This window comes from Morchella importuna (genome assembly GCF_003444635.1).
Source record: "Morchella importuna strain M04M26 chromosome Unknown Morimp01GS002, whole genome shotgun sequence".
In the NCBI taxonomy this organism is placed as follows: Eukaryota; Fungi; Ascomycota; class Pezizomycetes; order Pezizales; family Morchellaceae; genus Morchella; species Morchella importuna.
Genome location: NW_025763399.1, coordinates 1,022,032 through 1,304,335, shown reverse-complemented (window position 1 = coordinate 1,304,335; position 282,304 = coordinate 1,022,032). Strand labels below are relative to the sequence as shown.

At 47.8% G+C, this 282,304-nt stretch overlaps 54 protein-coding genes across 54 annotated transcripts; 28 read left to right on the top strand and 26 right to left on the bottom strand.

Moving 5' to 3' along the window:
• Positions 1 to 723: 723 nt before the first annotated feature.
• LAJ45_01222 (uncharacterized protein) lies at positions 724 to 1,479 on the bottom strand (the record flags this gene model as incomplete). Its single annotated transcript, XM_046110817.1, has 1 exon — positions 724 to 1,479. One exon carries the CDS (start codon positions 1,477 to 1,479, stop codon positions 724 to 726), a length of 756 nt encoding a protein of 251 aa, XP_045975995.1.
• Positions 1,480 to 10,125: 8,646 nt separating this feature from the next.
• Positions 10,126 to 10,665, top strand: LAJ45_01221 (uncharacterized protein; the record flags this gene model as incomplete). Its single annotated transcript, XM_046110816.1, has 1 exon — positions 10,126 to 10,665. The coding sequence occupies one exon, from the start codon at positions 10,126 to 10,128 to the stop codon at positions 10,663 to 10,665; it is 540 nt and encodes a 179-aa protein (XP_045975994.1).
• Positions 10,666 to 11,231: 566 nt separating this feature from the next.
• Positions 11,232 to 13,733, bottom strand: LAJ45_01220 (uncharacterized protein; the record flags this gene model as incomplete). Its single annotated transcript, XM_046110815.1, has 6 exons — positions 11,232 to 11,570; positions 11,629 to 11,723; positions 11,831 to 12,056; positions 12,113 to 12,286; positions 12,342 to 13,067; positions 13,137 to 13,733. The coding sequence occupies 6 exons, from the start codon at positions 13,731 to 13,733 to the stop codon at positions 11,232 to 11,234; spliced, it is 2,157 nt and encodes a 718-aa protein (XP_045975993.1).
• A 487-nt stretch (positions 13,734 to 14,220) lies between these two features.
• On the bottom strand, positions 14,221 to 17,235 carry LAJ45_01219 (uncharacterized protein; the record flags this gene model as incomplete). Its single annotated transcript, XM_046110814.1, has 2 exons — positions 14,221 to 16,611; positions 17,014 to 17,235. 2 exons carry the CDS (start codon positions 17,233 to 17,235, stop codon positions 14,221 to 14,223), a joined length of 2,613 nt encoding a protein of 870 aa, XP_045975992.1.
• A 261-nt stretch (positions 17,236 to 17,496) lies between these two features.
• LAJ45_01218 (uncharacterized protein) lies at positions 17,497 to 19,836 on the top strand (the record flags this gene model as incomplete). The annotated part of the gene is made up of 2 exons (XM_046110813.1): positions 17,497 to 18,305; positions 18,429 to 19,836. The coding sequence occupies 2 exons, from the start codon at positions 17,497 to 17,499 to the stop codon at positions 19,834 to 19,836; spliced, it is 2,217 nt and encodes a 738-aa protein (XP_045975991.1).
• Positions 19,837 to 21,231: 1,395 nt separating this feature from the next.
• LAJ45_01217 (uncharacterized protein) lies at positions 21,232 to 21,639 on the bottom strand (the record flags this gene model as incomplete). The annotated part of the gene is made up of 1 exon (XM_046110812.1): positions 21,232 to 21,639. The coding sequence occupies one exon, from the start codon at positions 21,637 to 21,639 to the stop codon at positions 21,232 to 21,234; it is 408 nt and encodes a 135-aa protein (XP_045975990.1).
• Positions 21,640 to 69,216: 47,577 nt separating this feature from the next.
• LAJ45_01216 (uncharacterized protein) lies at positions 69,217 to 72,744 on the top strand (the record flags this gene model as incomplete). Its single annotated transcript, XM_046110811.1, has 5 exons — positions 69,217 to 69,471; positions 69,551 to 70,418; positions 70,490 to 72,150; positions 72,221 to 72,224; positions 72,305 to 72,744. The coding sequence occupies 5 exons, from the start codon at positions 69,217 to 69,219 to the stop codon at positions 72,742 to 72,744; spliced, it is 3,228 nt and encodes a 1,075-aa protein (XP_045975989.1).
• Positions 72,745 to 73,942: 1,198 nt separating this feature from the next.
• LAJ45_01215 (uncharacterized protein) lies at positions 73,943 to 74,532 on the top strand (the record flags this gene model as incomplete). The annotated part of the gene is made up of 3 exons (XM_046110810.1): positions 73,943 to 73,959; positions 74,022 to 74,136; positions 74,317 to 74,532. The coding sequence occupies 3 exons, from the start codon at positions 73,943 to 73,945 to the stop codon at positions 74,530 to 74,532; spliced, it is 348 nt and encodes a 115-aa protein (XP_045975988.1).
• Positions 74,533 to 76,224: 1,692 nt separating this feature from the next.
• On the top strand, positions 76,225 to 77,499 carry LAJ45_01214 (uncharacterized protein; the record flags this gene model as incomplete). The annotated part of the gene is made up of 1 exon (XM_046110809.1): positions 76,225 to 77,499. One exon carries the CDS (start codon positions 76,225 to 76,227, stop codon positions 77,497 to 77,499), a length of 1,275 nt encoding a protein of 424 aa, XP_045975987.1.
• Positions 77,500 to 79,809: 2,310 nt separating this feature from the next.
• On the bottom strand, positions 79,810 to 81,991 carry LAJ45_01213 (uncharacterized protein; the record flags this gene model as incomplete). The annotated part of the gene is made up of 5 exons (XM_046110808.1): positions 79,810 to 80,445; positions 80,608 to 80,724; positions 80,785 to 81,381; positions 81,454 to 81,675; positions 81,737 to 81,991. The coding sequence occupies 5 exons, from the start codon at positions 81,989 to 81,991 to the stop codon at positions 79,810 to 79,812; spliced, it is 1,827 nt and encodes a 608-aa protein (XP_045975986.1).
• Positions 81,992 to 92,522: 10,531 nt separating this feature from the next.
• On the top strand, positions 92,523 to 92,932 carry LAJ45_01212 (uncharacterized protein; the record flags this gene model as incomplete). Its single annotated transcript, XM_046110807.1, has 2 exons — positions 92,523 to 92,541; positions 92,739 to 92,932. The coding sequence occupies 2 exons, from the start codon at positions 92,523 to 92,525 to the stop codon at positions 92,930 to 92,932; spliced, it is 213 nt and encodes a 70-aa protein (XP_045975985.1).
• Positions 92,933 to 93,972: 1,040 nt separating this feature from the next.
• Positions 93,973 to 94,363, top strand: LAJ45_01211 (uncharacterized protein; the record flags this gene model as incomplete). Its single annotated transcript, XM_046110806.1, has 2 exons — positions 93,973 to 94,146; positions 94,226 to 94,363. 2 exons carry the CDS (start codon positions 93,973 to 93,975, stop codon positions 94,361 to 94,363), a joined length of 312 nt encoding a protein of 103 aa, XP_045975984.1.
• Positions 94,364 to 95,614: 1,251 nt separating this feature from the next.
• Positions 95,615 to 95,995, bottom strand: LAJ45_01210 (uncharacterized protein; the record flags this gene model as incomplete). The annotated part of the gene is made up of 2 exons (XM_046110805.1): positions 95,632 to 95,667; positions 95,738 to 95,995. 2 exons carry the CDS (start codon positions 95,993 to 95,995, stop codon positions 95,632 to 95,634), a joined length of 294 nt encoding a protein of 97 aa, XP_045975983.1.
• A 2,195-nt stretch (positions 95,996 to 98,190) lies between these two features.
• LAJ45_01208 (uncharacterized protein) lies at positions 98,191 to 99,812 on the bottom strand (the record flags this gene model as incomplete). Its single annotated transcript, XM_046110804.1, has 7 exons — positions 98,191 to 98,206; positions 98,284 to 98,379; positions 98,432 to 98,556; positions 98,618 to 98,914; positions 98,974 to 99,033; positions 99,132 to 99,357; positions 99,433 to 99,812. 7 exons carry the CDS (start codon positions 99,810 to 99,812, stop codon positions 98,191 to 98,193), a joined length of 1,200 nt encoding a protein of 399 aa, XP_045975982.1.
• Positions 99,813 to 107,055: 7,243 nt separating this feature from the next.
• Positions 107,056 to 108,497, bottom strand: LAJ45_01206 (uncharacterized protein; the record flags this gene model as incomplete). Its single annotated transcript, XM_046110803.1, has 6 exons — positions 107,056 to 107,383; positions 107,446 to 107,544; positions 107,613 to 107,986; positions 108,056 to 108,123; positions 108,184 to 108,220; positions 108,294 to 108,497. The coding sequence occupies 6 exons, from the start codon at positions 108,495 to 108,497 to the stop codon at positions 107,056 to 107,058; spliced, it is 1,110 nt and encodes a 369-aa protein (XP_045975981.1).
• Positions 108,498 to 116,956: 8,459 nt separating this feature from the next.
• On the bottom strand, positions 116,957 to 117,325 carry LAJ45_01205 (uncharacterized protein; the record flags this gene model as incomplete). Its single annotated transcript, XM_046110802.1, has 1 exon — positions 116,957 to 117,325. The coding sequence occupies one exon, from the start codon at positions 117,323 to 117,325 to the stop codon at positions 116,957 to 116,959; it is 369 nt and encodes a 122-aa protein (XP_045975980.1).
• A 4,238-nt stretch (positions 117,326 to 121,563) lies between these two features.
• On the bottom strand, positions 121,564 to 122,446 carry LAJ45_01204 (uncharacterized protein; the record flags this gene model as incomplete). The annotated part of the gene is made up of 4 exons (XM_046110801.1): positions 121,665 to 121,685; positions 121,757 to 121,816; positions 122,119 to 122,129; positions 122,188 to 122,446. 4 exons carry the CDS (start codon positions 122,444 to 122,446, stop codon positions 121,665 to 121,667), a joined length of 351 nt encoding a protein of 116 aa, XP_045975979.1.
• Positions 122,447 to 123,754: 1,308 nt separating this feature from the next.
• LAJ45_01203 (uncharacterized protein) lies at positions 123,755 to 129,078 on the top strand (the record flags this gene model as incomplete). Its single annotated transcript, XM_046110800.1, has 7 exons — positions 123,755 to 124,068; positions 124,156 to 124,405; positions 124,479 to 124,538; positions 124,606 to 124,914; positions 124,979 to 125,132; positions 125,254 to 125,286; positions 125,345 to 129,078. The coding sequence occupies 7 exons, from the start codon at positions 123,755 to 123,757 to the stop codon at positions 129,076 to 129,078; spliced, it is 4,854 nt and encodes a 1,617-aa protein (XP_045975978.1).
• A 5,881-nt stretch (positions 129,079 to 134,959) lies between these two features.
• LAJ45_01202 (uncharacterized protein) lies at positions 134,960 to 135,436 on the top strand (the record flags this gene model as incomplete). Its single annotated transcript, XM_046110799.1, has 1 exon — positions 134,960 to 135,436. The coding sequence occupies one exon, from the start codon at positions 134,960 to 134,962 to the stop codon at positions 135,434 to 135,436; it is 477 nt and encodes a 158-aa protein (XP_045975977.1).
• A 126-nt stretch (positions 135,437 to 135,562) lies between these two features.
• LAJ45_01201 (uncharacterized protein) lies at positions 135,563 to 137,017 on the top strand (the record flags this gene model as incomplete). Its single annotated transcript, XM_046110798.1, has 1 exon — positions 135,563 to 137,017. One exon carries the CDS (start codon positions 135,563 to 135,565, stop codon positions 137,015 to 137,017), a length of 1,455 nt encoding a protein of 484 aa, XP_045975976.1.
• Positions 137,018 to 139,101: 2,084 nt separating this feature from the next.
• Positions 139,102 to 139,396, top strand: LAJ45_01200 (uncharacterized protein; the record flags this gene model as incomplete). The annotated part of the gene is made up of 2 exons (XM_046110797.1): positions 139,102 to 139,332; positions 139,388 to 139,396. The coding sequence occupies 2 exons, from the start codon at positions 139,102 to 139,104 to the stop codon at positions 139,394 to 139,396; spliced, it is 240 nt and encodes a 79-aa protein (XP_045975975.1).
• A 104-nt stretch (positions 139,397 to 139,500) lies between these two features.
• Positions 139,501 to 140,015, top strand: LAJ45_01199 (uncharacterized protein; the record flags this gene model as incomplete). Its single annotated transcript, XM_046110796.1, has 3 exons — positions 139,501 to 139,813; positions 139,888 to 139,900; positions 139,991 to 140,015. The coding sequence occupies 3 exons, from the start codon at positions 139,501 to 139,503 to the stop codon at positions 140,013 to 140,015; spliced, it is 351 nt and encodes a 116-aa protein (XP_045975974.1).
• Positions 140,016 to 140,573: 558 nt separating this feature from the next.
• LAJ45_01198 (uncharacterized protein) lies at positions 140,574 to 140,882 on the top strand (the record flags this gene model as incomplete). Its single annotated transcript, XM_046110795.1, has 1 exon — positions 140,574 to 140,882. The coding sequence occupies one exon, from the start codon at positions 140,574 to 140,576 to the stop codon at positions 140,880 to 140,882; it is 309 nt and encodes a 102-aa protein (XP_045975973.1).
• An 8,661-nt stretch (positions 140,883 to 149,543) lies between these two features.
• On the bottom strand, positions 149,544 to 149,984 carry LAJ45_01197 (uncharacterized protein; the record flags this gene model as incomplete). The annotated part of the gene is made up of 3 exons (XM_046110794.1): positions 149,544 to 149,679; positions 149,730 to 149,765; positions 149,917 to 149,984. 3 exons carry the CDS (start codon positions 149,982 to 149,984, stop codon positions 149,544 to 149,546), a joined length of 240 nt encoding a protein of 79 aa, XP_045975972.1.
• Positions 149,985 to 152,972: 2,988 nt separating this feature from the next.
• On the top strand, positions 152,973 to 155,710 carry LAJ45_01196 (uncharacterized protein; the record flags this gene model as incomplete). Its single annotated transcript, XM_046110793.1, has 6 exons — positions 152,973 to 153,007; positions 153,158 to 153,324; positions 153,713 to 153,825; positions 154,065 to 154,143; positions 154,285 to 154,922; positions 154,982 to 155,710. The coding sequence occupies 6 exons, from the start codon at positions 152,973 to 152,975 to the stop codon at positions 155,708 to 155,710; spliced, it is 1,761 nt and encodes a 586-aa protein (XP_045975971.1).
• A 751-nt stretch (positions 155,711 to 156,461) lies between these two features.
• LAJ45_01195 (uncharacterized protein) lies at positions 156,462 to 160,769 on the bottom strand (the record flags this gene model as incomplete). The annotated part of the gene is made up of 14 exons (XM_046110792.1): positions 156,462 to 156,489; positions 156,573 to 156,654; positions 157,011 to 157,999; positions 158,083 to 158,664; positions 158,744 to 158,768; positions 158,825 to 158,998; positions 159,071 to 159,319; positions 159,374 to 159,581; positions 159,656 to 159,938; positions 160,005 to 160,045; positions 160,436 to 160,454; positions 160,514 to 160,526; positions 160,585 to 160,588; positions 160,767 to 160,769. The coding sequence occupies 14 exons, from the start codon at positions 160,767 to 160,769 to the stop codon at positions 156,462 to 156,464; spliced, it is 2,700 nt and encodes an 899-aa protein (XP_045975970.1).
• A 787-nt stretch (positions 160,770 to 161,556) lies between these two features.
• LAJ45_01194 (uncharacterized protein) lies at positions 161,557 to 163,275 on the bottom strand (the record flags this gene model as incomplete). Its single annotated transcript, XM_046110791.1, has 4 exons — positions 161,557 to 161,723; positions 161,795 to 162,061; positions 162,119 to 162,272; positions 162,328 to 163,275. The coding sequence occupies 4 exons, from the start codon at positions 163,273 to 163,275 to the stop codon at positions 161,557 to 161,559; spliced, it is 1,536 nt and encodes a 511-aa protein (XP_045975969.1).
• A 5,681-nt stretch (positions 163,276 to 168,956) lies between these two features.
• Positions 168,957 to 169,983, bottom strand: LAJ45_01193 (uncharacterized protein; the record flags this gene model as incomplete). Its single annotated transcript, XM_046110790.1, has 3 exons — positions 168,957 to 169,421; positions 169,602 to 169,682; positions 169,969 to 169,983. The coding sequence occupies 3 exons, from the start codon at positions 169,981 to 169,983 to the stop codon at positions 168,957 to 168,959; spliced, it is 561 nt and encodes a 186-aa protein (XP_045975968.1).
• A 4,325-nt stretch (positions 169,984 to 174,308) lies between these two features.
• On the bottom strand, positions 174,309 to 174,900 carry LAJ45_01192 (uncharacterized protein; the record flags this gene model as incomplete). Its single annotated transcript, XM_046110789.1, has 3 exons — positions 174,309 to 174,356; positions 174,410 to 174,474; positions 174,537 to 174,900. The coding sequence occupies 3 exons, from the start codon at positions 174,898 to 174,900 to the stop codon at positions 174,309 to 174,311; spliced, it is 477 nt and encodes a 158-aa protein (XP_045975967.1).
• A 1,274-nt stretch (positions 174,901 to 176,174) lies between these two features.
• Positions 176,175 to 176,759, bottom strand: LAJ45_01191 (uncharacterized protein; the record flags this gene model as incomplete). The annotated part of the gene is made up of 3 exons (XM_046110788.1): positions 176,175 to 176,222; positions 176,276 to 176,340; positions 176,411 to 176,759. The coding sequence occupies 3 exons, from the start codon at positions 176,757 to 176,759 to the stop codon at positions 176,175 to 176,177; spliced, it is 462 nt and encodes a 153-aa protein (XP_045975966.1).
• A 1,058-nt stretch (positions 176,760 to 177,817) lies between these two features.
• Positions 177,818 to 178,384, bottom strand: LAJ45_01190 (uncharacterized protein; the record flags this gene model as incomplete). The annotated part of the gene is made up of 3 exons (XM_046110787.1): positions 177,818 to 177,865; positions 177,921 to 177,985; positions 178,042 to 178,384. The coding sequence occupies 3 exons, from the start codon at positions 178,382 to 178,384 to the stop codon at positions 177,818 to 177,820; spliced, it is 456 nt and encodes a 151-aa protein (XP_045975965.1).
• A 2,711-nt stretch (positions 178,385 to 181,095) lies between these two features.
• LAJ45_01189 (uncharacterized protein) lies at positions 181,096 to 182,484 on the top strand (the record flags this gene model as incomplete). The annotated part of the gene is made up of 2 exons (XM_046110786.1): positions 181,096 to 181,845; positions 181,897 to 182,484. The coding sequence occupies 2 exons, from the start codon at positions 181,096 to 181,098 to the stop codon at positions 182,482 to 182,484; spliced, it is 1,338 nt and encodes a 445-aa protein (XP_045975964.1).
• Positions 182,485 to 186,311: 3,827 nt separating this feature from the next.
• Positions 186,312 to 186,551, top strand: LAJ45_01188 (uncharacterized protein; the record flags this gene model as incomplete). Its single annotated transcript, XM_046110785.1, has 1 exon — positions 186,312 to 186,551. The coding sequence occupies one exon, from the start codon at positions 186,312 to 186,314 to the stop codon at positions 186,549 to 186,551; it is 240 nt and encodes a 79-aa protein (XP_045975963.1).
• A 1,610-nt stretch (positions 186,552 to 188,161) lies between these two features.
• Positions 188,162 to 188,662, top strand: LAJ45_01187 (uncharacterized protein; the record flags this gene model as incomplete). Its single annotated transcript, XM_046110784.1, has 1 exon — positions 188,162 to 188,662. One exon carries the CDS (start codon positions 188,162 to 188,164, stop codon positions 188,660 to 188,662), a length of 501 nt encoding a protein of 166 aa, XP_045975962.1.
• Positions 188,663 to 189,790: 1,128 nt separating this feature from the next.
• On the bottom strand, positions 189,791 to 190,329 carry LAJ45_01186 (uncharacterized protein; the record flags this gene model as incomplete). The annotated part of the gene is made up of 2 exons (XM_046110783.1): positions 189,791 to 189,932; positions 190,004 to 190,329. The coding sequence occupies 2 exons, from the start codon at positions 190,327 to 190,329 to the stop codon at positions 189,791 to 189,793; spliced, it is 468 nt and encodes a 155-aa protein (XP_045975961.1).
• An 864-nt stretch (positions 190,330 to 191,193) lies between these two features.
• Positions 191,194 to 191,628, top strand: LAJ45_01185 (uncharacterized protein; the record flags this gene model as incomplete). Its single annotated transcript, XM_046110782.1, has 2 exons — positions 191,194 to 191,484; positions 191,566 to 191,628. 2 exons carry the CDS (start codon positions 191,194 to 191,196, stop codon positions 191,626 to 191,628), a joined length of 354 nt encoding a protein of 117 aa, XP_045975960.1.
• Positions 191,629 to 197,600: 5,972 nt separating this feature from the next.
• Positions 197,601 to 198,502, bottom strand: LAJ45_01183 (uncharacterized protein; the record flags this gene model as incomplete). Its single annotated transcript, XM_046110781.1, has 3 exons — positions 197,601 to 197,822; positions 197,893 to 198,277; positions 198,327 to 198,502. The coding sequence occupies 3 exons, from the start codon at positions 198,500 to 198,502 to the stop codon at positions 197,601 to 197,603; spliced, it is 783 nt and encodes a 260-aa protein (XP_045975959.1).
• Positions 198,503 to 201,584: 3,082 nt separating this feature from the next.
• Positions 201,585 to 202,415, top strand: LAJ45_01182 (uncharacterized protein; the record flags this gene model as incomplete). Its single annotated transcript, XM_046110780.1, has 1 exon — positions 201,585 to 202,415. The coding sequence occupies one exon, from the start codon at positions 201,585 to 201,587 to the stop codon at positions 202,413 to 202,415; it is 831 nt and encodes a 276-aa protein (XP_045975958.1).
• Positions 202,416 to 203,643: 1,228 nt separating this feature from the next.
• Positions 203,644 to 204,514, top strand: LAJ45_01181 (uncharacterized protein; the record flags this gene model as incomplete). Its single annotated transcript, XM_046110779.1, has 4 exons — positions 203,644 to 203,842; positions 203,912 to 204,079; positions 204,217 to 204,316; positions 204,385 to 204,514. 4 exons carry the CDS (start codon positions 203,644 to 203,646, stop codon positions 204,512 to 204,514), a joined length of 597 nt encoding a protein of 198 aa, XP_045975957.1.
• A 2,883-nt stretch (positions 204,515 to 207,397) lies between these two features.
• Positions 207,398 to 208,756, top strand: LAJ45_01180 (uncharacterized protein; the record flags this gene model as incomplete). Its single annotated transcript, XM_046110778.1, has 4 exons — positions 207,398 to 207,453; positions 207,510 to 207,633; positions 207,688 to 207,852; positions 207,914 to 208,756. The coding sequence occupies 4 exons, from the start codon at positions 207,398 to 207,400 to the stop codon at positions 208,754 to 208,756; spliced, it is 1,188 nt and encodes a 395-aa protein (XP_045975956.1).
• Positions 208,757 to 232,345: 23,589 nt separating this feature from the next.
• On the top strand, positions 232,346 to 235,322 carry LAJ45_01179 (uncharacterized protein; the record flags this gene model as incomplete). The annotated part of the gene is made up of 4 exons (XM_046110777.1): positions 232,346 to 232,792; positions 232,845 to 232,901; positions 233,123 to 234,176; positions 234,253 to 235,322. 4 exons carry the CDS (start codon positions 232,346 to 232,348, stop codon positions 235,320 to 235,322), a joined length of 2,628 nt encoding a protein of 875 aa, XP_045975955.1.
• A 2,387-nt stretch (positions 235,323 to 237,709) lies between these two features.
• LAJ45_01178 (uncharacterized protein) lies at positions 237,710 to 239,194 on the top strand (the record flags this gene model as incomplete). The annotated part of the gene is made up of 4 exons (XM_046110776.1): positions 237,710 to 238,105; positions 238,171 to 238,227; positions 238,300 to 238,875; positions 238,955 to 239,194. 4 exons carry the CDS (start codon positions 237,710 to 237,712, stop codon positions 239,192 to 239,194), a joined length of 1,269 nt encoding a protein of 422 aa, XP_045975954.1.
• Positions 239,195 to 242,782: 3,588 nt separating this feature from the next.
• Positions 242,783 to 245,983, top strand: LAJ45_01177 (uncharacterized protein; the record flags this gene model as incomplete). The annotated part of the gene is made up of 3 exons (XM_046110775.1): positions 242,783 to 243,067; positions 243,454 to 245,776; positions 245,868 to 245,983. 3 exons carry the CDS (start codon positions 242,783 to 242,785, stop codon positions 245,981 to 245,983), a joined length of 2,724 nt encoding a protein of 907 aa, XP_045975953.1.
• Positions 245,984 to 253,070: 7,087 nt separating this feature from the next.
• LAJ45_01176 (uncharacterized protein) lies at positions 253,071 to 253,526 on the top strand (the record flags this gene model as incomplete). Its single annotated transcript, XM_046110774.1, has 4 exons — positions 253,071 to 253,157; positions 253,231 to 253,250; positions 253,303 to 253,412; positions 253,474 to 253,526. 4 exons carry the CDS (start codon positions 253,071 to 253,073, stop codon positions 253,524 to 253,526), a joined length of 270 nt encoding a protein of 89 aa, XP_045975952.1.
• A 2,451-nt stretch (positions 253,527 to 255,977) lies between these two features.
• LAJ45_01175 (uncharacterized protein) lies at positions 255,978 to 257,592 on the bottom strand (the record flags this gene model as incomplete). The annotated part of the gene is made up of 2 exons (XM_046110773.1): positions 255,978 to 256,376; positions 256,429 to 257,592. 2 exons carry the CDS (start codon positions 257,590 to 257,592, stop codon positions 255,978 to 255,980), a joined length of 1,563 nt encoding a protein of 520 aa, XP_045975951.1.
• Positions 257,593 to 259,246: 1,654 nt separating this feature from the next.
• On the top strand, positions 259,247 to 259,537 carry LAJ45_01174 (uncharacterized protein; the record flags this gene model as incomplete). Its single annotated transcript, XM_046110772.1, has 1 exon — positions 259,247 to 259,537. The coding sequence occupies one exon, from the start codon at positions 259,247 to 259,249 to the stop codon at positions 259,535 to 259,537; it is 291 nt and encodes a 96-aa protein (XP_045975950.1).
• Positions 259,538 to 261,973: 2,436 nt separating this feature from the next.
• On the top strand, positions 261,974 to 263,848 carry LAJ45_01173 (uncharacterized protein; the record flags this gene model as incomplete). Its single annotated transcript, XM_046110771.1, has 1 exon — positions 261,974 to 263,848. The coding sequence occupies one exon, from the start codon at positions 261,974 to 261,976 to the stop codon at positions 263,846 to 263,848; it is 1,875 nt and encodes a 624-aa protein (XP_045975949.1).
• A 1,694-nt stretch (positions 263,849 to 265,542) lies between these two features.
• Positions 265,543 to 267,299, bottom strand: LAJ45_01172 (uncharacterized protein; the record flags this gene model as incomplete). Its single annotated transcript, XM_046110770.1, has 2 exons — positions 265,543 to 266,033; positions 266,156 to 267,299. The coding sequence occupies 2 exons, from the start codon at positions 267,297 to 267,299 to the stop codon at positions 265,543 to 265,545; spliced, it is 1,635 nt and encodes a 544-aa protein (XP_045975948.1).
• Positions 267,300 to 267,944: 645 nt separating this feature from the next.
• LAJ45_01171 (uncharacterized protein) lies at positions 267,945 to 268,675 on the top strand (the record flags this gene model as incomplete). The annotated part of the gene is made up of 2 exons (XM_046110769.1): positions 267,945 to 268,285; positions 268,351 to 268,675. 2 exons carry the CDS (start codon positions 267,945 to 267,947, stop codon positions 268,673 to 268,675), a joined length of 666 nt encoding a protein of 221 aa, XP_045975947.1.
• Positions 268,676 to 269,982: 1,307 nt separating this feature from the next.
• Positions 269,983 to 270,818, bottom strand: LAJ45_01170 (uncharacterized protein; the record flags this gene model as incomplete). The annotated part of the gene is made up of 3 exons (XM_046110768.1): positions 269,983 to 270,293; positions 270,561 to 270,665; positions 270,731 to 270,818. 3 exons carry the CDS (start codon positions 270,816 to 270,818, stop codon positions 269,983 to 269,985), a joined length of 504 nt encoding a protein of 167 aa, XP_045975946.1.
• A 712-nt stretch (positions 270,819 to 271,530) lies between these two features.
• LAJ45_01169 (uncharacterized protein) lies at positions 271,531 to 272,118 on the bottom strand (the record flags this gene model as incomplete). The annotated part of the gene is made up of 1 exon (XM_046110767.1): positions 271,531 to 272,118. The coding sequence occupies one exon, from the start codon at positions 272,116 to 272,118 to the stop codon at positions 271,531 to 271,533; it is 588 nt and encodes a 195-aa protein (XP_045975945.1).
• Positions 272,119 to 274,894: 2,776 nt separating this feature from the next.
• LAJ45_01168 (uncharacterized protein) lies at positions 274,895 to 276,577 on the bottom strand (the record flags this gene model as incomplete). The annotated part of the gene is made up of 2 exons (XM_046110766.1): positions 274,895 to 276,159; positions 276,217 to 276,577. The coding sequence occupies 2 exons, from the start codon at positions 276,575 to 276,577 to the stop codon at positions 274,895 to 274,897; spliced, it is 1,626 nt and encodes a 541-aa protein (XP_045975944.1).
• A 1,616-nt stretch (positions 276,578 to 278,193) lies between these two features.
• On the bottom strand, positions 278,194 to 279,467 carry LAJ45_01167 (uncharacterized protein; the record flags this gene model as incomplete). The annotated part of the gene is made up of 2 exons (XM_046110765.1): positions 278,194 to 278,371; positions 278,434 to 279,467. 2 exons carry the CDS (start codon positions 279,465 to 279,467, stop codon positions 278,194 to 278,196), a joined length of 1,212 nt encoding a protein of 403 aa, XP_045975943.1.
• A 1,166-nt stretch (positions 279,468 to 280,633) lies between these two features.
• Positions 280,634 to 281,419, bottom strand: LAJ45_01166 (uncharacterized protein; the record flags this gene model as incomplete). Its single annotated transcript, XM_046110764.1, has 1 exon — positions 280,634 to 281,419. One exon carries the CDS (start codon positions 281,417 to 281,419, stop codon positions 280,634 to 280,636), a length of 786 nt encoding a protein of 261 aa, XP_045975942.1.
• Between the last annotated feature and the right edge of the window lie 885 nt (positions 281,420 to 282,304).

The window sequence follows — 282,304 nt, the reverse complement described above, 5'->3', positions numbered from 1 at the left end:
GGCCACTTTGCCGGGAGATCTGTCAACACCATTTCCTTCTTGGCCCCGAGTTTGTATTATCTCTTCTTGACCGGCCATTGATCCGGAGGCAGGTGGCACCGCCGGAGTGGCGTGAATCGAGGACAACGGTAACGATAAGGCTACGACGGACAAGCAGATCCAGCAAATACGCTAAGTGGACATTACGTAAAGCTGATATATAGCCACCAGACTTCTCATCAGTGGAACAGAGCATGCACTTCGTCCTTTCCTTTAAGGATAGGGTTATAATGTGGTGTGGTGGGAACAATGTCCTGAGTATGTAGTTAATATAAACTAAGTCTCCTGGAGAAGCTTGAGTCGAAAGTGTCTTGAAAGCAGATATGATGCATATTATATTCGAGTAGGTGGACTACGAGACTGGGGGGTTTGATCGGTTCTTTTACTCCTCGTAACCAGCTAAGCTCAATTAACGTTATTCTATACGTGGGTTTCCACTCCAGCCCTTTTGTCCACAAGGCCCCGCTCCCCACTATGTATAGGATCAAACAACAAACGAGATAATCTGAACAACACTCGGCCCCGCCACCGTCTTGACATCGACCTTCACAGGCTGTGGATCTCCGAAGCGCACAGCCAACGCCGCCATCACCGCGATGCCCGTCCCCACTGACCGATCGCGTCCCGGTCCTCCTGGTTCGGCAACGTGAGCATAACCTACTACGTGGCGTACAACAGCCAGCACTAGCAGACGATGCTCACAACGGGGATGAGATACGACATGCCCTTGAGGAGGATCCACTTGTGGCATTTACAGGTGCACTCGTAGCGGTGCGGATCCCTCCAGCCACCGGCACCGCCGCCAATATACGCCCTGTCGGCCTCGTCATGCCCGGGGGCGGGCTTTTGTACTGCGGGCAGCTGCAGCTCGTATACCGGGAGCAATATATGCACGGCGTGGTCTCCCCCGCCCCGTGCCCTCTCCTCCGCCCTCAGGCGCTCGCCCTTCCGCTCTCGCTCCCCGCGCACGTCCCGTCGCTGCCCTAGTCGCCGAGCTTTGCCAATGACCCACATCATGCACATGAGCGGGGGAATAAGCCACCCGAGGAGCGTCTGGTCCGCCAGACACCGCACCAAAAACGATGAGAGCAGCACCTGCTCACTGGGCTGGTTCCGCCGCATGCGCCCATGCTCCATGGCTGATCCCGGCTGTGGACAGACAGTTGCGGCCTCGTCGAGCTGGACGACGTTCCATACCGAGGTTAGGCTACTGGCCATCATCAGCATGAGCCAGGCGTAGACTACTGCGCGGGTGCCTGCATAGGCGCCGCGAAAGTCCTTGGAGTGGAATACGAGGTAGGGCGAGTTGAAGAGGGCAATCATGGTGATGCCATAGATGGGCAGGGTGTCGAGCTCGGTGACGGCTGGCGTGGACAGGGAGATGAGCGCCAGGCCGTGCAGGGCAGTGGTGGCGGAGTAGAGCATGGTACCACCAAACATGGCACGTGCAAACCACCTTTTCGAGTGGAAGATGGTGCCGGCGCTGGGACAGAGGATGTAGATGTAGCGTGGGGGGTCGCTGTATGCGCCGGAGACGCGGTAAGCGCAGACGTTGAGGGGGAGAGTTGCATTCACTTCCGCCCTGAGCTCATCTATATAGTCTATAATCAAGGCTCCACGGGCCGTGATGACTTTCAGACTGCGGTTGAAGTGGTCGGGGGAGTTTCAGAAGGGAGTCAAAATATAATAACCAGTCCGTGAAATACAAGGTAGCGGTGGGGACCTTAGATCACCGAGTGATGGGTTGTGACCCCAGGAGTACTGCAACGACGAGGATGAAGTTGGAAGCACAAAAACTGAAAGATGGAGAGTGGGGTAGATGGCGTGTGGTTTATATTGTGGGGAGGAGAAATCTCATTGAACTCCACGATGATCGTGGCAGTGGCATGCGCCATTGCTGGCGAGATATGAGAAACAATCCTATTCGCCCTATAGAGAGTGCTCCTGCAGAGAAAGTGCACTTTGTTATGCCTGATATTCTATTTCAATCCCTCAGCTTACGCCCCCTGAGCGTCCCTCTCAAGAGCTTACAACCCCTTTTTCAAAGCGAGTTTTCGTCACCACCGCAGTCCGAATATTTGGAGGTCTGTAAGTGACATGCGTGCCAAGGAGTGTCTCTTCCGAGAAAATTCAAAGGACCCGATGAACAGACTTTGGGGAGGCGTTCTGCAAGTTTAGGTTAACTTGATCAAATACCGGTCAGTATGCCTTGATGTCTGCATGTTGCCTCCATGAAGAGAATCGAGTAAACTAACATGTAAGACACATCTGCTTACCATAGCTGTCTCGAGGTACGGGTATAACATGAATAGTGGGGCATTTATTTTAAATACCCTAAGCAATAGGAATTGGTTCACATGAAAAGCTGATTTATCAACGATCTCAAGATCTCGTTGGGCGTTTCCCTCTATCATCCGAGTGGCTAATCGCCTCGCGTTGATCAATTTGAGCCACCATTGTAGTGTCCCATCCCGGTGTAGTCGACTTGTCATGGAGCTATCTAGCAGAAATAGGTCGATAGCAGCAAAAACATAACTGTGCTGTTATGGGGGCTGATGGCTAAGGTGAACCCGCGAGTAACCACGGTGCTGGATATGAAAATCTCAGAAGAATAGTCGTTGTAGGAATAAAATAGTTATTGATCCATTGTATTTAGCCGTGTAGTTGGACTACTGCTTTATAGTATTGTTGTTGGTAAGAGTGGTGGTTGGGATAATGGAACGGATTATATGTGAGAATGAGGAAAAGAGACACTGGTCGCTGCATGGATGTTCGGCTCCCTAGACTTTGCACATCGTCGCGGGTGATCTCAGATGCTTGTTGAGACAGTAAAAAGCCTTTATTAGAAATAAAACCTAGGTCTATAAGTCAACATCCAGTTTTCATTATCAAAAAAGAATTGGATAAATTGAAGTATTGTGGGCTGACAAAATTTCTCGTGATTTTCGCATAGCAATCAGCAAAAAGACCAGTGTTTCCAACGGTTGTAACTGGTACTTACTTTCAGCAGAACTGAACTGAGCTGAATAAAAATGGGCGACAACTGAACCGACCGAATAAGAACCGGTTTATATTGAAGAACGGTTCTGAAGTCTTGGTACTAAGTAGTCTGGCAGGAACTCTATCCTAAAAGTGTTCTGGGTTAGGGTTGGTCTTGATAAGGTGTTCGTACTTTGTATGAGGAGTTCCACCTGCATGGAAAACTGGTTTACCCCAAGCTAGAAACTGAACTGAACTAAATAGTGAATAGGCAAAACTGAACTGAACTGTTTTCTTAAACGTTTCTAGAAAACCGGTTTGAACTGATAAACTGAAGAACCGTTGGAAACATTGCAAAAGACTAATTCCACAAAGTGGGCAATCGGAATTCATACTTATGAGGCATGTTCTATCAATCTTCAGCTCATTAATTTATTAATATGTTCTTTATATCTTTTGTGGTCGTGGGGTTAATCGTTTCGTGGTCAACCCTGTTACAAGATCAGGGGAGCTTTTGTCACCCAACAATAGGAAGCACACATCTGTGGAGAGTGCAGGTGCCAAGTAGAAAATGTGGTATTAATTTATGCGTATAAAATCTTATATTTTAAGACGATGTATCTAAAACCATTAACGTTAGCAGGTGGTACCTAGATTATCGATGCACTTTAGGTCGAATACGCTTAAGAGCTGGTGGCGTGTTCTTACCCCCCAACCCGGCAATATGCAGAGTGTCCAGTAGGTGAATATTTACTTCTGGCGCTTCGAATATACGTCTGTTCGAAGGTCCTCAACATAAGCATGAGGTCCATCAAATGGAGGGTTTTCACGCATATATGTATGTAATACCAAGACATGTATTACTGCGATCACGGGAGTCAAGAGAAGGGGTTTCCATGGAGCAGCGACCAAGGCCACCAAAATTGAAGTTGAGCATGCAATGCATGGTGCTAATTATTATCAGATCGGCGTGAGAAATGAGTATGATATTCCATGTATTACAAACGAGTCAGAGAAAGGAAAGAGAATCATGTGTTTCTTCTATTGTCTACCTCTCGACTACGTCTATATTCCAATAGCGCCACGTAACACATCCTCCACTCAAAACTCCTAAGCCAACAGTCAAGTCTCAGTCCGATATACAATTATATAATATCATACAACCACACTACTCCAAAGAAAATCACCTTCAGGCCGTGAAAACTCAAACAACTATTCTTCAATCGATCTCTTACCTTACCGAGAATAATACACAAACCAAAATACCTTCGGATTATATCCACTAAGTCCAATGGGAACTAATACGTGCCTACATCTGACATGTGAAACTGAAATGACATTTGTCCTACGCTGAAACTCTAAACCTTCCAACCTCACAGTCAACGATCTAGCCGGTTAACACACTTCCACCCATCTTGCGAACAAAGAAATAATCAAATCGATAATACTTGGAGGTATTAAGATATGTATACATGTATATGAAAAAATAAAATAAACTATGACCTTACGAACCAAGCCAGTAACCCCAACCATTAATCACAACCTATCCCTCGCCTATCCTCACTGACTTTTGTATCTTGGCCTGCAGTTGATCATTTGACTACGGTATATTGGTGGATAGTAAGTCGTCGGGCGGGACACCACCAAAATACCTGCTTGCAGTGGCTAGGATGTCCGATGACTTATTGCCTACGCGGCCGCCATTGTACTATTTAATTTATAGCGTGCTTCGTTGGGGTGCTGACCTAGGTGTGTCAGCCGGGGGGTGTGATACGGTCAGTTCCCTGCGCATGATCTTTCTCATTTGATCAACCCATATAGTGAAAATATAGATATTGTTTTTTTGTTTTTGTATTTATGCAGTCGTTAATTAAAAGACCGGGTTTTTTTTAGTAAGTATTTGGTTGCAATAATATCTGAGCATGTAATAACGCGCGAGCACTGACCTTAAGTACACTGGGTTGAGCATCGTGGTTGGGGGTTTGTCGTTGCCTCCACGGTTTTTGGATGGTTCGATCATGTCTTGCTGACATTTGTTTCAGGAAACGCAAGTTATGTAACGCCACTGTTAGTTTCCCTCCACTCTACGATAGGAGGAAGCCTTGATCCCTTCGTCTGTTCCCGCGATTCACGATCAGTTGAAATCAAGCGTCCTATACTGCCTATCAATATCAGGTACGAACGGGTGGACTCGGGCAGGAAGAATGGGTTGGCTAGCTAGGGCAGGAAGGCCGGGTTAGGACGAGTGAGGATGGGTGATGCTTGCAAGGGTTGTGGTCACGAACTCTTTCCTTCTTTTTACACTTCTGTATTAAGCACGAGCAAATCAATAAAAGCTTTCATCGTTCTGAACACGACCTCTTGGCGTGGAGATATTCAACAGGCTAGCTGTTATTCGGGCTGTAACGCTACTAGAAGAAGTAGAGTTTGCTCCAAAAGAAGAAAGATCTGCTGAAGAAGCGGTGACAAACGTTAACTTCGGCACTTATAACCTAGGGTTGGGGACATTTGAGCAGGATTTGCAACCAAATCTGCCAGACAGGTTTCAATGCTCATGACACTAATCAAAATCTTTTTCGTCTCTATCCCTACTCTACGGTGCAAGTAAGTGAATTAGTAAATGAATCCGATTTGCGGCAAACATTTTAAATGGGCAAGTCATACATCATTTTAAAATGTAAAAGGTCACTGGTAAATGGAATACGAGTCGAGCGGAGCGGGCCTCGTAAATCAACGAGCTCCTCGAGCCAATCCTCAAACCTGACTCGATCGGGCTCGTCGACTACACTGTTATGTTAACGGTAGGTTGTGATCTTGGTTTCTAAACATAATACCATGAGTGGTAGCTCCGTTTCCTTTCAATTTCCTCTCGAGAGACAAGTGACACACGGTAGAAATATCTAGGGGCTCCGTTTTTATCCGCGCTTATACCGACTACAATTGGAACAGTTGTTGTAGCCCAAATGAATAGCGGCGTCATGCGTCAGGTCACGTTTGGTAGAAAATAATCAAATCGTCACGCCGTGTGAGCATTTGGCATTGTTAGCTAGGAAAATCTTGTTCAAAACCGGCAATATGACCTGTATCTGTTGAAATTTCACTCGAAAACCTTGGCCAGTTCTACGGTATCAAAGGTAAGTGAGTAGAATGCGGCGGTTCAGGTTCGCAAGCAAAACAGGAAAACTGCAGCTTTAGCCACGTTCTACTCACTTAACTTTGACACCGTAGTACAGCGAAGATGCAGTTTTCTCGGGTTCTTCATCATTGTCACAAGCGTGTCACTTTACAACTGCCCGCTACAACTCCCATGGAGAAAGGTTATGCCCGTTAGATGGCCTGTCTCCTCACCAGTTCGGGTTTCCCCTTGACAGAGTCTATTCTGTGAACGTTGGTAAGGCAGTATGAGCTCGGTGTTATTCATATTCTTTATCTAGCGGTGTTATACAAGGAAATATCTTGATCATTTAGCTAAAGAAGTGCCGAGTGCAGCTCAACAATTAGACTTCTAGTTGTCCGACGTTTTGGGTTGTACGACACTGTGTAAATTTCAATCTATGCAGCAACCAAAATTATCCTCTAGGCACGGAGTTTTCAACTGTGGAAACCAAAATCACCGTTTTAAATCCCTACCAGATATCTATCACAATTGCATGAATTTGGGAAAAACACTGCCGATCTAATGACAGAGATGGCACCCTTTTTCACTCATGGAACTCGAGGGGCCTTCATGAAACACAAATCTCAACATCATCCGCCGAGGTGATCTTGTGCTAGCGCTAGGATCGTGCAATTCTAATGCTAAAGCTCGCAATGTCATAAAATCATTGCAGAAGACAGGCTCGAGATGCAAGGTCCTTGCATGCAATTAATGAATTAAACAAAAAAAAAAAAAAAGAGATGCAAGGTCCTGACTTGCGGCATCCCCACGGAGGAGACAATCCCGTGGCATTAGCCCCTTTGCATACGTGATTTCGACGGTCAGGCATCCATATGGGACAAGAAACTCGCATGCAACATGTTTCTAATCTTCAGGCCGCACATCCCACCCCGGGCCGATTTCTCTGGCCCAGAAGCCTCCCCAATGATGTGATCTGAACATTGAGGCAACCAGCCGTACACCTCTATCCTATCTCGCATAAATACAGGTTGTTCTCCCCACTGTTTCTGGCTCACTACAAACCTAAATCACCCCCTCGCTCACCCCCTAACTCCCACCGCCAGATCCGAAACTTCATTCTTACTCCTTCTCTCATAGTTCATTTCATCAACAAGTATGGTCAACGAACAGTTCGCGAAGGGCCAGCAAGTCCGTTACGAGAAAAGTACTTTGCCCCCATCCTGGGAGTAACCCAACCTAATAGAGACCGCCTGCCAGACTCGCAACACTATAACGGCACCATCAAGGACACCGTCGGTAACCACGACCCACCGCACTACTCGGTAAGCATTCCCCCTCCGCATCCCCCCCCCATCTTTGCACCTGCTGAACGACCGACCAACTCGACCTTTCGTGAAGATCCATCCAGACGGCACACCGTCGGACACGAGGGTCATTATACCAGAGGATAAAATCGAGTCTCGCAACTAGGAGTTTTTGGTTCTTTTTCTTCATTTGCAGGAACCTATGGGTATAGGATCAAGAGTTATGTATTTCGAGGAATATAATTGAAACTCAAGCGTACTATAATCTCACATGAACCGTAGTATTACTAAAATTCGTACCACCGGGGGAGGAGGTGGAGAATTTATATAATTATAGTCTACATGTACCAATCGAACTCATCAGTTTTATACTATCATACTAATTATAACCCTAGTTATAGCTATGAAATAATGTTTCGCTTGTCTTCTCAGAACTAGACTCGTACTGTCGCTCAATTGATGGGTGTGATGACGGGCACGCCAAAGAGAGATAGCCAAGCCTAGTTTTACCTTCTGTGGTCAAAAGGCCTATATGCCTGTATGTAGAGTACTCTACGCGTTTACTACAAAAAGAACCAGAAAATGCAGTTGCTCAAGGCAAGGATTATTTGTATGGGGTGGCAGTGATCTCTCATACAAATCATTACTGTTTCCCTCACTTGCATTTTTTGGTTCTTACCCTGGTATATGAGTACTCTACTGTCGTTCAGGGGGCGATGATTGACGACAGGGGTTTCTCACGTGCATGGTTCACTATATGCCTCAAGAGCCGGCGGAGCGGCTTTCTCCACGCATGTTGGCGACAGGCGACTCTTGGCATATGCAAATAATGATCTTTACTCTATCTTGGCAATGTACCTTACGACGAGTTACTTGCCAGTTCTTGCCACGGAGTCTTTTGCTGGCCGTGGGTCAGCATCTTACTGATGGTACTCCATGTAGGCAGGTACGTCTACCTGGCCAGTAAAGCTCTGTTGCTCACCCAAGTCCTACACCTAACACTTCAGTATAACCGTGCACTCCACATGTGATTTGGTCTCGGGGATTTATTTCTAGTGGATGGAACCACTGTGAATCAACACCTCTCTGCCTCTTCAGAAGTGATATCCCTCTCGAGCGACCGTTTTGTTTACAAATTCGTCCTGACCCTATATACGTCGGGTGCCACACGTTGATAGGCGCAGAACCCCCGTGATAACCCTAGCCATTAGAGAGCGTCTGTGATCACATCACTGGGTAATACGGGGTAGGGCAAGATGTGATCGATAGCGTAATCGAGGCGGGCTTTGGGGAATATGGGGTGCATGAAAATGACATACTCTCTACTGCAAGTTGAGTTGAGATGGTCTGCCTGAATACTGAGATTGCCGGCCTGAAGGCCATATGGGACGCCTGAAACCCAAATTGCAATAACTATCCGACCCAGTATTTTGCAGGGCCTAAAGGAGTTTGATATGGGTGGGTATATATGCAATGCCTGATGAGATTGCAAGGCATGGTCTGTCAATTAGGAGGTTTCGCAGCGTCCGACAACGGGCTTTGCGCAATGTGAGAGTGCATGGTCACCTATATAACTCCATATGCAGAGGTAGGTCATATTTTCAGATATCAAGAATACTATATATAAAGTGTTACAGGAACTATGGAACACTGTTCTAGAGGCCTAGGACAGTAAGGAATACGAGTGACGGGTTGTGATGCAAGGACGGTCGGGTAACGGAAGGACAAGCATAGAAAGGTATCGGGTAGTGTGGGGGCACGCGGTGTCACCACGCTAGGCCCATACTATTATGACGGCACGCTTACTGTTGGGTGTCTCACCCGAAATAGAATAGGAAGCGGGGCTTACGGCTGTAGGCTGTTCTACTTAGAGAAGTAGGTCTAGGATAATAGTATGGTACAGCCCGATGACTGGCAATTGCAAGGTTCATGGTTACGTGTCGGAATTAGAATAGAGGACGAAATTATGCGGGGGGGCTTTTCTATCTGGGTTATCTTCGGGAGCATTATCTTATTCTATTATCGTTGTGTCAGTTAGTATTAGAAAGCGGGCCTTGGCATAGGTTCCAACATGTATAAATAGGGCTTGATTCTGCGAAGACTTGAGGGTATCATCAACCATCAAGTCAAGGGAATCCGGTTTACAATATCATCAGTTTAAACGCTACAGAATTATCGCTTAGCACTAGCCAATTTCCTTAACACTATATTGTACCTTATCCCTAACTTTACTCTTTACCTATCGCATACACTACCAAAGTCTCGATAAAACAACTACTCGCTTAAACCAATACTCTGAGTATTTTGTATAGTGGCGGATAGTCACCATGCTCTCAGTAGAAGAATAAGCGCTTAGTCTATTAGAAAGACCAAGGTACTATATGCACCCCCGAGTGGCAACAGCAGCCATCAACAACTACCTTTGCGCTACATTCTTCATTGTTCGAAGAGGAAGCGCCGAGCATCTATACTGCGGATACGTTCACTACTCAGGTTTCTTCGCAGAAGCAGGAACCACCGCTACCTTCGAGGAACACGATCCCGAAACCCTCAACTACCCAGAACTCTTCCCAATCAAGATCACTCTCTCCCAACGGTCTTTCGGACTTGCTCATCCAGCCCCCTGGTTCATTGCTCAACCCTGGTGCAGAAGGCATCCACAGCTCAAACTCGAGCAACTTAGCAATGTCAAGGGCTCATCAGCAACGGTCGGAGGAAGACTACAACATGGAGAGTTCAATCGCCTTGAGAGATCGAGGTATATTAGAGACCCAAGCGAAGAGGCGCCACAGGAAAGAGAGAGATGTGCCGATAGGCTCCCTCTTCACATCGACGAGGCAGGAAGAATCCTATGGGCAGGCGAGGAGGCGGCAGGTAGACCACCGGGAGTTCTCCCCATACGTCACCCCAATCAGAGAGAGATTCTCTACTCAGAGGCACTCGATGCCTCGGGTAATGGACGACGACGATGATACCAACATGGACGTAGAGGAACGGCGGGTGGAGAATCCTTTTGGCGACCTTATTGGGCAAAGAGTCCAGCGACAAGGGGCCCCAGTGGTACAACAGCTCAGCCGCGGGATCGAGGAACTCAGCATGCACGTGCGGGATATTCCCATACTCAGGGAACTCACCCGGCAGCAGCAGGAGTATACCAACAAGATCGTCGAGGACCTCCACGCCACAGGGCCATTTACAGTTTCAGCAGCATCAGCAAACCTGTAACCTTCGCCAGACGCCCGGGGCGCTGAGGGCGCTCAGGGCGCTCGGTAGGTAAACTACCTCTCCAGAGATACCGCCAGTGCTCCTGGCGAGGTCTGGCGCACATAATTCCGCCCCAGCGCACACTAGTCCGCACAACGGGCCCCGACACTAAGTAATAGCGCCCGGTGTAACTAGGACGTCACTCTACCCGCCAGAGAACGCCAGTTGCACGGTTGGATATCCTGACTGCTCCTGGAGCACTCTTCACTGCTCCAGCGGGCTCTGGGGATAGAATGATTGCCCTGACTCCCCCTGACGTTGCCGGATGGGGTGCTTTGAAATCTGGCTCATGCCCGACGTACCGATTCCTACATGTCGGCGCCCCGTTCTCTCTAGGCATACACCTCTCCGCCGTTCCGGCCTCTGGTATTCACAATTCCCCCATGAGATTACAAAAACATCACTCGCACGACGATCTCTACTGTCTCCAGAGCACTCGCGACTGCACTTTGAGAATTGGTGTATTCAACACCGTGATCCTCCGCCTAATACTAAATACAATACGCCATTTAACACCCTAACTAACCCTAATACAATATACGAATCAGAAGAAATCCCCCACTATCTCCCTTAGCACTCGTGATTGTTCTACACATCCTCCTCCCCCCCCCTTCGTAATCCCCCGCTACAGGTAATTCCGGCTCTTCTTCTTCCTCCTCCCCCTCCTCTTCGGTGTCAATGCCGCGAAGTCGGGCATTAATCACTTCGTCCTGGGCGCTGTCGGAATCAACCCGACCTCCTGGAGCACTCGTGGGTGTTCTCCGAGCATCTCGGAATGCGGCAAGATCCGCAGCCAGAGCTTCATCGTCCTCGCTAAAACCCTCCTCCGGTATAATCTCAATCGTTACCCCTTTTTTATCTCGTATCTATTAGGGTTAGCATTTAGAATACCACTCGCATTACCGGCATCTAGAAGTATCATACCTTTTCTCGAAGGTTATCTTTGATTACCTCCAAGGTTGCCTCCTGGTTCTGTTTACTTCTCCCATTCCAAGTGTTGCTCATCCTGTTGAACGTTTCTACTCGTGTTTGGATGTCAGCTTGGCAATCCCGTATAGCCCTAGTAGCATCCGTCATTGCTCCCAAGGCACTCGCCATATCAATGAGGGCATCGGGCCATACTTACTCACAACACTCTCATTCTGCGACTGAAAATTATCAGGCTTCACGTAACTCCCTGTTGACCACGCCCGAATGCCGTGCCAGATCGCCGTCGATATCAGGAAAATAAGGGTAGGGGTTATCCGCTCTAGAAATTCGGGATCCCTAACCCCTCGCATTCTTACCCCATCGAAGTATTTAAAATACAATATATCGATAATTTCCGGAGCCAGGAAGCGCAGTCGGTAGGTCTAGAATCTGTTACCGACTATCCCGAGTGCTCTCTGGGCATCCACTGGCATCATACCTCGTAATGCTGTTGGGGGCTCAAGAAACGATCATTCTTCAAAAGGTATTCCACTTGAGCCGCCCTCGCCTCAGGCCCCACAAAATTTCCAAGCCCGTATATCGTAGAGTCCGCCAGGCGCCCTTTCACCTCGTGCATCAAGTGGGAACGGACACGGGAGTGCAGACTTCTGACCTATCATTCTCAATTATGCTTCCAGAGCACTCGTAATCCTTTTGGGGGCACTCACCTGTTTAATAACGACCTCATCAAGGTCTACTCTACACCCCACTCGGCGACTAGCAGTTGCCCACATGGTCACTACCAGTACCGAAAGTCTTGCTGCAGGTGGAAAGGGCTCATGTAGAAGAGTATGCTCCCCGATTAACACGCTACACTCCTTCTCAATCCTCTGAGCCTGCACTGACAGCACATTTGCACTCCTAGAGTTAGGGACCACAGACCTCTGAGTCAATTGGCTCGAAGGAATGTCGCCAGTGTTCTCAAAGACGTCGTGAGTGTCTTCCAGAATACTAACCTCGCTTCCCGGAATCAAAATACCCTCGCTTTCCGGCATCGGAGTACTCTCGTCCCCCCCCCTAGATGAGGAAAGGTACTCGATTTCGTAGACTCTTCGCGATCTACCTTGACCGTGAAGTTGGCTTGAAGGAATCTGACCACTGCTCACAGAGTTCTCGCCAATTACCTCGCTAGGCGGTGAAGAACGATATGTCCGGTAAGTGGGGGACGACTCCCCGTATCGAGAGCGCATCGAGGAAAAATCGATATGGCGCGTAGAAGAGGTATACTCATGAGCATAAACAGGTGCAGAGGGCCTAGACTGTGAGGGTGTTGGGGGTGCTCTCTGGGATGCAGGGAGTGCTCTCTGGGATGCATTCTGGCTGGGTGCTGAAGTGGGTGCTGCTCTCCCTTGACCTTGTTTACGTATTACTTTCGCGCCCGATCGAGTTCCCCTCTGAATCGTTAGCCACTAATACTTACATGTTAAAAAGCATCAATGAGCGAGATAGAGTCGAACCTGTACCACGTCCACCGACACGTTGGAAGAAGCAATGACCTCCGCTACCGCGCCAGTTGGTTTCCTCCGAGCATTGCCCAGTGCTCTGGCAGTAGTCGGCTGAACTGTATGAGGTCTCTTTCCGACAGTCTGAGACTTCTGGGTGTAAGATGGGGGGGGGGCTTGAGGTTCATCCTCCGGTTCATCCTCATCCTCCTCAGAGCTCTCGTGGTCATTCTCCGGAGCATCATCATAGTCTGAGTGGCTAGTATCAACTATTTCTTCCACCTCTGGCGCCTCAATTGCCTCTGGCGCCTCAATTGCCTCAGGCTCCTCCTGCGCTTCAAAATTATCAGTATGATCCTCGGGGAGATGAAATTCTACCCTCCTAGGACTGCTCCTCCCAGTGGGGGTTTCGGAGGAACGGAGAAGACCTTTCCGAGTTATTTGAGCGGCGGTGGTCGATTGACTACTCCGAGTGCGGGTTGGCAGTGGAGTCAATGTTCGGTAAGATATTTCAGACTCGTCAGTCAGTAAATCTTCATGTTCTTCAGGTCGTTTTGGGAGTCGTGGGCGCTTTGGGGCAAGAGGTGCTGAACCGGAGGAGCGCTTGGTGGGAGCCATTCTGATGACTGGCAGGAATATCCGCAGTGCTCTAGGAGCACTCGCGATATCTTCGATTAGAAATCAATTCTTGGCGAGAAAATTTGCGCCGCTAATCAAGAAAAATTTGCACCGCTAATCCTCTTACGGCAGGGATCATCCTATGTTACCACAATTTCTGCACTCAACCGCATCATTTATCATCACTCGTTTTACTGCACTTTCTGAAGCGGTACCGAGTGCTCTGAGAGCAATCTAGGAGTTTGATTCGACTTTGAAATAAAAGCAATGCAATTACTACCTGGAATAATCTAATCTAATCTAATCTAATCCTATCCGATATAACCCATCCATTGATATACTCTCGCAAGACAAAGGGAAATCCAAAACACCAAATCGTACCGCACCTCAATAGCTATCGCGAGTGCTCAGGGAGTAATCCTAACAACTATTAAAAGGTTAGTGACAATTCCGCAGGAAGGGAAGTTAGAGATTATACCAAAGGGAACTAATGATGCCCACCACCATCACCACCATCACCATCACCACCATCACCACCGCCTCCAGCTGGCCCACCACCACCATCACCACCGCCTCCAGCTGGCCCACCACCACCATCACCACCGCCTCCAGCTGGCCCACCACCACCACCACCACCGCCTCCAGCTGGTCCTCCACCACCACCGCCGCCCGGAGGAGGAGGAGGTCCGCCCGGAGGCGTTGGAGGTCCTAGACCACCACCACCACCACCACCACCACCACCACCACCTCCACCACCACCACCACCTCCACCTCCAGCACCAGCAGCCGCGAGTGCGTCAGCAGCTCTCTTGGCTGCTATCCCGGCAGCTGTCCAGATCGTCCCCTGTAAGAAGTTTGGGTCAGCAACCCCGACACCCAAAGGATACTTCCTAAGGTATTTGGGGTCTAAATCGTCGATAGCATCCTGCTGTCTATCGCGACGCCTAACAAGAGTCTGAATTAGCCTTTGATTACTGGCATCAGTTCTAGGCATATATACCCTCAGTCCTTTGGCATTTATCCGGTGCTTTCCCTCCTCGTAATCCCAATCCTCTGCAGGAATATCGATCATGCTATAATCATCTTCCTCAACGTGAGGGAAAGCCGGGTTCAACGGGGGGGATTCCGCACCACCCAGGTTAGCACCCGCGCCTGCTCTGTGGAGGACCGCCAATATCCTCCGAGGCCTGGCATTGCTGTTCTTCAACCAACCTTCGAGCTCCTCTGAATCGGTAATTTGTACCTCCACCGGCCGAACGGGAGGAACAGCTGCCGGGGGGACATTCTCAATTGCCCCCCAGATAGTCCTGACTGCTCTGCCGGGTGTGGTGTGCTTCAGGATCAAGTTGCATAGCTCGGGGAAAGTTATCTTGGTCAAAATTCCGATGAACGAAGGTTCGTTCAGGGGATCATTCCAGTCATAAGTAGGTGGTGGGACGAGCATAAAGAATGCCCCTAGAGCATCGGGGTCCACCACGGTAACCATTATGGAAGGTCGCACGAGTTCCGGAGGTACTGCACGCTCTTTCCCTTTGCGAGAGCGTCTTCCGGCTGCCTGACCACCGCCGTCATCATCATCATCACTATCACCGGCAGCCTCTTTGAACTGACGGTCTCCCTGTCCCCTTGATAACCTATCCTTCATACCAACATCTGCGATGAGCCACTGTAGAGCACTCGCTAGTGCTCTACGGGCATCGGAGTCACCCCCAGTCCAAATTGGCAGAAAACCGTTGAGGGAGGGCAAGTTCATCAAGTAAAGGCATAGGGCATTGAACGCAGCCATACCGGACGTGCTTTTATTGACCCAACCCACATTTTGCATTTCCGCCTTTAGGCTGTTGCGGATGCTGGTGTACACTCTAGGTAGGTTGAGTAGACCTAAAGTCATCTTCGCTTTGCTTGCTTGAGTCATCTTGAATGCGGTCGAGCTCGGGGATGTGTCTTGAACACTCGGGGATGTCTCTTGGACAATCGGCGATGGCTCGGGTCTAATTAGTCTTTGTCGTACTGGTGAGGGGTGGTCTATTAGTTCGGACGGGCTTGCACTAGAAAATAACCAAGAGGGGCGTCGGGGCTTGAATGTAGGGGTCCCCGGTGCAAGAACCTTCGGTGGAGCACTGACGGGTGCTGGTGAGGGAGTAGTAGAGCCTGCTGGGCCTGTTGAGCGGCCTGTTGCTGGGCCTGTTGCTGCTGGGCCTATTGAGCGGACTGCACTAGACTTGGACCGAGTGAGAACTTGACTTGGGACTATGGTCTTCCGGGCAACGTTCTTTTGTGTAGCACTAGCGGGTGCTGGTGGGGTAGCACTAACCCTAAGTACGGTCGTCCGTACAAGGGCCTCTGGTGAAGCACTGCTGCGTGCTGAGGAAGCAGTGGAGACTGCTGCTAGTGGGCCTGTTGCTGGATCTGTTGCTGGGTCTTGATCGTCACTTATGTATGATTCAGAGGGTTCGGAACTAAAGTCGGGAAAGGAGTCGGAATCAGTTAGGGTTGCTCCCCAGTTACTCGGGAAGATCCCTTCAGTGTCCGATGGAGCTAGGTTAGTATTTGGCGGAGTCCGGGTTTCAGTCCGGATTGGTGGAGGTACAGGGTTTTGTTTTCGGCTCTTGTTGATCGGGGTGAACCCGGAAAGCACTGGCGACTGCTTAGGGGGTGTTTCTGGTATCTCCTCCGGGATAGGCTTGACAGTTTTGCGGTACGATTTGCGACCTGAGGAAGTTCGGTGTTTCTTATGTTTTCGGAACGATTTGTGTTTCTTGGTTTTTCGGTAAGTCTTTTCGTTCTCGTCTTCGTCTATGTCACGCAAGCGCTTCTTATTGGGAAGTTGATTTATGTTCTGTGAGCTACCGGGAGTGCTCTGAGCAGTGTTTGGAGTCTGATAATGTTAATGTATCACTGTGGTGAGTATGGTTCTAAAATTAATTGGATTAGGAGAGAGAAATACCATCTTATTTATAAAGATTGCAAAGGTTAAATCGCTTGAAAACGGAGGAACTTGAAGGATGAGATTTCAACAGGTAATGTTGAAAGCAATGGAAAACTTGAAGTGATAGGTAGAGGAGAACTTGAAGGTGGTTAGGAACTTCTCACGAACTTGAAGGAAGGGAGGGGTGCTCTTATACCGAGTACGATCAGCTTTTTTCTTGAGCTTATCACGCTTCCGAGAGCATCCACGAATGCTCTAGAAGCACTCGAGGGTGCTCGTACTCAATGTTTGCTTCAATATATGACGTTGATCTAAATGCTCCAGGCGCACTCGGGGATGCTCTGACGGTACCAATGGTGACGTCGATAACATTCTGGTGTTGGGGTTGGTGCTTATGTTCTTGTTGGTGTTGGTACTCTGTCCTCTAGGAAGCTGATCGGAGAGAATGTATTCTTTGAGCTCGTAGTCGATATTAGTGTTGAATTTGGCGCTGAGAACACTGTCTCGATCTGAAGAGACTCCGCGAGTGCTCAGGGAGAGAGTGCAGATGCTCAGGGCGATAGAATCTAGCATAACTGGCCGCCTGATTGGGGTGGTGGGTGTTTCTTCGTGTTGGTGTTGATGTTTGTATTAGGTTGGTGATGTATGACATCAGACTCGTATTGAAAATCAGCCTTGCCGACCGGGGTGCAGGTGAGAGGAGCCTCATTGGCTGACAAATCAAATCATTCGAGCACTCTGCAGTAGCACCTGCAGGAAAGAGCCTCCTCGGCCTTGGCAGAAACCAAATTTTTAGAGCACTCAGGAGTGCTTTGCTAGCATCATGAGACTTCAATGAAATCGTCTTGCCCCTTTTGCAGCAAGCGGTACAGCTCCTCCGCGAACTTCGATAAACATCTTCGAACTACACATCCATTTGAAGCAGATGAATGGCTGGGAAACCAATTTTTACTCCTGGAGCGCGATCAAGAGGCACCCGATGACACTCACGACAGCCCGGAAGGCATTCACGATTCCTATTCAGATGCCCATGACGACTCGGATAGTTCGGAGAGCAACAGTATCAATTATCATGACCAAGATCCCGATAATAATTCAGATCTGGAATCCGAATCATATTTTATGATGGAAGAGACAGATGGAGATCCAAATAGGCATGAGGCAGCGACAACGATTTACGAAGGTGCTGGGGAGCGTCTCTACCGCTCGGAGGACTACGACGAATGCTCACAAAACCTTCTCCGATACCCGTGGCACCTATTCAACTCAGCATACGAGTTTAGAATGGCACGTTATTTCATACTGTCGAAGGCCTCACAAGGAAATATCGACAGTTTCTTTCTACACGCTCCGTCAAGTAGTTGCGAATGCTCCTACAGGACTGGGCGAGGTTTTATAAAGAGGTTGGACGAAATGAATGACATATTGGGAAAGGCGAGCTGGCATCATTCGGAGGTGGATATTGGGGGAGAGAAAATCCCTTACTATTACCGGGATCCAATGGTAATTGTGCGATATCTTCTAGGCCAACGGGCGTTTCGGGAGTCATTGGTGTACGCGCCAGTGGTAGAGCATAATGAATCTGGCGAGAGAATGTACGGGGAAATGCATACGGGAGATTGGTGGTGGGAGACGCACGTCTGGTAAGCCTCACAAGTGCTCTAGAGGCAGTTGCTAATGCTTTCTGGACAGAATACCTTACCTGAGGGGTCGACTGTGGTACCAATTATATGCGCGTCAGATGGCACACATTTGACAAATTTTAGTGGGGACAAGAAAGCCTGGCCAATCTATCTTACCATCGGGAACATCAAGTCATCGGTCCGGAGCAAGCCCACCGGGCATTCGTTAATTCTCCTAGGGCTACTGCCAGTCCCACCTAAGCTCGGGAAGAACTCACTCGCTAATTCCGCTTTACGACGTCAGAGTCAAATGGCGCTGCATCGCGCCCTTGGGGAGATCTTTCAGAGCATTCGGGAGTGCTCTCAGGAAGGCGAGCTAATCGCATGCGCCTACGGGTACGAACGTCTATGCTTTCCGGTGTTGTCGGGTTGGATCGCTGATCAACCTGAGCATTCAAACTTACAAAATATTAGTACTAGCTCTTGTCCAAGATGCGAGGTGGAATTCCACAGTCTTGGGAGCACTCGCCGGAGCCCTACGCGCGATCACGAGGATTACCGGGAGAGGGTAAAGCTATTCAGGGAGAACCCGGGAAACCTGGGACCGGTGGAATACCTTGTCGCGAGATCAGTAAAGACACTCTTCAATGCTTTCTGGGGTATGCCGAGGGTTAATCTATACGATCTCAACAAACCGGATATTCTGCACAATATCTACCTAGGGATGTTGAAGCACATGATGGAGTGGGTTCAGGCTTTCTTGAAGAAGCACAATCGATTGGAGGAATTTGACAAGGCTTGGGCCTCGATTGCGCCTTACCCTGGACTGGCAGTACCGAACAAGGCATATCGTGCCACAACCCAATGGCAAGGGAAGGAGATGAGAAATTTGGGGCGGGTCGTTCTTGGAGCACTCGCGGCTGCTTTGAGAAACCCGGGGGTGGCTGTCAGGGGCGACTTCGCAAAGGCATTGAAATGTGTACGAGGCTTAATCGACTTCCACTTAATGGCGCAGTATGGGAGTCATACGACGAGCACACTGAATTATATGGAGAGCTATCTCGAGGATTTCCATAAGCCCAAGGATATCTTTTTAGAATTCCGGGCGTACAAGAGGACGGTTAAGGATGCGAGAGATCGGACAAAAGCTGTGAAGACCTCAGGCTCCCAGAGCGCTCAGCGAGGTTTGGAGGAGATTCGCGAGATACGGGAAAGGTCTCACTTCAACTTCATCAAATTGCAGGTATTAACGCACTATTGGGAACATGTCGAGCGCTTTGGGAGCATTCCCCAGTACTCCACCGACATCAGCGAACTCGCCCATGTACGTCAGATAAAAGAGGCATACGGAGCATCCAACAAGGTCGATGCTGCAACGCAGATACTGGACTATGGGGGGCGGCGGTTGGCGTTAGAGATTCGAATTCTGAATCTGAAAGACATTGTTGGAGGTCCTGAGAGCACTGACGACATCCTTTGGAGCCATCGAGATAACCTGAAGGAGTTACTTGAGATTTTTAAAATCGAAGACCGGAAAAAAAACACCAAATGAACGATCCATAGTAGAAGGCCGACTGCCTCTAAGGCGTCTTTGCAACCCCTCCACGAAATCGGAAAGACTTTTCAATATTGCGGATGGACTGCAAATAAGCCATACCACGTTATATCGCCTGATAAAGGAGTATGCAGAGGATGCGGGATGCTCTCAAAGCTTTGCCGGAAGCACTGAGAGCATTTTAGAGCGCCGGGTGGAGATGTTCACATGTTTGCAGGTTCCGATACCAATCTTCCAAAGACCTGAGGTGTACGAGGTTCACAATATCAGGTGTACGGGAAACGCGGCTTTTAGGAAAGGGAAAATAAGAAAGGATTGGGTATGGGTGTCGGTAGCGTCATCAGAGGAGTGGGGAGTGTTTCGGGGACGCTTACCAGGACGTGTCGAGGCTTTGTTCAAGCTGCGGGACAGTGGGGGCGAGCACATAGACTATGTATAGTGGAGCTACTCGAGGCAAAGGATCGTGGTATCGCTGATAGCTCACATGGGCTCCTGAAGGTTTGTAGGAGGAGGAGGAAAAGGATGTGGGTCGTTAATTTTCGGAGTATATTGGGAATGGCCCATTTGTTTGAGGTGGAGACTGGTAATTGGTTGGTAAATACTAGGATAGACTTGCGTACGTGGAATGAATTTAGTTGAATACTTGTAAAGCCGTGAGGGCATTCTTGAGTGCTCTAGGAACGTTAGACCCAATTGGACTCTCTAATTCAAAATTCGTGTCGTTCTGCTATGCATGCGGATTGGAAGAAGGAGGTAAAGTTTCGGCCGCTCAGTATCTGAGTCTGGCTATCCAGCAAGCTCGCTCCAGGAGGTCAATGCCAGTCCATGTTTGCTGCTTTTGCATGGACATTGAGCTTTTCAGATGAGCCGTACCATGGTCTCAACCTCAAGGCTAATTATGCCTTTCACGAATCGACAGAAACATACACGTCCGTCAAAGGTTGGGTAGTCGTCACCAGTATACAGGACAGTGCTCGTATCAGTATCCCGCGACTGACTGTACAGCGGCGTTGAGGATACCCACGTTAGATATCTTTTGAGGGACTGGTGCGGCCTTCCTATTCTTTGAGGACGGTGTATCAATCCAAAGGAGCCCAAATGAGGGTTGCCTCACCTTGAGTGGGTATGACGAATGCCTCAGCTCTGTGAGCATTGGTGAGTGCTCTGGGAGCACTCGCGGAAGCCCTCGCGGGAGCGTTTGCGGGAGCATTCGCGGGAGCATTCGCGGTGCCGTGAGAGCATTCGCGGTGCCGTGAGAGCATTCGCCGTGCCGTGAGAGCATTCGTCGTGCCGTGAGAGCATTCAAGAAAACTGTGAGAGCATTGGGAAGTGCTCGCGTGTACTACTGACGTAATCAAAAGAAGCAAAAGTTCCTAGGTGCTGTGGGCGGAGTCACTCCATCCTAGCGTCTCCGGAGGGGGAGGGAATCTCATGGCGGCCCAGGCGACCAGAGCATTGGCGAGTGCCCTCCGGACGTGAGCCATATCTCCTGGCGGTCCCAGAGAGTGGGACGGTCCTGCGGCGGAGCCTGGCGCGAAGGTTGTACTCTGGCGGTGCCGGACGCGCTGGGCGCTCGTGGCGCAGAATGCCCGCCAGGACGTAGGGGCTGCGCCCTGGGTAATAGGCGAGCTTGCTGATGAGTGGTGGGCAATCGGGCTTACTGTCTCGAACTTCCGGTAGAATGGAAGGTTTACGACGTCTTCCACGAGATGCTGCTGCGACCCTATCGCGAGGACCCGGATCCGACCAGGCAGCAAAATACGCGAAAACGATTGGCAACACCCGAGCCACAGGAGGCATTGGCGGACGAGAACTTCCAACCAACCTCGAACCTACGACCCCATTCGCGAAGTCAGGACCCAGCAATCAATGACGAGCGGGCACGCAAACGACAACGGAACAGGCGGGACTAATCTCGATACCTTTCCCTACGCTATGACTTTTCCCACAGGGTTTTTATCATAGAAAGGGTTTTAACGGTCGAGGGCGACGTCTAGGAAGGGGGAGTAGTGTTACAGGACCTATGGAACACTGTTCTAGAGGCCTAGGACAGTAAGGAATACGAGTGATGGGTTGTGATGCAAGGACGGTCGGGTAACGGAAGGACAAGCATAGAAAGGTATCGGGTAGTGTGGGGGCACGCGGTGTCACCACGCTAGGCCCATACTATTATGACGGCACGCTTACTGTTGGGTGTCTCACCCGAAATAGAATAGGAAGCGGGGCTTACGGCTGTAGGCTGTTCTACTTAGAGAAGTAGGTCTAGGATAATAGTATGGTACAGCCCGATGACTGGCAATTGCAAGGTTCATGGTTACGTGTCGGAATTAGAATGGAGGACGGGACTATGCGGGGGCGCTTTTCTATCTGGGTTATCTTCAGGAGCGTTATCTTATTCTATTATCGTTGTATCAGTTAGTATTAGAAAGCGGGCTTTGGCATAGGTTCTGTTACAGGAACTACGGAACACTGTTCTAAAAGGTTTAGGACAGGGACGAATACGAGTGACTGGTTGTGATGCGAGAACGGTCGGGTAACGAGGACAAGCATAGAAAGGTATCGGGTAGTGTGGGGGCATGCGGTGTTACCACACTAGTACTATACTGTTATGACGGCACGCTACTATTGGGTGTCTCACCCGGAATAGAATAGGAAGCGGGGCTTACGGCTGTAGGCTGTTCTACTTAGAGAAGTAGGTCTAGGATAATAGTATGGTACAGCCCGATGACTGGCAATTGCAAGGTTCATGGTTACGTGTCGGAATTAGAATGGAGGACGGAACTATGCGGGGACGCTTTTCTATCTGGGTTATCTTCGGAGCATTATCTTATTCTATTATCGTTGTGTCAGTTAGCATTAGAAAGCGGGCCTTGGCATAGGTTCCAACATTTATAAAAATAGGGGTGATTCTCCGAAGACTTGAGGGTATCATCAACCATCAAGTCAAGGGAATCCGGTTTACAATATTATCAGTTAAAACGCTACAGAATTATCGCTTAGCACTGGCTATTTCCCCAAACACTATATTGTACCTTATCCCTAACTTTACTCTTTACCTATCGCATACACTACCAAAGTCTCGATAAGACAACTACTCGCTTAAACCAATACTCTGAGTATTTTGCTTAGTGGCGGATAGTCACCGTGCTCTCAGTAGAAGAATAAGCGCTTAGTCTATTAGAAAAGACCAAGGTACTATATGCACCCCCGAGTGGCAACAGCAGCCATCAACAACTACCTTTGTGCTACATCCTTCATCGTTCGAAGAGGAAGCGCCGAACATCTATACTGCGGATACCTCCACTACACAGGTTTCTTCGCGGAAGCAGGAACCACCGCTACCTTCGAGGAACACGACCCCGAAATCCTCAACTACCCGGAACTCTTCCCAATCAAAATCACTCTCGCGCAACGGTCGTTCGGACTTGCTCATCCAGCCCCCTGGTTCATTGCTCAACCCTGGTGCAGAAGGCATCCACAGCTCAAACTCGAGCAACTTAGCCATGTCAAGGGCTCATCAGCAACGGTCGGAGGAAGACTACAACATGGAGAGTTCAATCGCCTTGAGAGATCGAGGTATATTAGAGACCCAAGCGAAGAGGCGCCACAGGAAAGAGAGAGATGTGCCGATAGGCTCCCTCTTCACATCGACGAGGCAGGAAGAATCCTATGGGCAGGCGAGGAGGCGGCAGGTAGACCACCGGGAGTTCTCCCCATACGTCACCCCAATCAGAGAGAGATCCTCTACTCAGAGGCCCTCGGTGCCTCGGGTAATGGACGACGACGAGGATACCAACATGGACGTAGAGGAACGGCGGGTGGAGAACCCTTTCGGCGACCTTATTGGGCAAGAAGTCCAGCGACAAGGGGCCCCCGTGGTCCAGCAGCTCAGCCGCGGGATCGAAGAACTCAGCATGCACGTGCGGGATATTCCCATCCTCAGGGAACTCACCCGTCAGCAGCAGGAGTACACCAACAAGATCGTCGAGGACCTCCACGCCAAGTTCGCTGGGGACAGAGCCGAGCGGGATAATCAGCTCAACCAAGTCATGGCCCAGCTACGAGCGGAATCCACCGCCGCTACCAGCAACCTCGGTCAAGTCCTCGGGCAGATCGTCAAAGCAACTAGGGCGCATCAAGAAAGGCAGGAACGACAGGATCAGCACATAAACGCGCTGACCAACTTCGTCCAGCAACTCCCGAAAGATGGCCCTGTGGAGATACCCGCGGAGGTTATTGCTGCCCTCGAGAGGATGGAACGGGACAGACAAGCTGCGATGGAAGACCAGTTCGCAGGTACGAAGAAAAACCTGGAGGAGGTAATTGAGCAGATGCGGGTAGCAGCCAATAGAACGGCAGCAGCCCCCGAGGGCTCAGGAGGCGGAGGCGTAGTACCCCCCCAACCCCCTCAGAACCCCCCTAGCAATTCCGGAGAGAAACCGGAAGGATCAGGGAGCCAACCCCCCGTACCCCCTCGCTCCGAGGCAAGAAGCCAGGAACGTGAACAAGGAGGCAGGGGAGGCAATGGCAATAACGGCAACGGCGGAAACCGCGCAAGACCACGAGGCCCATCCCCCTCAGACTCATCCAGCTCCTCCGATTCAGAGGACGATCGTCGAGCACGCGAACGAAGGCAGAGAAGACGGGAGGAGCGAAGACGCCGTAATAGGCAGCAAGAGGTAGACCTCATGCACCCCCCTCGCGCCACCCTGGGTGATACGCCAAAACAGGCAAAAATCCCCTTCTCCGGAAAAGCCGACGAAGACGTACGGCACTGGATCGACCAAATGGAAGTCTTAATTGAACTTCAGAGGAAAGTCCGGTGGGACGACCAGACCAAGATCCTGTGGGCATCCCTGGAACTTACCGGGAGTGCGGCAAAATTCTGGCGAAACTTCGTGGAACGATTATCGGTTGATCCCAGCATCGGAACATGGGAAAATTTCAAAAACGAATTACGGATTCAATATGGCAATCGAACTAGTCAAGAGCAAGCCAAGCAGAAGATGGATAAGCTCCGTCAAACTGGCATGATCGATGACTACATCAATGAAATGCAGAATCTGGAATGGGACGCGAAGGTCGGACCCATCGTAATGAAATCCATGATCCTAACAGGAATAAACTCCTCGCTGGAACAAGGCCTCTCGAACGCGATCGAGGAACCAGAGGACTTCGCGGAATGGCTAGCCTGGGTAAGGAAGGTCAGACGTAAGGATCACGAGGTAAAGGCCCGGAAAGAGATCCTACGTGGCAAGGATGTCGTGAAACCTCGTGAGGAAAAGTCGGAACGGCGAAAATCGCGCAACCCCGCATCTCGGAAAACTTTCCCCGCGCCCGCACACAACTCCAAGGCCTCGGATGACTTAGGTGTCACCAAGGACGAAAAGGAGAAGTGGCAAAAGGAAGGAAAGTGTTTCCGTTGTGGTAGAGATAACCACTTCGCGAAAGATTGCGTGGCGACGAGTAAGGTCAGGTTAACCGACCTGAGGAGGAAACGGTATCATTCCGGAGGAAAGGACCACGGAAGGGAGGGTGAGAAGAAGCGGAAATTGGGCCCCCAGAATGAGGCGTTTAGGGCAAGGATCACAACTCTGGAGGATCAAAATTGATTGGGTATTTCTATTTTTCGGTATCTCATGTTACGTTACGGGTTTCTTTCTACTTTGGGTTATGGAAACAAGGGTTTTATGTATTACGGTTATTTTTATGGGTTGGCCACGAGATTTTCTATATTTGTTTCGTTATATGCGCGGAATTTCAATTCTCTTTACACACACTCTGAGGATGGGGTTACACCCCGAAACGCCTGGTGCGTAAGTGTTGTACCATGATCTTCATCAAACACTCGAACTCTCTAAATAAACCCTCTCACCCCGCGCTCAACGAAGAAAAAATCAGCGAACCAACCTATATCAAAAGCCAATACAAAGTCCTTTACCAAACCAATATACAAACATGTCTGCCAACACACAAGAAACCCGCCTCGAGATCGAGATCTCTTGGGACCACCCCGCAACTAGTACCAAACATGTCGCAATAGTCAACGCACTCTTGGACAGTGGCACAGAGGACTGGATCATGTCCTGGGACTGCATCCACCGTGCGAAAATACCTACTCAACCTCGACCAAAGCCTCTCATTATCAGACAGGCCGATGGTACCCCTATGCCCAACTCCGGCGCTCACACCACCCAACCTCTTTCCCTCCGCATCGGCAACCATCTGGACAGGGCTATCACCTGTGAGGTTGGCTTGTTTGCAGGAGAGGACCTTGTCATACCACATCGATGGCTCAAGGAGCATCAACCAACCATCCATTGGGGACGCAACAGTGTTAGCTTCCATAGCAACAACTGTATAGTCAATGGATGCTTCGTATCAGTCGAAGACATCTACGATCAAGACCCAGAAGAGCTGGTCATCAGGCTGCTGAGGGCGTCACCCAAGAAGCAGATGACGATCGAGCAACACCCCTTTTGGGCAAGGGCATCGGTAAACGAGGCTCTGGTTAGTGCTATACCGGTGGAGTTTCAGGAATACGCCGACGTGTTCTCCAAGGAAGGAGCCGCTCGACTACCTGATCACTCTGAATGGGATCATACCATTCCTCTTATGGAAGGAAAGCAGCCGCCGTGGGGACCAATCTATTCGCTCTCCCCACCTGAAGACAAGGCACTTCGGGAATATTTGGACGAAAACTTGCCCTCCGGCAAAGTAGTCCCCTCCACTAGTCCCGCAGCGGCACCCGTCCTGTTCGTTCCGAAAGCTAATGGTAAGCTTCGGTTATGTGTCGACTTTCGTGGTTTGAATGGAATCACAATCAAGAACCGTTATCCACTGCCACTCATGAACGAGCTGGCCGACGCAACGAAAGGAGCACTCTACTTCACGAAGATAGACCTGAGAAATGGCTATAATCTGATTAGGATTGCTAAGGGCGAAGAATGGAAAACCGCTTTCCGAACGAAATACGGCCTCTTCGAATATAGAGTAATGCCTTTCGGCTTGACCAACGCCCCTGCGTCGTTTCAGGTCCTGGTCAATACCATATTCAAGGATCTTCTAGATCAAGGCGTAGTAGTCTACCTGGATGACATCCTAATGTATTCAAAGACTAGAGAAGAGCATACGACTGTTGTACGAGAAGTTTTGGAGCGACTGCGACGACACCATCTATACGGGAACCTCGAGAAAACGGAATGTTATCAACAGGAGGTAGAATTCCTGGGATTTATACTATCAGGAAAAGGGAACCAAGTATCACCCAAGAAAGTCCAGGCGATCGAAGGTTGGTTAGCCCCAACCAAGGTCAAGGAACTTCAATGCTTCCTCGGTTTCGCCAATTTCCTAAGACGGTTCATCCACCGATACTCTGAGGTTTGCAGACCCATGACCGATCTCCTGAAGAAAGGTTCCGTATGGAAATGGGGCAGGGAACAGCAGGACGCGTTCGACGAGCTCAAAAGGAGATTTACGTCTGCTCCAATACTCCGGCACTACGACGAACACCGCGAAGCAATCGTGGAGACTGATGCGAGTGACTGGGCCGAGGCCGCAGTACTCTCTCAGGTGTTCGAGGACGGTATTCTACATCCGGTAGCTTACCACTCTCGCAAGTTCAACGAGGCAGAGGTTAACTATGAGATCTACGACAAGGAGATGCTCGCAATAGTTTCTGCTCTCTTGACTTGGAGACATTGGCTGGAAGGGACGGACATCCCTATCCAGATACATTCGGATCACCAAAACCTGCAGTATTTCACAACGACCAAGAAGTTGTCGAGAAGACAAGCCAGATGGGCCGAGAAGATAGCACCTTTTCGCTTCAAGATCCATTACCGACCAGGCGAAAAGAACGGCAAGCCAGATGCACTTACAAGGCGTCCGGAGTTCGCAATGGAAGGAGGAGTAATGCGTGAGCAGCCCGTAAAACAGCTACTCAGCGCAGAACAGTTTGTCAGAAAATCACGGACCAGCGTAGAAACTGGGTCCGAAGTGATTGGCAACCCCGAAGAGGAATGGAATCAGTTGGATCAGTGGTACGACATACCGAGCGTAGAGCTGCCTCAGCCACTACAGGGTTGGTATGAACAGGAAAGACGATGGGTTCGGAGGATGGTTCCGGATGAACACCTCCCTGATTCAAACCTTGAGATCTTCGGACTGCCGGAGGCCGCTATCGTAAAGATAGAGCCTGCCGCTGAATGGAGTCCCGATTCGAATGACCCCACCCACGATGGTCGATGGGTAGTACCGGGCTACGCGGTCAAGCAGGTCATTGAGGAACATCATGATCGACCCGTAGCGGGGCATCTAGGAAGGGATAAAACCCTCGAGTTGATTGATAGGAACTACTGGTGGCCAGGAATGTCCACGGATGTAGCCAACTTCGTCAAGACTTTCGATGTATGCCAGAGAGCCAAGCAACGTCGGAGACACTTGTCACTCCCTCAACCCCTAGAGTTAGCCACCACACCTTGGACTGATATCTCGATGGATTTCGTAGTAGAAATGCCCAAGGAGAAATCAGGATTCCGTAATGTATTGGTAGTCGTGGACCGTTTTACGAAGATGGCTCACTTCATTCCAATGACGGGGATCAACGCGGAACAGACCGCTAACGCATTTGTCAAAGACATCTGGCGTTTCCACGGACTTCCTAGGAGCATCGTCTCTGATAGAGGAACACAGTTCGTGTCAGCATTCTGAACGGCAATCACGGAAAGATTGGGGGTTCGTAGGAGACTCTCTACTTCATTCCACCCGCAAACCGACGGCCAGACGGAACGAACCAACCAACACATGGAAGGTTATATTCGGGCATATACGGCAGGAACAGGCAAGAAATGGAAGGACCTGTTACCTATCTGCGAATACGCGTACAACAACGCGAAGCATACGTCGACCGGACAATCACCGTTCTACTGCAACTATGGCTTCCACCCCCGAACGGACTGGCCTACGGATGCAGAGACCGAACGATTAGACGCCAACGGAAACAACTACTTGGACGAGATCATCACGGCTCACGAGTTAGCGAGAGATACGCTACAGAAAACTTTCGACAGGATGGCGTCAAAGCCCGGACCAGCAGCACAGCGGTTCACTATCGGCCAGAAAGTCTTGCTGGATACTCGGAACCTTGGAGGGTACTCCAAGTGGTCAGACAAGTTCACGGGACCATTCACAGTGTCGGCAGTGGTGGGCAATCGGGCTTACCGCCTTGAGCTTCCGATAGAATGGAAGGTCCATGACGTCTTTCACGAGATGTTGCTGCGACCCTATCGTGAGGACCCAGACCCCACCAGAAAACAGAACACACGAAAGCGACTGGCAACACCCGAGCCACAGGAGGCATTGGCAGACGAGAACTTCCGGCCAACCTCGAACATACGACCCCATACGCGAAGTCAAGACCCAGCGATCGATAATGACCGGGCTCGTAAACGACAGCGGAACAGGCGAGACTAAGCTCGATACCTTTCCCTACTCTATGACTTTTCCCACAGGGTTTTTATCATAGAAGGGTTTTAACGGTCGAGGGCGACGTCTAGGAAGGGGGAGTAGTGTTACAGGAACTACGGAACACTGTTCTAAAAGGTTTAGGACAGGGACGAATACGAGTGACGGGTTGTGATGCGAGAACGGTCGGGTAACGAGGACAAGCATAGAAAGGTATCGGGTAGTGTGGGGGCATGCGGTGTTACCACACTAGTACTATACTGTTATGACGGCACGCTACTATTGGGTGTCTCACCCGGAATAGAATAGGAAGCGGGGCTTACGGCTGTAGGCTGTTCTACTTAGAGAAGTAGGTCTAGGATAATAGTATGGTACAGCCCGATGACTGGCAATTGCAAGGTTCATGGTTACGTGTCGGAATTAGAATGGAGGACGGAACTATGCGGGGACGCTTTTCTATCTGGGTTATCTTCGGAGCATTATCTTATTCTATTATCGTTGTGTCAGTTAGCATTAGAAAGCGGGCCTTGGCATAGGTTCCAACATGTATAAAAATAGGGGTGATTCTCCGAAGACTTGAGGGTATCATCAACCATCAAGTCAAGGGAATCCGGTTTACAATATTATCAGTTAAAACGCTACAGAATTATCGCTTAGCACTGGCTATTTCCCCAAACAGGTTCCAACATGTATAAATAGGGCTTGATTCTCCGAAGACTTGAGGGTATCATCAACCATCAAGTCAAGGGAATCCGGTTTACAATATCATCAGTTTAAACGCTACAGAATTATCACTTAGCATTCGCTAAATTCCCAAACATAAAGCAGATGTATCAGCTTAAGCATCACATCGGACGCTAGCTGGTGCATAAATGTACCTTCAAGAGGACTAGAAAACTCACTTTTGTAGTTCTTGGTGCGTAGTCGGATACGAAGGGGCAAGCAAAGAGAAAAACCCCAAATCAATTCTCTATTGATTTGTGCGTAGGTCCCGCATCCTGTAGATGTACCGGGTTTTGAGGGTAAGTGATCAGAGTCTAATAAGTGAATGCTGCGGTGAATACGTGTATTTTTCTTATCAGATTTTGATCACTTTCCGCTATACCCTAGCACCTCAGATATATACATTTGTAGAGTGGTTTCACAGCGTCCGACAACAGTGTTTTCGTACAGTTAGCGTGCATAAATTCACAGATATGGCTCCCTATGTGCAAGTAGGTCAATTTTTTCGTTGTCGGATACAACGCATCAGTATATCATAAGCAAATGTATCAGCTTAAGGTATTCTGTACCTAGAATCATAAATAAAATGACTTCACACACAGACACATCAGTTTAAGGGTTTATCAGACAGTGGAAGTTTACGAATAACTATAGTTGTAGGCCAGTCGTAACGGTCAGGCGCGGCTTCCCAACGCCGCGCGCGTCCCCGAACCATCACCCGAACCATCACGGGTACCAGCACAACAACCACAATTGATCCTTTGTAGAGCTGAATTTTTGTATAGTTGTTAAATAGTAGATAAATAAAAATAATTTGACATTTAATATTTTGTGTACCAACTCCTTGCCTTTATAACAGCCTCAATTCTCCTATGCATACTTTCAAACAGTCTACCAAATAACTCATGAGGTAACAGTTCCCAACAATGAATAATAGCTTCCTTCATGAGGGGCTTAATTACTCGAGGTGATCTACTTTCATATACTAAATGGGGATAGTCCTGATGGTAGAGTCTCTTGATGTGTACCCAAACATACTCAATGGAGTTTAAATCAGGTGAATAGGCAGGCCAGCCCTCAAGAACTTCAACCCCATGCCGCTCCAACCATTGAGTTGTAGGGCTGGCAGTACGTACCCTGGCATTATCGTACATGAAGATTGGTTTGATACCTTTCTCCTGTAACTCCTACAAAATCCGGTAGGGAGAACTTAAGCGTCCTGACATATGGCTCTGCATTTCTTCCCCTCCCTTCTCCTACAATAACCCCATTACAAGTCCCTTTCAATTCTACTGTAAAGCATTCAAACAACATTTTAGATACCCCTCCTGACTTCCCAGCATCTTTAACACATTCAGGAATCTATTTTTCCTTTGCAATTCTGAATGCACAAGAAACATATGGATTTGAATGTTTCTAAACACTGCACTCATCACTCCAGACCACTCTGCTCCATCTTCTTATATCTCAATGTCTATGTCTAATACACCTCCACAATCTCCTTTTTGCATCATATGTGGTCAATTTGGGTCTCTCAACCATAATGTCGCTTTGGACCCCAAATGTGTCTAGCCTCCTCCTGGTTGTTCTGGCTGAGAGTTTAACTGCGAATTTCTGTCGGAGTTGCTGATATGAGATTTCTCTTTCACATTTACAGGATATGAGAAGCTGTCTATCATTTCTAACAGTAGTTATTTTGTGTCCCTCATGTCTGTTTGTGGATTTAATCTGACCAGTCTTCTCATACCTTTCCATGGCATTGGCAAGGGTTTACTTGTGCAGTTTGAGGAGTTTGGTAATTGTGGAATAGGGGGTCCCAACACGCTTGATTCCAATTTCCTCCCATAGTACCCCCTCTGGCCACTCTCCTCTAGCCGATTTGCGGAGTTTGCTCGGCATTGGCTGTCACGCGACGTTGTTGTATTGATGGAATTTGGTTGTATTGCATCGCGCGCCTGACAATCACGACTGTTAACGCGCTATACAAAAGTCGTAGTAAGTCGTGAGAATACCACAATTACAGTTTCTACTCTATCTACCATTGAATCTGAGAGCTGTTGAAGGAAATCAGGTTCTATTTACTCCTAAATTAAAGGGTGGACTTCTGCTAGTCTCACCCTAAGTACCTCAGGCCCGCCGTTTTTGTTCTGAATGTCTAGGTATATGAAATACAGTTTATCTTTCAGCTTTCTCCAGATATTCCCAACATGATTCTTTCATGTATCGGTTGATGGGGTCGTTAGGTTTTGCGGAGTTGGATTAGTAACGAGGTTTCTGTGGGATTCTATGGGATTCGGATTCGGTTGTGTGGTGTGATTCATTCGGGATTAGTCATCGCAGGATTTCCTTGAGTATATCAGAGGGCTTCCCCCTCGCTTCGTTCAGGTTTCCTTTCTCTTCTTCTTTCCTTACGCAACGTCTTCTGTACTCCTCGCAACACCAAAACTTTCGAACAACAATAACTTTTGGCCTGCCTTTCCGATAAAACTTTTACTCGAACACGATCCTGTATGTCAATAGACCGCGTAATCTATTGGTATCTCATCGCACATCTGTTCGTACGCGAAGTCATTCACGCTCTAGTCCCTGAGTTGTGATTCTCTCACCCCTCAACCCTCGCTTAAGCTTCGCGACCGTAGCGAAAATAACAACCTGGCCTCACCAAACCCACCCAACCCTCCAAACACTGCGGGCAGGAAGAGAACTCTATCAGAAGTCTTCCCAAACCCACCCCGAGCCGGATCATCAGTGATGTCCCAGCAAGCCTCGTTGAGCTCCTGGTTCGCAGGGGCCCCCCCTCCAGGAACCCCGGCACCCCCCCGCTTCCCCGACACCCAATCGACCCAATCGACCCAACAAACACAATCCACCACAGTGGAACAGACCCAACTCGGTAATGAACCTTTCTCCATCTTTGCCGAACATACTCAGTATAACGAACCATACGCCCCAAAATATGACTACATCCACCCCAGCATCGTTCCCGAAGAAACCCACGCCAGAATGGACTTGAACTACATCTCTTGGGTAGTTAGAAACGCCCTCACCGTAGCACTCGAACCCCTCAACCAAACGACCGAACAAATCAACAGGGACCTAAAAGCTACTATCGAAGTCCTATCCACCCAAAACGATTCCCTCAAGCACACCGTCGACGTCCTGGCCAAGCAAATGTTTGAAATGACAAAGAACCAGGACAAAACATCGGAAAAACTCCACCGCCTCCAACAACAGCTCACCAACCTCTCTGTCAACAGGCCCAGCAATCAAGCAATCACTGAAGGTAGAACTGGTGCAATTGCCGCCGTCGCGGCTGCCACCATCACCGCCCACACCACACCCGCCAACCACCCCAACCACCGCAACCAACCCAACCATGCCCAACAGCAAAAAGGGAAAGCTAAGGAAACACTGGCTCCACCGGCACCGAGATCCTACGCGTCCGCTGCGGCAGGAAATACAAACCCCGAATTCACGACTGTCACGAACAGGAGGAAAACCAAACCCAAAGCAGACCCCCTGTTTAAACCGGAAATCACCAAACTCAACCGGGAAATCGTGATCGAAACCAACAAGGAACTCACAGTCACCCCATCGGACATCAGAACCAAGATAAATGCAAAAATCCAGGACCCTGATTGCCAGCTAATTGCCGCCCGGAAAACAACCAAGAACAACATAATCCTAGAATCAAAGTTCGCAACCCCAGCAACTAAGGTCCTGGAATACAAAAAGGAAATCGAAACCGCCCTGAACGAACTAAAGATACCCTTCGTCGATATCCGAATTAACTCTAGATGGTCGAAATTCATTATTCACGGCATCCCCACATCCATAGGCGAAGCCTTTGACGCAGGACAATGCCTAGCATCGGAAATCAGAAGTAACTATGGCAACACTTTCGAACTGGCCCAAATCCCGAGATGGCTATCAAAACCAGAAGCCCGAATCGGAAAGTCACACTCCTCCATGATCATCGCCCTCCCCGGACAATTCACCAAAGAAAACCTCGGCCTCCGATACCTTACCCTCTTCGACAGGAACTGTAAAATCGACAGTTACCTCCCAGCAAACCCAGAGACCCAGTGTGCCAAATGCCTCGAATACGGCCATAGACAGGAACGATGCTCCAACAGCGGAAGATGCGGACACTGTGCCGAGGAACACCAAACCAAAGACCACCCATGCACAGAATGCGCTGGAGGCCTCAGATGCTCACACACACCTATCCGATGCTACCACTGTAAAGCCCCCCACAAAGCAACAGACGCCAACTGCCCAGAACGAACCAAAGTCCGAATCACAAACAGACTCGGACCAGACACAAACCCAAGCCCGCTACCAATTCCCGTAGTCATCCCGGCCCAAGAAGCCCCACAAGAAGACGCAGCCATGGACAACACCCAATGAGTCACATCAAAAGAACCACGGCTATCGCACAGCAACTGAACTGTGCGAAAAACGAGCTAACAACAAAGTCAGTAGTGGAGGAAGCAGAACAGGACCACAACATACTATTTCTTTTGTTACAAGAACCATGGAACAATAAGGACGGCCACCCACCGGAATCCCCTCTTTTCTATCTATTTACAGCCAGCAACAAGGGCACCAAAGCCGCCACGTACATCAGAAAACATGCCAATCTAAAACCAAAACACCATTACACGCACAACAACTTCATCGTCTCCGTCACGGTGGAAATCCAGAACCAAAAAACACAAATACTCAACATATACTCACCAGGACGAAGCGGACCTTTCGCAGAAATCTCCCATCAAATCATCACCATCCAAAACTGCCTCGTCATGGGAGACTTCAACAGCCACCACCAACTCTGGTACGGACACAGATCCCACGACTACACCAACACGATTAGAGCAGACAAATCGGGATCCAGGAAGCTGAAGAAATGGATAGACCGACAAAAGTTATCCCTACTCAACGAACCAGGCGAATTTACACATTTCCCCAGGAACAACAATAGACCGACCATCATCGATCTGACACTCGTAAAAGGACCAGTACTGGACCATGATGTCCGCTGGAACATCGACCGATATGGAGCAGGTTCTGACCATGGAAAAACGATCCTGCAACTCCGAATAGAGAAACCCCCCATATCCCCAGGAGACTATGGCACCGAACAAATTGGGAGAAACTGGAGGAAAATATCTCAGGCCTCCACTTTCCCCCCGAAGCATGGGAAAGCCAGAACCACACAAAGCAATCGGTTGACTTCATACTCGACCATATAGACAACCTGATAGACCAGATAACCCCATGGAGCCAAGGACACCTTAAATCCAAAAAATGGTGGACCCCAGAGCTGAAGGAAATTAAATCAACCCTCAACACACTAGAAAGGAAAGCCAGAAACACCCAAAAGGATGAAGACAGGGAATCTCTCAGGAAGACCAGCAGGAAATGGACGGCAGCAATCCGCAAAGCCAAGACAGAACAAAGGGAAAAAGAACTCATGGAAGCCAAGGGAAGCGCCATTTGGAAACTAGTCAACACGGGGAAAAGAAGGGACTCTACAATCCCAACTATACAAGGTGAAGAAACGTTTGCGGGGAAGTGCCAAGCTCTAAGAGCCCAACTCTTCCCCACAAATTGGACGTCCCCCGACAACCCCCCACTCCAAATTAGACCCCCCTCTTTTGACCTTAGTGACGATTTCCAGGAAGTAACAACAGAAGAAATTACATCCGCAATCAGATCATGCCCGACACACTCGGCCACCGGACCCGATAACATCCCATACCCGTTTATACAGGCAACAATCAAGGCAAATACCCAACTCTTCCAAGACATGTTCTCGGCCATGCTCCGACATGGAGTCCAGCCGGATCGATGGAAAGCGGCAAAATGCATACCGATCCCCAAACCAGGAAAATCCGACTATTCGTCAGCCAAAGCCTACCGACCCATCTCCTTATTACAATGCTTCAGCAAAGTACTGGAAAAGATAGTGGCAACAAGACTATGCACCGCCGGATCCATCCTGGAGACCCTTAGCAAAGACCAGTTTGGAGGAAGACCAACAATCTCAGCGATCGATGCCCTACTACGGACCCTTACACCCATACAACAAAACCTCCTAATTAAACGAACCACAGGAACCACCCCAGACAGACCAGCCCTCCTTACAAATGATATACAGGGAGCTTTCAACTGCGTCAACCACCTCCTACTCGCAGAAATCATGACCCAACAAAAATTCCCAACATACCTAACCAACTGGTGCAAGGAATTCAACACCAACCGAACACTCCAATTCCAATTTAACCACGAACTGGAACCACCACAACCATATGCCTCGGGACTACCCCAAGGCTCCCCCCTCTCCCCAGTATTATTTATGATATACGCCGGAGTGATAACAGACCCCACCAACTCCCCAAAGAAACCAACACCACTTATATCGACGACGATGCACTTGTACAACTCGCAAAGTCCCCCCTCTTCATCACCAAAAGACTCAACGAAAGAATGGCAGAAAGGGTCAAGAAAGCAGCACCCCTCAACATCAAATACGAACCTCAGAAATCCGACCTGGTATTCTTCAAACCCACATCGTCGAACACTCCAACTCCCAGAAACTCGGTAACAATCGCAAAAGAAGAAATCCAACCCAAAGATAGACTCAAATACGTCGGAGTCTGGCTGGACTCAAATCTCTCCTTCCGACCCCACATCGAAGAAATCATCACCAAAGGCCTCAAAGCCCTAAGCAGAATCCGAAACATCGCACACCTCCCCGGGACAACAGTAAAATCCATCCACCACCTCGTCGTCCAAGGCTTCCTCCCCACCATCCTATGGGGATCAGAGGCATGGTGGACGGGAGCCGACCACATCGTCCGATCACTATCCCCACTCTATAACGAAGCTGCCAGGATAGTAACAGGCCTACCCCGCTGGACAAAAACCGAAAGACTGCTGAAAGAGGCAGCACTCCCCCCACTTGAACACCTCCTCAACCACAAATCACGAAAATACGGGACACGTATCCTTTGCCACCCGCCGACCACCCACTCAACGAAGGACTTATACAGCTCCTCCCCACCAGAATTAAAAACATAAAAGGCACAGGCCTACACCGGATAGCTCACTCATGCTACCCTTCCAAGAACCAGGCAACCGCAGAGAGCGATGGATCCAAAACGACACCCTCACCAAACGCATGCTGGAAGAATGGAACTCCATCCCATGCACCAATTACCACGAGCCAGGAACCCTTAAAATTCACCCCAAACGAGCAAAACTTCCCCCGATCCAAGGCGAAACTCATACATCGCATACGATGCCAAGCCACCAGAATAGACAGACACGCAGCATTCACGGAACCTGAACCCTGCCAATGTGGCTCAGAACAATCCTCCAAACAACCATGATCGACTGCCCGCGATGGGCTCAAATACGAAGCCACTTATGGATAAAATCCCAGGACCGCACACCTGGGAAAACTGGTTATTCACCAACCTCAACGTAGATCTGATTCTACAATTCGCATCAAAAACCAACCTACTCGACTGGTACGAAATGGACGAGGAGGACCCGGAGGATGATGATAGGTTTCTTTGTTTTCTCTTTCCTTTCCTGTACTTCCTTTGATCTTCGTTCTTTTTCTTTTTTCTTTCTTCGTTCGTCTCCTTTGTTTTTCCTATGTTTATGGCGGTGGTTCCGGCGTGCGATAAGTCTGTACTTCAAAGCAATATAAAAACTATCTATCTATCTTCTGTACTCCTCGCAACACCAAAACTTTCGAACAACAATAACTTTTGGCCTGCCTTTCCGATAAAACTTTTACTCGAACACGATCCTGTATGTCAATAGACCGCGTAATCTATTGGTATCTTATCGCACATCTGTTCGTACGCGAAGTTATTCCAGCTCTAGTCCTGAGTTGTGATCTCCTCTCACCCCTCAACCCTCGCTTAAGCCTCGCGACCGTAGCGAAAAACAACAACCTGGCCTCACCAAACCCACCAACCACCAAACATCACGGGAGAAAGAGAACCTATCAGAAGTCTTCCCTAACCCAACCCGACTGGAACATCAGTATGTCCCAACAAGCCTCCTTGAGCTCCTGGTTCGCAGGGCCCCCCACCAGGAACCCCGGCACCCCCCCGCTTCCCTGACACCCAACACCCAACAAACACAGTCCACCACAGTGGAACAAACTCAACTCAGCAATGAACCTTTCTCTATCTTCGCCGAACAACCCAGTACAACGAACCATACGCACCAAAATATGACTACATTCACCCCAGCATTGTCCCTGATGAAACCCACGCCAGAATGGACCTAAACTATTATCCTGGGTAGTTAGAAATGCCCTCACCGTAGCGCTCGAACCCATCAACCAAACAACTGAGCAAATCAATAAGGGCCTAAAAGCCACCATCGAAGTCCTATCCGTCCAAAACGAATCCCTCAAACACACAGTTGACATGCTGGCCAAACAAATGTTTGAAATGACAAAGAACCAGGATAAAACCTCCGAAAAACTCCACCGCCTCCAACAACAGCTCACAACCTCTCCGCCAATAGGCCCAGCAACCAAGCAGTTACTGAAGGAAGAACCTCCGCAATTGCCGCCGTCGCTGCTGCCACCATCACCGCCCCTACCACACCCCCAACAAACCCAACCACCCAACCCAACCACCCCAACAGCCAAAAGGGAAAGCACCGACTCCGCCGGCACCAAAATCTTATGCGTCCGCCGCGGCAGGAAACACGAATCCCGAATTCACGACCGTCACAAACAAGAGGAAAAACAAACCCAAAGCAGACCCCCTTTTCAAACCGGAAATCACCAAACTCAACCGGGAAATTGTAATCGAAACAAACAAAGAACCCTCAGTCACCCCATCGGACATCAGAGCCAAAATAAACGCAAAAATCCAGGACCCCGACTGTCAACTAATCGGCGCCCGGAAAACAACCAAGAACAACATAATCCTGGAATCGAAATTCGCAACCCCAGCAACAAAGTCCTTGAATATAAAAAGGAAATTGAAACCGCCCTAAACGAACTAAAAGTACCCTTCGTCGACATCCGGGTCAACTGCAGATGGTCGAAATTCATTCTCCATGGCATCACTACCTCCATAGGGGAAGCATTTGATGCAGGACAATTTCTGGCTCGGAAATCAGAAACAATACGGCAACACCTTCGAACTGGCACAAATCCCGAGATGGTTATCAAAACCAGAAGCCAGAATTGGGAAATCCCACTCCTCCATGATCATCGCCCTTCCCGGTCAATTCACCAAAGAAAACCTCGGTCTCCGGTACCTCACCCTCTTTGACAGAAACTGCAAAATCGACAGCTACCTCCCCGCAAACCCAGAAACCCAATGCACCAAATGCCTTGAATATGGACATAGGCAAGAACGCTGCTCCCACACTAACGGAAGATGCGGACACTGTGCCGAGGAACACCAAACCAAGGACCACCCATGCACAGAATGCGCTGGAGGCCTTAGATGCTCACACACACCCATCCGATGCTACCATTGCAAGGCCCCCCACAAAGCAACAGATAGCAGCTGCCCAGAACGAACCAAAGTACGAATCACAAACAGACTCGGACCGGACACAAACCCAAACCCGCTACCAGTACCCATAGTCATCCCGGCCCAAGACCCCCCACAGGAAGATGCAGCCATGGATAACTCCCAATGAGTTACAACAAAAGGACAACGGCTATCGCACAGCAACTGAACTGCGCGAAAAATGAGCTCACAACAAAGTCAGTAGTGGAGGAAGCAGAACAGGACCACAACATACTTTTTCTTTTGTTACAAGAACCATGGAATAATAAAAACGGCCACCCGCCGGAATCCCCTCTTTTTTACCTTTTCACAGCCAGCAACAAAGGCACTAAAGCCGCTACATACATCAGAAAACACGCCAACCTAAAACCAAAACACCATTACACACACAATAACTTCATCGTCTACGTCACGGTGGAAATCCAAAACCAAAAAACACAAATCCTTAACATATACTCACCAGGACGAAGCGGACCCTTCGCAGAAATCTCCCGACTAATAACTACCATCCAAAACTGCCTCGTCATGGGAGACTTCAACAGCCACCACCACTCTAGTATGGACACAGATCCCACGACTACACCAACACGATTAGAGCAGACAAAACGGGATACCAAGAAGCTGAAAAGATGGATAGACGACAAAAGTTATCCCTACTCAACGAACCAGGCGAATTCACACACTTCCCCAGGAACAACAACAGACCGACCATCATCGATCTGACACTCGTAAAAGGACCAGTACTGGACCATGATGTTCGCTGGAACATCGACCGACATGGAGCAGGTTCTGATCATGGAAAACGATCCTGCAACTACGAATAGAGAAACCCCCCCACATCCCCAAGAGACTATGGCACCGAACGAACTGGGAGAAATTGGAAGAAAACATCTCAGGCCTCCATTTCCCCTCCGAAGCATGGGAAAGCCAGAATCACACAAAACAATCGGTCGACTTCATCCTCGAACACATTGATAACCTAATAGATCAGGTCACACCATGGAGCCAAGGACACCTCAAGTCCAAGAAGTGGTGGACCCCAGAGCTCAAGAAACTCAAATCAACCCTCAACACCCAAGAAAGGAAAGCCAGAAACTCCCAAAAGGACGAAGACAGAGAAACCTTCAGGAAAACAAGCAGGAAATGGACCGCAGCGATCCGCAAAGCCAAGGCAGAACAAAGGGAAAAAGAACTCACAGAGGCCAAGGGAAGCGCCATCTGGAAACTAGTTAATAAAGGGGAAAAGAGGGATATTACAATCCCAACTATACAAGGTGAAGAAACGTTTGCGGGGAAGTGCCAAGCTCTAAGAGCCCAACTCTTCCCCACAAATTGGACGTCCCCCGACAACCCTCCACTCCAAATCAGACCCCCCTCTTTTGACCTTAGTGACGATTTTCAGGAAGTAACAACTGAAGAAATTACATCCGCAATCAGATCATGCCCAACACACTCGGCCACCGGACCAGATAGTATTCCATATCCATTTATACAGGCAACAATCAAGGCAAACACCCAACTCTTCCAAGACATGTTCTCGGCCATGCTCCGACATGGAGTCCAACCGGACCGATGGAAAGTGGCGAAATGCATACCAATCCCGAAACCAGGAAAACCCGACTATTCCTCGGCCAAAGCCTACCGACCCATCTCCCTGTTGCAATGCTTCAGCAAAGTACTGGAAAAGATAGTGGCAACAAGACTATGCACCGCCGGAACCATCCTGGAAACCCTTAGCAAAGACCAATTCGGAGGCAGACCAACAATCTCGGCAATCGACGCTTTACTCCGTACCCTCACGCCCATCCAACAGAACCTCCTGATCAAACGGACCACAGGAACCACCATCCCAGACAGACCAGCGCTCTTTACAAACGACATACAAGGAGCCTTCAACTGTGTCGACCACCTCCTACTCGCCGAGATCATGACCCAACAAAGATTCCCAACATACCTAACGTCATGGTGTAAGGAATTCAACACCAACCGAAAACTCCAATTCCAATTCAACCACGAACTGGAACCACCACAACCATACACCTCCGGGCTCCCCCAAGGGTCCCCCCTATCCCCAGTATTATTCATGATATACGCCGGGGTAATAACAGACCCCACCAACTCCCCCAAAGAAATAAACACCACCTACATCGACGATGACGCACTCGTCCAACTAGCAAAGTCCCCTCTCTTCATTACCAAAAGACTCAACGAAAGAATGAACGAGAGAGTCAGAAAAGCGGCACCCCTTAACATCAAATACGAACCCCAAAAATCCGACTTAGTCTTTTTCAAACCCACAACATCGAACGTCCCAAACCCCAAAAACTCGGTAATAATTGCCGAAGAAGAAATCCACACCAAAGATAGACTCAAATACGTAGGAGTCTGGCTGGACTCCAACCTCTCCTTTCGACCACACATCGAAGAAACCATCGCCAAGGGCCTCAGAGCCCTAGGCAGCATCAGAAACATCGCCCACCTCCCCGGATCAACAGTCAAATCCATTCACCACCTCACCGTCCAAGGTTTCCTCCCCACTATCCTATGGGGATCGGAGGCGTGGTGGACGGGAGCCGACCACATCCTCCGATCACTATCCCCACTCTACAACGAAGCCGCCAGAATAATAACAGGCCTACCCCGCTGGACAAAAACCGAAAGACTACTAAAAGAGGCAGCACTCCCCCCACTTGAACTCCTCCTCAACTGAAAGTCACGAAAATATGGAACGCGCATCCTCTGCCACCCCGCAGACCACCCACTCAACGAAGAACTCATACAGCTCCTCCCTACCAGAAAAAAAAATACCAAGGGCACAGGCCTACATCGGATTGCATCACTCATGCTACCCTTCCAGGAACCAGGCAATCGCAGAGAGCGATGGATCCAAAACGATACTCTCACCAAACGAATGCTGGAAGAATGGAACTCCATCCCATGCACCAACTACCACGAACCAGGGACCCTAAAAATCCAACCAAAGCGAGCAAAACTCCTCCGATCCAAAGCAAAACTCATACACCGCATACGATGTCAAGCCACCAGGATAGACAGACACGCAGCATTCACGGAACCCGAACCCTGCCAATGTGGCTCGGAACAATCTTCCAAGCACACTATGATCGACTGCCCACGATGGACACAACTACGAAGGCCACTTATGGACAAAATCCCAGGACCGCCCACTTGGGAAAACTGGCTATTCACCAACCTCAATGTAGATATGGTTCTACAATTCGCAGCAAAAACCAACCTACTCGACTGGTACGAAATGGACGAGGAGGACCCGGAGGAATGATATCTCTTTCTTTCTATCTTTTTCCTTTTTCTGTTCCGCCTTATGATTCTTCATGATTGTCTTTTCTTCTCTTCGGTTTTCTGTTCTTTTTCTTTTGTCTTTTCTTATGTTTGTAGGCGGAGGCGTCGGCGTGCGATAAGTCCTGTACTTCAAAGCAATATAAAACTATCTATCTATCTATCTTCTGTATTTCTCTACCGTAACCATTGTCTGTATCTGGCATATCATACCAGGTAGGACCACTTCTATATCTACGCTGGTTCTCAATACATACGCCATTATTTCTCTTCTTCACGAAGACCTTCGCGCCTCGCCTGACCTCGATTGACCTCGCTTGACTAACTCGACAGCTTCTACTGTCGAATACCGTACCCTGCGGAATACGTGCTATTACCACCCCTTGAGACTACCTTTACTGTCGGCACTATCTTGCAGTTCTTCCCTGAGACCTCCCGTTCCACCCTTACCTAACCCTAACTAACCCTAACTAACCCTAACTAACGCTAACTAACGCTAACTAACCCTAACTAACCCTAGTACCCTAGGTGGCTGAACACTTTTGTTTGACTGCTCCTAAACTGATCTTTCTATTGTGCTAGCTTTATTGCCTCCCTCGCCTCAATTTAGCTTTGTTTTGTTCCAGTTTTGTAAAAAATTCCGTTTCCGACTTGTTACTTGAGTTAGTGTACAATATGGTGCCTACTTGCTATCGATACAGGGTAATTTATTACACAATTTGGCACCAAGTAGATGTCAATTAAATCTCCGTTGTACAGCTATTTGGGACTCGACCTAGCCATTGGTTTGGTTCCTACATCGGTGTTCGTAAAGTTATCTAAATCTAATAGTAGATGCAAGCAGAAGGTGGTAATCAAAGCAGCAGGTAAGGTACCGACAGCTGAGGTATGAAGGGAGAATCCTCACAGTATATTCTGTCAAATTTGATTATCATTCACCACTGACCAAGGAATCAGAACTAGGTTACGGCATATATCGTATTTCAGATCACCCGAATAAGCAAAGCATGAATGGTCATCTCAGATATTGGTTAACCATGGTAGGTGGAAACGACAGGGAGCATGAAGAGCTCAGATTAGTGTGATTAGTGCACCATTGACAGCTAATTATATATGAGTCCATTGTTTTTTACTGATCTGGATTTGTTGGCGGAGAGGTGGTGGTGCAAGCATAGGCTCTGAATGTGTAGGCTGTGGAGGTGAGAGTTATACCTGAGAAAGTAATGAAACCTTGCAAATTTGTATATATTGCAGGTGCAAACTTGCTTTCGGTCAGGACGCAATGCATCCATACAGGTAAAACAATCGCTTCACAACGCTTGTTCTAGGAGGCAAAAGCAAGTCAACCGTACGTCCCGTATATATCAAAGGAGAAGTGGGTGAAGGGGACTGTACAGCACGTAGAACTGCATACTATAGGGGTCTCCGTGTTTTTGGGGATGGGGGGCTAACCTTAACCCTAAGTTCACCCCATCAGGAATGAGTATAATAGATTACGCGGTCTATTGATATACAGGATCATGTTCAGGTGAAAGTTTTATCGAGAATGCAGGCCAAAAGTGTTGTTTTTGATCGAACGTTTTGGTGTTGCGAGGGTAAGATACAGGAATTGGAATTGGATTTTATATTGCAGGGAAGCACAGAGCTTATCGCACGCCTACACTAGCCCCGAAGACAAAAGAAAAGTTGGCACAAAACATCGCGCGACGTGGTATAGAAGAACAGAAACTAAACGACGAACAAAGTAACAACACTATAGTAGAATGAAATCACAAAAAGCTGCTCCATCAAACAAAATAGAATCAATCGTCTATATACCCGTTCACCATAAACCAGGATCATTACCAATGCCTAAAAGGAAGTACTGCACGAAGGCGAGTCGAAAGATCGCCGAAGCATTAGGTGCGAAAGCATAGGGAGGGGGCGTCGATGGGGTCCCTGAGAGTCTGCTTGTCAGGGAGTACGGAGTTAAGTTAGGAATGGCACAAAGGCCAAGTGTAGATGGGGTGAGCGTGGCCACTACCTATTGGTGGTCTTTACAGTGGTGACCTTTAAACTCCATTTCCGTAGTATATAGGGTGGTCGCAATCGTGGGTGCCGACCGTGTCTTGATGGGGTGGCCTCGTTTGTAGTGCTGCGCCGATGGGGTTGGGTCAGCGGGGAAGCCGACTCGGTTAAAATGGGTTGCCTGGCTAGGGGGGTAAAGCGGGGTGAGGCCCAACGAATGGACCTCGCGTAAGGTGAGAAACGAATGTTTCACAACCGTATGGTCGCTAACACCGTGGGTTATCGTAGGCTTTGTCAATGAGTCTGCGCTGACTTCTAGAATATTGACAGAGTGCCATTAAGACGTAGAGAGGGGTAGCCTTAATGGGCTGGTCGTTTAGGTGTCGCGATCGGGGGCGCCGATGGGTTTGAGTAAGGGTAAGAGGAAGGACGCGTCTTAGTAAAAGACTTCAACTCGGTAGATAGGGGGGCGTCTCATTCAGGGCCTGAAGCAATTCGAGAATCAGGATGTCGAAACGGGAAAGGGGTCCCCCGTACCGCAAGCGGTCGGGCTCAGTAAGATATAGGATAGATAGATAGATAATGTATATTGCTTTGAAGTGTAACGGCAATAGTACCTGTTGGTTAGGATGATCGATTGGAATGTGAAGGGAAGGGATTGCGCAGTTGAACTAGGATTTGTAATGGGATTTCTGTTATGTTCTTTTGGTTTCCGTTACGCGAGGTATTAGTCATCAATGGACTAGGAGTTGGATATATAAGGGGGCGTTGTCTCGTTCCTTTTGATGTTTCCCTTCCTTTCCTTCGGTCTTCACGGAACCTCCTGTATCTACTCCACGAATACTACTTTTGTTCTACGCCTCGCCATAGGGTTCAACTAGTTGTCATACTAGACAGAGCCACTCCATGGTCCATAGTCTTGAGTACCTATTGCCACGTTCTCGCCTCGGTTGTATTCCTTGGCACCATAGTCCCTACGTCCATAGACCCCCGTTACATGAAGTACAAGACTTATCACACGCCATCAAGTGCCGCCATCAAACAAAGGAAAGAAAAAGGAAAAAGTGAAACACGAAGGAAAGAAGTATCGAGCAAGGAGATACGGAAAAACGAGTACAGAAAAGTAGGAAAGCCTTAATCCACCGGATCCTCCTCGTCCATCTCGTACCAGTCAAGTAGGTTTGTTTTGGCTGCGAATTGTAATATAAAGTTTACGTTGAGGTTCATGAAGAGGCAGTTTTCCTAATTGGGTGGCCCTGAGATGTTGTTCGTCAGTGGCCTTCGGATTTGTGTCCGTCGGGGGCATTCGATCATGGTACGTTTGGAAGATTGTTCCGAGCCGCACTGACTGGGTTCGGGGTCTGTATATACTGCATGTCTGTCTAGTCTGGTGACCTGACATCGTATGCGGTGTATCAGTTTTGCCTTGGAGATTGGGAGCTTTGCTCGTTTGGGGTTGACTTTGAGGGTTCCTGGTTCGTGATAGTTGGTGATCAGGGTGGAGTTCCATTCCTCCAGCTGTAACGGGGGTCTATGGACGTAGGGACTATGATGCCAAGGAATACAACCGAGGGGAGGACGTAGCAATAGGTATTCGAGACTGTGGACTATGGAGTGGCTTTGCCTAGTATGACTAACTAGTTAAGCCCTATGACGAGGTGTAGAACAAAGTAGTATTCGTGGAATAAGTACAAGAAGTTCCGTGAAGAGAAAAGGAAAGGGAAGGAAAACATGAAAAGGCACGAGACAACCCCCTTTATATATCCAGGCTCTAGTCCATTGATGACTCATACCTCGCGTAACGGAAACCCAAAGAACATAACAGAAACCCCATTACAAATCCTAATACAACTGCGCAATACCTTCCCTCCACAATCCAATCGATCATCCTAGCTAACAGATAATATTGCCGTTACAGATTACGCCCCCCTCTAAGGCCTATCTCCTGGTAGGCTTAGGTTTCCGTGGATAACGTTCATGGAATTGTCGAATGATGTCGGGCGAATGTTTAAGGTCCGATAACGGCTGCCACGAGGCATCGTCATATCCTGTGTACCGTACCAGGTACTCAAACTTTCCCTTGCGTTTCCTAGAATCTAAAATGTCTTCGACTTCCCATTCTTCCTCCCCTTCGATCTCGACTGGGGGTGGTGGTGATAGTTGTTGTCCCGGTAATGGATTGCCTGCTTCGGGTGACAATAATGAAACATGGAATACTGGATGGATCTTCATGGAACGGGGAAGTTCTAGTTCATAAGCATAGGGATTGACGATTCGTTTGATGCTATAAGGACCAATCCGTTTCCAATCAAACTTCTTGGAGGGTCGCTTTGTTAGAACATTGCGTGTCGATAAGAAAACTTTATCTCCTATACAATAGCGAGGAGCAGGAGAACGATTGAGATTAGCTGATTCCTCTTGTATCCTTTGTGACCGAAACATTTCGCTTTTCAGGAATTCCACCATATCCTTCATTTCTTTTGCGATGCTATTGGCCTGATCTTCCGCTGTCGTTTTGCCATGTTCCAAGGGGCCAAAAGTCATCCGTGGATTCCTTCCCGAATTGGCATAGAAAGGAGAAACCTTGGTTGTTTCCGACACATGATTGTTTGCTGCAAACTCCGCCATTGCCAATAATCGGGTCCAATCATCTTGTTGATAAGAAACATAACTTCGAAGATACTGTTCCATTACGGCATTGATCCTTTCAGTTTGTCCATCGGTTTGAGGGTGAAATGCGGTGGAGAATCGTGGAGATATTTCCAGGCGTTTGCAAAGTGACTTCCAAAATTCCGCGACAAATTGCGTTCCTCTATCGGACACAACCGTATCAGGTAGTCCATGTAATTTCCAAACATTATCGATATATAGTCTTGCTACTTCCTTCGAATCCACCTCTTTAGTTGTTGGTATTAGGTGTCGCATTTTGGTTAGTCTATCAACAACAACTAGAATCGCATTGTAACCCTCACTCTCCGGAAGGTCGGTAACAAAATCCATCGAGACATCCGTCCATGGTCCATCGGGTATTGGCATGGGGCGAAGTACTCCATAAGGTGCATTGCGGGGTGCCTTGCTACGGGCGCACACATTACAATTTCTGACATATCGATTGACATACTTTCGCATTTGTGGCCAATAATACTCCCGATTTAAGAGTTCCAATGTCTTTGCTCTACCCGGGTGGCCTGCTGATGGTTTATCGTGATGTTCTTTTAGTAGTCTTAGTCGGAGGTCACTGTCATTTGGTACGTAGAGTGAACCTCGATATAGTAGCCGACCGTTGTTGTCTTCCATACATTCGGCAAGTGAAATTTTGTTTGAATGTCGAACGTCGCTCCGGAGCATAACAAGAATCTCGTTTGGGAAACTATCAACTTGGTAAGCTTTTGAAAATAACTCCTCCACAGTAGACATTCCTTCAGCGGATTCATTTGATAAAGAACCCGCGAACAAACTTAGCTTTGTATCCAAATTTTTTCGCTTCAGAACCACTTGGCTCTGATGCGTCAACCTTTCATCCCCCTCTTTAGGTAGGTCACCTGACCTTCTAGTTAATGCATCGGGTTTTGCTCCTTGTTTTCCCGGTCGAAATTGTATAATGAAATCAAAACGTGAAAGAAATTCAGACCAACGAGCTTGTCGACGATTTAACAATTTTGTCGTCATGAAATATTCCAGATTTCGGTGATCGCTGAGAACTTCAATAGGGAATTGTGCTCCTTCTAGATGATGTCGCCATTTTTCGAAGCATCGAACAATCGCTAGAAGTTCTTTGTCATAGATTTCATAGTTACATTCCGCAGGGGAATGTTTCTTGGAAAAGAAAGCGACTGGATGTAAAACTCCTTCATCATCGCGTTGTGAGAGGATACCTGCTGAGACATAATCAGATGCATCGGTTTCCATCACAATCTTTCGATCCGGGTCGAAATGAACTAGTATAGGTGCTGTTGTGAACATCTTCTTTAAGGTTTGAAATGCTTCCTCCCTTTCATCCGTCCATTCGAATTTAACATTTTTCTTTGTTAGGGCTGTAAGTGGGGCAACAATCTTTGAATATCCTAAGATGAACCGTCGATAAAAGTTTGCAAATCCCAAAAATACTTGCACATCATGGAGATTCATCGGTGTGGACCATTCTAAAACATCAATAACTTTCTTCAGATCCATTCGATTACCATTCGGAGTGAGGATCAGGCCCAGGTATTTTGTTTCTTGAACCATGAATTCGCATTTTTCGGGTTTGAGATGAACATGATTTTCATCAAGTACTTTTAGAACTTTTCGAATATGATCCTTATGTTCTATAAGCGACTCGGAATAGATAAGGATATCATCCAAATAAGCTGTCACGAATTGATCCAAATAGGGACGTAGGATATCATTGATACAATGTTGGAACGTAACAGGAGCATTCGCTAATCCAAAGGGCATCACCGTATATTCAAAATGTCCGTACCGAGTCCGGAATGCCGTTTTCCATTCGTCTCCTTCCGCTATTCTGATTTGATTGTACCCCCAACGTAAATCTAACTTGGTATAATATTTTGCTTTCGACAATTTGGCCAAAGTTTCCTTCAATAACGGCAATGGATAACGATTCTTAATCGTAATTGCATTAAGGCCTCGATAATCGACACATAAACGAAGAGTTCCATCGGCTTTCTTGACGAATAGTATAGGTGCCCCCGCTGGTGATTCACTATGACGGATAATCCCCTTAAGTAGGTTCTCTTGAAGATAGTCCCAAAGTGCCTTCAACTCCGTTTGGGATAAAGCATATATTGGTCCCCATGGTGGTTGTTTGCCTTCTTCTAATACTATCTTCATATCATGGAACGGTCGATGTGGTGGAAGCGCTGAAGCATCATATTCTTCAAACATATGGATATAGCGGTGGAACTCCTTCGGTATTAGTTTGTTAATATCGATAGTAGGTTTCTCGGTCGCTGCGACGGTGACGGTATGAGTTTCCGGTAGGGGGATTGATATACCATGAACCGTAATTGTAGTTCCACTAACCGAGCAATATTGACGGCAGCTTTGAGAGTTGAAGATAAGCAAATTTTCTTTTGGTCGAATCGTAACATCATGGCGTCGCATCGAAGGTATCCCCATCACAATCGGATAGTGTCCCAACTTTGTCACAAAACATGACGCAGTCTCTCGATGGCCATGAATGTCTAACGAGACATCAACAATATGAGTAATCTTTCCTGACTTGATAGGTCTGCCGTCTATAACGTCTACATGTCGTGGGATTTTGAGTAAGGTCATGGTAAGATTGTTGTGGCGTGCAAAAGATTCATCGATGAAAGCATATCCTGAGGCTCCGGTATCAATAAGGGCGTAGGTGGGTACGAAAGTATTTTTATTCTATGAAATTAAACAAGTTACTACAAATTGGTTCCCATCCATTTCCTCCTCAGATACCGAAAACCCAGAAATATGCATCCTAGAAAAATCCTTAAATGGTCCCTGGGCTAAGCCACTTAGTGCAGGGACAAATCTTTTGCCGACTCGTTATCGCTTCCGTCAATTTCCTCCACCCTCAACGCCGCTCCCCTCATCACCGGTCTCCTTGTTTGATTTCCAGTTGTCCTTGCTTGGGGACAATCCCTAACCATATGTCCGACTCCTCCGCAATAGAAACATCGGCCCTCAGCTAAGCGGGCATTTCTTTCGGCGGGGGTGGGGCGACGACGTCCCCCGGACAGATCCATCGGTACATCACCTACCGGGCGGAATGAGGGATGGTTCTCAGGGGCAGGTGCATTGATAGCTGGGGCGGCAGCGCGAGGAATAGGGGCAAAATTCCCTGGTGGGGGGGGAGGGGTCGGAGCAGCAGTAGCATTCCAAGGCTTTTTATTTCCTCGCTTAGCTTCTGCCGCTCGTCGTCGATTATCTAACCGTTGCAAAAGTGTCGCGCAGGCATCTACTGTCGCAGGAGTTTCATGGTGTATCATCGATTCATCGAGTTCCGCATTAATACCCTCCATTAAAGCCTCAATCCGAGAGACTTCATCCATCCCTGACTCGGCAGTATACCGTTGGAATTCGGCGACGTAATCAGCAAAGGTTCTGTTTTGTTGACGGATGTTCCTAAGGTTCCTCCTAGCTGTACGCATTCGATCAGGATCCCCAAAAGCAGTATCTAAGATTTCATAAAACCGTAACATGGAAGGCAGAGCGATGCCTTCTTCTCCAACGTATTGTAAGAACTGATTGGCGGCGACACCCTCCAATCAGCTGAATGCATAGGATAATTTGGACTGTAGTGTGGGAAAGCGGTCGGCATTTCCCAATAGCTTGATTTTCATCTGTTGCTTGAATAGGTTTAGTCTTTCTCGATCGCGATCTCCCTTAAATACTTCAGGGTCTGGGAGTTTTTCCGACCGTTGGGTGACCACTGGAACAGGTGGAACTGGAGGTACCGGTGGGGCATTATCTTCTCCGATTGGTTCTTCATCAGGGGCAACCACCTCAACAGCGACTCGGTGGGCCCTGGCAGCGGCTAGATCTCGTTCGAACATCTCCCTTGCATTTCCAGCCTCCCTCTCCACCTCCTGTAAGTCCGTTGCATACTGAGCAAGGCCATGTTGTGCTCGTTGAAGAAGCGCATAGGCTTCTATTCCGACATTGCCATCCACCTCTGGATGTTCTTGAAAGAAGGTCTGAAGGGCATCGCTTAGCTGTTGATAATCAATAGGGAGATGTGCCGCCATGGTAGACTATGGTGTTGTATTGGTTGGCAATAGAGGACGGAACTTGGTGTAACGGGGGTCTATGGACGTAGGGACTATGATGCCAAGGAATACAACCGAGGGGAGGACGTAGCAATAGGTATTCGAGACTGTGGACTATGGAGTGGCTTTGCCTAGTATGACTAACTAGTTAAGCCCTATGACGAGGTGTAGAACAAAGTAGTATTCGTGGAATAAGTACAAGAAGTTCCGTGAAGAGAAAAGGAAAGGGAAGGAAAACATGAAAAGGCACGAGACAACCCCCTTTATATATCCAGGCTCTAGTCCATTGATGACTCATACCTCGCGTAACGGAAACCCAAAGAACATAACAGAAACCCCATTACAAATCCTAATACAACTGCGCAATACCTTCCCTCCACAATCCAATCGATCATCCTAGCTAACAGATAATATTGCCGTTACACCAGCATGTGTTTGGTGATGAGATCGTTTTGTATCCACCTTTCTCTACGGTTTCCTAGTTCCTAGAAGGGAAGCGGGAGTGTTGCAACTCGGTGGAGTCCTATGCCTTTGGTGTTCTTTGTTTTGCTAGGGAGGAGTTGGATGAGTTTTTCGTTGAGGGGATTGTCCGCCGGATCGCAAAGGATCCGTGTACCGTATTTCGTGTTTTATGGGTGAGGAGGTTTTCCATTGGGGGGAGTGCTGCCTCTTTCAGTAGCTTCTCGGTTCTTCTCCAACGGGGCAGGCTAGTTATGACCCTGTCTGGTTCGTTGTAGAGTGGGTGGAGTGATCTGAGAGTGTGGTCTGCTCCTGTCCACCATTCTTCCGATCCCCATAGGATTGTAGGGAGAAGGCCTTGGATGACAAAATGATGTATGTATTTAAATGTTGTTCCAGGGAGGTATGCTATGTTCCTGATTCGCACTAGTACACGGAGGCCTTTGGCGATGGTTTCTTCAATGTGTGGTCGGAAGGAGAGGTTTGAGTCTAACCAAATTCCGACGTATTTGAGTCTGTCTTTGGCGTAGATTTCCTCATTTGCGATTGTGACTGGGTGTATTGGTGTGGGGGTGTTCGATGTTGTAGGTTTGAAGAAGATAAGGTCCGGCTTTTGTGGTTCATATTTGATGTTGAGGGGTGTTGACTTTTTTACCCTATCAGCCATTCTTTCGTTTTGCCTTTTGGTGGCGAAGTGGGGTGTTTTTGCAATCTGTACGAGTGCGTCGTCATCAATGTAGGTGGTTTTGAGTTTTCTGTTGGAGTTACTGGGGTCTGTTATGACTCTTGCGTATATCATGAATTGAACTGGTTTTAGGGAGAATCCTTGGGGTAGTACCGAGTTGTATTGTTTTGGGGTTTCTAGATCGTGATTGAACTGGAATTGGAGTGTTTGGTTGGTGTTGAATTCCTTGCACCAGTTGGTTAGGTATGTTGGGAATTTTTGTTGGGTCATGATTTCTGCGAGTAGGAGGTGGTCAACGCACCTGAAGGCTCCTTTTATGTCATTTGTGAGGAGGGCTGGTCTGTCTGAGGTGAAACCTGTGGTTCGTTTGATTAGGAGGTTCTGTTGGATGGGTGTGAGGGTGCGGAGTAAGGCATCGATCGCTGAGATTGTTGGTCTGCCTCCGAATTGGTCTTTGGTAAGTTTGTCCAGGATGGATCCGGCTGTGCCTAATCTTGTTTCCACTATCTTTTCCAGTACTTTGCTGAAGGATTGTAGCAGAGAAATGGGTCGGTAGGCTTTGGCCGATTCATAGTCGGGTTTTCCTGATTTCGGGATTGGTATGCATTTTGTCACTTTCTATTGGTCTGGTTGGACTCCATGGTGGAGCATGTCTGAGAACATGTCCTGGACGAGTTGGGTGTTTGCTTTGATCGTTGCTTGTATAAACGGGTATGGGATGCCGTCATGGCCAGTGGCCGAGTGTGTTCGGGATAATTTAATTGCGGATGTGATTTCTTCCGGTGTTACTTCCTGGAAAGTATCCCTAAGGTCAAAGGAGGGGGATCTGATTCGGAGTGGGGGGTTGTTGGGGGTCGTCCAATTTGTGGGGAAGAGTTGGGCTCTTAGAGCTTGGCACTTCCCCGCAAACATTTTTTCACCTTGTATGGTTGGGATCTGTTACAGGAACTACGGAACACTGTTCTAAATACTTAAGACAGTGAGGAATACGAGTGACGGGTTGTGATGCGAGGACGGTCGGGTAACGGAAGGACAAGCATAGAAAGGTATCGGGTAGTGTGGGGGCATGCGGTGTTACCACACTAGTACTATACTGTTATGACGGCACGCTTACTATTGGGTGTCTCACCCGGAATAGAATAGGAAGCGAGGCTTACGGCTGTAGGCTGTTCTACTTAGAGAAGTAGGTCTAGGATAATAGTATGGTACAGCCCGATGACTGGCAATTGCAAGGTTCATGGTTACGTGTCGGAATTAGAATGGAGGACGGAACTATGCGGGGGCGCTTTTCTATCTGGGTTATCTTCGGGAGCATTATCTTATTCTATTATCGTTGTGTCAGTTAGTATTAGAAAGCGGGCCTTGGCATAGGTTCCAACATGTATAAATAGGGCTTGATTCTGCGAAGACTTGAGGGTATCATTAACCATCAAGTCAAGGGAATCCGGTTTACAATATCATCAGTTTAAACTCTACAGGATTATCGCTTAGCACTAGCCATTTCCCTAAACACTATATTGTACCTTATCCCTAACTTTACTCTTTACCTATCGCATACCCTACCAAAGTCTCGATAAGACAACTACTCGCTTAAACCAATACTCTGAGTATTTTGCTTAGTGGCGGATAGTCACCGTGCTCTCAGTAGAAGAATAAGCGCTTAGTCTATTAGAAAGACCAAGGTACTATATGCACCCACGAGTGGCAACAGCAGCCATCGATAACTACCTTTGCGCTACATCCTTCATCGTTCGAAGAGGAAGCGCCGAACATCTATACTGCGGATACCTTCACTACTCAGGGTTCTTCACAGAAGCAGGAACCACCGCTACCTTCGAGGAACACGATCCCGAAATCCTCAACTACCCAGAACTCTTCCCAATCAAGATCACTCTCTCCCAACGATCTTTCGGACTTGCTCATCCAGCCCCCTGGTTCATTGCTCAACCCTGGTGCAGAAGGCATCCACAGCTCAAACTCGAGCAACTTAGCAATGTCAAGGGCTCATCAGCAACGGTCGGAGGAAGACTACAACATGGAGAGCTCAATCGCCTTGAGAGATCGAGGTATATTAGAGACCCAGGCGAAGAGGCGCCACCGGAAAGAGAGAGATGTGCCGATAGGCTCCCTCTTCGCATCGACCAGGCAGGAAGAATCCTATGGGCAGGCGAGGAGGCGGCAGGTAGACCACAGGGAGTTCTCCCCATACGTCACCCCCATCAGAGAGAGATCCTCTACTCAGAGGCCCTCGGTGCCTCGGGTAATGGACGACGACGAGGATACCAATATGGACGTGGAGGAGCGACGAGTGGAGAACCCTTTTGGCGACCTTATTGGACAAGAAGTCCAGCGACAAGGGGCCCCCGTGGTCCAGCAGCTCAGCCGCGGGATCGAGGAACTCAGCATGCACGTGCGGGATATTCCCATCCTCAGGGAACTCACCCGTCAGCAGCAGGAGTACACCAACAAGATCGTCGAGGACCTCCACGCCAAGTTCGCTGGGGACAGAGCCGAGCGGGACAATCAGCTCAACCAGGTCATGGCTCAGCTACGAGCGGAATCCACCGCCGCTACCAGCAACCTCGGCCAAGTCCTTGGGCAGATCGTCGAAGCAACTAGGGCGCATCAGGAAAGGCAGGAGCGACAGGATCAGCACATAAATGCACTGACCAACTTCGTTCAGCAGCTCCCGAAGGATAGCCCTGTGCAGATACCCGCGGAGGTTATGGCTGCCCTCGAGAGGATGGAACGGGACCGACAAGCTGCGATGGAGGACCAGTTCGCAGGTACGAAGAAGAACCTGGAGGAGATAATTGAGCAGATGCGGGTAGCAGCCAATAGAACGGCAGCGGCCCCCGAAGGCTCAGGAGGCAAAGGCGTAGTACCCCCACCACCTCCACCGAACCCCCCTAGCAATTCCGGAGAGAGACCGGAAGGATCAGGGAGCCAACCCCCCGTACCCCCTCGCTCCGAGGCAAGAAGCCAGCAAAGTGAACAAGGAGGCAGGGGAGGGAATGGCAATAACGGCAACGGCGGAAACCGCGCAAGACCACGAGACCCATCCCCCTCAGACTCATCCAGCTCCTCCGATTCAGAGGACGATCGTCGCGCACGCGAACGAAGGCAGAGAAGACGGGAGGAGCGGAGGCGCCGTAATAGGCAGCAAGAGGTAGAGCTCATGCACCCCCCTCGCGCCACCCTGGGTGATACGCCAAAACAGGCAAAGATCCCCTTCTCCGGGAAAGCCGACGAAGACGTACGACACTGGATCGACCAAATGGAAGTCTTAATTGAACTTCAGAGGAAGGTCAGGTGGGACGACCAGACCAAGATCCTGTGGGCATCCCTGGAACTTACCGGAAGCGCGGCAAAATTCTGGCGAAACTTCGTGGAGCGACTATCGGTAGACCCCAGCATCGGGACATGGTAGAATTTCAAAAACGAATTACGGATTCAATACGGCAATCGGACCAGTCAGGAACAGGCCAAGCAGAAGATGGATAAGCTCCGTCAAACTGGCATGATCGATGACTACATCAACGAGATGCAGAATCTGGAATGGGACGCGAAGGTCGGACCCATCGTAATGAAATCCATGATCCTAACAGGAATAAACTCCTCGCTGGAACAACGCCTCTCGAACGCGATCGAGGAACCAGAAGATTTCGCGGAATGGCTAGCCTGGGTTAGGAAGGTCGGACGTAAGGATCACGAGGTGAAGGCCCGGAAAGAAATCTTACGTGGCAAGGATGTCGTGAAACCTCGTGAAGAGAAGTCGGAACGGCGAAAATCGCGCAACCCCGCACCTCGGAAAACTTTCTCCGCGCCAGCACTCAACTCCAAGGCCTCGGATGACTTAGGTGTTACCAAGGGCGAAAAAGAGAAGTGGCAAAACGAAGGAAAGTGTTTCCGTTGTGGTAGAGATAACCATTTCGCGAAAGATTGCGTGGCGACGAGTAAGGTCAGGTTAACCGACCTGAAGAGGAAACGGTATCCTTCCGGAGGAAAGGACCACGGAAGGGAGGGTGAAAAGAAGCGGAAATTGGGCCCCCAGAATGAGGCATTTAGGGCAAGGATTACAACTTTGGAGGATCAAAATTGATTGGGTATTTCTATTTTTTCGGCATCTCATGTTGTGTTACGGTTTTCTTTCTATTTTGGGTTATTTTGAAACAAGGTTTTTATGTATTACGGTTATTCTTATTGGTGCGCTACGGGATTTTCTATATTTGTTCTGTTACACGCGCGGAAATTCAATTCTCTTTACACACACTCTGAGGATGGGGTTACACCCCGAAACGCCTGGTGCGTAAGTGTTGTACCATGATCTTCATCAAACCAACACTCGAACTCTCTATATAAACCCCCCACCCCGCGCTCAACAAGAGAAATCCATCGAACCAACCCATATCAAAAGCCAATACAAAATCCTTTATCAAACCAATATACAAACATGTCTGCCAACACACAAGAAACCCGCCTCGAGATCGAGATCTCTTGGGACCACCCCGCAACTAGTACCAAACATGTCGCAACAGTCAACGCACTCTTGGACAGTGGCACAGAGGACTGGATCATGTCCTGGGACTGCATCCACCGTGCGAAAATACCTACTCAACCTCGACCAAAGCCTCTCATTATCAGACAGGCCGATGGTACCCCTATGCCCAACTCCGGCGCTCACACCACCCAACCTCTTTCCCTCCGCATCGGCAAGCATCTGGACAGGGCTATCACCTGTGAGGTTGGCTCGTTTGCAGGAGAGGACCTCGTCATACCACATCGATGGCTCAAGGAGCATCAACCAACCATCCATTGGGGACGCAACAGTGTTAGCTTCCATAGCAACAACTGTATAGTCAATGGATGCTTCGTATCAGTCGAAGACATCTACGATCAAGACCCAGAAGAGCTGGTCATCAGGCTGCTGAGGGCGTCACCCAAGAAGCAGATGACGATCGAGCAACACCCCTTTTGGGCAAGAGCATCGGTAAACGAGGCTCTCGTTAGTGCTATACCGGTGGAGTTTCAGGAATACGCCGACGTGTTCTCCAAGGAAGGAGCCGCTCGACTACCTGATCACTCTGAATGGGATCATACCATTCCTCTTATGGAAGGAAAGCAGCCGCCGTGGGGACCAATCTATTCGCTCTCCCCACCTGAAGACAAGGCACTTCGGGAATATTTGGACGAAAACTTGCCCTCCGGCAAAGTAGTCCCCTCCACTAGTCCCGCAGCGGCACCCGTCCTGTTCGTTCCGAAAGCTAATGGTAAGCTTCGGTTATGTGTCGACTTTCGTGGTTTGAATGGAATCACAATCAAGAACCGTTATCCACTGCCACTCATGAACGAGCTGGCCGACGCAACGAAAGGAGCACTCTACTTCACGAAGATAGACCTGAAAAATGGCTATAATCTGATTAGGATTGCTAAGGGCGAAGAATGGAAAACCGCTTTCCGAACGAAATACGGCCTTTTCGAATATAGGGTAATGCCTTTCGGCTTGACCAATGCTCCTGCGTCGTTTCAGGTCATGGTCAATACCATATTCAAGGATCTTCTAGATCAAGGCGTAGTAGTCTACCTGGATGATATCTTAATGTATTCAATGACTAGAGAAGAGCATACGACATTTGTACGAGAAGTTTTGGAGCGACTGCGACGACACCATCTATACGGAAACCTCGAGAAAACGGAATGGTATCAACAGGAGGTAGAATTCCTGGGATTTATACTATCAGGAAAAGGGAACCAAGTATCACCAAAGAAAGTCCAGGCGATCGAAGGTTGGTTAGCCCCAACCAAGGTCAAGGAACTTCAATGCTTCCTCGGTTTTGCCAATTTCCTAAGACGGTTCATCCACCGATACTCTGAGGTTTGCAGACCCATGACCGATCTCCTGAAGAAAGGTTCCGTATGGAAATGGGGCAGGGAACAGCAGGACGCGTTCGACGAGCTCAAGAGGAGATTCACGTTTGCTCCAATACTCCGACACTTTGACGAACACCGAGAAGCAATCGTGGAGACTGATGCGAGTGACTGGGCCGAGGCCGCAGTACTCTCCCAGGTGTTCGAGGACGGTATCCTACATCCGGTAGCTTACCACTCTCGCAAGTTCAACGAGGCAGAGGTCAACTATTAGATCTACGACAAGGAGATGCTCGCAATAGTTTCTGCCCTCTTAACTTGGAGACATTGGCTGGAAGGGACGGACATCCCTATCCAGATACATTCGGATCACCAAAACCTGCAGTATTTCACAACGACCAAGAAGTTGTCGAGAAGACAAGCCAGATGGGCCGAGAAGATAGCACCTTTTCGCTTCAAGATCCATTACCGACCAGGCGAAAAGAACGGCAAGCCAGATGCACTCACAAGGCGTCCGGAGTTCGCAATGGAAGGGGGAGTAATGCGTGAGCAGCCCGTAAAACAGCTACTCAGCGCAGAACAGTTTGTCAGAAAATCACGGACCAGCGTAGAAACTGGGTCTGAAGTGATTGGCAACCCCGAAGAGGAATGGAATCAGTTGGATCAGTGGTACGACATACCGAGCGTAGAGCTGCCTCAGCCACTACAGGGTTGGTATGAACAGGAAAGACGATGGGTTCGGAGGATGGTTCCGGATGAACACCTCCCTGATTCAAACCTTGAGATCTTTGGACCACTGGAGGCTGCTATCGTAAAGGTAGAGCCTGCCGCTGAATGGAATCCCGATTCGAATGACCCCACCCACGATGGTCGATGGGTAGTACCGGGCTACGCGGTCAAGCAAGTCATTGAAGAACATCATGATCGACCCGTAGCGGGCATCTAGGGAGGGATAAAACCCTTGAGTTGATCGATAGGAACTACTGGTGGCCAGGAATGTCCACGGATGTAGCCAACTTCGTCAAGACTTGCGATGTATGCCAGAGAGCCAAGCAACGTCGGAGACACTTGTCACTCCCTCAACCCCTAGAGTTAGCCACCACACCTTGGACTGATATCTCAATGGATTTCGTAGTAGAAATGCCCAAGGAGAAATCAGGATTCCGCAACGTATTGGTAGTCGTGGACCGTTTTACGAAGATGGCTCACTTCATTCCAATGACGGGGATCAACGCGGAGCAGACCACTAACGCATTTGTCAAAGACATCTGGCGTTTCCACGGACTTCCTAGGAGCATCGTCTCTGATAGAGGAACACAGTTCGTGTCAGCATTCTGGACGGCAATCATGGAAAGATTGGGGGTTCGTAGGAGACTCTCTACTTCATTCCACCCGCAAACCGACGGCCAGACGGAACGAACCAACCAACACATGGAAGGTTATATTCGGGCATATACGGCAGGAACAGGCAAGAAATGGAAGGACCTGTTACCTATCTGCGAATACGCCTACAACAATGCGAAGCATACGTCGACTGGACAATCACCGTTCTACTGCAACTATGGCTTCCACCCCCGAACGGACTGGCCTACGGATGCAGAGATCGAACGATTAGATGCCAACGGAAACAACTACTTGGACGAGATCATCACCGCTCACGAGTTAGCGAGAGATACGCTACAGAAAACTTTCGACAGGATGGCGTCAAAGCCAGGACCAGCAGCACAGCGGTTCACTATCGGTCAGAAAGTCTTGCTGGATACTCGGAACCTTGGAGGGTACTCCAAGTGGTCAGACAAGTTCACAGGACCATTCACAGTGTCGGCAGTGGTGGGCAATCGGGCTTACCGCCTTGAGCTTCCGATAGAATGGAAGGTCCATGACGTCTTTCACGAGATGTTGCTGCGACCCTATCGTGAGGACCCAGACCCCACCAGAAAACAGAACACACGAAAGCGACTGGCAACACCCGAGCCACAGGAGGCATTGGCAGACGAGAACTTCCAGCCAACCTCGAACATACGACCCCATACGCGAAGTCAAGGCCCAGCGATCGATAATGACCGGGCTCATAAACGACAACGGAACAGACGAGACTAAGCTCGATACCTTTCCCTACTCTATGACTTTTCCCACAGGGTTTTTATCATAGAAGGGTTTTAACGGTCGAGGGCGACGTCTAGGAAGGGGGAGTAGTGTTACAGGAACTACGGAACACTGTTCTAAATACTTAAGACAGTGAGGAATACGAGTGACGGGTTGTGATGCGAGGACGGTCGGGTAACGGAAGGACAAGCATAGAAAGGTATCGGGTAGTGTGGGGGCATGCGGTGTTACCACACTAGTACTATACTGTTATGACGGCACGCTTACTATTGGGTGTCTCACCCGGAATAGAATAGGAAGCGGGGCTTAGGGCTGTAGGCTGTTCTACTTAGAGAAGTAGGTCTAGGATAATAGTATGGTACAGCCCGATGACTGGCAATTGCAAGGTTCATGGTTACGTGTCGGAATTAGAATGGAGGACGGAACTATGCGGGGGCGCTTTTCTATCTGGGTTATCTTCGGGAGCATTATCTTATTCTATTATCGTTGTGTCAGTTAGTATTAGAAAGCGGGCCTTGGCATAGGTTCCAACATGTATAAATAGGGCTTGATTCTGCGAAGACTTGAGGGTATCATCAACCATCAAGTCAAGGGAATCCGGTTTACAATATCATCAGTTTAAACGCTACAGAATTATCGCTTGGCACTAGCCATTTCCCTAAACAGGATCGTAACGTCCCTTCTTCCTCCTGCATTGACCAGTTTCCAGAGGGCACTTCCTTTAGCCTCCATGAGTTCTTTCTCCCTTTGTTCTGCTTTGGCTTTGCGGATCAGTGATGTCCATTTCCTGCTCATTTTCCTAAATGGTTCTCTGTCCTCGTTTTTTTGGGTGTTTCTGGCCTTCCTTTCCACTGTTTTGAGGGTTGTTTTAAGCCTTTTCAGCTCCGGGGTCCACCATCTCTTGGATTTGATGTGACCTTGACTCCATGGGGTGACTTCATCTGTTAGATTATCTATGTGTTCAATTATGAAGTCGAATGATTGCTTTGTATGGTTCTGGCATTCCCACTCTTCAGGGTGAAAGTGGAGGCCTGAGATGTTCTCTTCCAGTTTTTCCCAGTTCGTTCGGTGCCATAGTCTTTTGGGTATGTGGGGAGGTTTTTCTATCCGTAGTTGTACTATAGTTTTCCCGTGATCAGAGCCTGCGCCATGGCCGTCGATGTTCCAGCGGACGTAATGGTCCAGGGTAGGTACTTTGATCAGGGTCAGGTCGATGATAATTGGTCTGTTGTTGTTTCTAGAGAAGTGTGTGAATTCGCCCGATTCGTTGAGCAGGGATAGCTTTTGTCGATCAATCCATCTTTTGAACCTCTTGGATCCAGATTTGTCTGCTCTGATTGTGTTTGTATCGTCATGGGATCTGTGTCCATACCAGAGTTGGTGGTGGCTGTTAAAGTCTCCCATGACGAGGCAGTTTTGGATGGTGATTATCTGGCGAGAGATTTCTGCGAAGGGTCCGCTTCGCCCTGGTGAGTATATGTTGAGAATTTGTGTCTTTTGGTTCTGGATTTCCACCGTGAGGGAGACGATGAAGTTGTTATGGGTGTAGTGGTGTTTTGGTTTTAGGTTGGCGTGTTTTCTGATGTATGTGGCGGCTTTAGTGCCCTTGTTGCTGGCTGTAAATAGGTAGAAAAGGGGTGATTCCGGTGGGTGGCCGTCCTTGTCATTCCATGGTTCCTGTAACAAAAGAAAAAGTATGTTGTGGTCCTGTTCTGCTTCCGCCACTACTGACTTTGTTGTGAGCTCGTTTTTCGCACAGTTCAGTTGCTGTGCGATAGCTGCGGTTCTCTTGATGTGACTCATTTGGTGTTATCCATGGCTGCATCTTCTTGTGGGGGGTCTTGGGCCGGGATGACCTGGGTATTGGTAGCGGGCTAGGGTTTGTATCTGGTCCGAGCCTGTTTGTAATTCGGACTTTGGCTCATTCTGGGCAGTTGGCGTCTGTTGCTTTGTGGGGGGCCTTGCAATGATAGCATCGGATGGGTGTGTGTGAGCATCTGAGACCTCCGGCGAATTCTGTACATGGGTGGTCTTTGATTTGGTGTTCCTCAGCACAGTGTCCGCATCTTCCGCTGTTGGAGCAGCGTTCTTGTCTGTGGCCGTATTCAAGGCATTTGGCGCATTGGGTTTCTGGGTTTGCGGGGAGGTAGCTGTCAATTTTGCAGTTCCTGTCAAAGAGGGTGAGGTATCGGAGGCCAAGGTTTTCTTTGGTGAATTGTCCGGAGAGGGCGATGATCATGGAGGAGTGTGACTTTCCAATTCGGGCTTCTGGTTTTAATAGCCATCTCGGGATTTGTGCCAATTCGAAAGTGTTGCCATAATTGTTTCTGATTTCCGATGCTGGACATTGTCCTGCATCGAAGGCTTCGCCTATGGAGGTGGGGATGCCATAGAGGATGAATTTTGACCATCTAGAGTTAACTCGGATGTCGACGTAGGGTACTTTTAGTTCGTTCAGAGCGGTTATGATTTCTTTTTTGTACTCGAGGACCTTTGATGCTGGGGTTGCGAATTTTGATTTCAGGATTATGTTGTTCTTGGTTGTTTTCCGGGCGGCAATTCGTTGACAGTCGGGGTCCTGGATTTTTGGATTTATCTTGGCTCTGATGTCCGATGGGGTGACTTGGAGTTCTTTGTTTGTTTCGATCACGATTTCCCGGTTGGGTTTGGTGATTTCTGGTTTGAACAGTGGGTCTGCTTTGAGTTTGGTTTTCCTCTTGTTCGTGACGGTCGTGAATTCGTGGTTCGTGTTTCTGCTGTGATAGACGCCTATGATTTTGGTGCCGGCGGAATCGATATTTCCTTGGCTTTCCTGTTTGGTTGTTTGGCGTGGGCGTGGTTGGGGTTGTTGGCGGGTGTGGTATGGGTAGTGATAGTGGCGGCAGCGACGGCGGCAGCTGGGGAGGTTGTTCCTTCAGTAACTGCTTGGTTGCTGGGCCTGTTGTCAGAGAGGTTGGTGAGCTGTTGTTGGAGGCGGTGGAGTTTTTCAGATGTTTTGTCCTGGTTCTTTGTCATTTCGAACATTTGTTTGCCCAGGATATCAACGGTGTGTTTGAGGGATTCGTTTTGGGCAGATAGCATTTCAATGGTAGTTTTTAAGCCTTTGTTGATTTGTTCGGTTGTTTGATTGATGGGTTCGAGGGCTACGGTGAGGGCATTTCTGACTACCCATGATAAATAGTTTAGGTCCATTCTGGCATGGGTTTCGTCGGGGACGATGTTGGGGTGGATGTAGTCGTATTTTGGTGCATATGGTTCGTTGTATTGGGTATGTTCAGCAAAGATGGAGAAAGGTTCGTTGCCGAGTTGGGTTTGTTCCACTGTGGTGGACTGGGTATGTTGAGTTGATTGGGTGTCGGGGAAGCGAGGGGGTGCCGGTGTTCCTGGTGGGGGGGCTCCTGCGAACCAGGAGCTCAGAGAGGCTTGTTGGGACATCACTGATGTTCCAGTTCTGGTTGGGTTGGGAAAGACTTCTGATAGAGTTCTCTTTCTACCCGCGATATTTGGTGGGTTGGGTGGGTTTGGTGAGGCCAGATTGTTGTTTTCGCTACGGTCGCGAGGCTTAAGCGAGGGTTGAGGGGTGGAGAGTTCACAACTCAGGAACCAGAGCGTGGATAACTTCGCGTACGAACAGATGTGCGATAAGATATCAATAGATTACGGAGTCTATTGACATACAGGATCGTGTTCGAGTAAAAGTTTTATCGGGAGTGCAGGCCAAAAGTTATTGTTGTTTGAAAGTTTTTGGTGTTGCGAGGGTAAATACAGAAGGTTGCGTCAAGAGAAACGGAAAGGAAGGGAAACAAGAAATAGAATGAGACAATACCCCTTTATATATCCAACACCCTTGTCTGATGATGACTCATACTTCTGCGTAACAGAAACTGAAAGAACATAATAGAAATCCCCATTACAAATCCTAATCACCCTGCGCAATACCTCCTTTTAACATTCTAATATATTGCCTACCCGAACTATATAGCTGCCGTTACAGGATGTTCATAACCTAAATATCGACCTAGTACTACAATTCATGGGAAAACCACAAATGCTTGACTGGCACGAACTGGATGAAGGAATAGAGCATTATTGCTCTTGGTTTCCTTTCTCTTCTTTCATCTTTCCATATCTAATAACTCTCATATATAACTCTAATATTTCGACTCTCATATCTATCATCTTCTCCTTTGTCCTTCCTTTGTCCTTTCCTATTTGACTTATTCCTGGCAGGCGGTGTGTGCAATAAGTCTTGTACTTCAAAGCAATATAACAATATATCTATCTAATTTCTGTATTTACGCTGTTTCCTACTTTCTAATACTATTCTTTCTTCCCAATCGAGGAGACTAGTGTGCTGTACTTCGTTGACCACCTTGACCGCTCTCTACGCCAGAACTGGCTGCGGGCTCACCTCCCTACCCCACGTCGCCCTCTTATAACCTCACGTTACATACCTTGCGGAATACTCGCTACACGACCCCTTGAGCCTGCCCACCTAACTTCTTGCCTGGCTTACTACTTACCTAACTCTGCGCCTGCATGCTAACTAGGTGCTGATTTGATGTCCATTGGGTGCACCGTCAGTCATCGATTTGGTGCAATTTAGTGCAATCACCTGTCAATTTGCTACTGGTTTGGTGCTGATTTAGTCTCAATTCGGGCGTTGGTTTGATTCTAATTTGATGTTTAGCTATGTGCGTACCTGCTAGACTCGCCGCTTAATTCGCTCCTTGATTCGCTGAGTAGCACATATTTTGGGAGTATGACGGGGGGTGGAGAGGTCGAGGGGACAAAGCTGATAGAGATCTAGAGAGGTAGAGGGGGCCAAAGTGGTAGAGCTAGAGAGGTAGAGACGAGGGTATTAAAGGACAGATGGGAGAACATGGTTTAATATTTGCTAAGTGCCGAACCTAACCCAGCCTTATTACCAGCAAATACCTTAATAGACCCTGATATATGCATAAGAGTGACGGATTTTACTAATTCTTATTTATCTGATATATCTAATGCTAGTAAAGGTCTTAAAAGAGGCTTATTTGGAGGTAATGTTAAGCAAATGTCATGCTTTCGTCAAAACAGGCTTATTTTTTGTTGTTTTTAGACATATGCCTTATTTAAGAATTTTCTATGTCTTAGAGCTCAAAATAAGGCTTATGTCTTTACCCGTCTTGACGGTAATGTATCATGATCACCCGGGTATGTGATGATTATCCTAAACACCGTCATAGGCGCTGCTTAAATTAAAAAGACGATTTTTGTACATAGGGGTACTCTGGTGAGGTCGAGGTTGTGCAGCCGGGGGGACCGGGGGAACGTGCAATACAAATGTGGGTGTCGATAAGGCTCTTTGTGCTATACGCGATGCTACTATGTCGGAGGAGCTGGTATTAGGTGTGGCATCGGTTAGTCGGTCTGTAGGCCACCGAGTGATATTTCATGGCTATAGAATCGTTGATTGTAAAGTGTCGGACGTGTCGTATGTGTAGGTGGGATTCGGAGGTGGTTGAGGGTCGTAGGCTGAGATGTTTAATGGGTACTGTTAGACTGTGTGCTCTGGTGGTAATGCGGAGGGTGTCGTGGGTGGAGAGAGTGATAATTGAAGATTAAGGTGGACTTGGGCAGCCAAAGACGCGGTGCCAGAGAGGTTGCTCGACCTCCATGGGAGCCGTCTGTATGTGGCTGTCGTAACCGAGTGGGCGGGTGTCGATGTTGTGCAACAAGGTGACGACGCTGTGGGCCTATATAGTTGTCTAATGTAGCTGAGTAAGCGGTGTGAGGAGGTCGAGGTTGCACAGCCAAAGGAAGACGCTCTTGCTGGAATGTCGCGCAGCCTGGCCAGCGTGTATAGGCCGGTGTCGGGTAGCGAATGGTAGTTTCGATGGGTGCGTGGCCGGCGGTGGCGGGTTTCCCGAGTGATAATCCATGATTGGGGTGGAGGTTGAGCACGCTTGTGAGGTTGCGCAACCTGTAGCTCCGGCGTCTATATGTCGGCTGTCTGGGGTAGCGTACGGTAGGCGTGGTGTCGCTGGAGTGGGATGTCGCTCGATCATGGGGTGTCGAAGTTGCGCAACATGGCATGATTGAGGTCGTGTAACCTATCTGGGGCGTCCGCTTTGTACTCTCTGCCGTGTCTGAGTAGGACGAGGTGTACGAGGTTACAGGACGTGCCAGGTGTCGGTGTAGGAGGGTACGGTGAGGTGAAGGGGGAAGGTCTGCCTGAGATGTCGCCTGTCGGCTGTAGCTGCTATCTGGGGGTAGCTGATACTGGGTGTGGTGTCGCTGGTGGTCGTCTTGCCCTCGTGGAGGGGTCACTCATGGGGGTTGAGGTTGTGCTACATGAACAGAAGCGCAATGCATGGGCGTCTATAAGGCGCTTGGCGTGTAAGGCGCTTTGCGCTCACTGTATGACTAAGTGGTAGTGTCGTTTGGTGGAGTCGGCTATAGCTAGGGTTGGAGGTCGGCGTCGCTGTATGGGCGTTGCTCCTAGAGGCCGAATGCTAACTGTCGGGTTGGTGTGTCAATGCACTCGGTCGGCAATGCTGAAAGTCGGAGTGCACTTCTGTCGGGATCCCGACCGGAGCGAATTCCGGCTCGGTCACGCTTTCGCCGGGTCAGACACTGTTAAAAGGGGGACCCTGACCCGGGTGCATCGTGGAGGGTTAGGAGTATTTACAAGAAGTTCTGCTCCCCACATAGCACCCAGTCCTAAATACAGAAGTGCCCCTGTAGGTGGGACAGGCGAAGGAAACGTAGTGGTTAGTTATACAATGTCTGTACTACGCATGCCAGGGTAAGTCGGCGGAGGTGCCGCACAAACAAATACCTGACGATTCACCGCGTAGTATAGGCGTCCCCATCACAGATATCTCTAGCTAGCTAGTTCTTCTCTTGTCTTGTCTACTACGAATCAGAATCAATACATTCTCTAATGTTTGCCGAAATCAGATTCGTATCGTTCGACAAAGCAGAGCTGTCTCGTGCACAGCCTTCTTCTGATTGGTCAATAATCGGGTGAGTACCTTCTTTTCTGTGTCCAGCTGTTTCTTCCTCATCCGGAAATATGGGAGTGCTACGAAGCAACGGCCCAAAAGAGATAAAGTCGTTGCGACTCTTCCGTATCAGGAAGAATAGGTTCGCTGGACACAGAAAAAAATCCGGCAAGTACGCAGAAGCTGCGTGAGATACGAACCTTGGCGCCAAGGGATTTGGCTGGGCACGAGATCTGTCTATTTTTTTTTTTTTTTTTAAATCATGTAGTTTTATTAGTTCTAGGTACAAAACTCTGCATGCAGTCTTAGACTATGGCATAAAAGTACCTCTCCCCGACTTTAAGACAGTGAAGCACAACCCCAGATGAACAAGTGAGATAAGAAAAGTACTGCGCGAACAAATATTCGAGATAAAAATAGGAAAACTGACAGTCTGTCTCGTGCCCAGCCCAGATATAATCACGTGGCGCCAAGGATCGTTCCTCTCACTACAGCGTCAACACTGTCTTCACTTACTTAGGGGCAAGGATACTCCGTTTCCCTGCTCAGCGATATCCCACTCAGCGAAAAGGAGTAATTTGTGTGAGGCGGCGGTGGTCTCTCATACAGCTATCGGTAAAATTATTGCGTTGGAAAATCGGCGTGATCGTCGGTCCCTGTTTCCGCAATAATTCTACCGATAGCTGTACTTGTGTCCAGGAAAAAGAACCAGAACATGCAAGTGAGAAAGTTAGGGATTATTTCTATGGAGTGGCACCGATCTTCCATACAAACTAGGCATTTAAATGTTCTGGGAACGCGAATACATTTTATCCCTGTGATAAACAAGTATGTAATTACAGCCCTTCATCGTCTCTTGACGATTCTGAACAGGGGTTCCAAGTATGACAAGCAACTGCCAAGTTGCGAGATCTCCAGCCCTTTTAATTTCTATTGGCCCAAAGTCCCTGTTCTTCAACTGGCAGTATTAGAGGGTTTAAGCCACCAGATAAATATTATTGGAGGAGTCCTATTGGCTTGTCCAGCCACAGAAACCCTGTTTTTAGACACCTGTTTCTACAATAATTTTACCTCTCGCTCTATTTCCAGCAAGAACCAAAAAGATCTGCGTAAATGATTACCAATCCTGCGTTAGTTTTGCTCTTTTGACCCTAGACCGCTGATCTTTTTTTGTCCGACGATCTTTTTTAAAAGGTCGGGTGGCTTAAACGACTGTAGAAAAGTCATGCAGCCAATCAGAAGAAGGCTGGGCACGAGATAGGACTCAGCATGATCGCGCTCGATTACAATGGCTATGTTCACAATGGCCACATACAACATGTATCCAATAGGAACGCGGTCGTACAAACGTGGCAGCGCCCACTCCAAACAAAGCTCGAGCGGGGATCGCAACCTCTTCATTTACACACGCGCTATATATCACTGTTGACGCACCCACCCACGAAGAAATGACACCCGCTTCCACACAGCTTCAGGAGCTCAAACTGGACACGGAATTCATTGATGGACGTTACAGGCATACGATCGCCGAAGAGCCTGTAAGATACGAGACCTGGACTCGGACCGAGATCATTGGAGAGGGCGCATTTGGCACGGTTTATAAAGAGACCTGTGCAGAGAGGAGGAATCTCAGAGCGGTCAAACAGCTCAGGAAGTCACTCGTGAGGTGGAATGAAATCGCAATCTTGGCACAACTTCGCTCGGTAATACTCCCTAGGAACATCCGCTTACTCGGTGGAGGACGAACCAGGCTTGCAGACTAACTCTGTCTTTTCAAATTAGTACCCTGAGCATTTTGTTATGCTGTCAGGATGGTTTGAGGACGGAATTAACGTTTATTTGGCGATGGAATACCTTCCAGGGGACCTGGACGCACTGCTCAAGGAACAAGACCTATCCGAGGATGACACGAAGAGGGTTACAAAACAGATTCTTGCTGGTCTGGAAATATTGCATGACAATGATATCTGCCACCGTGATCTGAAGCCAGGTAATATCCTGATCGCTCACTGGATACCACTTTCAGTAAGGATCGGTGACTTTGGTGTCTCCAAACACTTCGACGGCAACACCGAAGGGCGAACCACAACAGGGACTAGACCCTTCATGGCCCCGGAAGTCTGGGGATTTGGTGATGAAGATACCAGTGTATACACCACAGCAGTCGACATGTGGTCTTTGGGATGTTTAGTATACTTCATGCTGACCAAAGAGCTGCCGTTCCCCGAGACGAGAAACCTGATTAACTTTTTATCTGGCCGGGACCCGTTTCCACCGAGTACCGCAGTTACACGGAGTATCCCACACTCAGCAGTTGGCTTCATAGCTAGTATGCTTCAGCCCTCGCCAGCGAGCCGAATCCCCGCATCAAAAGCTCAACTGCACTCTTGGCTTTTGATCAAGAAGCAGCATGAGACCATTTGGAACCATATACTCCCTGACGCAGGTAAACAAGCCGCCAGACCCAAGCCCAAGCAGATCGCCAGGTCTATAAAAGATCTTGTTCTTGGAGATAAGAACGAACCGGTTCCTCTGGACTCGCTGGGTCCAAAGACGCAACCCCAGGTTTCTGCAAAGAAACCGGCCCCCGTAGACTGTCCACCAGGTCCAGAAAAGCAACCGCGGGCTTCCGCCTCTGTTAGGCGAATAGGTAAGAGAAAACATGCCTTCAGCATCTCTGTATTCCCGATTTTTATGTACGAGGGCTGATCAGGTTTCTAGAAGCGAATCAACATCTATTAGTGTCGGCTGCTGCGAGCGGCGATTGCGAGCTACTTATAGAGCAACTGGGGAAGGGAGCAAAACCGATGGAGGATCCTGCGGGATATACGCCAATATATGCAGCTGCAAAAAATTGCCACCTCCCCGTCATCAAGCTGCTGCTGGAGAACGGGGCACATCTAGGCGTGGAGGGCAGTCGTCAAGTCTCTGCCCTGCATGGGGCTGCTATAGGGGGGAATCTCGCAATAGTCCAATACCTGGTAGACAAAGGGGCCGATATATCATTACAGGGCGAAACTAAAACCAAAGGATGGACTGCTCTATTGCTCGCTGCGAGTAATGGTCTTGTGGACATCGTACGGTACCTACTGGACAGAGGCGCTGATATTTCCGAAAAGATGCTGGATACTGGGAACGGACCATTACATCTGGCAGCGCAGGGCAACCATCTTGAGGTGACGCTTCTATTGCTGGAGAGAGGTGCTGATCCGTCGGTAAAGTCAACGGATGGGTATATGGCTTTCCATGTGGCTGCAGAGTTTGGTTCGATCGATGTATTAAAACTGCTGTTTGACAAAGGGGCGGATGTATCAGTCCGGGGTGGAACCCCAGGATGGACAGCTTTAAACCTCGCTGCGCGATATGGACGTTTGGACAACGTACGGTACCTACTGGACAGAGGGGCTGATATTTCCGAAACGATGCTGGATACTGGGAACAGAGCATTACATCTGGCAGCGCAGGGCAACCATCCCCAGGTGGCACTGCTGCTGCTGGAGAGTGGTGCTGATCCGTCCGCAAAATCAACTCTCGGGTTTACGGCTTTCCACTTTGCTGCACAATTTGGTTCGATTGATGTATTAAAGCTGCTGTTTGACAAAGGGGCGGATATCTCGGTGCGGGGTGGAACTGCAGGATGGTCAGCGTTACACCTCGCTACCAATAATGGTCACTTCGACAATGTACGGTACCTTCTGGATCGAGGTGCTGATATTTCCGCAAAGATGTTGGACAGCCCTTCTGGGAAAGACGCTTTACAGCTAGCAGCGCAGGGCAACCATCCCAAGGTGGCGAGTCTGTTACTGGAGAGAGGTGCTGATCCGTCGGTAAAGTCAAAGGATATGTTTATGGCTTTCCACATGGCCGCACAGTTTGATTCGATTGGTGTATTAAAGCTGCTGGTTGACAGAGGGGCGGATATCTCGGTGCGGGGTGGAAGTGCAGGATGGACAGCGTTACATCTCGCTGCGCAGTATGGTCGTTTGGAAACCGTACGGTACCTACTAGACAGCGGTGCTGATATTTTCGCAAAGATGCTGGACATCTCTGGGAAAGATGCTTTACAGCTGGCAGCGCAGGGCAACCACCCCGAGGTGGCGAGTCTGTTACTGGAGAGAGGTGCTGATCCGTCGGCAAAGTCAAAGGATATGTTTATGGCTTTCCACATGGCTGCACAGTTTGGTTCGATTGAGGTATTAAAGCTGCTGGTTGACAGAGGGGTGGATATCTCGGTGCGGGGTGGAACCGCGTCATGGACAGCGTTACATCTCGCTGCCAATGACGGTCAATTGGACAACGTACGGTACCTTCTGGATAGAGGTGCTGATATTTCCGCAAAGATGCTGGACAACTCTGGGAAAGATGCTTTACATTTGGCAACGGTGGGAAACCATCCAAAGGTGGTGGCTCTGTTACTGGAGAGAGGTGCTGATCCGTCGTCAAAATCGAAAGCTGGGTTTATGGCTTTCCACATGGCCGCGCAGTTTGGGTCAATTGATGTATTAAAGCTGCTGGTTGACACAGGGACATGTACAGATATATCAATCCGCGGTGGAACTGCAGAATGGACAGCGTTACAGCTCGCTGCCAGTAATGGCCACTTGCACAACGTACGGTACCTCCTGGATAGAGGTGCTGATATTTCCGCAAAGAGACCAAAGACTGGACGGGATGCTTTACTACAAGCAGCGGATAAGGGCTATCTAGATATAGTACGCTTACTGCTAGAAAAAGGCGCGAGTTCGACCTCTACAACTAAAGCGGGCGAGACAGCAATATCTTTGGCTGCTACCAATGGGCACACAGACATTGTACGTCTGCTCATCGAGTGGTCCGAAAGAGACATGACAATACCTTTCACTCAGCTGGATAATCTCAAGCTCTCCGAGCATCCAACGCAAGACCCCACTTTAGCTAGGAGCGAGGATGGGTCTACCACACTGTGGAACTCTACAATAGGATCCTCCAGAGTTTGACCCCCCAAATACCTCAGGCTCGGACCTCTCCCGTGTCTGATAATGGCACCCGACTCCCCAAATCTCTTGCACAATTTCAATATCCCTCCGAAGCCACGATCCTCCTCCAACCCTGCAATCAAGCATTGTCTATACCTGCCCTCGCCTACATTTCTCAGCGAGTCGTTTCTCCTATCTCTTATCAGCTCCCCGTTTTTAATTAGATCACTTGGGCTTCCAGCTGCTCTCTCACATCATGTCATTTCATGAATGCGTCTTCTTCTGACCTCTCCCATACCTTTTGAGGCTGTCATTTTCGTAGTTTCAGGAGTTTGCGGTATGATATAGGTGTTGGTGTTGGGGGGGATCGTACGCGGGTCTCCTTGTGTCTTCTGAGCTTCTATTACATGTCAACAAGTCATTTCCTATATTTTTCTTACTTTGCACTTTTATCCTCTTCTTTTTTTACCCAATGATCCGCGGTCGGTGATGAGGTAATACTACGAGCAGATCCCACCTTACAACACTAGCCAACCCAGAAAATGAGTGGGTATAGTACATACATGTATCTATTATACTAGTGTTATAGGAACTACGGAACACTGTTCTAAAGACTTAAGACAGTGAGGAATACGAGTGACGGGTTGTGATGCGAGGACGGTCGGGTAACGAAAGGACAAGCATAGAAAGGTATCGGGTAGTGTGTGGGCACGCGATGTTACCACACTAGTGTTATACTATTATGACGGAACGCTTACTATTGGGTGTCTCACCCGGAATAGAATAGGAAGCGGGGCTTACGGCTGTAGGCTGTTCTACTTAGGGAAGTAGGTCTAGGATAATAGAATGGTACAGCCCGATGACTGGCAATTGCAAGGTTCATGGTTACGTGTCGGAATTAGAATGGAGGACGGAACTATGCGGGGGCGCTTTTCTATCTGGGTTAGCTTCGGGAGCATTATCTTATTCTATTATTGTTGTATCAGTTAGTATTAGAAAGCGGGCCTTGGCATAGGTTCCAACATGTATAAATAGGGCTGGATTCTGCGAAGACTTGAGGGCATGATAAAACCATCAAGTCAAGGGAATCCGGTTTACAATATCACCAGTTTAAACGCTACAGAATTATCGCTTAGCACTAGCCATTTTCCTTAACAACTAGGTAGAGCAGGCGAGAAAGAAGGGGGGTTTTAAGTAGACGATACCTTCGTCGAACGTCATGAAACAGAAATCACGGTATACATATAGAGTGGAGTAAGCATTCAAATTCGGCTATAAGGCTTAATTTACATTGTAAGTGCAAACGACGGGTCCACACACCCCCACACCCCCGCAGGCCGCTGCCCACAACCGTACATATCAGAGAAGCTATGCACGCGATCATCCTCCAATTGCCATGTAACGTCTAATCTAGTAAGTCTTCTCCTTTACTTCGCGGCCAGGGAAACCTGGATGATGCCCGTGCTCCTTCGGCCGAGTATCGCTCCCATTCCGCGCCATCCCCTTAACCTCCCCCCAAATTATGGTTGCCCGTAGTAGGCGTCATAAAAGATTGATGAGCTGGGGTATATGTTCACGCTGATGCGACGGTAGATTGCGATATCGATGCATGTATTCGCTGTGTTGTCAATCACGATATATATCCGTATAGGCAGCCTTCCTATTCAAATAATGCCACTAGCATCAATGGTCCAGGGAGAGAGATGTGGAAATTCAAGACGCTCGCTTATTTGGGGATCGCATCAGCCAGCAACGGTTGACAATAACGTAGGCGGCGCATCCATGTATGAAGCAAGGGGAGGTCATTAGCAGCATGTCTCCTCTTTCGACGCGGTGGCACGGGCGGGACGGTGGGCGGGGTGGGGTGCAGGGAGACGGTCAGTACTCTAGAACTGGAAGAAGATTTAATTATATATATATACATTCCAGGCCTGTACTCATAGATTTTTCAACAATTCAGATGCTGGCATGATGGAGGATAATAGCACACTGATCGAAGGTATGTATCATGCAGGCCCGAGGAGGGAGCCGGGGTGTGACGGTGAAGGGATTGTAATTGGCGTCAAGGGAGGAGGAAGATGGGTATGTACATGTAGGAAGGATTCACACGATATCGCTGGGTGACAGTGGAGTATCGCGATGCTCTCTGACAGCTGGGAAGTCGCGCGCTGTCTCGATGTCGACTCTGCAGTATCTGGGTGTAGGGTCTCTTTGCGCTCTCTAGATCAAGTGCGGGGCTTAGCCTCGGCTCCCTGAATGGCAGGGATAGGCCGAGTGATATCTCATGAGTGACATCTACAATGCACCCCTGTAGCTTCCGGCCACCCTGACGCTGATCAAAAGCAATAACCACACGCCCTGTTTTTGGGGGAATTATTATTATTACTGTGTCTGCAATTCATTATACAATCTTAAGCTTACCCCAGTGATAACCGAGTATAAAAAGCGAGCCTACTGACCTACGATCCAACAAACCTATCAGGGACCATGCTGCAGACGCGCGAATCTTGGCAAGCAGGAATCTTGGCAAGTATAAAGTAGAGTACAGTTGTCTCTGGGTCAACGACGAAACCGGTCCGATGGCGAATAGGCCAATCGAAGCCAACAAAATCGCTCCGACCCTTTTGCTTTGACTGACTATCAGCCCAAAAAGTAGTCATTCGTCATCGAGCCGGTTTCGTCGTTGACCAAGAGACGAGTGTACTAGTAAGTAGGCATCTTGGCCAAGTGCCACAACAAACTCCCATATATGTACCCAGCCACACATACAAACCTCATTTACATAACAAAACTCTCACCCCCATCCTCTGCACACATTTCATCCATCAGTTTAGCCAGTGCACCATACCCCACCCACCAAAACCCCATGCACCTCTCGCATAGCGAGGTGCGACTGTACTCGCGACAGGAAACAAGTACCGAAAACGCAGCTACATTGATTGGTATATTTTCCAATACTCTAGTAACTCCAGCTAGACCAAGACTTATATTTCCGGGTGCTTCGTATCTGCTGTGAGCAGTGCTAAATAGAAGCCGTGTTAGAAACCGCTATGCATGGATCCGTAAACAGGATCTAGAATCATATTATGCAAAGGCTCTTTGTCAGCGAGATACTCGGGGCAGGTAATAAGTACCGGACAATGAAGGTTCACCAATGGGCGCCCGTGCTAGGCGTGAACTACTGCATGAGGAGGATGAAATGGTTGGCTAATCGCGATCGGCTATCGCATCCGCGGCGCCTCAGATCTGCGCCGGTAAGGATTGCCTCACGCCACTGGCAGGCATTCCAGTCATACGTTCAGGCAGACAGCCAAGTCCGCCAAGGGAGACCTGCGCTGGCACTCCGCCCTCCTCTGGGGGTCTAGGGGAGAACTCGCCTAATATTGAAGTCTGTTGTTGATACTTTAAGTGTGTTTACCCATCCTGACTACTCTACGTGACAAAGTACCTATCAACAGACTTGAAATTTTTGCCAGTACTAGCCTGCATCTCTCCTCTCACATGGACTTCACCAAAGGACTTGAACAAAGAGCATCCTCCGGAAGAAACCTTGCCTCCGTCGCTCCCAATCGCGGAAACATCACGTTCCTTGAAGACAGACCTGTCACGTTCTCGGGATATCCACCCGGCGATGGGTCCCATGCAGTGGACCAAATGGACCTTTGCTCTCAAGGGGCACCAACTCCCCTAGGCACAGACCTGGGAGACGACGAGCCAACAGCAGCCCAACATCGCGCAACGCGAGAGATGGAAGCGAACGACGGTGACTCTTGGGAAACTATGGACGGAGTAGGTGGTGAGCCCGGGGAGGGTTCGGACATGGATTCCCCACCTACACAAGAACCCGTCGTCCAACACATGCACACGGAACCGTCCCCTCAAGAATCAGGAACGAGGCCGAGGACTGATACTAGCGCCACGGACGAAGTCGATTTCCACAGAAGGTTATTACGGCTCGAGGAGGGTCATAGGAGGCAAGAGAATTCCCTTGCGGGGGTTCACGGAGGCGTTACCGAGTTGTCAACTAGGATGGATCGAGCTCAGAGAAAATACCGGCGGCAGCGTAAACAAGATCGGAGACAACGCAAGAACGAGCGGGAAGAAGATCTGAAACAACGTGAAGAAGATCTAAAACAACGAAAGAAAGACCGTAAAAAGGATCTGAGACAACGCAAGAAGGAGCGTGAAGAAGATCTGAGACAACGCAGAGAGGCGGAGAGGAATCATCAGGAGCAGCTTACGCAGTTGGTTGGGTCGGTCAAACAGGCCGTTGATCTGGCCACTGAAGCCGTTAACCTGGCCACCCAGAATAATACGGGGGGGAGGTTCGATTATAATTATCCTACTTCATATGGGTCTGACGTCCCACCTTTCATGTCGTTGCCCGCAGCGGGTACTGTGCAGCCTACGCCCTTCCACACCGCGTACAATAACCAGCGGCCCCGCAATTCGAACGGTCAGCGGAAGAAAGGGCGTATCACCAGCGGCTGGGGCGCCGCCGCCGCGCACCCGCCCTTTGCCAGCACTAGCACATCTGCAAGAAACACCTGGACTGAACCTGCCCGCTACCCTCTCCCCGACGGAGTCACAGGGCCAGTCCGCACCATTCATTGTGCTATTAAAGTTTACTCTACTGACACGATGCAAACCCAGCATGCTTCATCGCCAGAGGCATCATCTAGTACTGTGTCCGGCAGTACTGGTGCTGGCGGCCGCCTGCAGATCGAAGCAGCGGGACCAATTTACCCGCACCCTTCCGCCCTGCACGGTGTCTAGGTATTATAAGGAGTGAGGGAGTGCGTCATGAAAATGTATAACAAGCTAGTTAAAAGGTTATTGGTGGATTGCTGTATCTTACAATTGCTCGGTCGGATAATACATCCCTACAGTACAGTTATTCCTCTACCTGGAGATAATCATAGCTTTATCTAGCCAAATTGGAGCCGGCATAAGATTACCTTCCTCTGGGGATAGATAAACAGGAAATGTTCAAAGAGGCCCATATTACCCCGTTTCACCCCCGGTTAACCGGTGCGGGCAGATGATTTACATGCCTACTCCCGTAAAAATTCTCACCGACCATACGACATGGCTCTCTTCTAGTAGTAGCTATATCTGATTTGTAGTGTAGTGGATAAAGTGTGTAGAACCTCATATATGTGCTCAGGTTCAACCCATACTGAATTTTGTTTTTTTATTCTGCGAAACAGTAAGGATTATCTCTTACTGAGGATAAAGATAATTCATCCCTCCTGGCACACTATTCTTTTATAGCCATCTCCAATGAGGGATAAACAGGGCACTATTTCGGGACAGCTAAATTCTTGCACCTCAGCGCTCAGGACAGGTAAATTATCTTTTCGAAATTGTACAGTAGGGACATGTAGAGTAGTTAAGTAGTATACTGCAATAACGTGAATAGAGAGTTTGCGATTTCGACCCGGGTCGCTGTCCAGTCACAGGATACCCCGGTTGCGCCAAGAGCTGACGGACCTACAGTTCGAACAGACCTCCTGCAGTTCAGTAGGATTGCTTTTGAGACCTGGTGGAAATGGCCAATCGGAAGAGAGCTGTTATACTCCGTTCATCTAGACACTCATTTGGCCAAATGAGCGCCCTATCGAACAAGATGATGGACGGGGCCACCCTCTGGTCAAATGGCGTTTTGATCGGTTGTTGATCCAATGATCAAGAGGTCACTTCCGATAAACAAGTAGGTTTCGCATTATTTCTAGTAGTACCACATCGACCTCATCATTAACATCTCTCCTTGTCTAGGGCCGATGTCTAAGCCTAGACTACCCACCCCCCTCGAGGACAATTTCAGCAGAGGTAGAGAAGAAAGCGGAATTTATTCCAATGAAAAAGTATGTTTTGTCCTTGCATGGTCGACCTAATCATCATCGAGCATGCCAAAACTAGGTGACCTCGGGGTCCTTCGGGCAAGGACAGGTATGCAGTGTCCCCCGACTCCTTGTCCTTTTATATCATCCTCCTTAAAACACCTTTCGAGAGCTCCATGCCCGGTCACGTTTATTTCATGTCATGTGTCGGGTTGTTTTATGCTTTGTAAAGATTCTCCTTTGCAATTAATCGACAGAATCCACCTCTACTTGATGGATGGAGTAGCGCTATTACGCAAGCTTGATGGATGGAACGCCCCATTCTACTTAATATGTGCGTTCTGAAATCATCAATCTTGACTGATTGTGCGCGCACTTGGCCAAATCGACGTCTTGGTCATGATCAATGGATCTGAACATCTCTGTCTCACCAAGCCACCAACGGTTGATCCCTGCAGCGATCTTGTTATTTTATATAGCGGGTGCAGGGAACCCTGCCCCTGTCAGGCCCGCAAAGTTTCTGCGTTTAGCAGGCCGTCATGGGAAAGCGAAGCAATGACAGCTGAACTAGGGAAAAAACAAAGTTGTTATATGTGTGCATGACACTGCATGTATATAGTGAACCCCTCTTGACCCTCCCCCCCCCCCCCCACCCCACTCAACCCCTCACGACCCCTCTCGACCCCGCAGCTCATCTGCGCTTCTGACCACTATTCCGCATGCTGTGCAAACAGTTCAGAACTGAACCAGGCAAAGTCGAAATACTCCTGCACCGCCCGGGACAGGGAATCTCCTCCCCCCCAAGCGGGCCCGTCTTGCTGCACAGGGTATTGACTGGTGGCGCGCAGTTCAATCAACTGTAGACTATGTATGAATCTAGGGGTGAATCTTTTAAATACCACCTCATCTCGTTTTTAGCGCAGTCCCAGCTATTTACCCCCACCTATGTATGGTTGTGATAGAGAATGGGTGACTTCTCGAAAGCACCGCACCCTCCCTAACCTCTACCTACTATACAAAGAATAACTAACCGTCTAAGGGGGTAAAGTGAACTTGCCTGGAAAAAAGGATGAGATTTGAATAGGTATGCGCAAGATCGCCGAGCATGTATTTACACGTCTTATATAGGTCCCCTGGGGTCTCTGACATTCGAGATCAGAGATGAAAAGAACGATAATGATTCAATATTCCTACAACAAAGCACAAAGGATAAAAGGAAACATAAGAAATATACAGCAGGAATTTACCGGCCAAATTTGTAGCGTTCTGGCCTGTCCATATCCTCAGGATTAAATTGTTTTTTCGTCCACGAGGGACCATTATCAAAGTCCCTTCCTCTGATGAATGGGTGTTGAAGAGCCACAAAGGCTGACAAACGCTCGTGTGGGGCAGGGCGCAACAGCCAGAATAAAAAGTCTACAAGAGTGCGAGGTGCCGAGGCAGCGGACAGCGGGCGCGATGGAAAGTCTGAATTACGAGATCCTCTGCAGTACTGATCTAACCCGCCCCAACTGAGATTAACCTGTGGACTGGTCAGTGCCGTAAAGTAGGCCGTGCCGCCATCACCACCGTTATCGTTATCGTCATCCTCATCATCTTCATCATCATCGTCATCATCATCGTCACCCCAATCTTGCTTAATACAAAATGGTGGTAGGCCGGTAAAGATCTCATAGGTAAGTGTTCCCAAAGCCCACATGTCGACTGCATCAGTGTAATGGCCCTCCGTCAGGGTGCCAATCCCTAGCATCTCTGGAGCCATGTAGTTTTTCGAACCAATCATAGTTTTCATCAAACTAGCACTTTGAATCGTTGACTTTGCGAGGCCAAAGTCTGAGAGCTTGAGCTTTAAGGGAACGATAGATGCGACAAGCACGTTCTATTGGGGGCATTCATCAGCGGTTGGAGTCGTAGGCGATAAAGGGAAGGAAGGTCAAATCTGTGGCTTTAGGTCGCGATGACATATCTTTTCTTGATGCAATATATTGAGTGCCTTCAGGATCTGCGTACTTATCTCCCTACAGTTGTTTTGAGCACGCACTTTATCCTGCAGCATATAGGCATGCAAGTCCCCTTCAGGGAGATATTCCATGGCGATAAAGACTGCCTTTTCATCGTCCTCGTACCATCCGTAGACTTCAACGAATAAATCGCGGTACTACATATATACAAGATGGGTTAGCCAACGGAACCCCGGGTCTTCGGCAGAATCCATTACCTTTAGCATGGCTATGAGAGTATTTAACTCCCTTCTGATACTTTTCTTATCGTTCTGGTAAACGGATCGCTGGATCGATTTGACAGCGCGAAATTCTTGTTTATTGGATACCTTAATATGTCTGAACACTTCCCCAAACCCTCCATCCCCAAGCCTTTTATCTCTCCTCCAGACCTCGGTATCCCCGTTGATGGTGTGTGTAACGGTATTTTTGTCAAAGCTCGCATCATATTTATATGTAGAGTAGTTCCCACCCTTTGATATTTTCACAGGCGTAGGATCGATCCAGGGGTGCTGAAGAGCATCGGAGGCAGATAAAGGTTTGACTAGAGCTGGATCATATCCCATTATTTGCTTTATGAAACTTACTAGCATATCCGGTGCGCATGCCTCAATCAAATGGTGCTCGGGGAAAGATGCCGGGCGACCGGGGTTGGGGAATGGTATGGTTCCGGTAAACATCACGTGTGTGAGCACCCCCAAATTCCACATATCAGCCGCCTTGGTATATACATCCGCTGATGGCTCGGTGCAAGCTGTTATATCGAAGCCAGAAAGCTTGACACTCAGTGGAGAGATGGATGAGATATGTATGTTCTAATTCAATACAATAATCAGCCTTCCTCATACGCGTCGAAGGGACATAATAAAGTTGGATAGAAGACAAACCGACGACTTTAGGTCACGATGGCACAGGTCCATGGCATGCATCGCTTCAAGCGCTTTTAGTATCTGGGTAACTACTTCCCGGCAGTGTTCCTTGGCCCTGACTTCGTCCTTCTCAACGTACGACTGGAGGTCACCCCCACTAAGGTATTCCATGGCGATCCAGATGGTCCCTTCCCTCTGGTTACTGTACCATCCAAGGAATTTGGCGAAAAAATCGGGATGCTGCGCGGGGGGTAGCTCTAAATTAGCTAATCAGGGCCCAGCTTTGGATAGAGAAGCGTACCTCTCGCAGTGCTATCAACGGAGCCAACTCCCTCTTGAGTGAGTTTTCATAAGTACGTTTGACCATACGATACGATTTTTTCCCAGGGCCCTTGCTACTATGGAGAAAGTATGTGTCGTATTCGCGCCCAAGAGTGGAGCCGGTCTTCCAAGCCTCTTTCTCGTTGCGGCAGTCGGTGTTTATAACAACGCCTTTGTGAAACTCTGCGTCATATTTGAATTGACTGAGGTCCGGGTCTCTCAAAGGTGACGCCATTTCGAAGTAGCAATGTAGATATCTAGACTGGAAGTTCAAGGTCTCTAAACTGTTACTGTAGGTCGGGTTAATTGTGAGGGCGAGAGTGCGATACTTATGCGAATCTGATGTATGCACTGCTCGTAGTTCCGGAGTGTTTTTGGACGCGGTTGGGTCTGCAAATGGGCCTAAACCGCGCATACATAATTTGTTGGCATGCAAACCCAGAGTTTGGAAACGTAAAGTAACTACGAGTAGAGCTAGCTTGTAGGTTTGTCAGGATAGTAACAAGAGTCGGTACCTGATGCAATACCCACCCTAGGGCATAGCGATAGAGTGTTTTAGTTGGTGCTAACTTTGTTGATTCTTCCATACACCATACTTATGGCACTCTGACGTCCAAACATTGTTTGGAAATGCATCTAGCAACTATTCTAACAGCGCTTCCCTACATAGATTGCCATTTCCCTACAAACCAGTCAAAAATCCTGGCAAATATCGCATGCGAGCCTTAATCATGATGCCGTGGCAATCTATAGTTTAGAAGTTCCCCATTGTACTTATGGGCTCTGAATATAGCGCACAGTTTCGGGGGTAATGCGTTGAAAGCCGTACCATGGTGCCACTGATCGAGAGGACCGAAAGTTGCGCTCGATCTGAGCCGGAATGATTGATGCTCAATCTGAAGAGACACTCCTCTTCAGTTCAATTGATTATCCCTGAGGTAGAGTGTTTAAGCTCAATTGACCTTTTTCCTTCAAAAGAAATGCAAAGAAAAAAATATGGGGCCAAGTGTCAGATCTCGATGAAACTAGATCAGTCCCAAAACTATTGATCCTAGGCCTGATCATAACCTCGTTGGCTTTAGCAGAATAAATTTAAAATGTTGCGCGATATTACCGAACAGCTTTACCTACCTCCGTTGAGAAACAGACCAATTACCTGTGGCCCCGCCTATAAGTGCAATTCTAGAGATACACCTGGGGCCTTGCTCAGTCCAGCTTAGAATATCGAGCTAAGAGTGGTCCAATACAGCCGCACCTTGGTATGTCGTTAGCGTATTCTGCGAGCCAAACCCGTACGCGTACGAGATAGCAAATATACGAGACAACAAATAGTTTTTAGTGGAGAAGGGCAGTAACTGTCTCGCAAATCGGTACGAGATAGCGAGGTGCGACTGTACCTCAGGATATCAAGGCGCCTTATCCATTGAAGGCATGACTGTTGGTCTACCGGTGGTTTTGGGTAAGTACTGAGACGCCCTAAGCGATACACGTCTCTATCATCATCCCCTAAGTCAGAGAGATTGTCACTATCCCGTTTCAGTGAGAGATATGGTGCCCAATGACCAATATTTGAGCTGGGCTCTTCCTAGCACTTGAAGAAATGTCTCGTGTTGATTCCCCAATCTCTAATTCAGGGAGAAGAATAAAGGTTTACAAGTGCCCTGGCAAGATTAACTGCAATCAACAAGCGATCGCAGATTGGTAGCTCCGAAGGACGAGTTGATATGACCTCTTGAAGTGAAAGAGGTTGGCCGAGACTCGAACCAGGAGTCGGAGCGGATTTGCGACGAACCCGAACTGTCGCTTGACCCATGGTTTGACTTCAGAGTTATTGAGAAGGTGTTTTGGTGGATCAAGTGCAAAAATGACGTCCTATAGCTTTTCATCGGCAGAGATACTCGGGTAGTTGACTTAGAGTTTCCGATAATTACAATATTTGTCCAATCTATAAAGATAATGGATGACCTCCCGTGGAAATTTAGGACTAGTTTAGAACCTAGATTTCCTGGCCCAACCAATCACATCGCCGCCTCCCAGGTTCCTGAAGTTTAGAAATCTGAACTGACGCTCCCCCCCCCCCCCCGACCCCGCCCCCACTCTGTTCAGATTCAGATCGAGGAATCCAATGGCTGCACTCAACGCGATAAGTGCGAGTTGTTAGTGTGATTTGTGTGGTCGCTGCACTCGACTGTCGCAAGTGGAGTTGGCGACAATAAAACGCCAAAAGACCTTCTTGGCTCAAATAAAAACGATGTGGGTTACTTCTAACAAATAAGCACACTAGACCACTACTCTTCCTTTTTCAAGCTGCATTGTTCAAAATGATTCACATTGTGTGTTGTCCTCTTTTCACGTTCTGTAAGAGAGTCTCCTCAAAACCACCACCGACTCAGCACAAGTTGCTAGAGCAACTACGGAGCGGGCTTTGGAAGAATGTCAACGGTGCTGATTTATCAGTGATGGGCACGAGACAAAATAAGACGAGATTTGCCTTGATTTTGTCTCGTCTTGGATCTGGGAAGGGAGAGTTCTGTCGTTGAAAACACTTGGGCTAGGCATTGCGCAAAGCCCTGAGAGGCCATAGATAACATATTTCAATGAATTGTTTTCATGGCTACACACTACCCCTAAAACAGGCAGTTCCGACGTCCTGTGTAGCGGGACGTTGATCATCCGAATTAATGCGGCACGCCATGAGGCCTTCCACGTCTACTAATAAACCCAATAATAGTTAGGGTTTAGGTTTGTATAGATTCGGGATTGGCGTAGGTATGTATCAGATCCGCTCCATTTTTCAATGTTTCGAGACGTCACGAGACTGTCTCGAGATTAATTATCTTCCCTACCTATAGGTCTCGTCTTCTCTCGTATCGTCTAAGAAAATAAATCCTCGAGACTTATTGTTTCGTGCGCATCACAATTATTTATCCTCTGGTAGCGGAGGTGAGTGTCGATAGCACTTGATTGGCTGCGCAAATTAGAACAGTGGATATGGATAGGGTCAGGGTTAAAAACTCACTTAGATAGTCACAACCCACGACCCCATGCACCTACAGTCCTGCCTACCCACGCTTAGTCTTTAGTATCCAGAGACCTCTTCTGTATTGAGAGATAACCAAGGAAGTTGGGCGGGTAGGTAGGATGCGCAACTCAGCAGCGCGAGCAAGCAGGTTGCAAGAGCAAGAGGATTGAGCGGGCAGGAAATTTGATCTATCAGGAAGACTGAGCGAGCAGGCAGGCCTGGCGTGCTGGCAGTTCTGAAGTGAAATATCCTGTATTTGAGTTGATAGTATTGGAAAACGCTGAGCAGGTGGGCACAGCTAGGCTCTGTAGTGAGTGATTGTATAGTGCGTACCTATAACTTTGTTAGAAGAATTGTTTGGTCCTCAAAAGATGAACGTACCTGGAGCGTGTTATTTTGGTTTTGCTGTGGGGGTCATGAATAGGGAGACAGGGAGCTCGAGAGGTAGCTGGGTTGGATTGTGCAATCTAAGACTAGGCTGCTGTAGCCTTCTCTAACTTAAGGTAGGCTTTACGATGACGTATGAAAAGGCATTTATATACGTCATGCAGAAATACTCGCTCTGCCACAATTAGAATTCCGTTTACTTACCCTCTTATTGTTTCTGGCGCCGCGGGCACAAATTCGAAACAGCTAATTAGACTACTCTAGAGGGCAATACCCCAACTACTTGCCAAATTTCTAAGTTTAGGACGAGATAAAGCCGGGCGGGTGGTAGCCGTCAGCGTTGGTTGTATTCTCGTGCTTAGCTGCCAAGCGTCATTTTATTGAAAAAATATATCTATCAGCCCAATCAGAGCTCTTTGCAGGCACTCATCTTTTAAAGTTCCCCAAGACGGGCATCTTTGGCTCCAGCTTGGCAGTTCCAGCGCTAACGAAGTCTTGAGTGGGAACATGGGATAGATACATAGTTACATGTGAACTTTGTACGGAAATGCCTCGAGTCTTGGGGCTGACGGAGGCGTAACCTCATGATCATGCAGGAAGATAACCTGAAAATGTTTTTATTGCATGTTATTGAGCTTGGGGAAGCAGTATAGTGTTTGACTCCTCCTGGAGATGCCTGAAATTGTGATATTGGGCCGGATATTTAACATGCATAAACACAAAGAATAAATGTGTGAGACGGTATCGAACTTCAATACCCTAAGCGAAAAGTCAGTTTCCAGATTTCATTTGTTCAAGAACATCCTCTCCTACGGAGGGGCTGGACGAATATAATTCTGACAGGTTTCGACAATTGCAAAGGACAAGAAATGAGCATACCTTTCACTGAGTTTGATAACCTTAAACCCTCAGGAAGACCCTATTCAAACCGCGGGTGGGGATGGGTCTACAACGTTGTGGTATTCTAGGGCGTAGACCTCCGAATCTTCATTCTCCAGACACCTCAAACTCAGACTTCTCCTGTATCTGATACATAACCCGATGTGATCTGATTATGGTATTATATTCGATACACACCCCCGTGTCTACTGCGCAATGTCACTCTCCAATTCCACGATCCTCCTCTGATCCCGCGCTGAAGCACTCTCTATCCCTGACCTCGCGTGCCTCTCTTTATACACACTTCCGGGCAAGTCGTTTCCCCGCCTCTATTAGCTCTTTGTTTCCTTTGATTCTTTCAGCTGAATACCGACCTATTGTCCCAAGTCATACTATCCTACGAATATTCCTTCCTTTGACCTCTTCCTTACCTTTTCATTCACCGAAGTGTGATTTTCAATATACGTCCATAGTCCAGGGGAGTTCGCAGGATGATATAGGCCTTGGTGTAGGAGGGTATTACGTGGTGGAAGTCCCTTTATTTCTACTAAGAATCTATTACATATATTAATAGCGACAGGCCATTTTGTTTCATTTTTTCCTCTTTCTTTGTTTCCTTCCTTTCTGAATTACCCCCACCGCTGAATCGAACTGGCAACGCTGCATTCTTATCCCTTGGGCTGCTGAGATGTGCAGATTCACGACCTTCCGTAACGGGTGGAGTCGTTCCGATTAGTAAGCGGCAAGTGATTTTCCATGAAGGAAGGGGACCATTTCGAAGCATTTCAAAAGATGGGACAGCTCCACCGATTCTGATCGAATCGAGTTGAAATTAAAGATATAAACTCTTCAACTATAATAGAATCACCGCATGTAGTTATTAAGAACCCGCCAGCATTATTAGTGGTGTGTCAAGGCTCATAGCGACCCGGATTTCCTACTTTTCAAAGAAAAACCAAAAGTTGAGATAACTCAACCAATATCTATTGGATTAAGATGATATTAAAATATAAGATTCTTTGAGTATGGTACACCTTAAATTTATAGACAATTCAGACCCGCCAGTATTATCACTGATGCGCTCCAGATTCTAGGATAAGGTTTCGGTAATTTTTCAGGAAAATGACAAAGGATTGAATAACTCCACCAATATCTATCAGATTGAGTTCAAATTAAAAATCTAGACTCTTAAAATACTATAGATGTTAAATATATAGACAATTCACACCCGAAAGTAATATCAAAAACGCGCGACAGGAGAGCGGGACCCACACCCGCTACTTTTCGGTGAAAAACAAAAAAATGAAATAACTCAACCAAAAATCACTCTAATGACATGAAATTAAAATACAATCTGGTGGGACAAAGTGTAATACAATCGAGTCATCAGCAATACCCGCCGTCCCTATTTTGCTGTTACAGTGTGGTAGTCTTTGAGGCAATCGTACTTTTTACATAGCGGGAGCTTACACAGAGTACACCAAACCTTTGTGAACCCAACCTTTTGTGCCTTTAATATTTCCTCCCTTTGTCTTGCTGGAGGCGGGTTCTTCGGGTCTCCATTCAGCTTCTTGTACCTGCAATACCAACACTCGCGCCTTGAACCCTTTTCCTCATAATAGTCCCCATAAAACCTCAGTTGCGCGGGTGGAAGTACGGTCATCTTTGTAACGTATGATTGAGATTTTGGAACTTGCGGAAGCTTGTTGGGGTTGAGTTCTTCCCAGCCAGATGCTACCAGAGCCTTGGATATAAAAAGTCTGAACTCTTTGTGGGACCGTTGCGGGTTGATGTTTCTATCAATTACTAGTACGTGCAAATTGCCAATTGCGGTGTCCATTAGGTATAACCAGAGAGCGAGCCATGTTCTCCGGCTCTTTTGATGGGTAGGATAATTACTGCTTAGCTAGTCCGCTATGTCAACCCCACCCATAAACTGGTTGTAGTCAGATATCAATTCCGGTATCGGTAGGAGTTTACGGTGTTCGTTCTTGGCAAATGGCTTCCTGGTAGAAGCAGCGTTTATACTACTTTTCTTGGGTTTGCGGCGCATGATGAGAACATATTGGCGGACGTCATGGATTGTTGTAAGAAGAAGAACAAGATTATTATCTTGCCATAAGACTGAACGGATCCCGTTCACAATCACTGCACTGAGTTGGTCCCACTCCAAGATCCAGCACTCGATACCTTTGCTGATATCCAATTCCTTAGGGAATTCAGCCCTATTTGCCCGTCTAGTACCAGCTGCGCCTATACTATAGTTTCTTAAATGTCTGAACAGAGGTATGCTGGTGAAGAAATTGTCCATATACAGTGGTGTCCCGATAGTAGCAACCTCGATAATAGCATATCCTCGATAGTAGCATATGTTTGGGCAATCCCAAACGAGTCGGTACGGGCAAATTTGTTCTCGATACAAGCATATCCCCGATAGTGGCACACGAAAATCCGTTTCCGACCATATGCTATATTATCGAGACTCCACTGTATATGTTGAAGCGGTGGCTTTCATAAGGAAGAAGGAAGACAAGATGGTAGACCGCTTGAGCTGTAGGTGAGAATCCGCTGTATAGAGCCTTTTCCTCAACATCGGTAAGGGGACGACCATCCGAGTTGAATAAAGAAAGTGATTCAGCTTTGCTGAGAAATACGAATGAATTTGTAAGTTGAGTAAACTCGCTGTCCTCATTTTTGGTCTCGCCTGAGTAAAATAGGAATGAATATGTGTATCCATGCTCACAAAGGGCGTAAACTTTATATCCTTCGTCTAATAGCTTATTAGGCATTTTCACTGTATGACTGTTGCATCCAGTAAATTGTACCATCATTTCGTCAAATACCACATCCGATGCAGGTAGATATGAGGTCCGGAACTGATCCCGTAAATGTGAAGCTAATGGTTCTAGATTTTTCCACCAGTCCCGTTTGCTTAGCTCTTCTTTGAAAGGCGAAATATGAAAAAACGGTTTAATCTGCTGATATGGATTAAGAGAAAGCTTTTCCATCGGCGGATGTTTGCACTCTTCCTTCCAGTAGTCATCAATTGCGGGAAACCGGTAAACACCCATATATATCTGAATTCCGATAAAGATTTTGAGTTCCGGCACCGTCAAATCAAACCAAGGCCTTCCTGGTGTACCCCCTCTCTTAATTTCCGCATATTCATTTGTATTTTTAACTATTTCTTCTAATATCTCTACGGAGAAGAACAACTGAAACAGCTCGAGAGGACTCGGATCTGTCGGCATATAGGAAGGAAGACATGGTTTTGCACTATGTGGAGGAGGTGGACTCTCAAAAAAATCAAACTCCGGTGGTAGAGGAAGGCTTTCTACAACTGTAGCCTCCTCCGAAGTCAACTGCTTCGGTGCCCGGGGTTTCCTAGGAGCTTGCGGCTTTCTGGGAGTTTGCGGCTTTCTGGCGGCTTTTGGTCTTTTTTGACCACGGGCAGCAGTGCTGGTTCGACCCTTTTTGGGAACCCGCTCATTGACATCAATATCTTCAAAAGGCTGCCGAAGAACTTGAACGTCAATAGCGATGGTACAGAACAGTTGCCAGCTGTACGCCTTCACTTACCAATTTAGGAATGTAGTGAATCTGCATGTCTCAGCAGTCCAAGGGATAGTAATTTGTGGTCGGGGGTCATATTTTCCTGGAGATCTTACTACACTGGTGATCCAGAGGTTCATGGTTACGGTATCTACATGGGGGTGGGGAAGGTGAGATAGGTTTGGCATCCTAAGGAGATCTTTCGTTCGCGGAATTCGTAAAACGGAAATCTTAGAATTGGTAGGTATTAGATTTTTGACTATAGAGGTTTGTATATATATACTGGAGGTCTGAATGTCGGGTGGTCGATCATTTCACCCTCATGTCGCAGCCCTAGTACACCGAATATAAGAGGAGCTATAACCAGAGTGTAGCCCCTCAAGTAATCATCCCCAAACTAACTGTAACACAACGTCCAACATAATTAGTCTTCCACTTTACATTCCGGGCCAGGAAACTCACTGTGTCCTCACTCGTTTCAGCATTGCTCGCATTCTGCTACCTACTCCCTTAAGTCCCAGGCAATGAATCCTCGCCCGCAGTAGGCGTCATAGAAGGTTAACGCGACGCAACTGACGTACCCATCAACGTATCGCGGAGGAGATAGAGGATATGGTTCGTGACAGTTGGATATCGCGATGCTCTCTGGTAGCTGAAAAGTCGCGCGCGCACTATCGATCTCAATATCGAGTCTCCAGCATATAGGTGCCAGGGTCTCCTTGTGCCAGCCGCCTTATCTCTAGACCAAGAGCGGGGTTAGCGTTAGTAGATAGTAGAGCCGCACAGCGCCAAGGGGCTTGGCATCGGTCCAGAACCGATAATTACAGGGATAATGCGAGTGATATCTCATGAGTGGCACCTACTCGTTTACCACTGACGGAGACAGGGATAATTTGTAAGTGTGAGAGATCACCACCACTCCATACAAGTGATCCTTGCCCTGAGCAGCGGCGCTGTCTGGTCCTTTTCGCGAGAAACGAGTAGATATTTACAATGCCCACTTGTAGCCTCCGGCCACCCTGGTGAAGCGATAATTGCGCCCCTCGTGTGGAGGGGAAAGCTTCTGCGACCCATTCTGCGAGTTTCTCTTCATAATAATCGAGCATACAAATCAAGCACTAAGGTCCTACGAAGCTTCGAACCTATCAGCGGCCATATTGCAGACGCGTGAATCTTGGCAAGCACGAGAAATCTTACCAAGCACCAAACACCACAACAAATCCCATCTCCCTTCGTTCGTCAGAGCAGATTCGGAGACATATTAGGCCCGCGACGGCGTGGTGATATTCAAAAAATCTAGCTACCTACAGATTATGGAGACACCAGAATAGGTATCGGAGGTATCACAGAGGGTGACTTCACAACAAAAGAGTTTCACGGGAGGGGGGGGGGGGGGGTTAGGTGTACTACCGAGGAAAAGCTCCCAGTCGTGAAAACGCACGAAGGAATATGTACCCACCCATACCTATCTCAACCTCACCTTTGCCCTCGGCGTACTCAAACCCCATGGCCACCAACCCCCCAAAACACTCGCCCCCGTCCTCCGCCTACACACTGCGCATGTTCCATCCATCAGCTTATATACCCAGTGCACTACACCACCAAAACACTCACCTAAAAACCTTTATGGCCTTTTGAACAGCGTACTAGCGGTGTCGAGGGCTACCCACAATGCTCAATGGAGATGACACGAAAGGAGTGATTTGACAGGAGCTCGTGGGATTGAGGGGGGAGGTTGAATCGTGTTGATTTACGATCACATCAGTCGCTGCTTGCGAGAGACACACCCGCTGTTGAATTATCAATCAGGCTAGCAGGAAGCGGGGGAGGTTGGTTGCCTTTGGCGTTGTAATTTGACGGTGGAAGCGGTCTTTAGGGAGCTAGATGTATACACTGTTACCCCTCGGCGGTGACGGCTGTTATTTCTTGGTCGGCTGAGAATGTAGGCATATACTGTATCAACGACTTCGATATCACAACATCGCCCCCAATCAGCTAGCGTACAAGCCACATTGAAACCTGGACTTGTTATCGCCGCTAGCTGCCGTTAAGCCTGTCTGCAGGACAGTTTCTCATGTCATGATCAACCCCGGTTCTATAGATATTATAGCTAGCACTAGAGCTAACCGACCAGAGAGCGACTGCGATCGTGGTCCGACCGAATTGTGCAGACGTAGACGGCGCCAGAGAAAAAAGCAGTAACCCACTCTCGAGTGGTTTGCAGAGACCAGCGGTAGAGCTATGTGGAGGTGATAGTTGGGGTTCAGGGTTGAATTCATATAACAATAATTCATGCCCAGCACCTATTGGAGCTTCCTCACGAGGCTGGATGCCGAGACCCAGATTCCACTACTGCATCATCTCTGTCTCAATCCCTGCAACGATCTTGTTATTTGAGCGCCTCTTCACCCCGCTGCTCATGTATTGTGGGTTTTCACAAGGGGATGGAGCAAAAGAATCGTAGGCATGGATTCTCTCCGGTGGTGATAGTACGTATACCTACGACAGCGCGACTTCCGAATTTTGATGTTGGGTGGTTAGCATGATTACCATCTCAAGGGTAAGTGAGTAGAACGCGGCGATTCAGGATAACTACAGCTTTAGCCACGCCGCCGCGTTCTACTAGAAGTACTAGAGCAGTACAGTATATATGTGCAACGTCGATTCTTACTGGGGAAACAAGAGCTCAGCTGGAAACCTCAAGTCGACATCTAAAGTGCCATAAAGCGGAACTGCCGACCGTTGACAACATCACCGGCATATCGCAGCTGAACTCTGCAAGATGCTATCTCTATTGATTAATTGAGTCCCGCGATAATCTCCACAGTAACAATCTTGTCATTGTCTCGGGCGTCTTTCAAAAGAAGCAACACTGCCATCCCTCCCCCAACAAAGTGTTTATTGACGCCTAGCCCCTCCAGAGGCGATGGTGCTCCAGCCTGAAAGTATGTTGAGTGCATTGAGGAGCGACAGATGGATTGCGTCGTGTATTGCAAAGAGCAGCTCACACAAAACTTCATCTCGGCTGAACAGAGACAAGGGACAGAGAACAAGAGTTAAAGGCAACCGCGCTGCGCGTGTCAAAGACCTCGCCAACAACATGGCGTACTTCCAAAGAATCCCACAACCGCATGAAAGCTAGCCGCCCGCCCGCTCGCCCTCGAGAGGTACGCGCACGACAAGGGCCATGCCTCCATCGACGACTACAACAAGGCCGCGGAGAAGCTGCTGATCAAGGAGCAGCGCGACAAATACACCTCTATCCAGAAGAAGCTCATCTTCGGTGGGGGTGCCGCTGGATACCGTGGAGAGGGCCGGTCAACCGCTCGGTGCTGAACGTTACGGGGTCGGTTCAGTGTTTCCAACGGTTGTAACCGGTTCTTACTTTCAGCAGAAATGAACTGAACTGAATAAAAATAGGCGACAACTGAACCGACCGAATAAGAACCGGTTCATATTGCAGAACGGTTCTAAAATCTTGGCACTAGGCTGGCAGGAACTCTATACTAAAAGTGTTCTGGGTTAGGGTTGGTCTTGATAAGGTGTTCGTACTTTGTATGAGGAGTTCCACCTGCATGGAAAACCGGTTTACCCCAAGCCAGAAACTGAACTGAACCAAATGGTGACTAGGCAAAACTGAACTGAACTGTTTTCTTGAACGGTTCTAGAAAACTGGTTTGAACTGATAAACTGAAGAACCGTTGGAAACATTGGGTCGGTTGGATGTGCGTGTGGCTTGCTTGCAATTGTCTTTGTGGGGATTTTGCTGGTGAGGGTGCGGATATGAAAGACTGACAAGAGGTGGCGTGTAGTCGGGATGTTTATCAAGTTCCTCGTCAAGAACTACTTCATCACCGCGTAGAAGTTCCTTGCGTGGGGCGTCTCCATGATCGTTGAGGGTAGATATCCCCCTCCCCCTCCCCCTCCCCCTCCCCCTCCCCTCCCCCAACCACCTCTCAAATCCGATACTAACCAACCACCACAAAGCTCCAGGCACTGTCCAAGGCGGCATGCTGTTATTTTACGCCGCAGTTTTCATCATCTGCGGCAGCAGTCGAGGCCACCGCTGCCGCCGCGGAGGGCGTTGAGGCTTCGGTGGTGGACCTAGGGCAGGCTGTGCCTGTTCAAGATTGGGCATTGGCGACGCTAGCCCTCACGGCTATCATTGAGATTGGGCTGCTGATCTATGAGGGCGTGATCACGTGAAGAAGCATAAGCATATGGCGAAGCTGCAAAGGTATGCGCTCCTGCACCACCGCGTCAATATCTGGCAGTTATCTCTCTCGCCAGAGGACTGTATGGTGATGAGGGTGAACTGAGCGCAATAGATTCATCAACGACCTTGCCCCCGCCGTTTCGCGACCAAGAAGATTCAGATGTTCGTCGAAGCTGCGGGGGCCTGCACAGACATCTTCAACAGCCTCATCGACCTCGAGATGACGCTGCATCTTCTCGTGGACAGCGGTGCCCTGAGTGCAACGGTCAAGGACGCACCCATGAAGAAGAAGCTTGACGAGCTTGACGCGTTGGCTCAAGGTGTGCCTCTCGGGGTGCATGGACGAATATAATCGGCGGAATGGGATTTGTAGGAGCACGAGAAAGTTACTAAGGCGGCTGTGCTAATCGCAGGATAAGGATGGTGGGTCGTGGACGAAGGAGGACCCGGATATAAAGCAGATCAGGGAGTCGCTGGGGGAGAACACGGCTTTTGATCCGCCCTCACCGAAGGCAGATGATTTGAGGAAGAAGGAGGAAGGATGCGTATGATGGAAAGGGGAACGAGATAATGTGAATTCGAAGATATCAGAGCATTTGGGGTTATAACCCGTGCGCTTTTTCATACCTATGTATTATTCTGGACCAAATATATAGTGATAGCATCATAAATGCTTCCGACGTTGAACTTGTGTTAGCCTACAAAGCAGGTACTGTGGCGAGCAAATTTTACAGAGTGACAATGGGTGTTATGAGTTTCATAAACATCAGAATTTATCAAAAATATCTCCCCAAAATCTCGTGAATCTTTCTACTTTCGGTCTTACTTTAGGTAATTCTTTCCCCGCTTAAGGATCAATAAACCGGTGGTTGATTCCCATCATGAGCTATCACTCGATGGTCGCTCGCGCGCGAGTGATAGTGGGTGATACCGATAACGCTTCTTACCGCGATCTGACTACCTACCTAGTCTACCAACTTCTTGGTTTCCCACCTGTCCTCCGCAGGACACAAACCAGGACCTGATACGGCATGCTCAATGCTCGGTTCTTCTCTTGATGTATATTAACCCATGCGAGAAGCTGGTCCGACTCGTGTCGCCGGGTGGTTCGATATCAGCGCGGCGAGACCTAGCTAGCTTATAGGCATGGTCAAGCGTAAGCGCTAAGAATGTATCTTTTCTGGTGATCTCGAGGGTCTGGAATTCTTTAAAGAGAGCGGCGAATCATGTTGAGCGCATGAAGTATCCACCGTGTAACGAGATGTGGACCAATCATCGCATGACATATGTGAACGAGCGGGGTCAATATTAACACATATGTTTAACCTTGAATTTACTTTCTCCTTATCCCACTATACCTACTCCATATACATAGCAACCACCCACTGTAAATGGCCGACCCTCTCTCCCTTGCGGCCTCCGTAGCGGGCCTTATAACTCTCGCCTCACAGCTTTCCACATTCGTCTGTGATGAAATCTCCCGGGTGAGATCGGCCCCTTCAAACATTAGATCGCTTGTTAGCGAGCTCAACGCACTATGCGTGGCTCTCGGAAACCTTCAACGGCCGTCAACCTCGACGACCTTCCGAACAACCCCAGATTTCCGAGTGATGATCTATCTAACGTTTTAAATTATATTATGAGAGATTTCATACTTTTGCGAACCATAATCTCAAGAACCATTAGCAATTCTGCCGACAGCTTACTCAGGCGATTGGGGAGGCGCATCAGCTGGGTTTTTCATGAGCCTGAGGTAGAATGGCTTCGATCGAAGCTGGAAGCTTATAAAACTACTCTCCTTCTCATGATGACGGTCGCTTCATTGTACGCCTCTACTCACGATAAGATAAATATTCTGATAGCGTTAACTCAAAGCTCGGATAGAATTGAGCTGAAGGTACAGGTGGTAGATCGAAAGTCGTTACATTTTCATTCCTTGCTTCTGGAGCCATAACTGTCGATGAAGGTAGAAGTGTCACCAAAGGAGGTGTGCCAGCGCCTTGATGTTCAAGATACGAGTCGGAGTACGTAGCCGGCGCGGCAGTAATGACGATTCCAGAGATTGCATAGTCAAATCCACACGTTGTAAGAATCGACATACGAAAACAGAGGCACAGGCATCGCAGGCGGAACCTCAATATCAGGTGCTTGCTCGCGCAAGAGCTCGACAGCGCCGTGGCCATGATAGTTTTTCACAGCCGCTGTCATAACAACCCCATTCATAGCGCCGCCATATTTAAGCAGTAACTACAATGTTTCACGGGCATAGGGGTATGATGATGCTGCAGTAAGAACCGCCTCGATAATGATACTCCCATCGGTGGTCCTTACTAGAAGTACCCCAAGCTTCTCCAGGCTCAGCAAGCTTCCCACCGCCGCACACAGGACCGCTCCCGAGAGGTGAGCTGTGTTGTCGATGTTCAAGAGGAATCTAAGTGGCGCTTCCGTCACTGGCTTTGAAGCCACCGCGAGTAGGAGACTCTCTGTCACAACAATGAGGGAAAGGCATTCATTATGTGCGGCGAGATATTGAAAGTCTTCGACAGCAGCCCAGCCCTAGCTCTGCTGCGGCCACCAGACCTTGCTCTGTGATGCAAACAGCACACATTCGAATCAGGAGTTCCAGAGCTTCTGACCCCCTTCCGCCTCTTGCCGCTGCTATATAGACGTTCTCTGTGATCGGAGGTGGTGTTGAGCCTTTCTGAAGCAAGACCCTCAGCACTTGTTTTTACTTGGAGCGGGCAGCGGCGGCAACTACGAGCCTCTGTGAAATTGGCATGGGTGACCATACCCAAGATATCCATCTCGCTCCGGCAAGGCCTCCCACAATCCGTATAGGTAATAAGAACTCGCTGCAGCGGGTAAAATATCTTCAGTGATGAATGTACTGTTAGCTATCGCCACAGCCGGGACCACTATCGATATATCACCGGAAGCTCCTCCCACAATGATTCGCTCCAAATAAAGCCAACAAGCTACCTATCTTAATTTTCACTGCCACGAGAAGCAGCTCCTCAGTCACCTTCATATCCGCACCTCGTTCTCGAAAGTGTTTGAACAGTGTTGTGGCGTCTTAATTATCCGGCACAGGCATAAGAGTATCCTCTAACTCTGTGCTGGGAATAATGTTCTCCAAACTCACCAGATAAAGGAGTGCACTCACCTCCGCCCTGCTAGTTCTATCCAGCGGCTACCCGCACACGATCAGTGAGGACATTGCACAACGGTCTTTCTACCTTATCTAGGAGTAAGGTAAGAGCTTTGTTGGTATGCGTATTCCTTGCGGCAATCTCCTGGGTGATAGTAGTAATAGTAATAATGGCGATGATGCCGAGAATAACCCAGAGAAGGGAGAGGTATCTTCGCAGCCGGAGGACCAGGAATAATGTTTCACTAGCGTAAAGTTGAAAGATCGCACCTAAGATCTAAGGACAACTTTGGAAATAGCCAAGTAGTTTCCCCAAACGACATACTTAACCATCCATTCTTACCCTGTAGAGTGAGTACAGCTGGTATGCACGTGTCAACTTCGATTAAAAAATGTATAAGCCTTCGGTACATATCTGGTCACCTAGCCGTTTTTGGCTCTTACTAGCTCTACCAGCTCGTGCGAGCAGAACTAGAGAGGTTTAATCGGGTTGATACATGCCGACGTACGTACCAGTAACTGTAAATCTCTGGAATAAATACGGGTCAAAGATTCTAGCCACCTTACTTTCAACCCAAGCTGATACTAGACAGCCTTCCCCGGAACAACCTATAACATCTTGATATCAGGTCTATCTCAGTAATTAATGAATAGGTGTTTGAATAAATAACCCTATAAATAAACTATTTAGCACCGCGGGAAGTCAAAGACACACCAACTACAGAACGGGACCGTTCAAGACGTAAGTACCAAACTTCCGGCTAGCCTCCCAACCGACTCTCGCTGAACTCATGAGACCTCCATTTTTCCAGAACACAACAAACCCCGAGTCAGACAGGACAAAGCCAAACCGGGAAGTATCTCTAATGAGGAATTACCCAGCGCCTATTGGGGTCCTGATCCACATCAACAGTCCACTCCATCTCTCAACGGCCTATATATAAGAAATTTAGCGGCTCTCTCTTCCAAGCGGGTGAGTAAACGCATACACGTCAGACATGCTCCTGACGGAGGTTGACAGATTCATTAGTCACAAAAGGCATCAACACAGTGCTACCTTTCCCAGGGTCGTCAGAAATCCAAAGTGGTTTTGAGGCCGATCGCTCCCCAGCACTAGTCCCGCATCCATCAGATTGAAAGTGGAATTGACATTTGTCGCCCTGGGCTTGGTTCAATGTATCATGACGGATCTTTTCGTATGAAAACGGAACAAGGGTGCCTAGCAATTCTTTAGAGTCTTTGTTGGCTAATTCCCCGTTAGCCCTATTTCTTAAACTTCCAGCATTAGGCTCATCCTGCGATGCTACGGCTACTCAATCTTACCCTGGACTGTTGAACATGATTGTGTTAGTAAGCCCGAGTTGCACGCCGTCGGGAGAGTGGTGACTTCCGAGACTTGCAGTGGCTTTCCACGCATTCCTGTATATGACGAACCACACACTCATAGTGCTTATCCGTGGGCAGCACGAACCTGACCATATTGATATGGTCCTCATCGATTGCGTACCGGGACTCTTGCTTCAAGTACAATAATGATGAGAAACCCTGGACCAAGCGGGCTGCCTCTCCCGTCCTCTCCCACTCCCCAGCCTCATTCTAAATAAAGCACATATCAGCCTATTCCAGCTCCTTCCTATGGAGGTGGGATGAATTATACCTTCTTAACAGTCTTGGTATCTCGTTTTTCATAAAAACTGACTATCTTCATCTGTTCCCATATAGAGATCAACCTCTCTCTCTGGTCGTCCAGAAAATCGGAGTCCTCGCGGAGATGCTCGAGCAGTCGGAGTCTTCTGGACTGCTGGCTAGAGCACGATGACGAGGTGAAGTCTTTAACCATTGAGACGAGGTCATCCACCTTTTGTCCTCCATGCGGCGCGCCAAAAAGAAATGCAACACGTGTGCTGGCAAGAATATGGGAATCCGAGTGGTTGTTCTGCGCCTGAAGTAGCGCCTAGTCTACTGTCAGACGACTCTAGATTCCAAAAATTTTACACTGTCGTGATCCCCTACCTGAGCAATCAGAATGCAGCCTAGACTATGCCCTATGAAAATCAGAGGTCTTGCGCGTTCCTAAGTACGGACCGCCGATATCAGATCTCTCCCGACAATAATGCAAATATTTTATAAGATGGGCTATAATATGTAGCTAGCTACATGTAGCTACTCACCTCCGCTGTTGACTGCGCGTTGGATAGGACCTGGACAAAACCCCGCCGGTAATCGACCATTGAACGCTTCCCCGGCTTGGTAAGGCTGGAGTTGTAGCCGTATGTTAGGATACGGATATTTTCGGGAATGCTGCAAGGGAGGAAGTCTTTCAGCCACATCTGGTCGCTCTGCCGGCTTTGCCACGACTCAATGGCATGTCCGCCGAGGCCTGTTACTGCTACAATGCTAGACCCCAGATTCTCTGATTAGCCTCCTCCACCAAAACAACATTTCGGAGAGAAACAATGTATATATACTCACTCGACTAGATTGTTTCGAACCGGGACATTTAGAGGAGTTAGTCCGCGAAAGTGGCAATCAAGACTTAGGAAAACATCCCCCCGCTTGCCCCCAGCCTCAGGCATGTCCTCCAGTATGAGGACATGTGAGTCGTCAGGATCCAGCTTTTGAAAGTACTGGGGCAACGGCCTCATACTCAGCAACGCCGTTTGTGAGCTACCCGTGTAGGACGGATAGAGGGAGATGCACTGTTCTTCCAGGCTGATGAGGGATTCGTCTTTCTTTTGTAGCATCTGTAGGAACTTGGTTAAACTCCAGGAGGTTGGGATATTCTGCACTCGCCAACATTCGTGCTGTGGGCGGCAGTCCTGGACATCAGTGGCAGCCGGTAATAGATCCATTAGTATAATCTAAGATGGTTTTAAAGGGTGAAAAATAAAGACTGGCATAAGAGCGGACGCTGACATTATCTATATCTTTTCCAGCTCCATGTCGATATCTTTCGAGTGTTGTTAGCAAGCGCCGTCTTGCGCCGCCTTGAGCCTATTTTCACAAAAAGATAACGTATCGTTATCCAACGTGATTGGCGCCTCACATAGTCGCTGCGTTTGAAATCGAACCAAGTGGGCGGTAATCTCTTGCCAGATCGTCGATGAAACCTGCAAGGCGAGACATAGATACTTGCATCAGTGTGGGCGCGAAGTAAGAGTTGTGGCTAGCCTTTTTTCGGAAGCGTATACGGTAACCGCCCTTACGCTTGTTACTCTAGGAAAACGCCTTCTAAATACAGCGTTTCCCTACGTTGCGAGCACATGTTATAAGTATACATACACCGACCTCCACCAGCAAAAGGTTGACATTAAAGCTACAGGCAAGGAATATTTGTAGGTGAATTCTCACCTACCTACCTGCTCTAGTAAAGCTGGGGTAGGTTACCGTAGAGGAGTGAGCAGCTTTCCATCAGAATGTACTCTAGTCGCGCCAAGGAATATTAACACAAAGGGGAAAATAGCACAAGTATTTAAGGTTAGTAGGGCGGCTTCAGCGCTTAATGATACAAGGTTCAGTAGTAGTGAAACAATTAGTACAGTCGTCCACCGATATACGAACGTACATATTCCAAAGTTTTCCGTTCGATAGAGTAGATTATTTAGTATACCAGGCAGGTCTGTAAATTTAGATTCGGATCACCGAAACCCGTTCGTTATAGCAAATTTGTGACTTTTTTGGCATTCGGTATCCCCTGGGTCCTAACAGCCGATATTGTGGTCCTTTTGGACCAATATTTTCTTCCGGTTTTTTCACCTAGAGGTGCGCCAAGCTCTTCCAACAAAGATTCGACTGCACGGGGGCGTTCTGGGAGGCCTCTTTTCTTTTGAGCCATCTACAATAAGCATAGCGTCCGTGACTGTTGAGATATTTCGAATTCCCACCGTTGTTGTAGGAACTTTATTACGACCAAAGGGATAGCGGAAGTAGACAGTATAGTAAATATAAATGTGGCTTAAACCATCAAGCTCCGCCAGTACATACAATCCGTTTAGCGTTAAATACCAACCCTAACCCTTATTCCAAAGTTCTTTTCCTGCCATTAGTCATTTCCGGATCGACGGAAACCTGCGCTCAAATGCACAAACCAGTATGACGGTAATCAATTTGTCGAGGGTTCTTTCGCTGCTCTTTTTTTAATTGACAATAACTACCAAAACTATGCCGAGTGATCTTTGAAGATTTTGTGCCCATGGAAAAGGTACAGGATCCACAAACAATGGCAGCGGTGGTGGGCCTATAGAAGGAACTAGGGGCCCTAAAGAAACGAAAGTAGCCAAGAAGGATTCGCCCTCCTCCAAAGAACGAACCTCCGACTAAGTATTCCAGGTGCCTTTGATACCTGATCGCACGACCCCTCTTAATAGAGACAAGCCCATAAGCTATAGTGCTATTGTGGGCTTATATATACGCTCTCTCCCCTGCTCAGTTGGAAAATCTTTCCGGGTCCCGTTTCAAAAGGCCGCAGTTCCTAAGTAGATTCCCCTGAGAATGAGATTGATGCGTAAATTGAATCCCTGCTAAGAATCAGGAGAGGGCAGTAAAGAATTACGTATTTTAGTACCCGGGTTCGTAAGAGGGGTACACACTAGATATCGCTGATGGCCGCCGTGTAATCAACTTCTTAAAGCCTGCCAATCTTCTTTTCAAATTAGCAAAACAGGCTTTAATGGGGTGATGTTGAAAATATAGGACGAGGACAAGATAGTTAAGTGACTTGATTATGATCTCGACAAAGAAACTGACAAGCTATATAAACACAGACCGGACAGCTGTCATTAGACGTCTGTCTTCGACAGCACAGGGACAGGTCTCGATATGACAAGGACAAGTCTCGACATGGGATCTCACCCGTACCCGTTCGACCACCAGTGCTCTTCGTCATGACAGCTCACCGCACCCGCATCCGCACCCGTTCAACGTCATTTGAAATACCAAACACCCAACAGATGAGTTTTGGTTTGACCGAGTGATAGCTTGTGATGCATCCCCGCCAGGATAGGTGCAGTCAAGATCTCTAAGGGCCACTAGGGGAAGAAGGTACATACAAGACTTCGGATACGTCTGCGCTAAGCTTAAGAAAGGCAACAAAAGAAATAATACAATTATACAATACTACCACGTAGTCGTTCTTTCAAGGCCAGAGCGTGTTATCGATCATTTAGTACTCATTAACTAAAACGGTGTCGTGCAAAGTCTTGGCGAAACTGTGTTAGGACACGGTTGAGCGGTGGCGAGGCTGGACCGGGTCAAGCACACCTGTCGTGTAGTGTAACTGGCTTAAAACCAGACTTTGTTTCATAGCAAATCAATCATCATCTCATCCATCCATAACCTATCGAGTCAAGCTCAAGATCACGAACAGCCTGAAAGCGGCCAGAGGCAAGAGACTATTTCTTCTTGTTTCTTCCCATTTTAGACTTCTTTACCTCGATCAAACTATTCATTTGAGTACTTTGTATACTGATAAACCAAAAAACAATTGAAGACATTAAGGAAGAGATTAAGGAACCGAGAGGTGATGGTATATCACCGAAAGCAGAGCTTAAATAAGACAAGATACACCATAACAATTATCGAGATAATCAAAAATCTCAAAGCTATATGCCTGACATATGACTAATATTACCTCCTCATCCAAATCCTCAAATCTTTCTCTGCAGTTTGCTTGGATACGCTCCTTCTTTCACATCCCTTCTCTGGGGCCGGGAGTCCCCTGGTGCATACCTCATGGTGACTGCCACCGCCACAATGATCAATGTCCCCGCTAATGGCCCCCACTGGCCCACGGCATCGAGCTCCTCCTGCATCGGAAGCTCTCCTATGGTTCGCTGAATTATATACATCACGAAGAGTTGCCACAGCAAGCATATAAGCGGCACCACATACATCATACATCTGAGAAAGAAATACGAGATACTCTTCCAACCACTCATATAGTCACAATTACAGCCCCAATGGCCGCAACAGCAACGGCATTCATCACCCCCACTCTCACAACCGGTATGATTGACTTTCTCATCGGTCGATATCTGCTCGATGGGAGCATAATGCGGCTGCACCTGGATACGATACTCGCCATCGTTTAGTCCCAGGTTGACGTCCTGTTGACCGTGCGAACGTTCTGATTCGATACGCCTCTCCTTCGCCTCCTCCTGTTGTATTTTCTTAATTCTTCTCCTCTCACCGATCACCCATATACACAACATCAACGGGGGTGGCACCCACCCTGTTATTGCCTGTTCCATAAGACACCGCACAGTAAATGCTGAAAGAGTGACCATACCACTCTCTTGATTCAACCTTGTGTTCCCCCATGTTTTGGGCTCCCAGGACATGACCTCCGAGCATGGTCTCATGGCATTAATGACCATATGCACATTCCAGACTGACGCTAGGCTTCCCACCATCATAAGGATAAGCCATGAATATACGACGATGCGGGTCCCCGTAAGGGCACCGCGGAAGAGCTTCGCGTGGAAGATGAGGTAGGGGGCGTTGCAGAGACCGACCATGGTGATAGCATACATGGGGATTGCATCTAGGTCTGCTATCGGGGAGCCGGGGAACGAGATGATGGCGAGGGCGTGTAGGGCGGTGATGGAACTATAGAGCATTGCGCCGCCGAACATGGCCTTGACTATCCATTCCTCACCGCGGCAGATGGTTCCTACGAAGAGGCAGAAAAAGTAAAGATAGCGCGGAGAATTTCCGTACGCCCCGGAGACTGGATAGGCACATATTGTGATATTGCCGTACTTGGTGGTGTCCCAGGGGGTAGTAATGTCTTCCATGGTTTCTATGCTCGTAGGAACTAGACTGAACAGCGGGTATTGATCGTGCGCTCGAAGGGATAGATCGATACCCACTATGAATACTAAATGTTGCCACGACTTCATCCCGGAAGGGAAATGTCAGTATCTACCAATCATAGGATATGAGAATGCAGTATTCTTACCTAAATATCTCCGTTGATCAGGCACGGCCTGTGCGCAATCAATAATGCGAAAGGGCCTTATATGTGATTTATATATCTTGAAGGGTTGTCGCTGGGCCACATGACGCTGATTTATATCGTCAATTATTATTCTGAAGAACATAAAAGGATGTTCCCAGAGTAAAAACACTATTCTGCAGCTGCAGTACTTCTCTCAGAAAATCATCACCCCCGTTGTATGCGTGCATGCGCATGCCTCTCCCACAACTTCTCATAATCACTACCTTATCACTCAGTCAATTCTTCAACCAAAGTTAACGCCGGTTAAGGTGTATTTCTACTTTTGAATTGATATATAGCTTTCGAGTAACATAAAGGACATAGGGAACTAAATGATTTTAACGTGAGGCAAGACTAGTGCTTTTGCGAGTAGACAAACTGTGAGCGTGTCCTTTTAATTGAACCGCTAGCATTACATACCACGCTGGGTCGATATATGTGTATATTTCCACCTAGCCTATCCCGGGCAGCCTATTGCGGGTTTACAAACACCCGGCTGCTCTCTAAAGTAGCTAGGTTTGGGATAGTACAGACCGAAAGGTGGATACCATCACACAGACCTGTCGACGGGGGTAATACATGATATGGATCAAGACCGGTAATAGATGGTTACATTATCAAGTAGGAAATCTCTCAACTGCAAGGCTCCAGATAAGGTTTTGATTCTCCACAAGGCTGACAATGATTTTTCATTTCCCGAGCCGAATGGGACCATTTGATCGAGCCATTCCTATTCTTTTCCACAAGTAGGTATCCGTGGGCTAATATTAGATCAGTAATCATAGAAGTTCCTATTCCAGTTATCACTACCACATGCATGTACCCTGGACAGGATCCGGATAAATAAAACTGGGCACTCAAGCCCGTAGTACTATCCAAGTAGATGTACTAGAAGACATCATTTGAAATAAATTCCGGGCCTCCTTACCCTCCCTGTTTCTCTTTCACTTCTTATTTTGTCAAGGCTGATTTTCGGAGGAGCCTAAACTTCTCAATATATTGCAGATTCCCGCAGCGAGAATCGATACCTGGCGCTACTCACCACATACTCCCCAATTTAAACCACCACAATTATGTACTTCCAAGCCCGAGGCATGCTCTTCCTGTTCCACCATGTGCCCCGTCGCAAGGCAACCGCCTGAAGCTCGTCTTTATCTTTAACATGTACTTCAAATTAAATCCCGCCCATCAACGCGTATACCGGGCACGAGACAACCCGCCTGCCACCTCCCCATCGCGGTTAAGTACCTATCCCTCGACGCGCTGATGTTCAGTCGTCAGAAATATGGTGATATGCACCCCATGTCTCACTATATATGTCCCACATACAATCTAAGCCAAGATAAAGATGTCTTTGGTATAACATACAAGCGCAGTGCAACTTTACAACATGTAGGACAAAGTGAGCCCAGTGATATATAGGTCGATTTAGTGATGTTACTTTCCTCATTCGTACCCAGCAATGAATTAATAGGGGGGACTGGATTGGATTGCTCAAGCCTTATCGCTCAAGCCTACCTTATAAATAGGCTCACCCGTACCTGACCCAGCCTAACCTGCCTTTACCCGGGCTTTCCTCTAATTAGGCCCCCATGACCAGTAGCTGGTTAGAGTTCTGACATCCCTTAAGCTTTGTGCCAAAACCACCAATACACTTTTAAATTTAATCATATCCTATCACTCGGTCGGGTTACCTAGCCAGGTAACCATCTACTTGTCCCCAATTGACCGCCCCACACAAGCCCATCCTAAGTCCAGTATATACATGTATGCTTTACACTCGCTCATGGGCCAGGTAACTCACCACCCGTCGCGTCGTTTGCTGCCATCCTTTCGACGCACTCCCGTTCGCACTGATATCTACACTATGGCCAAGCAACGCACATTCATCCGCTTCCACCGCATTTCACCCCCTCCCCCCTTCTTCCGAATGCTCTTACGCGGGCTCTCTATCCTGATCGCAATACCGGCCTTTTGCCAATCGCAATCGCCCCGAGCCACGGTGCACACAACGGAACCCGAACATACGCCACCACCGATCGCGATCCCATCAAAACCACCGCCTGGCGTACCTACAACTCCAAACGGGGCATATAAAAACAAACCAAAAACAGACCAGACCACAACAAAGTGCGCAGTGATACGTGAAAAAAAGATCATAGATCTTAACCCTAACCCAGTAGCTTATACTTACGACTAATTGCGACCACCCACTACCTGGATCACCCCCTCCCTTAAACATACCACCTGCCGTGAACTGTCCCCACCTCGCTATCCCGGTACCCTTCACCCGTCACCACCTCCTACCATCCACATCCACATGCACGCCCAGAGACCCCATCCCACCCCACCACAAGGCCCCTACCCCGTCATGACCCATCACTCGCCCACCGCAATTCCCTCCCCCATTTCCGCACTCTCGATTTCCAAGACATTTCTCCCTAGCCCCATTAACTTACCCCCACGGCCTACTCGGTGCCTAATCCCCACCGCCTGTACCCCCGCCTGCAAATTATCCACCGTGATAGCGATGTTGAGTTTGGTCGAGTGATAGTTTGTGTCTTAACCCTAACCCACCGTTCTTCACCAACCCCCTGTTCGCCTGTGTGCCTGGAGCAGGGAACGTCTACCCATCTGACCGGATTAAAAGGCTATGTCAGGTATGGGGTACCGCGTTGCTATTCCCGGACCTTGCTTCATGGCATGATTAATAGTAGTCTATCCATTCCGCGAGAGGATGGTTGGAGAGTTCGCTAATCTCACGATCGTAAGAGCAGATGAACCATCCCTGGACCAATGATAAAAAATATTTATTATGCATCACTAAATTTATAAAATGTCTACACAGAAAAACGCCCGCCAACTAACCAACAAGCACCCCCCACCCCCCCGCCCCGCCCGAAGCGAATAAACATCATAAACAAAAACGGTACCACCCATAATAAGTAACCCCATAGCCCCATCTATCATACGAAAAGAAGGAAGGAAAAAAAAAAGAAAGTTAAAGAACTTAAAAACAAACCCCAAAGAAGAAACGTAAATAATGAAGGCACACAAAACCAAATAATAACCCCCCCCCCCCCCACTCCCAGCCAACACTACACCCTCTCCATCAGCTCCACCTGCAAGTTCTTCCCCGCAACACCCAGATCCACCTCCAGCTCAACCTCAACCTCCACACGCTCCGTCTCCCCCGCCCCTCTAAACCCCTCCGTCGACGCGCCCTCTGTCCCACCCCCCACCGACCCCAACGCATACGCCGTACCCCCCCATGACCGCCGCCCATGCATTCTATGTCCGTTGACGACGTTGTCTATCGCTGGCGGAGTCATCTCGGAGTTTCCCAAGAAGCCCGGGAGGAACTTTGAGAACAGGGGCTTGACCGCCGGCGCGGAGCCACATATGATTCCTATCAGTACTTCGACTCTGCCGTGTATTAGCCACCGACGATATGGTATATATGATCGTGGGAAAGAGGGTTCACATACAACGACCATATCCCCAGATCTGTATTATCATACATCGGATCCTTCGTCGTAAACGACCTTTTCACACTCCTCAACCTCAAACAGCCCGCCAACACACTCCTACTCACCACCATCAATCAGTACGGGAGCCAACTCCAGCGGATCAAACACAGATAAAGAACACCCACAAGCTGCCCAACGAAAAGACACCAATAAGCGCCATCTTCTGCTGCGTCGGCATCCTGATCCTCCACACTGTCCTGAGCGGCACCACCCAAATAGCAAAATCCGTTGCGATACTGATCGAGTACAGCACCAGACCCATGGTCTTCCTGTCAAGACATTTTCCCGCCGCAGCTGCACCCCACATGTACGATGCTGGTATGCACTGAATGGCGGAGAGCACAAAGGCGATAAGCGTGTACAATGTGACAAAGACGAGGATACCCCATGAGGTATAGCAGAGGGGCGTTCCTGGGCCGAGTCGGATGAGGAACAGAAGCAGCGAGCATTTTGTGAGGCCTAGGGCGAGGAAGTAGTGGAGCATTGAGATCCAACCAAGCTACCGGGGGTGTCAGTCTACCCAGACCAGCGAGCCAAGGAATGTGGATGTGGGGGGATGATGGCATACCCTGATGGCTTGCTGCTCCCCAGAGCGCTCGATGGTCCATGTGTGGCGGCCAACGCCTCCTGCGACACCTAAAAGCGCCTATCGTCAGCTCTCAATTCCACCGTTTGTACCAATCGATAGCCACTTACTAATACAATTCAGCACCACGATAGGCGTCGCCATTATCTAAACCTCCCCTTCACATCAACACCCACAACCGCCAATTCTCCTTCCCGCCCGTTCTTTGGAGAGGACATACCGTAGCAAATATCATGCACCAGTCATCAGGCCCCATCCTCCGTACCAACACCGCTCGACAATAAACCCTCCCACTTAGCACCAATACCGCAATCGTCAACAAAAGAACCCCTGTAACCACCAAGCTAGGCCCCCGGTTCTCGGCATCCCTTTCACTGGGCGACGAAGCCCTCTCGAGCAGGATGTGGAGCGGCTCCGAATCCATGGGTGTAAATTGATGAACGGGCCAGCACAGGAAGCTAGAAGGTGAGGAGAGTAATCGTATTTCAGAGGAGCCTGTCACCTCACCTCAAGGAGAGGGGACGAGGCGTTACATAGCGGTATTTGGACAGTGTGACGGGGGCGGGAGAGGGGCGTCCCAGAGGGTATAAAAGCCCAATAATGGGCAATGTCCACATCTACGCTGCGTCCATGTGCACAGAGACAAGGGAGAGAGAAGGTGATCGAGAGATATGGCGCCGGTATGGATTCGATGGAAGGCACTTCCGGGCCAATGGGGCTATGGCTGAGCATGTTCATGGATTCATAGCGACTACCCTTGACGTTCCCAATCAGGTGGCTCCTAGCCGCCCTAGAAGACTCAATAGATACCATGTATGTAGGTAGTCTGGGAGAGCTGATTGCATGGCGTTTGGCGGGGCTGCACGGTCCCAACTGTCATGTAGCTACCGGGGGTGTAGAACACAGAACCAGAAAATCTAAAATTCTCCAGGGGATGACTAGTCAGTGCACAGGGATCTTCGAGTATGTACAAAGAGGGACATATCATACCAATCGATATTCCTTGCTCCTTTACCACGTATTAGCTCAGATGAAAGGCGACATCGACTCGGGGGGGGGATGTGGCAGTTGTGGAATATCCACGATCCACCATACTAAAGCCACATTCCTGCCTTCCGTCACACAAATGACAAATATGCCAGGTGTGGTTTTCCCATTTTCCCATCCATCGTTCCTGCAGGCGTTCAGACCCACGCCATAGACACGCTACATGGGCCGGGGCATCCAAGGGTGGGGGCCGGAGGCGATCTTTACATATATATATATATATCTACCTGTGCCCAGTGGAGTCTCAAAAGTCAGGATATCAAGGACATCAGCTCTCTAGTGATGTCTCATGACGGGAAAGTCACACCCCGCAAGCGAATTTAACATTTAACATGCAGTTCTGTCTGCGCACTGGCCGTGAGGGCTAATTCTTTAGCGGGAAATGCCGCCCTTTTTCCAAACCCGCAAAGACATCGAAAAAGCAAATGCTTATCCAGAATCCAAATCAACATAGGTAATCACCCAGCTCGCTGGATCAATCAACCCCACAAGTCAAAAACCACATGCCAGGGGAGAGACCCTGTCCACTCGGCAGAGCAGGGCCAAGTCGTCGCACATGCTCTACCTAACCCAAAGAGCTCGCCGCTGCGGACAATTCCGGTAAGGTCGAAAGTCTTACGTAAGTGCAACCATCCAGAGCAAGCCTGAGTACTTTAAGCATAACGGCCCGTGACCCCCCAGCACCCACTCCCTCAGTACCGAGACCTATTCCGAGGTGTGTGTGGGCCGACGCTGTCTCGGGGGCCCCCAGTCTGCCCGAGAAAAGCGAGTGTCCACGGGAAGCACGCAGTACGTATCCCCCGAGACTAGCTAACTCTTCTTAATCTGGTCAAACACTAGCAGACTCCATGACTATCAGTCAGTAGAGGTGCCCCTGTGCATATCATATCACCCATGGCCTAAGACGAGATCTTTCGCTGCGACGAAATCTACTAGATGGGCGTGCGTTTCCCCCACTCTTCGGCCCTCCGGAGCCCGGGGGTTGCCGTGGTGGTGTTTGAGTTGTGGGATGAAGCGGTGCTGATTTCAGGTGCGGACGACCTGTCATGTCTGAGTTTAAGTACGATCGAGGAGCGAGCATGTACCTGGAAGACTTGATAGGTACAGAACCATCAGACAGGATCCGTCGTCAGTACTCTAGGTGAGCGACTGTACCTATTGATAGAAATTAAGGCGAGACGTCTAGTTAAGCTAAATTGTGGACACCATTACTAAAACCACCCTACAAAGCAGCACGTCAAGGGGAAATACTAGGAGGTGTTCTCTTTAGTCTCGAGAGACCCATATATCACGTGTCATTTTGGTTGAGAAAGTCCAGGGTTAGGGTTCGATTATGCAACCGGCCAGCGTATTAGATAGTTAGAACCTTATATTGATTGACACCCGAATACGAAACGCCACAAATCCTCACAAGAGCCAAGTGTATCTGTGTTGACTATATGCATGTAACTACTTATCCCCATACCGCGAACGTCTCAACCTCACAGAAAAAACGCGGAGGAGAGCACCGTACCGCTAACAAAAGCTAAATTCTGGGCACCTGTCTCGTATTGTGCCATTGATAAGAAGAAGGGTAATACGTACGACACGAGTTTCCGTTTGAAATGCTTCAGAGATTCCAAATATCCCTGCTGTACGTCCGTAGATTATATTTATTTACAGCGGGGACGCGCTATACCAAACGTGTAGGATCCGCAAAAATCGGTTCGATATAGCAGATCATCCAGTGCAGCAGAATTCGAAAAAATTGCAGGTATACTAATAAACTGCTTTCTAGGCCGGCATAATCCTTTATTCAACCAAGGGCCCGCTTTGGTGGCCGCATGGGTTGCAACCGTGAACTGTTTTGCAAATCATGTTGGCGTTCACCACGCTTTATGTGTGGATCATGTTGCGGTTCACCCTATGAACCACCACTAGACTACTACAGAGCGACCAGCTTTTGGCATAGATTTGTTTGATGAGCGGTGAGTTTTATTCTTTCTATATACAAATATAATGATTCCTTATTCTGATAGTTCTTCATACGCAGTATTGATTTCTCTACTCCTCCACCTAGTTGGAATAAAATCTCTTCCGCTCCGTTCAAATCCCTCCAGTGAAGAACTACCAGGGCTAACTTCTCATTCTAGAATCGCTTCCCCATTCAAATCAGAATTGGGTGGCTGCCAACGCTGCTCAGGTACTGGACCAAAAAACTGATTTATTTTAGTCTGATGGACCCGTATCCGATGGTTTCTGTATCTACAAGAGCAATTAGAGAGACTCAAGGACGCGGACTCATGACTAGCTACTGTATAAGGGCAGACTGCAGGGAAATACTGTCCTTTAATACACTGGGTACCGATAGACTTTTGGCAGAGTTGGTTGAGAGTTCCGATACGGAAAGTGATTGCGGATATCGGCATACCTCTGCCGTATAATGAATTGCGACATCATGGCTGACAGGTGCGTTGAAGCCCTCTTTTGGTTCCTCTTCACTCTCCCCTTCTGCATCCGCATCGCTAAAGTTGTCTCATGTCAGAATACCTGCTGCAATTCCTTCCGCCACAATAGTTTCTACTGACGGAGCGGCTCCGTGGTTTTCTTCTTCATCCAACTCGATGTCTTCGCCGTCATGAAAGAAGAAGTCATCGAATGATTGCCAGTACTCAACATAGTACTCATTATCTCCATTGGTTTCTCTATCGGTTAGGGAGGGTGGTAGTATTTGGGTCATCGCATCCTTACAAGGTCGGTACTGATCGGAAATAAATGAATTTGTGACTCGGCTAAGAATTGTGTCTGACTGCTCAGATAAGGTATCTCCACAAATGTTTGCTTTGTGCCAGCAATTGACAATGATCTCCGGAGTGACTGCATCCCATGCACTTGATATAAGATATCAAACTTCTCCGGTGCATTCCCGTGTGTTGAAATGCTCGACCATTTTCTCTGCATATAAGCGACGGTAAGCAGCTTGGAAAGAAGCAATTATGCCTTGATCTAATGGTTGAAGGTGAGATGTGGTATTAGGCAGTAGATATATCAATTTAACGTGGGTAAAAACTGGAGGTGGTGGACCGTTATACTTTTGTGGAAGGTTTTCGGGTTTTGGATGCGTAGGGCAGTTGTCTGTCACTAAAGCAATATAGCGATTGGCCAATCGCATTTCATTGTTTATGTTGTTGAGAAATTCGTAACAAAAACCAGTAAGCATCCATGACTTTTTGTTGTGTCGGTAGGTAACAGGGAGATTTGCGGTATTGACTCTATGTTGTCGGAATACATTTGGTGTTTTTTATCGATGGACAACAATCAATTTACGCTTGTCTGACCCATCGGAATTGCATATGTGGAATGTACTGACGCGTGCTTTATCTTTCTTGACACCTTTTAATCGTTTTCCTTTCTGTTTACGCGCGTTCGTATATTGAGGCTGTAGATTGAATTGAAGACAGCTTTCGTCGTAATTATAACGGTCAGATGGAGCAAACTCGCATAATTCCTCAGCCAGTTGAAGACGCATTTCAGGTAGAGCAGTCTCGTCAACTGCTCCTGCTTCTCCATGACGATATAGACGACCGGTTCCGTATCTTGCCTTGAAATTTCGAAGCCAGCCTGGTGAAAGTTCAAATGACGAATAATCTTCCTCAACTCCGGCAGCTGTCAATTGTGACTGCACAATTTTTGCTTGACTACGAATTATTTGGTCGGTAATTGGAACTCGAGCAATATCTATGGCATCCACCCATAGTGATAGGAAATGCTCCATAACTGGACATTGCGAGGACCGAGTCTTCTTTTTATTCATCGATGGTCCTAATTTTTCATTAGTATTAAGGCAAAAAGTCGGTTTCCCATGGTTTGTAACCTTCCGGTGGACCCTTCTCCGCTTTTTCCCTCCAATTTTTCAAGTGTTCTGAGAGGCTAGAAGCCGCCAAAGGACGCCCATCAGGTCGTATAGGACATTCCTCCAAAAGAGCGAACTCGGAAAGTTTCAATTTTTGGTGGCGGGACCTCAAGCAGCACAATTCATACTTCTCTAGAGAAGTCAAACCTTTGCGAACCGGGATTTTGTTGTGTTGTACTGGAAAGATAATGGGTACAAACAGAAGGGAATTCACTACAGCAGATTTTTTTTTCTATGGAGGCCGGGGGTTACAGGGTGGTCAGGTTCCAAAGATTCGATCCGGAGTGAAATTCGGTATATCAGCATGGTTTTTACGAATTTCGCTGGGAAAAAAAAAAATCGAGTCCGAGACCCTTAGTTACAACAAATATTCGGTTTATTGGAGTTCGCTATAGCGGGTCCCCGCTGTATTATGTAGTTTAACCCTCGTCTATATAGAAGTAGCGATTCCCCTGCAGCTGCCAGCCTTCAATAGAGGAGCCCACAGGTTTACGCAACCTCTAGTACGTACCCCCCATGGTAATAATACATTCAACCCGAATGTTCGGGAAAGAAATAATCGATGCACTCCGGGTCTGCGTGGGGGGCGGTTGGTCGATAGTGCTGTTTGAGAATACCCCATTTTATCCCTTCCGGTACTAGTATCGCACAGTAGCAGCACCTTATTTCCAGGTCTAGATCATACATATATACGCCCCTAGCTCGCACACCACACTGGGTAGAGTACCTACATGTACATACCGACTACATCCCCCGCGTTCTATATCTTGTTATCAATATTAATACCTCCGTATATATACGTCCGGCTACTATGCATGGTTCCGGATCAACCCCCTCATATTGTGGAGGTCTTGATCGTCTCGTCTCGTCCTGCATCTGGGGAGAGCGGGTCTCAGGTTCGAGACCGCTATAGCATGCAGGATTGAAATGAGAATTAGGGTTAGGATTTGCGGGGTTCTTGAATTTATTATACATGTATTAATCTACCTATGTATCATGATACGCCCCCGGCTGCAAAGTGCTGCTAATTACATTATTGCCCACCTACAGATAGACCTCGACGTCTTCTCTCATATTATCTAAAAAAAAAAAAAGGAAAAAAAAAAAAGAAAGAAAAGATCTGGAGACTCTATCATGGCGGTTATGCATCAATGGATATTAAGTAGTCGAGCAAATGCATCAATTGATGCATAACATGTCGTGAGTCCGTAAACTCGTAGGCGCGATGCATTATCAGTGCATTACCGATGCATTATAGATTACTTTTCTGATGATTTTCCATCCAGAACACATTTACTGACGAGTTCCATCCAGATCGTTGTCGGGAGGGCCCTCTGGAAAGCGATCCAGAAAAGCGTTGGAGGTAGATACTTGCCGCAAAGCCGCCTGGAAACACATTAACGGATGCCTTTCCTCTATTCAATATATTTACTCAGGCTAATACAATTACTGATGTATTAGTACGCATCTGTTCACCCGATGAACACGTTCAAGTTCAACAACGACTTTCCGGAAGGCTCTTCGAACAAAATTCGTCAGTAAATGTGTTGTTGGTAGATTATCATCAGTAAAGCCTGAGTCGTAGAGATGTCGTTTGAAAACTCGTTAGGGATATCATTGTGGTTATAGAGGCGCCGGGCCTGGGTGCTAAAATCTACTGCCCCACCAGCCTGAGGTATTTAACATCCCTCCAAATTTTGGACTTAGTAAATTTTTTATCTATTGCGTAGGTGAATTCGCCTCCATCTGTGGTCGATATAGCACCGATTGATTACCTCAATATAACAACTGATGGCCTAGGTGGTAAGTAAGTCATGGGCCAATTAGGTACAATAGTACAAGTTCGATTCCGACACTGTATTTTATTTTTATACCATCGAAATTCAGAACACATTTACTGATCCATATACTGACGAATTGCCTGACGAATTGACTGACGAATTGACTGACGAGTTGACTGAGTAATTGGCTCATACTTAAAGGTTCACGAGCTAAAGTATGTAATCAGTAAAATCGTAAAGTGGGACTGGAGATGCATTAGTTGATGCATTATTACGATGCATTATTCCGCCACATGCAAGTCACGGCTTGAAAGGATGGGATGCATTTACGGATGCATTATCAAGACACATTTCTCACCGTAGTAGAGAGACCTTCTGTTTTTGGGTTGTGTGCATCACCACGTGCACATGAAGGTGCCTTTTAGTCTGTGTTCCCCACATGCACCAAGCTAGATCTCTAAATGTAAGTGTACAAGTACCCCTTAATTATTCTGGAAATGCTGCCCATCCTATAAATGTACGGGGGCATTAGATTATATTTGTAATATGAAAAATCTATTACCTGATAAGAGACCTATAACAGAAACTATTAGTAAAGTCACACGAATTTGCTTCTCCCCTCAGTTAGACAGCACCTCTTCGCTAGACGAAGCAGTACAGGTATATGTGGTTAGTTTAGATCACACATAGATATCGACTCCCACACTAGACGACCACCGAAAACCCACCCTTCGCTATCAATCCCCACTTTTCACCTCCACCACGCGCGCGCCCAGCACAATACGACACTCCCCGGCCACTGCGCCGACCCCAGACAACCTCTCCCCCAAGACCCCCTTTCCACAACACCAAAACACCAGAACCAAAACAAAACACCCCCAGAAAATCCCGACCCTCCCGCCCCTCATTCTCGCAGCCAACAACTCCACCAGCAAAATACAATTAATGAATTAAACAAAAAAGCAAAAACTCCACCAGCCAACTCCCACAACCCCCGAGTGACGCCCCATGATGCAAAACCACCACTCTCTCCACGGAACACCGGGTCGCTTTGGGATTACTTCAATGAACCGAGAACTTTATGGGTCTGCGTTAGTTCTTTGGGGTATTGCTGACGATGGTTAGCTACATACCTCGAGACTTTTAATTTTAGCACTACGTAGCAAGCAGGATGGCGCGAGTCTCGTGTCCAATATGGCCAATCGAGCAAAAATACAAGTGTGTATAATACCCCAGCACTATAATCCCACAACGATCCAAACCAAGTAAAAGCACCAAAGCCTAATTGCAATTAACCTCAACGCTTTTTCAAAACCACAGCCGCCTCCTCCAATCCCGGGAGCACCGACTACATAAAGTACGCTATACAACCCAATTGTGGTTGCCGTTCAATCTACTTGCTAATAAACCCCCCCCCCCCCCCCCCACGGAGGTTTCGATGGTCTCTGTTATTTTGTAGGTCTTGTGCTTTACTTAGGAGACAGTTCTGACCCCCACCCAGCAGTCCCGACTACAGCAAAATATCTCCAGAGTTGATCACAATGCAACGAACGTTATATATAATCCCCCCAGATGGTATTACAAGAACCCCCATGTAACTAACTATATACATCATACCCGTCAGTTACTGTTACCGCAATTAACGGCGGAAATGCAAGCTGTATCAAGTATCATTCCGGTGTTTGGTGTATTATACGAGTCGCTTGCCGGAAGCCAAGGTCTAACAGCGATCGTGGCTATCAATTAGATAGGTGGTGGTGATTTATTCCTTATACGTGCATGTTCTCTTCAATATCTGGGTTGCCTGCGTGGTGGTTGTTTCTACGCCGATGCGATGTCAAGCGGTAATCTATTCACTATCTATTTCCGTAATTGCTCCTAATGGTTATAATGTGTTATAAAAGTCACATTGGAGACAAATGAACCATGGGAATGAGCTTCGCGGTACAGATATCACACCACATACAATACCACAATAATATTTCAATCGAGCATAAGAAGAAGCCCAGTAGATTATATTTTCTACGCTGAATTATACAAGACTACACAGCTTATACAAAGCCGAAACCACAGCTCTCCCAAGCCGGCCCCAGCCCTATACGAAAAACCTTTACTACAAAGATTTCATTTCCCCCATATATACCCCTCTCCCATTCCACCTCTCTACCTCCCCGGCGCCGCCAACCTAACCCTATGACTCCCCAAATCCACCAAACCGCCATAATCCGCATCATCCGGCAGCTTACAGTTCGCAACAATATAGTCCCTCGCCTCCCTTACGGCCGTCGAGACCTTCACCTTGACGTCGCCGTTCGCGCGCAGCACCGCGCCAAAGTTCATCTTCTCCCACGGGTAGTCGAGCACGCTGTCGTCGTTCTCGTTCGCGGAGAGGATGGCTTCGATGCCGACAGACATGGCGGCTCTGGCGTCATAGTAGCAGGTGACGGTGTAGCCCTCAGGTGTGGTTATGGGGACTGGGCTGGCGAAGGTCGCCAGCGGGGCGAGGAGGAGGGGGAGGAGGGAGAAACGCATTTTTGTATTTTGTGGATTATTGTGTTTAAGGAGAGGTATAAGAGGAGAGGAGAAGGTTTTGGATGTCGAGATAACTAGAGAGATGGATATATCGAAGCCTGGTAAGAAGCTGATGAGGGCTGGTGATTGCAATTGAGTGGACGAGGAGGGCGGTATATATACCCCAACCCTCCACCAGCTAGAAGCTCTCTTCATCCAGCCGGCTGGACACCCATCTCCTAGCTCGCCATGAACCAATTCGATCTCGCTCGGGAGATATCGATACCCGCCTCCGAGCGGTTAACGTCTCACGAATGACCCTTTGTGGAAAAGGTTACATTCCCGAGGCACCGCCCCAGGCCAAGCTGGGTTGTTGTGGAATAACGCCGCGGCTCTGCATGAATCGAGGCTCTGCGGCGTAGCGAGCGGTCCTGCATATGCGTGTCAGATCTTTCATTTAAGCTCGAGGTTGTGCGGCACAGCACGGGCGGGGGGTGATATCTGACGAGGCTTGGCGGTGGGTTATGGTTAGTTTCCTCCAGAAGGGAATTAGTTTTAGGTGCTGGATGCAGCTGTATACATGTAGAGGATATCGTATCGCTGTGGGGAGAGCAGTATGGGTTCTAATTTGTCAATTCCCCAAGTACAATATCGTCCATTCACCCCGCACCCCTGCGACGACACAGAGCTCGAGCGCTCGCTCTGAACTTCTCAAACAAGACAACACTCGGAGAATCAAGCAGCTGAGTCCGTAAGGCATTAATCCCGTCGGGTGACATAGAATTAGGCACGCTTCTGCGCATGGGCTGCATGTAATAGACTCTGGAATACGGGGTGAGGCGGTTCTTGACGCTACATAGCCGTGGGGTCCTTTCCACTTGCGAGCTTGGAATCTTACGTTTGGCATTATGGTTTTCTAGTCGTTTAATCATTTCCCCCGGCCGGGATCGAGTAGGCAACAATAAGTAATCCCTAAATTCCAATCGTGCCACTGCGCGCGGCAAGATCACGGGGGTAGCTTTAATGAAACTTGCACCCCCGCGCGCAATCCTTCGGGATAGATCTCAAAGTACATGTACTTATTCTTTGCTCCCGTATACGTAGGCGATCAAAACGTACCTCACTCTTAATTCCGACGCCCATTTCTGTTGCCAAAGTATCCAGAACATGTCCCAGCCACAAAGCAGCACACCAAGAAACTGTCGAGCTGCCAGAAGGATACCATGCAAGGCCGTAAGGTCTTGAATAAGGCGTTTAATAGGCGATGTGGTGAGGAAGCTCATTAGCTAGTATTTAGCCAGTCTGGTCCTCACCCCATTTGTGCCCCGTGGGGGCGGTACCACCAGCCCTGCATACAGGTACCACTCGACGACAAATAAGGACGTTAAACGCGGCGATGTGCCAGCTGCTGTGTATTTCTGCGCGTGCTCGTATTCTTAGTACCGGCTCTCGGTTAACGTGTACGACGGTTTGATATATCGCGCGCGCGCTGGCAAAACCTGTAGCTAGTTCCCAGGGTGTTTATACCTGCACAGTAGTAAGATGTCGTTTTTCTGCCAGATTTGCCATGTGATGTCCGCTATTTCTTATATCCAATCATCCGTCATACGAAAACCACGCCGCCAACCGATGAGGATCATATTCTCACGACATAACAAATGCGGTCTAGATCTCCGTACTACTAGTACTGTTTCGCGATGATGTATGTGTGGTGCGTGTGGGTGGGGGACGGCAGCCATTTCGATTTCTCAAGTGTAGAAGGCATTGAGCACCGTATATCTCACAGACGCGAAATTTTTTGATACTAGCATGTACTAGCGGTGAACTATCGGTATACGCAGATTTCAACCCCCGCCACACCCCAAGATCGAGACGAAATCCAAACTCCCCCAAACCGCCCTTCCCCATAACAACCGTTCAGCATCCGCAACCCCCAACCCCAATCAACCCGCCAGAAGGCAGTATCTCAATCCCGATCCCACCTCTCCTCCAAAAGCCTCTCAACGCACAACAACGGCTCGAGGCTCTGCTTTAACCTTTCTGATCACATCCCCGCATGCCCGCGTGGCAGGGATGTTTGATCTCTGCCCCTGCATGCATCCAACGGCTAATCTGGAGAATAAAAATGTGCCGATCTATTTCGGGGCTTTGTTTTTCATACGATTAACCCTGATCCCTGTGCGGCTTATTTCTTCAGCGTCGGCGGAGGATGTGCCCGGACTTTTGTCTTGTCCTGTTTGGGGGAGTGTGGGGGTTGGTGGTTGAGATGGGGCGGTGCTTGGTTGTTTTGTTTCAACAGCCGTTGGCCTCGCGCTCTGGAGTATGAATGGATGGTGCTGGAGAAATAGCATTGCCATTGTTTGAAGTTGAGGTTTTAAGCGCGTGGGTTACATGTCATACCCGGGTGTCTAGATACGGGGGGTGTATATATATAAAATCGCTCCACTGTAGCAAGTCCTCCTGAAATAACCACCAGGATCCGCCGCACTATTCGATGCGATAGCTTCCGTTTCGTTTGGATGTTTTCTGGATGTTTGTGATCGCGATCTCTCTTGAAGCCCTACCGCTGTTAATGCTCGGATGCAGGAGGACGAGAGTAATAGTATTTAGATCAAGTCGCCGCAGGTTAGCTTTATAGCCTATCTCTCATACCTAACACATATCCTTACTTACCAATAACAACCACGTAGCTAACAACTATCCCGCCACCCCGCCCCCGCCCCCGAATCCTGTCCGGCGCCTGCTCAGGAACCCGAGTGATAATCCATGATTCCAATTAATCGCGCTTATCGCACAAAGACGATTCGCACCAAAGGGACAACAAGCCCGATACTAGAGTATTCTAGCAGAGTAAATCTTGTTCTTTTACCTCCAAGAGATAGCCCGGTTGGCCAGTTCCGTATACAAGTTGACGTCTCTCAACATAATGAAGTCCTTCCCCCACTCCCAGACCACGGAGCTGAGGCGTGGGCGCTCCCCAATAGGAATTCAAGATGATAATCGGTAGTGGTTGTACTTTGTGCTTAATCCCGCTCCTTTGCCAGTCGTTTATACACCGGCGACTAGTGTATCCTCGCAAGAATATCGCTCTATGATCCAGATGACTCTCGTGTCGTGATAGCAATTGCGAACCTGCATAGCTTTTGGACAACGATCAAAACAATGTACTATATATATCCAATAGATAAACGTCGGTTCTTTCGTTCGCCCGTGTGCCGAGATCGCGCGTATGATAAGTAGAGTCTGCGTGATGAGAGGATTTAGCTAGGTGGAAGGTCCCGAGGAGCTTTACCCCCCCACCTCCCGTGAGCTGGTCTACCCGCCGGGCCGCATGTGGAATTGTGCACCCAACAGCAACAACCGCAACGGGAATCTCAGCGCACAAAAAGGTTGGCGACCGATCTGATTATCGGGAAAAACGATTTCAGGTAATTGGCCGATTAAACTTTTTCGGTGATGAGTAGGAGTAGGAAATATATTCGAATCACCTCCCATAGTGCGCTTAACTGTAGATTGTAACTCAAGGTTGACTGTCGCCGTCGCGGTTGTCACCAACCCCCCCATCTAGCAAACCCCACCACCACCAGCAACCACCACAAAAATCACCACCATCAGTATAAATACTATTAAAATACACACATCAACGTGTTCGGTCATAGAACGATGAAAATGAGGCATTCCGTCCGCTCTGCCATACCCAAGTATGTAGAATTATATTAGGGGACCCTGGCCTGCATGGTATGAGGAATACCTACTCGTAAAGGATAATTCTCCAAGGATTGGTATTCTGAGCGCGACACCCAAAAGGTGATATGGACAGATGGACTGACCATAGTTATTCGGCCCGACCGTTGTCGGTCCGCTCTAAACAGCGCTCCCAAACACCACCTCGCCCACTCGGTTAAAACATAGTTAATTCACAGAACTCCAAAGTAAATCTCACGATGATTCGTTTCGCTCATGGCTGCCGCCCCACCGCTCACAATAAAGTCATACTCTGAATGAAACCAAACGTAAAAACCATCGTAAATCAAAGACAGACAATTCCCATTAATTAAAATTTATTTTTTCAAGTCCGAGAGCACGCTACGTCCCAAGCGTTGTCCCGATTCCTTCGATCGATTATCCCTGAGAACATTTCTAACCAAACTCCATGATGCATGCAAAGAAAAAAGACTGCAAACATTTCCACTTTAACGAATGTCATCATTAACTCCTGACCGTCGTCACTGCTTTCAGCTCCATCAATTTCCCATTTCTCATTCAACTCCGATCGGAACCCCAAGGTAATCAGCAATATATTGCCTATATGCCATCACCAGACTTCTAGGTGCGTGTGGTTGGAGACCAAGAGCCTGAATTAGAGCTTGACATTTCTCCGCTAGATATACCTTATGTTAGCATATATTCGAAGACGAAGCTCTGTCACAAAGCATTTAACAGGGACGTTACCGGAATATAGCTGAAGCTCAGATCTATTCGCAGGGCGTGGCACTTGAGGATTAAGGTTTGCTGGGTATCTGATGTGAGAAAACTCGCCAAGAGACGAGTTGTACAGTACGATGCCAGCCGTGAGGGTCAGGTGCAGCGTCGCAACGCCCCCGAACAATCACGGGTACCAGCACAGCAACCACAATTGATCCTTTGGAGAGCTGAATTTTTGTATAGTTGTTAAATAGTAGATAAATAACAATAATTTGACATTTAATATCTTGTGTACCAACCTGCCGTGAAAAGGTTGTGGAAATCTGGTTGCGCGCGCGGCGTTGCGACGCCGCGCCTGACCCTCACGACTGGCATCGTACTGTACAAACGCATCGGTTGCCTGTACATTGTGTTAGTACCAGGAATTCCTTGGTATGGACTCTCTCACAGATTGTTACTCTGGTTATGTACTAGGAGCTGATCCTCAACGGCTCCGACTCGAGCGGTAAGATTCCCGAGCTGTGTAGTAACATTCCCGAGCTGTATAGTAACATTCTCGAGCTGTGCAGCGATGCGATCGAAACAATTGTTAGTATCATGGGCAAAATTTGCAATCTGTTGAGCTGTGCCTGGTTGGTTCTGAATTTTGATGACTTCATCGCGGAGTCGATCGAAACAGTTTCCGATAACAACATAATCAGGTTGCGGTGCGGCCATGATGATAATCTGGTGTTTTCAAATGAATTTAATTTAGGGCCCGTTTGGCTGTTATCGAGGTGTCGAAACTCCAAAATGGAGTTTGGATTTATTTGGGTTGCCAAACACCTGATTGCTAATGGTTGGTGTTTTTTTGGTTGCAATGAGTACTCGAGTGCAAGAGCGAAACGGAGCTGAAAAGTAAGTAACCCCTACACCTTAACAGAGTTACGAAATTAGCTGCCCGAACACAAACTTTTTTGCCAAACTGGAGTTATGTGGTTGCATACAAATCCTCCTCTTGTAACTCCGTTTTGACTTGCAGCCAAACGGGCTCTTAATGGTTTAAGACATTCTCCGCCGGTCGCAACGCTTTTATCCTTGTCCAAGCGGGGTAATCAAATGTGACAGATTTCATCCTTGGCTGCGTTGGTTTTGGCCCAAAGCTAGACCTAGGGCAGATATTGACATCCTTTGACCGAACAAGTGTTGCGAGTACGGCGATCTATCCCTTCGTTCGTCAGAGCAAAATCGGAGAGATATTAGGCCTGCGACGGCGTGGTGATATTCAAAAAACCTAGCTACCTACAGACTGTGGAAACACCTGAAAAAGGTATAGGAGGGGTCACAGAAGGTGACTTTACAGCAAAAGGCTCACGGAATAAGGATTAGGTTTATTACCGAGTAAAAGCTGCCCATTAGCGCCTGATCGTGAAAACACACGAAGGGATGTGGTGGTGGTTCGGACGAAGCATCGCGCATGTCGAGACCTCCCTTGAACCTTGTAGGAGAGGTGGCCCTGGCACCCAATATATAAAGTTATAAACAATATACCTTTTCTAACAATGCCCAGAGAGAGCTTCAACGCAGTGACGCCCCTTTCGAATTTCTCTTCCAGAGCTACCTTCGAGGCCGTGACTTCTATAATACCGCGGTAACAGATCCGGAGGTCATCCAAAGTGCAACATTACCGCAAGTCAACTACTTGCAAAACTCCTTAAAACGCAAAATCAATAAACTCCTGTACGGTTCTATATTCAATAATGATATCTGTCGTTAGAATAAGGTTGGGGGCATTCCGCAAAACATTACACCTTTAGCAAGCTCTAGAAGCACAGTGTAGAGGATTACTTATCAGCTGCAGGCTGTGCGCATGCCCCACCCGCATAGAGGTAAAATACGCCCAAGGCGCGTATGTAACAATACACGTAGCGACATCTATGTAATTACCCCCATGCCCTCCTCATTCATTGATTCTCCTCCTAGACCACAACCACCACCAGTGTTTGTTCGCCCGCAAGTGTAGCTCTAGCTCTCCTTCGGAATTTAATGTTTACCATCATTCACACTCTCCTACTCCTCCTTGGTCTTGAACGCACCCTCCGCTCTCACGAGTCACAGCCCCGTGTCTGGGGTGGCATTCTAATCACAACCGCTGCGTTGGGCTCTGCCCTCGAATACTACCAGCTCTCTACTTTCCAATGGGTGGTAACAGCTATATTATATACTATCTGTTTCCTGGCTGGGGTAGCACTATCGCCTGTCCAGATCCTGTTAGTTTTCTGGCAAAAGCCGAGGAATGAGGTGCGTACAGGCATAGACGTGCTCTATGAGCCGGAGGACGCGGAAGATATCAGCGTGGAGTGAGTTTTGTGCCGTCATTTGTCTTATTATTATTATTCTTGGATAGCTGTTGGACCAAAATATTTAACTGCTTCCAACTCATCTAGCATCATTGCGGTCCATGGGCTTGGTTCAGATCCCGATTGGGCATGGACATACTGGGAAGTCGCTGGTGGGGTCGAGGTGTCGAACAACGTTATGTGGCTGCGGGATCTACTGCCGCATGCGCTACCGAGCGCAAGGATCATGGTCTTTAACCATGATTCGGCGTGGCGGTTTGATGCGCCGGTAAAGTCCGTGCAAGATTGCGGGAATCAACTGTTGGATGCAGTGAGAACGTGCCGGAAGAGTGATGAGGTTGGTTTGGGCATATCTAGTGACGGGTCCGCGGGAATATATATACTTTGAACGCTGACGGATTAATATGCAGGAGAATAAAAGGCGAATAATATTCATTGGCCATAGCTTTGGTGGTATCGTAATCAAGAAGGTTCGAAACCTCGGAGATCAGTCGCCGCCTTCACCCCATCGATCCAAATTGACAGAGTCAAATACAGGCACTTGTAACGGCCGGTCAAAAGAGCGCTGAGGCCCGCTACCAATCTCTTTCGGAGTCGTTTCTTGGCGCCCTCTTCCTCGGTGTCCCCCACGATGGATCCCCGCTGACCAAGGCCGGCGTAGTCGTATCCTATATTACGTACTGGCTAGGCTCACGCACCGAGCTTCTAGAGGCACTAAAGCCGGGGACAGAGGCGCTGTGGGTGCTGAACGATGCCTTCCTGAAGGGATATGGGACAAGTGAACATCATATTGTCAATTTTTGCGAAACAAGGAAGACACAGAAATGGGGGATACCGTTTTTGCTGGTATATATATGCGCATCTCCCGCGCAATGTTGGCGTCAGGAATGCTGACTGATTCGTTGTGTAGGCGGTAGACCATAAGGCGAGTAGTATGGCAGGGAAGGCCAATGTAATGCTGGAGTGTGATCATATGCGGATGAACAAGTTCAAGTCAGAGGTGGATGGGAACTACCAGCTAGTACTGAGGGAGCTGATCGAGATGGTGGAAAGGGTACAGAAAGGTTCGTCAGCGCTGGTTTCAACAAAATAAGATTGATATCTTACCCTGATATATATCACGTTCCTCCGGCCGTACGTTTCTACCACACATAAAGATCATATAGCTGACTTGTCTCTCAATAGACCGAGCTGGTGTTGTAACAGAAGAACTCGAAAGTACCTCACCAACCCCTTCATTATTCCTCCCAACATATTCTAACTGTTGCCTGCCTAGAATGTCTAAGTACCATATACTTTAAGGAACTCGATGCCCACTTTAACAATGTTCCTGAGGCCGATGAGTCAACTTTTGACTGGATCTGGGCCGACACCAGAATCTTAGACTGGCGTGTAGCGAGCCCTGGGATACTCTGGATCGTCGGCAAACCCGGCTCTGGAAAATCAACTTTGTGCAAGTACCTCTTCGGGGGTCTCTCTGAGGAAGCCGAAGACTTGAGTGGCACAATAGTAGCCGAATTCTTCTTCAACGCGCGGGGGGCAAGTTTTGCACAGTCATTCCGAGGATTGCTTCAAGCGCTGTTGTACCAGACTGTCCGCAAGGTTCCTGTAACGTCAAAATATATACTGCCTGAGTACAGAGCGATCAAGGATAGACTTGATGGCGGAGGGGAATGGCCATTGAAACTCCTACTCGATATTCTCCTCGATATCATCGCGGATCCGGCGATCAAATCTATGCACTTACTTATCGACGCTTTGGACGAGTGTTCCGCCTTTGATTCCACCGCACAGACGAGTGAGGAAGATGCATTAACAAGAGAGTATCTTTCGACAATATTTTCTGTAGCTCTCTCCAACTCACGCTTCAAGATACTCGTCACTAGCCGCCATCGACGCTTTCCCGGGATACTTGACGTGGGCTATGAACAGCTCACTCTTGAGACCATGACAAGGAGTGATATCCGGAACTTTTTGGAACGAAGAATAGTGGCTATTCCCGCAGAGCATAGGGAGTTCGTACAGGCAGACCTGATGAGACGGGCATCAGGGGTCTTCCTCTGGGTGAAGCTTGTGCTTGATGAGTTGATAGATGAGTGTGCGGAGATCTCGGATGAGGAGCTGAAGCAAATATTGATATCCATTCCGAATAAACTTGATTCCCTCTACGCTCGCATGCTGAATAAACTTGTTGCTACTCTAAAGGCACCACAACTTGCAGAGACAAAACTGATGTTTGAATGGGTCTCCCTGGCCGAGCGGCCCTTGACGGTAGCGGAATTTCGCTATGCCATCGCTCTCAGTCAGCATAAGTTTGCCTCTACTGACAGCTTCGAGAAATCTGGAAAGGTCCAAAGACTTGATCAAACTCCCGAACGTCTCAAAAGCCGGTCAGCGGGCCTCCTAGAAGTGAGGGCAGATACTGTACAGTTCATTCACCAGTCTGCGAAGGAGTTCTGCCAGAATCCCGCCGAATTTACCTCGCCCTTCGGATTTTCCGTATTGGATGCCCATATTCGCATTGCAGTTGTCTGCACCGAGTATCTGAGCTGGGCTGAATTCAGCTCGATAAGTATCCCGGACCTCCAACTCGAGAATCATCTCGGGCCGACATATCGAAGGGGTGCCACAGAACCATTTCTTCTTTATGCCGTGCGCTGGTTCGTACATGCACAGCTCGCTGATGCAAGTGGTAATCCACTGCTGAAGGATATTGTATGGGTGTTCGCATCATCCAGGTCCTCCGTCTCGCCCGCCTGGCCGCTCTCTTTCGCGGCGCAGAACAACATGCTCCGCTTCCTAACTTACCTTCTTGACCAGGGAATGGACGTTAATCTCGGGGATTATCATGGTAGCCACATCGGAAGCCCCCTCCAACACGCAGCGCAAAAGGGACATATTGAGATAGCGAAAGCCCTAATCAGTAGAGGTGCAGACGTAAATTTGAATCACCCCAAGTTCGGGAACGCCCTGATGGGTGCAATAAGGGCTGGGCAGAGAAATATGGCAATGCTCCTGCTGGAGAATGGCGCGGACCCAAACCTCCGAGCTACCATGGGCGGCACTGCGGTGAATGAAGCTATCGTCACGAGGGATGAATCCTTTGTCAAGCTGATCCTGGACAGAGGGGGGAATGTTAATGACGAGACCGGGAGCCCTTTAAGACATGCAGTGACAAGCCTATTTAATGCGGAGAAACTGGTACAGATATTGCTAGATCGAGGCGCCGATGTGAATAAGCAGGGCGGCAGCCATGGGGATGCTCTTCGTGAGGTGATATGCTGGAACGGAAATGAGAAGGTTGTGAGGATGCTGTTGGATAACGGAGCTCATATTGATGCCCAGGACGGCGACAGATACGAGTCAGCACTCCTCTGCGCGGCCGAGAAGGGAAATATAAAGGTCGTGAAATTACTCCTAGATAGAGGGGCGAGGATAAATGCCCAGAGCGGATGTTATGGGACTGCATTACACGCAGCTGCCAGTGAAAAGGGACGAAAGGAGCTACTAGCACTATTATTAGATAGAGGCGCTGATATAAATGCCTTAGGAGGCCATTATGGGACCGCGCTGCAGGCGGCGGCAGCATACCCGGGCCCAGAAGGCAACGTGGAGGTTGTCAGGTTTTTGTTAGAGCGAGGAGCAGTTATCAACACTGCGGGTGGCATATTTGGTAACGCTCTCCAGGCAGCGGCGCTTAATAGGGGTAACGAAAAGGTTGTAAAACTGCTCCTGGATAACGGCGCGGACATAAACTCAAGCGGCGGCAAATATGGGAGTGCGGTGCAAGCAGCAGCGAGGGGCGGGAGTGATCAGATTATAGAAATGCTTCTCGATAACGGTGCAGACGTAAACGCGCCAGGCGGTAAATATGGAAGCGCGCTACAAGCAGCTGCGAGAGGCAAGAACGAGAAAGCGATTCAAATTCTCTTAGATCGCGGGGCTGATGTCAATGTTCGCGGCGGCAAATTCGAGACAGCGTTGATGGCAGCAGCATACCAGGAAGATGAGGAACTGGTAATCAAGCTGCTAGAGGGAGGTTCAGATGTCAATATCCCCGGCGATATTTGCGGGAATGCCCTTCACATAGCTTCAACCACAGGGATGGAAAAGGCGGTTGAGCTAATCCTGGAGAAAGGTGCCAATGTCAATGCTCAGGGCGGCCAATTTGGCAACGCCCTTAACGCAGCAGCATACGGAGGCTACGAGGCAATAGTTGAGCTTCTATTGAATGTAGGAGCAGACGTTAACGCCCCGGGTATCGAATACGAAAGCGCTCTTCTTGCTGCCGCCTACGAGGGTTTCGAGGGTATCGTAATGTTATTATTGGAGCATGGCGCAGACATCAACATCAAAAGTGAGATCCGCGGAAGCGTTCTTAGTGCAGCAGCTTATAGTGGCCTTGAGGAGGCGGTCGAGGCACTACTGAGTAAAGGCGCAGATGTTAACGCCTGCCCGGGACCTCCGGGAGCTGCTATCCACTCTGCCGCACAAGAAGGCCGGGGGCGTGTCATCCAACTTCTCTTAGATAACGGCGCAGACATCAACCTCAAGTCCGGTTCTCTCCACACTGCACTCCAGGCTGCAGCTTCCACAAACAACGGGGATAAGGTATTGAAATTGCTTCTGGATCAAGGTGCTGAGGTTAATGCCCAGGGGGGGTACTACGGCACCGCCCTCCAGGCCGCATCAGTGAAACCCCGGGGGTGGAAAGCCGTAGAACTGCTGTTGAGCAGAGGGGCGGACGTCAATGCACAGGGTGGTAAGTATGGGAATGCGCTACAGGCAGCCGCTTGGAAAGGAGAGCAGAAGACTGTCGAGGTCCTTTTGGCTGCAGGGGCAGATCCGGGGATGGAGGTCCGGGTCGAGGACTCATCGGAGTCGTTTGACAATGCCATCGAGGCGGCGGAGAAGAAAGGCCGGATACAGCTGGCGGAGATGATATTTAATGCCTGGGTGCGGAAGGTCGCAGAAGCTGGGGATGGTAGAGTGGGGGTTAAACTTCCTTAAGATTTGAGATTGCGTCTCTAGGGGAGGAGGGGGGGTGTTGTATGTCATCGTTTATAAGAGTGTCTATAAATATTAGCTCGGTATATGTATAACTACATGTACACAAATGCATCAGGAAGTTGTCGTTATGGGGAGTTCGCACAATATGCAGCAACCAGGGTAACTCCCACCCTGACACAAAACGGATATGCTCGCAAGGCATGCAGACATGGGTTGAAACCGGGAAGTCGGATGTTTGCAGTCTTCCCGCGAGCACTGCGCTATACGCCCCCCAAGATGTCTCCCCGCAAACGCCGTGTGGGGCAAAATGAATGCGGTTAGGAAGCTTCGCTTGGTCAATTAAAAGCTGTCAGCACGTTTATTTATTTAGGAAAGGATGCCCTCAACAACTAACCACCCCCGGAGATACTTACTTCTAAGGACTAAAAGTGTTAGCTGCTTCATTTGGAGGTCGTTTGTTCATTCCATGCGACGACGATGGTCAAGTCATTCTGACTCTTCTTTCTCTCGTCGTGGCCATCACCAAATTATCTATATCCTTCCGACGTACTAGATTCTTTAACAAGACACAAGGCGAGGAAAGAAACGATGTCTTAACCGCCGTGACATTGTGTAGAGCAGGGGATAATATTATATTATCTCAGTGCGAAGGGTCGAGTGATAGAATATGACTACTGACCCGAGTGATGTAATATGATGCGAGTGATGAAGGGTGATTTAGAGTTCAGGGTGCCGGGTATGGTTTCGAAAGTTATAGAGGTCGATATTTATTTATGGACTACGCCTTGACGGATTGTTGGGCACTTCAATGGATTTGTAACCTCCACCGGCGAACTAAGGATGGGCACGAGATAAGCCGCCTCAAGAGTACAAGAGCTGGAGGGCGATGAGATAAAACAAGACAAAATTTGTATGGGAGTGCAACTTTAACCGCTTATTTCTCCGCAGCTACAAGAATATAGAGGAAAAGAGTATTGTATATGAACTCCTCGGTAGTGATAGTACTTGTACCTGCGGCTAAAGTATCACTCCAAGAGTGCGACTTTGAAATTTTAGTGTTGTTAGGTGGTTTGTGTGGTTACCACCTCCATTTCCGCCTTGTGGAAACCCGCAATACCAACCAACCCTACAACAACTACGATCATTCATATAAATATCTTTCAGATACATATATTAATGTGTTCGGTCATAGAACGATGAAAATGGGGCATCCCGTCCGCTCTGCCATACCCAAGCATCGTATCGCCTAGTTAGTACTGCAGTGGGTGACCATGTGGGAATCCTGGGTACCGAACTCTTTTGTCGATACTTTTTTGCTGAATCAGCAAATACCCCCACCCCCGAGGTAGTTGCTTCATATCTGACTTTCGCATCATTGTAATTTGTCTAAATTTGCGGGTAACCTGATTGATATTCATCTGTAAATAGAAGTGCAATACCGTTGCCAGCTGTGTGATCAATGTCGATGTCGCAGCCCCGCATTTGGGGCGCAACCTGGAGTCAGTGAAGGCTACGTTACCAACCGTTATTTCCCATATTATCCAGTCCCGCGATCGGTGCCAAGTGTTACGGGGATATATACGAGCCATTTGTTGACCACCACGGCTGTTTGTCTCGGGAGTGCAGTAGCGAGTGACATATCATGATTCGTGATACGAGTGATGGTATATGATCCGAGTGAAGTCGAGCTATATACATCATGTATGTACGCCTGTCCCTCTAGAGCGTAACCTTCATGTTCATTTCGCACCAGAAAAATACAACCCCATCCATGCCCCGAGATCTCAAAAGAGGGTGGCTTAGAATGGCAACCCCGTCGCCCTAGTGAATCTCTACCGATCGGTCACTTTGTTTATTTTTTATTTTTTATTTTTTATTTTTTATTTTTTATTTTTTATTTTTCTTAGATGCTGGGGGCTATGCTGTTGGTAAGTTTATTGGAACGGGCACCGTAGCGCGACTCAATGGCTACCGTGTATAAGGTATGAATCGCTCGCTAGATCTACTATAACAGAGATTCTGATTGGTTTGCACAAGCAGTATGTAAGGAACGAGAAACCCGCATACCCTCTAGAGTACCACAGCGTGAGGTGAAATTGTTATACGAGTGCGGGAAGGGTCCTATTGGCCAAGTCGGCCACTTGAATCCTGTTCCAATAATTCCACCTCTCTCTGTATCGGTGGTTCGTGAGGAAGGTCATACTCACTTACGTAACTCCGGGCGGCTCTGTCTACAACTATTGATTGCCCCGAATGTCAGTTAAGTTCACTATGGGGTCAATGATTATTCAGCCAAATCCATCACAAACCTGGAAGCATTTTCCGGCGTAATCTCTGGCGGTCATTCCTTGGTACATATAAATCTCGAAGTCAGTCCCTTTTACTAGGAGAGCGAAGGGGATCCCGGAGGGAGGATGGGGGTGCCGAAGGCATTCCAATATCGAGTACCCCGTAATTATTGAGGAAAAGGTTAATATATGTCTGTAATCCATAATTATAATCCAAGTAGTCGCAAGGTAGACTTCAAAGAAGAGTAGAAACATTCGGGGCCTAGCGATCCTGCTGGCAACCAGTAAAGATGATTTGAACCCTAATGGGTACCCAATACAGTAATTTCACAGTGTGTTTGGTGACATTGAAGACCCTACAATACGCCCTCAAGACTCTCCTGAATTCTTCCTCTTCTTCTTCTGTCTCCGATGGCATAGTTAGTGTGGAAAAAAATATATGTATCATCAGGTTAAGAAAGAACTCAAGAGATATGACTAAAAGAAAGAGCCTGCACATGCGGCAACAGTGCATACATGTATTTACTGAAATGCACATATTGGTTGGCTACGCATCCTTCGGCAAAAGAACCAAAAGTCAAGAAACCGAATTTTAGGTAAATACAGACAGGCATCCATTCGTCTGTTCTCGCAATTCACAACTTATTGCTACTCGACGCTTCAATTACTGCTCCAACCGCTTATTTACACCTGGTCGCCAGGCGGGGCCCCGCGGCTAAAATAAACCGTGTCCAGCTGATCTTGGGGGCCCCGCTCAACGCATTGGAAGATCAGATGCAACTCAAGATAGAGTGAGAGGGAGGTGATAGCGAGACTCCCCTCACAAAATGAAATCCTAATATATAGAAGGCTCGGCGTTGTGGAGGAAGCTATGATAGCAAAGAGGCTACGAAACAACAGGCGACGGAAGGCAGCCCGGAAGACAAGTATAGCTAATTAGCACGAGAACAGGGCAATCTCGTCATAATATTTCCCTCGTACTCCTGGCATAGTCATCCATCCATCACCACCGCCGAGCACTCCATCGTTCCAGCTTTGTCCGTTGAGGAGGACCAAGCGGAACACAGAATTAAAGACAGCAGCCTACGGCGTCAACCGCTCAATGCGTACCCTCCATTCGCCGTATGTAGGTATGTATGTACCCACTGCCCCCACGTTGTTGAATGCATTTAGGTAACCTGCAGAAACTCTGCATCTTAAGAGGCCTTGTTATTCTGTCTTCGATCCTGTCTCGTGCCCAGCCTTCAGGTTGCGGTAGCGAGAGGTACGACCTTTGGCGCGATTTGATTTGGGCTAGGCACCATGCACACTCCATATGGGATTTAAGGTTATTAGACACAATTTAGTTTGCGCTGGGAGGTCCGGAGTCTTTTATGACGGGCTTGGCATCAAGTTGCCAAGAAAGAATAGGTCCAACTGTGATTTCACCCGGGTCTTACTATCATTTAATTTAACCTCCAGTCTTTCTAAACATTACTGATAGAGGCCTTTTTTCCTAAAGATTGCTATAAAGGTCTTAGAAATCTAGCGATGGTATTGATGGTGGAACGAATTCATTCTCTACGGGTTTCGGGGATACACCCCCACCCATATTAAAATGAAACTCATTTCTCTGGTAAATGTTGCAGAGAGCGCTAGCATGAGCCCTTTCGAGCAATGATGTTAGGGATTATGATTCCAGCTGCTGATAATCTACCATCATTTACTCTGTAAACGAAATTGGGGGGGGGGGGAGGGTGGGAGTACATACTTACCGGGATTGTGGTGTGTCGATCAGATGCCACTGTAATAACATCAAAGAGATCTACAAGTTCTGCTTTTCCTTAATGTACAGTTTTTATATCATGATTGATCCGTCGTTCGAAATCAACATAATCACGAGTTACCAAGCGGACTTGAAGTTAAGCCACTCGGGTTTACACATCAACCTGTCGTTCACGATTAGCAATTGGGCCTACACATGTGACATATGATGACCTGCATGCGCCCTACAATGCTTTATAACCAGTCAAGCTTTCCAGGACTACCTCTGGTGAAACACTAAGCGTGAATTCCGCTCCATACATGCCAGTGAAGGGGGAATCTACTGGCCTGCGCACAACGCATGATAAAATGAACTGTTCAACTGATTGCCATAACTACAGCGTGAGGTAAAATTATTGTAGAAGTATGGAAAGAGTCCTATTGGCTTGCCCAGCCATAGAAACCCTGTTTTTAGACCCCTGTTTCTAAAATAATTTTCCCTCTCGCTGTAACAACACTTCCACATATGATTCCGCCGAGGAGATCGAACTTCTTCTCACTTGATACAGGTATCTGCCCAGAAGTATGATAGGCATGCACACACATGTATGTGCTTATTCGTTCCTTCAAAGCTTGACCAGTAGAGCAGTGATGCATATTGATGCTATCGATTTGTTATGTCGGTTTCCCATCCTAGCTCAATCGCTGTCTTCTCAATGGCGTAATAACGTAATACACACACGATTGGAATCCCCCACCTCCGGCTCCGGCGCAACAATTTTAGGTTTTTCCCTCTCTATATATGGCTTTTATTTGATGTTCTGTCTCCAGTTCAGGGAAATTTGCTGACTAGGTGTGTTAATTTGAATTCTTATTTACAGACATCAACTTTAAGCTTAAAGGAATCTTTACTTGAGGGTTTTCCTAACTGTTCATATTGAATTAAGCTATAGATAGCTTGATAAGCACTCCGTCCCTTGCCCGGGGAGACCCATACTGACCGAGAATTCAGGTTCTCCACCACGTCAATACTAGCCGCCGAATCTGCAGCCATGGAATATCTGTATGTGAATTTTCGCTCATTAGAGATCTCACTGAGCAGGGAAATATTGGAATACCATCACAAGGATAATCTTGACAAAGACTAGCGTCTAGCTTCATCTTGGTACCCTAGATTCGTTTATTGGTTAAGGCGTTGCAAAGACCAATGACAGGAGGACATTGTTAATTCTGAATGAATGAATTGTCTTTTGATGATATTTGTTTTTGTTGGTTATATGATTTGTGATCAACCAACTGCGGTCCACCTCACGACGGAGTAATGTTAGAGTCTGTACTCGTGGCTATCAGCCTGCGCGCTTCGCACTTATCACACACCTTCGTTTTGTGGCAGGCCTTAAACCAGTCTCATTCGCTCGTGCATTGCATATCAATAGCCCCCCTAATTGGAGAGGCACACACGCATTTGTCTCACAGCCACGCCAAACCTCAAGTGACAGAAACTATATCCACTTCTCCTCAAAATAAGGCCAGAGTATCGCTTTGGCTACACTAGGACTCGGTATATATGGTCTGTCCCTCGCTGTAGTGCGACGAAGTCTAATATTTAATTTTCCAATTCTTCCTTCTTATTTTCCAAGAAGTTTTCTACCTCGAATCCCGAAGCACTAGACAGAGCTGGCCATTACAATAATTTTTCGTTACATCTTCTTTGAATCTGTCGACACCATAACCGCCTCTAGTGTTATAATTCCCATTGCTTCTTATCGCGCCGGACCGTGTTAGAATCCCTACGACCATACTCCTCCATCAAGAGAAACTCAAATCCTTAAATTGCGATGGCTTTAATCATGTTCCTATTATCCCTAGCAGCCTACGTCTCGTCCGCGCCTATTGCGCCTGCAGCGTCTGTTGCACCATCTACGTCCGTACTAGATGTTGCGTCTGCTACGGACGAAGACCAAAGAGTAGGTTGGACATCGAACCCTACTGGCCGCGGAACCTCGAAAATTATTACCAGCTGCACCTTCACTCTAGCACTCTGCATATGGACTGCAATCCACCCCGATCTCGTCAGGAAGACGAAGCCGAAGAAGACCACCGGGAACGACAACACAGATTCCAGCGGGAGCAAACCAGTTACAAGTTCACCAGCGGCCGCTGGAGCCCCTCCACCTGTGGACGGCGACGGGATTTCATGGATAGGGACTCAAAGGTCTGGGCGCGACACTTCTCCAGTTCCACACCCCGAAAACGACGCCGACACTACCCCACAAAGCCAAACAAGTAGCCCGGCCAATGCTACAACTACGGGCATGGACAAGTGAGGCAACAATGTTACTGAACAAAGCGTTGATACAACTACCCCAGAAGGTCAAAAAACTAAACTTCAGCCCACCAAAAATTCGAAGCGCTTCCGGCAAAAAGTGTACATTTCTTTCAAGGCCCTGTTCATGCCAGAAGAGGTGCTTACGGATGCTCGGAAGCAGTGGATTCAAACTTTCCAACTGTATCGCGCCCTGATCGCTGGACACTACATGTTACACCATTCAGACCAAAGGTTGGTTGAGTGCTGTTGTGGGGGCAAACAGAGTCCTTTGAGGGAACAGTCCTTGAAAGTGAAGGTTATGAGGTCGCTTTATATTCGATATAAATCATTCAAAGACTCTAAGCAAGATTCCGAGAATAAATCACCGCCCGAAGACCTTGACAGTCTCACATTTAGCTATCACGAATATCTAGAATTATTCCTTCTCCCCCCAAAGTGGGATTTATTCGGAAAAGAGGTTGCCTTCTTTGTGGTTCAGGGGGGGTTTGTGAGGAAAGACGGCAGCTTGATATCCCCTTTGGACCTTTACTACGCCTTCATGACCGATCCCAAGAATGTCTGCGATCAAATCAAGGCCGAAGATATCCGCGACAAGGGCAATGCAAATGTTCTTACCAAAGTCATTGTATGTTTCCAATGCGGGTGGTATGTCATGAACCTCGTACTTAGACTCATTTCGGGCCTCCCTATAACATTTCTCGAGCTACATGTGATGATTCACATTGTAACGACTTTAGTGATATATATGTTTTGGTGGAATAAGCAACTGGACGTCAGCGAGCCGATTGTACTAGACATCCCCCGGTTGAATTATAATGCGACTTGGGCAAAGACACCAATAGAGGCCGTACAACCAAGTGACGACTCATGGATGCTGCCCTTCAATACAGTATGGGCTGTGCCACCAGCAAAAAACAACCAACATCACTGGGACGAAGCCATCAAACAGCTCGATGATTTGAAGGCAGATTCCAAGTGGTTGAGGGACAATCCCTCATTATACGAAGAACCCAAGTGGGGGATGAACGAAAGTGGAATATTTCAGCGAATATTATCAGACTGGACTGAGTTTTTTAAGAAAAAGCCTCCTACGACCGACGAAAAGCCCCCTGTGACCGGCGAAAAGCCTCCTGCGACCAGCGAAAAGTCCCCTGCGACAGGCGGGGGGCCGGATTCTAGTACTAAAAAAACAATGCGTTTGAGACTCAAGGGTTGGGCAAAGTATTGGGTAAAGAATTGTGCATTCTATATCACCTACGCAGGTTTACACGCAACCGTATGGAGATCTACCTTCCCCACCAAGACAGAGCAATGGGTATGGAGGATATCATGTTTGACGATCGCAATAACACCCTTTCTGATCGCTTTGGGCAACAAGATTCTTACCAAGATTCTTGAAAAGTTGAACCCTTCAGCGAAGGACACGCCCTTAGGCCGCCTTTTGATGGATGGCTTCTTGCTTATCTTATATCTCGGGGGAGCCTGGACACTACTAATCGAAAGTTTCCTCAGTCTAAGGAACCAACCACAGGGGGTATACCGGTCACTCGACATGTCTATCTACTTTCCCCACCTTTGAAATTATCCAGGGACCTACGGTTGTTTGTTGGGGCGACTGAGGACGATGGAAGGGGAAGGTGTGCGGTTCATTTGTTTTCTCCTATTCGTTCTTTACCGTGTTCCGCTTTATATTTTCTTATGTGATCTGGCTTTGATATAATTTTATTGAATGTATTTGGTGTCCCGTGGGCAATTCATTTTCTTTGTTTTGTGCAATGAGGCCGGGGGATGTTGAAGTAAGAAGGTATATAGTACATAGATTGCCGGGTGATTACATGTAAATATTATAATACTCGTATCATGTCGAACTTTAGCCTTGACGTGGGGGCATTTCTTAGTCCGATTAAAACAGAAAGTAGTCACGGTTCGTGCCAGGTATTCGGGTTCTATACATTAAAATTAACGAGAACCGGTTGAGCTTCTATTACAATCACACATTATCACTCGCGTTTCCCTTCGACAAGATGTTTTGTTAACATGAATAAAAACAACATTATAATATAGAAGGTGGTTAAATCTCGGAACAACCGCCCTGCAAACGAAATCCTGGGTAGTATAGTAGGACATGCAAATTTTGAATGTACAAATTAATTTGTAGATAAACCCTTTTCGTCGCTGATTGATACGGCCATCTTGTTACCCAACTCCTATTTCCTTCGGAAAAATGGATAGACTATCAATCCCGGAAAGACGGACCGCCCCGAGACGCGGCCGAGGTTGGTCTCGAGATATACGGCAAAACTCAGTTTGTCACTACTTACCTATACACTTATCCCTCAAAATCGCGTTACCCCCCGCCTCTCCCCGCGGCCACCACGAAAAAAACACCCTCAAACCACAACCTCCCCCCCCGCGGGGGCTAATGGGTAAACACCGGCAGCTCCCCATATCCCCAAAGGCGTAACAAGATCCAAAAACCACCCCCCAACACCAGCAAAACAGGCCGGAGAAAACGCTACCCCATAATTACACCCCCGGGTACCCAAAAAACTGATATAGAACATACTAACACGCCCCTCCACCCGAAATCGGGCAGGAGTGTTCTGCCTTTCAAAGTGATGGCTTCAATTAACGGTATCCTCAGTAGTGGGTTTAATTGAGTCACGGATTATCACTCGCTGCATATCCCACTCGGAGAGGATTTTTCAATTTATTCGTGGGATAGAGATTACATGTCCTTTACGAGAGGGACTTGCATACCCGATCTCCCAAGCTACGGTGAAACAAATAAATCGTTTGATCCTTTTGGTGATCCCCGCGCCGTCAGGATCAGTGATCCAGAAGACCTCCGATACCGACAACCCCACACAGCGCGCCCCACAACCACCCAGTCTCTCAAATCTAAACAAAAAGCAATGCCGATACCTCATACCTTCACCCCCAAAAAAGAGGGAGCAAAAAATAAGAGCAAAAACAGAGTTCGGTACCCAGGATTCCCACATGGTCACCCACTGCAGTACTAACTAGGCGATACGATGCTTGGGTATGGCAGAGCGGACGGGATGCCCCATTTTCATCGTTCTATGACCGAACACATTTAACATGCTATTTCTCAGCTATTTATCCACAACTTTTTTTGTTTGCGGTGGTGTTTGGGGGATGTGTTTTCTCGAACCGTGAAGTGTTGGGTTAGGGTTCGCGCGCTTGTTGCAACGGGCGCAGATCGTGAAGCCTCACCACACACATAAAAAACGATCATCACTCTCACCTACTAGAGCACCAACACAGGAGGTTGTGTACCAAGAGAAAGAGCACTCCACCGACCGGCGCTGGTATGGTTCTCAGGACGCTGCACTCTATTTTCCGCCGCAAAGCCAATTCCTCACCATCTCCAGCCTTGAGCCTCTAGCCACTACCACTCCAGCCACCACGCTATCTTCACTTCACCCTCCGGTCCGGTAGCTAGAACAGAGCCTCTACAATCCAACCCAATCCAATCCAATCCAATCCAATCCAATCCAATCCAATCCAATCCAATCCAATCCAATCCAATCCAATCCACACACTACACCCCTCTATCTACATACTCTACGCAACCCACCACCACCTGCAGCTCTACACCCCCGGCCTCCGCCGCCCTAAATACAACGCAACAAGGCCATTATGCACCCCCCCTTCATCTCCTCACCGAACGACCACCAGGCCATCCATTGTCACACTCAGCGCTGGTCAATAGCATTGTCTGCCACCTCAGTCGATCGAACATTGCATTGTCCCCCGGTGATGGCGTCACACTCACCGACGGCACCACCCCTGCCTACTCCCGATCGTCACAGACTATCACTCGGTCTTGGCATGGCGATCACCAGCCGCACCGGTAGACTGGTGGTGAGGGTGAGTGAATGTTCAGATGCTAGATATAAAGGCTCTAACACGCCAGGGACGAGAGGTTGTTTAGTTTAGTCCTCAGCATCTGCTCGCTAACCACCACATCCCCAACCACAACCACAACTACAACTACAAGTCACATACATACCTAATACCACACCTCTATCCCCCACAATGTCCACCACTACATGCACCGACTCCGACTCCCCCACAACCTACACCCCCATCCCCCTCACGCCCGAGCTCGCCCCGCTGATGGGCCACGGCACCCCCGACACCTCCACCTCCGGATCCACCGAGGAGCCGTCGAAAAAGAAGATCTCCAAGCTGCTCGACACGCCCGCGCACGTGCTGCTGCTGCTCAAGAGCTGGCTCGGCTTCTCGCAGGTCGAGCGGTGGCAGATCGAGGAGGAGGAGGCGCGGATCATGTTGCTGGGCGTCGAGGAGGAGGACGACGACGAGGACGAGGGCATCGATATGCATATGCGTATGGGTGATGAGTCGGGCGGCGAGTCGGGGAGTGGGGAGAGTGATGGGGAGGTGGAGTGTTAGTGCGTTGAGAGGGTTACGTTAGGTATGTTGTCCCTGTGCTTGTGATTTTGGTGTTGTTTTTGATTGCTATGCTGCTGGTGAGATGGATGCTGATGCGGTGGTGGTGTTCTAGAGCCGTTTTTTTTATGATGTTATGAAAGTGGAGTGGAGGGGCTGCGTGCGGCAGGACCGCGGGGGGGAGGGGGGCTGTTTCGGCTGTATATATTTTGCAAGCTTTCTTTAATCTTATCAATGGATCAACCAATATATGACCTATCACACGCTCTCTGACACGACGTCGCACTAACAACCTGTGCAATTAAGCTGCCTCGCACAAGCACTCGATAATTGTACATGTAACGGGACGTCATCGATCATAGTCCGTCCAACTGGCTGTGTGACCAAGCTAAGACCCCCGAAAACCCACTTGATCCACAGGCATACAAAAAAGACACAGCTAGCATCAACCTTAGTAAATGAGGGGGGCTTCCTACCTTCCTTCCTCTCCCACTCCATCTCCCACTCCAATCACGCGTCTCCCTCTCCATCACCAAAACAACTCCACATCCCCCTCTAAAACCACAAATCCATCACTCGACCCCCACCCCATCAGCCCACAACCTCAAACCCCCATCACGGTATCACACCCGCTCTCACACACTCCTCACTAGCCCACCCCAACTAACATCCATCAGGTTCCCCCCCCAAAAAAAATCATGACACAGATTCGCCGCAGCGGGCGCGCCGAGCCTATCGTGCACTCCGTCAAGCTCCAGACTGAAATCTGCCACCTGACCATCCAGCGCTACGAGGACCGTCTCGTGATGCTCGACGAGGACGAAAAGTACATCAACTCGCTGATGATCCAGCTGGACGAGCTCGACGTGAGCAGCGACGAGTACTACCAGTTCATGAGCCAGCTCATCATCGTCTGGAAGGAGATGGAGGAGCTGAAGGCGAAGATTAAGGTCCTGAAGGAGGAGCTGTCGAAGTTGATGTTGAAGGAGTTGCTGGATGAGGTCTAGGTGGTGGGGGGGTGGGAAAAATTGGGTATGTGGCTTGTGCCGCGAGACCTAGGAAAAGAGTACATGATATTTCTTTTTTTTTTCTTTTTTTTCGAAGAAACGTTTGTTCCAGCTGAGGCCGGTTTGTGGCTTCCAGCTCGCGACGAGTGTGTGATAATGAGCCCCAGATGGCAGTAATACCTAGGGGGACGCATTAATAATAATGATACAAAAACCATGTGCACCCCACTCCATCTATCCTCCGTGCCATGTAAACTTGTATATCCGCGCCGGAGTTGTCTGTTTATAGAAACCTTCTGTGCAGAGATAGCGATCTATCCAGGCAATCTGCTCATGTTTTCAGCATGTGGGACCTTAGCTGTAAGACACAACTCAACTACCCTCAACCCCCCCTCCCTCATACGACTGTCCTCGCAGAGAATAATTGAAACTCAACCCCCAAACCCAAAGGTTCACGGCCAACCAGGTATAACCTAACACCCGCTTTGCCGGTGGATGCCACGCCGCCGTATCAGCTCCAACCATCCAGTCCGAAAGTCAGCATACAAGTATAGCCCATGAGGATGCCCCGGCCGAAGAGCTAGAGGCTTGGGAATACTCTCGACCTCCCTCATCCCCCTCAAACCCGCCCCGGCCAGCCCTTGAAGTCCGATACTGCTGTTCTCGAGGTGATTCCGGGGAGGGCGCTATTTTTCTGAGTGAGGAGGTGCACCTATTCTCTCATGCAATCGGGAATGCAAAGTGGGGTGTAAGTAGTCAAGAGCTATGTATCCTTGGATGTACAGTTCCCGAGGTATAATCCGTCCTCGAGCTGACAAGGACACGAGAATGTTTATCCTCGTGGGCCACAACAACCCCCGCCCGGCTCCCTCTCCCGCCACATCACCTTATATCAAAAAAGACTTCGCCACATCACCCCTCTCCCCTCTACCACTACTAGCAGTCGAGCCGGGATCCATCTCAGGTGAGTTCGACACCCCCCCCCCCTTCCCCCTCCCCATATTTTCGGACAAAGAGTACAACTAGTCCCATAAGATCTCGAGACCAAAAGCCGCCATTGCAAGCCGACAAATAAGAGACACGAATAACGAAGACCCAAATACCCGGTGGTTCAATTGATGTCTTGACGAGACCGCATGTATAGTTCTAGGCCATAAATCATGGGAAGGCGCGGCGTAGCAACCTCCCGGGCCACCACGACTACCCACCCAGCAACCACAATTGATCCTTTGGAGAGCTGGTTTTTTGTACAGTTGTTAAATAGTAGCTAAATAAAAATAATTTGACATTTAATATCTTGTGTACTAACCCCTTGCTTTTATAACAGCTCTATTCTCCTAGGCATGCTCTCAACTAGCTACCAAAGAAATCATCAGGTAACAGTTCCCAGCAATGAATTAGACCTTCCTCCACGAGGGGCTTTAATACTTAAGGTGATCCAGTACCATATGCCAAATGGGGGTACTGTTGATGGTAAAGCTTCTTGAGGTGTACAAAAACATGTTCAATGGGATAGAATAGGCAAGCCAGTCCTCCAGAACATCTACCCTATTCCCCTCCAACCAGAGTTGTCAGACTCCGGTTTTTGCCACAGCAGGGAGGCTGGTCATTCCCTCCTAGCTGTCTGGCGGGGTACATGGTCTCTGGGCGCCATCGGTGGTGGTGAAAGATTTTGTGTTCAGGCATTGCGACCTCGCGCCTTCCCATGACTTATGGCATGGCGCTGTACATAGATAAACCCGTCTCCGAACTGTCCCGGGTCTTAAAACCTAGTATCGCAGACTTGAGGAGGGTACCCTATAAGTAGATATCGATGAGCTGGCTCAAATTGCGGGCCGAGAGGGCGGTCGCCGACAATCTATGACAAGCCAGGTGGCCGTCTCTTGCGTGTTAGCAAAACAATGTCGACGTCCTGAACCGCCCAAGGCGTCATCCTTATTCCACGACCACCAAAGAACCCGAAGCCCAACACAGTCCTCGCGCACAACACGATGCGACAATAACCCAGGCCCGTAGCAGCACCCACTAAAATCACATTTTTGCGCACGACATATCAGAACACACCCCCACTCAAAACAATACCCCAAGGACCTCCATGGCCACAATACACAGGCAATGGAGCAAAAGGAACGACATCGGCAGGATTTGAACCTACGCTCGCGAACGAAACAGATTTCTAATCTGTCGCCTTAACCACTCGGCCACGATGTCATGCTAAAACAACCCTGGTCAGTCATCCTTGGGCCTTGGCCTCTCGGCCCCACCACACCACACACTAGGACCAAAAAGATTCGAAGATGGAAAAATGTAGCATCCTTGTTTATATCTTTGGGGCGCTGGTAGGATCTGATGCGTTGTGGATTGAGTCTTGTTGTGGCGGAAGCTTGCTTGATACATTTTTGGGGGGGTCTGAGGTGGGCGAGTGATATTCTATGATTAAGATATAAAATAGGTTACACCATCTTGAATGAAAAATACAAGATCTACTGCGCCATTTCCTGCTCATACAACTCAGGCAGAGCGGTGTTAATACCGGTATTTCAACTGCTTAAGCTTTCGTTTCCGCTCTGCACTGCGAGTTCCTCTCATGCCCGTGCTACAGCCCATGTCCCCGCGGCACCGATATCAATGTGGCCCAGGGATAGTAGATTCAGAAACATGCGCGCAGTGAATTATATCTCAAGTGTTATTGAGATTTAACATTACTGTTCCTGTATGCATTTCATTAATCTTTGACCGGATCTGTAGATAAAATACTGTTTCGGACCTGCTCAGATCCGGAGGAAATGACACATAAAACACGCCACCCATCCACAGATGGTCATCTATCGCTAATACAAAGCCCCCAACCCCCTATGCCGCTGGAGATGCATGGGGAGTTATATTAACGTTACCTTGGCACTCGACAAACCGTGGAGGTGATCGAGTGATACCTTATGACTCCCATGCTTAACCGCTCCCCCCCCCCTGTATTTTCCGCGAGGCGACTACATTACGGGGAAACGCGTCCGGTAGCGTGGAAAACTGGGATTATTTGAATATTGGGTATTGTGTCTGGTCTATCTCTTCGTCTGGCAAAAAATGCTGACCCCCCAAAAAAAGCAAACTTTTGTGTGGCTTTACTAAAAGATCCTGTTATCTCTCTTATCAAATAATAGATCTCCCATACAAATCTAATTCCTCTATTATAGGGAGGTCAGCATTGCCAGACTAAGGGATAGTCCCTCCGCTGTCCCCGCGGATAAGGTTAAGAATATATGAGAGTGGGTATAATACGGAGAACGAAAAGAAGACGCAATCTGTAGTCCCGGGTCTTATCATTTCTCTCTCACTATACTCAATCATATTCCGAGAAGCTGTGGGCTTTAAGTATTTATTTGAAGTTGAACTTTAACTTTTCGCAACGGTCAGGTCCGGATTATAGATATCTATATATGCCTTATCTGCGCCTCCAGACCGGACGGGCTATGTGCTTATGGTCCGTTTAGTCCCTCATTTTGCCGGGACTATAGATCGGCGCCGAACTGTAGATATCTATGGGTCATGAGCGATCACTCGGTTTTGCCGACAATAGAAGTATAAGTGTTGGGGAATTAATATATTGGGCTCATATACGCAACTCGTGGGTTGGAAAACGGTTGAGCCTTGCAGACCGTAGATCAGTGCTAGAACCGCAGGTATCTACACTAAACCGTGGATATCTATGCAGGACTATAGATATCTATATGGCAGCACCATTGTCTAGCTATGCCAAGCTGCAACCCCATAATCCAGACTATAGTTATAGTCGGTCATGGCCCAGCCCCCATATGGTCGGTAGTCAGTCCCTGATACCTGCTCAAGACCGACTATAGCCCGTAGTCGGTCCGGTCTTAACCTCCAGGATCGACGGACTGCCCCGTTTTAAAATTACTTCGCATCCTCGAGGGTCGATTGCATGCATCCATCACCCCCGAAAACCACTACGTCGAAATCCGACAATACCGCGTTAGAGAACACCATTAACCCACCCTCTCAATGGCCAGTGTACTACTTGTTAGTAGAAACCTCTGTAGACTCTAGATTCTAATTCGATCACCGTCCTAAATAAATCGGCCATGTGATAAATTCCCCGGAGCGCATGTAAGAGTCGAGTGATATTACATGATCCAGACGGCATAGCTCACTAGTAAAGACTACTCCAGTGTATAGAAACCCATAGATCTTGCCTTCCAGATATACACTAGGTATATCATACTCTCTAGTCGGTGTTAAAATATGGGGACAGTCCAATATTTGGGGCTACCGTGGTCGTAAACTAAACCTTTACCCATCCCTTATGGTCCCCTCCCAGGCCTATCAAAGCATACTGACCATCAACTCGTGGGGTTCGAAAAAAGCGGCTGGTACTAATAAGTCCTTATCAGTAGTAGGATTCCATAACGGACCATTAGATAACGCCGATGGATTTGTTTCTCCGTTCAACAGGAATATCTTGTTGACTTTCCCATGACTATATATAAGTAGACACCGAGTTAGACCCAGTGTCTCGGGTCTCAACAAATTGAGCTCCCGTACTTGCACAGCCACAACCGCGGCTCTATTCCATGTCCATATAGTTCTAGCCGAGCATGGATTATAGAATTATAATTATAATCCTATGGCAGTTGGCGTTACGAGTTAGAGTGTAAAAGCTGAGAGTATGCACTGTTTTATTCATTCCCGAAACATACCCTAATACCTCCGATCCAGTATCAGCTATAATGCCGGCCGGCCGGAAACTCTGGCGAATTAAATTGATTGCGGAAGAATTCACCAGCATGCTAGTGCTCGGCAATATATATATATAGCATACAAGATTAATCTCAAAACTCTTAATTTTTAAACCGAATCCAGTAAAACATACTCGTGGTGAAGTTACACAATGTGGGTACTAGTAGTAATATAGATAGCGCACCTTAACAAAACACCAGCCACAACTTACAACCTTAGCGCCCCATGCAACACCAAAGTTCCATTGCTACCCCTGTCTTACGATATATCCGGAAACAAAGCTCAAAGCCCCCAACCCGCAGCAACACCCCACCAAACGCCCAAAAAACGTTGAAAACGAGTGATACTCCATGACTCCACTTTCTCCGCTCTTCACACGAGCGACAACGACATCCATCAGACTTTCCCCAACCCACAAAAAAAAAAGACCCCATGTTTTTTTCTTCACGTGGACCCCTCACCCGCGCCCATTGGCCGCGCGATAAGCCCCTCTACCAACTCACTGCATGCTATCTCTACACTCTACATATCGTATGTATCCTTCACGAACATTAACCGGCTCGGCACATGTCAGAAATAAACAACCCTTCAAACTCCAGACGAAAACGCCCATATCATGCATCTCTAAAGTATTCGACATGACCTATGTACCCCTCGGAAAGCCCACCATGTGACAAAGCTTAGATACGACAGTCCAGATCGCAACATCTTCACTGGGCCACACACACGAAAACGGTCGCCCCCCCCCTCCCTCCATAAAAAAAACAACGCCTCTATCTCGCACAGCACAAGAATCCTCCTAATCTACTTACTGTATGACCTGCATTAAATCTAACTGGGCATCTACATTAACCACCACACACACTCCGCCAAGCTACATCTGCACCCAGTCCAACATTCACCACCAACACCGACACCACCACCCCTAACCCTTGTGAAACTATATACCCTGAAGATGATCTTCCGGAACAACTCCCCCGGCCCCCGGCGCCAACTTTATTTTACCCTAAAACAGAGCTTGTTCCCCGGGTAGCAGATGACAGGAGAGCAGTTACCGTACCTTCCCTCGCTGGGCCCTGGTTGGAAGCGGACCCGAGTAGCTGGGTTGGGCTGGAGGGAGGGAGGGTTCGCAGAGGCGCCAGGGTTCGGAGATATGCAGGTGTCGGATCATGGTGGTGGTGGAACAGCCGAGTGGGTGCCGAGAGGTTCCCTTTTTTTTTTTTCTTTCGGAGTATGGTGATATTGGGAGGTGGTGGATTGGGGAGGGTAGTTAGTAGCCAGGGTAGATAGGTAGATAGGTAGAGTAGCTCTGTGAGCTTATGTCTCGGGCGTCGAGCTCCGGAATACTGCGTGCGCCGCTATTGGTCGGTGCGCTATATGTATGTATGTAGTAGATATAAGTAAATACCTACCTATCTAGCCATCTGGCTGGCTGGCTAGCTATCTAGCTAGCTACTACCAATTGACGCGCCCACGTAGATCTAAGTACTGGAGTAACCGTACCTCCAGGCCTATTACAGATTGGACGGCCAGCTTACTCTGTACCTATATACCCAGCTCCACACTCGTAGATAACCTACAATTAACCCAGAGCCTAGCCCGGAGTCAGGCCAAAGTAACATTCTCCCTCCAAAAACCCTGATATCCATATGTACTGGTCTCGAGTGTATATACCAACCCGTAAGTAAGACCACCGCCGCCGCCGCGGAGGATAGAGTAGAATGAACAAAAGCGCAGTTCGCAAGAGGACAGAGTAAGCTTTGTTGGGTAAAACATCAGCTTGCAGGAGTTACCTAGGATAAGTATGTAGCTAGCTGGCTAGCCTATCGATCCGGCACGATCCGGCATCTAAGACAGCATCTACATCGTGGGGCTAGGACCGGTATTGGAGCTGGAGACGGTGGAAGGGATGAGACTCGCAGACGCAATGTGTGTCTTGGGCGAGGCTAGAATGTCTGTGGAAGCTTAGTAGTGTAGCGTACGTAGGTGAGTTGAGATTGGAACAGTGTAGGAGGTTGGGATGGGAATAGTGTAGAGTAGGTTGAGATGGGAATAGTGTGAATCAAGTGGGTTGAGATGAGAATAGTAAGGAAATAGTCTTGATAGGTAGAGATTCAACATTCGGAAGGCCAGTCAATAGTAGTGAGTAGTAGTATGCCATCAAGCGCTTTACTCAGGTAAGACGCAAAAGTAGAGAAAGCCAGTATTCCATTCGACGAGCAACAGAGAAGACATGAGGCCATTATCACAGAACCAGACAACACGAGTAAAAATCCATTCCTCTCAGGGTCTCGCACTCTATACTGAACAGATCCAAACAATCCAAACACCACCGGTGACTCACACCAGCATCAAGACGCTGGTCCTAAAGCCCTGCCATCCATTCCGAAACGACCCGCTCCTCACCCACAACTTCAATTTCGCCCACTGACTTCATGACTGCCGTTCAGGCTTCATAATGCATTACCGGCACGGTAGTTTCAGAGCTTGTAGAGCATCTATCGATTCGATTCGATTAACCGCGACTCTAAGCTAAGTCTATCATAACCCGAGGTTATCGTTTTTGATATTGCCCAGCAGCAGCCAATGAGGGCCATCATGCATAACCAGCAGTAATAGAACAACGGCCATGACTCATATCCGTTCCCAAACCTCTGGAGTAAAGCAAGGAGAAACCAAGCCAAGCTAGTGGGACTACCGTTTCATTACCCGCAAAAGAAAAGAAAAAGAAAAAAAAAACGTGCCTCCATATCTCCGGTAGCTGAAACACACGTGAAAAAAATAGATCTCTTGGCAGATCTCGGGAGCCATCTCGTCTCGGGAGTTTCTCGGTAACTGGACAAGTCGGCGTATGAGTCAAGGCCCATGTGGAGTTTAGGTATGTGCGGAGTAGTAGGTAGTAGGTAGGGCAGAATAGGGTCTGATTCCTTCGTCACTTACTCCTCGGCCCGCGGTGTGGAGTGGATATGGATGGAGGCTTTTTTTATTTTTATTTTTATTAGATTGATCTCATGCTAGATTTCCCCCGCAAAAACTTTGATTCCTCGGGTGTTCGGCGGGGTGAGATTGATAGCTCCCCCTAGTAGAGTGGGAATAAGGTATGTATGCCCATGCATGCAATTCCAACAGCATCTTCTTCTGCCTCCAGAGCGCATACCCGGTTGGTACATACACTATATCCAACCTTGTTTGTGCTTCTCCCCGCCTTTTCCCCGTACTGTAGCGAGCGTATCAGAGAGCTTCTGGATAAACAACGAGCATGATGATGATGATCAGGATGCTGTTGATGGACAAGATCATCCGCATAGCATAGCATGAGCATGAGCATGGCATATGCCGGGAAACATCGGAGCGTCACATGGAGAGATGAAGGTCTGGAGGTCTGGTTAAGCTTTTCGATCTCGTCCAGAGGGGTAAAAAGAAAACGTGTGTCTGAACCCATACCGGGAGGTTTCTGCTTTGCCCTCGGTTATCTGATGTCTTGTTGCTAAGGCCGGGTAAGGGTGGTGGATGGGGGGTGGGAAACATACATGATGTACGACGTTGGCAGCGAGTTAGCGGGAAACATCGGAGCAACGCGACACCAGTTGCAACAGGAACAGCCCATCATCGCATGAGGGCATCGTCAACATTCATCGTGTATGTTGTACACATGTCATCAATCTAAGGTTATTCCGCAGATGTGTGTATATCTCATCTCGGCCTGTTAACCCGGACACATCCCTTCCCCCGCATGGACCCCCGGTGCGGCGACGGTGATGAAGGTGACGGTAACGACGGTCGTTGCTTGCGGTGAGCCGAGATGGGGCCAAGGAGAGGTAAGGTGGGGGCGGGGGGGTGAAGGGGCGCAAAAAAAAGCTTGACCACCGCCAGCCACATCCACCGCCACCATCCTCCACCATCGGTAGTTCATTCCTTATCCGCTGTCTCTCGGCTGGTCGGTCCCTCTGCTTCTGCTTGCTGATGCTGTTGGTTCCCCTCTGCACGGTAGCGTCGTTGTCGTGTGTTGTCTTTGCATGCCATGCTTCTGGCTCCTTTCCTCAAGCTGCAAAATTAGCGAAAGCTGGGGAACTCGGGAGGAGGGGGGGATCTCACTTTTCCTGAGGCACTGGTGTCGAGATCTCGTGATACCTGCAATTAACATAGACTATGCTGAGTAGAGTAATGTAATTTCAATGGCATTTCTCGTCAACAATTGAAAGAAAGAGGACAAGCAGACGGTGAATGCGCCGCTCTGCTCCGTGACGTTGCTTTGTAGGACAGGAAAATTTTTCTTTCCAACGCTGCTTTGCTCTCCTCCTCCTCGTCGTCGTCGTCGTCGTCGTTGTTGCCGTTGTCGATGTAGCACATCCATCTGATGGTAGATAATCCATCTTACAAATCTGTCGTGGGAGGCAGATCTTGTTCCGTTGAGATCTTTACGTTCACATCTTAATACACAGTGCAATTACTCCATGCTGGTCCGAATGCGTACTCGGGAACAAGATCGTTCCCGCGACGTCTTGGGGAAGTGGGAGCGTATGTAGAATTGTAGGGGGGGTCAATCATCATCACCACTATCTATCGTGGGGTGGAGAGGGGAGCGACCGTGATGATGATGATGATTAGGTTTGAGATCATTACTAAATTGTGGTCATGATTGTTTTGCATTGCGTTTTTTTTGCTTTGCTTTACTTTCTTTTCTTTTCGTTTCCATTACCTTTCTCTCTCACCTCGATCGCTGGTTCCTGGGGAAAAAGGAAACAAAAAATCGGATGATAGCGAGGAAGAAGCAGGAGGAGCTCGGAGGGAACTTTGTAAAAAAAAAAAAAAAAAAAAAAAAAAAAAGAAGGAAAGAAAAGATGGGCCTGCCTGGCCTCAACACTCTCTCTCGCTCTCCTCGCCTCGGCGGTTCGCCTGCGCGAAACAAAAAAAAGCCCACACAAACCACAAACCAAAACCAAACGGAAACACACATACGCGAGAAAGGACCATCTGTCATGTTCCATCATGAGCGACTTGCGCGATGAACCCGCTGTTGGTGGAACCCGTGTAATAATAATAATAATACCAGCAACAATAAAAAAGAAGCCCCCAGGCGCTAGCTGGCAGCTGTTAGGTTACGAGAATGTGCTGCACACAGAGTAAGTATATGTACCTCATGTGTATGTAGTTATACTCAGGAAATAAAATAGTATACACATCCCATCCCCATATCCCCCATCCCGGTGACGGTGAAGGGCCCATCCACTTATTCGCCGGCCCCCTTGCCGGAGCGAGGGAAACAATGGCCGAATAATATAATTTGGAAAAGACCCGCAATGATCCCGGACTTACGAATCGACCAGGAAGGAGGAAGGAATTAAGACCACAGTATTGCAATGCAATGTTTTAGTTAGTCCATAGCTGAGCTCAGGTGTTAGTAGGGATAACCGAAACGACGGCCTCTTTTTCTTATTATATGCAGCTTACTGAACAGGAACATGAGGTTTCTGAGTGGAGAGAGCTCCCTAGTTGAGCAAGCCCGCACGGTGATCATGATGAGTATGCTCATGATGCTGTTGTTGTCGCTGGTGGCAGGCACCCTACGAGTATGTACCTAGAGTAGAGTAGAGAATGCACAGCCGCACATGCGCTGAAATTAAATTTTGTTGACATTTGCAAGCTGCGTCGACGCCGGGTACGGGGCGCTCTGCGTACCTACATGCATATTGAAAGTCTACTATATTGCAAAGTTATTAAAAATATTTGCTTCCTATGTTCCGGCCCTTTGATATGTATGTATGGTATGCAGACCCTTGCCCATCCCTGACGGCGATGATGTTGATTATTGATTGATGATGCTGCCTAAGGTCCTCTTTCTCCTAGCCCCAGAGTGCTTTGTGAAACCGGCCCACCAGGGAATAGGGGGTTAGGGTCGGAAGTGTAGGGAAAAAAGTACCTCAAGTGTTCAAATGTGACAATATCAAATCAAATCTAGGTCCCTCATTTTTTTGTTCAGGGTTTCGGAAAGAAAGAGAGGGAAAAAAAGACGCAAATTGAGTGATCAGCATGAACGAGACCCAGATCCGAAAAATCTAGAAGATTATCGCCGGTGCACTGGACAGGAGAGCTTTGACAGTAGAGAGGGTCGAGGGGAGGGTGTGAGGTTGCGTGACTGTACATACTCTACACATGATACTGCAGAATACCACTAGCAGGAGATCCGTGTTGCTGTCTCATGAGCGTGAGCTTCCACGTTAGGGGAGAATCCCAGCATGACCCAATGGACGCCAGGAGTGTGAAGAGAGTCTTGCTGCCACCGCGCGGCAGCTAGAGTGGTTGCTGACAGAGCTTACTGGGGGAGCGTCTGGAAGATAATCCGCGACAGGGGACCCGTTATTCTCGAACCCATGAGGAATGGGGAAGGAGGGTGGTGCATGCATGCATACATAAAGCAGAGCAGAGTAGCAGCTGGGGGGGGGAATCCCATGGTCCCGAAACGACCCGATATCTTTTTATTTCGAGAAACCTCGATAGACATCACCGTCATCTCAAAATCCTACAAGCGAGCGAACACAAACAGCTTCCATCTCAACAAAACCCACCAAACCTTTGAGTTTGAGACCGTTAAGGAAGGAAGATAGGATTATTGGCTTTGAGAGTTTTGCATTTTTCTTTTCTTTTTCCTGCTATTTTCTTTTTTTTTGTAGGTTTGAGAGAGGGGTGTAACTGCAACAAAAAGCCATCCCCGACTCTTTGGTTGTCCGAGACTCGGAGACTCGGAAAGCGTAACTCTACTAGCGCCTCTTCACTCCCATAACTCATCAACTGAGCTCACGGACTCAAGTTCACACACACACACCACGGTCTGCATATACATTTCATTATTTAGGGAGGCACACGACAAACTCTCTCGCAGGGAATATAGAGCTGCACCGTTGTTATTGTTGGGCTGGTTGGATTGTAGTAGGTATTCAGCAGCGAAGACAAACCCCCCCCCCTCCTCTTCGTTCCATAATCACACACGCACCCTCTGTCGGAGTAGTACCTGTGCACCCTCCCCCCCCTTCAGCCCCTCATACCCCCCAATCCAAGGTGTGAGGCATTATTAGCGTAGAATTATATATAGTCATGGCCTCTCCCCAAATTCTGCGGTCCCTTCCTCGACAACGTTCACAATCCATTCTATCTACCATCCAGCTTCGCCAGTTATCATCAACTTGCTTCCCAACCAGATCCTCTCTACCGAGATCACAGCTTTCATACACTCCTGCGTCTTCGCTACTCCTTCACTCCAACAACTCTCAAAACAATTTCGCAAGGGCGAACACGAAATTCCTTGGTCAGGACAAATCTTTAGCAACAACATCATCAACTATGCCTATGTTCAGATCTGCAACCCCCAGCCAGAAGTGAGTTTATCTCCATCATCTTCATCATCATCTCTCCATCATCATCTTTACCAGCTTCATCAGCTCCATCATGATTGATCCCATGGTCTTGCTGCTATCGTCGCTGCTTGCTCTCAAGCTCTTTTACTGACTCCCGAGCTCATCTTGTAGCGGCTCTAACTCAAACATCCACTCTGCGGTTCACTCCGCTGTTCACTCCCGCGCCCACTCCCCCTCCGACTTTGATACATCCTACGATGATAGCCTCCGCGCTCAGCTCAAGGTCCGCGGGCTCCTTCCTCCCCACGTTGAGAGCTTCGAGCTCCAAAAGGCTAGATGTAAGTTCCAAACCGATTCTACCCGCATTTCCCCCTCATCCGCTGTGCATTCGGCGCGAAGATTCCCTTTACCTCGCTTCACTTGCTGCCTTGGTTATGGCGCTGCTTTGTTTCGACCTTTTGTCATCTTGTTTCTTCTTCGCGTATGGTTTATTTTTTTGGCTCTGCGACTATGCTGCTTGTGTCACAATCCTGGCACTCACATCCCTGTTGATCTTTTTTTTTACCGGGGGTGTGACTTTCAGCCGCAACCGGAGTGGGGGAATCAATATTTTTCTTTAAGCGATCATTTTTTTGAACATTTTTTATTTTTTTATGCGCTCTGTCAACGAATTTCATCACGGGAATTGGAATATGTGATGCTAACAATGTTCCCGTGATAATGCAGGCCTCGAGCAAATTGCGCAAAAGTCCAACACCATTGACAAGTACACCTACTTGTCTAACCTCCGCAATACCAACACAAACTTGTTCTACCGTTTGTTGATGGACAACATGAAGGTTCGTACTGTCCGCATAAAATCTTATCCGCGACCTGTTCCTCTTTCCCTAGTTTATGCCCCGCTTCATTGCGGTCTCGACTTTGCTCCCTAAGTGGGCGCCCGGGGTCTGCTCTAGTTGCATATGCTTTCGGGAAAGCCAGACCCCCGGTACGGCGCGCTTCTTGCGGAGTCTGCATGGATGAAAGGAAAGAAAATGAAAATCTGGAGAGCACGAGACCTAACTGTCGGGGATTTTAGGAAATTACTCCACTTGTCTACACCCCCGTCGTTGGGGAGGCATGCCTCAAGTGGTCACACATCTACACCCAGCCTGAAGGTATGATATCCGCCACTGTGCGAATACATTTACCCCACTCCCTGAAATTCCCAATGCTAAGCATCTTGCCCCTGCTGCGCCGTTTTACTGGGGTTGGAATTTAAGGTACCTTAAGCACATGCTGACAATTATTTTTTGCAGGGCTCTACCTTTCCTATGCGGACCGCGGAAATCTCCGTGCCGTTCTGGACAACTGGCCGGCCGAGAAGGTGGACATCACCGTTGTCACCGATGGATCCCGTATTCTCGGACTCGGTGATCTCGGTGTCAACGGGATGGGAATCCCTGTCGGGAAGCTCGCTCTCTACACCGGATGCGCCGGTATCCACCCTGAACGCACCCTTCCTATCACCCTTGATCTTGGAACCGAGAACGAGGAGAACTTGAAGGACCCTCTGTATCTTGGTGCCAAGATGCACCGTGTCACAGAGGCTGAGTCTCTGGAGTTCTTGGATGAAATGATGATTGCCCTAAACGACAAGTGGCCCGGCCTCGTTGTCCAATTCGAGGACTTCAAGAACCCGTTCCCATCTCTTGAGAGGTATAGGAATACCTACACTTGCTTCAATGACGACATCCAAGGTACCGGTGCTGTGATTTTGAGTGGTATGATCAACGCCCTCAAACTCACCGGTATCCCATTCAAGGATCAGCGTTTGGTGTTTATGGGAGCTGGTTCTGCGGCAGTTGGTGTAGCCAAGCAGATTGTGCAGTTGTTCGTCAAGAATGGCATCCCCGAAGACGAGGCACGCAGGATGTTTTGGCTTGTTGACTCGAAGGTATGTTTTCTAATTACAATTTCTTGATATGATCGAGCCAGAAGCTAATTATTCTACAGGGAATGGTTACCGACGACCGTGGCGACAAGCTGCAGGAGCACAAGGTGTACTTCTCCCGCGATGACAACGAGGGTAAACAGTACAAGACCCTGGAGGAGGTTGTTGACCTTGTCCGCCCCACTGGTCTCATGGGTCTCTGCACTATCGGTGGTGTCTTTACTGAGTCCATCTTGAGGAAGATGGCATCATTTAACGACCGCCCTATCATTTTCCCCTTGTCAAATCCCTCAAGCAAGTCCGAGTGCACCTTCGCCCAGGCCATGGAATTCACCAACAACAAGGCCATCTTTGCCTCCGGATCTCCCTTCCCCGAGGTCGAGGCTGACGGTGTCACCTACTACCCTGGCCAGGGTAACAACATGTACGTCTTCCCCGGAATCGGTCTCGGAACCGTTCTCTGCGAGTCGGTCCACGTTACCCAGGAGATGATCTACGCCTCTGCCGTTGGTCTTGCGGATTCCCTGACCGAGGAGGAGAGAGCCAAGAGCTGGCTCTACCCCAGCCTCGACAGGATCCGCGACATCTCCGTCTCCGTTGCCCGTCATGTCATCCGTGCTTCCCAGGCCGAGAACCTGGACAAGAACAAGACTCTGCAATGGCTGAGCGATGCCGACCTTGATACCTACATCCGCACCAAGATGTACAACCCCGCACACGAGCACTCCCCGGCCGGCAGCCCGACCAGGGAGATCCATGGCTTCGACACCAAGCCCCATTCCAAGTTTTAGATGCAATAGAGATGTACGAGTGCTGATGAGTTTTTGTATTTTTTTTCCCTCTCTTCATTTGAATTCTTCCATGTCTCGAGACCAGGGTCGATAGGCAACGTTTGGGATGATATTTTTTCATTTCTCTCTTTCTTCTCTGGGTTTGGGTTTCCTTCTACGTTCATCTAACATTTATTTTTTTTCTTACTCGGGGGTCCAATTTAAAAAAGGGATTAGTTTTCTTTTTTTTCCTTCCTTCTTTGGTCTTTTTTTTCCTTTTTTCTTCGCTGGGAACGGGGGTATCATCGTTTTTTTTTCCTTTCGTTGAGCGGATTAGTATTATTTATGCATTGGTACGAGGTGGACGGGCGGGGTACGTTTTGATGGCGTAGCAGAGCAGATAGAAGGGGATGGGGGAGAGGGTGGAGTGAGATCTGAAGAACAATATCCCAACATTCCGTAGGCGGTGGGGTTAGAGGAATGAAATGTTTGGATTGAGATCTTGAAATTTGTGCACTTGTGTGATTTGCGTGATCTTTTGTGAAACCTGAAGGCTCTTTACTAGGGATGGGAAAATTCGTTCAATATTTAGAACTGTTCCACCATGTTTTAAGCTTAACTACAATAATCTTGCATAAAAACGGCTCACAACTCTGTAGACAGCCCATAAGGGGAAGGGGATATAGCTTCCGGTAGAATTATTGCGGAAATGTGGCGTTGGAGAATCGCCCTGTTCTCGGCGTGATCGTTGTCCCTGTTTTCCGCAATAATTCTACCGGGGGATGTGGACAGGTCTATAACTACGGGGAAGTCAGTATAACTTTAAAACATAAACATGTGTAGGGATGCATAGTTGGTGGGGTTTATGTGTATTACTACTTACTCAGGAACGAAGCGTGGTGTGGGAATGAACTTAATTATTTCGATTATTGACCGCTCGAAACCATTCTCAACTGCGAGGGATGCTATCGAGCGATAATTGTTTCTCCTATCTATTGATATATATTTTAAAAACCCCTCCCCAATAACTATCTCGACCTTATTTCGATTCCTGACCGCTCGAAATCATTCTCAGCTGCGCGGGATGCTATCGAGCGATAATTGTTTCTCCTATCTATTGATATATATTTTAAAAACTCCTCCTCATTAAGTATCTCGACCAGTTTTTTGTTTTTTGCTAAAATAGCCAGAATGAGAGATTTCTGGTGTGTCTGTACGTAAGAAGAGTGCTGCTCTTGTAGATAGAAGATAGTGTTACGTAATATTACGTTGTCTACGTGCGACAAGTCGGATTCTGCCGTGCAGGGGAGAAAAAAGGTACACCAGTAATGCTCATTATATCCGAGAAGCCTGCTAATGGTATTGCTCGAGAGTTTCGCGTACGTGAGTTTCACCAAAGTCTCATGGCTGTTTTCAAGCGCCCAGATAAAAGGATCTTTCATATGAGAGGCTTCATTGCCCTCTCCCCAGGGTCTGAATTTGAAAAAAAGTTTTCTTTCGAATGCAAGCTCTCTAAACTGACCGATCTCCTCCCCATCGACCTCCATATAAATCAATGCAGTATGTGGACACCAATATTTAATAACATAATCGAGAAGTTTGTATCCATCCATGAGATTCTTGCTAGGCTTTTCGACATAACGCAAGTATTCATTGAAATTAATGGTAGGGGCGTCGGTACCGCTACCGCTGATCCCCTTGAAGAGGTTCCATAGAGTTGGATGGTTTCCACTAAAGTTGGCGATTTGGGGCACCCACTGAGTCGGTGGTAGCTGAAGAAGTCGTGTCTCCTCTTTTGAAAGATTGTTGTAAGTGGCCACTGCAACCTGGAATGCAGAGAAATTCAGGTAGGTCATGCAAATTCGGCCGGCTTCGATATCCGCCTCTGCTTGGGAGAAGTGAAATTCGGGGATAGTGTTCAACGAATCTGGGGCGGAGAGGAACTGTTGCACAGAATAATGCGCAAACCTTATTGTGTGTTCCTGAGAATCGTAGATAATAAGACTCCCGCATGCCCGGAGAAGCCGCATACTATCTGGAATTCTTTTTTTCTCAAGATCCTTGTCGTGCGGAAGGATCGCTACCGCTTCTTGCATCTCTTCCAACGAAAGCACCCGTTTTGCACAAGATAGCCACATAAACAGCTTTTTTGCCGCCGAAACTTGTGTCTGTCCCCGTAGCGTAATCTTTTTCATTGCTCTTATGAAAGTCTCTTTCAACCCATGTGGTAGGCATTTTAGAGCGTTTCTTACCCCCTCTTCAGAGAGTTCTTCGCAGATATCGTCAAGTTGAAACCTAACCCAGATAAACCTATAATGAGGGTAAACGAATTAGAAACGAAGATTTAATGAGTAGGGAGAAGATAGAAGGTTTTAGATGTGATTCATGCATACATTCCCTCTGCTCCATCAACAAGCGCATCGATTATCTCTTGAACCAGACAAGGATCCTTTAACCAATCTCTCTGCCCTACCAGTCTCTCCTTGACTAGTTCTTCTACAACAATTGCCAAATCCGAAGAGGTATTGGATTTACTTGCTTGGATTGATGGTGTGCCCCCGATCGCCTTCCGGATGTCGACCTCATCTCGGCTTGTTATCATGAGCTTAACAAGAGTTGAGGAGTTGTTGTGCAACTTCTTGAGCCACGGGAATAAGAGTTCTCGATCCTTCTCTTTACACTCATCTAAACCGTCAATGATGATAAAAACCTTTGGAAATTTCGAAATTACTCGCAAGAGCATGTCAAAGAGTTCATCTAAGTCTGGAATACGATCGTTATCGTAGATTTTCTCCAGTTGCAATCGTAAGTCGATATTAACTTCCAAAAGTCGAATGTTCAGTAGCTGTTTTATCAGACTCCCAACGATCTCTGATGGGTCAAGTGTTTTTTGTTCCGAATAGTCGCAGTAAAACCAGATCAAAGAGCTTCCATCTAGGAGGTGATCATCTATGATTGAATCGATAATAGTGGTACTAGAAGCCTGGTTTAGAATCAATAGTACTTTCTGGCAGAAACCAGAGGAGGTAAACGGATGCATCGAAAATAGCTCACCTCACAATCGTTTTTCCAGATCCAGCTTTTCCCTCACAAATTTTAGCAGTTGATCAGTCACCTCTTTAGAAGGTCACTTACGGATCCCATAACACCATAAACATGAGGATCTTGGATCCAATAGCCATGCCACAAACTCCGGAGAGTCTAGCATCCATCTGCCAGTACCCTCGATGCGCGCCTTCTTTATAATGCGATGCTTGTATTCTGGCTCATACAGTGATAACTTCTGTAATATATTCTGGCCCGCTTGCTCTAACATTTGCCGTTAAATGACCATGTAGCGTTCGAAACAGTATGCTCAATCATAAGAACTAGAATACTTACCCTTGTGCAAAAGGAGCTGCCGTTCTCTTCCCTTTGCGGCGGCATGCCTTTCGAGGGCCTGAGCTTCTCTTTCATTGCCTTGTCGTCTATTCTCGTTGGCTTGTTCGGCCATATGAGCGATCTGTGCTTCCACATCTACTCTCTCGGAATGCATGCGGAATCTGTCGATTCTACTCCCGAATTCCTGATCAAATGGCTTCCAGACTACTTTGAGAGCCCGTAAGCCACTCCCGGGGAAGGAAAATCGAGCTAAAGGTACAATGGTCAGGAAAAACTATACGAGAGATTTGTGGAATGTCTTACATCGTTTGCGGTTTTTGACTTTTTGAAAGACATTCTTCGCGTCTACGCAGAAATTGATTATATCAAGATATACGACTGACAGTGAATACAGTAGTTGTTCGTGATTTGGGAAGAGACGTTCATAAGCTTTAAATCGGGGAATCACATCCCCTATCCTTTCTAGCATATCGATAAGCCTTGAATAATATCTGTCAAACTCGCCTGCTATCTAATTCAGATACCACAGTATGTGTAAGTTAATCTATCTCAAGACAGAAATTAAAGTGGGCATCGATATCATACGTGCAAAAGAACCCGCAAGCCCCCCCAGATGGGTGAAAAGAACAGGGTAGAAGTGTTGGAGAGAACATCTAAAGCACCGCCATATTGGGTGATTGCAGCAATGAGCGGCTGAAGTTTTTTCGCCGCAGCTCTAGACTTGCTATTCTTTTCGTGTTTGAATTGTGCTGCGCTGGTACTGTAAAAAAGATTCTCCACCGAAGCCTCCTTATAGAGAGCTTTGTGTTCATCGCTTAATCCATCTAGATATCGCTCCTGGGCAGTAATCCAGGGATCTCTGTTGAAACTACCGGCTTTATCAGTACGTTAATCCCGCTCAGTCAGCTAGGAGGGCTTTCGAGGGGCGATGGACTTTAAACTTGGGCTAAGCTGAAAATAAGCGTGGTTCCTCGCCTGAGATTAAGGTGTTGTGAGGGGGTAGATCTCAGATCTTGTGGCTATACATGATCATCAGCGAATAAAAATTGAGCTATTCCGCCACAATTGGCCACAAACGATACGGCCTGGATCGAAAGCTTAGTTATTTCACCTATATACAGCGACCGGAATGATCTATGGGAAAACATGGGCGTCGAAATTGTATGGCGAAATATCTGTGTACGACGCCACACCATACAAATTTAACCCCCCTGTTTTTCCATTGATCATTCCTATCGCTGTACTGGCTCGTAAGGTCGGAAGTTGTTTCAACCAAATCCCCGCACAAAATTCTGGCCTTTTAATTAACGCGCGAGTAACTAAGGGCCATATCGTCAATCCTGTGCAAAAGGCCAATCCCCAGACCAGCATGCTCTCGCTACAGCTGTTTAATAGTTAGTGTTGACTTCCAAAGCTGCCAAATACCGAGTGAGTTGTACGTACACTGTCAGAAAGGCTGGTGAAATGTTAGCGGGACACATCAACATGCTGCTTATAAACTGAGGCAATCATACAGGCCTTTTCACATTATTTCTGGTAATATGTGGAGTTAGTTATGCAGGTTAAGTATTCTCACAGTAACGGTGCGAGTTATGGTTCCCCCAGTCTTAAAGGTAATATGAGAAAAACGCCAAGTCTCGAATAACTTTTCAACCACGATCGATATTAAAAATCTGGAAAGAGAAAAGCTGGATACCATGATGAAGAAGAGTTTGTCTTTCCAGATTTTTAATATCAATCGTGGTTGAAAAGTTATTCGAAACTTGGCGTTTTTCTCATGTTACCTTTAAGACTGGGGGAACCATACATACCTCGACATCAATACCTAGATCCTGGGAAGGCCACAGACGCAGCCAACTCGAATGGATGTGCGCCGACACAAGTCCAGCTGCAGATAGAGCTGATAGAAGCAGTTGGATTAACCGTCCAGTAATTATGTAAAACTTTTGATGCAGGAAACAGATCAATTCTAGACACCGAGCGGTGATGCGGAGAGGATGAGAGGGATGAGGAATGTCTGCCAGTTCGGGAATGACCAAATTTAAGGTTGAGGCTATACGTACTGTATATACGTGTGGGAAAATTAGGGTCGAGTCCATATTGTTAGATCTAAAGTCTCGCCAGGCACGATCGCGATCTACTCTACTAGTACATATGTACATATTAGTAGCTTACATAACCATTTACCTGTTTCCTCAAATTTAAAAACTATTACGCCCCGTACGAGAAATATCGAGTTTTGAATTTTTACCTCTTGGTTTAATCGAAAAGGCTCAACTCAGGCAGCGGCGGAAGCCACAAAACATGAGTTCAGCCGCATCATAGCTTATGTCAGCCAAGTATGCAGGGAAGTATTTAGCCAAGTCACTCTGCGGCTCCTGCATGTCTCGCTGGTCAAGCCTCTTGGCAACGGTGACCATCCTTGCACCCAGTGTCAATTCCGAAACCTACATACATCCTCGAAATAAAACAGCACGCACCCCTCCCTACTCCACATCCCTATACAACCTCACCGGCGTCCCATTCGCAGGACTGAGCGTAAGCCCAATATTCGTCAACACCTGCTCCCTCACTATATCCGCATCCTCCACGGCCCTAAACTCCTGCACCATCCTCACAATCGTGTAACTCGCCGTAATCAGCGCCATTTGCTCTACCAACCCATTAACCACAGCCCACAACCACTTCTTCACTCACTCAACAAGGGGGGCAAAGTAAACTCACGTCCAATACAGATTCTTGGGCCGCCGTTGAATGGAAGATATTCCCACGCTCGCGGCGTCATCTCACCCCAGCGCTCGGGGCGGAACTCGTCGGCGTCGGCACCGTAGATGTCGGTGCGGCGGTGCAGGGCGTACACGCTGTACACGACACGGGAGCCCTTTGGGACAAACATGGGGAGGTCACCAGAGGGGCCACCGCCGATGGGGAGGGTGGTGTTCTTGTTGCAGTAACGGAAGTTAATGGGGACGACTGGGTATAATCGCAGTGCTAGGCAGGTAGTATGTTAGCATGGAACAGAATGGGTGAAGTCAGGACTTGAATTACCTTCGTTGATCACCCACTTGAGATACCGGCAATCCTTCAGCTGCTGGTAGTTTGGTAGCTCTTTCCCAACTTCATACAGTACCTCCTGCCTCAGCTTCCCCCACATCTTTGGATTCTTCGACAGCAGCCAAAACACCCACGACAGTAATGTTGCCTGCATATAAGTCAGCTAACAGAGCCCAGATCCTAGCCCATAACACCAAACCCACCGTTGTGTCCCTGCCTGCAATCATGACGCTAAGAGTCTGATCCCGCAACACTTTCCGGTCCTGTGTAGCCTTCGCGAGCTCTTCCAGAAACACATACTTCCCCTCCTCCTTCTTCTCGACCCTTTGTCTCTGGATCGCGCGGTCGACAAACTCATCCACATAGTCATGGATCCGCTTGAGCGCCTTGGGTAGCCTGCGTGGGCGATATAGTAGATGGTACCCCCACACTACAAGCCGATACCCCATCGCCAATTGCGCATAATCAAAGTCGTCCTGAAAGCTCTCGCCCACGCCGTCACCGCCACGCCTGCGCAGCGAAAATACCGACTCCCCAAACAACGAGCTCGTCGACGTATCCATGGTGTAGCTCAAAAAGAGCTTATGCAGCTCGACGACCTGGCCCTCCCCCGGCGCCGTCAGAATCGATAGCAGGTCTTGGAAATGTATCTCGAGATCGTTAAGATCCGAGATTTGGTCCTTGACAAACTGCGGGCGCAATAGAGCGCGCGCATGTTCCCAGACCTTGCCATCGCTTGTAAAGATACCGTCGCCCAGCAGTGCCGAGAAGGCCTCGTGACGGACCTTTCCGAGCTCCCAGTCGGCGAAGTTGGTGGCGAGGATAGTCTTGATGATCTCTGGTTCAATGCTAACAATGGCATGGCCTATGAACAGCGGGGAAGAGTAGACGCGTGTATTGCCGAAGCGCTGGACCTGGTCGAGGAAATGGTTGATGTGGCGCTTTGACGCAGCGGCGCGCGCGAACTGGTAGACGTTGACAATGCTGAAGGGGAAGACGGTCTTTGTGAGGTGTACCTTTGGGGGGTGGCAGTTGTGTTCGCGGGCATATTTGGCATTGGCGCGATGGTTAAGTAGGTTGTGGATAAGAGGTCTGAAGTAATAGGGAAGTAGGAGGGCAAAAAGCACCCAGAGGAGAGTTGTGTATGCCATTATCGGTGCTTATCGGTTTGATAAGGCGGTGTCTTGGTTCCTGGGACTGGCAGCTTTATAAAGGGCCATAAGGCCATAATTGTTCGGGGGCCGGCCGCCGGGAGTCCATGAGGTCAGGCCAGGCAGGGATGGCCCATATTTATTTTTATTCTCTGCCTGGGATACTCTTTTATGCACTTTAATTATGCGAGTAAGTAATCGTAAGTGATCTATACGAAACAGTTCCATCGAGCATCGAGAATTTCAAGATATCAGAATCCAGTGTGAAGTAGACATATGGGGGCGGCCTTATCGAGGGCCACTCGAAGCCATAAACAACAGCACACCGATAAAGCCCCCAAGGAATCTTTTCAGATTACTCAACTCATCCCTGACCGCGTTTCACGTCTGGATCTAGTTCATAGTGAGTCACTCGGCTTGTGCAACCCGACGAAACCATGTTCCTGGGCGTGCATGCACCAGGCGTCCTCAACAAATCGGATATCCGGGAACTGTAGGGGCCATTATTGAGCATAGAGGGCTTTCAGAACCACATAACGTTGAGATTGTAGACGGATGTATCGACGTCACTAACTTCCGGGAAAGATCAGGATAGAAATCGTTGGTTAGTTGGTTTATTGATAGCCCAGGTTGGAGAAACCCACAAGAAATACGGGCTATGGCTATTCAAGATGTGTAAGTTGGGAGCTGTGATTAAGAACTATATTGGTGATTTGAATGTATGCGATGTGCTTTGTACGAAGAAAGGCACTATTTCACAGTGCTGTGGACCTGGTTGGTATGTCTGATATTCACCCGACATTGCTTCGCCGCCCTATCATTGCCCGCTCGATTCCCCCATAGGTTGACTGAGTAGATGAACATAAGAACGTAAATTACAATCGAGTAGTCCAAAAATAGATCCTGTAAAGTCCTGGTTTTGAATACTAGTAACTGCATTCTGAGCTTGGCGCACAGCCTCTCACTCGCGTTATTCCGGGATGATAATGAGAGCCCCAGGATCCAAAGCATCGAGATGGCCGGTTTTTATGGAGTCGGAGATACCTAGGAGACCATGTTATTGGTTAAGAGGCATGTCCCGCAGGAAGAGCAAATTTTCTTCATAGAGGGATTCACCGCCCACCGGTCAGAGTTTATTAATAGAGTCCTTTGGGCACGATGATTTCTCGGAAGGTACACGCCGTTTTTGTGGTAAGGGTCTCTCTGTAGTGTGGGAAGTACTATGGATGGAAGTGTTTTGCTTCGTTTTGGTGGCTCGGATTTGATGAGTTGCTGGTGTAGGGTAGGTGCGGCAATCCCTATCTATAGGCACAACCAGGTCAGAACATGGTATGCGCATGGCTCTAATACAAACCTCCTTTCTGTACTGTGCTTAATCCAAACCTGGGCTGGAGCGCATTGAGCCGCCATGAGTCAAACATCATTCTTGTGATAGTTGGGGTAAGCGTGTTGTTGGTAAAGGTAGGGAAGTGAGTGATATTTCATGAACGGCTGTTACCATGGTACCGGGAAGAAAATACTCGGAGGCGTTGTCTCGAGCTGCTGAATGAATGAATTGGATTATGATAATGGAGAGTTTGTTCTACGGTTTGTCTTTTTCGACAGTGTACTCGAGCCATGTGTGCACCACAGCGTGACGAAATTGACTGAGTATAAAGTAAGTCTTGTACTACTAACCCTTGGAACGTCATTTTTGCCCTCAAGAGACTTCTAGACCAGCATATTAGGCATGGGTTCCACATATACGTCCCCTCTACTAGATCCCAGTGTGATTTTCTAGATTAGTGGAGAATTCATTCGGGACTCTATTACAGTTGCGTTGTCTGTTCTATAGCAGTAGTTTGAACGAGGGGAGGTTCTTTGGTCAATCAGTCTCGACCTGCTCGGAACACTGCTATTTCGTGATTTACTCGACTCAGGTACGTGTAGAATTCCTGTTTCGAAGGCAGCTAACGGTGATAAGGATCAGCACTGCGCGGCCTGAATACACCATCGACCGACCACACCACTCACCGTAGCCTAGGAGAAACATATTCTTTGCCTATTATATCGAAAACCATCTCACAGCGAACGGAGGATATTTTCATCGAGTGCCCCAGAATTAATCCACAACTCTATCCCTCAAGCCTTGGCCCACCCCCGCCACATATGCTCTACTTCAACACTTCCTGATCCATACCCGGCATGAAACCGGTATCGCGAATGCGGTGTGAACGAATGAATTAATACCACGCAAACAGCTCATAGTTTTGGCTGCAAGTATTCTGGTTATTTAAACTCAAGTATGGCACCCTACGCAATACTTGTACACTTACAACTCCGAAGCCTTCGATTAAACCCACTAAACTCCATGACGTTCGCCGTTTCCTGCCATAACAGTAACTGTAGGATTGAAATAGCGGATAGCCACTGAGGTATCCATTGCTACAAATACTCAACCAACGTGATGCTTTCGCTTAATATTAGGAGCACCTTATGATGTCAAATTCCAGGATGGTACCAGTTCAGCTAGCGACTATCACAATATCCAACCCTACAAGTCAAGATTCCGCACATGTATGACAAGGTGTGATAATCCGAGTTCAGTCATTTCTTTGCAGGCGCCTAACCCTAACCCTACCACTCCAGTGAATTTTCAAGATATGTGCCAGAATTCATTGATGCTATCGTGTTCGGTCATAGAATGATGAAAATGGGGCATCCCGTCCGCTCTGCCATACCCAAACATCATATCGCCTAGTTAGTACTGCAGTGGGTGACCATGTGGGAATCCTGGGTACCGAACTCTTTTGTCGATGTTTTCTTTTTGAAGAGTGGTGGTAGTTGTTGGGGGAGCCCTCACTTACAAAGAGTGGTAGTTTTTTTGAGGGTGGAGGAAATTGTTGAGTTTTTTTTTTCGTATTCGAGAGGTGGTGATGAGTGATGCTGGTGGGGGCGGTGGTGGGGGTTGGTGGAGAAAGCGCACAAGAAAAAAAAAAAAGGATTCACAAGATCAACATCGAGGAACTGCTACCTCGGCCGCATGTGATCGGGGGGTTTCCTATGATATTCAGAAAAGAAAAAAATCGTTGGGAGCACGAGTTCTGCAGGGGGCGAAACAGAACCCTGAATCCCCACACCACCGTCATCCACCATCACTCGACCAATTAAGGCGAGTGCTGCTAGGTCGAACCGCCAAGACTTTGCTAATACTCTTGGATCAGATCAGATCAGATTGGATTGGATTGGACTAAGTTTTTTTTAGGTCGGCGGTGGTGATAGGGGACGGTGAGGTATTTGGTGGTGGTGGTGGTGGTGGTGGTGGTGGTGGTGGTGGTGATAGTACGGGTGGGTAGTCGGTGACTGCCTGGTAAGTAAGTGACGATGACGCCTGAGGTGTTTGAGCTCAGTCATATGTCAATATTCATAAGGTAGCTGTTTACAAGTAGCATCGATTCTCAAATCACCGCCTTTGACAGATGACAGCTGACAGCCGACGGAGGGCCTCCCGCACGCGCCAGACCTCCGGAGACCCGATTCGATTCAGCCAAATTAAACGCTGGGACTCGGCCTGTTGACTAGCCTCATACACTGTCACTCGAAAACTGCGCCCCGAGGTCCCGACACTCCAAAAAACCACCCCGTCCACGCCCAGCCCAGCATACCCCAAGGGAATATTCCATTCTCCGTAGCTATACGTTAGTACAACGCGCGCCCCTTCCCGACACATCCAGAGCCGTCCTGTATCTTTTAAATCCAAATCCACCATAGTTCTACCTCACCTCTACCTCCATCTAGGCGTTCCGCATGGAGAAGGCTAATTACATCAATCAATTATCCCTGGGTCTAGCGAGCTATGTTTTTTCACGTTGACACTGGTCATATCTGTATCTGTACTTATACTAGTACTGGGATCTTAATAACATATCGTCGGGCCTCAGAAGGATCGACATGTAGTACGTAGGGAGAGCTAGAGGCCTGCCGCAGAAGCAGAAAAAGATAAATAGAGATATCATTACGATAGTGTGGCAGTTGCTGGGGAGTCGCAAGGTGCCAATGATAGGATCCCATGTCGCGGACGCATTTTGTACACCCCCCCCCCCCCGGGGGACCACCTACAAATAAAAATCCGCATCACACCCGCACCAAGACTATTCCTTCCACCTCAACCCAACCACCACCCATCCCACCTCCCCACCTCGCCCAAAACTCCACCACACCAAACCCCCCCGCCCCCCCAAAAAATGCCAAAAAAGAGTTCGGTACCCAGGATTCCCACATGGTCACCCACTGCAGTACTAACTAGGCGATATGATGTTTGGGTATGGCAGAGCGGACGGGATGCCCCATTTTCATCATTCTATGACCGAACACGATAGCGTCAATGAATTCTGGTTGATATCTTGACAATTCACCGGAGTAGTAGGGTTAGGGTTGTGTTGGGATGGGGGCTTTGGGAAGGACGGGGGTGGGCTGTGAACACACGGAACTTATTTCATTACTTGTAGAGTATTGTATAAAAAAAGGGGGAAGGGGGGATGCGGAGTCTTGTGTTTGGGGTTAAAGATGTGGTGATACTACTGTAGGATTGAACGGTTTTTGCTATATACATAGTAGATATAGATTTCATCGCCAGTGGGTCTGACCGAGTACTGCTATATATGTATCATCTGGAGTGAATTTAATACACGCGCAGCTAGCTAGATCCCGAGCGCCATACCATATTAATTACACCTTCACGCCCCGGCCCCGCCCACTGGACCAGTACAGTCCTCGCGCGGAATTAAACAGCTATATAAATAGCAAGTAGCTATAGCGCTTCTACGTACGCCTCAGCTGAACCACCGGACCAATTAATCAAGTACTAACGCCCCGTCACGAGTTGGTCTTACTATGTAGCTGGTAGGATGTGTAAAGCTCTACTCTACTTACTCCTATTTCCCCGATCTCCCCTTGCCAGCCGGCCACCCTCGATTACCGACGCGGAGGGAGGGAGAGGTGGTGGGCCGCGGGGGAGGGGGGGGCCCGGTAGGATAGTGCAATTACAACAAACAGAGCACTGGATATAGGTTTTGAAGAAGCGGCGCCGGCGGTGGTGGTGGCGGTGGTGGTGGTCGTGTGAAAGATGAACTAGAATTTCCAAATGGCTCATCCATACCCAAAATCTCACGGGTTTGGGTACGCGGAGGTAAGTAGTGAGGGAAATGGATGCCACAATTTATTCCGATTACGAGTAGCTACTACTAACTTATAACATGAAAACAAAGAGACAGACAAAAGACCCCCGATAGGATGGGACTGATAATACGGGATGAGGGATGCGAGATGAGAAAGAGACATAAGAAGGAAACATGATCTACTAAGCTACGCTACTAACCCAACCTAACCTAACCCAAGCTAAGCTACATGACATGTTGTATGTTGTATGTTGTATGCTGTATGTGGATGCATGATATGATGCATGATATACTAATCTAGGAGACCATAACCAAGTAAACAAACAGCGAAGAAAAACAAAGGAGAGCAGTAAGGAAGGAAGGAACAGAGCTATAAAGCGACAGCTGGTATCTAACAAATTTAAAAAAGCACACATAAGCCACCCCCAAGCAAACACAAACACAAAAAACGCCCGCCGAAAACACACCCCCTCATCCTCACCCCCGCTTCTCTCCCGCCCCCTGATACCCACCCAGCCCTACCCCCTAATCCTCCATCGCTACCTCCGCCATCCCCCTCTCCAACCCCACCACCCCCACCACCCCCGCCACATCCCCATCACTCCGTCTCCTCACCACAGCCCCAGTATGACTCCTACTATACCTTCCCTCCACCTTCTTCGCCACCCTAAACGCACTCACCTTCCCCATCCCCGCCATCCCTCCTGCTCCTCCTCCCATGCCAACCATCCCAGGGCCCTTATAAACCGGGTCCCTCCGGCGCTCCCGCGACGTGGCAGCAAGACTGGGCTTAATCGACAGCGACAGCGACGCGGCGAGCTGGTCGGCCAGCAGCGACGGCGACCGGTCCATCTCGTCGATCCAGCGCTGCGCGGCCTCGATGCTGTCGAAGCGCCGGCGGAGAAAGTCGCCGGTTACGTCGAGGAAGGTGCTGTGGATGTTGATGGGGTGGCGGTACATGTATTGCAGTGAGGGGGGAGGGGCTCGGTGCTGTTGTGGGGGGGGTTTGTTAGTTTTTGTGGTTTTGTGTGTAGGGGGTGGGGGGGAGAGAGAAGATAAGGAGAGCTAGAGCTAGAGATGAGGATGGGAAAGGGGAAGATTCCATAGAGAACAGAACAGAACAGAACAGAACAGAACAGAAAACAGAAAACAACAGAGAGCCAAACACACCTCAACATATGCACCCCCTTCTGCGGCCCCGACGAGATTGCATATATCGCCGGACAGTTCCCCGTCTTGCTCAGTCGCACCCTAAAGTTGTTTTCGTACGGTCGCGGGGCCATCTGTACCACTCTGTACCACTGTATCTGTCTATGCGTGCTAGTCTAGTGTCTATCTGTTCCGTAGAGCTGTCTGTGATGGTGATGGTGGAGTTCTCCTTGTTTTATGGTGGCGAGAAGAGAAGAGAAGAGAGCGGGAGAGAGAGAGCAGGAGAGCAGGACAGAACAGAACAGAAAACAAGCAAGAAGAGAGAGGGGTCTGGCCAGAATCGATATCTCTCGTGACGTGGTGTGTGCGTGTGCGAGGGTGCAACAACCGGCCGGCCCTGCATGCCGGTTGCGGGGTAAGGGATGCGACGAGCTCTTCTTCTTCGCCCGTCGCCGTTGCTTGGGTGTGTGTGTGCATGTGTGAGCATGTGTGAGCATGTGTGAGGAGTGGGGTTGTTGGGTGGGCTGGCTGGCTGTTGCAACGGATTAATGGTCGGACCGGTTGTGAATGCAAGGCGGGGGGGTGCAAGGGAAGAGAGAGAGAGAGATAAGAGAGGTAATGATAGGAACACCGGTAATGATCACTGCTGCATGCTTTTACTGGCTGTCTACTGGCTGGATGGGTGGGTGGAGGCGCTCGCTAGTGACTTTTAGTAACGTAATGGGAATAGCACATACCCCCTGGTGCTACATACATATCTACTATTGCACCCCCGTTTGGGACTGTTACTATTGCTGTTACTATTACACATAACAAAAGCAAAAACATAAACCCGGGCACAGACATCAAAAGGCACTCGCTTTCACACCAAGAGGCCTTAAAAACCCACACTCCACTCGCTCTTGCGCTTTAGCACTCTACTATGTTATTGTAAGAGGTTATTTCCCAACCGCCAATTTCAAGAATTTACAAACTGTGGGGCTCCAAAATGGCAACCAGTACTGTCAATTCTGAACCCCAGTGGGGCGTCGCGTCATGCTGTGTGATATACCAGGAGGACCACAAGTACCCAGTTTTTGGAACTACTATATATAGTACTGCGGCTAGTACCAATGGGTTACGGTATGAATTTTCGGTCCCAACAGCTTATTTCACTGCGGGTAGCGTGATGGACTGTTTATTTTTCGGGGGTAGTTTTGTATACCGTTAACTGGATCGAGATTTCTTGCACCGAGGGGAACTGTCAATTTTTACCTCCTGCAACTGTCAAGTTTGAAGTGACATCAATTGTCGAAGTTGACGGTTGGCAAATACTCTCTTATATGAGCGAAGACAGCGCAACACGTGTACCTACACCCCACATTAACCACCCCCGACTATCGGCGCACCACCCGTTAGCACCGTCCCCATCCCCATCTCCAGGCCCGCCCCCAGGCCCATCCCGCCCACCCACGTACGTAGTATCACCCGACAGCGCGCCGCCTCTGCATCACACACCTCACTAACCGGGACCTGGCCTACCCCCCCCCCCACCACTTCCACTCCTCCAACACCAAACAACCACAACCACGCCCACAAGCGTCATACTCACCACCGCCAACCCCCGCCAACCAAAGCGGCGAACACCGCAGGCCCACCTCGCCACTCTCAAATAACTAGTGCCCGTCGTACCCTCCTTCCTCTCAACCGCAATGCCGCAAATAGATACAGCCTGGTCGCCGTCGGATATTGCGGTGGAGGTGCGGGGCGCGGGGCGCGCCCGGGGGGGGGGGGGTGGCGAGGGTGAGGGTGAGGGTGGGGAGATGGAGCCGGCGGGGGCTTTGCCGGGTGTTTTCATTTACGGGATTTGTGGCTATTGGAAGAGTATCGGCGGTGGGGGCTGTTGGGGGGGGGGGGGGGTTGTTATCGGTGCGGATGCTGGGGGCGTTGGTGTCGTGGTGTGCGGTGTTGGATTCTGTGACGGAGAGGGTTGCATCTGGGGAAGTGGCCGGGGGGTAGTGTGGGAGAGCGGCAGCACAGAGAGCTAGGAGGAGGACGAGTGCTTGCATTTTGTTGGGGTGTTAGTACTAGAGGCAGATCGCATGGGTGAGAGGACTTGAAGCGAAAGGAAGGGTGATGGTGAAGAGGGTGGAGGAGTGAGAAGTAAGAAGTATAAGCACCAGAGAGGATGCAGGTATTTCTTGATACATCCCACCCCCAACCCCTTTTTCGATATCTGCCCTCTTTCAGGTATAGTGTCTAGGCGTAGGTCGTTGGTGCTTCTCCTCATCAGTGTGGGATCCGTCATACTCCAGGCGTTGCTTATTTGAATTCTCTCACCGTCTTCACCATACAGAAGACTCGGGCTCGAATCCTTCACGGCGAAAGAAAAGCAAGTAGTAGGGACAACTGTTGCAACCTGCCAAGTTATCCGGCCGATCATTAACGACTTGAAAGGGGTGTAGTTCCATGATCATAATCGATCCTAAATTTCGAGATTCCCGGTTTGCCTGTAAAATGCGAAACATTTCGAGTATTTGTTCCGGGCCATTCGCGGATATGACAGATTCGTGAATGGACTTGACAAATTCGCGAACAGACTTGAGGTATTTGTGAATGGACTCCTAGGCTCATACATCTGTGACAGGACCAGTCTATTCACGAACAGCCTGGGGAAACTGTTGTTTTAATATCAACACCTGATAACTAATAATGATTTATATTAACCCCGATGACTACTACAATCACCAGAGACCTTAAAAAAAAGACTAGCGACCCTAAATATCGAGTCTGGAATAATAATTAGCACCTTCAAGATCCTTAGCGAGCTTCAGTGACATCCTGTGGCCTCTATCAGCCTCAGGCACCTTTGCAAGCTCTTATTTGGGCCCTATGACCTCTAGTAAAGCCATATGGCCTCTGATAGAGCCCAGGCAATTCGGGTGTTGGTTCCAAGAGTCAATTTCACTACCTTTTGCCCAGTGCATTCGCCAACGGACCGGTCCGGTCCTGGGTGTACGGAGAAAGCAGTCCATTCACGAATTCGAGGTATCCGCCAGTGGCCCGGAACATATTGACTCAATTCGTGCAGCTAAACCTTATGTAATTTATATTGACCCTAGACGAAGTAAGGGGACCGCAATACTAACACATGTACCGAAAGAACACTCTTGGACCCCCGGGCACAGGTCGGATAGACAGTCTAAGGAGTCGAGTTCTAGGTATGCCCATTTCTTGACGATCAGTAGATGTGGTTATAGTTCGTGTGGATCACCGAGACGTTGTTACTACCGCTGATTCTTCGACCCAAGACATAACGTGGATCTGCTGATCTCTTTATCGTAAGGTAGATATAATAAACCACTGTTTCCATTAGAATTAATAGAGTACTCGAATAGACTACATTGATCAAGCAGTTTGGATAGCTCATAAATAATCGCTCACTTAGGGAAGTTATCGTACTGATACTGAGTTTCCTTTGGTGTACAAAACCTTTCTCTCATCCGATGCCGCATAATGGAATATTTTTGGTAATGAGGAGCGGGATCAAGGAGTGCATGTAGCTCTTGCTGATGGATCAACAAGATTTCCTAAGGTTTGACGTCGGATGTGCCTGAATATCTGGGTTTATCTAGATCTGTATATATCTAGTAGTCCCGGATTAGCGAGAAACAATATTTCCTTTTCTTCATTGTTGGTTGAGACCTTTGGTAGGCGGCGTTTGATTCACCGCCACGCACCCTTGCTTAACGTCCCTGCAGCAGCGCTTGGTCCGAGCGAGATCCGAGATAGACAGCAGATCAGCAATATTTCCTTTTTGCAATTCAAGATCATGAATCGAAAGAGGCGATTCATGTCTTTGTGCTGTAGCCCCGAAAACCGGGAATTTCGGCTGCCAAGAATCAATTAGTACTTAGCAAGCTCAATCGTTATGATGTTGCACACACTCTTGGCTTCTAGCCGAAACACATATAGCCATGGTATACATACTTTTCACTTAAGCCTCTTTTATCCCCAGAGGATCTTAATTCCTCGTATGGTTATGTAGACATAACTTGGGTGTCGGGTTTCGCACTGCCTATCGGTGGCCACGCTTTCTGCTCTGCGGTGTGTTTCGTCATTTCTGACTTCATCGAGACAGATCTGTTGATGCTTGATCCTAGTGGTGAGCTTGGGAGGAACTAGCACGGAGGTGTTGCTCCACGCAGTTCTCATGTTTTTGTAAATTGGTGTCCCTCGAGTTATCAGTCGTAGAAATTTAGTTGCTGAAAAGTTAGAACCGCTCTGGTTTTGCGTTCTGACTTTAACTGCGATAAACATTATAAGTTGTCTGCGCATGCTTCTTAGTGTTCAACTAGCGCCAAGACCCCTAGGTCGAGTGACTGTCCATGAATACATGTACTTCTAACGTGTATGGCAACCTCACCCCTTGCTTCGCTCAACCACTCTTCATCCCTTCCCCCCTTCTAGCGACCCTTACACATTCGGAGATATGATTCAACGTGACAATACATCCAAGCAAATAGAGCTGAGGAGATGTGGGATATGGGAAGAGCATATATACAGGATCATGAAGTTTGGTTTATTATTACTCTGATCTTGCTAACTAACTACTATGATAACCGCTCTTTGCTCCAATTGCAATACACATTAATTACTGTTATAACCAAATTATCCTCCTTTACTGCTATCTCACGAGATGAAAAGACCCTATTATACGAGCGGGACAAACGACGATAGAAAAATCCCCTAGAGGAGGGAAGCAAGGGCGATACACCCGACATTGACAACACCATTCTAGAAAGGTGTTAGTATTGATTATGTGAAAAAAAATACAAAGGAATAATTACCTGAGTGTTATCTCCCTGGCAACAGGCAGCTTTGGCATCGCACGCCTTGTTGACTGGTACTTGCACTGTACGAAAATCCAATTAGTATGCGACTTCAAGCATTCGATTCTCCCTATGGGTATCTTACCAGCCAAGGCGGCCACGTTAATGGGCGAGCACTGGACGCCCAAGTCACCACTGCCAAAGACGCTTCCGAGGAGACCAGCACTGGTGGTGTCTCCCTTCTTCTCGACCTTGTTGCAGCAATTGAGCTGAGCATTACCGCAGGTCGTGGTAGCCTGCTGGATAGTGAGGTCACCGTTGACCTTACCGGAGTTAGAAGCGGCGTTGCCTGCGTTTTGACCGTTGTTGCCGACTATCTGGTCCCCGCTGCCATCGTTGCCAGAGATTTGGTTGTTATCGTTGTTATCATTGTTGTCTTGGCGGATGTGGAGGGGGGAGGCGAGGGTGAGAGCGACAGTAGCGAGGAGGGCGAAGAGTCTGAACTGCATTTTGAATGAAGACTTGGAGGTTTTGAGGTTTTGGGGTTTGAAAGGTTTGAAGGTTTCGAAGAATGTGAATGCAGATGGATGTGGAGATGTGGAGATGTGAAGATGTGAGGATGTGATGATGAGATGAGAAGGGAAGTACAATATGAGAATATAGAAGACTTATATACTAAGTTTAGGTCTATAGGTCGATATATTGTTTTTGTTATTGTATGGTTGAATGTTTGTTTGCAGACGACTAAAGGAGATTATGCAGCGCGAATCATGCCAGAGTCGGTGTTGCGGGGGTTGACATACCTACCTGCATACCACAATTTTAGGTTGGGGACGGAGTACTAATCTCGTCGTCAAATTTGTAGGTATGCCGCTGCAACGGTCGTCTGCATTCATTTGACGAGTTGACTTTCTGGTCTCGCTATAGGTAAGTACGAACACGTTCGCCGGTATTACTTGATTTGGTTCCGTCACAAGTAGTTTAATCTGAACCACGATTGCAATACAGGATTCTTAGCAGCTTTTTGCATGCATTAGGAAGAGAGCCGGGCGAATGCTCAGTGGGGCACAGGACTTGTTTCCCGAAGAAGATTTCTTCGCTTCGTTACTCTATCATTACCTCATATGATAAGCTATCTCTGGAGATACTTTTATCACGAGTTCGGAGCTATTTGAGCGCCGTAGTCATATGGAGGAAAGGCTCCTGGTCACGAATCACGATACATCTTGAACTGAACAGATCGATACTTCGTTCGTCCCAGATAGGAAATGGATATGCGTATGTGTACGGAGTTGGACCATTGCGGAAAAAGGAAACCTTTCTCTCGACCCACGGGAACGGTTACGCTGTTTGAGAATTATGAAATCGGAATATCAGCAGCGAAGACATGTGGGCCTCACGTAAGAGCGTGTGCCTGTACCCAGTGGATAGTTCTTCAAAACAGAATATTTGGCGGGGTAGTAAGCGATCTACTTTCGCTTTTGGTACGATCACCGCATTCCTTTCATGAACACCACGTGCGGTCATAGATTATCACTCGGCCACATTCCTCGCCATTATACCCGCACAATTATTTCTCGAGTTTAGAGATTGTCTATATTGCTACCGATCAAGAGAATCTACAGGATCTGCTATAACAAAATCTAACGTTTACAATAAAAAGGCCTTTGCAGTTGTCTCGCCCAATACAAAAGGAAAAAACACAAGAAAAGTTGGGATAATTGAGACAATCTGTTTGGCGCACGAACACCTTGCACACCATGACGGACTTGATGGTTCACATCTAGATAAGCGATGTAAGAGCAACACACCCGACGTTTGCGACACCGTTCTGTTGAATCTGTTAGTAAATGCATAACGAGAGGAATGAAAAGGTAATCTTACTTGGTTGTTGTCTCCCTGGCAACAAGCAGCCTTTGCGTCGCAAGCCTTGTTGATTGGGACCTGGACTGGTGGGTAGTAAATTACGTTAGCCTTTGGTTCTTCTGTATCTGATGCTGAAAACAGAGTGATACATACCACCGATAACGGCTGGAAGATTGATGGGAGTGCACTGGACACCCAAATCGCCACTGCCGAAGACACTTCCAAGGAGACCTGCATTGGTGGTGTCTCCCTTCTTCTCGACCTTGTTACAGCAGTTGAGCTGGGCGTTACCGCAGGTCTGGACACCCTGCTCGACAGTATAGTCACCCTTTACAGCGCCCTTGTTGGCCGCCGCGTTCCCAGAGTTCTGTCCCTTGTTGCCAACGTCTTGGTCACCGGAACCATCGTTGCCGGAAGCGGTGGTCTGGCGGACTGCAAGAGGAGAGGCAGAGACGGCGGTAAGCGTAAGCGCAAGGAAAGCGAAGAGGTTTGAGACAAGCATGGTGGATAAATGCGATGGTAAAAATGGAGAAATATTAAAATAATTTGAATGCTAAATGAGTGTGGTGGTAGCGATGATAGGATGGCGAGGAAAAAAAGTAGAGAGAGGAGAAGACTATTGTTGAGTTTATAAAGGTTTTATTGATTAGGGCGAGAGCGCTATAGGTATGAGGGTTCGGGTGGTCGTGTACTCCTTGGTACAATACCTGCTCATCTTAAAATTTGGAACGCGCATCTTGGATCCGCCTTACCTCGATTTTCATTAATGATATAACCCTTTTACGAGATCTGCAACTTTCCTTCCAGATTTCTCCTAAAATGTCGAATCTTCCTCCGGAACGTTATACCGCCCTTGCATGCTATGTTTAATACGGACGGATATCAATTCCCCCCTTAAAAGCCGATACTAGGGGCGGCGGCATGTGCTCTAAGGAAATTGCCGGTTGTTATGAAAAGTATACGACATCTAGCAAGCACTTCTCTAAGAATCAACATGCTCCGAAATGGTTTCTTCATGGGAAGTGCGCAGAACCTTCATTTGTGGAGAATTCATATACTCTAGCACGACTATATCATTGAAACTTAACATGTGTGCAACCTCAGAATCACAAGTGGTGACGAACAAAGGTTTATGTGTGTCTGGGAGGTTAAGGTCGAGCCTATCAGGTTCGGATAAGATTCAGTTACCGTGCCCGTGCTATGCTAAACGCATAGCATGAATATTCCATCATGGAGATTGTTGGGGCACGTATTAACAATCGCGCTTCTTAGAATTAAGGATTGATGATGACTAGTCCCTTTTTTACAGCTCAAACTTACATGTCAGAGACACACGTATTCCAGGATCTCAGGCCAATTGTGCAAGAGAAAACACGAATCAGGTAGCTTCAAGCTTGCAAGTTTTTATGAGGTGTTAAGGATTAAAATTTATAATGAAGGCTATGAAACTCTTTAAACAAAGAGACGAAAAGTATATATAAATTGGGAACACGACCCGAATATAATAACCCACTTCGGCAAAGCCGACCATCCAACTCTCGGAAATACCGGAACCACTATCTAAATGAGAGAAGTAAGGGCAACACATCCAACATTGACAACACCGTTCTATCAGGTCAAAGTTAGCCGATATCAAAATGGCAGTTAGATGAATAGAGATTACCTGAGTGTTGTCTCCCTGGCAACAAGCGGCCTTTGCGTCGCAAGCCTTGTTGATAGGAACCTGGACTGTGTAACTGTTAGCTTGAAGCCTCTAAGCACCGCTGAACATCCTGGATACATACGAGCGATCGCAAGAGGCACGTTGATAGGGGTGCACTGCACGCCGACATCACCGCTACCAAAGACACTACCCAAGACACCGGCATTTTTAGTATCACCCATCTTCTCGACCTTGTTGCAGCAGTTAAGCTGGGCGTTTCCGCAGGTCTGGACGCCCTGCTCGACGGTGTAGTCGCCAGAGATCTTTCCTTTGTTGGCAGCAGCGCTACCACTGTTCTGACCGGAATTGCCGACTCTCTGGTCCCCGGAGCCATCGTTGCCTGAGGCGACTGTCTGGCGGTTGATGAGAGGAGAAGCCGTGACAGCGGCGGCAAAGAAGAAAGCGAGGATGGTGGAGGGATGCATTTTTGGTATGGGGGTGGTTTGGAAGGTGTTGGTGGAAGTTGAAAAGATTGTGAGTTGCGATAAGATAAAGACTGTGGGTGAGTATGAAGATGCGAAAGTAAGAGCTGATGGTGAGAGCGAGAAGGTGTAGTAGAAAGCCGGGATTTATAGAAGTTGACGTCGTATGAGCTCTCATATGTTTCGTTTGTTGAACTGCAAAAATACCCTCCTTACCGTCGTGTAGGAGGGATCTCACGATGCAAGTACCCCTTCATTGCTACATGATATCATTTCCGAGATAACTGTCTACCTACTAATGAATGTAGATACTCATCACATATCCGCTAGTGCAGTGGACGAAATGTGCACGCCCATTCTCTGGATTTAATAATCAAATTCTTCAACTTGAAGGAAGTGTAACCCAGCATATAAAGCCGCGAAAATCGCGACTTTTAGGCTCCACATATCCATGCCCAAGAACCTTCGTTAGAGAAGTGTTTCATTCCCGAAAATGTTCAAATTCCGTCCGAGGCTTGTATAGTACTTTAACCTGCAGGAACATACATACGAACATCGAAAACTCTATCAGCATTGACAGAGATCTAAGACAATCATCGACAGGTCTGCAGAGTTTTATGGCCCCTATGCACGAAGTTACTCATACCCGATCACTCGTCCAACTGGGATCATTTCTCCCTTCATGTCCAATGAGCTTGGCGTCGGGGTACGACCTAAGCACTGAAATCTGCTCATATGGAAACTAGGCATGGTAAGGTCAGAATCGCATCGCAATCTCAGAGTATGCAAAAAGAAGTAAGGGCCCGTTTGGGAGCCATCCAAAACAGAGTTATGGGAGCTTAAAACTCCGTTCTAGTGGCGGAAACTCTGTTCTGAGAAAATGTGTTTGGCGGCCTATTTTGCGACCCAGAGTACAATATTAACTCCATGAAAACGAAGATTTCCAATTTCAATAAGTAACTAGGACCTATTTTTTCGCTTAAAACTCCGTCTCGAAATTTTTCCGTTTCCCACCCACTAACAGAGGATTATCGAAACGTTGTTTTCTACGAGCTAGGCCAGCTCCCAAACGGGTCTAAAATACCGTTATCCCAATTTTTCTCATCCCTCCAAAACTCCCCTCTAGGATAATGCTCCTCTACAGAGCAAATTTAATTAATACATCAAACAAAACGTCTAAGTACATGTATGTTTAGTTAATTTCCCAAACGTTCTAAACATTTCATCCCAAGATCTCCCAAGAAACAGTACCTATTACCCAATCCAAGACAGCCTCGCAACGAAGGGATTCCGCAGGAACCCAAGGGGTGCATCAGCGCCAAGAGCACTGAGGATCATCCCTTTGTAGATCGATGAGATATCGACCACCGCAATCTTAAGCTTAGCAATAACTAATATCCGAGGCACCTGCGGTGCCACCTAGGAACGGGCAAACAGGATCGGGGGGTAGTCAAGTAGTGGGGCTAGCTGGTGAACACACACGTGACTTGTTCATACGCTATCACTCGATTGTGATTCTTGGCAGTAATATCAACAGTGAAACATATCAGAACGGGATCTATTGAATTTGAACGTCGCGGATCATTTTGTCAAAGGGAGGGTTACTGGTTAATTTATCCTAGAATACAGCAAGAGGAGAGGATCGACAAGGTCCATTGGCCCAAGGCCAAAAGTTAACCAGAAGCTTAAAGAATACCACCATCTTCCAAAGTGCCCAAGTGTATCTAAGATTCACATCAACACCGGCATTGTTAAATATGGAGAAAGTTCTAACTAACAAATGCTATTGCGCTACTAGATTTACTTGTTAGCTTTTCTGTTTTCAATCATGTACTACTTTTCCCTGTCCTGTTACTTTTTAATCTACTTGGCATGTATTATATAGGCCCTTTCGGGCACAAATTATAGTTTTCATATTGTCTGGCGACTCCAGATCGCATACGCGTTAAGTGACGGCCCATTTAGGCCATGCTTATTACTAGTAACAGGTAGATCACATACACATACCTAAGAGAGTAATTACGGTTTCCTAACTCGGGGATTACCTTAGAAGACTTCACGGGTTTGGTCTACACGGGGGACGTATGGTCGATCTCAGGTGTACGCCGGAGTGATGTATGATACGTAGGGAGTTGATCGACACAACCTCTTTTGGTTTTTATATAAAATTTTAGAATTAACCATACCCCCGTGAAGTCGGTCTACGTGCGTGTAATCCGGTGCGGACAGACATTACGAAAAACTGCTGTAAAAAGACGAATGAAAAAAGACATTGCGAAAAAAAGAGTTCGGTACCCGGGATTCCTATATGGTCACTAGTACAGACTAGGCGATAATTAGTTTTTATGATGTTCCCTAGACGCCCATAACCCCCCGAGAAGTACAACGGCGCGCGCCTGGCCAAAACATACATAATTGTACCTACATACACACCAGTACTACAGCTGTAGTGGCCCACCTCGCGAGTTGCTACGTACCTTTAGATGGATATCAAGTCCTCAAAAAATGGGGCCTTCCGCCCCCCTCCACTCCAACTAGGGGGGACAAAAGCAATTAATGGGGACTTCGGCCCCTTCCCCCCGTTAATCCTTTCGGTCCCCCGTGGTTTTGTTTTGGCCATGCAGGGCTAGGGTTTCGCTCTCGACCAATCAGGCTGCGAGGCCCTCTTCCCACTCTCTCTCTCTCCATCTTCCACCTCCCCCTCCCCACTCAAGATGACCACTCTCCAACCCCCATTCGATGATTGCCTGTTTGCCCTCTCCACCATCTCGCATCGCCTGGAGTATCCTCGCCCCCTCAAGCACTCCTCCCTTCAACAAAAACATCTGAAAGTCCTAAACCTCCTAGCGTTACTATTAATCACCGAGCCTAATAGTGATGTGGCGGCTACAACTCTCATACGCACTACTAAATCTGTTACGATTTTATTCTCCAAAAATCGCCCGTGTACTGCTCCCGAATCATCATACATCCAGACCCTCCAGGATATCATCACCTCGACAACCCGAGAGACCAGTTCCATTGAAGACACTTGTCGGCACGCCCTATCTCTTGTCATCGACAACTGCTCGGGAAAGGTTAAGGCGCGCCTTAACAAGCTTGTTAATCGGCTTAAATCAGGTTTCACAGCCAACCCGCCGTCTCCTGACACCTCTACCCTCCTTTGGGAAAGGCTTCAGTCAACAGGATTCCCGTCCCCGTCCGACATACCGCTTGAAAAGTCGATCGCTCATTGGCTCACAGCTCTCCGCAACGCACCCACTAGGGCACTAGCTGGCACCCGTGCGAGTAGTACTCTCTTCATAGCATACGCTATCGGTCACACTCCAGGTATAGACTCGGTAATTGATGACCCCGTCTTGCTACGTCGACTACAGAAACTCGGCGACTACTTCGCTGCCGTTTGTTGCCTTGTGGAGGGCTACAGCGAACTCGAGCCACGCCTCACCATCACTATTCGTGAAGTAAGCTTCCCGTTCCTCCCCGCTTCTTGATCACCGTCGCTAATCCAATAGATTGCACCGCCACCACCGGAAATCATAACTCTCAAATATGACATTCTTGGTACCGTGAACGCATGGGCCAGCCACCGAGTCCACCATCCTCTCACCCCGGAGAGCCTCCTCTCCGCCTACCCAAGCCTCACATCCCTGTTCGTCCCCCCCCCCAGCACCGACTGGATCGTCCCTCCCGATAATCCACCCCCCAGAACCGTCACGACCTCCGTTCACGCGGAATGCACCCTCCTCACCCATCTCCTCACCCTCAAGCTACCATTACTGGAACTCGGCACTTCCAAGAGCGTCTGCTGGGCCTGTGGGAGCTTTATCGCCGCCCTTGGCAAGTCCTATACTGGCACTATACACCTCTCGGGGCGCCAGGGGAAGGTTCACGCGGGTTGGCGGTTCCCGGAGGGAACGTCGGTGGCAGTGAGGGACGCAGTCGAGCAGTGCTTGAGTCATGAGATGGATATTGTGCTCGCTCGAGCTGCGAGAGCGAGGCGTTCGGATTCGGAGCCAAGCGGGTATGATCAGAAAAGGAAGGCATTCAAAACGACTGTGGGTGAAATACTGTCGGAGGAGTTTTGGAGTGCGGTGGAGTGATGTGTTACCTGGGTGTGCAATGAGGATGTTTGGCATTCTTTCTTTCTTTTTTCAATATTATGTTTTCATTTTCACTCTAGTCAAATAATAAACATTATGCTGTCTTAATACATTACTGGCTATACATCATGATCGATCACTCGATCACAGAAATGCACTCTGTCCAGCCAGCCCCGCCGCCTGCGAGTAGTAGAAAGCAAAACCCCTAACCAATCCACCTGAATGCTCAAAGAAAGAATTTCTCCACTGTGACACCCTGTTAGGATATTCGAAAGCACATACAACACTACCCCATCTGCCGTACGCTGTATTTGTTACATCCCTTCCTATACTTGCTCTTTATCTCTTATCAGAGAGGAACTCATGACCTTATTCCGCGGGTAACCAAAGCAGGGGCATCAGAATGCTCGGAATATTCCGCCCGAGGTCTCTGACGCGCCGGATACGAGAGTCGGGACTCGGCGCTCAGGGGATTGGGATATTATCCCACGTGCCCGACACGCGGGTAGAAGTCTCAGAACCCATCTGATAGCTGTGGCTTCGTCTGCACAGGCGTCAAGAGTCAGATACGCTCACCATTGCAACAAGAGGCCGCAGGGTACTGCAGAATTCGCCTTATCGTCTTGTCACGCTGGCGGTCTGGTTCTGAGTCCTTTGGATTTTGTGTATTTGTCCATGACGTACGCTATCCACTCTATATACAAATAGTTCCCTCCTGCTCCTTGCCCGCTCCGCTGCCTCCTGCCCTACTCAGCTCCTGCTCTCTGCTGTTGCACTGAGAGGCCTGCTCTGGATCACGTCGACGCAGGGTGTTCGTTCCGGGGGAGGTAGGTTATTGACGTTACCACCTGGCGGCCTATTGCAGCTGCCGCTGCTGCTGCTGGGGGGGGGGTCCAATTCCACACGGAAAAGATATGAGGTTTTTGGTTTATGCGCTTTTTCGCTCTGCTGCTTTTCCTTTCTTGCTTTTTTGCTGCGGGAAATCTGGCTGAGTTTATTACTATATGGGTATACGGTTGTCAAGCATTCTTTAGAACAGTTGGTAGCCCAGTATAAAAGTGGTTTCGTATCGAGAGGCCCCCAGGTGACCTGGTATAGGCTACTGCAGGGGCCAGAGGAGATGGCATCACAGCGTTGAGAGGGCCTGAGGAGACATGGTAGAAGAAAGGCTCCTGAAGTTCTCGTATAGTGGATTAACATAAGGAGATTGAAAGTGTCTCCGAGCGTCTCTCATGCCTCCCGCATCTGCGGCAAAGTCGGATAGGCTTGCTGATGTAGTTTAGCTTTCCTAGGTCCTGCTAGTTGTATTGGCGAAAAGCATCATTCAGCCAGCATGTGTGTATGGTCTCAGGAATACCGATTTTGAACATTCCGTGGGCCGGTGACTTAATATACACGGCGGGGTATTTCTGAGGCCCCCGCCCGCTGGCAAGGCAAATGCTTCCTGGTACGAAGCTATCGTCCCCACGATGGCAAATCTTCACCCGTCAGGTTATGAGCAAGGTCTTGATCGTATCATATATAAAAAAAATTGCTGTGCATACCCTCTGGTTCGTCCCAGACTTTATCCACTGTTAACGACACAAATTAAAGCCTTCGGTTGATAATTCACAAAATTGTGTTACGACGCCACTACATCTGGTTCAAACATCCTCTTCCGCTTCTCCAACGTCAACCACCCCAAACGTTGCTAAGGTCATCCCTTACCCCGAACTGATACCGGGACCTGCAGTGCCGGCACTGACTATTCCAAATATACGCCGGAGTGATGTATGATACGCAGGGAGTTGATCGACTATCTCTTTTGGTTTTTATATAAAATTTTAGAATTAACCATACCCCCGTATTAACCACACCCCCTTGAAGTCGGTCTACGTGTGTGTGTAATCCAGTACGGACTGACATTACGAAGCCTGCTGTAAAAAGACGAATAAAAAAAGACATTGCAAAAAAAAGAGTTCGGTACCCAGGATTCCCACATGGTCACCCACTGCAGTACTAACTAGGCGATACGATGCTTGGGTATGGCAGAGCGGACGGGATGCCCCATTTTCATCGTTCTATGACCGAACACGACAGTATCAGTGATCATAGCATGTTATCGACCAAACCCTCTGTATTAATTCGGAAGGTAGACCTCTTGGCGACTTATCCGAATAGAGACTGTTACAAGGACTTAGCCGTGGTAAAGACGCTTATTTGATGTGGAAGCCTTATACAAGCCTTAGAACAAAGTACTTAGGCTTATACCAACTTTATTGGACTCTTATCTGCAGGAAAAGGTTTTCTAACGTCGTATTCCGAATAATGGGTTATCAACTTCCAATAGGGCTCGTCCAATAAAATAATCACACTCTGTAGCATACGCAGGTGATCTTTCAACTAAGTAATCTCTCCAGATAACACAAACGTAACAACATGTCAATAAGAATAGGGAGTTCGTTTAGCTGACGACAGCGCTCATGGAATTACGACACTCCTGGCATCAGTATTTGCTCACGATTGGCATTGATGTTTCGTGACACAGCTTGGGCGATCTAGCAACGCAATAACAAGCTCATACCATATATGCCAATTCGCTACAGTACTCTGTAACCTTCAATTAATTGATAGGGCTAATGGCCGAAAGGTTTACTTGGAAGTATCTATGTATCAGTTGTGTGGAATCTGGATTTGGCTGTGCGGGCGGCGTACGGATCTACCAGATCGACGTACACGGCGGTGTACTGCGGATAGTCGCTTCATTTGTAGCCGGTTTTCAAAACCTATATCAACGCCAATAGATTCTTTACCACGGACCACCAAAGATCGCAAAATCGCGGCAGTCTACCTTCAGGTTCGTGTTTTCATGTATAGAGTATATCCGTATGTAACTATTTCTCAGAAGCTATGATAATCTAATGTTTGGTATCAATTACCGATACTTAGGTCGAAGAAAAGGCCAAAACCACCTACCTCCCTTGCGAATCCCGTTCCGATGCTCATATCCACAGATCCGGTTCCTTGATTCTTATCGGGGGTCGGTCACCATCAAAGGCATACTAGTGCCTTAATTGTAAATGTTATAAGCAAGCTTCCAGATGATGGGTTTTTCTTCCGGGCATGTGCATGGATAGATCTGCATTAGGATGGTTAACATATAGCTATTGATGGTGGAGGTTATTAGAGATTTGGAGTTCTTAAGTTGATCAGCTATGACGCCAGTCACACGAGAGAATTATTAGACCTTTTAAGCCACCGCCGTTGCAACAAAGAAAATAGCATCCTCCACCAACCAGCTAGATATGATGAACTTGGTGTGATTGATAGTCGTGCCCCTCACGGTTGTCCTTTTGATAGATTCAATTAGAGTATCTCAGTGGCCTCTGTGAACAGCGTTGAAAACATCATAGCTACCACCTCCGGCTAGTAGACGTTGATCCCCCTCTCCGCCGATCTTTGTTTCTGACGTTTACTTCGATGCAAATGCTCAACTTGACGTATGCTACATAGAAGCTATGTCACTCCCGGATCAACACCACGCCCACGGAGATATGTCACAGCTGTTTAGCGCATAGCGACACTTCTCCTCGCAACAACCAGAACTACATCCCACCCATCCTACTCCCAAACTAACCTAACATACCTCCTACCGAGCTCTCCATCATGAGTACCAGTGCCAAGTCGCACGTCCCCCCCATCACCGGCACCACCATCATCACACAGGGCGACAAACTCGCCGTAGAGAACAACCTCACCGTCCGCAATGGCCACGTCGTGTCCTCTCCCTCACCGCCCACGGCACCTGGAACATCCGCCCTACCGGCCCCGACGGCGACTAGTTCGCCATGGTGCTTGCGGACAGCGAGGGCGACGAGGAGCTGGCGATGACGCTCTCGGACACGCCTGATCCCTCAGGCGTCTGTAATGCGTATGCGAAGCTATTGATGTCGCCGCTGCCGCCGGAGCAGCTGTGGACGCTTGAAGGGGCGATCGATGTACACTTGCCACCGAGGGATATGCCGGTTTCCGGGTTGCCAAATGATATTAAGCAGGATTTGAAGTGGATCTTGGATTATCAGCCGTAGAGATCTGGTGGTTAGAGGTGCATCTATTGCCTGAGCATAAGAGCTTCGCACTGGCCCATCTCCTTTGTTAGTTTTGAAGTTGAGAAGTCGGGGGTGTTATGGAGAAATGAGGACACGGGAGGATGGGGGAATACTTGCGCTTTTTGATTCGGTATTCTGCAATGAACATGACATCTACAGTGCGCTTTGGTTATTTCCATTAACCCCCACCACTATAGAAGTGGGAGTGTGCTAGAAAGTAGTTCTCATGTGTACTTGCTGGATGTAATCATGTATTATCACTCGCGCAGTCGTTTGTCGTGAGCTCAATTAAGCTCTGGCTCCCAGAACTAGGAAATTGCAAAACATCATGAGTACTGAAGTGGGCTCACTGGGATTGGGATGGGATATCACTGTTTAGTTGGTCGGGTTGGTGGGGGGGGGGGGGTCGGTCCCCGTAGGGCGGAAAGTGTCGAGACGAGACTCCCGGAACGCAAGCAGAACATTTTACGGTACTAGTGCCAGATCCTGCACACAACACGCGTAATTAAAATCCTGCACTAATTGGCGTCCGTGCTTGGAGCTACGCCCTGGCGCTACCTCCATCACAGCCCAGAAGTACCACGAATTCTAAACCGAACTGGCCGCTTACCACCCCCAGGGGACGTCATACAAACCACAAAAAAAAAAGGGTGTGAATAAAATCTTTAAGAACATCAATTTCAATGAGTTCGGTCATAGAATGATGAAAATTGCCATACCCAAGCCTTGTACTACGCGTGTGGGATAAGTTTGATGCGGCTTGCCGCGCCGTACTAGACTTATCCAGAGGCGGGCCCATTTCCCGGAAACCTTATTGGTGCCGATCCACAATCTGCCAATCAGATAACCAAAATATACTCGCGTCAGGGAAAAAGAACCAGAACATGCAACTGACGATTACAGGGATTATTTGTATGAGTGATGTTGAGCTGCCATACAAAATATGCATTTGCATTTTCTGGTTCTTACGGTGAATCTTGGCATGGCAGCAGGGCTGTTCCAGCCAGCTTCCTCCATCTAAACACTCACTGTTTCATCTCGATACTGTGCCAAGTTCTCCATCTTTCAGATCCCTGATACAATGAGCCACATGTTGCGCGCACTTTCCCTTGTATCTGTACCGAGATCTGTACCGAGATCTGTACCGAGATCTGTACCCGTATTTTGCCACCGTTTGTATCATTCGAACGAGGTTCGGACACACGTACGCAGGCATTTTTATTTTACAAGCTAATAAATCGAGGTACAAGCACCACGCACAGGCTCGCACACAACATTCGAATACGACGGGTGAAGATAACACTGGGCAGAGGAAGGGAAAGACTAGCTGGACTACTTCTTATTCCAAGATCACCATTCGAGAAGCAGAGAAGAAACTAGGCATTAGACTAGAATCACTCAACCATAATGCCATTCCAGTTAAGAGAATATTGGCCTAAAGCAAGTCTATTAATGGAGAGGGGGATTCCATCTTGAAAACCAAGGAGAAGGTTTATGCCGGCATAGTTGGACATCTCGAGATTGAAGGCTATCCTACGGAGGTGAATCCGGACTTTAAAGAAGCCAACATCAACGACTTGGTCTACATCATGCTCCATCCTATTCTTTTGGATTTCAGGCGCAAGACGGGACGCTGCATACGCCTACAGAGGGAGAAAGAGATCGTTTCTGTGGACTCTGAGACAGGTGGCACAGAGGAATTTGTTGTGATGGATCTCATTTCGGTGACGAAAGATAGGTTTGTCCTCGTCATAGAGGCAAAGAAAGCTTCTCTTGGAAAAGCGATAAAGCAGTGTTTGCTGGCAATGAAAGATATGAAGGACAACAATAGTTATGGTAGCGGCAATGGTGATGGTGGCGGCGGTGGTGATGGCGGCGGCGAGGTCTACGGATTTGTTACAACAGGAGAAAGGTGGCGAATGGTCAGATACGATGGTAGATCTTTTGAGCTGACAGAGAATATGGACGTATTATTCGATACAATGGGCGAAGATAAAGAGAGATGGATGAGGGACTATTCCGCTCTGGTGGACTGTATGGACGTCGCGTTGAGCAATGGGTGCAGTGTACGGAAAGATGTGGTCAACTAAGGATAAGCACTATGGAGGTCTTGATATCTTTATTTTTTGTTGGGTAGTATATATATATAAGGACCCTCTATTGTACTTGAGTTAATTAGCAAACGCTCATTGATGATTACACGAGTGATAGCGCACGAGTGTCATCAAATACATTAAGCTTATTATCACAGGATTTGTACTTGAACCTTAACAAGTCGATTGATGTACATGTTGAGACGTTCGTAATTTAGGACACCCCCGGTCGGGAGGCCCAATGAGGACTTGTGGCAATCTGTCACGCATGCTCAAAACTACAACTCTTACGTTATCTTGATCACGTTGCCATAAAGGATTTATTAATTGATAACATCATAATTTCAATGACGTTAGAAGGCGAAGATAATGGCTGGCCGGCATGCGCTTTTTGGTTTTAATCACTCCTGGGCGCAATGTTGCAGTGTTTATCAATTGTCGTAGACTACTTAATCTAGACGCTCCCTCACTCGAGCACTTCTGCACATCAACTGTAGGATCTACCTTTTCAACGATATTCCGGAAGACTTGGTTTCGACCATCTGTCCCAGTAGGCAAGTGGTGGAAATGCCTATCTACAGCAAGTAATAACATCATTGTGGAAATATGCGAAGAATCTCATTAGCCCAGCCAGCTAGCCTTGATAACCCCTGCTTCTGCAATATTGTCATACTTTTTTACTACGAAAAGCACCAGAAAATGCAGTTGCTCAGGGTGAGGATAATTTGTATGGAGTGACGGCGATGTCTCATACAAAGCATCCTTGCCTCCGCCACTTGTATTTTCTGGTTCTTTTCGTGGTAAACGAGTATGTCGCTGAATATGAACTTCTTCGTCCAGACAGATCAATTGTAGAGATAATTCGACACAGCTACATCATGTGATATATTTGCACTCCCTCTGCTATTGCGGCAGATATCAGTAGTAGGAATAATCAAAGCAGACAGTTTGATGGTTACGTTTCTTTATTGTAGGTTACCAAATCATAAAACACAACTGTTTCCCCATCCCCCGTGCATGCTCTTCTCGTCCCATACAATCGAGCAAAAATGGAGATGGGCTAGTGCAAAATTCACAAATCCGACATATCCCCTCATTGCAAAGACTGATAATCAATGATCCATTTCACATCCTGATCGATGTCGTTCGGCAAGCCCGAAACAGGCATATCTCGGGGCGGTAGTCCCTCCGCCTTGCCCCAACACCTACCGAAAGGGGGCTCCTTGTATCAACGCATTGAATTCTTCCGTGGATAGCAGGTGGCTCCCTGCCGTACACATGGTTAGCATATATCAATCATCGATATCACCCAGAACGTAAAATTGCATGCTCTCCTACCTAGGCTCCACAATTGCATCTGCGAAAAACCACAGCTGCTTGGGAGGTGTAGGGATCCCCAGAGGCTTTACGACAATGTTAAAAACGCCGGAGTCATCGGGGGTGTCTTCGAGGGTCATTGCCAATCTCTCCTTCCCTTTGTCATCCCCGCAGAAAATCAAGGAAAACTCCTCTGGGGCGAGGTAGAACGGTTTTATTTTCCAGATTCCGTGAATGGTGAGAGATAATACTACGCGCCCGTCCCGCACAGTAAGATTGTTCTTTGCGTTTAGTTTGTCGCCTTGAGTGATGACCGCGGTACCAGCAAAGGGCATACATTTAGACATGATGAGTAATTATTGATATTGAATACTATTGTGACCTGGAAGGGGAGAATGTAGTCGGTTACTCGAGAGTGAAAGAGAGGCTGGACGTCCCCTTTGCTCCTATTATATCCGTGGTGTTACGGACACCTGTGACATAGTTCCTACGTTACATAATATAATGTCCCCCGCCCTTCCGACCAGGAAGTGCCATCTCCTTTACAGTTCACACGAAGGACGAAGGTCACTCAGCGATAGCGCAACACTCTCGCACTTCGCTAGAACTAGCAGAATCCATCAACGAAGGATCTTCATCATAACCATGTTGAGACCAGTCAGCCGCCAGGTAGTCAAGGCAGGGTTTCCAACGGTTCACCCGTTCTACCAAACAAACCGGTTTTGGTAAACCGGTTTAGTTAATATTTCGGTTCAGTTCTTGTCGTTCATAACAATAGAGACTTTGCGCTGGCTGCAGCCAGCGCCCCCTGCCGCCAAGAAATTAGGGTTTGGAGCCGGCTGTCGCGGCCGTTGATGTGTGTGTGATGTCACTCGAGCTATTTCACGAACTCTCACCTGTTCACCTTCATGAACTATCACCTGTTCATCTTCACGAACTATCGCCCTGTCACTCAGCAATCCATCCCTCTACAATCTATCAAATTACTATAGAGAAGTACAGGTAATCAATCTTTATCTTTTGTTTAGTGATGTTGCAAGGTACTTACTGTTCAATAGGTGTCAGCGGGAACGAAACGAAACAAAACAGCGGAACGAGATTTCTTTTGACTGTAAGCCATTATTTCTATCTCTACTACTAAGTGTTGATATATTTACTGTAGGAAAATGAAATGCGATCGGCGTGAAACGAAACGAAACGCCGCTGAGACCATGAGTTACTTGGGTTTAGTTCTCAACACCTGTTCAGGCTCGGGTTCTGATGTTGCAGACTCTGAACCTGCTGCTCTAGAGCCGGAGAGGAAGAGAGGAAAGGCATGGCTTGCATGGGAGGATAGAGCTCTGGCTAAGCAGGTGCTGGCGGATGACCCTATTTTGAATAGGCCGGGTGGGAAAAAAGAAGACTGTTGGCGCGAGGTGGCACTTAATTTGAGTAGAAAAATGAACATGAACCGTTCTGGTTCATGTAAAAACAGAATGGACTTGTTGGTGGGGTTGCATCGGGTAAGTTCAATTCATGTTCTCATTATTGGTCGCGTGCGTTCCAGCTTCAAGTTACAGTTCTAATTCATCGATACAAAGCAGACACACGATCAAAACAGAAGACCTGCTCAGTTGAGGAAGTGGATCTTCATGTCCGCAACATGACTGATATATGCATGTTATTTGACTCTGTCTCTACGAATACTGAGATTCGGCAAAAAGCAAAAGATAAACTTACGGCTAGAAAGGAAAAAGCTACACAGCTTAGGATTGCCTCCATGAGTTCCCAGGTTCGCAAGAGGGATTTGATGGAGGCAGGAGATCCTGTTGAGGTCTTGAGCGGGATTGAGACTGTTGAGACTGCAAATGGTGAACCTTGTAGAAAAAGGGTTCGCGCTCCCAAAAATCAGTTTGCCAATGAAGTGGAAGGAGTTTTAGCCGGCCTAAAAGAAAAGTCAGAAGCATTCCGGAATGCAATTTTAGAGAGGGAAAGACGGGACCGCGAGAGAGAAGAGAGAGAAAAAGAAAGGGAGGAAAGGGAAAAACAACGAGCGGAGATTGAAAAAAGGAATGCAGATGGACAAAAAGAACTCAATACTAAACTTGACGTTCTGATCAATACGATGAATATTTTTGTTCAACACTCGCTTCTTAATGCGAAGGAATCTGACCAGTCAAGTATATAAAGGTTTACTCTATATAATGAAAATATTCTTCGAGCGATGGAGGTGCAAACAGCCCCGGTATATCCTCATCTTCCGGTCTAGCAAAGTACTGTGATATTTGAGGCCGATGCAAGCAAATATGTGCGTTATGCAATAGGACTGCTACCGGATACTGGATACCGATTGGAGAGAGAAGTATCTTCTGACTGCGGGTAAAGTCCAGGTATGAAAACATTTGCAAGACTTCCTTGAAATACCACTCGACTATTATTCTGACTTTTGACATTGTTCTATTCCAGTGTTGCTCATCGCCACCTATAGCTGCACCAGCAAATGGAGAGAGTAGATACTCGGTAATTGGATAGGCGGGGTCTCCATAGATTTGTAGGATTGTCCCGTCAGGTGCATAAGCATGCCGTTCTAATATATCAGATAAACCACTCTCATTCCACACTAAAGCATCGTGCTTTGTTCCCTCTACTGGCCCATATAGATGAATTATGATTCCATCAGGAGTGACTACAGCCTGGTACTTGAGACAATGCTTTCTTTTCCACCCATTGTAGACAGCTTCTTGACCATATATTGGGCGTGCAATCTCGCGTAATGTACAATCAATGAATCCAAAGCAGGTTTCCAACGGTGCTCCCCTATTCTGTATCGCAATAGTGAATGTAACAAGGCGTTCCGGTGTAAGCCTTTCAACGTCAAACACTAAAAGATGCTTCCATCTCTCGTGTATCCAGAAGAGTAGGGTGTTGACGATTCGTGAAACACGCTCTGGTTTTCAGCCAAATTTGAGGTACAAATCAGCTAAGCGGTTTGGCCAAGAAAGCCTAGCCAGCAGCATACAAAGAGCAGTTATTCCGTCCTCAAAGATATGGTTGTCGCCTTCAACACGTTCGAGAATTTGCATACATCGTGCAAGCCTGTAAATCTCGTCGCGGGTGAATCTGACTATACATTAGAGCTATAGAAAGAAATTTCACTCTATTACCTCTTACCTAAAATACATTCTCCAGGCGTCACCTTCTAAAATATCTAGTTTTATTTGTCCTCCTTCACGTCCTTGTCCACGCCACCGGATGTTATCAACTCTTGCTGCCTGTGTCAGGACTTCAAGCTCAGCGATGCCTTCAAGGAAGTCCAAGTGATAGCTTTCGAGATCGGCCATTGATAGGGCTTACTCTTGGCTACCCAGGGAATCAAAAATAGTGTCAATCGGACAGATATTGGTAGAGTGATAAGGAATCATTGATTGAGGATCTAATATGGGCAATAGGTTCAAGGGCGGGCTCCAAATCTACAGCTGGCTCTATGAAGGCTCGGCGTTGCAACGCCAAGGCGGGCGAAAATGGAGCTGGCTTTCCGAACGCAAAGTCTCTAATCAAAAACCGGTTCAGACCGGTTTACTAAACGGTTCTATAATGCAGGTACCCGTCACATAGAGGACTGGTTTTGGGCGGGCTCAATTGCACCTAATAAACCAAGAAATGGACTCTGAAAAATGATCTAGTTTATGAGTCTGCAAACCAAACAAAAAAACGGTTCTAGTTCTTAAACCGGTTTAGAGAACCAACACCCAGTTCAGTTCAGTTCAGTTCAGTATGGTATGACCTCCGAATACAACCGGTTTCAACCGTTGGAATCACTGAGTCAAGGCTCTTCCTTGGTCCCACATTCTGTTTACCGGCGATTCGCTACGGCATTTCGCTAGCCCACTGATGCGTCGGGGTTTTACAACTACAGAAGTAAGTCTTCAAGTCCTCTGGTACTTGTTTGCAGGTGCTCATACAAAGCTACTTGTTGAAATTAGTATTTCGAGACAAAAAATCATACTAATAATGGCTTTCTTAGGACGTCGCGGTCATGAAAATCCAGCTAGGTGAGGTGAGACGCGAGGTTCACGAGATTAAATCAGACTTGAAGGATCTCGGAAAAAGAGTTGACAGGAAGTTCGATAGATCTGGCAGCAAGATAGACCGTTTGGTTTACTTTTTTTCTCGGTGGCCTTGTGTTAAAAGGAGGGTTCGACTTTTACATGAACAAGGAGGTTCAGAAGGATCGCACCGCAGGAGAGAGTTGTGTTACTAAAAGGTGAACGCGACCGTGGGAGTGACTTGGTATGTTGACTTGATGGTATGGCGGGCGACAGCTGGAAAGGTATTGCGGGTTTCCACAAGTAAGCGAACATTGAGGTGGTAACCATACAAACCACCTAACAACATCAAAATTTCAAATTCGCCCTCTCGAACTGACATTTTAGCTGTAGATACTATCACTACCGGAGAATCCATATCTAAGATTCCTTTGCTCCATCTCCTTGTGGTTGTGGAGAAATACGCTTTTGAAGTTGCATTCCCATACAAATTTTGGTTGCAACGTGAATGTACGCTTACTTGTGGAAACCCATAATACCTTCGTTTCAACACCCAAAAATTGGGCTGCTAGATGGTTTTAGGAATAGTGGGAACCAAGATGGGTCATAATATTCCTATAGTAGGATTAGAGGTTTTGCTATCGCAACTTTGAGTACTGCGATCACCTCTCTAAGGCTCCGTTCGGTTGACGTTGAATTGGTTGTAATCCATGGATTGAACATAGATTGCAACCAATCTATGGATTTTTGTGTCAACCGAACAGACCATAAGTCTAGACGTTAAGCGTTGTAAGTTGAAACCTTCCAGCTGTCGCCCGCTATCCCTTCGTTCGTCAGAGCAAAAAGGAAGACATATTAGGCCCACGACGGCGTGGTGATATTCAGAAAATCTAGCTACCTACAGATTCATGTGGAGACACCAGAATAGGTATCGGAGGGGTCACAGAAGGTGACTTCACAGCAAAAGAGGTTCACGGAGTGAGGGTTAGGTGTACTACCGAGTAAAAGTTGCCTACCAGCCCCCAGTCGTGAAAACGCACGAAGGGATACAGAGTCTGGTAGAATTATTGCGAAAGTGGGTTTTCCGTGACCCGATAGTCCTATTGGCCTTTAAAGGAATTTCTGCAGTGAGCACGGACCAAGAAGCCCACTCTTTTAGTTCTGACTTTCGCAATAATTCTACCAGACTCTGTATTGTTTTCCTACCGGCGGGTTGGTATAAGGGTTAGGTTTTGTTCACGCCATAGCGTTAGCTGCATGTGACATTCTTGTACCAACGAAACACTGATTTAAAAAAAAAAAAACACTGACTTTGTTGACGTGTCTTTTACTATAGTACTAATTTGCTTTTAATAAAGACTTTGTCTGAACTATGCGCCACAACGAGCAATCCTCGGTCCAGTAGGAATCTATCCCCGAATACCAAACCGTGTACGAGAAGAGCACAAACCTCAGTCCGTCTATTTAAGGGTGGGTGCTTGCGGTTACTTGCATTCCGTATCGAGAGAAAGGATAATGGGACTGGCTTAGTGAGAGCAGGATGCGTTTCCAGCGTGAGATGTGCTCTCCCTCGGGGAAAATGCTAGCTAAAGGTGTATTCAGGTTTTGTTAAATTCGCCGCCACTCCTGCTGGCAAGCTACGGTCATCACTTCAAGTGCAGTCCTCATCGGGGTTGCATCCAACATGGTGGACAACCATATCGGCAGGAACCATTCGGTCAACAACGTTGGCAAAAAGATTGAGAAACTTGATGAAAGGTCGATCGTAATCAATCAGAGATCCTCCTCAACACCCAACAAACCTCGAGCTGTACGATGAAAGGTCTTGATGGAGATAAAGAACCTCTGAGGCAATTTGTCAGATGCCATGACGGTTGTTTAAAGTTGAAGGCACAGGGTTTGAAGTGCAAACCCATCCAAGACTATTGAGAACCCAGAAGTGTAAATCATGGATTCCGATCCTCAAGTATTGCATGCATATATCTGACTCCGAGGAAAAGATATTTGCTCAGCTTTATTATTAGGTAGTTCTACATAGAGACCAAGCGTATGGCCTTTTTTTCCCTCTAATAGAAGATTTGCATCACTGAGGGCGTTTGCTACTCAGGCTTTTTACGCTGTTCGTACCTTGTACTGGTAGTGGCCTCGCTTTTATATTTTTTTCCTTCCCCTTATCTAGGACGGACCCTTAAGTTGGGGGCGCTTCGAGATAGCTGGATTTTTACCCTCTCGCTCGGGTCTTTGATTAGAGAGTTTTGGGTGTTGAACAGAAAGTCGGGCAGGTTGGGCGGGGGGGGGGGGGGTGAAGCTATGACTTGCAAGGATGCATCGACTAAGGACTCTATTTGTTCACCGGCCTCTATAAAAATGTGAACGGCTCTATAACGTTAACACGAAAGGATAATTATATAAAACTCCATTGCTAACCAACTAACCATAACCAAAGGATGATAAGTGAGACAGAGACTGAGAAGGAAAGCTAAACTAGTTGTGACGTAAGCCCTCGCTCGCTTGCCGTGGGCGTTAGGTGTTAGAACACAGTTTACTTCTCAACACCACGACCTTCCTCAGTCCATGTTCCTTTGCTGTGATCGACAAGATTCTTGCTACAACCATTACATTTTCTCAACAAAAGATGCTTCGTCTATTCGTTAAACAAGGAAGCATCCATTCAACCCGAATCCAGACGAGGATTTACCCCCGCGGCTTTATTCATCATCGCATGGTTTACATTACTAGACGGTACGTACCATATGAGGTGCCCGATATTAAAGAAATAGAAGAATCAGAACGAAAGAAGAAGAATATCTCGCTCGAATCCCGTGTGTCCCGCCTGGAGGATAATTTTATCCAAGTGTCAAAGGTACGAAATGAACATCATGGTCATGGGCAACCCTTATAAGGAAACCCAGTCTTCTAATGATTGACGGTGCCTTCTAGGATATTGCCGATATAAAAGGTCAACTGAGAAGCATCAAGGATACAATGAAGCTTCTCATCATCCAAGTTATTATTATTGGTGTGGGTATGCCGGTAAGTGTACTGCCAGAGTGGTACTTGATATTTTGTGTTAATTGGTTGCTCACATTTCCGTTGAAGGCCCTATCTCTATCCCTTCGTCTGCTCGGTTAGGCCCCGACGGCGCCATGATCCTCAGATAACCTCACATCCGTTCGGGAAAGTATCGGTGATCAACCACGGACAGTACTTTACCACGTATTTGAACGCTATAGAAACTCGATAATATCATCGAAGTCCTCTTCGGATGTTTGGAGTTCCCCACTAAACTCACGTGCCTAGTAAGGAGAAGATGTGGTAAAGGAATCTCTGCGTTGTATGCAATTAATGAATTAAAAAAAAAATCTCTGCGTTGCGCTTCGGAGGGCGAGTGATATTATATGAACGAATTGAATCGTTTCACCCGTTGACAAGGAGAAGAAAACGGACAACTCGGAATAGACATTTTTCCCCAGATATGTATCATAGTTATATACAAGATTGCGGTACTACATGTATGTATTGAGCCTTGAGAGATTCGGTCTTTATACTGAATATGCAGTCTTCATCTTTCGAGAAGCTCGATTGCGCAAAACTTACTCGAGAGGGGAAGCGAGTACAGATGCAGCCATATCTAAGTCGAGAGCGGAAGCAAGCGTAGCTGCAGCCATATCTGGAACACTAATACCCCGAGCATGCTCAAACGCCTCAATGAGGCCCTTCAGATGCGCCAATCCCGCCAGCACCACCGCCACATGCAGAACCTGATGGCTCGCGCCCCAAATATCAAACCTCGTCTTAAACCATCTCTCGGGGAACTGTATTTCACCTATAATATTAGTTTCCCATCACCACTCACCCCGGAGTGTATTAGAAGAAATTGCTTACTCTAGTCGCATACGCCAATGCCCCAATCAGATTCAACCCCGCAACACCACCCAAAGGCACAACTTCGCACCTGCCTCCTACAGAGGGCAACCAACAGCTATGCATCACTGGCATTACCGCGCTCAGTCCCAGGAGCGTAAACATCGTAGCTCTAAAGGACCTCATAGCAGGAGCCCGGTTTGCGGTTTTTGTAGTGAAGCCGATACAGATAGCGCTCATGACGGTAGAGAGGGCCCAGTAGAAGATACGGGTGTTTTCGAGGGTGGGAAAGGCGTAGTAGATGGTCGGGATGGACGCACCCCACATGAGCAGTGTGATACCGATTATATCGAGCTGCAGACCGATGGTGAGGTATCGGGGACTGTGATTGGAGATTGTATGGTACCTGGTGATTATTAGCATAACGGGAGGCAGGGGAGGAGGAGGATACATACATGGCGGAGAAGAAGAAGCAGAATCCGACACCGAGGAAGTAGATACTGAAGACTATGATATCGCCGAGGGTGGCGCGGGGGGTGTAGAGGTACCAGGGGAGGGCGAAGAAAAGGAGGGAGCCGAGAAGGTGTGTGTAGATATTGACTGGGCGTGGCTTTGTGAGCTGATGATACATTGTGAGGGGGGGGGAGGAGGGGTAGGGGATAGTACCAGTTTCATTATGAAGGTAGAAAAGGGAGCTCAAGCATTTCCGGAAACAATAAGAGGGTTGTCTAGAAACAGATATAGGTTCAGCAGCTATATGCTATGGAGGAAACTCGGGGATGGGACTATACCGATAACCGGATTCTATAAACTCATTATTTCTAAAGATTTTCGTTAGAACCTAGGCAACTTTCGATTCGGCAACAGACGTTTTGTCCTGCGGTTAATCCTCGCGGAATATTCCCCATTTCATCCTGTATGATGAAAGAAAGCCAGGAAGTAGTGGCCCCAATTACCAGAAAAATTGGGAATCGTCCGTTGAATCTCCCCAGAGGACGTGGAGTATTTCCGTGTCATATGCGGTGTTTTGGGATTGAGCTCATTCGAACAGTCTGAAGTTGGAAGCACTTACTGTTGCCATTTTGCTATTAATAATATCGTTTGTTTCGATATCAGCCACGTATCGACTCGGACAAAGTTCGCAATGTCAACTTACGCAAATCAAACCATGATACCAAAACCCTGTCTTCCAGTAGCTGCAAAGAGGTCAGCTAATACTGCTAGTCAGGCAAGCGATATATAGGTATACGGACAACGGCGGTATTCTCGATATCCTCGATATCTGTATAGGCGGTCCCCTTCCGGAGATGTGTCATCTTTAAAGCTTGAATTTCTGTCTGTTAATATGTCGAAAATGTTGAGGAGGAGATGAAGAGTGAAGAGATTTCAAAAGACTTCGAGGCTTTAGCGGGGTAAAAGTCCTCGCGAGTGTTGTGGGTGTAACTGCGATTGTGATGATGATGGAAGTGTTACGTATGGGGAAAACTTTATATTTAGATTGGGACATATCCCACTAGTATAAATACATCTCGCAACCCGGGCATAGTAATGTTGCACTATATATATTTTCAAATCGCTCTCCAGTTTTACTCCTACAGAAAAGGTTCAGTCCTATCGTTACATATTTTGGACAATTGATCGACCACGCTTCCAAAATATTCAATGGCCCGACATGAGTTCTCTTCCGCTGGATTTGGGTCATTTCCCTGAGCCGAGTCTGTAAGGGTATCCTTACTGCGATAAGATCTTAACTTTGCTTGACCACAAGGGAAACAAGAACTACTAATTAATTATCTTCATTGAATAGATCTGCTGGCCGGGAGTGAATGAAGTACTGCTAGTCATGTATCACCAGCTACTGTACTAGCTAGACGACCTGGGTTTTCAGCTTCGCAGGACTTTTTGCGTTATAAAATACAAACAAGGGGAAGCTTCCGGCCAATCGGTACAGAAAGTCTTTAACCTACTCGGCGAATCAAATAAAAAATGGTCACAATCGCTGACGCAGAGCGACGAGGTTGATAACATCCTATCCGACCGCCTATTTTACTTACCTAAATGAAACGGGTCGTCTTGGTCGGGGTAACCCCGTTGAACTACATGTAGTTACTCTCTTTACTATGACTTGTATTAAGCTACCCCCTACTATACTGAATGTTTCCGGTGTGGTATATGAGAAATCATAGATGATTCACAGGCATTATTATAGTTTCCGGTAGAGCTATTGTGAAATCGCGAAGGCTAAAAGCGTTGATTTTTTCGATCTCTGTGCTAGAAGTAAAAATATTTCAAGGACAAATAGGGTTGCTTTTTAATATCGGGACACCGAAAAACTCACTTCCACAATAATTTTACTGGAGACTGTAGGGCCTTCTACGGATTCTGGCGAAAATTTCACAGTACTTTGTGTAGTGCGAATCCCTCGAGTCTGAGCCAAGCCAGCCCCCCTGCCGTTGTCAGTCCGAGTGATAAAGGATGTTCCTCCACAAGCCAAGAATCCCAGCACGAACCCCTGCACCCCCAACCAAGACTTAACCATATCAGACCCAGCGAGAAACTTAAGCCTACAAAGAGAGCAGGGAAGCAATCTTTGGTAGTATAGTGGTTAGTATACTCGCTTGTCATCTAATGAAACGCGAGTGACCGGGGTTCAATTCCCCGCCAGAGAGTCTCGAATATCCCTACTCCGCCTAGGGGTGGTGTGAATATTCTTTTTCTAGGATCACTCATGAAATCCTTTTTTGCGTGGGTCTCAGGCCCCTAGTAGGTCTTGGCGCTTCTATCTGATAGCGGGAGTTTGGATGGCGGTAAAGCTTGGGGAATCGAGGAATTCGTTGACATCTGCTCTACTGATGTTGCGCTGCATTTCGAGATATGATAGATGCTTTAGATCGAGGTTACTAAAGGGTCCACTACCTACGCTCTCTCTTTGTAGAACAACTGCTAAGTACTATAAACGAGGAAAAGGTATCGGTGCGGTTTTGTGATGTTGTTCGGGAGTCACAGGATCAGCACTCTTAATCCTAGGGTGTTCCCCGGGAGCTCCCCGGTTGTGTTTTATTGGGGGGTATGATTCAATTGCTAGCTATATTGACATACCACCGCATGAACGGTGAAGCTATCTGGGAAAAAACTAATCACCTGTCTTGTTGGACGAGGAAAGAATAGTTACTTTGGTGCATGCTGTGAGTTATTGCTTTAGGTTACTCGATGAGACCTCCCACAAGAGTAAACCAGTCGGGGAGGGTACCGGTGTAGCGCGGGTGATGCGGTGTGATAGGGAGCAGGAAGTAAATTCTGGTTCGGGGGAGGAGCGTAGGTATATACTTACATGATTGTAGGGAAATTATATATAACAGGCCTAGGAAGAAGACTATAAGATGACATTTCTACCCTGTAACTAATACCTATCAGCTCGGTAAAGGTTTTTTTGGCCCGCACTTTTCGAGGGCACCGAAGTACAAGACAACAACGCTTCTTACTTTAAATGTAACCTAAAAGTGTCAATGATTTCGCAGCCCACAGGAAGATCATGCCTTTTCCACCCCATATGCATGCAGAGAACCCCTCCAATAAAACCCACATCTCACCATCACGTGAGCTGCAGCATCCCAGCAATTTATCCGCCCGGAACAACACAGGCCAGCTAGACAGTTTTTAAAAACCCCACGATCCAAACCCAGTCGTCCCAATTCATCATCGTCCTAACCACAATGGCCGCCGACCTAATATCGCACCACTACTGCCACTCGGCGCCCATCCACCACCACCGCACGCTGCTCCCGGAAGAGACAATCACACACAGCACCACCGACAGCACCTTCTTCACGCTATTCAACGACTCGCCCGACGAGATCCGAACCCCGCGCCGATCATGGCTCCTCATCAATAACTCGGACTCCATCCGTAGCGTCTACTTCAATGCGATGCGCGAGTTCCTCGGTAACATCCCAGGAGAGTGTCATCTGACGATATCGTCGTTCGACAAGTCCATCCTCCTGTGGGCGCACAGCTCCGCCATCGACCGGAAGTCCGTCAACGTGAGCGTCGACCTGCTCCACGAGATGAAGCTGCAGCTACCGAAGGCCGTACCTGGGCTCGCTTACCTTCCGGCGCCGTGGACGGTGGCGGGCCTAGCGCTGGAGAAGGACGGGTTTCGGATTGAGGAGGATCCGGAGTGGTTTGTGACGTTCAAGCCGGAGGAGAAGAGTATTGTGAGCTGTGGCGGGGAGCGGGTGTGGACGGTTGTGGAGGTGGAGACGCTGAGGAAGGCGGCGTTTGTGAGTCTCCTAGTCGCGCAAGGAGGGAAAAGGCTGTATGTGAGTAGCCTGGAGACGTTTCCGGATTATCGTAGGAAGGGACTGGCCAGGGCGTTGATGAGGCATGTGCATGAGTTGCATGCGAAAGAAGGAGGGACGGAATGCTGGTTGACGGTGTTTTGTGAGAATTGGAGCGCACTGGAGATGTACCATAAGCTTGGATATCGCACGAATAGGTGCTTGTGGGTGGTGAATTATGATGATGAAGTGGGGGATGAGGTTTAGAAAGGGAAGCTATTAGATTGGTAGATAGCTACGCCGGTAATGATAGAAGGGGCGGTAATGAGTGTCCATTGATGGTGTAACAACGGGAAGTTCCATTGAGGCTCTGTGGAGGCCGTTATTTTGATAAACTGAAGTGGCAACAGGATGGAACCCCAAGAGTTCGAAAAAGGAATTTAATAGAGAGTATTTATTAAGTGTCAAATCCGAAAATTGACACTTTAAAAATGACGGTTTCGGAAGACAATTGACTGTTCCCCTCAGTAACCTAATTAACCACACCAGGAAGGTATGATGGGGGAAACTGGGTAGATAAATAATTCTTCACGCTTACTGTGAAATATGCAGGCGGGATATATACTGCACTCAGTATAGTAAAAATTCCAGGCGTATCCTACATCCCCACCTTGGAAAATTGACGGTTTCGGCAACCACTTTTTAATGTGGCGAAGTGTGAATTGTCGGTTTTGACACTTGGTAAAAACTCTCTAATAACAGCTCAAGAATTTCTCACCGGATCAAAAACATGGCTAAAATAGCCTACCGGGCGACAACTCGGTTAATAGCCCGCCAAGTTCCTACAATGCTTGGCTAATTCTCTCCAGCTGCACCTCCAGGTGTGACAACAAAGACATGATCATTGATAACGTCAACCTTCGGTGTATATATCGCGGGATTTAGATATCCTTTGTCCAGAAGCAGAGCAGCACCTATTCTATGCATGAAAACAAAGAAATTGAGTTTTCTGACATCGCTGATTTGAGGATCGGGTTTAGGCTCGGATACGTCCTCAAGAAGCTTCGCCGGCTGCATTGCGGTTCGGGTTTGGGCTCGGATATGGCCTCAGGAAGCTTCGCCGGTTGAATGATGGACGATTTGCCAGGTCTGACGATGCGTTTTGTATTCCAAGTTCCTTAGTTTCTTGGGGTTGGAATTGATGTTTGGTGGCATTTGGATCTCCTGGATGTGGGTTATGAAAGCTCAATTGCAGAACTAAACTTGAGAATCCCCACCCCCCGACAAAGAGACAAAGCACCTTAACAATCAGCCCAAGCCCAAGCCTAATCCCGCCAACCTACACCATATCAAATGCCGCTATCTACTCCGCAGATGCCCCACATAGAGTAAGCCCACGTCCGCCGCTTCCGCTACTTTCCCAAACTTCCGCGGGATGACGTCCACGGCTGGGTTTGGGGGTATAAGCACCCACAACTCTTTCCGATGTCTAAAAATGTCCATCGCCGCCAAAATCCTACCTCGAACAACTCCAAAGTTATTCTCAATCCCAAAAGCCCACTTCTACAATACAACTCCGAAAATGACGCTCATCCTCGAGTCCAGCATTGTGGCCGCAAATGAGGCGTATGCCGCAAAGTTCACCCCGGAGGACGTGAATCTCCAGCTTCCGCCGGTGAAAGAGGTTGCCGTTGGTTTGTCCATCCCGGCTAATATGATAATCTCGGAAAGAAATCCGAAAGCTAATAATCCTCGCCATATAGTAACATGCATGGACACCAACATCATGCCCGCCTCAGCACTGGGCTTCAAGCTCGGCGACGCCCACCTTATCCGCAACGGCGGCGGCAGTGCCCGTGAAGCGCTGAGGAGTCTGGTTGTGTCGCAGCAGTTGTTCGGGACGAAGGCGATTTTGATCATTAAGCATACCGGTATGTTTAATTCTTCGCGGGTGACTTAGAAATCTTTTTCTTGCGTTGTAGCTGGTGGTCGACTCTTTTGGGGAGGGAAACTTAGTAGGGGCCGTGTAGATATAGATATAGCAAGACTAACCTCACGGTAATAACAGACTGCGCAATGACCAAATTCGACAATCCCACCATCCAGAGCCTCATCAAGAAGAACCTGGGCGTCAACGCCGACGATCAGGATTTCGGGTCCATTGAAGAGTACCATCCCACATACCCCTCCCCTTAGCCAGCATACTTACAAAGGCTGATACCACCGCCAATATTAGCATAGAACAAGCCGTCAGGGACGAGGTCGAATTTCTCAAGACACACGAACTAATCCCAGAGGTGGTCCGTGGAAATACCACGGGGTGGATATATGATGCGATGACGGGCAAGCTTACGAAGGTCGTTTAGTTTTAATTTTGAGATTAGTTGTCGGGGGTGCAAGCAGGGAAGGAGGGAATGTAATTAAGTGATGAATGGTCCCTTAGTGATGTGGAAGAGGCTAGGTTGTGGTAGAGCGGGGGATATCACGGTAGTCTTAGTGAGAGGTGGTCTGTCGGTAAAAGGTTATGTGAAGTACTGAGGACAATAGGAACCTGGGGCACCGAAATCATATATCTTTAGCATTCTTCTTCGGATGCGCCAGGATTTCATTCGCTGAATTCTACCAATGTGCGCAAGAAAAAAGAGAGTATGAGAATCAAAAATATAAATAAAGTGCATCAGCATACAACTTCATTCCAATATTAGTATGGAAAAAATTAAACAAAAAAAGACTCTCTGGCGGGGAATTGAACCCCGGTCACTCGCGTTTCGTTAGATGACAAGCGAGTATACTAACCACTATACTACCAAAGATTGATGGCGAGTGCTAAAATTTGCAGTATCAGCCAAAATGCGGCTTATCTTATCTCAATCTTATCTTATCGCATCGCAAGCTATTTCAACCATCAGCAACGGTGATGAATCCGAGCCCAACTAAAAAAGAGGGAGTACATTTAATCAAGGATTGTCTCGGATAATTTTTGGACATGCACTAATCTGTAGACTAGAATTCGATACGACAAATTGGCATTATGGGATGACATTTGCTTAGACTTGAAAATACATCATTCCTATCCCCGATCCCATGCTGCGATAGTGGTGCATGTAATCACTCACTCCAAACTCCTGAACGTTTATATAGTTACACCTGCTCTATCCTGTAAAGCTCTTTGAACCTGTATTAGTGCTCTTACATGCCTGCCCTGGAATCGGAGATGTTTTCATTGTCGCCAAAGACCTGATCTCCTGCCAGCGCGCCTAAATGATCATGAATACAACTGGCAGAATACGGAAATACAATATGAAACCTAGACAAAGAGGTGAGTTGGAAAAAACTGTAGAATAGTGTGGTCCACGAGCCGGCTCGAGCCCAAATTCTCATATGGCTCGAGCCTGCTCGTGATATTAGTGCTTGGGCTCGGCTTGTTCATAAAAAGCTCGAGGGCTTGAGCCCGGCTCGAGCCAATGGATAAAAATTGACGATGAATTGGCTGATACTCTAGAAGCACATATATTTAGTTCTTTCATACCACAAGGCCTACTTTAATCGAAAATCTGAGCGCTTTTCGAGTGACAATCCGTGATCGTTGAGTGGATCCATTGTCGATAAAGGTTGAACTGAGGTGAGTTGCGTTCTTATACAGATAGATCCTCTAAAGTACTGGAAAGCTCCCGAATATATAAGTGAATATGAGCACTGTGTAACCTCTCGCTCTGTCCTAGTACCATCCAATTGCTACTAGAACTCTCTATTATTTCACGAGCCGGCTCAAGCTGAGCCCGGATTTGGGCTCGAGCCGGCCCGGCTCGTGAGGGTCGGGCTCGTACAGGCTTGAGACAACGGCTCAAACTGGAAGCTCGAGCCAGTCTTGCTCGTGGACCACACTACTGTAGAATAGAAGAATAAAAAATATCGCAATCGATTCCCGGCATGTCAAACATCATAGACTCCTGACCCCCGCCAAGTGCTGACCCGGTTTTGATGTACTTCCTGTAACGTCAAGGGTGCTCCCTATATATATATAGGCGGTGAGTTAAAAGATACCTCATCTTTTGGCGCGAGATGTGCCTTCTAGAGCCCTGTAACCGGTAAAGTGCGTATTATTCTTCCGGTAATCATAAATTATCACTCGATTTTGGCATTCGAGTGTTCTCAAGTAAACATGAGAATGTGTCCCCGACCATGAGTAACAAACGATATAGAGGAACAAGTCTTGTTATTACTTTGAATTCTTGGTATCTAGAAGTCTAGGTGTACGCTTTGCTAAACAAGGTGAATATGGATAGTTGGGTGTTAGGAATCGGGAATGAACTATCCGGCGTAGATATCCTGCAACGCTTTCCTTGTTGATAATGCCATCCGGATCGCACTTTAATTCCTGTTGGTTACGATCTTGAAATAGAGCAGTAGAAGTGATTTCGGGGAAGCGGATCCTTTCCCAGCCAAACGTTCGTTTGAAGAGTAACGACCTGAAGCACACCGCGCAAGAGAAACCGCGCCCTCCGCCAAGTCTGTAAACTCCATACAAGAGGAACAACTCGTAGTGTTGGAGCGATGATACTCCTCCAGTTACGCGCTCTGAATTAGGTAATATCAGGAGCTTCCTAGTGCACGGTAAGGAATTAACTTCTCTTTTCACTGTACTATATCTGCGAACAACCGCCCTCGATACACCACAAAAGACACCAAAGGTTTTAAACCCCCTGCGCGAGACATGTCTAGTTTTGTCGCTAGTTTTAGAGTTGCCTCTCGCTTGACATGGATATTAGCCTCAATGTGCCAGGCCAGGGGTGAGCTGTTAGGAGAATTTCGGTATCCCTGTCATTGACCCTGTCGTTCTGGAGGATCCTTGTATAACGGGGCAGCGGATTTGCGGTATGATCTCTCTAGCTACAGAAGGTTCTTTTGATGTGCATAATGTTGTAGAACTATGTTGACCGACCCAAGAAAGAAGGTTGCCCAGGTTAGAGTTAAAAACTCTCCGATACACCTGGGCGGCTGGGCGTCTATGCGGGAGTCTGGGCGAGGAGCGATATATATTGACCTCGCGCTCTCGTCCCTTTAAACTTCTCTATCTTCCTCTCATTATTCGCATCAGGAATCGAGTTAGCTCATCTATTTTAGTTCTCCTTTCTTTGATTCATTCTTTCTTCTCTTCTACCGCCGGCCGGTTTCCTTTGATAAAATACCTTCTTTTATTTCATTTTTACTTTTACCATTATATTATCCACACTATTCCCACTTGCGAGATGTTCACCAAGTCAGTCTTTCTCTTCGTGAGCTTTTTGGCTCTTGCCCACGCCCGGTAAGTCTTCAGTTACTCCTCTCTTAACAACAAATCCCACTAACACGCAACATCAGCTTCGGCCAGGAAAACGCCGTTCAGAACATCATATCCGCCATTGGCGGCAACAACGGTGCTGCAGCTACCCTTGCCGGCCAGTCCATCGGCACCTTACTCGCTGGTGCCAACGCTTGTGCCAAGGTACGGCACCATCCCCTACTGTCTCGTCCGCAAAGTCTAACCATAATCCCTCAGCTGTCATTGGCGGACCAAGTCGCAGCACTCGACGGTGCTGGTGCCCTCGACGCTGCAAAGGCGCTAGTACAGGCGGAGAAGAACTTCAACCCATTCGCAGTCACCATCCCGAGTTTCTGTAGCGATGCGAGCCTCCCGGCAACTGAGGCGCTGAGGGGTATTCTGGTTTGGCTTCTCTCTCCCCAAAACCACTTGCCGTTTGAGATTGACTAACGGTGGGACATAGCCATTGGTAGATCCCGATCTCGATGGTGCGGCAGCCCAGAATGCTGCGAGTGCAGCAAGCCTTAATGCGCCAGTTGATGCCACGGGCCTGAGTATCGCGGATATCGTGCAGGCACAGGGGAGCATCACTGATTTCACTGCCCAGGCGGCAGACGGCGCGGCGACTGCGGTGGGAGGTGGGGGTGCTGCTGACGCGGGTGCTGCGACGGGCGCGGGTGATGCTGCTGCTGGTGACAATGCGAATAATAATGGTGGGAACGGTAATGACAACGCCGCCGATAACACGGGTGATAATACGGGGAATGGAAATGATAACGCTGCCGACGCTGGTGCAAACAACGGTAATGGAAACAATGCCAACAACAATAACGGAAATAACGCCAACAACAATAATGGAAACAACGCCAACAACGCCAATGGGAATAACGGAAACAACGCCAACAACAACAATGGAAATAACGCCAACAACGGGAATAACGCGGCCAACGATGCCAACGCCGCTACAGGCGCTGATACCTCCACCAATCTCCAGACCTTTACCTCTGCCATCGGTGCCGCCGCTGATCCCATAACCTTCTCCGGCAATGCCGACCGCCCATTCGATGTTGCTGGGTCCACATTTGTGAACTTCGCCGCCGCTGCAGCACGCTCCTGTGACCGCCAGTTCAACGCGTGTGCCAATGGTGCTAACAGCGGTGATGGGAATAGCGTGGCCGATTGTACGGCGCAGAAGGATGCGTGTACTGCTGCGCAGGCGGATGCGACGGTGACGAGTTTTGCGGTGAGGTTGATGAGGGAGAGGAGACGGGAGAGGAGTAGAAGGGAGGCTGGGAGTGCGAAATGAAGGGTCGGGGTGGTGGATAGTGTGGTGGAGCCTGGAAATGGCTGTCGGTGTAGAGGTGGTGGTGTGAAGTAGAATATATTGGTAAATTATTGATTTTTTTGTATGAGTATTAGTGTAAGGGATTAGGTCTCAAGAGGTTTTCGTAAGTTGACTTGTGCTTAAGAGAATTATTCGCCCATATCTCCGCTGGACTTGTGTCGAGTGATAATCCATGATTGACGACTGCGGGGGTGATTCTTAGAAAAATGGTACTTGAACTATCCACTAATAATAACGCAGAGGACTATCAGGCTACACACTCATCGGAGCTTGACTCGTAAAAGACAGTAGGAAAGCCTAAAAAACTTGTTAATCCCTTACTACAGTAGGAGATCGGTCCAGAAAAAATACTTGAGGCCCACGCAGTGAAAGCTATAATTAAAAAGGCGTATATTTTGGTGTATGTAATAGATGTAATTTTGCATTAGGGAGAGCTTGATGCTTCCCTGGAGTCCCCCTTGCTGTATCCATCCAAAATCTCCGGGTCCATCTCCGGAACGCTGTTCAAGTGCAAGAAAATCGAGGAACAGCCCTTCTTGGATGCCAAAACCAGAATTCGAACCCGTAAATGTTCCCTAGGTCTTTGCGAGCTTTCAAAAATTGACCTCAGGAAAGTTTCCACTATATAATATTATCACCAGGAACATCGGAGTGCTGTGGAATTCGGATCCTTTCTGCAAGGACGGTCTCACCCACAGCGTTACTCGGCAAGCAGTTGGATCCCAGAGAGGGTAGTACATACCGTTTAACGTCCAAACCTATCTTATGCTATTTCATAGAGTCCTTAGAGGGCCAGGCTGAGGACTCATCATGCCCCTATCTTTCGACCGCTTTCTGGATATCTAAAAAAACGTGAGGGGTAAGTGGGCGAAGCAGTAGGGTTTCATGATATGTGTGGTATCAGTTTACTTACCGGTTGCTATGATCAAAAGACAAGTGTACTTGAGGGATTTAGATTTGCCATCAGGCAATGTAGCGGCATTTAGTTAAGGAGACTTCAACGAGGCTATCAATCTTCTAGAAAAAGGTTATCCGGTTTGAATGATTATTCATCTACTGACATTAGCGAGACTAGAGTTGAGGTAAGAAAAAAGCAAGGTGGGTTAGGTTCTGCTCAGGGGGAGAGAAACGGGTTGGGAAGAAACGAGGAAATCTATATTTCTGGGAGCGAGAATACTTATGCGGGAGAGGAGGAAGTTGTTAAAGAGCAAACGGATATTGATGAACAGGAAATAGAAACTGAGAAATAGGAAGAGGAAGGAGACGAGGAGGCAGAGGAGGCAGGGGAAGGGGGGAAAAATCAAATTGAGGAAGGAGAAGACGGGATTGTACATGTTGAAAGTGATTTGCCCAGTTTTTTAAGTGAGGTTAGCGATGATACTATATTGAAGGGGAACCACCTTTACCCGGAGCCCCACCACCCCACCCCCAGAACAGGTGGTAGCGCTTATCACTAGTAGGGTGTTCAGAAATAGAACCAAGAATTATTTTTTAATTATAAGTTTTGCAATTATGATCACATTTGGTGCTGATTTAATTCAATGAGTTGAAAAAGATCTGTAGATGGCAATATGATTGTACGTGTGAGGTTAATGGGATCCCGCAGCTTAAGGCGTTTATTGTAGTTAAATTACTTAATTAAGGTTATGGTCAGCTGGTCTGAACGTACAGTGCAAAAGAATAAACGCGTGGACACATATGTGTCGATACATGGTGCTTCACATCCAGGATTAAACTAAACACGAAAGATGATGTAAGATTAGACTAGATGTTTGGTGTACAAGACGAAATAGTCGTCGTATGATTGATAATATCGTATTATATCATGCCAATAGTGCTAGTATACAGCTAGGGCGACTTATTCACCTAAAAATGACTCCATAGATACAAGAACTCGCCACACAGCTGCACATTTATATCGAATTTACTATTCTTGTACACTAAAGAGACAAGAAGATCCACAACATCACAGAAATCACGTTTCTCTCGTCCTGACTACACCCACCCTGCGTTGAGCAAAAAAACCAGTATCCAGAAAAAGGTATAATTTATTAAATGTTTATAATACAATCTTCAAGATCCCGGTTAGAATTATAGAAGGCTATGATAAAAAATAAAAGACCAAAAATCCCGAATAACGTTATATAAACGCTCTTTCACGAACACTGGTAACTCACAGAAGCTCTTCGAATGACTACATGGTTATCAACGAACCCAATTATATAGTAGATACAAGTATGTAGGGGGTTGTTCCTCTCAGGTCCGGGTGTTTATGGAAGGCCAGATCTTCATGGTAGGTGTCAGTGTTCGTAGGGGGGTCATATATAAATTTGTGAGATCTATATGTTAGGTGTTCGTGAGAAGCTAGGTGTCGGTGGCTAGGTGTCGGTGGCTAGGCGCCAGTGGGAAGACCAGGTGTTCGTGTGAGGTATGACCACGAGTGTTCGTGAGGGGCTATGTGTTCATCGTTGGCCAGTTCTCGCTCATTAGGAAGCGAAAACCTAGGCCAACCACAAAATATAGCCCTCTCATCTAAGCCTAGGGTCTTGACGGACACCTATGGCTTTCATGAACACCCGAACCTTCCACGAACACCCGAACCCCCCAAACCCGAACCCACTACCAACCCCCGAACCCCTTACGAACACCCTAACCTTTCACAGAAGCCCGGAACTTCCTCGAACACTCGCTTCCACGAACACCTAGGCCCTGCACGAACATCAGGGCCCCCTGCGGGCACCTAGGGTTTTGTCGAACACCCAGAGATCCAGCAAAGACCTGGACCTTCCAGAAACACCGAGCAATTCCACATATACATGTAAAACGACAGTTTAAGGAAAGAGGGTAGTTCTATGAAAGCCTGTCTTTTATAGACCCCGGTCGAGGAAGAGTTCTAAGAAAGATGGGAATAGAAGTGAAGCCTGCCATGGATAGGTGTCGGTCGAGCAGGAAGTCTGGGAGAAAAGAAGAAAAGAAAGCCTAGCTCTTAAAGGTGCCGGTCGAGCTGATGTTGAAGGAAAAGATTATAAGAAAAAGGATAGTCTTAGGAAAGAGGTGATAAGAAAGCCTGCCTGTTGAGGGTGCCGGTCGAGCTGGTGTTCTAGGAAAGCGTTCTAGGGAAAGATGGGATAAAGAAAGCCTGCCTTTGATAGGCGCCGGTCGAGCTGGAAGCTAAGGAAATAAAGAAAGCCTGCCTTTGTAGGCGCTGGTCGAGCTGGAAGTTAAGGAAATAAGGAAGGCCTGCCTTTTTATAGGTGCCGGTCGAGCTGGAATTCAAGGAAATAAAGAAAGCCTACCTTTTTATAGGTACCGGTCGAGTAGAAAATGAAGGAAATAAAGAAAGCCTGACTTTGGTAGGCACTGGTCGAGCTGGAACTCAAGGAAATAAAGAAATCCTACCTTTTTATAGGAGCTGGTCGAGCTGATGTTAGGAAAGCCTGCCTTTTTATAGGAACCGGTCGAGTTGGATATCTAGGAAATAAAAGAAAGCCTACCCTTTTATAGGTGCCGGTCGAGCTGGAACTCAAGAAAATAAAGAAAGCCTACCTTTGATAGGCGCCGGTCGAGCTGGAGTTCTAGGAAATAAAAAAAGCCTGCCTTTTGATAGGCGCCGGTCGGGCTGAAACTCAAGGAAATAAAGAAAGCCTGCCTTTTTATAGGAGCTGGTCGAGCTGATGTTAGGAAAGCCTGCCTTTTTATAGGAACCGGTCGAGTTGGAGATCTAGGAAATAAAAGAAAGCCTACCCTTTTATAGGCGCCGGTCGAGCTGGAGTTCTAGGAAATAAAAAAAGCCTGCCTTTTGATAGGCGCCGGTCGAGCTGGAAATCTAGGAAAGTGTTCTAGGAAATAAAAGAAAGCCTGCCTTTTGATAGGTGCCGGTCGAGCTGGAGGAGTTCTAGGAAATAATAGAAAGCCTACCTTTTTATAGGTGCCGGTCGAGCTGGGGTTCTAGAAAAGCCTGCCTTTTGATGGGAGCCGGTCGAGCTGGAAATCTAGGAAAGGGTTCTAGGAAAGGAAGGGAAGCCTGCCTTTTGATAGGCGCCGGTCGAGCTGGAAGCTAAGGAAATAAAGAAAGCCTGCCTTTGTAGGCGCTGGTCGAGCTGGAATTTAAGGAAATAAGGAAGGCCTGCCTTTTTATAGGTGCCGGTCGAGCTGGAATTCAAGGAAATAAAGAAAGCCTACCTTTTTATAGGTACCGGTCGAGTAGAAAATGAAGGAAATAAAGAAAGCCTGCCTTTGTAGGCGCTGGTCGAGCTGGAAGTTAAGGAAATAAGGAAAGCCTGCCTTTTTATAGGTGCCGGTTGAGCTGGGGTTCTAGAAAAGCCTGCCTTTTGATAGGAGCCGGTCGAGCTGGAAATCTAGGAAAGGGTTCTAGGAAAGGAAGGGAAGCCTGCCTTTTGATAGGCGCCGGTCGAGCTGGAAGCTAAGGAAATAAAGAAAGCCTGCCTTTGTAGGCGCTGGTCGAGCTGGAATTTAAGGAAATAAGGAAGGCCTGCCTTTTTATAGGTGCCGGTCGAGCTGGAATTCAAGGAAATAAAGAAAGCCTACCTTTTTATAGGTACCGGTCGAGTAGAAAATGAAGGAAATAAAGAAAGCCTGCCTTTGTAGGCGCTGGTCGAGCTGGAAGTTAAGGAAATAAGGAAAGCCTGCCTTTTTATAGGTGCCGGTTGAGCTGGGGTTCTAGAAAAGCCTGCCTTTTGATAGGAGCCGGTCGAGCTGGAAATCTAGGAAAGGGTTCTAGGAAAGGAAGGGAAGCCTGCCTTTTGATAGGCGCCGGTCGAGCTGGAAGTCTAGGAAAGGGTTCTAGGAAAGCCTGCCTTTTGATAGGAGCCGGTCGAGCTGGAAATCGAGGAAATGGGAGAAAAGAAAGCCTGCCTCTTGGAGGTGCTGGTCGAGCGAGAATTGGAAAACCTACCCCGTTGGGTGCCGGTCGAGTTGGATAAGTTCTAGATCAATGTTAGCAAAGCTGTTCCGAATATAATCCAGATAGGAACACTTACTCTCTCGAAGTTCCCGAAGTGGGACATAAAGCACCTAGGAAGGTGTACTGGTCAGGTTTTGAAAACTTCGCTGGCTGGTGGAGAGAAGAAGGAGAGGGGAGGAAAGCCTGTATATATACTCCTAGGAATCCCAAAAATGAATTCTTACGAATTAGGGCTCAGGGTCAGGTTAGTAAGTCAGGGAGGCATTTAGAAGCATCTGGAGGTGGAACGCAGAAGCAAACATCACTCTGGGAGGTTCTAGGAGGGTAGCAAACATTGGAATAGACGCCTGGAATGACGGAGATGGTTGCAAACTAGCCAACATTCGATGAGCTAGGTGATTCTACAGAGATAGCATATAAGCAGACATGGGCCTAGACCGCTTGAGAAGGTATCAAACACGCAAAAAAGCAAACACCGAAGAGTCTAGATGACTCTAATATGCTAGTAAACATACAAACATGGAGCTATAATGTTGGAGAAGATGGTAGATGAGCAAACATTCGAGGGTCTAGATAATTCTAGAGAGCGAGCAAATAGGCAAATATACGCTTACAATACTCGAGAAGGCAGCAAAGGAGCAAACATCGCGAGTCTAGATGATTCCAGTAAACTAGTAAACAAACAAACCTACACCTCGAATGCTCAAGAAGGTAGCAAACAAGCAAACACGCACACCTCACCTCACAGAACCAAGCAAACACTGCTCTAAAATCTTCCTTTGGCTACTCATAAGGTGAAGAAGCAAACATACGAGCTCTAGCTCATTCCAGCATATCAAACATGGAAACGTAGGCATAGAATACGGGAGAAGCTAGCAAACAATGGTGTTGAACCGTCTAGATAGGCTTATATTCCGGTGATCATTGATCCTAATTGGCCGAGTGATTGTGTCTGATTGGCCGAGTGATTGTGCATGACCCGACGACCAAACCTGGTGGGTAGGGCGACCATCTCACAAGGCGCGTATTATATCGGATGGTCAGAACTTTTGATAGGGTGGGGGCGTCAGTTGTGCCGAGGCTAGGATAGGGTTGTACCTTTTGTGGAGTTCTGGCCGTAGTGTCGAGGGTCCGCGGGGTGGGGCAACTCGGCGGAGAAATCCCGAAAGAGGATATATCGATATTAGCTTGAAGCCTGTGAATTCCATAGTGATCTCGGAAATTGGTGGATGACTTTAGTTGAAGAAGTTAAAGGGTAATACTTGCAACCATCAGCCATCGCAGACTCAGACCTGGTAAACGGAGTAGACACCTGTTCACTGGAAATAATGTTCTACGCTAGAGTATATTCGTGTACGTACCATGGGCAGCGATTCGCGCCATGCCGGCATACATAACACCTCCGGCCTCGTCGTCCATCCGAAACGTAACGACAGACAGTCAACCGCAAGGCCGGGGGAATGATCTATGTTTCCAGCGGGTATACAGTATCCATCTCTACCTACATCGCCTCTGTACATGCTAGAGACCAGCACCTGCTTACCCCGCAGAGTAAGAGATAGTAGAACCCCACACTATTCGCCGAATAAATGAAGAACGCTAATCTCGGTACTTCTCTAGCAGCATTATTTAAACATCCAAGGGCACTCATGAGGATAGTGGAGATTAACGCCGACGCCCGACGCCGGAAGAACCTCCTGGAGTACGCTAGTGCTTCGTTTAATTACCTTAGCAACTAGGCCATGCATGGCCAGCGAATCGAGTAAGGAAGGCTGACTGACCTACCCGGGGGGAAGTGGTCCAACTCTCGCCACGATATATTGGCTGAGTCGATTCGTAACAGGGAAGGCCGAGTCCTGGAAGCTATGGATAACGATACCGCCGGGACTCTCATTATTCTTTGGTATCAGAGGAGGGATAAAGACATGTAGTGTGGTCCACGAGGCCGCTCTAGGCGGGTAGAGATAGGTAGGTTGATCATTGAGGCGCCTCAGTCTCGTGTGGTTCATGCCTTTTCTTTCTCATGGGAAATAGGTGATGCCTCGAGGTACTCGAGCTAGCTCGGGGCCGATAATTCCTATATTCAGATTCGTCAAAATCATATTTTACAGGAATACTAGCATGAAGATGTAGGGAGTACTTCCAATATCCCTATCAGAAACACCACCCACTGCATATATGCCACTAATACATGATTGGCTAAACCTCGAGTAGCTCAAGGCAAGCAAATGATTTGCCTCAAGCATGCTCGCCTCGCTGACCCCATTCCTTGAGCTCCCTCGAGGCAGAGGTCTCGAGGCAAGTCTTCGAGCGTCAAGGCCTTGTGGGCCACACTAAAGACATGCTTTTAGTAGAGTGGGGCAAATTGCCGCAGGCGGTGTAAGAAAGGTGTCTTCGCTCTTTATCTCCCCCGAGATCAAAGCCAATCTTGACTTTGATAATGATAGATATTGGGATCGGTCGAGGCGTTGTCTGGCGGGTGGTTCTCATGATACAATATACTGCTAAGTGGTTAGGTTAGATGAATGTATATAGACCAGCGTAGTAATACTTAGGTCGAGACCCCCGTGCAAAGGCTTCTTTCCTACCATCTCGAATTTGTAACTTACAGTATCAATTTCGTTTTTTTATTCTTGTATAATCTTGTGTTTTGTATTCTAGATTAGTATACTCTAGTCATCCCCCTTCTCGGTTTTTATCTTTTTATTCTTTCCTTCATTTTTTTGTGTGTTCGATTATGCATGTATGTGTTTTGCGAAAAAAATAACAAAAGAATATACAACCCGGACGTTGGAAAGAAACCCATCTACTAGAGCACGCAAGAGCGCGCGAGACATATACGCCCTACCAAATTCTATCTATTAAGCTAAATCTCCTCTTTGCATGTACGTAAAAAGGAAAAAAAATACAAAAGAATATACAATCTCCCGATTGTACAAACCCCACCCCTGTGTTGAACGCTGCGCCTTCTGCAATCGAAGTCAACGTACAACCTATCCTCGGTGTGCTGCGAGTGTTAACCGTTAGGCCACACTCGCCATGTGTTTTGCTGGCCGGAAGTCATCTATCAGTGCCAAGCTTACCAGGAATGCCAAGACTAGCTGATAAGATTAGATGCACGGCTTATCGGATCTCACGAATTAATTGCGAATAATGCGGCGGCGGAGTCATATATATTCGTCTGCTTTATTCATTTCTACGTAAAGCTATCATTTAAACGTAATCATTATGAACATGGGTTGTATGATCCGGTGGTAAGAGTTGCTAACTTGACTGCGGCATTGTTGTGAACCGTTTTCCTTTCTATAATAACTGCTTTGAACGATACTGCTCCCACCGATGATCCTGAGCACTTTCTTTCTTCTATATAAAGTTCATTTTACTCTTTTGTTTCTGGTATTGAAATGAGGCTCTCTAATATAAATGCAAACTAAGCCGGTTTCTACACATCAAGAACAGATAGCTTCAAAGTACATAGGTTCCCAAAGTCATTTTATTCTGGCTCATTCAAGAAATTCGTCTATCCGAAACCTTCCTGCATGAACAGGATGACTGAGGAAGCTTCCTTGATGAACTGGATTCTTCCTCGATGAGCCGTTTTCGAAAACCTTCAGTCAAGTCAGAAGGTTTGGGCTGCAATTAGCTTACGTTGGGGGTATTTTCAAGTGGGGATATACTCAGAGCGCGACTAGCCGTGAAAACGCTGGTTCTCTGTATAGCTGCGGCAAGGACAGAGTAAGGGATTGTGCAAGCTGTGCCCTCGAGCACCTATCACAGAACGAATTTTATCCTTCCTACGCTAGGTATAGAGAATCGGGGAACGAACCCTTGAGAAATTTCTAAGTTGTTTCTTATAGGTCGTATTGAATAATTATATATGCTTCTCGGTTGATGGCGACCGTATAGGCGTGGTGGAATGGCTTAGCAAGACCTCTTGGATGAGCTTGTTTCAGCTCAATTATCCTGAGTGGCCTGGAGGTTTTCGAAACCGGCTTATGGAGGAAGGACGAAATTCGACCAGGAAACGCCCTGGTTTATCCAGTTCATTTGGGAAACTTCCTGGACGAGCGGGCTTCGTGACTGAGCTGGAATATCTCCAATTGCTAAGGGGTGCCGGTACCATATTTCGCGGTAAAGCTGCGGCAATAGCTTGGTGAAGAGAGGATAGTTTGAACACCTCAGAATCCTAGGTTTGGATTATATTGTACTTTTTCTCCCCGAACCTGCCGTATGGGAACTCAATTCTTTATACCTATATACTTCACACATACCTTTTCCCATTCCCGTCGATCCCCGGCCTTCTCCATCATGTGGCGTTTCGCTAATCCAAGACGTAAATTAGTTGTCGTGTGGCTTGTTTATTCACTTGTTGTGTTTCTTGCGGACCTTGCGGTTGGAGCATGGAGACATGATGAATAAGGGTGGTTTTGGAGGTACCGGAAGGTCTTGAGGTTGGCAGAGTGAGCCCCATTGTGTTGAAGTGCTGCTAATTATCCCTCTATCATTGGCGGGTTGTTATTAGAGTGGACACTAGTCTGTTGACGAAAAGGTGATAGTAATTCCCAATAAAAGAACTTCGGATTCGGGGTGCAGATGTCGTCTAAGTTCTGGAACAGCCAACTAGATGGTCCTGAGATGTTTCCGGCTATTTCGAGCTGGATTTTTACCCTCTCATGTCCTCGCTGATAAGGCCCAGCGAGAGCTCGACCATCTGCTTGGAATTCTTGTTAACAATAGATACCACTATTCGACTACGATCAAAGACCTATACCCATGGTTAGACGTAAAACAAGTAAAAGAGGAGCAGAGAAAGAGGTAATAGGAGCACCCCCACCTTTCGATCTTCGTTCTTGACCAAGTGGGCTTTCTTCACAAGACTTTCATCGAAAGTCCTATCATCCATCCCCTCCCTCGTCTACGATACAGAACCGCTGCTACGCTTTCCATACACTCCCCAATCCCTCCATCCACCGTCGCCCCCGGGGTCACAACGTTAACAAGGCCAGTATCATGACGGTCACTTGCTCTCGACAATAAAAGCAAGCCGCCGTCATAATACCATCCTAATCAGCATTTGACGCTTCGGGGGATGATGGTTGTTGGTAGTTGGGGATGGAAAGTTGAGTTGGTGTTGGTTGATGGTGGGGTTGGTAGTTCGGGGTGGGGTGTTGTTGTTAGGGGCTGCCGGGTTGTTGGAATGCAAAAAGCAAAAAATTATAGAGAAATAGAAAAGGCGAAAAAAGGAAAATAGAAAGGATAGAGAAAACAAGTGAAGAAAATAAAAGAGAAAGGATTTTAGGAGGATGTTTTGGATCTGGGGACCCGTCTGGTGTTCCTGCATGAATCGATATTGCCGGACCGGATTTCTCTCTCGAATCAGGGCACGTATTATAAGTGCAAGAAACTCATCATATTCGCTATTAATATGAGCATGTAGTATGACCAAACGGTATACAACGTAGAAGACTATAGATACGAGGGGCATTTACAAATCTTGTGTTTGTCCTCCACATCTTCTCTTCGTGCCATACGGGGCTCAGAGGAACACTTCTTATCTGTCTCAGTATAGCAGTCTTACCGCTGCTTTGCACTGGGCACTAGGGATTGGAAGGAAACATCTCATGAAGCAAGCAGCGGGATAATCCACGGACACACCAGTGGTCCAATGCCAGGAGCTCAAGACCCGCATGAGCATGCCCAACCTCATCTACCTACACTGCCACTATGAACCACAGGGTTAGAGATGTCTTCTATCTCATTCATCAGTATCCTCCTGTATACAATAGCCCGCCTAGACCCAGAATACATCGAGGACAAATTCTTGCCTCAATCTACCTCCCAAAATTCCCCCACCCACCTCCGCATCCCGGCATTAACGAAGTTGGTTTCTTGGCTCTCGTGCGCTCCTGATAGTCAGTGGATTGGAGGGACAAAAACCATCCTCGTCAATCCCTGACGCTTTGAGGAGTGTTGGTGGTTGATAGTGGTTTGGTGAGGTTGGGTTTGGCGGGTTGGGTTACATGTACAAGACACACTCCACAAACGCATCTTGGTCGTTCTCCATCTTGTGACTCGCCTTTTCTGAAGTGCCACCGATGGTGATAATTCTCCTGCGGAGTGGCCTTGTCCCGGGGGTGAGGGTACGTGGTTTCACAGCTAAGAATATCAGGTCGATCGTAGGAGTTTCGCGGCGGCGTTTAAACAGCTGGTTTTTGAAAAATATTAACTAATTGTGGTTCCATCCTCTGCCCAACTAACCTCCCCGGTACGAAATCGTCAGTCCATTCCTCCAAGCGGTGGGGTAGATGTAGCAGCTAAGGTGGGTGCTCGCCCCAGTGGTGGAAGACATCTAGAAAAAAATAATTCTGCGGAATTGGTGCAACCTCATAGTTTTATCTTGTCTTTCTCTCGCAGTGCAAAATGTGTCTAGATTGCCCAGCAGTGAAAAACACTTTCGTGGAGAGTATCTCCCCCACTGACTTGGACGGAGGTCCGCCTAGTAGGTGAGGGAGCGTAGGGTGATGGGTAATTACAGGTAAGAGAGACCCACATGGAGGTGCAGTACGGAAAAACGGGGTGAAATCAGTACTACACGACTACGGGATTTAGTGAAGAGTACGGCATTAAACCGGGATTACAAAAGAATACTGTAGCAATGCCGTATTCTTACTGCATTACTAGCACATTAACGGGAATAACGCAGCGTATCCATAACCTTTTTTGGTATTGTAGTCTTCCTATCCCAATCATGCACCACGCGTGATGCCCATCTTGCGGCAAGGTGTTGTGTGGTTGCAACGTTGTTGTCGCCACTAATATTATGGTTGGTTGCAGTGGTAAAACGAGTGACAATCCATGTCCGGTTGTCTAACGTTGCTCCTAATGTCTACCATCGCACATCTCATGCGAGCACCCACCCAGCAATCGAAAGAAGATACTGCTCTCCTCCATCCCTGACGGCCATTGACCTGATCCCAACTGGAATAACAAGAGGGGGGCGCTCGTGCTCAATACCCTCGAGACCTCTACCCCACTATCCGAAGGGGAATCGAAGGTTGCCGACGAAGGAAAAGGTGCGACAATCGGACTCAACCGCTCCCTATTGTCACACATTTTTAAGTAAGGCCTTCTGCGAGCGATCTGGGCGGGGCCGACCTTCTCGCTTACCTCCTTACTCAGACTCATAGGACTTCAGCTTGCAAAACCTCCGCCACTTCAGAGATTCACGGGTCCTCCCGTTCCTCCGCAGTCTTCTACTGCTTTCACTTTTACAAATCTACTAGTTGAGCTGAAGGCCACTTGGAGGAGCGTGTGGCCATGGTGGCAACTTACAAACCTCCAGGGGGTGAGGGGACTCCGCCCGGGTTTCATCACCGTTTCTGTCCGGAGAAGAACTTGCACATCCAGGGGTGACGGAGATATACTGGAGGAGCTTCAGCACAGACTGCGGGATAAGTGATACGGATCTTGGGCCCCCCCTTTGTCATGCGGCTCCGAGGTAGGGCGTATTGCTTGGTCCTATTCTTCTAATTTCTGAGCATTGATTTGGGGCTCATTTTCTTTCCATCAACGTCCTGCTAATGAATATCGGCCCACATTCAACCACTAATCTTCCCTACTTCCATGCACTCGGTGGTGCACTATACTCGGCTGTATTTGGGCTCGGCCAAGGAGGGGGTTTAAACAATGAACATCCATAATCGAGATTGCAACCAGACATCGACCACAGGTCTAGGCAAAGTGGTTTTCGATCATTGCCCCTCCGCCATATCGGCTTTCTTCTGTAAGCCTCTTCCCCCTTGATGTGCGTACCTCATACCCTACCAAGCTAACCACGTTTGCCGCAACGCAGGCTACCTCCCGTGACATCCCGCCACTCATATCTGGACAGAAGATCAAAGTACGGTTACCTCCGGGAGCGTCGAAAAACGATGACTTACTCTTCCCATCAAAGCGAGCGTTGGGTCCTGGTATATACCACCTAACCTCCGCCAGCTAGGCTTATGTAGCTGTAGTTTCTGACCCATTTGCGAGAATGAGCTCTGGTCTTGTGGCGACAGAAGAAAACATCATCACTATAATAGTGGGAGAACGATACCTCCAATGGTATCCGGTAGGTCTGCTCCCACCTAGCCGTCCAGCACCAGGGATGCTCACATAATGGTGGAGCACCGGGTTCATGTTTGCCTGGTCTTAGCTGAATTCACATGTTTTCTCGTGGGATGAAGTAGAAAAAGCGGGAGTGATGGGGGCGAACTCCCGCCTCTAGCACGGGGGAGTAACAGGCTGGGTCAGCTCTTCTCTTATCTCTCAGCGCATTCTCAGGGTGTAGGCATCGAAAACGATCTCTTTACCGTGCACTATAAAAATACGAAGGCAAAGAACTCCGGGGGAGGACCGTGCATAGTATGGTATCAAACGGTGGCGAAGACCCGTCTCACCCAAGAATGTTCGGTTCGGTGGTTTTAGGTGCCAGCACATGAGGGGTAACATGCACCAGAGCGGAAGGTTTGAAGAGGAAGACAGTTATTTCGTCACAGGCTACTCAACGATGGGACTCAGTTTTCCGGTTTGATCAAGTTACTGATATGCAAGAGTGATTTCCCTAGTACTGCCGTCATATCACCGGAGGTATAACAAATATTCATATATGAAGATCACTGAGGGAGGGTCATTACCAATCGCGCCCTTAGTTCGCCACGTGCTAGCTCTATCGGGCGCTCAAAGACTAGGCACAGGACCATAATTCTTTCTTTATAAACATGATATTGACCCAAATTCCTACAGACTGGTCAATCGCTCTATACGCCCCAAAATGGTAAAGGTAAGGTAGTGCGAGTAACGACAAGAACGGTAGGCCGCCGATCGACTCCTTCGCCTCTTTCTCCGCACCCCCAGAGAATTTTCCCGCAGCTTTATGAGTCGGAGAATTATTGGTGGGCGTATTAGGGCTTGGAGGCGTGATGGAAGACAGTATAAGAAGAATCAGGAGTTCAAGCGCGGGTGGGCTGGTTATTGCATGCTCCGAGATTGAGGACTGTTTAAGCACAGCGGGGCATAGAAACTCGCATTGGGAAACTAATAATTGTACCACTGGAACCAGGATAGTGGGGGGTGAGATTTTTCTACTGGTTATCTCATCTATGGCCTACTTACTTTACCCCCGAATTATAAGGAGAGAAAAACGGCGGGGGACCAGGAAGGTTTCAAAAAGGCATGACTAAAGAGGGTGGAATAGGTGTCCCCTTCGTCCACGGAGGTTCGATGTGCTCATCAGTGCCCTGAATATTCTCAATCCGAGCAAGAACACATAGAACAAAGACTAAGATTGAAATATTCTTTTGTATAACTTTTAAATCACTAATAGGACTTGTTTCCATAGTGCATATCGAAAGATCGGAGCTGCGTTTGGGGTTCTGGAAGATAATGCTAACTATCTAGGTATTTGCGGCCCTTTGTGGGGAAGGTTTCACTTGTATAAACCCCCGGACCACGCGGGTATGGAATCTCGGGACGATGATGGGGTAGACCAATATGGGTAGGAAATAGAGCGGGCCCTTTGATGCTGGAGGAGGTGATACCGGTGCTACAAGTGTCCGGGGGCACGTAGATTTCAAGCGGGGAAGGTATTTAGATCACCAAAATCGTCAGTGCGGAAGTGGCCTAGAAACTAGGACTCGGGATGTGTCTGCATTGGCAACAGATTTGAAGCGTGGCGGCGGTTGGGTCTAGCCTATCCGGACCTAGGAGAGCGGGTATGCCGGGAGTAAGTATAGTACTACTTGTGTTCAAAAGAGTCCGTCGTCCTATTATGCCGGGGTGTTCTAGGAAGGATTATTGATGCCGATCCTGGGCAAGACTCTGTCGTAGATGATGAAGATGAGGTCTTGGGGAAGACGCTGTTCAGAACCGGGATAGAGACAGAACGGGAAGTGTGAAGAAACGAGGAAGGGGTTTAACAGAAATATTGCCGTGGACATGTACGTATGTGCTTAGATTACAAGAAAGAAGATAAAAAGGAAGTAGATAAAAGGGCCGGACGAAACAAAATCCAGACACAAACTCCGGAATAGATCTCACTAAGGCTCATGTACGGTGACTTAAGATACATGCTATTGTCTCAAGGTTCTGATAATGTGTGACTTCCAGCCTGGTGAAAACAAAGGCAACGTAGGCTAATGTGGCGGCCCGTCTGAATTAAACCAAAAAAAAAGAAGAAAAAGAAAAAAAAGTCGGCGATCCGTCGGGGACAAACCCTAACCCACGATTCTTGACGACGTGTAGTGCATGGTTTGTAGGTTCGCGGGAGATTGCGGTACATTCGCGTCATCGGGTTGCAGCGCCTTTGAAAAAGAGTTTTTTTGGTTCTGGGTTGTACCGGTACAGGTAGATGTAATCTATGGTTTCCGCTGATGCGAGCGGTTGATTGCCGGAATATAGACGAATGGAAGTAGACGAGCTGTTATGAAACAAACGATATTGTAAGAGGTTTACCGCATTAATCTCTATACCTCTCGCCCTAGTGTCTGTAAGCTAGAGGGATCTAGGCTTGCAGGTGGTCTCGTGTAATCATACTACACCTAACTCCCGAAGAAGAGGACGCAGCGGGCTTCAGAAATACCAAGAACAGGCCAAAAAGAATTTGAGAAAAAAAGATCAAAAAGTCTCGCTGCGTGCGTATGGCCTTTTTCGACATATAGGTATTGAATGCCGAGTTATTATACCATCCCTATCAGGTACCCCTCCCACCCCTGTATCGAACCCATGGCCTAACGATGGACATGGGAACGACCGCTACGGTGTAGTGTATCATCCCCGAACGAGGTGTCTACCCTTAGACCACACCTCGCCCACACATAACCTACTACGCCGGAAGTAATATTTAAAGGAAGTGAGAGTAAAGCGAGCTAGTGGTACACCTAACCCTAGCATTCCTTGATAATTTTAAGGCAGGCACAACGTGCATCACGCCGCCCACCACCAAGAAGTACTCACCCCCCACCACCGCGCGTGGGTGCTCTGTTCTCTCCCCGTGAAATAAACCGGACACAAGTATCCTCCTCGTCACTTGATTGACATGCACCTCTGCAGCCAATTACGGAAGGAGTCGTATCCGTGTGTCGGCTGGCTGGAGGAAGTGCTGGAAGTGGTAAATTATCGATTGATCATCGGGATCGGGAGGTAACCAATCCCCCGAAAGGCTACACCTCTAGATGTTTCTAAGCATTATCTTGCGTTTTATTTCCCTTATGTCTCCCGAAATACGATGTGTTTTTTTTGTAATTTTGATAAACGATTCAAACAGTGATTTTAGTACGTAGGCCAACGCGCCTATGCATGCGGCAGAGCACCCGAAGGAAGATAACAGAGCTTCTAATTCCTGTGGTAAAAGGGCACTATACCTACAGCGTAAACCTATCAATACCTCATAATTATAGAACAAATATCATCAGAAAGCAAACACCCGTAAGCATAGAATCAATCAACCTAGCTGCGCCTATAGATCTCAGTACCGGTATGAAGGCAGGCATGGACAGACCTAGAAGTACACAAACAGACGTGTCGTATGGAGCAGTCGTGCTATATAAAGCCAAACCACCTCCGCACATTTGATTTTAATTTCATCATCACAACCATTATAATCATTCTTATATAAACTCACATATATAATGATATTGAAATCCCCTACAGGCACCCCTCTTCACGCTTGCTCGCGCAATGCACCATTGCCCGAAGTATCTCAATCTCCGTATCGGTATATAGTAAAATCTGTAGTCTATCAGTTCCGGTATTCCTCCCAGGTCCTCCACGCCAGCAAACAAAAGGATGTTGGCGTATTTTCCTGTAGAATGTGAGTATACTACTTACCTGATAAACCATACCTTCATCATATTTTGCCTAGTAGTTTTATATACTAATCCATCCGTCCCTGGATGAAGCGGAGAGAAATATCTATCTAAAATCAGGACAACCCCCCAGGAGCTGTGGCTTCTGCTACCAAACAGTAGACCGTGCTGTGAAATCCTAGCCTGGACTTTCATCGATACAATATATATATATCCTCGTCGAGACATCGAGAGATAATAAGGAAAAGGAGGAGAAGATGGCCGATATCGATAGGTGCATGAAATCACCATAGTCATTATCATCTCGCCAAACAGCGTTACCGTTTAATAGTCAAGTAATGCCTTCGATTGAAGCCGAATTCTGTCCCTTGCATCGAAATCTTCCCTATATATTTAGGACATATATCATGGCCGGAGCTCGTCCAAGCCCTTTCAGTATCTTCATTGGTCGAGTGCGTGAAATAAAACTACCCCACTGGCAAAAGACCTCTTCAACCATCTGTGAGGGTATCTACCGGCGGGAGTGCGCGTACGTATAACTGTTATAATGGTAATATGTAGGATGTAATTGCAAACTAACTCAATCATCTATAGCATGATGTTGGAAATTGATAATGTGATAAACCTAAGAGGGAGTTTCATATTGTGCAGAACACCAATTGGTCTTAGTCTAAAAGCTTTCGGTTTCGGTGAGTTCCGATAGGTATCATCTGGGGGGGCCCTACCTTTGCTGACTACTCTTTGGCTTAGTAGTAGCTTGAACCCAATACTATATACTTATTACAAAGTGACTGAGAGATCTTTATCTCATTTCCAATGCTTCGGTGGTGGGAGCTCTCTATACCTATTTTACACGTTCACTCTATCCGGTAAGCCTATCATTAGCATCTCGTGATGATAGACAAAGGTACTAACCTAATCATTGACCGGTGGACATAACAGCTTCCTAAGCAACAATACGGAAGAGGTCGTCGAGCTACCCCCCGGTACCCACGAGATAGGTGGTAAATGGGTCAACAAACTCAAATACCCCGTTTCGGGCTACGAATTAGAAAAACCACACTTTAAAGCTAGGTGCGTAGCTCAAGGCTATATATACACGGTAATTAGGGGTCGATTACGACCAAATCTACGCGCCAGGAGCGCGTACGGACAGCACCAATATCTGCGTATCAATTTCCGCGGCGTTTAACTGGAAAAAAGAAACAATGGACATTTCTAGAAAGCAAAATGGAGGAAGGCAGGCAGGTTTACCTCCGTATCCCAGAGGGGGATAGATGTAATCCAGACACGTGGCCATGGGAGCTCACGCTTGGAGGTGATATTCCGGCTAGGAAGAAGAAGAGGCATCTCTTGACGCAGGAGAACCCCGTTACCATACTGCCTGAAATGAGCATATATGGACTAAAGCAGTCTCCGTGGGGGTGGTATCTACTGCTAAGCGCATCTGGTAACCTCGACGGACAGTTGTCAGGCACATGTATGTATCCAGCCTTACGCCGTTGGCACCGGGGGTAGCTCGATTATTTCTGCCGTATGGTTGCTTAGCAAGTTGTCTAGCTTCTTCTGGTATGCCTCACCCCACTGGGTATACTGGGGACCCTACATCGCCTCTCTAATCGTCGAGGGTGTAATTATTTTGGCTGACAGGGGTGGCTGTTCCTAGACTTGCTCCGAGTGACACTTTGTGATGCTGGCGACTCGTTCAGCCCCTTATCCTTATATACCTGCCTCTCTACTCGCAATAGACTCAAACAAAGTCGGAGTTATCCGCATGAAATGGGAGTCTCACGTATCAGTAAGGAAGGAAGCTATGAGAACGTGGGGGCATGAGCGAGAGACACCCGTCCCGAGCAGGGTTTCCAGTGGTAGAAACCGGTTATGATAGAACACAAAACCGCACCGACTACTAGACCAAGGAACTCAACCTGTACCAACTGTACCAACTGCTTTTCTTGACAGTTTGAACCGATTTAACTGCTTGAACCGCGGTCTTATGTCTTGGCATACTCCCATGATAAAAATAGCTCTTCACATTCTCAAACAAGGTGCTCGAGCTTTGGAACTGTGGTGTTCAAATTAAGGAACCGTGGTGTTCGAGCTCATGAACATGAGTTGTATTAACCGTTTAAACCGTTGGTACGACTGGTTTTGCAGATTTCTAAACCGTTCAAACTATTTATTGAGGGCGATAAAAACTGCACCAACTGTTAAGTTAAACGGTTTAGCTAAACCGGTTTGAACCATATAACCGGCGAACCACTGGAAACTTGGTCCGGAGTGCGGTATTCAAGTTGGTGATTCCGAGAGCGAAATAGAGATACGGGGCCTGGTACCAGGTTGCATCATGCTCACTCTGCCCCCACGGGGATGTAAGGCAAAGGAAGTTGATGGAAACTTGTTTTCTCACGTCCGCTATTGTTGACAGTGTCCAAGCGATGAAGGACCACGTCACTCCTGATGAGGATATGTAGGTATCGGCGTGCATAACCCCATTTATACTGTACATTCATTGGTAGAAAGTGCGGAGCTCCGTATAGGACCTGTGTTCATAGATGTAGTACGTAATCGAGGAGTCGAGTTGGCACCTCACCTATCGCCGGAGTCTTATCTGCTTGTATCTTGGCACTGATAAGTTGATGCCAGACCTGGGAGTGAACTGGCGTTAGGGACGATAAACACACATGGTGAGTGTGGCCTAACGGTTAACACTCGCAGCACACCGAGGATAGGTTGTACGTTGGCTTCGATTGCAGAAGGCGCAGCGTTCAACACAGGGGTGGGGTTTGTACAACGTCCGAGTTGTATATTCTTTTGTAATTTTTGTGCGCTGACCCCAAAGAACGCGTTTCTTCTTCTTCTTTCCCTTCCTGCGCGGGAGGCGGGTATTATCTCCGAATACCTTGGTGATGGAAACGATTATCAGAAGCTACATCTTCCACTTCAACGTAGATATAACTCCTCTGGGTAAATTTAAGGTAACCGCCACTAGTGTTGTCCATCCAGTCTTCATCGCGGTGTACAAAATGTCGTTTTTAGCTTAAATAGCGTGAGGTAGCTTTGGGCTAAACATGAGACCTGAGGTCGCTAAACTGTGGAGAAATAGTGTATAGTTCTAGGTAAAGTTTGGATGATTTAGTATAGACCGTATGCCGTTTGTTTTATAAGTTAGCTTTGCTTCAAACTAGAACTGTTTAATATGAGAAGAGATCTATACCGCTTACGTTAACCCTGCCGCATTTTTATAAACAATTACGTGGGATCTTGTTAGACTCTCTACACCACTACCAGCGAAGGGTGCCCTTGCCTCACTCAACCGGCCCGCCATCACTACCGAGCGGTTCCTTATATATCGTGAATTACCAATTAGGTAATATTGCACCAATTCGAGCTGGTGACTTTACGAAATAGAGACGTTGAAGAGCACAAATTAATCCCAATTCTCGCAGGTATCAGGTATTCGTAGCCTTGACCCTACTTGGAAGCGTTTCCTGCTAAAAGAACAAAAAGCAAGATCAGGTCGTACTCTCAACTAAGTGTTTCTTGACGAGTTAGGACATTCTAGCTTCATTTTAGCCAGTAATTGCGTACCGTTCGTTATAATAATTCAGATGATATCCTTTCTATATAGTTGCCTCATGCCCGGGAAACACCTTCTCCCCCTTTGCATTCCCTTCGTCCCAGAGACTGCTCAGTATGGACGGGTGATTCTTTGAAGTCCAGCTAACCAATACTCCGGCGCTGTTCAATTTGGTTTCAATATATGTAGTTCGCCGGTATACACTATTCCAAGAACAAATGTGACGTAAGTAGTCCGAACTTACATCCAGGGCTCCATATTACTCCTATGTACTATATACCATGTACACAGAAACAACGATCTCTCGAGTACATCGTTTTTGTGTGTACTACTAAATCGACATTTCTCATTTCTCGGAAGAGTCAACATCGACAGCCTTATATCCATATATCGGTCGAATAACGAACTGTGATAGTAAGTTATTGAATCTTATATATGAAAACGGAAAACATCTGGGGTTGAGCGTGATTGGCTTGTTGGAAATAGATAAAGAATAATAAATTCGGAAGACTGTGACTTTCTTGCTTTACTTGCTTAACTATAATACAGGGGGCATATCACGCCTGTATTTATACAAAGATATTGTACCTAGGGCAGACCTTACATGACTACATATTCACATATTGCTCCTAGGCTCGCAATACAGTTCCGACATGACTTGAGGTGACGGGACCGAGTGATAGCCCATGACTACAAATACATGGACAAGCAGAAAATTTTCAAAAGCTGAAGGAGATGCCATTGTATAGAACAGAAAAAGACACAGTATTTCTAGTACTGTTCAAGGCGTGCGGTATGGCTGGTAACATTGTGTTTCGGTCTTGTGGTATGTGGAGTCATCAGGTATCACTCGCTTGGCTGTATACTCTTTCGGCGATGGTGTTACGGAGTAATACAAAGTCAAGATGGCTTCTAACATAATTACAACGCATCGGGAATCTACGGAGGCGGTTTAAAACCTTACGCACTTAGAGGGGGACTAAAGAAATGCGTTAAAGTATTGGAGGACGGGGCTGTGGGTGGAGCAGCGGAGCGTGCAGATAGGGTTATAACAGATTAATAGATGTCGCGTTTACGTTTACAGAACCTTTACAGTTCATAGATTGATTGGCCGAATATGAAATAGTGAGCGACCAACATTAATGCTAAACTTGCCGAAAGCAATCCCCAGTTCAAGTCAGGATCCCAGGTGCATGCATGATCTCATAATACAGTTGTACCTTCCGAATAGGGAATTGAGTCAAATATTTGTTTTATTATACTACTAGAGTTCAGTGCCCGTGATGGATATAAGAGGAGACAACTTGTCACTTTCTCTTGACACTTACCAGCAGTACTCCCGCGCGACATAATACCTGTGAGAATAAAAGTCCTAGAGAGACAAGACTGAAACGTTTCTTAAACGTTATCTGGTCCTGGGACCTACCACAGGGTATTAAATAGTTTTTCTCCTTTGCCTTGCGTATTTCAGCTCGGATGAATAGTTCAAGCGACCCTAACCCTGATGACCTTTTCTATCACATCTTGCCACGACTCCACGGGAAGGGCTAGGTACCGGTTTCGAAATCCACACGATCTAACCGTAATAGTAACAACCCAGATGAGATTAAGGTCAGTTTAGTCCTGCCTCGTCTTGTGTCCATCACTAAAGGTGGCATCGGTTCAATGCACCTTATCCACGAAGGATCCCGAGTCGTAGTGCTTGTTGAATTCTTGGGGGCGCCACCAGGGTCAGGGAGCTATGAAAAGCTAGGGGAGATAAGAAAAAATCTCCTCTGAAGATGCTGTGTGATACGGATATTCCTCTAGGTAACTACGATAACAGCTAGATAACCCAGGGCCTTGAACTGGTTTTAATCGTATATCGACAGGTTTTATTATTCCCGATCATCCTGATACTCAAGGGACTCTTTAGATAGCTTCTTCATTACGAAACACAAAACTGTCACATTTTCAGACTGTTTTAGATGAAATCTCAACGGTAATCTCTTTCAGAACGTATTTCAGCCTCGGTCACCGTCTGGGATTTGAGCTTTCCCATATTGGTCTAAGGCCTTGTCTCCAACCTCCATCTGGAAGCTTAGCAGGAGTGCGTTTTTATATGGATGAGAGTTCAGAGATTCCTGGACGTTGCCGGGTACGTTTGGAATAGTTCAAGAGATCGTCATCATTGAAGAATTTAAAACAGTGGTGAAAGGCCCTTCTCTCGACATAGCGCGGCTACATGCCCCGATCTGGCATTACCCAGGATTAGGACCATCCTGGGCTTTATCCATGTTTTGATCCGTCATTTTACCTTCTGGATGATCTGAAGTAAGCTGGGAGAGCGTGAAATGTCCTAGATTAAAATGTAGGGCTTGAGCGGTAAAGTATTGCTCTCCGGTGGTGGAGCTGGGCCGGTACTAGTTGCGAGTAGAATTTGGAAAGACCCAAGAGTTTGAGAACGCTCTCGAAGCCTGTATATATTGAGATCCCTATTAACCTATGATTGAAATTAGCAGGGTAGGTTGGTGTCGCTGGGGAACATACCTCTCATGAATGTAGCCTCTGAAATAAACAGCGTGTTGTACGTTGTCACAAAACAGTTCGATCTTGGCGCTGAATCTATGACCAGTCATGGAGGCTAGGAAACGAACCGGATACCTCCTAGTATATCTGATACACACTGATTGGGCACACCGTCAAGACACCTGAGGAGCCGATAGGATGTTAGAGATTCAGCATTCCCTCCTACAGGGTGGTTTCGAATCGTTTAGTGGGGTACTTACCAGTATCCGCCGGGCCTTTCTTGAACTCCTTTTCGTGTTCACTAGAGGGGAGGCGACCGCGCCATGGGGAGTATCCTGGGGGAGTATGAAAATCAAGGGGTGGAACGATTACCCTTTATGGCTCTACAAGAGGTACGAATCGCAAAAAGAACGGATCACATATTGAATGTACTCGAGATTAACTGCTAAGTACCCCTGTTCACGCAACCTCTCGTCTATACATCTTGGGTTAGCACGTGCTTCTGCCCTTGGGCTTGGCTGAAATTGAGAGGTACGAACAGCACTGACGGTAGTACTTAGGCCGTATCCAACCTTGCCCTTTTTCTCCTTCTCCTTTCGCTCTGGACCACGCTCAGCACCTGTTTTCACAAGCTTTCATTTCTACATTCTTCCAGAAAGGATTCTATTCTTAATAGATATTTACATTCAGCCATGAGTTCCTCACCTGTGGCATACTTTCCTTCCTCTCCGCCGCAGTATACGGAGACAACATCACCCCCGATCTCCGATGTCAGAGTCGAAATCTATGCTAGATTGGTCGAAATCAAAATGATATTTTATCAAATGAACTACTCATCTTTCCTACGGGATAAGAGTCATAAACATTGCAAGAGGTCCCCTCTTCAAAGAGCAAGATTGAATGGAATACTTGCAAAAATCCATGAGGACCTTCCGCTCGTGATGAAAGATTTCCGTAGGAGAGCAAGGTTTATCATGGAAGTCGGCATCTACATGACCGAAGACACTGTATATGAGGTCGATCGAGCGATGATCGAGAAGATGAGCATCGTATTCGATGCTATATTTGTGGATGTCACCATTCCCGATGCTAAGGAAATGGTTGCTATTGTTGCTGGAGGGCCCGAGTATCGAGAAGATGTAAGAACTTAACGAGAGTACGTTAATGATGTAGACTAACTATACATTCAAGAGAGCACTGGCAATTGCAGACAACGTTAAAGTTATGAAGGAGCAAATTAAAGAAGTGGTATGTATAACAAAAATCTTGAAGGAGCCTCAGATATATAAGGCTTGGGTAGGTTAACATTTTCGTCTTTAGGGGTTTGTCCTTGAAGGTGTTTGTGTTAGTGGGAACGAATTCTCTATAAATCTTTCAAGAAAGGTATCATCCTAATTCTTCTTCTTACCTAAGCTTCCTTGTTTTTGTTCTGCCTTTGTTCCTCGAAATGCAACTAATATTTGGATAAGTCCAAGGGCAAACACAAGCCCAAGGGTAAATCTGGTATATCACCTAAACATTCTAAGGAGAGACTGTCCATCACACGTAGCCACGGACCCAAAGTGGTAGGAAGACACGTCAGCAGCTTTTCACCTCGACAGGTAGATATGTCGAGATTGCAAACAGGAGACGCCGAACCAAACCATTCGGAGAAGCAAAGTCAGGCGGCCGCTGAATGTTCGTCTTCACATGCACGTAGCAACAAACGTCAGAGCGGATCAGCAAGTGACTTCCAACACCAGATTGCTGATTATGAGGCGACAAAGTTTCATAGCAAAGTCGAAGAGTTGCCGAGCAGCGACAGGACAATTGATGATGATTGGGAGGAGAACGATCGTCTTATGCGTTTACAGGTGCCCAAAACAAGTACTGAAAAGAAAGATAAGGCTGTTGAGAAGGTTCCTACTCTCAGCACACAAGGACCTGGCTGTCAGAGTCTTGTCACTACCGATACCTCATCTCTTCCTGTAGAGTACTATCACGAAGACGGGAGCGAAGAGCGGATCGAGAACCCACAAAAGGCCGAATTACCAGTTAACGAAGAATATGGGTCAATTGAATGGCCTTCCTCACCACCTTTAATATTTAGTCCCATCCAGACCACACAGAAGCTCAGTAATTTTACAGGAAGTACAGCGATTGATCCAAAATCTTTCGCGGTTGAATCTTCTCCAGCTACATCGAAAACCTCTACTATTGAGAAAAGAGAGGCCCGGAATCCAGTTTTTACCAACAGCACGCTTGCAAAGAGGCAAAAAGGTCGGCCCTCAACATCTATTGATGGTGAGAATGTTGTAGGTCCTGATAAAGGAAATGTGCATATTGGAATAATCGCCTCCGATCACAATTCGGAGCATCATAGCAAGAAGAATTCATGCTTTGACACCGAAGCGAATACTCTCAAAGAACGGCCTTCCTTGTCGTTGACAAACCCAACGATGTTTACCGAACCCAGAATTGAAGAAAGCCCCATTTTACCACACCTTATCCCACCCTTGGACAGTAAGAAGGAAGTCATGAAAGGTTTGTTACATCACGTATATTAAGCTCAGGTATTTAGTCAGAGCTCCGCTAACACATGAATGTGGAGAATTATTAGGACTAGAAATTGAGTTGCCCGCGGTGATCGATGAAGAACCCAAGTTGAATGCCTGGTTATCTGCCTCCTCCGATGTACGGGGGGCCTCAAAAGTGACTATTCTGGAAACATTGGCGCAACTGGCTGTTGACAAACGAAAGATCACATCCGCCATCCATGGTCAGCATGGAAATAAACAAGCAACTTCCTCCGATATTACAGCGAATACTCCCAAGCCATCAACAGCACCTTTCACCTCAATGGCAGCTACGAATATCCTTGACATGTTGGGGAAAAAGGATTTGTTTGGAACCAAAAATATTATGTTGGGAAAGGATGCCACAACTCACTCTCACATTGTTGAAAATTATGGAGCCGAAGGTGTTCGTCAGACACAAGCAGGTCCCTCCTCCAGCATGTTAGGCAAAGGACCCAGGAAACGAACTCGAGAGATGAGTGAAGGAGACGGCCCTACCCAAAACCATTCTCACGACCCACCTATGACTTCTCCACACAGTTCGGGTAAGTGTTTGGTTGCCACTAACGGATCTCCAGTCACTGGTGAAAGGCGTTTCAAGAGGGCGCGCTACAACGCATGCACACTGAAGAAAAGGGCCAATACTATCGATTATTACAGTCTGGGCCGTCCATTTAAAAGGAGTAGGTTTGGCCGCCGTGGTACACCTGCTCGCCCAGCCTGCCGCGACGGCAAAGAAAATCCCTTCTTGACAACTGGTACCCCTGACATCGTTGAGCGCCGCCGTCTCTTCTTTTCGAAACGTTCATCGGAAGATAGCCATGATTCCGGTACCCCTGAAATAACCGAAAGGTTTCCGGTGCAGTATGCAGAGCCTGGGCGCATCTATGATAATAGTCCCGAGATAATGCGCTCCAGCTTGCCGAAACAGACACCCCCGGTTTTGATTGCCAAAGACGCGATTTCTTTTGTTAGCAATTCAGCGAGAGATCGTGCAATGGCTGCCTGGACTATGTCCGACGAAGGTGAAAGATCACAAAAGTCTGGAGCTCCTAGTTCTCAACGCAAGACGGTTTTCCCACGCATTCCAGTGAAACGCAAATCCATGAATTAGGCAACGGCAAGTGGCACTGGGCTATATCACTTCTCAGTGGTGAAAGAGAGTGCATAAAGGAGGAAGATGCCATTTTACATTAAGCTATGGTTTTTAATTCGTTATTAGTACTGACAAGAGTATGTCTCCCGACATTTGGGGTGTGGGGCGCGCAGCAGGAAAATGAGAGTGGAGAGGTAAATTTGATAAGATGGGCTTTCATTTCGGTGTTGGTACTAGGAGGAGTTTTTCTTCTTATCTTGCGGATGACGGTCGGTGGCAGAAGTTGTGGCATGTCACTGAATCTGGTTATTTCCTATTCTGTTACTAACTCTTAATTTTAAGCCGTGTAGAAGGAATTTGTGGTTGGCTGTTCCGAGGTCGGGATTGCTTGGATAGTTTTCATATCATTTTACAGATTCTTCCAGGTTTCCTTTTTTACCTTGCATTGATGGCTATGGTTGTACGTATCCAATGGTGGAAGTGATGCGTATTTCAGGTCATATCATTACATGTCTTAGCAGCTTTCAGCGAATTTCATATTTATGCTGTATTTTCATGCTTGGGCGCCTAGATAGGTAAAAATGCAAACGGTTATCACCGAACACTAGTTGCTATCCTTGTGGAAATATCAGTTGTCCAGTTTTATCATTGTGAAGATTATGAGCGGATAGGTAGGAATAGGATAATGGCTCGATACTCTATTTCACAGAATGAAATTTCCTTCAACAAGACATCTTATACAAACTGCCCACATCCATCACATATATGGCTGCTCTTAAGCAAGATCTTAGTATAGGGATATTGGTAACGCGGATGAGAGAGAGTGAGCTAAGTGTTAGTCAGAACTCGAGCTGTCAACTAGGATACGAATTGAAAAAAAAAAAAATGAATAGAAATAACACATATATATATTCGATGAGTAAATATAAATAGCTCCCATGGTCGTTTGTTCACTCTACGTGAGGACTTTTGCGGTGATAGGGGCATATGTCAATGATCGGCCGACCATCTTGGCGCGAGTGAGAGTATGTGAGCCAAGAACTGCAAGGGCTGGGGCTATATGAGACATCCTAGATTTTTTTCATTTTTTCGCTGATGTTGTGGTTGTTGATGGTGAGTTTGAGTTTTATTAGCTCGGTGGCGTGGGAAACGTTACTCGTTGTCTCTTTCTATCACACTGGGAAAATGGGCGGGAACATAATAGGAGTTGCCTGAAGGCGGTGTAGAGTGGCAAATGTATGACAATTTGAAAAAGTAATTGATTTCAAGCTGAGTCCTTCTTCGTTGTTCTTCGCAAGATGGTGGTCAAGTTTTATCGTATGTATTTCCGGAGTTCCCTGTAGGCGGCTTTCCTACACACATCGGGGGTGCCGCCTGTGCGTGAGTAGCGAGCACGCGAACACGCAACAGAGCTGATGTTTAGAGCTAGACTTACTTTCCAATGGGTTTGAGAAAGAAATCTTGATGTCGGGTGTGCGAAGATGTAGACGGAATCAAATTATGAATGATGACATGGGTGCGGTTCAGTTGAGGGGAGGACTGGTATGAGCTGGACATCTTCGTTGTTGGTCAAAACGGGAGGAAAGGGACACATTTCATAGAGTAGAAACAAACGCTTATTACCCAATCTTGGGCTCACCACTTGTCTTTTGAGAGCAGAAATGAACAGTAAACTCTCTATTGCAAGACCTATATTATCCTTCCGTACCCACACATTTTATTCCGGGCAACGATATGCCAGAGGCAGGACCTTTGGTGAGAACGTTGATTCTTTTCGCCGCAGGTTGGTAATTTGACTCGCGCCACCCACCCCATCAGCTTTTTCATTGATCTGTCGTTAGTACAAAACTATCCGCCTCGGAATTCTAGATGACCAACAAGGGATGAGGAAGCCTCATTTGGAGGGAGGAACGAAGAAATTATCCTCAGCTTTCATCTGTCACTGAGGTGGGTTCTCTGCAGAGTGAGTTACAATACACCTGGTACCACCTGAGTAAGGAGAAGGAAGAAAATCATACCTAGTTCATGCAGAAGCGAGGCAGGCAACCATACTGGTTTTGAAGGTCCTAGATTATGAATTTGGGATATGAGGATGGTAGGCAAGAACTATGAGCGTTACACAAGTTAATGGCAGGGTAATTGACATTACGAAAGTCTAAAAATGAGACTACTGTAGGTGTGCCGCTGAATACGTCCCCAGGTACACAGCAACCCTGTTGACATACGGGATCATGCCGCTTGTTGTGCCGCTCTCAAAAGCATTTCTCTAACAATCCGTCAAGCAACAGGCGAATAATGCTCCTCTTCCTCTCCTTCTCTCCTTCATCATCAACTCATCATTTCATCGCCTCACGATGCGATGCCCAACGTCTACATCAGGTCGATGTTCATCCCCCCTTTTTCCCATGAGGGTCTCTCCAATTGCGAAAGAGATATTTTCACGTGCAGAAGTCATCAAACAGCGTCTCAAGGTCATGTCACAACCGTCATACCAACCGGTTGAGATCCCCGACCCACGCTTCTCGTATCGCGACCTAGCCCCATGCTGGCAGGAGCCTCTCGAGACTATAGAAGAGATCCCTGCGTTGGAAAGTGACTCCACGGCTGGAGATAGCCTTCCTGAGATAAACAAGCTTATTCAAAGAACACTTGTGAAGGTCTCGCCTCAGCGGCCGGCGACGGTACTGAGGCCGGAGGTGTACTTACATATGGCGGCCAAGGTCCAGATGATTGTTAAAGATTTTTCTGTAAAGGAAGCGTTGGAAATTGTGGCGGTGCTAAATGCTGGAACATTTGTTGTGGTATGCCAGATCTCAGATTAGGGGCTACTCTTCTTGTGATCACTGCTGACCATTTGGGCTTGTAGGATAAACGGGGGGTGACAGATGTTTGCGAAAAAATAAAAAGTATCTGCTTTGACAATGTATGTTATTGCAGTGAATCTAGCATTCTCTATAACCTACCGCGGGGAGATCTAATCTTATTTGAGCATTAGGATGTTTTGCTACGAATTACCGGTGTAGACGTTGACACACAGGTTTTTGAAATGCGTGTGATTGAAACCAAACTCTCCGCGGTTCCCAAGGTCAAGACACCACCTCGTCAAATTTTCCATTGCCACTTCTCCGAACAGGGCAGCATCTGGGACCAGCTTGAACAGGAACAAAAGACCGACTCTTCCCAAACCCCTGAAGTCCAAATGTTCACACCAGTGGTCTCGTCACATCCTCAAAGACCAAGGATGACAACTAGGAGCACCCGGAAGTTCTCCGTAGCCGACTATGGATCCCCCTTCTTCGGCACTACACGAGAGAGGCGCACCTGCTACAACGAATTCATCCCCCTCGACCGCTGGTCAGCCGCTGCAACATACGACTTCAAAAGAAAGTTTCATCCGACGGGCTTTGGCCGAAGCAGAGCGAAGTTAAATACTCTTTCCCGCTCGCCTGACTCAGATGAGAATCCTTTTTTGGCCACTACGAGCAAGGCCCTGCAGAAGCGGCGTTTGCAATTCTTTGGAGTGGAGGCCCGGGTTGACGACGAGGGGAAGACCAGCTTCGTTGATTCTACTGTGAGTGTTTTTTTCGCGCGTTTTCGCGATGGTGCTTGTTTTTAAACGAAGTTTGCTAACTTTAATTCCCATTTTATAGAAGCCGGTTAGTACCTGGATCGATGTCAAAACAGCGTCTAGAATCCCACGCCCGCTTGGGGGGTTTCCCAGATCATTTTCTGCACCTCCCGCCTCAGAGGGTAGGACACCAGCCTACCAAGCAGAGCGCCAACCAGCACGCCAACTAGAGTGCCGAGGAGAGCGTCCAAGGCAGCAACAGGGGGAGCCGGTCAACTCGGTGCGTCCTACACAAGCGTTTCAGCGACGCTTCCTTCTCTAGAGGTGGTAAGGTGGGTGACGATTCGTTAGCACAACAAAATATCAATTTCAAACTATAACTTAGAGATGATTCAGATTTTCATTAGTCCTGAGTAGTATTTATGGGCTTTAATTTGGGAGATGTCAGTGTTTCTGGGGGTTTACTGTAAAACACATCTAATTTGTGGGTACGCAGGGGAAAAGAGTGGTAAAGATATATAATTAGAGGGCTAAGATTATACATTTATCTACCACTTAGAACGGAAGGAGGAGGGAGAGCGGTATGAGCTTCGTGAATAGAAATAATATCGGGGAGGAGTTAACTGTAAACGATTAATAAACCATAGCCTTTTATCCTAGATCTAAGCCGTTCCACTTGATGGGGTCTCTCAGACCAGTTTTCTCTGGAATGCTGGCTTTACAAGATAGTCCCTCAGATTAGCAGCGCCTTTAACGGTAATCTTTCAGAATATCCTGAACCCACGTAGTGAGACTAAAATACATGTTTAAATTTAACATTGTCACGCAATCCGGAGATAGTTTTGATGTCCTCTCTCTGCAGCGAAGAGGTCATAACATCAGTCGTCTCATGAGCTATAGATACCTCACACGTCTGGCAAGACAAGCGCGTTACATGGTACAGAATAATCTCCCGACCCTGCCTTCAAACTAACCTTTTTTCAGTTTTCTCTTGTAGAAGGTAAACAAAAACTTCATTTAACCTAAATGCCTCACGATAGTGATGATGCAGATGAGATATGTGGTATTTCTTGGCTGTCCAAAAAGTCCTTAAAACAGTTTCGTACAAAGGTTTTTCACTTATTTTTCTGTGGTGGAGTTTCCAGAATTGTATTATGTAAAAAAAAAGAATGAGAGGAAGAAAGAAAGAGAGAGAGAGGGGGGGGAAATAAGGTCCTCGTCAAGCGCAGAAGAAGAGTAAAATCGGAAAATCGAAAAGCTGAAAAACCGAAGAAAAAATGTACCCAGGGGTGCCGGAAAGTGATGGAACGACTCAATTTACTACGCACGATTTCAACCACATGCAACCCAACTTTGACTTTAACGAAGCAGCGATATATAGTATGTAAAGTAAAGATATTATGAAGAATTCATCAATCACATCAAAATGAAAGAAATTACATGTAACGTGGTTTGCGAATTCACTAAGACCTCAGCCTATATTTCCAAGCCGTTGCATCACTTTTGGGTACCCCTGGGTACATATTTCGTACATGATCTCACACCTGACATCTCTTATAAAATTCCAGGTTTTGTTTCCCCATGTTTTTCTCCCGTCCCGAGTACGCAAAACACAAACAAGGTTCGGGAGTCCCGTGTCGCTGGAAACAACTAATCAACTGACAAATCAAATCCTTTTCAGGCTCTCGTAATAATTGCTGACTACTCTCTCCTCTTCCTATTCGTCGGCGCCAAAACCAGCCAATACCACGCATGCATGGTTGCACAGACCCCAGCCCTATCACACCCCCGGACACAGAACCATGACTCAGCAACAAAACAGGAACGCTGGCACATATTAATAATCAGACACGTGTCCGGCCAATTTAACCTCATCAGGAGATACATCTCAATGTACATTTTCCTCGATCCACAGTTCTGAGTTGCTGGCGATGGATGGGCAAGTGGTAAGGTAGTGATTCTGATGAATGTCCCGGGAGACGAGAGTGGACCGGTGTGGGGAGGTCTGAAGCGGTGAGGTGGGTATTTGGGCTGGGTGGATTGGATTTTTGTCATTTTTTGGGAGGTTTTCAGCGGGAGTCCAGTATACATGTGTGTAGTTCAAGTAGGTGAGGATGAAGCTCGAAATACACATCCATCATTCATTCCACCTTCACATCGCATTCCTTCTTTTCGCGGTGAGTAAAGACCCGCAACACTTACACGTAAGACAGTCTCGAGAGTTAAGGCATATACGTTACACCACTTTAGAGCTCACGCATCTTCGCAGCTACATATACAGAAGCCCAAAACCCTAGAGCAAAGGAAAACACGTAAGTATATTACTTTTCACTCTTAACTTGCTAATGTGTCTAGAGACTAACTAGAGAGGATACAATATTCGGAGCGAAGCTCACCTCTGTGAGGGTCATCATGTCGCATGGTTTGTCAGCCGTGTAGCAGCGGAGGCGTCTGGCAGTGTACGTACAAGAAAAAAGTAGACAAAGTAGTAGAATGATCATGGCGCTGGGCTGTGAGGGTGTCCCGTGCCCTTAAGGGGCAGTTGGCTGTTAAGCACCGCAAGTACGCGGGAGTCCATACTAACTCTACCGCGTGTCACTCTCCGCCAGTATTACCTACCTGTACACCCCGCAGGTAACAAGGCATTTTACTCGACAGTAAACAATGTAGATCTCCAGCCACATCACATGACTACATGTACTAAATCGCCAGATGATGCAAAGCAACTCTTCCCGTTCCACATCAACGTAACCCAAACCTAACCCTTCCCAGCTAGCCTATCCACCCTAGCTAGCACACGAACTAGCACCCGCACTAGCTCCAGCCCCCTGCCCCGACTCATCTACTACATCTACTAATATACCTGTACTAAAAAAAGCTACTAAATGCTCATTTCGCACACGCGCAACTAGCAGCGACCACCCGCGCTACAGGGATTACTGTTATTGTTGCTGCGGTTACGGGAGTGTGGATGGGTTTGTTTTGGTTTTGGGTCTTGAGGGTGGTAGATGGTGAGGTGGGATGGTATGGAGTGGGATGGGGTTTCCACTTTTTGTGGTTCTTTCTTTTGCAGCTCTCGGTGATGCTGCAACACCATGGGCAGTGTTTTGGGTGGGTGGATAGTTATGGACTGTGTAGATGACAGCGTTTGAGCACTTAGAGATAGATGTCTCTGGCTTTAGGCGCCAGATAGGTCTTTAGATGGCATTTTTCTTGCTGCTGTTATTGTTGTTTCTGTTTTAGTTGTCATTCCCACCTACCAGAAGTTGGGCATCCAACGCCCATAGATGGAAAAAGCCCACATATCAACATGATTTCAGCTTTAACCCAGTCTCTCTGGTCTTACACTTGTCGAGAACGGAAGTTTCCTTTGTGACCCGTAGGCTACCTTTGGAAAGATAGCAAAAGACATTGTTTTGTGTTTGGGAAAAAGGTCTCTTCAACAACAAATGTCCAGCCTAATCCATCTCTCAGAACACCCATTCCTCATCAACACCGTCTTAATTATCTATAATAAACCCTCAGGAGATCAACTGATCCTTCAATCTCTGTTCTCCCCAAGTATCTAAGATATACTGCCACTAACATTGCCCCCAAACCCAAGAAAACCCCCAAAACCCAACCCAACATAACCAAACCGAGTGATATCCCATGACACCCCCCCAAACACCCACCCACCACACCCCATCAAAAAATCTTCCTCACCAACCAGCCTCACCCCCCAAATCTCGCGCAACTCCCAATCCTCAAACCTTCTTTCTCAACCTCTCAGTAACTCCCAGTCTCCACCATCCCGTTCAACCAATCTTCTGTTCCGCAATCCTCCAGCACCACCATCATCATCATCATCAACAACTTTTTCTTCTTGCCGAATACCCCCCACCATCACAACATCGTTCTCACCCCCACGATGTCCGCCGGAGTCTGCAACCTGCAGTTCTCCACGCAACACGAGGGTGTCACTGCCCCTCGTGCAATTGCGCGGGTTGTCCTCACAACCGCACGGCACAACACTACCAAGGAGGAGGAAGAGGAGGAGGAGAGGCGGTTCGAGGAGATGGGGCAGGCGGTCGCCCGTGTAGTTTTGGGAATGGGGGCGATTGAGGGGAGCGTTGTGGCTAGGAAGGTGGCGGGTAGGGGGATGAGGGGGTTGAAAGGTGCCGTGGTGGATGTGGCGAGATGCGTGGCGGAGTCGGTGAGTTTTTTCTATTATTTTTATTGTTGGGGTTTTTTTTGGTTTTTGGTGTTTTCTCCGTTGATTGCTGCTTTGGGACGGTTTTTATATTGGCTATTTTTTTATATGATTAGTTTCTCATATAACTGTTTCCCGTGATGTATCCCTATTCCTATCATTTCCCAACTGCTTCCTGATATCCCATTGATCCTATATACCTGTTGTGCCGGTATATCGATTTTTATACTTCATATAAATCCCCGGACCGTCCAGTATCGAGTAGAATTTCAGCAATCTCCTCCATCAGCTTTTAAATTCCTCAAACCCCATACCCAAACTCCACCAAGACCCCGCCCCAGCTTCAAACCCAATACATAATTTCAAAACCCAAACTAACACCTCCTCAGGGCTACACCGTAGCAGCCGCCAGCGTATCCCACGATCCACCCACCTTCACCATGACCCTCACCCCTACCGTCGACCTGACTACCCGCGCCCCCAAAAGGTCACGAACCCCCGCAGTGGCCACCACCACCACCACCACCATCAAAGAGGAAGAGGAAGAAGAGGAGGAGGGAGAAGAAGAGACTCGCGCCGCAAAGCGCACCAAAACTCCCACTCCCACCAAAACCAAACTGCGTTCTGCCGCCGCCGCTACCAAGCGCAGATCGCCGTCACCGCCACCACCACCACCACCACCAGCACCAGCACCAACACCAACCCTTGCCGCCGCCGTCACCGTCACCGCCGCAACGACGCCCAAGGAGACCGCTGCAACCACCACCGCCGAGCTCTGCGCCGCACTCGGGGTGACGCCAACCGGCCTCGCCATCATGCGGTCCCTCGAGACCGCACGGGAGGAAAAGCAAGCCCGGACCGCCAAGGCCAGCGCCGCCGCCGACACTGTCGCCGCCATCGCATGGCGCGACTTCCTCACGGGAGCCGACGTCGAGCGCGCGCGCCAGGAGTGGCTCGACCGGCTCGAGGCCGAAGAGCTCGAGACCTTCGTGTGGCTGGAGGGCCTGAAGGACGTGCAGAGGGAGGAGGCCCGCGAGCTCGAGGAGATGCGGGACGAGCTGGAGGACCGCTGGGATGCGGCGTGCAAGCTCCTGGAGGATCACGAGGATCTCATGGAGGAGATGGCGGAGGACGCCAAGACCCTGGGGGCTCAGGAGGCGTGGGCGATCATCGAGGAGATGAACCACGCCGAACGGGCCTACCGTGAGGAGGCGGGGAGAAGATGGAGGGAGCAAGGGTTGAGCATTGTGGCCAAGGGGAAGAGGCCGGAGAGGGTGGAGGGTGAGGGGAAGGGGGAGAAGGCGGTGAAGGTGAAGGAGGAGGAGGAGGAGGTGAATGAGGAGGATGAGGAGGATCAGGATGAGGAAGAGGATAGGGATTCCGAGGAGGCTTCCGAGGAGAAAGAGGAGGAGATCGAGTTGGCTGCCATCGAGCCCAAGGAGGAGGGAGTCAGGGAGGAGGAGGAGGAGGAGGAGGAGGAGGAGGAGGAGGAGCAGGGCCCAAGGCCGGAAGAGGAAGAAGCAGCCCGGCCTGCGCCTGTCGGAACCGTCCAGTACGGGGACAACAAGCGTAAGTGCCGGTTCGCCGACAACCTCGACCGCGCACCCGTCACCGCCGCCGACGCCGACTACGCTTCCACAGGTAGCAACAAGCGCCAGCGCCTATCGGGGCCTGAGCCAGCTGCCGTGGTTGCCGCTGTCACCGTCGTCCCTGTCGTGCCCGCGCCCGCTCCGCCGCCGCCGCCACCGCCGCCGCCTCCAAGCACACCGTGCTTCCCGCCCTCAACCTTCGGCAAGGTCCGCCGAACCCCGCAGTCGCCAATTCGTCCGCTACGCAAGAGCGCTTTTGTCCCCGACTACGTCCTGGCCCGCCCCTTTGTGCGTCGAAGCTACAAAGAGGCCCGCTACGTGAGTCGGCAGAAGCGCCCCGCGAACCCGTTCGAGAGCGAGGCCGACTTCCCGCGCAGAAGGATCCGCGACCGGGCGGCTAGGCGCGCCGCCTTCTTCGAGCGCCGTGGTGCAAGCGCGGATTCCCAGAATCTGTTTGCTTCTAGGCCCGCGCTCGGAGAGGAACGCCTACCGTCCATGTGGACGCCAACTCCCGGGGGGTCGGACAGCGAGGGGGAGGTGGACGAGATGTATGTCCACAAGATCAACGTGCAGAGGAGGAAGGAGGCCAGGGCTGCCGGGAAGGCGGCAGAGGTAACGCCACCAAAGGTGTTCCTGAAGAAGTATATGCCCCCGGGCATTGCTGCGATGGTCCCACCGGAGGAGGAGCGTAGGGCCACTGTCGCTGGAGCCGGGGGGAGTCGTGCAGCTGGCAGGAGGGAGAGGGAGAAGAAGCGCGCTGCTCTTTGCGGGGTGGGCGTCCCTGTGGTGTCGAGGGGAGTCTCTCGTTTCAAGACCGCCCCCGTCCGCGCTGGCGTCTTGTCCGGCTTCGTGGCGAAGAAGAAGTCGGGCAAGAGGTCCGGTAAGCTTGCGTCGTTGGGGCTTGCCTCGCTGGCTGTGGGCATCATGGCCAACCTCGGCAGTCTTGGTGCGCAAGGCGGTGTCTCTGGCAAAGATGCTGTCGTGTGGCACGGGTCTGTCGGGGTTGTCCAAGGTGCTGGCGGACAGTGGGCTATGGTCCAGCGTGAGCGTGCGGGCTGGGGTGGTTCGACGGAGGCCGCGGGGGACGTTGAGATGGGGGGACTCGAGACCTCCGAGGATGAGGGTGAGTCCATATATCCAGACATATCCATCATTGACCCTTGCTTTTGTTGCTATCATTTCTAGTCCAATACTAACAATAATTTGCTTCACAGACGCAGATACCGCATCCGCGACCGTCTGGGGAAATGTGCACCCAACGAGTGGTAAGACCGCAGCTTCGGCCGAGGGCACCTCGTTCATGGGGCTTTCCCCGCGGTCCGGCTATTAGCCGGTCGTCCCATTCTTGGGATCTCCTGGACCCCCAGTAAGTGTTGTATTTTTAGGAGGTGGAGAGAGGGGGGGAGAGAAGTAAGTATGATTTTTGCCCTTGAATATTCGGGATTTGGGCTGACTGTTGGTTGTGAAAGGTTTTGGGGAAGAAAGAGGGGTGGCCTTCACAGGGGCCTGCCGTCTCCGTCCCTTGCTGTCAGTGTCTCTCTGTCCGGTAGCTACGGTTACATGGGCAGGAAGACACTGCGGTGGGGGGCAAGGGACGGCGGGTCCTATGTGTTGGTGTTTAATCCGGTTCTGCAGCTTGTCGTCGTTGTTGCACCTTCACCAATTATCAATGATCACCCCCTTTTTCCCCCCTTGTGAATCCGAAGCAGGGAAACCAAATCCCCCGGATGTCAGTCACCCCCATCACCACCACCAGCATCTTTTTTTTCGACCGAAGTAGGGACACCAAAACCCCCGGGAGATAGACACCACCATCACCATCATCACCATCTTTCGTTTTTGGATCCGAAGCAGGGAAACCAAGTCCCCCGGAAACCACCCTCACCCCCATATTCTTCTTTTTAAGTCCGAAGTAGGGAAACCAAACCCCCCGGAACATCATCACTTCTCGTCTGCAATGCCCCCAGACACCACCACATCACCATCACAACTCGAAGTAGGGACAACAAACCCCCCGAGATTGAGAGAGAAAAGCTTCTACTGATTACAGAGAGCTTCCGCCGCCGTTTTTGTACGTTTCGCTATGTTTCGCCATGTATGCTCCACGCGTCACCATCCACCGCTAACCAACCAACCAGCAGAATAGGTCAGCAGCAACGACTTCGCCTTCCCGCCCGTCAATTTCAGCAATTTACCAAGGAGAAAGTCACAACCCCCCCCACTGCCAATACTACCGTGTGCAACGCCTCGAGTCTGCCAATTAAACACCAAAGCGGATTATAACAACAAAAAATTTAAAAAGCCAAAAAAAAGTTTAAAATTATAAAACAATCAACAAAATACAGCGTTTGGAATTCGGAAGTTAATAGTAAAGTATAATCCTTAATACCTTAATAACTAATATATTATCATCCGGCGTGTGGCGAAACCTTTACTGGTTTAGATACATATGGACCAACCGCAAATACCAACGGTCGAGAGGACGGGATGGGGAGAAAGAGTTCGGCCGGATACGATGGGTAATACCATCATAAGCCTCTATCTGGCAACGACAGTCAATAGCAAGATGGGGAGGATAAGAGGAAGTGGGAGGAGTAAAAAAACCGTTGAACGAGTAGGACCTCGAGGAAAATAGGATTATGGGAATGGAGTGAAGTATATCAAGACCACAGAACTAATACCCTGGAGAAGATTGAGTGCTAATTGTGAGGTGGTACGTTAGGTGCTTAATTATCACTGTCAATTACGCTGGTAGCCCGGCGCGAAATTGATAGGCGGTACTTTTGCAGTCATCTCGCAGCAACGACGACAATTACCTTTTGGGAACGACCAAGTACCTCTTTGGAACGACAATTATCTCTTGGGAACGACAAATGGCATCCTTAAACCACGATATCGGAACGGATAGTCTCTCTAGCTAAGTATCATGACATGACCACCACGCAAACTTTCGAAATGATGACAGTCAGAACAATCTACAGACCGAAGATCCATACCAATAGCGCGGACTTACCAAGCAACCAGTTGATACAACCTTTCCCGCCTTCCGGAGGAACCAAAACGCCACCACCGTTCACCACTACCGAAATCGACGAATAGCGAAAAACCAGCAGTCGACATTAAAGAGCGAGATACGATACATAATACTGTTATCTGGCACGACAAGAAACAGCGCCTGATAACAACCTACGCACCAAAGGCCAACAACAACAACCGAGTCGCACGTGGAAGTACCAAACAACCGGTCGATACAACTTTACCTGGCGCCGTCCCACCAAGAACAAAACCGACGAGCAGAAAACCCTAGTAGCCGAACCCAAGAGCACGACAACCAAGATACACCTTCAGCAACCATTATCTGGCGCGACAAGAAATAGCGCCCTGCAGGGAGGAGAAAGAGACGTAAAAAAAAATGAAAAGAAAGAAAAAAAATACCGGAAGGAAAATAGCACCGCCACCAAACCAAGTACACCCACAGTGGGATCAACCACCTTACAAAACTACACCAAATCTTTAATACTCTATCACCAACTACACCGGGACGCCGGCGCAACTAATAATTACTCATAGATAAGAACACACCAGAAAAAACGAAAAACGAAAAAAAAAAAAAAAAAATTTAAAAAGAAAAAACAAGCCAAAAAAAAGACCACCCGCCAGTACATATTGTCAAGTATATTCCAAGGCAACTACATATCTTCGAGCTAGAGACCCAATGACTAACGATCCTACAGAATTAATTAGTTTACATCTTTAATACCCGATCATGACCAACCTACATGCCACCGGTACTAGCTACACCGGCGCCACGTTAATGGTGAATCGTCCACCAAAAACACCAAATATATAAAGTCGCAGGCGACAAAAAAAGTTTAAAAAAAAATTAGCAAAGCAAGAACCTGGGGAATCACCATACGTTACTTCCTCGGCCGTCAATAATCAACTTCTGCTTATCGATCAACCATCACAACACACCTCGAGGAAACCAAATCGTCACCTCCGATCAAACACCGAGAGGCTACCGCGAGCATAATCCCAAGAATTAGCAAAGCAAGAACCTGGGAAATCACCATACCTTACGTTCTCGTCGTCGATCAACCATCACAACCCACCTCGGGGAAGCCAAATCGTCACCTCCGATCGAACCACCGATAGACTACCGCGAGCATAATTCCAAGACTCGAGCACACGGGTAAGGAGGAATAGTCGAACTATAAAAAGAAAACGACGGAGAAAAAAAAACAGCATCAAATTTAATCCTGGTCCGCAACAATAAACGCCCGCTCGTTAGTCAACAATGCGGGCTGGAGCAGATATATCTCCGGTCGTCTCAGGAGCACAGCCAAGCCACCGTCTCCGAATGAACACCACTCACTCGTCTGCCATACAACGAATACGATCGAGCGCCCACATTCAAAATTTCAAAGGGAACGGTAAAAATATGAAAAACAGAATGATCAATAAAGTGACATAACGTTCTTGGTCAGCTACGCCGGAGCAACAGAGCCGATATCCATCTCAAGGGACTCAGCCAAATCGTCACCTGGGGGAGAAAAAATGACATTGTGTTTTTGGTCGGCAATACTCAAAACCAACCCGCCTGCCAGATATCTCGGAGCAACCAAACCACCATCTCTCTCAAGGGGCTCAGCCAAATCACCACACAACGGAATACAATCGAGCGCCCACATTCAAAATTTCCAAAAGAATAATTAAAATATAAAACAAAACAATAAAAAAAGACAAATAACGTTCTTAATCGGCTACTCAACATTAGCCCGCTTGTTAGCGATGCCGGAGCAACAGAGCCAATGTCCATTTCAAGGGGTTCGGCCAAATCGTCACCTCCGGTACAATAGCAACAGTCTTCCGGGGACGGCAAAGAACAAGAGAAATGGAAAGGAAAAAAAAGTGACATTGTGTTTCTGGTCGGCAATAATCAACATCAACCTGCCTGCCAGATATCTCGGAGCAACCCAACCACCATCTATCTCAAGGGGTTCAGCCAAATCACCATACAACGAAATACAATCGAGCGCCCACATTCAAAATTTCGAAGGGAATAGTTAAAATATGAAAACATAACAATAAAAAAGCGACATAAGGCTATTGGTTGGGTAATCGACACTCGTGTCAGCTACGATGGAGCAACAGAGCCAATGTCGATTCCAAGGGGTTCAGCCAAACCACCACCTCCGATTAAGCAACGATAGGCTACCGCGAACATGGCCCCAAGACTCTACCACAAGCTTAACGGGAATAGTCATAACAAAAAAGAAAATGAGAGAAAAACAGCGTCACGGCCTTTGTCCCCAACGATGAGCATGACCTGGCCAACCAACCAAGTTCGACCAGATCAGCCGTCGCTTGCCGGTCATACAACGAATATGGTAACGCGCCCTAATCCGAAGTCTCAACGGGAAGGGTTAGAACACGAAAAACAGATAAAAGAAAAAACAGTATTGCCCTCCAAGTCGGCAATGAACGACATCAACCTGCTTGTCAGCTATCTCGGAGGAGTCAAACCACATCCGTTGCAAGGAGTCCAACAAAATCATCACCTCTAGTATAACGCCGGAAGTCTTCGGCAAACATGACTCTCCCACCCGGTAATGGTTTCCAAAGAGAGCAGTAACGACACCACAAAGAAAACAAAACAAAATCTGCACTAGTGCTTGGTCGACGATAATCGGAAGCGGCCTGTCAATCAACGATATTGGAGTTCACTATTGATTACAAGAAATCCATCTAAATAGTCACCTCCGATAAGCCACCGGTAGCCTACGTGCGGCGAAGATAATGGCAAGACGTGTGGAATCTTGCGGGGGGGATAGTGAAGATATAAAATGAAAACGAAACAAATCAGGGGTTTGATGGTTAGGCAAGTCAACGAACTCCATGACATAAAGTTGAGCACTAACAATCTTGCAGAATTACTCAGAACCTCCATTTCAGTGATAGCGTGTGTGGGTACCGTCAACTTAACGCCCTCCCCAAAAAGAGCATGGCAGGACAGAAACCAAAAATGGGACAAGACAATCAATCTCAAACGCAGAGGATATCGGCGCCTATGGGATTAACCAAACACTCCTAGCTGTGTGTACAAGCTTGCACCAATCCACTTTGGCTATGACTGCCACAGATATCCTCTCGCATGGGTACACGGGTAGGAATTGGACACACCCATACATCACTACAAAAGGATTAGAAAGGAGAAAAATAAAGGAGAAAAATAAAGGAAGGATGAATAAGGAGGAAAAAAAGAAGAACGAACGAAGAGATAAAAGGAAAGAAGGAAAAGGGGAACAGAAAAAGAGGAACAGGAGAAGGGAAAGAGAAGGGAAGAAAAGAAAAGAAGAAAAAGAAGAAAAAGAAGAAAAAGAAGAAAGAATGATAAAAAAGAGAAGAAAAAAGAAAAAGAAAAAAGAAAAAAAGGGAAGAAAGAAGAAAGAAGAAAAACGGAACAAAGGAAAGAGGGAAGAAAGGAAGGGAGGAGAGGGGAGGGGGGGGGGGGGGAGAAAAAGAGAAGAAGGGAGAAAAATGAAGGAACATCCTAACGGAATTGAAGCAGCCATCAACACTTTGCGGAGGTAGCTTCGAGTATAAAGAATTCCGATGGGCGACTGAAGTGGAGATTGGGAACAGACAGCAACTGAAACTCACCTACGGCTGTTATCGGAAAGGAAAAAATAAAAGGAAAGAGAAGAAAAAATGAAAGGAAGGAAAAAGGAAGAAACCATAACCAGCCTGGTACCATGTCTGACGACAACGTGGCAAGCACCGCGCAATCAAGGATCTACTATGGAATACATCATAGGTCTCAAAATGATCACCGCTCATGAACAGAATCTTACATCAACCTGCCTCTGATTCACTCGTTCGATTAAAGATTCCATCATCTGAGTATCCGGGTACACACGCCAAGCGGGAAAGGGACACTCCTCGGGTCATCCAAAAAATCAACGAGAGGTAATTGGATGGTTTCGACAGTCCGAAACAGCACTCTCACCTCTATCGGCGAGGAACGAGAGATGTCGGAGTCTCGGAAAAGCTATTTCGATTATAACAAATAATCGCTCTTTCATTAACGACAACCCGACATCAACCTACACAGAAACAAGCCCTAAGACGCGATTGTTTGTGGACATTGTTTAACCTCCCATTTGGAGGGTGGAATGTTTGGGGTCATGAGGGGATTTGGAGAATTTGTGGATGGGCCCAGGGCCCGGGTCCATCCGCAGAAACCTTAAATCCTTGAGTGGCCCCAAATACGATACCCTCCATAGAAGGAAATAATAAAAGATAAAAATTAAAAACACGGATAACAACTATACTCCCTCTGGGGGGGCCACGACTCTTGCCCTCCGGGGAAAGTGCCGACCAAGCGAACGCCATACATAGGCTTGGTCGGTCCAGTTGGGCACTTGGTCGTGCTAGAAGTGAGTTCGAATGCCTTTATTATAAGTGCAGAAGCTAACCCTGACATAGGCACACTTCAGTCTCAGTCATTGGCTTTTACCACACTTCGCCGCTCACATCGGATGTTCATACATTCGAACACTCTACCTGGGGGGCCAACGTCTAGTGCCCCCTGGGAAGGGGTAAAATAGGCACACTTCCGTCTCAGTCATTAGCTTCTACCACACATAGCCACTCACATCGGGTGTTCAAGCATTCGAACACTGTACCTGGGGGGCCAACGTCTACTTCCCCCTGGGAAAGGGCCGACCTTGAGAGAGACATGAACAGGCTTGGTCGGCCCGCTCAAGCCCTTGCGATCCCTACCACCTTTGGATCGTAAGGGCTCGCTTACTCTCTCTCTCAATCTTGCGTCAGTTCTTGGGTGTCCCGTTGAAAGTTCGGATATATTGCCTGCCTAGTGGGGAGTTGCCTAATACAAAGCCTAAGAGAGAGAAAAAAGAGGGAAATAGGAATGTGGGGATTGGTCCATAGCTTGAAACTGCTCCCGATTTGTGCATAGGGTTGCAAGAATTAAAGTGCGTTTAAGAACGAGCGAGCTCGATTCGGTAACCTGCTTGTCGTCCACCGTTGCATTGAGGCGGGGGTGGGGTGGGAGAGCGGTTGATGGGTTGATCTTTTTCAACACATCAACCGGATCAATCCCCTCACTCTTGTTTTCCGTGCAAGAGAAGTGGGAGATTTCGAGGGAATATGTGGGGTCATCAGGGGGAAAGAATACTGGTTTACAAATTGCGAACCGATTCTGAGGGATCGAATACTGGCTTCCAAGTTAGGAACCGATTCTGCCTGAGAGAGTACTGGTTCACACATCGTGAACCGATTCTGAGGGGTGGAATACTGGTCACTAAATTGTGAGCTGATTCTGAGGGAAACTGTGGGGTCTGGGGGAAGCTGTGGGGTCATCAGGGGGATTAGATAAGGCTTAGAAAAGGGCAATGAACTACTGGGCATTTAACATTATTCGGGAGTTTGACGGGGCATTCTTGGGTTGGCAAAAGAGCGAGGGAGAGGGTGACTACCAAGTGAGAAAGATGACAAAGACACATTGACAGACCTTGAACAAATGCCAAAGACAACTCAACGTTTGGCATCTAGACTGAGATCATAAGTAATAGGTATATCTCTATTTCCTAATATGTTGGAATCGCTTACTAAAAGATCTTTTAGGGCTGACCTCATCATGTGGCAACACCATCAAAAGGCCATGAAGTCAAAAGGCTTAACAAAATTAAATTTACTCCTCCGGAGACTGATGGAGACCAGGCTGAGAGCACAGTGTATGTCCTTTAGATTGTTCAAACTTTGATCTCCCCTAATAACTAATGATATAAGCTGCAGTAAAGCTCAGTGGTCTTTACCGATCAGCTTCAATTATATGGATCTGGTTCTGAAGTGAATGATCGATAGTTTGCTATATGGTATTGGTATGGCTCAGGAGAAGATGAGCGGTAGTAGGACTGAGGGACCGGGGCCCGCGCGAACGAAAGATTTCGATAGAAAGGAACGAAGGGGTCAAGGGGCTCAATATATCCGGATACTCCAAATGAAGCATCCTGCGCATGATACGCGGCAGGATAAATAAAAAATCAGCCAAAAGAAATGGCCAAAGTTGTTGATGCCCCCCCGGGGGAGGTTATCTACACAATATGCCTCGAGATACAACACAACTACAAATCTAGGCGTCAACGAGCAAGACCACACCAACCACCACAATGTCCACAAGCCCCGCGGAAATGTGTTGTTTGAGAGAGACGCTGTTAGACGGGATGGTAGAGCTATTTTCACACCTCCGATGAGTAGAGACGATCCTGGTACCTTTCAACCTAATTACTCGGCCGCTCTGAGTTTGCCACCAGTGCCTGGTGTACACCTTACACCTCCGGAATCACCGGTGTACAGTCCGCTTTGCCCACGAGTCCCAGCATCAACTTAATGGGGGCGGAGATCTTCACCACGGAAGTACAGGAATAGTGGAAAGGAAACAACAAAGCAGTCTCCAAGGTTTTCCTCGATAACAGAAAAAAAAAGAGAGATCGGGGTAGCGACCGGGGGAGACTGAAGATTGGTACCACCGACAGCTGTGAAGATGAGAGTGAGTTCGATCACCGTAATGTGTGTACTCCAAATTAGAGGCCATAGCCAATACATTCGCCGGTAGTAAATTCATGAAACCGTGAAAAGAACGGTCAAGTCCAAACAATGCCAATTTTAGTGTGTCTATCATCGACACGATTGGAAGGACAATCTTTCCACCCAAGAAGCGGAAAATGTCCACATGGCGGGTGGCGAAGATGTTTCATGGAGGGGATATGAAGGTCAAAACAAAAAAGGAGGAGGCAGGGGGAGGTGATGAAGGAGGGGGAGGAGAGCAAGCAGGGTGGGGATAAGCAAATGGTAGAGCACGAAATAGCAGGATATAAGAAGGAACTGGTGACGAAACTGGAGAAGATGAAAATAAGGTTTACTAGAACGACGTTAAAAATAAGAGGAAGATAAAGAAAAGGCTGGACAAGATGGGGAGGAGGTTGAGGAAGGCACAGATATGGGACCTAGTTCAGAGAATGAACGCGCCGAGCATTGAGTAGACATTGTTAGCTAAGTGGGGGGAGGCGCATCGAGACTAATCACTCACTCACGCAAATACCTACTATATTCAATGTTAGGAAATATATCTACCGTTAGCACTTCGGACGTTGTGATTCTTTTTGATTTTGTGCATTCTCAATCTATCCCTTCATTTCTCAATTGCTACTCCCCTATACTAGAGAAATCAAATTTGTATGGGAGATCTGTTATTTGATATATATGGGAGGTAACGAGATGCGTTAGTAAGGCCACACAAGATTTGCTTTTTTTGGGCTGCAGTATTTGGTCGACAGACGAAGGGGTATATACAGCCACTCTTGCAAAAGTGTTCGTGATTCCGATTTCGGAGTGAGACACCTCCCCATATGTAACCGCGGTGGGCCATCAAGAACCCCCAAGAGAAGACCTTCCCAGTGACCAATGGCGCCCAAGTTAATGAAGAATAAGATCAATGACCTATGCTCTTTGTATATATAGTCACGAACCATATTATATATTTCTCGTTGTTTTGAATCTCAACTTTAATAGCATCAGTATTATGGGTGCGCCACACTGCGCACCGATATTAAAACTATATCACGAACACTTTTGCTGAGTGGCTGTACATACATGTATGTGTTTGGTGAATCATAAAATATCACTTCCATCTACCCAGTGTTCTAGCTACCCAAATGACCTTGAATTCGTAAGGATGATGTGGTAAACCTACATGTATTTCATCATCTGTTGTCATTTACCTTTGGGGTTGTTCTCTTCATACCGTTTTGATACCTATACGTACTCTTTAGGTTGACACTTATCCGATCGTGGCCATGCGGGCTAGGTAAACTCCTCGCCCACGAAGTACCATGTCACCGATAAAACCCCCGCGATCGGGAGCATGCATTTCTTTTGTTTTTTTTGAGCGCAAATTAAGGCTAAAGCAATGTATTTTTATCTCTTCTTTCAAGGAACACCTTTCGCGAGACACAAATCTCGGTGTATACGTTCAACAAGACATGTTCAATCAGCTACTTTCATTTATATTCCCACGTCACCCATTCTAACAGTGACCCCTTCATTGCACCAGATGGTGTCTCCGAAAAAGCAAAATAATTTCTCAATCAAGTCCTTCAAACCACAAGACAAGCAAACAACATCAACAAAAGAGGTCCACATCTTCACACAATCACCGCCCCATTCCTCCCAGGTAAAACTAAAATTCGCGACCAGAGTACTAGTATTCCCGGCCCTCGTCATTATCGCAGTGCCCTCCCTTACCTCCCCCCAGATGCACGTCTGCGACTCTTGACATGCCTCAGCCTCAACCTTTCCGCACGGGGAGGAGGGTAATCGCCAAGAACCGCCGACAAAGCAACCTTAGTTGATAAATTGTCGACCCTATTGCTCGCAGTAGAGTTGCTACTACCACCGACCACCGTACCTGCGCCCTCGTTGGTGGGTTCCGGATAATAGGTCGCAATTGCAGGATGTCCGTAATGAAGTGTAGTCATCCACTTACGCGCTCTATTCATAACTGTTGGGAGGTTTCTAGACAAACTACGCTCAAGAACCCCCGTATCGCGTAGAGGGTCGTCAGGCTGGACAGGCGCGACACACTCTGAATTGATAGCGGTAGTGGGGGCGCTATGACCGACGTTCAGAATCTTTTTACGCTGCATCAGTCAGTCCCTTTTCAGCAAAAAGTCATACTAGATGAAAGCTTACATATGGCATAGGTTGGATCCCAAAGTGAAGAGGGTGGAACCAAGTCGGACCTCCGATACATCCTGCAACACGTCCATGAAGATCTGGTCTTTCGTGAGGGTGGCCGTTTCGTCCACCATCGAGCCGAGTGGGATACCAGTCATCGGATAAGCCTTCGAGCATCTCCTGGTGGTAACAATGTGCGTGGTTGTACACTGTTGGCGGACGACATCCGGAAGGGAGCTCCGGGAGTCTAAGGAATGGGTTATCATCCAGTCCGCCCGAGAACAGGTAGTATGGACGAACATGGTCGAACATGATATTCAACGAATCATCCAAGCTGTCCAGTAACGCCGGAAGTGTCTGAGGCGGACAATTGACACAGAGGTGAGGTGCTTGCCAGATTTGATAACCGCGTTTCAAGTTTTGCTTTTCGGGTCTAACAATAATTGGGCGATCCAGCATCTCCTCCTTAAATGCTTGTAACTCGCTCCATGGCATATCCAACTGGACCTTCGATTCATAGGAAAGGAGCCAGAGTTGTCTAAAGTTATACGAGCGGTTCCGCTCATTGGCTGAATGCTCCACCGCGTAAAGGAGGTTTACGGAGATGCGCAGATAAGGGTAGATCTTTTTCCTGATTATTTGCAAGCCCGTTGCAATAATGAAGAGCTCTAGAGGAGTGATCCTCCCGTCGGTGCGGCTTGAGCGTTGCTGGAGGAGATATGTGTATGCGAGCTCGCTCATGATGAGCAGGCTTGGCAGGAAGGAGTTGATCAGCAGAGGCAAATCCTTAGTGGGCTTCACGGGGCCATCCAAATCCGGAAGACTAAGCTTGAAAAGGACATCATAGTGCTTCATCAGAGTCCTCGACAAGTCGATAACGGCATCGAAAACATGCATGGCCTGTTTCATTTCGGGGGTGATGGAGTATCTGCAGATCTTTGCAAAAAGTAACCCAGTGGAGGCTTGAAGCTCTGGAAGGTCCATTGATGAATTGGCAGTGACCCAGGGTACTAGGGGAAGTGATGGGTTATACGGACGTCTCAATGGAAGACGCGGGAGCCAGTTATCGTCTGGCATTTCATCCGTTGTTTCGTGGAGACTTCTCGTTGATCTAGAAGATTCTCCCTCACTATAATCACTCCGGTCTACCGATTGATAGGTATTCTTATATTTTGCCATCTTGAATCAAATCTTTATCAAATTTTGTCCAGATCTATCGGAGGTAGTTAGAAAAAAACTTCACAAGACATCGTCCTTCATGACATACTATGGATACACAACTGAATTGATAAGAGATGATTGATGAGAGGGTGTGACGAGCAAAATTTAAACCGATTATCTACGAAAGATTTAAAGACCTTGAGACACAAGACACCCTCCGATTAGAGCCCAACTCGTCCAGTTGATTGGTTGACGAGATGGTGGTTTTAGATGAATTATTTCTCGGAATAGAAGTTACTCGGATGATAACATGCATGGTAGCGAACCAGAGTGTGTGGGGTAGACTGCGCTAATCTTGGCCCGTGAAAATTGGATTCAATTTTAACAACCCTAATCAGATGCGATAAGAATGCACTCACTCATAGTATTCTAGATACTCAAGCTTGCTCAAACCTTATTCCTTTGCTGGGATGATGAGCAGGGATTTTGGCGGGATTTTTGTTGATGTCTGTGCGCAAGAGCACTACTATCAATAGCATATATAGAGAGATTAAAGGCGTGAGCGAGAATATCATGTACAGTATACATCTATCTATATTCCTGTATGTCTTTCCTTTTTACATATAGATACGATCCCATGGAACGCATTTGGGTCCTCATCGTCCTGCAGCTGGTAAGTAAACAGCATATTCTAGCTAGTATGGCCTTACTGAGACGAGTCACGTTAAACAATAAGATTACTGTACAGTGTAGTATAAAAGTAGATGTAATGCAGTGATGGGCACAACACAAGACGAGTCTGACCAGACGAGATTAGAGAATAGTCTCGTCTCATCTTGTACTATTAGAGTTCATGTTTTGGAATTCCAATATCTAAGGGTTGGTCCTGCCTTAATCTCGGAACTTTGTAACTACTGATATTATCCGTTTGATACGACATAAGTGCCTTCAAAGTGAGAATTTCCAGAACGGTCAGGGTTACCAACCCAAACGCACGGTCGGAATAAAAACTGCTGAGACGCTTTAGGCAGGGTTAGGGTTATTTGTTCAAACTCATGTTGTTGTTTTTTTACTTTTTTAACTGATTAGTTTAAACTCATGGCCGTAATTAATAAAATAAACATATTTATAGATTAGAAATAAAGTCCGGGAATTTTTATGCGATCTTCTCGACACTTTACATCTTGTATTTGCCGTGGTCCCGTCTTGTCTTTTGAGATAAAGTCTGGTCATGTTTTGTCTCGTGCCCATCACCAAACTCTCACCTTGCCGAGTCTCATGCCGCCAAATAATGAGAGGACAGGCGTTTACACACATGTATTCAATTGGGATTGGACTTAGAAATGAGGACAAACTATCTATGTTACCCAAAACTCGTGTCTGAAGATGGGTGATCGCCCAGATAAACATTGGAATGGAGGGGGGAAAGGATCTTCGAGTGGTAGTCTTAGTGCACGAGAGCCCATAACAACCATCTGATGTTTCAGACTCCCCCAACACATATTACACCTCACCTATGATCAACTGCGTGCTCAAACCTCCTATCCACATGCTTCCAACGAGAGACACCCCGCCATAACAAGCTCATCATACCTACCGATTCATGTCATCCCAATTGCCCAATGGACAGCCTCAACCACCGGCTGTAGCCGGTCAATACCTTCCAACCAAAATGCGAAACGAGGTCAAGGCCCTCATGGCCCTTCTTTCCCGGCAACACAAAGACATCACAGTACTGGTAGAGGAGATCTGTGTCCTCTCTCAGGTCGTCCAGGAAGCGAACGGAATTCTGAAAATCGGGGGGCACACACAGGAATTCTTCCAAGATGTCGTGGCACTCAGGGCGAGCTTGCAGCGCGCGAGACGTACGCTGGACAATGCCCAGCGTCTAACTACGGAGGTGTTAGAACAGGTGGAGGAGATGATGGTGCAGATGGAGAGGGTTCGGCGGTATGCCTGTTAGAGGAAGTAAGAGTGTATGTACATTTTATACTGCGTATGAAGGAATTGGGACTGACGTGTCTACAGGATAGGAATAATGAGTAAACTAGGTCCAGTAGGAGTTGAGGAGGGTTGTTATGTCAGTGTTTGAGATATTTACCTTCACACTTTAGCTTAACATTGCTTTGGATACCAATCCCCGCGTTATTCAGCAGACGGCAATAAAACTTCACTCTATACTGCGCGTACTCGATCATATTCACGGGGCCTATGTGAATTAAGTACCACTTGTAGCACGATGCCGATCAAATCTATATGTAGGAATACATGTCCTTCCAGGATACTACATGCACGAAGCCAAACGTTCGGGATTCTTTGTACCTCCGGCAAACTACCTCCTTACCCATACCATTCATAAATATGTTCATAAAGCTCGATCTAGTATGCTTTAAACGAATAAACAAGTAGTTGTGCCATGAAATATGACCGAAGATCGAGGAGGGAAGCCCGGGGGTGTCGCCATGTCTATGTAGTCAAATTCCTTCCTGCATCGTCTAGGTTGGTGATAAATAGCTCGATGAAACGAGAGTGCCTTGTTAGATCTGGAGTGATCTCTTTAGCTACTGGTACCGTCATAAAGTACGTCCAATGCTCCATGAGCTGAAGAGGCATGGAGGTACCAAGATTAAGACCTACGGGAAAGGTCTAAAATGACACCTTTCTCTGCAGTCAGCCATATGATAGCACCTAATGCAAGACGACACCGACCTCGAAGATCCAACTGAAATGCACATATTCCCTGGGTTCAAACCAGAGGTGAGGGGTAGTAGTCGGAAGTGTCATATTAAGTCCCTATAGTGCCTTCCGTAATTTTGTAGCAAGCTTTCATCTCTTCTTTTTCTCTTATAATAGTAATTCGTGAAATAAATTGGGAACTTCATCACCCCTTATACTGGCTTTGGCCGATTGACTTTGTACGTCTTCTTGAACCGTGTGCGGTTGCTGAGCGTGTCTACTAGTACTTGGGAACTGTCTCACCCTAGGACCTGTTCAGGTTTAGCGCTTCGACCCTGGTCGCACAAGATCGTCAAGATCCTCCTTGGCAACGGTGCGTAAATATTTGGATCCCTGTCTCCCTACTGACATAAGCGTGCATGTCCGCGAATGGCAGTGGGCTCATGAACTATCACTCGCGGTCGCTGCTTGCTACTTCCTCTCGTGATCGAATTTTTGGTAGAGAAAGAAAAAGGAATAAGCTTGAGATTTAAAGATTGTGTGGCGCATAAGGGTTAGCCGTGTTCTTCTTAGTTTTCCTCTGGGTTAGCCTGGAGGAATTAAGGGTTTAAATGATTGCCGGCTAATACGTCGGTATCGGCGGGGTGGACGGGGGCGGTGGGTTTGTGGAAGCCGAAGAAGCATAAGTGTAAGGGGAGACTGGTTTATGGGCTTGTTTTGTGTGTGGAAATAGTGGTAGGGGAGCATTGTCAATCTCGCTGCTTGATGTTGCGGGCCTTTCTCTTTACTCCCGTCGGGGGTGTCTTGGGTTTATCTGTCGGGTTCACGGTAAGCTCTGTGAACGTTCATAGACGTGTTGTAGAGTATATGCGTAGAAAGCTATGTGTTGACGCATTGCGGAGCTTACTGATGGTCAATGTTTTCAATGTGTAAGAGAAATAGAGGTGGGACTTTGGCGTGATAGCTAAGGGTCTCTCGCCGGTCATCTCTGTAGATGGATCGGGGGCCTGTACTTACCTCCGTCCTGTGTCAGCTCAGGTCTGTCGCTGGTTATGGAGGAGCGCAATGCGGCGAGGGAAACTGTCCTCACTCCTGCCACTAATCTTTAACCTTTGATCGCTATCTAGATAAGGTATCCACGCCGGCGGAGGTGTCTGATTCTATGTTGCTGAGCCCGCAGCTAAGCTGTCCAAAGCAATGAGGCAGTCATGTGACCTGCGGTGTAAGTGGTAGGCAACTTTTGTTTTGCGCTTTCTTGGGGGGTTTATATAGCGAGAATTCCCGCCCCGCACCGCACCGCCACGCAACAGTCAACACCAACATCCTCTCATCCGCCACAATTTCTCACAACCTCAACTCCACACAATAAAATCTCTGTTTCAGATCTAGAAGCTTGAGAAGCATCTCAGAGTCAGTAAAGAAATAAAAATTGTGAATTGCTGTGGTATTGTCAATCTAGTTGTGCACTGTTCATCGACGTTCAACATTCAAGAGACTACTAGTTCACCCCTTTACTTGAAAGTTTAATTGTTGTGAAAGCAGCGGAATAAAGTAACATCGGAGCTTGATATTATCTCAAGTCATAGTTGGTATTTAATAATCACTCTTCCCTCATGGGTATTCTATAAGTAAGAAGATAATAATTTACTAACTGCCTGAAGATAAGTTAAAAAGTAGAACCAAGTAAAATAAAGACTCACCAACCCAATCATATTGTTCCAAAATGGCTACAGAAATGGAGAGAGAGAGTATATCGGCTCTTGCTTCGCTCCCAGTCGGGATACTACAAAACATCGTCGAGAAGCTTGACCATCCGTCATTGAGGAACCTGATCCGTTCTCTTGGTAAAGAGTTATCTGTAAACCAATGGACAATGATCAACAACAATCATACATCGCGCCATGCACTCTCCAAATTACCCCATGAGATTTACCTTCAAATGGCTCTTAATATGGAATCTGAGTCGATTCATGCCCTAATCCACACCTTGCGCCCCTCCATCGATATTCTCGATCTCGTCAAATTAGCACTCTACAAACAAGCCTCCCGCGAATTGATGACACCCCTCATGACCTGGGCTGCCGATATTGGCTGTGTCTCGTGCTTCAACATCTTCAAGGACAACGAAAGCCACACTATTCGGACCTACAGGGGCTTCAACCCGCTGCTCTCCGCCTGCCACAAAGGTCACGAAGAAATCGTGTGGCTGCTCCTCACTGAGTACGGTTACACGAACATCCGCACGATGGGCAGCAACGAAACGGCCCTCATTTTGGCAAGTGATGGTGGTTACAGCGGCATTGTTCAGATGCTGATGGCCTGTAACGCTGACATCGACGAGGTTGACTGGAATGACCGCACGCCACTATCGGTTGCCACCACTCGTGGCCATATCGATATCATTCGCCTGCTCCTTGGCGCAGGAGCCGATGTGCACACTCACCATGGGCCCCGGTTTGGCTGTCTGCTCGACATCGCAGTTGACTGTGGATACGCTGAGGCTCTGAGGCTGTTGCTCCGTGCTGGAGCTGAGCCGGTACACACGGGGACTAATGGCAGGAGGTTGTCCACATTGGAGCGCGCGGTGGGATTCAAAGGCCACAAATATATGGAATATCTGATGATCAACGGCGCCAAACATCCTAAGTTCAAACTTCCTCCCATCACCGTCGAGGGTGCCGCAAAGACAAGGTTGGAGATGGTGACACTTCTCTGCCAATACGGAATCGACCTCAACACCGTCTACGGGCCCCGCAACACTGCAGTCATTCATGTGGCAGCCTCCAATCTGGCTGGAAATATCGTCAAGGTCCTCTGTGGACAGAACGTGGGCATGATCAACACACTCGACTCCGCCGGCTGCTCTTCTCTCCACCTGGCAGCCCTCAAAGCAACTTGCGTCAAGGACCTCGAGACTTTTGAGGCCCTGCTTAAGAACGGTATCGACTGGACCATCCGTGACAATGCTGGCCGCACAGCAATGGACTGTGTCCCCGCCAAGTTATGGTGCAGTGCATACAGCATCCTCGCGGCAAGGATCTGCTGGGATGAGGACGTTGGAAACTGGTTCGCACGGTACACCTGGTACGGATTTTACTGGTGGGTCAAGGAGAGTTGGGTCCAACCTATCGTGTTGGCTCTCGAGCGTGACTACCCCATCCAGTATGACTGGGTCAAATCCTTCATCAGCGGCATCCCAAAATCGGCGGTCTATCTCTCTCTTGTCAGCATTCTCAACGCAATCTGGACGTCTCTGCCGGTCAGGTTCCTCCGTAGCCTGGTTAGAGGAATTACTGGCATCGTGAAGCCGGTGATTGTCAGCCACCTTGACGATATCCGAGGCCTCAGTCACCGGTTCCTTACCAGTAACTTCAACACGCGCTTCTTCTGGAAGCTGTTTTATTTCTCCGTTGTTGGGATGCATCTGGTTGTTCTTCTTGGCCTGCAGCTCGGTGGGGGATCGAAGAGCCGTGCCAATGTTCATGAACGCGGGGGTGGGAATGGCGTCTCTCCGAGGAGTGCAATCTCTATGCTATTCGAGTACACCATTTGGGGGTTGCTTGGTCTCTTTCTCAGAGCTGTTTGGGTTGCGATTTAGGTTTGTTTCCGCTTCAGTTCTCTCTTCTTTGGAATATTTCGGCATGAATTGGACTAACAGTTTGCTATCAACAGGTGGAAGGAAATCCGTTGATCTCGTTTGTGGGGGGTTGACTAGTTGGGTTCCGCTGTAATGAGTAGAATAGTATTTTTTAAAAAGGAAATTTACTATTATTACTCAGAGTTTAGTACTCCTGTATACAGCTATAAAGATGGAAATATATCAGTAACATCAGAAGTCTTGTTCCCAAGGGTATTGGTTTCGGGAAGGGGTATCTTCATCTCTGTAGCTAGTCAGAGTCATGAAAGGAGTAAAGTCAAAATATTATTGTTTTTTACATAGCCTTCTCTCTAATGTTACCCATCGAATCAGAATTATAATGTGAACCGTAAACCATGAGTTACTGGTTCAGAATACGTGAGCCCGACATGCAATGTGCGGACACCCGGAGAAACAAACAAACGATTAAAATGGCAACGATTTGTCTGCTTTGGGGGAGAATTACCGAATTAAAATGGAGATCTCAGCTTCATGGGCCACGCAGAATAGCACGATATGGTGTATACATTTTGTATAGATGAAGAGGCATATGATGGCTATGGATTACCATTTGGTGTAGTAAAATCGAATGGGAACCCATTACCTCTCTTTCGGATAATAGTATCTGCGTTTAGAACCGTGGGAAGGTGGGCGGGTATTCATCTCTGGAGTGTTGTAATTGTGGTTGTGACGCCAAATTCAGAGACCAGGTCCCGTACGGACTCGCTGAACAGCCAGCTGTATGGTTTGGGGGTTATTCGGCTGGCTACAGATTGTAGTATTTAAGCCCACTGAACCAGTGTGTTTTGGAGACTTTGTACATTACACACCATGCCGGGTTGATGTAGCATGGTGGTTTGGCAAAAGGTACAAGTAGATCACATTTCAGGGGTACGGCTATTGGAAAGGCGTATTTTTATTATTTTACGTCCTATTTTCTACAATCTGTCTCCCCATCCTTTACCTAACTTTTATCCGTGTTCTATTTACATGTCATTTAGTTGTTCTTTACCGTCCAGGTCCATCTCTTTACTGCGCCCTTTCGCCTTTTTTTCTTCTCTTTTACGTTTCTTAAAAGGTCTGGTCAATATATTTGTAGCCTTATAAATTCTCTATTATAGCAACCATCAACATTAACTCACATAGTACACTTGGCACAGTCGTATTAACCTATAGTTAAGGTAATGCAGTAATGAGGGATAATCTATAATTCGCTCCTCCATTTCCTATTCCCGCGGGCTTTCGTAAGGAATATAGGATAGAGGTCACATCTATTGTTAATTTAGAGAGGAGTAGCATAAGTGGCTGAGGGCACCTCCGCTCGTGATTGTTAAGTGTTTACCTTTTCTTTTGCTTCTTCTTTTTTATTTTTGATAACGGCGGTGTCAATGCGCTACATTTCCAAATCAAATCTATAACATGCATGCAAGGCCGAGGCTACAAAAGATGGTGTGAAATATTACACGGGATGCAGATTAATTCCTGTGCTATAAAGAAATCTATTATGAAGAACATAAACTCAGAAACAAGAACAAGCAAAAAAAGCCCATAAAGCCACGACAAGAAATCAAAAAACGGCAAAAAAACTAAATCCGAAACACAACACATACTCCAAAAACCTTTCCCCTTCGACGGACAGTTGCGGCTGCGCCTCATCACACCCTCATGCCACGCCACCAATCATACCTCGATCCATAATATTGCAAATTCTTATCCTCCTCCGGTGTCGGAGGCGGCGGTCTCATATCAAACAGCTTTCTCACGGGCGCGAGCTGAATCAACTTCTTCTTCCCTCTTGATTTCTTACTACCCGAGACGTTAGGGGTATCGTGAGCTGGCATACTGGCGCAACGCTTTAGTGCTAGATTGGAGACAGGCTTGGACGGGTTCGATGCGCTCCTGCGCCGATATAGAGGAGGGAGTTGCGAGTTCTGGGAGTAAAGCTGAAGGTAGGGATCAAACTGGTTTAGACTCGGTGGTTCTCTAGCGGTGATAGAACTGACTGGGCGTACCTGGGACTTCAAAAGCTGGTGCAGAGGGATGGAGTGTGTTTGGGATGATGAACAGTGGGCCTTTGCCTTCTCTTCATCATCGTTTAGAGAAGATTCAGAAAATTCATGAAGTACCACACCATCGGGGTCAGAGCCTACCACGGGTGGCGGCAGCTGTCCAACAATAGCAGTCCGTGCAGTCACTCCCGAAACCCTCCGCCTCCATAATTGCCAACTCTTCTCCCAGCCTTCATTCTCGGAAGTGGGAGAACCTTACGCTGAGCCGTCGGGACAGGGATATTGGACTCTGGGGATGCAATATTTTCTTTACGTACTACCTCTACCACCGGGATAGAACCCACAGCGGGAATGGGACTGGGCTTGAAGCGTACAATATCTCTTGAGGACTCTAAAGCCGATGGGATCTTGCTTAGTTTATGTTGGCTTGGCATCCTAGCTGGACGAGGGGTGGGATGAAGAGGTAGGCAAACCCCGGCTGGAGAGATGAGTTTGTAGATTGGAATGTTATCGTCTGGGCGGGGCTGACCTATTTGTGAAACTAGGTTGCTTTCAGTGGGCACAGCGTCGGGAATAACGGCTTCGCTGATGGGGCTCTCTCTGTGCGATAGGCGTGGAATGCGGGAGGTCCTGGTGGTTTTGACCTCCAGGAAAGGGCAAGGGGGATCAGATAGAACTCCGTCATGGCCAGTGACTTCCAAAAACTCGGAGCAGACGTTATTTTCAAATTCCGGCGGTGATGAGAAAGGAGAGGTTACCACCGCCAAGGTGGTATTCCTTGCGAGGACCTCCCTCTTTCCCAGCGGAATGGAATGTTCCTTCCTGAGATACTCCACATCGGTTATCATGCTCGGGTTGGTGCTGCTGGTTAATAATGCGCCTGCAGGCTTCGAGACCATCTCGGAGGGGGTAGATTCTGCTTCATGCTCGTCATCGCAGTATATCTTACCCACAAGTCTGCAAACAAGTCCAAAACCGAACTCCTCACTCTGGTTCTCATATTCCTCATCTGAGACAATATCACTCTGCTCAATCTCATATCCAAACACGGGACCTTTCTTGAAGCTCCTCGATGACTCCGACCCCTCCAGAAAACCAGGCGGCGGACGGTTCCCTTTTCCTGGTGCATGTATTTTTACGGGTCCCGATGGGGTGCGTGTGGAGGGTGGTATGGAATACCCGAACACTACGGGGGGTGACTCGAGTGTGATGCGCCCGGGAGTGATTTTGGCCCAAGCCTTCTTCGGCGGTGTGTCCACTGTTGGATAGCTATTGACCCTGACGCCGTTGAGTTCTAAGAGTGCTAGAGGGATGCGTTTGCGTGGTTCGGGGACTATTTCCCGGGCCGGTTGGGGTGTGGAGAAGAAGCTGGATGCAGTGGGGCGGGTTGGTGCTTCAGGCATTTCGACTATTTCTGGCGATTGTGTTTAAAGTGTTTGTATGGGTGGATAGTAACTGTTGAGGTTCGTATCTGTGGAGGAACATGGGAAAATATATAGAGACCAGAGGACGGAATATATTGACTTGAAAGATGATTAAAATGCTCGTTGGCCTGGTATTCAAAGGTGAAATTATTTAACTTGAAAAAAAGTAAAAATCGATTTATACGTAGAGAATACACCACCCCTAGATAACATTCAAGTGGACATCTTCGTATCCGAGCAGAATTAACATGAAAATACCAGCAGACAATAATTCCAGGCAACCAGAGCAAACGGGACCTCCATATTCCCTTCTACTGATCAAATCCTCGATAGAAAATAATTCCTCACTTCTAGTCCATTTCCGAGTGATCCCGGTTTTTCAATGAAAATGATTTCCCATATAAGGAAACATTTTCAGTACCCACATGCTCGGCTTGGCAGAGGCCTTTCCAGAGTAGCTTTTCCTTTTTTTTTTATTGTGTCGGTGGGGGGGCTGTTATTGCCCCCAAATAACATATCACATTTAGGCAACCTCCACAAACAATCCAGCGTCCTTCTTAACCAATCTCCATCTAGGCACAGATATCTGCGAATCCCCCGCCAAAGCAAACATCAAACCTCATCATGCCCGCTCCAGATCCCAAAACTCCTCTTAACCGTCGGGCCTCGATGCCTGTACCATCAACCGCCATGGGGCCTCCAGAATTCACACCCTCCTCTTCACGCACTCCAAAAACAAGATCTTCAGCACGCATTCCGAAGACACAATCTTTCCCACGTCCGTCAAGACGGCGTTTATCTCCACCTCCCGCCTCATCCCAAAGCACCGCCCTCCCCACCTCCGGTGAAGCCTCCTCGGCGCCAGTCGTCACCCCAGCCCGCCCACAGCGCGAATACGGCACATTCGACTCTCCCTTCATCCCCGACATCCACCCCACCCCATCCGCCGTCAGCGTCGTACACCTGTCAGGCGGCACTCGTCGGTCAATTTAAGGAGGGATGGCATCCCGGCTGATGACCGGTTGATCAGTGACGAGAAGTATCGAGCGCAGCAGAGGGAGAATACAGCGTGGATGCTTGCCACTAAGGGGACATTGAGCTCGAGTCCGGGAATTAGGATTGAGGAGGTGGCTGATGAGGATAGTGATGAGCAGGATAGGGAGAACTTTGATGATTGGTGTAGGGAGGAGAGAAGGAAGAGAAGGGTGGAGGCGGAGAGGGAGAGGGAGAGGAGGAAGAAGAAGAGGGAGGAAGAGAGGAGGGAGCGAAAGGAGATGAGAGCACAGGAGGAGAGAAAGGAGCAGGAGGAGATGAAGGAGCAGGAGGGGAGACGGGAAGGGTGTGACGAGTGGTGAACGATAAGGGGAGCAACGAGGATGCAGAGCAGAATAGTGTGATCTTGGAGATTGCTCTGATATCTGTCATTGTGAGTATCAAAAATGTGATCTTCCGTCAATCCTGTAGTCATGGTCGTCTGAAAATAGGAGGTTTCTAAAGATGACCTTGGGGCTCATGTGCTTTTTGCAGTATAATCGAATGTTGTCCTTTCTATTCGATCGAGAGCAAATATCTTTTGTAATAATTGGCCTAGATAGTAACGTAAATTTTAAAATCATTAGCCCACGTTTAGGTGCCTGGTTGTATTTTATTCCTGCCTTATAGAAATTGCAAATGCGCTTTACCCACCAAACAGAAAATTGGGTCCAGAAAGAATCGTTCGAAGTAGGAGCAGGAAAATGAACAATAAACACATTGAAGCTTTTTTAGATGTGTGCTATATGCATAATGATAATGCAACCTCGAACTTTCAAGAAACCTCCATTTTTTCAATCTCCCGTTATAACCTCCCCTGAACCCTGGGGTGACAATGAGATGTTTCTTTCGTATATAGAGAATGCCTAGCCACTTGGGTTCCTCTAAGAGACCATTCGATGTTAGATAGGGATATACGTGCTTCGTTTGTACGGTATTGGAAATTTCGGATCTGCCCCTCACCATTACTCAACTGTCCTTTGTAAAATTAACGACAAACAAATAGTCCCAGAAAAGACATTACTTATGCTTGTGCTCTCGTTTTTTATTTCCGACCTTCCAACATTATTCTCCTTCAGCGCTCATCAGAGGGTCATGGAGTAAGTTCCCAAAGAGACATCTGGTGTGAAGGGCCGGGAAAACGAACTTTGATTTTTCAGGAATTGCTCAAGCCCTCGCCCAGTAAGGCGTACAGGTATCCCGATTGTCCTCCATGCCGCCTCCTATTAGTCGGATGGATGCGGTCTGGCCTCGCCTCCGAACCTTCTCAAGCCAGGATTTTCGCAAATTTGTCGATCGACGGTATTTGGGCAATCCTTGCTGTGTGGCCTTCGCTTCGAAACACGTGCAGATAACGATCTCCTCGACCGGGTAAGAAAGTGACCGCACTTCAACCTCACCTTCCGCTACAGAGTATGAAAGAAAAAAAACATTTTATCACTTTGAGTCAACTATGGAAGGCTTGCTGCTATTCCAAATACCGGAAAAGAAAGAGGCACGAGGTACGCCAAATCATGTCATTTCGGTGACCCATATCGACTAACTACTGACGCAGGCTGCGGACAAAAGAAGCTAAAACCACCGGCGATAACCTTCTAACGTCATTTGAAATTTCTTAATGCCAAACCTCCTAGCACGGCTGTACCCAATACTCCTCCTCCCCAAAGACAAAGTAGGGACGTAGGACTCCACGGGCGTAGCTGCCCTCGTCAACGCCGGTGCGAGAACAATAGGGCGGACCGCCGTTACCAGATGTGTCGATAGCATCACGAACCGTAATGTTTGAAGGTTGAGAACAGTCTCCGGTCTCCTTCTCGACGTCGTGCTGACCAGCTATTGCCACCTGTGTAAACGTATGCGAGCCTTTGCCAGGAGTATCAAAGAATGCTACAAGGCCAGAAGGTTTCTCACCGCTCTTCCCAGTGTATTTAGGGATACTGACTGTGCACATGTTAGCCGACACCCTAGGAATTCGATTTTGCAAATGAGCCAATCTGGCGTGGCAATAGGCGTGACCTTAACCATGAGGTCAATGCCGTGGTGCTTGAGCATGTGGTCTATATGATGGTTGTGACGTGCATAATAGCGAGGACAAATCTCGCAAGTAGGGAACGTCATTCCAGCCATCAGCCTCTGGGGTTGCGCTTTGCCTTCCTCTGTTGGAGGGGGGGGCGTTTAGGTGTGTTACAAGGTGCCGTTTTCGCCCACTTGGCTTCGAAAACACCCGGTTGCGGGGGAGGCGTGCGTTGTCTGTGGCCGGAGGGATACCACCCGCCCCGGCCGATGGGACGGAGGGGACAGGCGGAAGGGGTGCTACAGCCAAAGGTTAGGTCTAGTCCTATACAACATCGGCAAAGTATGATCGATTAGGGACCTACCGCTCGAAGAACCAGTTGGGTTTTCACCAGCTGCGGCTGTATCTCCTGCAGCTGTACGACGACGTGTAGCATTACCGTTCCTCACCATTTTTTGTACCTTTCGATGAAGTTTGGATAGTTGGTGGGATGAGCGGGTTATCGTGTTTTGCGTTGTTAGAGGTAGGGGAGTGGGTTCATCATGACCGCCGGCCCCATCTTCCTTACCCCGTCAATCTTCTTCTCCGCGTTCATGATTCTCCAGACGAGTCGCTTGTGGTGATCGTGATGTGGCTTCCTTGTAACAACCGGACTTTCGATATGTTGGAGATGCTTTGTGGTGTTGGTTTGAGATAGTGGTTTCGGTATGGGTGTGGGTCAACAGGGCCCGTATCTCTAGGTTTTGAAGGTTTTGTCTGAACGATATACGAGTTCTACGATAGAGTCTGAACGGTCGTCTATGCCGGGTCGTGGTACTACGTGTGGTAGGAGAGTCTTTATCACTTTGAACAAAATATGGAGGCCCTTTGTCACTTTCAAACACTCGAACGGAAGGGGGCACCAGAGCAAGGTACACCTAATCTTTTCATTTTTAACAAGTATCAACTAACTACTGACGTAAACCCCAGAAAAGCAAATAACGAAACGATCTCGCACCCTACTTTCGACTATTCTATCACAACCCCTACAAGCATGCCCGCCTCAACCCAGACTCATGGTCTCCTAGTCCTCAGGGTTGTCCGAAGATACCTCCATTCTATCGTTCACCATCGCCTATGGGGATATCCCGGTATAGGGCAAACTAGTAGCTGTCTATGACGAACCTATGTGGAGGTAAGTAATGAATTGCCAAAGAAATGGATAATGAGCATGAGCTCACTTGGATTCAGAAACTGCCATGAGTGAAGGATTGCCGCAGCCTGAGTAGCGGTATCTGATACCAACTCGAGGGCGTCTCCCATCTTATTTGAGAGTGCCCGTTCAACATCCCCAGGGCTAGGCATTGTTGGACTGGAAATAGCGCCTTCGGTGTACATAGGCATCACATGGGCCTTCTTGCCCTTGCACTGCTGATCAGACTTCTGGTGTTTGTTGATGTGGTTCTCAAACATGTTTTTGCGGCCGTAGTACCGTGGGCATCTTCGGCAGTAAAACCTTTTGGCGCCTTGCGGTGCACGCGCAAGCCACTTTACCCCAGCCGCATCGGTTGGAGGTTTGTTCAGGTGATATACCCAGTGCCGGTAAAGTCCTGAGTTACGAGTGAAGTATTCTCCGCATAGTTCGCAAGTTGGCCGTTGCTTCGTAGGATTAGCAACAACCGTGGTCTCATCCTGATCAGGATCTTGCGGAACGTCAGGCGCCTCAGAAGGGTGGGTGTCGGCCGTGGCGGTGGAAAGAAGGGGCTCGGTCATTGCTGTATTCATTGCTGTATCTTCAGCGTTAGCATTCACCGTTATCAAAGGGTCGGTATGGAGGGGGACGCCAATTGTACTTGAAGGGTCGAACTATTCGGACGCCATATTGATCATTATTTCCTTCTCGGTCGACATTGGGAGAACAGTGCGTATGTGGATGGTGGGAATGGACAGTGAGTCAATCTTTAATGCTCCTCACGGTATTTATGTGGTTGGTGGGAGTATGTGGGTGTGGGTTATCGCGACTGCTAAAGCTTGGCTTACTTACTCAGCGCGGTTTCTCTCAGCGTTCAGCATTATCAGGGCGAGTCGTTTCTGGTGATCGGTGCACGGCTCAACAACTGCGATTTTAATACGTTAAGGCTGCCTGGTGATATTGGGTTGGGATATTGGGTGTTTCTGCGGGAGTCTTGCTGATTAAGGGTGATCGATATATTAAGGTTTTGAAGATTTTACTGACCGGGGATAGCTAGAGCGTGGGGTAGATTTGGTGACGTTGTATGAGTTCCACGACGTGTTATCAGTTTTCTTCTACGCTGGAATGCTATGGCCGAAGAGAATGGTAGTTTATACGAGGAATATACAGCTACAACAGCTCCCCCGCTCTCGAGGGCTTCGTTATCTTGAATTCGGCCAACGATTGGGAGTTTTATCCATCTGCACCCTTAGCCCCGGAGTTCTTGAATTTTCAGCTTTCGACTCTAAACCGCTTCTACGTCCACTGCCATTATTTCTGGGCAGAACAGAGTATCAGTTGCGTTTTGTGGGCTTGGTTCTAACGCGCATTGGGCTTACATAGATGAGTGGGTAATCCGGAGGAGCGGGATGCAGCAGTGCGTGGTTGTGCTAGTTCTGGCAAGGGAACATTAGAATAGAAATTATATATGTTCATTGGGAGCGATCTTCATAGGTTTACATTATTTTAGTCATCAAAACAGTGAGAGAATACAAGACGTTGAGTTACCACTTCATTTTTTGCCTTGCTATGTCTTCAGATCGTACACGGGTTTTACACTTCTGAAACACTTAATAAATGGATGTTTCTGCAAGATTAGCTCTGCCCTTCTCTTTTCTGCCCAACCGGTAGGCCTTGTGGTGAGTAGTACCCTCGTGGTCGTCAACCTCGGCCAAGACATATTCACTGATTATCAGTCGGTTGGGAGCCTGGGGGTAGCTTTCATGGCCAACTCCCCGTAGTACCTGTTACTCTAACGCATCATTGCTCAATATTTGCTAGAATCTATCTGCTTTCATCGGAAAGCGCGGAGAGCGTGAAACTACGTCCGATCTTCCAAAGTTGATTTTCAAGCTCTGCGCTTCGCCCATGAAACAAGCTTTCAAGTTCCATCAGTTTGAAAGACCTACCACTTCCGATATTACATTATTCTCGACCTCGTAGTACGGCTGTTATTCTAAGTCATCTCCAGGTTGAAAAGGTTCCCCATCGGCATATTTGCATATATCATTATGGTTTCTCTCTCTTTTTGTTTTACCATAGCCGGAGATTTTGATAGAACTGAATAGATAGGAAATGTTTCTGTATTACCCACAGATCACAGCCTACGTTAGCCTAATGTAATGGGCGGTATGTATCCTCTATTAGCCAGATGTGCATCATGAGATATCACTCGTGACTACAAACCCGTACAGTCCTTTTTTTTTTTTTTTTTTTTGTTTAATTCATACCCGTACAGTCCTTATTTCTCCGTGGTCCCGAGTCCGAGTGGTATACGTAATTCCCTCCATACTGCCATAGTAGAAGGGCCACATATTTCGATATTACAAAGAGTTCTATGGTACATAGACCCCCCACATGTAGGTACCTCTCAGTTCTCTCTTCACCCGCCCAATTACCCACCAACTTTCTACTAGTATCATACATATGAACATATGAGCAGTGAGGTGCCTACATGGAGGTGCAGAACTAAATTGGAAAGTACGATGCACAAGTAGTCAGCTCACTTCTGGAACCTATCATCGCGCATATTTCTGTTTCAACCGAGTTTCATTAACTGCAAGATACCGTGATGCTATAATTTATAACAAGTATGGAAACAGTAAAATTCATGCTAAAACATTGACTACTGTTATGACATGATGACTACGAGTATATCTTCGGAAATGATCTAAACACAAAGGAACATATCAACAGTACTGGCGTGGCCGGGGGGTGCTAGCTACAAGATTCAGACGTACTCCCTCCTTGAGCTATGTATATAGTCGACAGAACGTACGTGTGTAAATTACAAAGATCAAGAAAAACGAAAGAATATTATAATGTGAGAAATCGACTGAACCCTTCTGTGGCCTGCTAACCGGAAAAACTGCGAAAAGCAAACATACTAGAAAGACAGATGTTGGCGAAGACAACCCCAGAAAAGAGATAAACAGAAATTCTTCCACTATTTGCTGCCGTAAAATACGACTATGATACCACGCACAATGATCTTCCTCCCACTGAAAAAACCAGCTAGATATGTCACCACAATATTCATCTCCCGTGAAACCTGAAAAAGAAAAGAATATGACGAGAAGGAAGATATATTCACCCGCATCTAAGATTTCCATTAACACTGAATGCTCTTGAAACAACCAACGCGCTTCAACCCTCACTAATCCCACAAGAATTTCCACCACTGCCAACCCGTTCCTTAGCGGCCCCCATTCCCAATAACCTGGCAATCTTGTGCGAAGTGCTGATCCCATAAAAAAACAATACCCCACGTAGGACCCAGAGGAAAAACCATCGACAACCAACAACTCACCCTCAATTTTAATTTTCCAATCGTCCATCCTTATCCTTAGCTCGCATTAGCATTTCCGGCGCTGGAAGTGTTCCTTTCACACGCTTGGCGCCGCTGTTGACCTTTTGCCGCTGTACCTCGCTCGGCTCGTCATTCCCCGAATCGCCGTTGTCGGAGATGTCTAGTTTTCTTTTCTTTGCGATATCATTTTCTTCCCCTTCATAATGCAGTGCCTGGTGTTTCTGCATAAAATACCTTGTTTTAAAGGCGACTCCACACATCTGACACCGAAAACGTGATAGTATAACTTGTGTGGCACCGCAATTGGGACCTTCTTCTTCGCCGTCTGGTTCCTCCGTTGCTGACTTCGCAAGGTGCTTATCAACCATTTTTCTATCACCGCCTTCCTCAATGTCTTTATGCACCGAATAATGGCGCCTCCTCAAGGCTCGGCTCACAAGGACCGCCGCACATAGGCGGCACTCGTATGCGCTCCTGACTTCAGTTTCGGCTGGATCCTCAACAGGATCGATGCCTGTGTAGTTGAAGTCGTACTCGTCCTCCTTATCAAAGGTAGTCCTGCTCCTATGACAGCCATCTCGCATAAACGTTCCCCGCAAGTCTTTTTTGTGACTTCTCATGTGCTCCTTGCGAATATGTGCGCTCGTCAACACAACACCACAGGTTAGGCATTTGGTGATATTGATTCCTTCCGCGTGTGTTCGTTCGTGCACGGCGATTGAGGCCGGTCTATTCGATAAGAGCGCGCAGTATTTGCAACGGGTGAGAGGCTTCCCCATCGCACAATACTCCTCCGCGATTAGAATTTGGGAAGCGGTAAAGTGTTGAGGAGTAGATAAATGTTGGGCGTAATGTCGTTTCAGGGAGGTGGAGTGCGAAAGCACCACTCCACACAATTTACATGTCCTTTTCTCCACCGGTTCACCCTTATTTCGTCTCTTCTTAACCTCCGGTCCGCACCCGTTCAGATGATGTGATTGCGCGATTGGTTTAGGTGACGTTACTTCTTCGGAACATTGGGACTGTCCTTCATCTATACCATCTTCGATAGCATCTTCGCCAACAAAGCTTTCATCAGCATTCCATTCACCCTTCCCCAAGTGACGTTCCCGAGCATGAAAAAATGATTGTTCCACAGATGAATTGAGCGGGTCATCACTTTCTGTGCCTTGGCTGGGCGTCCAGCATAGATTTTGGAATTCAAGTGGGTGGGAAAAGACGTCTGAATGATAATGGAACTCTCCAATGTTGTTCCCGTAACCCCCATAGTGACCTACTTTAATGTTAGAGCGGCGGGGGGCGTAGAGACTAAAGTATGGGGTGAACTAACCAGTAAACCCCAACTCAGTAGGACGACGAAAAAATGGCTCAACATTATTCCGAATGGTAGGAGTTATGTTAAATGGCCCATCGTGCACAGCTGATGCGTCGAAGCCGTAATGAAGTTCAGCGGGAGTCACTGTTTGAGGGAGACCGGCGTCGAAGTCTTGAAAGAACGCTTGCTCAAAGTGTGAATGATCTTGGGGAAACCTGACATCTGTGGCCTGTGGCATATCATCCGGAGGGTGATCCGCAGGAACTACTCCCTCTGGGTCCCAATCCACCCCATGTTCAATTCCATCTGAAAGTACAGTGAATTGTTCGTTATCAACCATTGACCATGGCCAGGCTGTGAATTCTTCATCTGCCATGATTTCTCGGTGAGAACAGATAGATTTGTAGAGAGGACAGAGAAGGTGGGGGAAAAGCAGAAGACAAGTAAATGAACCGGGGAAGGGGGTGACAGATAACACGGATAGGGGAGAAAGATGAGAGAGGTCAGATGGACAGGTTTCAGGGAAAGAAGAGAGGGAATAGAGTCTGGGAGGTTGTGTCGTACTGTCAAGTGTAGCAATATGTGTATCCCAGTCAAACCCAGTTAGAGAGTCTTCCATTGCCGTCGTCATCGGGGGTGGCTCAACCCCGGCTCTTTCCGTCCAGAGGTTTCTGTTATGAGTTTTGTTCAAAAGATGTCAACGGATCGACATCTTCTGCTTTTGTTGTTTTGTTATTTGATGTTTTTGGAGGTGTGTTGTAGTGGGCTTGTTTTTTTACTGGAGGGTACAACGAGGCTCAGTGGATAAATTTGGAATTGGCATTAAATCAGGAGGGAAGGGACGATGGGAAATGATACTCAGAATTTTGAACAACCCACATTTTCTTGTGCTTGATCTCCGAGGTCAGGTTATACTTTTATTTATGATTTTTCGTGCATAAACCAGCTCATTCAAGTAGGATATATATCGGGATTTCCCAGCTCCGCAAGGATAACCCCAAGTCACTCAAAGTTTCAGCGGTAAACTATAAATTTAATCCTGATCGCTGACACTGGAGTTTTTAAAAAGAATCATCAATTGCTACCTACAGGTGCGGCAAACGCTGCAATTAGTTTGATTCTACAAGGACTTATAGGATAGTCTTCAGGCACTCCAGATCTAAATAGCCCACTCCGAAGATACTGATAAAACACTTCGTGATACTTCGTGAATGTTCCAGAGCCCCACATCCGAATGAAAGTAGCTACCGTACCGAAGAGCCATCTCCGTTATTGTCAGACATAGGTCCCTTAGAGATTTTCCTTCAGGACAAAGATTCAATTAAACCCAAAACATCCACCTCCGCGCAGGCGCAATAATCCGTCCAACCCAAGACTCCCGAGGATCCAATCATGAAAGCTATATCAGAGCGTTCTACTTTTGTGAGACGAAGCCGAACGGATAGGAGGGATTCACTGCTCTAGTCTCGATCATAGGAAAACAAATTATGTTTGAGAAGTTGGGGCCAGAAAGGTCTTCTCGAGCTCTTGTCCTCCTTCCCGAACTGCTTCACTCACAGCCATCTCTAGTTGGGTTCCCAAATTTGATATTCGCCAGTAGAACAAAATAGTGAATATAATCCAACTTCAAGTCCAATTTGACCCTAGAACCGCTATTTAAACATCGGTCTCGAGAAAAAACCTGATGTTTGTTTCTGTTGTTTTCAGTTGGGGGGTGAGTGCGATTTGGTGATCGATGTTACACAGACAGGATTCGGTCACAGAATATCACTCGATCTTGGCTTCTCAACTGCCAGAGGAGGTTTTCAAAGTTTTCTTTTCGCATTTTATTCCAGGTAATGTCCTAAACTTAATTCCAAAGTACCTCTAATGTCTTAAAGCAAAAACAATTTTCTCAATAACGGTCCTGTTCCCTCATCTAATTGTCCTCGCAAGATCTCAATCCTTCATAAAACAACTCAACAAACCACTAAGGTCCACCACATAGGACGCTCACTCGCTCCTCCTCATTCTGTCCACAGCCATAGTGATCTTCGCACTCAAATGCTTAATCCTATGCTTCAACTTCGGCTTCCTCAACCTCTCCTCCACCAACGCCACTGGCACCTCCGTCTCCTCTCCACCAATCTCACTCGTCCCCTCTCCAACTTCTCTCTCTCGGGAAACCATCCTAATTCCCCCTCAAACTCATCAAAGTCCAAAAAGCTCAACCCCGCCCTACTCCTCTCAAACCTCACCGGCCCAAAGTCCGGATTCGACGGCATCCTCTCCACCCTGCTCTCTCTCTTCCCCCCAACCGGAGGACATACCGGTGTACTCTCCCGCGTCAAACTCGCCTCCGCCACCACCGAGCTCCCCTCATCACTTTCGTCTTCAAAAGGCGTCCTCGCCCTCCCGACACCATCAAATCCAGTAAAGATGTCAAACCGCTCTTCATACGTGAGCGAGTACGCAGCAGGAAGGGGAGAGACTGTGGGGAACATGTACAGTGACTGCGAGCGCGGCATGTTCGGGGCCCTTCTTATGGGGTCGGGGACTGGTTCTTGGCGGATTGTGCCGGAACGTGTGAGAACGTTGCGCATGGGTATCATAGGGTCGTCGAAGCGGCCGTCGTCTTCGATGGGGTCTTCAAAACGGCCTTCGTCGTGCTCCAGGGTGGGGTGGTTATAGTGGTTTGACCTCGCTGTTTGGGCGTTGGTGGTGTTTGGGGGAGAGCCAGGAAGGTGTATTGTTCTACTGTCTATCTCGTGAATAGAGCTTTTAATGCTACGCACACTGACCTCCGAAGCCTCCGCAAGTGACACTCGACTGTCAATATCAAACCGTGGCAACTCCAACATCGAGACCGGCGACACCGTCGGGCTCCTATCCGGGATGACATCGGCTTTCACTTTACTCTCGATCACGTAAGGCCCCCTATCTGCAAACGTCTTTCGTCTCTCTAACTTCGTTGGGCTACTCTCAGGCTCTACTTCCAAGTCGTCAAGACGCAGCCAATACGGCCCCGGATCGCCCACGACGTAGGGACCGCGGTTGGCGAAGGGTGTGTAGGGGCCTCTAGGACTCCCAGGCACCGGAGAGGGAGGGGGTGGGGTGGGGCGAGGGCGAGGTTGAATAGTGACAGAGCGAAGCATGCTGGGGATGGGGACGCGGCGGATGGTGGGGTCGGGGTTGGACATGTCGCGGCGGGCGGGGCGGCGTTGGAGTGTTTTAGCGGTGGCTGCGGGGGTGGTAGTGGTGGACCTCTGTGGGTTTGGGGATGCCATGGTTATTCCGTTTGGATGTTTTTGTGTGGTAGTTTGTGGATATTTCTAGATATGGATTTTTCTGGAGTTAGAAGTTGGTAGAAGCTGGTGGTTGTGGTATTTGTTTTGGTGTTTGGGATGGATGTAGCTGATGATGGAGGAAGATTAAAGGGCGGGGAGAGTACGTTTTATGAGAATTATTTTATTTCGAGTGGAGACTGTTGATATCTTGATGAGTTTCAAGTCGCCGGCTATAGTGACTTGAAACTCTAAAGTGGTTGCGAAGGCGTGGGAATAAGCTGCGTCTTGAAGGTTCTGCGAGTACCCACGTTATTCTAATCATGCTAGAATCTCTTGGTACGTCTAGAAAAAGCTCAGGGGGAAACCTTCGACATATCCGTTAACTTCAATTGATCATCAAGTTTGGATTATGTGGCGAGAATTGCACCCCATGGGATCGAAAGTATTGCTTTAGTCATTGGATCGAGACCTTTCGCAGCATCTCTGGTAGATTGTAACACATTGCACACCTGGGTAAAGGACAAAGATGAGAGCCGACAAGTAGGTGGAGTTCTTACGTTGCTAGTAAGAGAAGGTGGTTTAGGGAAGGGCTTGGTAGCAGGTTGTATTAAAATGATCTGTGTCTTTAACATGTATTAGTTAAATACATAAGCACCTAAGCTCCGTTATTTATCATCATCTCTCACCTATTATATAATCATTCCTAAAGGCGGTCTCACGAGTTGTGTTATCCATGACCAAGCCCCGTGGTGGTATCTTCAGCCCAGATCTGCAACTTGATATGATGATAGGAGAGTGGATATCCAAGGGCCCGGAGTCGCCTTGAAAACCAGATTTCAGCCAGGATGGGGCTGGGCAAAGTCGAGAAACAGTATTAATGTCACATATGGATTTAGCCAGAGTGATCAATCACGACAACGAAGAGAAAACTATCGCAGAATGAAAGACGTTTACTTTTTCTACCACCACTCAGATCTCTTTACTACCAACCAAGTTCCCATTCTTCTTCCCATTACCCCCAGATTTCCTCCAAATATTTCCACGCACACGAAAGCTGCGGGGATAATGATACTAAATACATGCAGCCGACGACTCGAACATAAAATTCAAATTGTAACCCTCTCCTCCACCCCCCTCAGCTTTTACTCCAACATCACTACCCTCCCCTAAGCATTTAACAGCTCCATCATCCCAACCTCCTGATCCGGAAACGTCTCGAGTAACTGCCGCATAGTATCGAAGTCCGTAGTGTCTCCGCCGTTCTCGTGCGTGGGCCCGTCGTTTGCGGAAGCTTGTTCTCCGGCACTCTCGCTCTGGGCGCCGTTCGGGGTCCACTCGATTCCAAGCTCGGTCTGCAGCATCATGGCCATGTGCCATTCCTCAGCAGTCAGCACCGCGGGTGGCTCTTGGTACTGTTCATTACTGGCCGGAAAAGGATCTTCAAATGGGCCAGGCATTGCTGCGAAGTCGCTGCTGACGCTATAGTCTCCGGCGATAAAGGCTTGATGAAGAGTTTCTTCCTCCGCGGGCGTGGAGTTTAAGAGATGGTGGTGCTCCTCATACCCACAGTTGGAATTATCCACCATCTGTCCTTCCAACCCACGGTCCCTCTCCTCGTCCTCCAACTGGGCCCTCAACGCACTACGATGCGAGAGCAATCGATCGTAATCCTTTTGGAGTGCTGGTATCTTGCTTTGGATTTCCAAGATCTCTGCAATGGCGTTCTTTGCCATTGTGGCCTCGTCGGGATACTCAGAGGTTGGGAGGTGCGCCCGAGCCATCAAGAATGAGGCGAGAGAGATACCGGTAGAGGGGCGTGGTCCGTGTATGTAATTATAAAGATGACGCAAACGGTTATTGTTCCCATTATGAACTTTACGGAGGGCGCGAATTTCAGAATTCAGCTCACGCTCGAATGCCGATGGCTGTCGGCGGGGCTTGGTATTTGGCATTTTGATGATAACGAGGGTTTCCAAGATGGAATTAGATGGAATTGAGATGACTTTGATGAGTTGTAGGGATGGAAGAGTGGGGAAATGATGAGATACGACACGGCCTATGGGAGTTCGAAACACGGGCGGTGAGGATATCTACTACAGCCGGGATGGACTGATACAATCGCCTTGTATAAAGCGGCACATATACTCGCAATTGCCTTATCTCTGCCGCTGATTTAAAATCTAATCAGCGCTGCTTTCTGCTTAAGCGGAAACCATGACAAAGGTGTGGGGGGCTGCCAAACCTGACTGCATCTGGAATGTTATAAAAGCCCTACCAACTTCAACGGTATTCTAGCATCTTCCCAGGAGACATGGCACAGGATAGCACCTAAAAAAATACTCTCCAAACATGTGTATAATTATGGCAAAAATTAGGATACAATTGAAGGATCTAACCGACAGAAATTCACATCATGAAATGAAGTCGCCTAGAGTCAAGGCACCAATTCCCACCTTTGTGTACTTCCCACTTTATGCGTGCTTTGATTAGACTAAGCCTAGTCCAACTAGCTTCGCCCGTTCGGCAAGACAAAAGGATTTTTCAAGGGACAATTCATAAGAAAAAACACCATTGAAAAGGAGATTTCACCCTTATAAATGCCGTTTTGCACCAAGCGATTGCTAAAAGACATGCGCAAACCCCCGAACCAAGTTTCGGGAGTGCGGAACGTTTCCCAGTGAGGCCGAGTGCTTCGGTGTCGCCTAGCCCGTTGCTACGCACATGTAGTATCATATCGGTTTTGAACAAAAATGCACGCCTTCGCAGAAAGGAAAAGCGTAAATTCATATTCTGAGAAGCTTCAATCCTGTCGTCGGCGGTGGAGTGACGTGCAGGGA